Source organism: Ochotona curzoniae, unplaced genomic scaffold (genome assembly GCF_017591425.1).
Source record: "Ochotona curzoniae isolate NIBS_2020 unplaced genomic scaffold, NIBS_Ocur_1.0 contig_1, whole genome shotgun sequence".
NCBI lineage: Eukaryota > Metazoa > Chordata > Mammalia > Lagomorpha > Ochotonidae > Ochotona > Ochotona curzoniae.
Window position 1 is genome coordinate 45,679,204 of NW_024464918.1, and position 284,651 is coordinate 45,963,854.

The 284,651-nt window shown below is 53.8% G+C and overlaps 6 protein-coding genes and 1 long non-coding RNA gene across 10 annotated transcripts in view; 3 read left to right on the forward strand and 4 right to left on the reverse strand.

Moving 5' to 3' along the window:
* Positions 1 to 123,857: 123,857 nt before the first annotated feature.
* LOC121152601 (basic salivary proline-rich protein 1-like) lies at positions 123,858 to 131,163 on the reverse strand. The gene is made up of 3 exons (XM_040974717.1): positions 131,114 to 131,163; positions 124,710 to 124,876; positions 123,858 to 124,621 (listed from the first exon to the last, which is right to left on the reverse strand). The coding sequence occupies exons 1-3, from the start codon at positions 131,161 to 131,163 to the stop codon at positions 123,858 to 123,860; spliced, it is 981 nt and encodes a 326-aa protein (XP_040830651.1).
* Positions 124,104 to 138,924, forward strand: STARD4 (StAR related lipid transfer domain containing 4). 3 transcript variants are annotated; one of them, XR_005883201.1, is made up of 7 exons: positions 124,104 to 124,183; positions 131,179 to 131,292; positions 133,073 to 133,122; positions 134,613 to 134,739; positions 136,064 to 136,178; positions 136,536 to 138,172; positions 138,221 to 138,924. XR_005883201.1 is itself a non-coding variant. In XM_040973402.1 (6 exons), the coding sequence occupies exons 2-6, from the start codon at positions 131,188 to 131,190 to the stop codon at positions 136,763 to 136,765; spliced, it is 627 nt and encodes a 208-aa protein (XP_040829336.1). In that variant the 5' UTR covers positions 124,104 to 124,183; positions 131,179 to 131,187; the 3' UTR covers positions 136,766 to 138,924. The 3 variants fall into 3 exon arrangements, 2 of the variants coding, with proteins under 2 accessions (XP_040829336.1, XP_040829346.1); XM_040973402.1 differs by having other exon boundaries at positions 136,536 to 138,924; XM_040973412.1 differs by lacking the exon at positions 124,104 to 124,183 and having other exon boundaries at positions 130,328 to 131,292; positions 136,536 to 138,924.
* A 5,463-nt stretch (positions 138,925 to 144,387) lies between these two features.
* On the reverse strand, positions 144,388 to 233,755 carry CAMK4 (calcium/calmodulin dependent protein kinase IV). Of its 2 annotated transcripts, none has more exons than XM_040973390.1 (11): positions 233,467 to 233,755; positions 201,437 to 201,515; positions 184,435 to 184,497; positions 183,297 to 183,379; positions 178,800 to 178,872; positions 164,516 to 164,606; positions 162,831 to 162,905; positions 151,545 to 151,620; positions 148,741 to 148,867; positions 146,522 to 146,674; positions 144,388 to 145,693 (listed from the first exon to the last, which is right to left on the reverse strand). In XM_040973390.1, exons 1-11 carry the CDS (start codon positions 233,631 to 233,633, stop codon positions 145,340 to 145,342), a joined length of 1,341 nt encoding a protein of 446 aa, XP_040829324.1. In that variant the 5' UTR covers positions 233,634 to 233,755; the 3' UTR covers positions 144,388 to 145,339. The 2 variants fall into 2 exon arrangements, with proteins under 2 accessions (XP_040829324.1, XP_040829314.1); XM_040973380.1 differs by lacking the exon at positions 233,467 to 233,755 and adding an exon at positions 231,500 to 231,755.
* Positions 173,769 to 175,275, reverse strand: LOC121151706. Its single transcript, XR_005883203.1, has 2 exons — positions 174,778 to 175,275; positions 173,769 to 174,726 (listed from the first exon to the last, which is right to left on the reverse strand). It is a non-coding gene; the product is annotated as an uncharacterized LOC121151706 (long non-coding RNA).
* A 20,420-nt stretch (positions 233,756 to 254,175) lies between the features above and the next one.
* On the forward strand, positions 254,176 to 255,105 carry LOC121152611 (olfactory receptor 2AG2-like). The gene has a single exon (XM_040974726.1). It carries the CDS (start codon positions 254,176 to 254,178, stop codon positions 255,103 to 255,105), a length of 930 nt encoding a protein of 309 aa, XP_040830660.1.
* Positions 255,106 to 258,918: 3,813 nt separating this feature from the next.
* LOC121152616 (olfactory receptor 2M3-like) lies at positions 258,919 to 259,872 on the reverse strand. Its single transcript, XM_040974740.1, has one exon. It carries the CDS (start codon positions 259,870 to 259,872, stop codon positions 258,919 to 258,921), a length of 954 nt encoding a protein of 317 aa, XP_040830674.1.
* Positions 259,873 to 275,423: 15,551 nt separating this feature from the next.
* LOC121152621 (olfactory receptor 2L2-like) overlaps positions 275,424 to 284,651 on the forward strand; it is a 10,864-nt gene continuing 1,636 nt past the window's right edge. Inside the window, exon 1 of the mRNA XM_040974754.1 lies at positions 275,424 to 276,366. Coding sequence (XP_040830688.1) covers positions 275,424 to 276,366 — 943 coding nt within the window. The remainder of the gene's footprint in view (positions 276,367 to 284,651) is intronic.

Sequence of the window (284,651 nt, forward strand, 5' to 3'; positions counted from 1 at the left end):
CTGCCTTCATGGCCACCTGCACCTGCGTACCCTGCAGACCTCAGCGAGGGTTCATTTAACCTGTGTCCAGGCCCGTGACCACAGCCACCGGCCATGTCCATTGTTCCGTGTTCTGTGATTCACGTATTTTTTGCTAAAATCTGTCAGTCTACTGGTGATTGCCACTGCTCTTTCGCTCTCCATGGGGCTACGTCATTTTCTACTTCTGGTTTGACTTTTTAGTGGAGCCTTGGCAAAGACAAATGCATGTGCTCAATCTGGGTTTTGAACTGAAGTTTAATTCATCTCATTTCTTTTTTTTTTTTTAATTTTTTTTGTTGGAAAGTCAGATATACGGAGAGGAGGAGGGTGGGGGAAGATCTTGCTTCTGCTGATTCACTGCCCAAGTGGCCGCAACAGCCGGAACTGCGCCAATCTGAAGCCAGGAGCCTGGAGCTTCTTCCAGGTCTCCCATGCAGGTGCAGGGTCCCAAGGCTTTGGGCCATCCTTGACTGCTTTCCCAGGCCACAAGCAGGGAGCTGGATGGGAAGTAGGACTGCCAGGATCTGAACCAGCACTCATATGGGATCCTGGCATGTGCAAGGCGAGGACTTTAGCCACTAGGTTACCATGCCGGGCTCGCATCTCCTTGGACCTTGTAATTACTATGTGCAGGATAATGGAGAGAGAGGAAGAGACATAAAGAGAGAGAGGAAGAACAGTGTTGCTGAGGTATGCTGTGTGCAGCCAGTCATAACTTACTGAGAACATTGCCTCACCAGAGTGTCAGTGTGTTGTTATAGACTCACCTCAAACCCAAAGCACAGCAGTCTTCCTGAACCCAAGTGCCTTCTGCCTTCACTGACCCCTGTCCTAGCCCAGGGACCTGTTTGCGCTCAGCGCCACAGCAAGCTGGGCCAAGTAGTCTCCTTGTGGTCCCCCACTGCACTGGTGCTTGCAGCAGGATGTGCCTTCTGGCACAGACGGGTGTGTAGTTAGTGGTTCTAACAGGACGCTGCTGGATAGAATGCTGTGAAATGTTCGGAAGTGTGTCTTCCTGGCTGGTTGAGGAGCTGCCTGTAAACAGGTGGAGGAGCTGGAACACCCTGTAGCAAGTGACAAGCTGTCCTCAGCACTGGTCCCAGCCCCACAGCAGTGCCCACAGCCAGGCCAGAACTTGTATAGGCTTCGAGCATTCTGAGTCAAGCTAGTCAGGGGTTGAATGGTCACAGTGGAAAGCACCCAGATAGAAACCAGGGCCAGGCCTTTGGCTGTATGTTAGCCCCTCTTTGCCATGGCCAACTGTTAGGTGGTGTAAGCACAAGCTACACTGCACATTTTCCTGATGCTGGTGCGTGTTCTACCCTGAGCAGACTCTGCCTTGCCCACGTGCAGGTGAGCAGCCCATGTGCAGAGGTGACAGTGTGGAGAGATGCCTCTTGGGGTGATCCACCCCTAGCACTGAGGATTCCACACCGCAGCCTCAACTGAGTTTTTGCCCCAAAGCCGGCTCTGGCTCCTGAGTACTGCAGAGGGAGTGATGGAGGTGGGAACAGGGTCTCATTGTGCTTCTGCCATTGCTGGCGGTTTGACATCTCTCAGGCCTCCTCTGGACGTGTTTGCTTTCCCTTCATTGAGTGGCACTTTGCTCTCAGCTCTCCTCCAGGTTCTCTCACCCTCCTGCCCTCAGGCCGCCTAAGCCCAGGTCTTCAGGCTTCATCTCCCCTTGCTTGTATTCTCTCCAAAGGCATCGCTGCCCATTGCAGCATTCTACCACCCGCAGGAGACAGTCCCCGAATGCACGTGTTCAGCCTAGGCCTGTGCATCCACCTATCTTCCTCAGTGTGTCTGCTGGACATTGTGTGGGTGGTGTACACTCAACTCCAGTGTCTTGCACTGAAATCCACCTCAGCAAGGAGCTGCAGAGACCAGAAAGTCATCTGGTGTGCTCTCTGTGTAATTCCTCACCACATCACCTTGGTTCTGACTCCTGCTCTCTCTCTGTCCCACCATCACCTTTCTCTGGCCTGGACACAGCCGTGGCTGTGTGACCATCCTCCAAGGGTCCCATTCCTGCTGCACTTGAATCTCTTCCATGCAGAAACCAAAGCTGTTGTGCACAGCTGCACACATGCCCTGATTAAGGAACTGTCACCAGCTGAGAATTGAAGAAGATGTTTAGAATGTCTCTGACGGGTTCCCTCTGCCAGCCTCCTTGTCACCCTCCTCTCTGTTGGGTAAGATGAGCTGCACCATCTGGTTAACAATGAGGTGTGTCTACCTGACCCCCCATTATACTTGTCACACATATGAATAACTAACAGAGTGGCTGGTTACTTTATGTGTGTTCTGTAGGGGATAAGCCCTCAGTTGCCCATCATGCTACTGCTGTGGGTCCCGAGCCTGGTCCAAAGGGTGCACACTAAAGGTTGCTGAATAGATGAGTGAAGTGAATTCCCTGGTCTATGGTTGCTTAAGAAGAATAAGGGAATGGAAGGGAGGGAACGAGAATGGAAGGGAAGGGAAAAGAAAGGAAGGGAACCGAAGAAAGAAGGAACTAGGGAAGGGGGAAAGGAAGGAAGGAAGGAAGGAAGGAAGGGGGAGGGAGAGAGGGAGGAAGGGAGGGAGGAAAGGAGGGAGAGAGGGAGGGAGGAGTGACAAGACACCGTATGGCCCAGGCGAGTGGCTTTTCCAGAACACAGCCAATGTCTTGATGGCAGTCACACCTCTCTTTTCCCTGGAGCCCTGCTGGCACAGAGGCCGCCTGCCAGCTTCTCTCCACTCCCATTACAACTGGGAGAAGACTGCAGCTTCCATCTGGTGTGTACCTAGCAAGGTGCTTGTGCTCACCGACTCCCTGCTCTCGGACCTGTGTGCTGCAAGTAATTCACCAATGACCCATTGCCCGCCCCACCAGGTGCCATCTCCTGTCAACCACCCACTGCAGAAATGTCTGGGCCGCATGCATGCATCGCCACATGGCCAGTTTCTGGACTCAGAGTCCACTGTGAGCATCCCCAGGCATTTTATCCTTGTCTAAACTATGTACAACACCTAATCCTCTCTCAGTGGAGATTCAGTAGAAACAGTTGCTGCTGCTTAATATTTCTGCTTGTATGATATGACTTAATGCATTTTTATTAAGTGTGTTCTCAAAGTTATCCCCATAATTTCTTAAAATAGCAGTTTCCATAACTAGTAAGTATATAGCAAAACATAAAAACAGTGACTTCTTAAAGGTAAGTAAGGCCACCTGCTCTGGTGGCTTCACCTTGCATTCCGACTTGTTCCCTGGCATTTCAACACACAGTGCCCTGCACATAAAAAATGTAGTCACTCCCTGAGCTGCTCTGCAGCCGTTAATAGAGTTGAGCTGCGTGACATAACCAGGATTATCTTTTTACACTTGATCTTAGCCCAAAGGCCAAGAAGCAGTAGGATTATCTTTCTGAAAACCTTTTCTTAGTTATTTCTTTGAGAGTCACAGAGTTCTTATGTACTGGTTCACTCCCACGGTAGTTCAGCCGTGGCCTGGCCGAAGCTGGCAGAAAGGAGTGCAGTGAGGGCAGGAACCCAACCGCTCAAGCTGTCTCTGCCGTCTTCCAGGTCTGCTCTCGCAGGAAACCAGGTCAGGATTGGAGCCAGACGTCCTGTGTGGGACGCAGGCATGTTATCTGTTGCGCCACATACCTGTCTCTGAACTATGTGTCATTAATGTTATTTCATACCTGCTACACAGAAGGCATCCACTGTGGGTCACATGCCCACGTCTAAAGTGACGTTTTCAGGCTGGAGGCCAACACGTCCTCCTGACCAGCATCTCAGGCAGTGTGGCACAGCCACTGTCTCCTAGGCAGGAGCCCAGATCCTGCAGTGGCATGGTGATGTGTCATGTGTAACCAGCATGCTGAACATGTCGTCACTGTAACCCCCATATCAGGGAGCACAGTGGGGTGAGCCCGTCAGCTCTGTGGGGACAATGACACCTGTGTCACGTCTCCTGGCAGTGCAGCATCTGCTACCCTTTGTGTCCAGCTCTCCTCTAAGTAGCCACAGGGCCCACCTGTGGCCTCGCCTGGCTTCGCCTGGCTGTTCCCCAAGCAGACCCCAAAACCCTGATCCTTGCTGCCCCGGGAGATACCTCCAGGCCTCTGCCCTAGAAGTGCGGGGCTCACGGGGCCTGTGGCTCGGGGCTCTTGTAGACAGTTCATTCAGGGTGCACCGGAGGCTGTGGCTTCCTCCCTGGCTCCTTTCCCATCTGCTTTCTTTGAAGGACTCCTATTTTCCTTTGCTTCCAGAGTTTTATGGATTTTCCCCTGTCGTCACTGGGATTTGGGGCAGAAGTCGACAGACCCCGTGTTCACAGAATACCATCTCGATCCCGTCTCCAAAGCATTCATGACCGAAACTTGTCACAAATAACGGACCAAGAAAACAACGTTTTAGGCATGTTGCAACGTTTTCCACCTAAAAGGTGATTTTTCCTTCTAGTTATTTGCATTGGTGTAGTACTACCGAACACATGAGGCATTTTCACTTGAATACCCGTTCCTTGCCACTCTGCAAGGTGAGGAATATAGCGAAGTTTAAAATGTGGACTGGGAGCTGAGTAGGGGCGGCTCTGAAAGCCAGGCACAGATTCTCCCTGTAGGTTCTGATGGAACGCTGGGTTAGGGCAGACTGAAGGAGGAGAGCTGGTTGGAACCAGCCAGGCTGTTCTGTTGAGAAACCCAGCAGGAAAGCACCAGCAGAACCAACATGAACGAGTGCCACAGGTGTTTCAGAGACACGGGCAGGCATTGGTGCAGCTGAAGGAACCGCCAGCGTCTTCTGCATGGCCCGAGGAGACCCGTGCCGCCCGAGAAGAGTGCCCGTGAAATGGCTGAGGGCCCGAGCTCAGTGTAAGGCGATTTCTTCTTGGACCTTGCCCAAGAAGGTCTGTTCCTGAAGTCCTGGAAGGATTTCGTTCCAACATGGTTTCGCACCGGCTGTGCGGCTGCGCAGCTCCCTTGGCGTAGGCAGGCCTCCCCCTAGGGCTCTAAGGAGCCCCCAGCTGGGGTTTGGAAGAATGTCCAGCAGGTGAGAATACTCAGAGACCATGAAACAGCCGGTGCGCCAGGCCTGAGTCAGTGTGGGCTCCTCTCGCTGGCCCTCGGAGCCCCATCTCCCCAGATGACCTGATTAAAGACGACTGGGCAGGTCCAGCAGCCTGCGGGAGGGCTGATATTTTTGGACTTCTCAGTGGGATTCCTGGAACCATCCTGTTTTCAGCCTGGCCGGACCTGACCTCCCCGTTCAGTCTTTGGGAAAATCAGTGCCCACAGGTAGCAACGGGGTGAGTCAGCAGGCCGCCCGGCTGTGCCTGGCTCTGCCACGCGCCTTGCCCTTCTACGGCCTGCCCTCCGCCTCCCCTCCCCGACGGCCAGTCGGCCGGCCTCGCTCTAACCGGCTTCCAGCTTGGCTTTCCTGATTTACCCCAAACAGCAAGAGAACGTGCTGTGCAGCATGGCTCCCCTGGCACGCTCTCATCTCTGACTCCAACACTGCCCTTCCACTCTGGCGAAAGCCTCTTATGCCACACCTGGCTATGGATACAAGCAGCTGGCTCATGTGCATAATGGAGGGTGGTTAGCTAGAATGGTGTCTGCCTTACACTATGAATCTTTTCTGAGTGTCTGGAGGCCAAAGGCAGAAACCCTTGTTCTGAATGACTCCATCTTCAACAAAACCTTTTAGTGAGCCAGAGGCAAGGGGCGCTGCCACATTAGGGCCCGCAGAGTTGAAGCTGAGCATTTTCGAGCCCAGATATTCCTGTTAGATCATGGCAGGTGACAGCAGACACCCTCAGGTCGCAGGACCCAGCCCCACCCTCTGCTTCTCAAGGCCACGTCCTTGACTGGCTGTCCTGTGCAGCTTTGTTTGACGTGGGGTGGGATGGATGTGGAGGTTTGTGGAGTTGGGGGCTGGGAAGTGTCCCATGTGCCTCTGGTGGTGGGCGGCCTGTCATCAGACGTCGCAAGGGAAGGGCAGGCAGGCATTTCGCACTGGTGAGGGGGAGAAAGATGCACCCAGGTCATGTGGGTGGAGAATGGAAGCTCCTCCAGGGAAGAGGAAAGTGCCAGCAGGCGGCCAGGAGCCTCGAGCTTGGCTGCTCACAAGCCTGAGTGCCCTGAGTATATCCCAGCTGCGGGGTGCTGTGTGGGCGGCAGGCCTGCCTGCTGAGGGCCGGGCACTGCAGGCCTGGTGGGCTGTGTGCAAAGTTGTGTTTGAGTGAGGAATGAGTGGTCACTTCTCATCTCCCTCAGCACTGCCCTCAGGCCTGGCTTTGGAAGGGCCCTCATCCTTCCTGTCACTTCCCTGTGCAGAGGGAAGGTGGGCAGCCCCTCGCTCCTTGTCTGCCACCTGCCAGAGGGCAGCGGGGCACAGTGTATGCATGCCAGTGCTTCTCCCCTCAGGCTCTAACCACGTCCCACTCACTTTCCCAGGAGGATGAACAAGAGCCTGTCCACTTGGGCTGCTTGCCTTCCAGCCTGTCGACTCAGCTCTAGGAACGGCTCTACCCGAGGACCCGCAGGTGGTCTGCAGTCCGCTGAGAGGATCTCGAGCCATCACGAGCAGGGCTAAAGTTGCTGCAGCTGCTTTCAGAAGTGTGGGATGGGAATGTGCTGGGCTTCTCCAAGTGCTGTAGACAGCAAGGCCTGCGTGGCGACATAGCTGTGGAATGGGTCCTGCTCTCTGTTCTGTCAACTGCAACACTTGAGTGCCCAGAATGGCCAGTCCTGCACAGCCCCGGTGCCTGGCCCAGCTTCTGCTCAAACTGCTGTGCGTGGTGGGGGGACTGCACACTGGCTGCTCCCAGCCTGCTTGCAGAGGGGCTGCTGTGGCCAGCTCTCTCCATGCTCAATGAGCCCACATGCTGCTGGTTCCATGGCCGTCGCCTTTTGCCACAGAGCAGCTCTGTGTAACTGGTGTGTTTCCATGAACAGCAAAATCGGAGGTGAAATAACAGAGACTCAGCAAAAGCATACAGAAACAGAGGCAACTTAAATGCAGAAATGCCAGCGCAAAGGCAACTGAAAGTTGAGAAGCATTGAAGCTGGGACCTCTAGCTTAGCAGCCGTGTGTTCAAGGAAGCAGGATGGACTGACTTGTCTACAGTCAGCAAAAAAGGAGCTGCAGCTGAAATGCTCTCCGTGACTCTCGGGCATTCCCCCAGACCCATTTGAGTTTCAGAATGTCAGAAAATGGGTGCCCTGCATGCTCACGCTGGGGGATCACTGGGCCCAGGCCCTTGACTGTCCTTGGAGCAGGGCCACAAGTGGGTGGGGAGAGCAGGATTGTGGTTGCCATGGAGTGGACTGACCCTGTCTTGGCCCTGAGTCACCACCATTGCTTCTGCTGTGCGTGAATGGTCAGAAGACACCTAGCTGGGGGTGCGTTCGTGCCTTTGGAGCTTCCATACTGAGGTAAGTTGGTTGATTTATTTGGCATCTTATATATGCCGTGGAGTGCTCTGCGTGACGAAGGCATTGAGCCATGGGACAGGACAGCTGGGATTCATGCCAACGCCCTCTTTATGACCCGGAGCAAATCCCTTCACCTACCTGGGAGTGGTGTCCCTGCTATTCAGATTTGCGAAAGACAAACTAACAAGCAAGGTGATCCCTCCTTCAGGCTTCTCCAGGCCTCGTTCTGGTGTCTACCTCGGCCATGTGTCCTCAGATGGGATACTCCAGGGCAGGCTGAGGGGCCAGACCAGCCTCACCTACCTGCTCAGACAGAAGTCCACAGCTGGCTGTGCAAAATGAAGCTCCCGCCAGGAGCGTCTTCCTGTCCCTCTTCAGGCTGTCTTGGGGCCCATTTTAGCCTGACTGGGAACAGATTGGCCAGTGCGCCTGTCCTGGTCCCATGGCCCCCAGCCTTGCCTGCCCTTGGGATTAGGGTGGTGATGTTTTCATGTCTTAAATAGTCATAAGAGTGTCCGCGTAGCCCCTGCAGGTCTGAGTGCTGCCATTTACACTTAGCTGTTTCCATTACACTTAGCTGTGCCCATACACTGGTGATGTGTCCAGTGGGGTCCTGCTGGCTTCACTTCAGTCTCTGGAATGGTTCTGGCTCATAGTGAGCTTTGGGAGAAGGTGAGGAACTCTTGGTGCAGCAGTTGGCGCCACTCACAGCACAGCATGTTGAGACTGGAGGGGTGACCTTGCTGAGTTCCTACAGACAGGGGTCCACTCCTGGGGAAGAGCCCTTGTGCTTTTGATGGCTTCCCCAAGAGACCCCATCCTAGAAACCCCCACAACGGGGCCCTGAGTGAAGATAGATCACACAGTCAAGTCAGCAGTCATCTGGGTCTTGCGGGACATTGTCATTGTTTAGCATCTCATGTTTAGAGGTCAGCTGGTAAATTTACGCATAACTTACTACGAATGTGTTTTGGAATATGGTGATGTTTGAGTTCGTGAAAGGTGGCATGTACAGTTATACTGTGGCTTGTGTGTCGTGTCATCCAGCGGCATCTCGGATCCCAGGGCTGTGTTGCGGTTGGGTTACTTGTGTGCTGCTGCCACGCCTATGTAAAGAAGCCTGCTGTCCCACTGGTTGGCTAACTGTGCAGCAGTGGGCCATGGTGGCTGGCTCTCATGATTCACACGTGACTTGTTTATGCATACCATTTGTTATAACAAGCTGTTTGTCTTAGAGAGTATTCCTTCTACTTATTCAAACAATGCTTTCTATAGAGCAGAGGCTGTGTGAGGCCAGCAGCCCCGCACACGTCTCCTGTTGACCAGGTTTCCTGACAGCGTTCTGTTCTCTTGTGCCAGACTTATTCTTTCTTCATCACAGTCATGTGCACACAGAATCCACTGTTCATGTTGCTGGCAAGAGGCCACATTGCATAACTGACTAGAGAGGAAATTGAGCCTGAGTGAGTCTGCAAGGTGTAGCAGACAGACGCCACTTGGGCTTGTAACTTCACTGTGTGGTACCCGCCCGGTGAGGCATCCTGAGGAGGTGTTTCTCAGAACGTGCCCAGTTCAGTGCCATGTGGCTGCATGGAGGTATTGTGAAATGGCTAAATCGAGCTAATAAGTGGATATATTGGGTCACATGACTATTATTTCTGTGGCAAGAGCACTTCAAATCTAGTGCCTCAGCATTTTTACATTTTTTTTGAGAACACAGTGTTTTTACTACGAGTCACCATATTGCAGGATGCATCTCTTGAGCTAGTTCCATCTCTAGGCAGTCTTCACCCTTGACCAACATCGCCCCAGTACCCACCATTCTACTCGCGGACTGCCCTGGTTCCTGCAGCAGGATCCACCACAGCCAAGGTGTGGCATGAAGCGGACCCCACATGGAGATGGGTGAGGAAAACATGACAAATATACACAGCAGAATGAACATTGAGCCCTATACAAACAGGAAGAAGATCCTGTCATTTGCAATAGCAGTCGGTAAACCCGAGGGCGCTATGCTAGATGAAACAAGCCAGGTTCAGAATGCCTATACGACATGATCTCATGCATGTGGGATCTTTTTTTAAAAAAATATTTATTTATTTTTATTGGAAGGACAGATATACAGAGAGAAGAGACAGAGAGGAAGATCTTCCATCCGATGGTTCACTCCCCAAGCGGCCACAATGGCCAGAGCTGAGCCGATCCGAAGGCAGGAGCCAGGAGCTCTTCCAAGTCTTCCACGCAGGTGCAGGGTCCCAAGGCTTTGGGCTGTCCTTTACTGCTTTCCCAGGCCACAAGCAGGGAGCTGGATGGGAAGCAGGGCTGCCAGGATTATAACCGGCGCCCATATGGGATCCCAGCACGTGCTCCAGCAAGGCAAGGACTTTAACCACTATGCTATCATGCCGGGCCTGCATGTGGGATCTTAAGAGTTGACCTCATTGTGCCTTGGAAACAACTATTGATTAGGTAATGACATACTGAAGACTCCACTTAGTCGCGTAGTGATGGCTTATTGTGTAACCCATTAGTGTGGGTAACTTCTGTGTCTTTCCAATCGAACTTCTCCTAAGCCACAGTTTAAGTGATCTTTCAAAAAAGTTGACAAATGATTGTTATCAGAGGCTATTAAGTAATAACATTTGTGGATTGCTTGCTACTGAGAAAGAAAAATCAACCTGGCAATGAGAAGAAACTCTCCAACTCTCAACTGGTTTATGGAATAGAGGAGAAAAGATCCAGCAGACAGTTATAAAGCCACTGGATCGTTGAGGGCGAGGGCAACAGCGAGAGAATTCCACTAGGGACACCAGAGAGGCTCTCAGGGCTTCCCGGCACGGGGCCACGCCCCAAGGAAGGGCAGCATGGCAGGAAACAGGCATTACAGTGCCTCCATCAGTATCTCTTGGCTAACAAACTGAAGGAGACACCTCTCTCATGGTGGCCCAGAGGTGGCAGAGGCGCAGAGGTGGGATGGAGGCAGAAGAAGCGAGACTGTACACATGGTAGGTGACCCAGCAGGGAAGGGGCGTTGACAAAAACCCTCCGGAGCCAGGCACCACCACGGGCTCTCGCATCAGCCTCCAGCTAAGGATTTTCAGCATCTGTTTCTTTTGTGTAGCTAAGCTTCAAACAGAAAAGAAATTTGCTCATAGCAAATGCCTAGTGATTGGTACAGTGGTCATTCCAATTATGTGGAGCCCCATAGTCTGTCCTTTCCCCAAGCTTCTGTGAAACATGGTTTATACTGATGTGACACAGCTCAGACACTGCCTGCAAGTTCTAGAAGGGTGCAAAGAGAACACTAATGTTGTGGAAATTGCTTTTGGCCTTCTATGTTCCAGACAGGTAATCAAGGTGAGTAATGGGAGGTAGCAGATCCAGCTACACAAGGTTGTGTGCACTAGTGCCAGCAGTGATGTTCTGGGCAGATCTACACAATATGTCAAACCAAAGGGGCTCAGAGAAAGATTATGCCCAAGAGGAATAGTGGATTGGAGAGGAGTTAAGGTCAACCATGACAATTATCCTGCTGGAGAGAAAAGGCAGGCCTAGAAAGTAAGATAATGTAAGGCAAGGAAAGGAGATGACAAGTGCAGTTTGGGACATGTTGATTTGGAAATGATAGCCGGAGACGCAAATGGGAATGTGCTGCAGGCATTTGAAAGTAGGAGTCTACAGAACGATCGGCTAAAGTATAAAAATGGAAGCCTTCTGCACTGAATAAAATCATGATTCCAACAAAGGAGAAGGAGCAGAATGGAGCCCTGACTCATATCCACATTAAGAGACAGAAAAACGAAGAGAATTACTAGGTTGGGAATAGCTGGAGAAAGGGAGCAAGAAGATGCTAGGTGCGTGGCAACTGGTTGATTACATGCTATAGGCAGGCAGATACAGAGAGCTTGCCATGAAGAAGAAACAGTAGACAACTTACAGAAAACCTTACAAGCTATCAAGTAATATAAAGGCAGTGTGTTGAGGCACCGCTCAACTTTTATAGCTGAGAACTAAGGATGGCAGTGTTGGAGGGGTCGGGGTTGCTATGGGGACTTGCCAGTCAGCTGAAGGCTTCTTGCTCTGCCTCCTTCCCTGGCCCCTCGTGGCCCACTTCAGCACACGGTTGCACTCAATGCCTGTAAGGAGTAAGGAGAGTGGGAAGGGTCTCAACACGGGACGGGCTGCACACGTTGCTTCATCACTTGCATTTGGATTCTGTGGCCATGTGTGGTTGCAAGGAAGTCTGTGGAATGCCGCTGCTGCTGGCTGCATGCCCAGCTGCATTTCGGTTGTTTACTGGCTGCTATTAGGGGCCCACAGGTCCAGGGGATACTGTTAGTTCTGAAGTAGCTTGGAGTTTGACAAGCCGTTGGCTACTATAAACAGGCAAACAAAAGCCTTTTTCTTCCTGTTTCTTCAGTCTTCCAATTCACTGTCCCTGCTGCCCCCAGAAGCTGGAGTCTCACTCCCCTGCTTAGAGCTTTCGTGGGCTCTGCAGTGTTTGCAGGATAAAGTCTCCAAGCCTAAGCACAGCCAGACTCTCTGCTTAGATCTCCACCCACCTCTGCTGACTCACCTCTCTCCGGCCTTCTCCCTCACTCAGCCTTTCTTGCCCTGTATTTCACCCCCTACTCAATTTCTTTAAATGGCTGGAATGTGGCAATGGATTTTTTTCTTGCCTCTGCGGCATTGTAGCACCTGTTCCTTCCCTTGGTGTGCTGTCAATCCACTTTGCTTCGATGCCTGCCATCTTCCTTCAGTGCAGGCTGCATGCCCACCAGGACACTTCCATTGATCCTCGAGGGTTGGTGTCTGTCTGCAGCTATGTGTTCCAAAAGCACCTTTGACGTCACAGTTTGAGTTAGCTTTGTTATGCTTGGTGTCCAACTCTGCTGTCAGTTTTCCCCTACTTTAATGGAGGGGTGTCTTAGGAAGAAAGAAGGCTTATTTTGCCTCAGAGTTGTGGAGGCTCACAGCCCATGCTGGGGCAGCCCTGTTTCTCTGGCATCCAGTGAGGGTGGCAGATGGTAGGACGCATGTGGGGAAAGGCTCACGTCACACTGTGAGCCTGAAAGCTGAACGAGGGAGCTCAGCTGAACTTACCTTACATAACCAGCCACCTTCAGTAGGCCACTGGTTTCCAAGGGCAGGCTTTCAGTGACCCAAGAATTGCCACTGGACACACCTCCTGGACATCATCATTTGCTTGTCTGCACTCTTTATCCATTAACTCTTAGCATAAAATTTTGGGGACCAAGCCAGAGTCCCTTTAGGGGACTCCTGTCACTCCACTAAATCATCAGTCATTAAGGGACAAGATATCCTGGCTTCAAAACTGTGCTTGTAAAGGCTAGCCCAAGCCGAGGGCCATGGGGAAGTGTGTGCTGCTGTGTGGAGAGGCACAGCCAGGGAGGGAGGCTCATGAGCTGTCCTTTGCTGAGGCCATGGAGAGCAGCCTTGACCTCTGGCCCACATGCTGCTGTCTCCTCTGCTACGCAACTAGAGACATGTTGCTGCTCTACTGTCAAATGGCGAAGAAAGGGAATGACTTTGACAGGGAAGGAATGTTTAGGTGTGGCATTCATCTCCCATGTAGGAACGTGACTCGGTGCCATGATCCCACATCTTAGAGTTCATCACACCATTTTTGGCAATCTCCACTTCCAGAGAGGGAAAATTGCCTATTGTAACGGAAGCCCTCACAGCCCACCAGTTAGCAGAGCTGTAAGAACTTATTTGTGCATCGCCATGGCAACCATCAGCCAACACTGCTGTGTAGTATATTTGTCTAGACAGCTCCCAACTCATGAGCACTTCCTCTTTGTGGGCCTGATTGTAACAGGCAGGTGTGTATGCAAGGTGCCGTTGGGAGAGAAGAGCTTTCGCTCCATATGTGGGCGGATGAAATGCGAAGACATCCTGTGATAGCACTGAAACCCGCACTAACGTGAAAGCTTTAGCATGAGACTATGTTTCTCTTTCTTAGGGAAATCTTACTAGAAATGCGTCCATATGGACTGCCAACTGTGTCTAAAAATAGTTGCTGCAAAAGCAAGAGGTCACTAACTTGTGATGTCTATGGTTAACTAAGAATGCAAAATGTTTTTAAATTCAGCTCTTCTTGTCACCACATCAGTATTTGAACACATTACCAAATAGGTGCTCAAGACCACAAATTGGGTATTTATATTAGAGTATTTGTAGTGTTTTCTTCAATGGAAGAATTTGGGGAAAACCCAACCCTCAAGATTTAGTAACTTGAGTCTTGCTAAGCCCCAGGATCACTGCTTTTCCAAGGCCAGAGCCTTTGTTAGACCTGCTTGGTTCTGAATCTCTGCTGAGCCTGGGAGATCCACAGCAAAAAACCCAGGGAATGGAGGCTGGCACTTAAAGAGGCCAATGCATCTTCCCTCCGAGCTGGCACACCCACTGGTGTTGAGCAGCTACAGTGTGAAGGGCAGCTTCCCGTTGTGCATGTGTGTGCGAGCTGTGTGACAGTGACCAAGTGTGTGTGAGCTGTGTGACAGTGACCGAGTGTGTGTGAGCTGTGTGACAGTGACCGAGTGTGTGTGAGCCGTGTGACAGTGACCGAGTGTGTGTGAGCTGTGTGACAGTGACTGAGTGTGTGTGAGCTGTGTGACAGTGACCGAGTGTGTGTGAGCCGTGTGACAGTGACCAAGTGTGTGTGACAGTGACCGAGTGTGTGTGAGCTTTGTGACAGTGACCGAGTGTGTGTGAGCTTTGTGACAGTGACTGAGTGTGTGTGAGCTGTGTGACAGTGACCGAGTGTGTGTGACAGTGACCGAGTGTGTGTGAGCTGTGTGACAGTGACCGAGTGTGTGACAGTGACCGAGTGTGTGTGAGCTGTGTGACAGTGACCGAGTGTGTGACAGTGACCTAGTGTGTGTGAGCTGTGTGGCAGTGACTGACTGTGTACTTTAATTTGCTGGTAAAGGGCTGGAGTCAATCAGGGACATCTGGCCATCAAGTTTAAAAACTGAACCTTGTTCCCAAACAAGGACCAACAGAGACAGAGAATTGGAACCAGATGGCATCCATCCTGTGACTTTAGACTTGGGTCTGTCACAGACCTGCTGCGCTGCAGAATGCTGCAAGTTGTTACACTTCATGAATCCTTTCATTGTAACATGGACCGTGGATTTGTGCCACAATGATCTGAGTGTGGGAAATGTGTTAGCTGGCTAAATGTAGGACTTGGCATGTGCTAAAGACTTAATATTTGCATCCACTCCCTGCACATTCCTGTGTTGAAACCTTAAGTTAATGGTATTTGGAGGTGGGGTTTCTGAGACATAAAAAGTTAGATTCAGTATCGTACTGTGAGACAGAAGAAGTTAAAATGCAGGTTTTTATTTTTTTTGCATATTGCCAAAGTTAAGGCACTGTCAGCTTAAAATAAACTATTGTAACCGTAGGATGTTTATGTAAACCTAAAGCAACTACCAAGAGGAAAGCTACAAAGAAAGAAACAATAAAACAATCAGAAAACAGCAACATGCCAATAGCAAGTTGTTATTTATCAATAACTATGAATAAATTTCAATTTAGAAAGCATATAGAAATCAAATACTGGAGCAAATGTTAATTCACAGATACATGGAAACTAAACTGGACATTCTTGATCAACCAATAGGTCAAAGAAAAAATAAAGAACACAAAAAATAGTTTCTACATAACAGCATACCAAAACCCATGGGGAGTTGCAAAATAATTTCTGAGAGAGGACCTTAAAAAGGAAAATGTCAAATAAACAAACTATCTCGAGGAAATAGAACAAATTAACCTCGAAGTTCACAAAAGGAAAGAAATGGAAAGATCAGTATACAAGTAAAGTTGACATTGAGAAAATAAGAGAAATGTCAATGAAAACTCTAGTTTTGGTTTTAATAAGACAGAATTGACAAATCTTTAGGTAGACTAACTTAGGAAAAAGGGTTCAAGTAAGTAAAAAGTTAAAGGGACAAAGAAGCTACCAAGACAATCATGGGGGAAGAAAATCTAAGCAGAATAGGAGTCGATAGGAACCTCTAGAAGAGCAAGCCCTGGAGACGTCTCTGCTCAGCACACCTGCCCAGACTCCTGCCCTCCCAAGCCGTTGCAAACTGTATGTCTGTTAAATGGCTAGTTTCTCATTACATAAGAAATTCAATTGACTAAATCCCAAGAAAATAGTCTAATTTTAAAACAGGCAAAGGACCTGAATAGGCAGTTTTTCCCTCAGAAGTCTGAAAATAGATCTGCAATTTGATCCTGTCATTCCATGCCTGAACATACTAAAGCAAAAAGACTTAGACAAGGTCAACAGGAATTTGAAAATTCTCCGCATCTCTAATCATTAGGGCAGTGGAGCTCACAGCAACAGTGAGGTGTCTTGTCACACCTGTTAGAATGGTTCTGGTAAAAAAAGGTAATGCTGGAAGCATGAGGAAAAAGGAAATTTTTACATTCTCTTGATAAGAATATGAATTACTACAGCCGCCATAGGAGATGGCTAAGACTCTTCAAAATAAAAACAGAATGAAAATGCAATCCCTGATATCTCGGAGTGTATCTCCAAGAGAAATCAGCAGCTTGAAGAGATAGCTGAGCATTCATTCGTATTCATTGTAGCACTGTTCACAGCGGCCAAATGTGGACCAGTTTAGGAGATGACGCACAGGAGAACATGGTGCGAGTGCACAGTGGAGGACTCCTGTCGCTGGCATTCCTGCAGATGAACCAGAGGGGATGAGAGGCTGCTGAGTGTGGCAGGAGGTTCTGCATGGTCGCAGTGCCATGTTAGTCTGGAGTGGAGCTCACAGGCTCCAGGCGGATGTGGTAGTTGTGCTCAATGAGAAGGTTCCAGAGGTCCGAACAACAGCAGTGTCACTGTGCCTAACTTTTCAAGAGCTGCACATTGGGATCCACTAGCAGAATAGATTTTGTGATCTCCTCACATACAAAGTAAGAGCATGAGATGATAGGTGTGTTGATTCAGCTGTATTGAGAGTGAACATTTTTCATGTAAGTAGCTAGGTAGAGTTACGTGGAATCATCAGGAGTGCGTCTGAAACGCATACATCAGCTCGTCATCTCCACTCCCACGGAAGCAGGGCCAAGCAGAATACAGCTCTCTGCTTCTCAAGGGGATGCAGTGCCGAGTGAGGTGTGGCCTGACGGGTCCCCAGCCCAGAAGGAGGAGTGTGCCTGCTCCATCGGAAGCTGCTGCCTTCTGGAGGCCCCGACTCCCTGCTCTTGTTTCTTTTTGTATTAGCTTATGAGATCTCAGTGGTACACTTTTACCAGGATTTTGTAAAATATAAAAATGCTAAGTGAATTTCACAAGCAAAATAGCCATTTTTTTTTCTGTTTTATATCTAAAATGTCCCTACTGTAAATTTCTGCATGCTACCTGTTTTTCTCAACTCAAGCCTCTCCCCGCCATGGGCACCAGGGGGTCCCCCTCCTCTTAAAAGCCCCCACAGAGAAGTCCAGCAGAATCCTGCCTTTTCAAGTTCCTTTGACACATTCTCAAATCCCTTCTGCCACGGGAGGAGCCCTCTGTGATTTCAGAGTTTCGGGGCCCGCTAGTCATCTACCTTTGGAGTCCTGTTTTGTCTGATGTTCATATTCCTCATGTGTGCAGTCAGGAAATGCACAAAAATGTTCCCAAGTCTTTACAATACTCAGTGCTACGCCTGCCACCCCTTGCTTTCCGCAGGCTTGCCTGTAGGAACCCTGACTGCCGCCAGCCTGTACTCTGTTCTTCCAGGGTCAGTGGCCACAGGCAGATCTCCAGACAGGCAGCAGCAACCCTGCAGTGGTTCACATCAGCTGAACCATGTGCTCTGCTTGCCTGACCCATGTTAACTGCAAGTCACACCTCCACCTAGCTAGATCCCATGAGCCTGACCCATGTTATCCAAGTCACACCTCCACCTAGCTAGAGCCCATGAGCCTGACCCATGTTAACTGCAAGTCACACCTCCACCTAGCTAGATCCCATGAGCCTGACTCATGTTAACCAAGTCACACCTCCACCTAGCTAGATCCCATGAGCCTGACCCATGTTAACCGCAAGTCACACCTCCACCTAGCTAGATCCCATGAGCCTGACCCATGTTAACCGTAAGTCACACCTCCGCCTAGCTAGATCCCATGAGCCTGACCCATGTTAACCGTAAGTCACACCTCCGCCTAGCTAGATTCCATGAGCCTGACCCATGTTAACTGCAAGTCACACCTCCACCTAGCTAGATCCCATGAGCCTGACCCATGTTAACTGCAAGTCACACCTCCGCCTAGCTAGATTCCATGAGCCTGACCCATGTTAACCGTAAGTCACACCTCCACCTAGCTAGATCCCATGAGCCTGACCCATGTTAACTGCAAGTCACACCTCCGCCTAGCTAGATCCCATGAGCCTGACCCATGTTAACTGCAAGTCACACCTCCGCCTAGCTAGATCCCATGAGCCTGACCCATGTTAACCGTAAGTCACACCTCCGCCTAGCTAGATCCCATGAGCCTGACCCATGTTAACCGTAAGTCACACCTCCGCCTAGCTAGATCCCATGAGCCTGACCCATGTTAACTGCAAGTCACACCTCCGCCTAGCTAGATCCCATGAGCCTGACCCATGTTAACCGTAAGTCACACCTCCGCCTAGCTAGATCCCATGAGCCTGACCCATGTTAACTGCAAGTCACACCTCCGCCTAGCTAGATCCCATGAGCCTGACCCATGTTAACTGCAAGTCACACCTCCGCCTAGCTAGATCCCATGAGCCTGACCCATGTTAACTGCAAGTCACACCTCCGCCTAGCTAGATTCCATGAGCCTGACCCATGTTAACCGCAAGTCACACCTCCACCTAGCTAGATCCCATCAATCAGCCTAGCACAAAGAGTGACAGTATCAAAAGGTGCGGCTATCTAACCCCACTGTTCTTTAGTAACGCCCCGTGGTGCGTCCGTTTGACCCCTGTTCAGTTAGTAACGCCCGGGAGATGGGGAGAGAGGGAGGGCGTGGGTGGAAGGAGACAGTGCTGTAGAGTGCTCCTTCATCTCTGTGTCCTCGGTGTGATTCTGAAGTTTTGATATCTATGGTGTCTAAACATCTTCTTCCTGTTCAAACCGATTTGCATCTGAGAAGAACAAGTGCAGCCCCGACAGGAGACTGGCTGTGTTGGCAGGTGTTTGAGCCCTCCAGCAGAGCTCCTTCCTGTGGGATTTGCAAGGGTAGTTTACAAGGCTCCCAACGTGGCTTGTACAGACTTAATATGCCACCCTGATATGCCATGGTCTCCTGAACTCCCCACCATGGTTTTTGGCAGAGTGATCTGTTGTGGGCTAAGGATTTGAATAGTGCTAGTTAGCCTGGGCAGGAACAGGAACTGGGCTTGTGGCTAAAAACACCTAGACTAATTGGACTTATCTGTATCCAATATCCTGCTAAATGAGGATATGGGGGGGGAAGAGTATATAAGGAGAGGTGAAGGAGCAATAAAGAGAGACTTCACAGAGATTTCTGTCATCACTGCTCTCCTGTCGGTGCTTCATCCCCAGACCCTCTGCCTGTCCACCAGACGCTCTGCCTGTCCACCAGACGCTCTGCCTGTCCACCAGACGCTCTGCCTGTCCACCAGACCCTCTGCCTGTCCACCAGACCCTCTGCCTGTCCACCAGACGCTCTGCCTGTCCACCAGACCCTCTGCCTGTCCACGTTACTGACTCTGCTGGCCAGAGCAGTGATCTCCACTAACCAAACTCTTATAGCCTCAGCTTTAGTCATAAAGTAGAGCTACTAACCAATTTTTCTCCCATGAGAAGGAAAATATTAAAACATCTGAGAATCAGAAAAACATCATGAGCTCATTTAAGAAGCTAGCATCAAATGCATCATCTGCCATCACAGGAGTCACGTCAGGATGGAATGGGTTGACCCCATATGTCTGTGAGGACTTGTCAGCACTCAGCTGCAATGATTGTGCAGCATACGGCCACAACAGAGTGTCACCAGATGGCCCCCGTGTGTTTCAGGGCCAAGCCACATGCTCCTGACCAGAGAAGACCTTCTGGTCTGCTCGATTCCAAGGCACAAAGCATCAGTTAGCTGAAGCTAAAATGCAAACTCCAGCCTTACGCCTCCTGTGCTTACTGCCCAGCAGTGGGCTCTAGCCTCTGCTGGATCCCCAAGCCTTCTGAAACTCAAGCACCTCCCCTGCCGAACAGAGGTCTAGACACTGCCTCACCTAGCCCCTGTGTGCCCTTAGAGCCTCAGCTCTTCCATCAGAACCATTCCGCAGCAGAAGCCTGCCTCCTGGGCCTACCCTCGTATTCTGGTGTAGCTGTTTCCCACCTGGTGCTTACGCAGAGCAGCTTCCTGCAGGGGTTAGGTGACAGTCCTGCAGCCGTAGGCCCCATCTCCGTCTTATGGACTGGAAAAATGAATACTAGGTCAAGGCAAGCTACATTTCTCTCCAACAGACTCAGGATTTTGCCAGCACTGAGAAAGAGGTGATGTGATGAACAGGCGTCAGGCAGACATCCGGCACCGTCACACTCCCACTCTGCAAGGTGGCGTCAATAATCCTAGCGTAGCCGCTCTGCAGTCTGATGAGGCCCTGGGGGATACGTAACAAACAAGAACTTTGCAAAACGCCACACACCCCACAAAGTACCTCATGCATGCGCAATACAGAAAAACTGTCCAAGGCTGAGCTAACCACGGCAGGTACACACGGCTTTTGATTAGGAAGTGATAGTGGTGAGGTAAGTCCACCTTGGCCTGTAAGGGCGTTCCGTAGCAGCTCACGGGGCAGCCTGTTCTCTCGGGGGATGCAGAGCACTGTCGCCGTAACAGGAAGGGCACCAACGCTTCATCAACATTTAACAATAGGAAAGAAAAAATATCTTGTCATTTTGGTTTAAGGGAGAATTTTGGTAGGAACATTCTGTGACTTGGCCAGGACATCTGGACTCTTAAGAAAACAATGCAGAAAGCCAAAATAGCCGTTTATAGCTGATTTCAAAGTCAGCGTTCTGAGGCGGTGTCAGTGTGTGCTGCAGGAGGGCACAGCCCAGCTGCCAAAGTCCCGCGCGGTGACTCACCCTCAGCACCTACTTGATTCTGGCCGTTCTCCTCGTGCTCTGTAAGCAGGAAGCCTTCTGGCCACCCAGCTGGCAAAGGCCCACCGCAGCAGAGCCACAGCTTCTTAGACAACTTTTCTAAACCAGTTTATTTTGGGGTAAAACTCTGTGAAACGTCAGGCTGGAGCTTGAGTTGCTATGCTAGAGAAGGGGTGGAGTCTGAGTACGTTTCGGTCATCTTATCAAAGGGCTGTGAACCGCATGTCTGCTTTGTCAATAGACTATAGCCCAGAGTTATGACAGGCATTCCAAACTCTTCCAAAGTTTTCTCCTAAAAGTGTGGATGATTTCCTCCATCGACGAACTTCTTTTATGAAAATTGGCAATTGTTCCTTAATCGGTTAATTAAGTCTATATTTTAAAATGTAATTACCTCTGATACATGCTTTAGAGCTGGTTTGTGTATGCATAATTAAGTCATGGAATTCTGGATGCTGGCAAGTCTGAAGTGTGTATGGTAGGCCAGTTACCAACCTGAGCAGCAGCTGATATAACCTTAATTTTCAGACAAAATTTCTTCCTTAAGGAAACCTGAGCTTTTTTCCCCTCAAGTCCTGCCAGGAGCACCCCGTGCATCAGGTGATTGCCGGTGGCAGCCTCTGCCGAGCCCCCTCCCCAACCTTTGGTTTACAGACCTGCCGCTCTGAGATGGGACAGCTAAGTCCTGCACGTGTTGCTCGGCCTGGCCAGCGCTGTCCAGCACAGGCATTACTTCTCGAATACCTGAAATCTACTGATCTGAGTTCAGTTGTGCTGTCCGTGGCCCCAGCACCTGTCGCACGTTAATTTCCATGTGCTGCAGATAGTGAATGCACAACAAAGTTAGAACCGACACTACAAACAAAAAGGGCATAAGATATCTTGTAACTTATATTGATGACATGTTAAAATAGTAACATTTTAGATATGTTGAGTTAAAGAAAGTGACTTAGTTGCCTAAATTAATTTTACTATTTCATTTTACTTTGAAATACGAATAGGCATGGCACATTTTTGGTTGGGTGTGCCCCTCTAACCCTTGTGCTTCTGTGGCCTAGAGGTCATTGCTGAGGGGTTGCTTAGAGATCAGCTTCGCTAGTGAGATTCCACGTGTGGCTGTGGAAAGGCTTCCCTGTGTCCTGGACCAGGGATGAGCCGCTGTGCCTCTGGCTTCGTGGGGCAGCAGGTACTCCAGGAGACATCATGTTGCCACCACGTGGACATCTGGTTTCTCATCACAGTTGTCCAAGGGATTTCAGTAGCAATGGGTGACCTTGCCTGAATCGATAATTCCATCAGAGATTGCAGACAGTGCCTCTCTGGTTTTGTGATTGACATTCGAGAATCAGAAAAGCACCATGAGCTCAGTTAAGAAGCTAGCATCAAGTGCATCATCCGCCGTCACAGGAGTCACGCCAAGATGGAATGGCTGACCCCCCTGTACGTCTGTGGTTCCTTAGCCATGACTGGTTGTCACTCCCCCACCAAGCGGAGGTGTCCTGTGGCTGCTTGAGTGCTGACTGAAAGGCTGGGTAAATTCTTACCTCCTTGAATTACTGATTTTTAAACCGTAGCCACCATGAGCATGAACAAAGTAATTTTATCATTTTAAATGTCATTAAGAATTCATGGTCTTTCTCACATGTACAGTATTTTTAAATCCACTCGGTCATTATTTGAGATGTTTGGGCTTTCCAGTATGGCCGGGGCAGCCCCTTCAGCAGGTTCTGACGCCCCTCAACGCAGCTTCCTCTTTCCCCGTGTGGTCTTGTGTTCTCACGTGCACCCCACCCACCGCGTGAATTGATAGTTTCTGCAAGAAGCCACGCCTTCGAAGATTAGAAAGTGTGTCTTGAAATCTACAGCTTAGGCTGGAAGTCATGTTCCATTGACTTGAAAGGGGATCAGACTCTGGTCAGAACCCTGGTGGGGTTTTAAATTTTTCTCTGCAAATGAATGTCTACTCAGTAGATTAAATCTTGCCAACCCATATAAGCTCAGTCCCATTGGTGTTTTCTTAGGCTTGGTTATTTATAGTTAAATCTTTGTTCTCTCTGTTCCCTCCCCCAAAAGCTGACCCAGACTTTAGGGAGAAAGGAGTGCTTAGTGTTGTCCTGGTACTCAGGTACAGCTCTCCAGGTGTGGCAAATAAAGACACAGGACTCCTAGTTTGGTGACACCCACTGCACGCGTGTCCCTGCTCTGTCTCCCTCAGGCCTGGGCTGATGGGAGTCTCAGACTTCATGGTTGATTCTCCACCACAGCTTCCTGGGGCGTACGAACTCTGGGGGTGTCTTTGCCCCTCCTCGGGGCTCTGGGCAATTCGAGAGACTGTTCAGTTAGGTTCTTCATGTTTCTTCTCCCCAAAGTGCTTTGTCTGCCACCCAGAGTAATAAATACCACCAACTTCAGTGTTGAGAGCCAAGGAAAACTTAAAGACTTCTGTCAGTGTTTCCAAATTTGTTTGGCCACATACCCCTGAGGAGGATTTGCTACTTCCTGTCTTAGTTCATGCCCTTCCCTGCCTCCTGGAGTGGGGATGCTGCCCCGCTCTCAATGTATGCCTCTCTGCACCTTCAAATCCCCGCTCTCATCAGAGCCTACATACACCTTGGCAGCACCCCACCCTTCTGGTCCAGGGACACTTGGGCTCACGGTTGTACTGTTTTCTCTTTTATTCTGCTGTCCACACATTGATTACCTATTGCCTGACCACAGTGTTTTGTTTGATTGTAACCTGACTGCTTGCAGAGCGAACCAGTGTCTCACTGTTGTGTTCCTGCGCTCGGGAAAGGGGAAGAAGCAAACGTGAGAGTAGTTGGCATCCCAGGCAGCAAGGACCTCCTAGTACCAGGGTGCCTGAGCGCTTGCTTGCACACTTCTCTCAGAAACTTTTTTTTATTGCATCTGTTTTCTCTTAGTGCGCTGCTCCAAGAGCAGGAAGGGGCCCATGTTCACTCTGGCATGAGCCTTTATCTGGAGCCATCTCCTAGCTTCACTGTCCTTTCCCATCCCTGCAACCCCTGGATTGGGCCCTCAGCATCAGCATAGCAGCTTCAGATGTTTCAAAGCCTGAAGGCCCCATATCTTGTCCTGAGAAGTTCCTGCCTGCCTCTGCGCATCACTGTGTCACTTGTAACCCTAATGTTACGCTTTGGGGGCCAGTGCCATGACAGGAGTAAAACTGCTGTCTGTGAGGTTGGCATCTCATTGGGCACCAATTTGACTCCCAGCTGCTCCACTTCTTATGCAGCTCCCTGGTGACACACCTAGGAAAGCAGTGGAGCATGGCCCACATGTTTATCAAATGGAAAACCAGAAAGAAGCTCCTGGCTTCCATATGACCCAGCCCTAGCTGGTGCTGCCATTTGGGGAGTGAACCAGAAGATGAAAGGTCTCTCTCTCTCTCTCCTTTCAAATAATAAGCACACACAAAATAATAAACAGACCTTTTTAAAGAAACAAACAAATAAGAGCCATAACAACGAACCCTTGTGCTTTGTTCTTTGTAGACATCTGCTCCTCCGTCTTGGTTCTCCTCTCTTGCTTTGGTATGCTCGTTCTCCTGCTGAAATACCTTCACTGTTTTCCCTGCTCGTTTTATCCGGGTCCTGGATCCCCCTCAGGCTCAGCTCAAGCATACTCTACTGTGGAACTCTTCTAGGACTCGCACAGATGAGCTGGCCCTGCCTCCTTGGTAACGTTTACACGTACGTAACTGTCATGGTTGTCTGTGGGCAGCTGTCTTCCCCAGGTGACTGAAATTCTTATGGGGACACATGTAGTCTCCTTAGAAAATGAATATTTCCCCCGGCTGATCGAAGGTCCGAAAAGCCTTAACTGAAAGAACGAATGAGTGAATGAGCCAACGACACTGATCACACCATTCTCTGCTGCTGACTACGCCCAGTCCATGCCAGTGGGTGTGGTCCACCCGAAGCCAGCTCTGCAAGGGCAGCCTGATCTAGGCAATGTTGTTGTATCCTGTATTAAGTAGGAAATGGGCTCGCTTTCCTGTTTGTGCAGTGTGCTTTGGCTGGCTGTGAGGTAAAGGCCAATGGAAAGATGGCTGGCCGTGTGAGGTAAAGGCCAATGGAAAGGCCTTGTGAGCAAGGAATGCTTCTCTCTTCGTTTCACTCACAGGAGGTACCTCCGTGGAACGCACGCCCCAGCTCCAGGAGGGTTTGTACAAAGACAAGTAGACATTTATGGAAGTATTTGTTCTTGAACCTGAAATGTCTGCTAAAGTAAACAGGAAAATAGAACGAAATTCATGACTGCTCAAATTGGGTATGACTTCTTCCTGCAATTTATTAGAAATCAGGACTGGGAAAAAGCTTAACATCATCTAACAAAGCCAAATCACTTTTCCTACTGCAGTCTGCACTTGCCAGGTGAGGGCTGGGAGAGCCAAGCCTTCCCAGGGCCCTCAGCCGGCTGTTGGCAAACCCGCCAACCCCTTTCTGTTAATTATATACCTGCTTTTGAAAATGCATGGAGAGGAGAAGGGACAATAGCTGGACTATGTGGTGGCGCTGTGAATGTTATGGCAACCTGGGCGTGTTTCCAGATAGATCCCACTGGCTAGTTCCTTGTGTTAGAGTGCAGCCTGACGCAGCCCTTCCTGGCACTTACAACATTTTCACTTGAAAATAATTAAGGAACAGTGGCTTCTCTGCTTACCACTCATTTAATTCTTTACTTAGTGCAGAGTTAAGCTTGTGATTATAAAATAAGCCAAAAGTGCGTCATTGTAAAAATTGAAAGAAAAAAATAAGCAAGGAAGAAAGAGGGAGTGTGGGAGTGTGAGCAAGAGGGAAAGGAGGGTGGCCAATATCAGTGTGCTCTTAAATCTGTATTATGAAATGCATGGAATTTGTTCCCCTTATGTACATTAAAAATGGAAAAAAAGTTTCCTAATTTATAAAGGAACTCTTATTTCGTAAAAACAAATGAAACTACCTGTCTGGGTTCCTCAACTACAAAGCATGCAATTGTACTTATAGCAGGTCTAGGGACATCAGTTAGGGAAGCGATGTGAGCTGTGGTGTTTGACATGGTGCCTCTGGATAGCCATTAGGAGCTGTGAAAGGGCTGAAGACTTGACTTGGAATCTTAGGAGTTGGCTTTGTGAGGATCCCACACTTTGTTACTCATGGCTGTAGCAGTAGCAGTAGCTGAGCTGTACTTGTTTCCTGGCTCCAACTGCCAAGGGCAACACAAAGAAGACAGTTGCTAGCTGTAACCGCGGTGGGTGGGGGTTGCAGGAGAGGCAGCTGAGCTTAGGGAAGTCGAGTTTTTAGACCATCTTCCCTTTGCTCTTGTGGGAGACCCTAGCTCTTATCTCCAAGGCTGTTGACTGGGTCAGCGCCTGCGCTCACAGACACACAGGATCACAAGCATTGCTGGAGATGGGTTCCCACCAATGCCCAACCCATATTTTCCTTTTTAAAGCTGAACATTTAATTTAAATATGGTTTTCATACCAAGAAGTGCGTGTAAGTGTGGAAAAAGGAGTTTTTGTCCTCTGAGCATTCTCATAACCAACAACCAAACTAAGAATGAAACATCACTGGTTCCCCACAAGTCCTCTCACTTCTTTTTTAAAGAAAGAAGGGTGCAGTGTCATTTACATGGATTGATTCAGTGAGGCAATGTTTATAACTTAGTCCCAAAGATTCTGACACACACACAATTTGTATAGTCTACATACTAACATGGCATGATGGGTCTGGCTTATTTCACAAGCATAATGATCACCGAGTAATATTCCATAGTATCTGTACAAACATTTTGTATGCAATTTTTATATATTATGTGTCTATATATTAAATATGTATTTGTGATATTAATAAATATAAACAAAATCTATATAGTATATGTTATGTGCTATAATATATTATAAATAGGAATAATAGAATATATACATTTCCCTGGTGGCTGGTGATTCTAAGCATAGTTTACAACTATTTCCTCCCGTTAGATTGGCTGCCCCTTCACGTAGCTTGATGTAATCCCATTTGTCTGTGGTTAATTTTATTGTCTGTGCTTCTGGAGTCTTGTTCAAGAAGTGATTGCCTAGGCTAACGTCTTATAGTTTCCTTGATGCTTTCCTCTGGCAGTTTGGTGGAATCAGGTCATGGCTTTGGATCCTGGATCCAGTGTAAGTTGATTGGCACATAAGGTGTAAGATAGAAGCTTGTTTTGTACTTCTGCCTGCATAGATACTTTCCTTATGCCATCTGTTGAAGAGATTTGTAACTTGCTTGTCAAAGATGAGTCAATTGTAGCTGTTTGGAATAATGTCTGGGGTTTCTGTTGTGTTCCGTTGGTCTGCATGCCTGTTTTTGTGCCAATAGCAGGCTGTTTTGATTGTAACAGTCCTGTAGTATGTTTTGAAATCTGGTGCGGTGGGACTCATGTTGCCTAACTTGTGAAAGCTCTGTCATTTGGTCACCTAGATGGCTTTATTCCTGGAGACTTGACTCTGGGGTTCAGTACAGTGCCCACTTGCGCTCCAGCAGTGTGTGCTGGGTAGAGCCAGAAACTTGGGCCACTGTTCATGGGTGGGAAGGGTCGGAGTGACACCCAGGCTGGGTGTGGTGTGGTACCTATAGCTGTGGCTGGTGGGGGCGGGGATGTTGTGTCTTACAGGTGTGTTCCTAGTCCTAGCTTTAATCTGTGCCAGGATAAACAGGTGACAGTTTGGAGTAAAACAAAGAACCAGCACGCTTCTCCCACACAGAACACCAACTCACTCCACAGCCTGTCCTCGGTGCTCTGTGAGTGACATCTGTTCCCAGTGAGCAGAGCGTGCTGAGTCAGTCATCCTGGGCTAGGTCATGGAACGCAGCCGCAACAGCTGGTGCCGACATTCACAGGCGCAAGGGGACCGAGGTCTGTTCTCAGCGCTTGCGCTGCCCTGGCTCTGGCAGCTCCTGGCAGCAGCAGGACTGCCCGCTGTCCTCTGAGCCAGAGCGGAGATCAGCAGTGACTCAAAATGCCCTAGAGCTCTGATGAGGGGAGTAAGAACAGCAGTATAGCTTTCACTCAGGCCCCTGCCAGCTCCCCAGGCTGCCCTGACACCACTGGGTGCTGTGGGATTCTCCCTCAGTTAGAGTTGCCCATGGTGGGGTGAGAAGCACATCCTCCCCACCATATCTTGGCAAGGTGGCATTTTTCCAGCCAGGAGCCAGTCTCCTACGTGCAGGGCTTGCTGGCAGCACAACCTGTGGTGGCACCAAGTGAACTCAGCTGTGCCTCCAGGTCTTGGGCTCAGCTATGAACAAGCTGCATGCCATGGCCATTTCCCCGCTGCTTGGCCTGGGCATCCATCCAACCTAGTGGGAGTACACGGAGGGAAAGTTAGGTGGACTCCACCTTGACCTCTGAGGAGGATGTCACGAATAATCTTGTCACATATGAAGCTCTGGCCAGTGGGGAGAGTGACCTGAGTGTCGTGCAGTGAAGTGAGTGACCTGAGTGTCGTCCAGTGAAGTGAGTGACCTGAGTGTCGTCCAGTGAAGTGAGTGACCTGAGTGTCGTGCAGTGAAGTGAGTGACCTGAGTGTCGTGCAGTGAAGTGAGTGACCTGAGTGTCGTCCAGTGAAGTGAGTGACCTGAGTGTTGTCCAGGCTGAAGTGACCCCTAGGGTACCTTGGGGTTTCTGATTCAGGGGATCCTGCTATGGGGGAAATTGTCCTGCTTGGGGCAGTAGCTGTAGCCTTTTCTTTTCCTCACTCTTCACTGTTCGCAGGAAGAGCTGATCAAACATCTAGGCCACTGGCAGTAGCCCAAGAGTCAGAAAAAAATAGTGTAAGTTTCATCAGAGGAATATTGGGCAAAGCTGTAAGGAGAGATTTGAGTTCTGCCCATTGAGGGTTGTGGGTTGCACTGAGAATGAAACCTCTGTGGCAGCCCAGAGGGGGAGACTGCTGGCTGCAGAACAGTGGAGCTCCTCCTGGACCACCCTAGACCTAAGGGGAGCGTCCACAGAGCTAGTGGGCTCTCCTTAGACAGGCTAGTGCGGGAAAGTAAGTTCCTCCCGCAAGTTTAACTACCACTGCTTCATGTAAAGCAAAATGCTGAGCGGGCAAAGCTGTGTATGTTCTTGAATAGAACATTTCTATCTAAATGAGGCTTGCTGTGCTCTTCATAGCGTCTCAGTCATGGAGTCTGGGTTGACATGTCACAAAAAGGGATTATCAACTGAAATTGGTAAGACCTCCATGACTCAGAGGTGCAATGTTATAGGAGCCCAGGATAAAGCTAACAGGTCCATCCAAAAGAGAGTTGGTGAGTGCAGACCCCTAGAGGGGCTTCCAGGTGGAGGTGTCCAGGGAAGGCTCCTTCACATAGTCCACCATCAAGGTAATTTGTGCCCTGCCTGCTCTTTGCAAGTGGGCTCCTTGTGCCCTCCTTTGTGGAGCTGCTGGGGCAGTGCAGACTGAGCAACCGTGCCCGACAGAGGCATAACCCTTCTCCCTGAATCCCTCGGCACATTCAACCAGCCCCGTCTAGGAAGCAGACACCTTCACACACTTATCCCTGCTCCCTCTTGGGACTTAGCCTGGAAGGGTGCTCGGCGGGCATGGCCCTGAGCCAGCAAGCACCTCTGGACATTCGCTCTCGGCTTGGAGTGCTGCGGTGGAGTGCGGCTCAGCCGGATGCCCTCCTGTTTTCCGGGGCTTGCCAAAGGCTCCCTGTCAGAGACAGCTGGTTCCATTCACTCTGCCTTTGTATACCTCTTGGCTCAGCAGTGACAGCCTCAGGGTGTATGTGACAGGGCCTGACTCATGAAGTGGCACTTTTTAAGAGAAATCCGTATCAACACACCACACTCTGACCGCTCTATCCTGGTCATGTTCTCTACTTCGCCCTGCGGTCAGGAGGGTGTCCCCGGGCGGCAAGGCTAGCCTGAGAATCCACCTGCAATCTTTGGGGCACATTTGGTTCCTGTGCTGAATTACCTGGACCGGCATTGTAGCCCAGGGAGAAGCCTTGGGCCCTTGGCTGGGAAGCCACTGGGGTTAAAGGGCCAGGAATGGGTTAGACAGTCCGTACCTAGCCAGTGTCCAGGCCTCCTGGCCCCCAGCACACAGAGGCAGCCACACACATGGGTTGTTAGCCTAAGTTTGGGTGATGCTTGGTCCATGGGATCAAAGCAGGTAGTCTAAGCTCTTTAAGCTCCTCTGCTGTAGAGCAGAGGAGGTTTGGCTGGGGATTTGAGCTGGGAAGAGCAGATGTAAAAGGGCAGGATCTGGAATGAAAGGTGGGAAGCCGACAGGAGCTGTGCATCTGCGGCTGTGGGGCAGGGCACAGAAGTGTGGCTCTCCACGCGTCCTGTCTGGGCTGGAGGTGTCAGAGTGCCCTGGCAGATCGGGCAGTCCCCTGAGAGAACCCAAGCAGGTGTCCCTGCATCACCTCAGCTCCCCTTCCAGGCCTCCCCCGGAGGTTGCCAGAGTCTGTGGGTGAGGTGCCAGTGTGCCGCTTGAAAGCCCTTCTGTGGCCTCGCCCAGCTCAAGGGTGAGGTCCGCCCTCCCCAGCCGGGCACCGTTCATGCTGCACTCACCCCAGCGTCTCCCCAGCACAGGCGTGTGTTGTTGCCCTTTCATGCTGGTTTGTCTGCATTTCCTGGCCTGGAATGACCTTGCCTCTGCCTGGAAAACTACTAGCTTCAGTTAAGCCACATAATGCCCTGACCTGCTCCAAGGCCGGGTCCTGCTCCGAGGCCGGGTCCTGCACGGAGGCTGGGTCCTGCACGAAGGCCGGGTCCTGCTCCGAGGCTGGGTCCTGCTCTCAGCTTTTGAGAAAACATATTTTGGATTTACACTGAAAAAATAGGTCTAATACCTCATTAAAGAAGAAGTTTCACAAGTAAAAATCCCAAAAACCATAGTTTAGTGGAAAATACAGTGCTGTTTTTATCCAAGTAATTGAAGAAAAAATCATTTCACCCACATACAGTAAATAATAAAATAATCACAAATCATTCAAACTATAGTACTATGACATTCTTAACCACTGGTTTGACAAAGATATAACAAAAAGTTTACAAAATTATGTTTACAGCAATATTGAGACACAGTATTTCTTTGTTTTCTCATGTTTTTCAGTGGTGTTTGTCTTTCTGAATCTGGCTTTTCAATTTCCACTCAATCTGATTCCCTGCAGTTTAGTGCACTTAGCTGCAAATGACAGAATTTCGTTTTATGTCTGAGTAATATTCCATCATGTATATATACTGCATTTCCTTTGTTCATCTGATGATGGCCGCCTTGATGGATTCCACACTGTGGTTGTTTTTGCACACATTCCAACTTGTCAGTGTAATCCTGCCACACCTCTGACTGACGCCACTTCCGGCATGGTGCTGCCCACCCACCTCCATATTTCTACCGACTGGAAACACAGGTGCTTGCCAGAACATGGTCCCTGTGCACATTTCTGCTCTTCTCTGAGCTAGCCCGTGGCCTTGGCCATGTGGCTCAGCTTCTCTGAGTCGCATTGTGTGAGGGGAGAAAGCGCCACGGGCTGAGACAGGCTCCTTCCCTTTTCCATTCTTGTCGCTGACTATTCTGGCTTCTTAGAATTTCTAGGGAATAAACATTCGTTTCAATAATCTGCTACCCCGGAACGTAAGATAAAATGTTTGAACGTACGTTTCTGCTTGTAAGTACAGCTGCACAGCACTGCAAAATAAACCAACAAAACACCTGGACTGCATTTGTGACCAGGAAATATCAAATGAATTAGTGATTAGGTTCTCATGGACCATCTAACTGCAGAATGGCGAGTCCATCAGCTTAAGTACAGGCTTGAGATTCCTTTGCTCAGTGGACATGTTGAATGACTTGGACTTGCAAGCAGTGAGAATTTAATGATGTTTTAAAGCCCAAATCTTCACCACTGACTAAAGGGACTATAATCTTTAAAAAAAAAAAAGATTGATTTACTTTTATTGCAAAGTCAGTTATACAGAGAGAAGGAGAAACAGAGAGGAAGATCTTTCATCCACTGGTTCACTCTCCAATTGGCTGCAAAGGCTGGCGATGAGCCAATCCAAAGCCAGGAGCTAGGACCTTCTTCCAGGTCTCCCATGCGGGTCCCAAGGCCGTCCTCAAACTGCACTCCCAGGCCACAGGCAGGGAGCTAGATGGGAAGTGGGGCCGCCGGGACAAGAACTGGCACCCAAATGGGATCCTGGCACATGCTAAGTAAGGACTTTAGCCGTTAGGCTACCATGCTGGGCCCTGGACTATAATTTTATGGAGTTCAGCATAAATACTTTTATCAGTAACTATAAATAATATGAATATTAAGATAATTGATCCTACTTAAATAATTTTACATCTGACTTAACTAAATAATACACTTGGTAAGATATGGTATGTGTCGTGCTTTTTTTGAATTCTTTATGGCATTCTGTTTTAGCAATTGGATAGTTTCCTTCTGAGGGGAAAGTGTGTATTTGAGAAATATAAGAAGTAAAAGATAAATGTCAAATATTCACATTTGATATTAAGTTAGAATTTAGGTTATTTTCAGCCACCAAGGGACAGAGCTAGACTGGGGATTAGATAAAGAGAGAAAGTTGTGTGTGAACATTTATGGCTTTTAGTTTCATAACTTACTTGATCCCTGTTTTATGATTTCATTTCTCTGTTTATGGGCGCCTTGACATCTGTTTCTGGGCAGGCTGACGTCAAGGGCTTTAGAGTCTTTACCTTGTAACCACAGCATCTGCACATCCTGAACGATGTTGCTGCCACCTGGTTCGCCCTGTGGGCAGTTTGCTGAGGACTCCGCAACTTTCTGCTCCCACAGAGAACACGTGTGCACTGTGGATTTATTCAGGGCTGGGTAAGAGCAGGAAGGAGAGGCGGCCATGCTAGGCCTGCTCTGAGCCCATTCAGCCTTCCTCGCAGGGCAGCCTGCTGGAGTCCACTTGCCAGAGCCTCTCCTCTTTTGCAAGCCCTTAACTTAAAGCTTTTTGTTTTCCTAATGCTGTGAAACTGTGTAAACCTCTCCACAGCCTCTCACTGGCTGCTCGTCTCTGCCACTTATGGCCAGGCTTCTGCTCTCTCAATGTCGGCTGCAAATTTCAGACTCCTCAAGGGAAAGGAACACCAAAGTTTCATACAAGAGTCCCCCATTAGCTAGGGTTCTGTCTTGGTTTCAGTTACCCAAGGCCAATCATGGTCCAAAAATGTTAAGTGGAGAATTCTAGAAATAAACAGTTCATAGATATGAAATTGCGCACCGTTCTTTGTAGCTAGATGAAGTACTGGGTCCTCCCACTGTGTGCTGCCAGGGGCTCGAGCCACTCCCCATGCGCCACCTCCCTATCATATACAGCACTCACGCATGAGTTACTAGGAGCCATCTCAGCTGCCAGGTCACTATGAGGTCACTGCCTCATAGTGTCCACATGACCCTTGTCCTACTCAATAACTGATCAAAGCAAGAGAAGTGACGCTGGGAATCCGGGAAGTCTCAGAAGAGAACCTAAGATGCCTCCTTTTAGTGAAAAGGTGAAAATTCTTGTTTTGATAAGAAAGGAAAAAGAAAAATTTGGGTTGTGGTTGCTAGGATTAATGACAAATTATTGCTATTAATCTCTCAATGTGCTTAATTTATGAATAAGTTTTTAGAATAATTATTTTTTTATTGGAAAGGCAGATATACAGAGAGAAAATTTAGAGAGAAAGATCCTCCATCCACTGGCTCACTCCCCAAGTAGCTGCAACAGCCAGAGCTGCTGTGCCAATCTGAAGCCAGGAGCCAGGAGCTTTCTTCTGGGTCTCCCATTTGCGTGCAGGGTCCCAAGGCTTTGTGCCATCTTTGACTGTTTTCCCAAACCACAAGCAGGGAGCTGGATGGGAAGTGGAGCTGCCAGGACATGAACTGGCACCCATATGGGATCCCAGCAGATGCAAGGCGAGGAGTTAGTACTAGACCATTGCACTGGGCCCTATGAATAAGTTAGCGTAGGCTTGTCTGCATAGGACAAAGCACAGTACATGCACATAGGACTTCAAACACAGATGGCAGCCTCACTCCTGTCTCCCTTCTCTGCAGTATCTGGACTCTCAAGAGTCCCTTTAAAGTCCATCTCCATTTGCTTCGGATTCTCCAGTCATTCCCAGGAGGACGCTTAGCCTGGAAAAGCGGATCCGTCTTCACTGGACTTTGTTCCCTGGAATTTGTGTGTTGATCTGTAGACAACACCTGCTGATGTAGAATGTGACCATCCAGTTTGTGCATTGGCTGTCATCTAGAACTAACGCATGCACACATAGGAGAATCCCCACAGGGGTCCTTTGTCCCTCCTGGAAGCAGAGTCTTAATCCACGGCAAAATGTGGAGCAAGAGAGCTGGAGAAGGATCTTAAATGTGGGGGGAGGGCTGCAGTGACGCGGGGCGGCGCCAATGAAAAGAGGACAGGGAAAGTCTGTGAGGTCACTCAGCCACTCTGCCGCCCTCACTTGCTGTGCGAATACCAGACCCTCCTAGCTCCTTTGTTGGCCGCTGTTGGTAAGCGTTGGCATTTTGATGTGTCTCCTGCCAGACCTAGGTGTGTAAACGTGTCCTAAAATAGTTACAAGAGTGACTTTAGCTAGAATAACATTGAATTTACATCACATACTACACCACATTTGAAAGGATTTCTCCGTATACACATGCTCAATTTAAAGCAACACAAAGAAGCTGATTCTTTAAAAGGACGGAGCACAGTGAAGTGGGGCTAGAAATGCATGCGCACGCGTCAGGGCACCAGGAGCCACACCCAGATTTCACACACTTGAATGGCTTGTTGGATCTCAGTTCCTCAGTGTTTCTAGTCAGGACACAGAATTCACGTAAGGAGCAGGTGAGCAGAGCAAGCGCTGCCCACGCCACAGCCCCGCCGAGCAGGCCACAGCTGAGTGTCTTCCGGGACGCCCCAGGTGGTGGGCCTGTGCGCAGGCTGGGGTCTCAGCCCCAGCTACACGCCCACCTTCAGACCTACTGTGCCAGAGCTTAAGGTGCAAAGATCTGTTTACGCATCTGAAAAAGTTTCAGCATAGCCAACTTCAGAAAGTTCTGGTTAAACTAACTCCCAATCCAATACCTGAGATGGTATAACCACTAAACACTTTTCCTGACAGCACCTAACGCTTTCCATTCCCAGTTTTCCGCATAGTTTATGAGTAATCCACTTTAATCACGGCCAGTTTCTACCAGCTTTGAATGAGGCAGTCTGTCAATCATTCATAAAACAATGAGGGGCAGCGGTTTAGCCAGGTGGTTGTGACGCTAGTTAAGTGTCCCACACTGGAGTGTCTGGTCCATCCCTGACTGTGCTCCCCACTCCGGATTTCTGCCAGTGTAGCCCCCTGGCAAGAAATGCACGGCTCAAGAGTTGGGTTCTTGTCACCCCCAGCGGGAGATCCTGGCTTCAATCTGACGTCTACCCAGCTGTCATGGCTATCTGGGGAGCCAACAGATTACATCTCTATATATATATATCAAATAGCTTCATTAAATTGATTTGAAAAGACATCAGATACGTTGGAATAAACAGTTGGCTCAAGATATTTCCAAATTCCCATGTGATTCTTTTTAAACTCATGTCATTTAGAAGTGAAAATTACTGGGTAATTTTCATATAGGTGAGGGTTTTTATTCTTTCACCTGCTTTCTAGTTCACTTCTGTTGTGATGAGATTGATCACACTCCTTTTAATTTTGCCTTTTTACTGATAATTGTTGTGATTTGATTTGTAACCTAAGGTTGTGACTTGTGATCTCATTCTGAGGTTGTGAAAATTGTGTATATTACTGATAAAATTATTACAGTCAAGCTTGTTAATCATGCATGATCTTTCTTATATTCACAGATAGTTCATTTTCTCCATTACTTTTGATAAAATTTCTATGCATTGCTGTGTGTTTGTCTATTATTTCTGATCATATATTTTACAGTTTGTGGCTAGGCTCCAATTATGTAGAAACATGGACATGTATTATCCTCATGACCAGTTGAACTTCCTGATACATGACAATACTTCCACCTTCAGCTCTGGCTGTTCCTTGTCAGGTCAGCCATGTTGCCTGTGTGCCAGCTCATCTTTTTATGGTGTATCTTTTTCCAGTCTTCTACTTTTAAATTTTCCTATTTTGCTCAATATGTTATTATCTATGTAGTGTTACTTGCTTTGAATTTTAACTGAAAATACTTACACCAGTGAAACATAAAGGAATGGTTATTTACCCAAGTTAAATTGTTATATCATTGTTTCTGCAGTTTTTTTTCCCCTAGTTTTCCCCCTTTGCTTTATTTTGGATTGAATAATGATATTTGTCATTCCATTTTCCTTCACTTAGCTATTGGTTTCTTATGTTCTGATATTCTCTGAAGTTACCCTAGGTATCCAGAAAGGCAGCTGGGGCTTACTGCAGGCTGACATAGCTTGTCATTTTGCCACTGTCCAGATGCCAAAAGGCAAGAATGACACTTTAAACACCTCACAGGCTTTGCATCTTTGCTGGTGTTGCTGCGGGCTTTTGGCTGGAGTTGTAAGCCCCCTGTGCTACCCTCCGTTTAACCCTGACTCTGCTTCGGCGTCTTGGCCTTCTTGCACTTGTTTGTTTTGTCGTCCTGTGCTTCCATCTGAGAATGGTTTCTTTTTTGTTGTTGTTGAATTTTTTAATTATATTTTTGACAATCTTTACATAGTTAATTAGGGTAAAAAGGTTCAAGGGCTATAGGGAAGTGGGTAAGACTATTATTTCCATATTGTTTCCTTCATGTATCTGAGGTAAAGGGGGATATTGAGGGAGAAGCCCCACCCAGTTTCACACCCACCCCAAGTCCTGGATGTGGGGCATGCTCTGAGATACTCGCTCAAGTGGTTCCGATAGTTCACCATTTATGAATCGCTGCCAGTCTCACCACACAAAGCACGATGAGGTCGTTGAAGAATCCACTGACTGACACAGTCCATCATAGAGTCTCTATTTGCCCAGTATTTCGCTGCCAACATATAGCTGAGGTGGTTGATTGACTTGTTCTGTCTTCTGTCTTTTCTTGGTGAGGGCTCTGAGTCCAGCATGAGAATGGTTTCTTTTGGCTGAAGAAATCTCTGTGATGTTTGACTTTTTCACTTTTCAAAAGATTTATTTGTCTTTATTTGAAAAGCAAATTTAGAGAGAGGAGGAGATAGAGAAAGGGACTCTTCCAGCTTTCCCATGTGGGTGCAGGGTCCTAACGACTTGGACCGTCCTCTGCTGCTTTCCCAGGCCACAGGCAGGGAGCTGGGTGGGAAGGGGCAGCTGCAGTGTTAACTGGTGCCCACGTGTATTCATGTCAAATGTACCAGGTTAACACAAGATGTGACGCATAGAGGAAATTGGAGGAGAGATGAGAAGCATATATGAGAATGCTGTATTTCTATTCATTTTTCCATAAACCTGTAGCTGTGTATTGATGTAACAGCTTATTAATTTTAAAAACCTGGAAAACATCTATGCTTTACACTAATAATTTCTTGGTTTTGCCTAACCTCAAATAACTTACATTTTCATTCTTTAGCCCAATGATTGTGTTTTTCAGTTTTAGATTTTTCAGATACTTTCACTGAGAAAATTCCATCTTTTATCTATTTTCCTAAGTATATTTATAACAACTCAAGAAATATTTATGAGAACTCAGTTCTTAAATCCCAGTAATTTTTCTTGAATCAGATCCAAAGTTTTTTGATATAATTTTATCTTTCTGAAAGATCTGAATTTCTTCTGGAAAGGTGGCCAAGTCAGTCTGAGGGTTGTCCACTGTCAGTCCCCTACTCTGCAGGCGCAATCCCACTGGGTCTGCCAGCCGAGAGCCTGGGCTTTTGCCAGGCCTCTGTTCTAGGCTTTGCCACCCACAGGGTCCGGGAAGGCTGTGCTCTGGCTGATTTCTGCTCCGGGTCTTTCAGATATGGCCCTGCCTGACTTCAGCAGGTGCCGCAAGAGGAAAGTCAGCTGGCTGGAGTCCCTTCCTGTCCCCCTTCCTTCCCTCCTCCTCCTGTGTTCCCTGCTAAGGTCTTGAGTGCTCTGGTCACTGCTTTCAAGCTTGGTGTTCTCCAGTGTCTGCCAGCTGCTCCCCAGCGTCAGAGCGTTCCCGCACCAGCACGGCTGCTCTTACTGAGCCCTAGCCCTGCCCTCCTCATCTTTGGCACACCCCACTTTCCCCTAGTCTTTCCAAGTCTCTTCAAATCCCAGTCTGTCTCAGTTGTTGAGCCTCAGTACCTGCAAGCCCTTGGCAGCAAGCAGCTGTGCCTGGTACATCGTGGGCTTCAGCTGTGCCTGGCATCTCGCGGGCTCCAGCTGTGCCTGGTACCTTGCAGGCTCCAGCTGTGCCTGGTACCTCATGGGCTCCAGCTGTGCCTGGTACCTTGCAGGCTCCAGCTGTGCCTGGTACCTCGCGGGCTCCAGCTGTGCCTGGTACCTCCCGGGCTCCAGCTGTGCCTGGTACCTCATGGGCTCCAGCTGTGCCTGGTACCTCATGGGCTCCAGCTGTGCCTGGCACCTCGCGGGCTCCACAAGCTCTGTGCTTGAGACGAGTCCTTCAGTGGTGACAGTGCTAGCTTACGTCCTGCACTTCTCCCAGATGTGCAGAAATCAGTCTGAAAGGAAGTTACGGAGGCGGGCAGGGAAAACAGGGGAAGGCTGCCTGCTTCATTAAACGGTCTACGTAGTTAGTACTCCCTGACAGCCCACAACACAGACTGGGACAGGAGGAAAAAGCAAGGCTGTCTGCCTGCCTGTTCCTTGTGTCTTGATGAGACAGTGGAAAAGCCGCCTCAGTAAGTAGATAAATAATCCAGAGACTTTTCCTGACCATATCTGAAGGTGTTCCACGTCCCACAGACGCTGTAGGGACAGTCCATTTGCTAAGCAAAGCTTGTGCCTTTTGATTTGCATGTGGCCACCAGTACTCGGTGCAACCAGGTAAAGCTGGCTGAAGGATTCAGGCTTCTATCAATCATAATCATATTGATTATATTATATATTGATATAATTAGAATTATATACTCTTCTCCATTGCTTGTACAGTTCATTCCAACAGCTGCTCGTGTGTATTCAGAGCTCACACTAAAACTGTTTCAGTGCGGTGGTACATTCCGCATCCATGTAATCTGGAAAATATGAGAAGGCACAAAAAACAGAAAAAGAACCACTTTTTGCTCACGTCTGTGTCTATCAGCCTTTTTTTCTTGAGCGGATGGTGAGATAAGCATGCTAGGAGATGACTAGTGTGGTTCCTCAAACCAGAACCTGCAACACCATGTTTAAAAGTCACGCTCCCCTACCCATGCATGGACTTGGCACCAGAGCCTGCTCTGCCGCCTTGGAGCCAGGCAGCTTTGGGAAGGTTGCCTAACTTCCCTCACTTGCTGATCTATGAAATGGGTGTGGTGTTGCTTCCTTGTACCATCTGTGCTCCAAGGCCAAGGCTCCCTGGCTGCAGCTGAATGCCCCAAAACAGCCAAGTACCTGCTGGGTAAAATACAGTGACATTCGGGGTCAGACTGGCTCAGGCTGACAAGCGACTCAACAGCATGTTAACCAAGGGCAGCTGCTAATCCAGTCAGTCGCTCGGGTCTCTAGCTTCTCTCCGATGAGATAAGAGTGAATCCTACCCAGCTCTCAGGAAATTGTGACATAGTTTGAGTTCTGGATAACATGTCTGATTTTAATGTTACTCACATGTGGTCTTTATGCAACATACAGGACCCACAGTAACCAGGGACAACAGTGCCACGGCCATTATTGCCTCCAGGTTACCTAGAAATGTTGTCTGCGTTATACAGTCGTAAGGAGAACCTGGAAACCAAGGCCCACGCGTACATTTTTTGGAGGTGGGGGAGTTGGACAGAGAAAAACATTTACTTTATAAAACCTGGAAACCTGTTACTTCCAAATCATTAACTTGAGTTACTCAATACTATGTTCTGTATAATGCAGAACTGGATCTTATTTTGTTTCAAGATTTATTTATTTTTATTGGAAAGACAGATTTACAGAGAAGCAGAGAGAAGGATCTTCCATCCTCTGGTTCAATCCCTAAATGACTGCAATGGTCAGAGCTTAGCCAATCCAAAACCAGAAGTCAGGAGCCTCTTCTGGGTCTCAGAAGAGCTGCAGGGCCCCAAAGCTTTTGGCCATCCTCCACTGTTTTCCCAGGCCACAAGCAGGAAGCTGGACAGGAAGCAGAATAGCTAAGACATGAACTGGTACCCAGTGAGATGCTGGCACGTGCAGGTAGAGGATTAGCCAGTTGAGCCACCACACCGTCACTCTGCATCTTGATGCGTGTGAATGATTGCCAAAGCTGTTTTCCTTCAATCTCACTTTTAAGTGGAGAAATTATCATATACCTCTAATTTTTAAATATTTTATTTTCAAAGACATTTCATGCTCTTTGTTTAGATTGAAGTAAATATTTAAAATATCTCAGACCCAAGGTCTTAGTTTCTTAAAAAGCATAGTGGATTTTTTTTTCCCTGAAAAAATGTCAGGGACCTGATCATGATATGGAGCAGAGTCCAATGTCTTGTGACTGAGAAGCATGAGACTTGAGGTTTGTCTGTCTGTTTATAGGTTTATTTACTGTCTCTGTCCTGGTTCCATATGTTGAAAGTTATTTCTGTTTTATCACATTTCTTCCAAAGAAGTCATATTTCCCTTTTTTTAAAGGTCAGTACACTCAGGTGCCTGATGTTACATTCAGGGTTACAAGGTCAGTGCATGCAGACAGAGGGCTGGCTTTGGTCCTGGCTGCGCACCAGGCATTGTGGGAAAGGAACAAGCAGTATGGTCAGTTTCAACAGTTGGACTTTCAGCTCAGGAAGTGGAGGGGAGTCCCCGGGAATCTGTCACTCCGAAGTTACCCCAGTGGAGGCCATGAGTTCCTACCTCATTAACTGCTGCCAGCCCCGCATGCTCCCCCAGCCCCGCACGCTCCCCCAGCCCTGCATGCTCCCCCAGCCCCACACGCTCCCCCAGCCCCGCACGCTCCCCCAGCCCTGCATGCTCCCCCAGCCCCGCACGCTCCCCCAGCCCTGCATGCTCCCCCAGCCCCGCACGCTCCCCCAGCCCTGCATGCTCCCCCAGCCCTGCATGCTCCCCCAGCCCCACACGCTCCCCCAGCCCCGCACACTCCCCCAGCCCTGCATGCTCCCCCAGCCCCACACGCTCCCCCAGCCCTGCATGCTGTTTTCTGCTCACTTGTCCTCACAGTCTGTGGCAGCGGGGTTCTCCACGCTCAGCCCCTTGCTCCCATTCAACTCATTCACTCTGCTCTCACTTCATCCCTTTCTAGTCTGTCCCTCCCTCTCCCTCAGCCCTTACAGCTCACTCCCTCTTTCTTGATTAGCTGAGTCTCTGGGTATTTATCTTGCAAATCACTGTCTCCCTGAGTAGTTTATTGGATTGGCTCATAGAAGCCCTGAGCCTGGGCAACTCACAAAGAGGAAAGACTGCTTTACATCTTTGTAGCCCTGACGAAGACTCCATGGGGACGCAGTCTCAATAGCAGACATGCCTGCAAGAGTGGAGGGACTGTGGGGAGTGGACTCCAGGGCACAGGGAGGAGAGGTGGCAGGCAGGGACAGGAAGGCACTCTGTGAGACCCAGGCAGGCTCACACAGGAACTCAGCTCCCTCCAGCATGCTGTCTGGAAGGACCTCCCACTGGCCTCCACCTGCCGGAGGCCCTCCCACTCCATGGAGACTGGAGTGATGGAGCGATGACTGCTGTCCAGGCTGGGTCCTCATTGCAGTTAGCCCAAGGTTGGCTACTGCTGTGTAATCCCTCCACTGTAAACGCATAGACTCACACATGTGTGATCACAGAGAGACTCCTGGGAAGGGCGGCTATGGCGCAACCTGCAGAGGAGGAACTGTCAATGGAGCAGGTATTACTGGAGTTCTCAGGGCATGCAACTGTGTGAATCCAGACCAGTTGAGCTAAGCCCAGCCCAAGATGCAGTGCGAAGTGGAGGCACCAACAGCGAGAGCAGATAAGTTCAGACTTCACATAAAGGTTTTGAGCACATTGAGGAGGCCAGCCTGGGAAAGGTGCATGGGGTGGAGAGGAGTGAGTGAATTCAGAGAGACCAAGGTGACTGCCAGCTTACTCGGATCCCACTACTCACCCAACAGACATTTCTTAGTGCCCGCCACATGCAGCATGCGCCATGCACTGGAAATGCAGCAGGTGGAACCCTGGTGTGGTCCTGCCATGGTGGGGAGGCCACAGCAAAGCAGAGTGGCAGTGGCAGCTGAGTTCTAGTGGCTCAGATGGGTCAGCATGTGTCTGACCAAAGGACAGGGAGGACTTCTGCCCAGTGTGCTCCACGCCGCACATGCCTGACCAAAGGATGGGGAGGAACTCCAGTGTGCTCCACGCTGAGGCCTGTGGATCGAAGGGGAAAGCTGGAGGTCAGCTCCAGCCCGAGGGATGCCTGTGGTCAGCTGCCGGCCTAGAGGCTCAGCTTTGCAGCGTGGCTGTCCACTCTGCCGGGCTCCACACAGCTCCTCCTGCAGAGAGGTGGGGAGGCAGCGAGGTGGTAGGGTAAGCACAGGCCTCAGCATGGAGAGGGGCAGTGGTCATGGAGGGCCGAAGCCCTTTGTGCGTAGCCAGAGCCTGTGCCAGCTCGCAGTGGGGCAGCAAGGGGCGCCGTTAGGGTTCCCTGTTCAGCATGAAGAGAGCCGAGGGTTTTGTGCTTCAGCTGCTGTTTGGCTTGATGTGGTAACTCACTGAAGGAACCACAGTCTTTTTAGGCAAAAACAAATTTATGAACATGTCATTATATGAGTTGCAGAATTTCCCAAACTGCCTTTGCAATCTATTTTAAAATTTTAGTTTCTTTATGACTGCTAAGCAAATAACTTTCACTCACTATCTCGATTCTAGCTAAAAAATTAACTTTCATCTTCTGTTGCTTTTCTAAAAACTGTCTTAAAAATTTTCTGCTGTAAAGTGAAAATATCCTTGTTGAAAAAAAGCACAGACTTAAAAAATAGAGTACAATTTTATAAAGTTTGAGTCTTTATAATGTGCTAAAAATCTGTTAAATTTGTCATCAATTTACATAATATTTGGTAACTTCCAAGCAACATTCCTTCGTGTTTATTAGTTATTCTTGAGTCATCTGTGAAAATGGTTAGGATTGTTATTCTCCAATGATTGAATAACCTGATGGGCTGTAACAAAGTTGGTTATTTTTTCTGTCTTTTAAAGTGACTCTGGAATAGGGATCCTGTGACTTCTGGGTGTTTCTCGTCAAGTCGCCAGCTCAGGGCAATAAGGGTTATTTGGGGGTTCCCTAGCAAGCCGAAGTCAATCATCAGAAACATGGAGTTTTTTTTTTTAATATATTAAAAAAAGATGAATTGGGCTTCATTACCTTTCATGGGCCTTGCAAAGACATCAATATTTGCCAGCCCACATTTTTTTAATAGATTGTCCAAATTGCAGATTCCAGCACGTTCTGTCCTCTCCCCACAGTCTGGCTCTCCCTGGGCCTCTGAGCAGGAACATGGCTGTTACCCTGGGACCCATGCAGACTGTTGGGTTTGGGTCAGGCCTGACACCTGCCCCACAGTTGTCTCCACGTCTGGGCAGGATCAGAGGGCTTCATTCGAGCTCCAAGAAGAGCTGGATCCTCCCATAAAATAAGAAAAGCAGAACAGACCTCTAGGCTGGTGTCCTGCCCTGGCAATCGTGTCCTGCCCTGTTGGGTCCGGACTCGGGGCAAAGTCAGGGACGGACTGATCTCTGAGGCTGCGGTGAGTCCGGCTGGACTGAGTCATCCACTGTCACCCAGCATGGAAAGGAAAGGGACATTTCCTTTCCCGTCTCACACTTCCACATGCCTCTCCTTCCCTGGGCTCAGGAGAGCGAGCCACCATCTCATCATGGCCTGTCTTGGAAGAGCAGCTGCTGTCCCTGCCACGAGCCAAGTCCGGGGCAGCAGGGAACATGGCTGAGGGCTGGCAGGACCCTTCCAGGCTTGTGCCCCTGGTGTGCCCATCTCTGGTGGAGCAGGCATGGACACACACGTACGGAGTTATCCCTGTCTCTAATGTCCTGGCCCATTCGTATTCTCATTCTCAACCCACAGCTTTTGATGGTCTAGCATCAACAACTGTGCAGGAGTGTACTTAGTGAAATCCCATGTCAAGCATCATTCTACTCTGTCCCTGCACATAGTAGGTTTCCTGTGTGTAGCACGTAGCTGTCCTACAGCAAATGTCATTGGTTTGCTTGTTCTTGCAGCGTTTTTTTGGAGGAACACACGCAGATGTATGTGTACCTACGACGTGGCACATACACGGTTTTGTGCCTTGATTCTTCCAAGATGAACTCCACAACAGTTCACCTGGGTCTTTGCCAGTGTTTTTAACCACTGTGCCACCTTACAGAGAGTGTGCAGGCTCTCTAGCAAAAGGGCATTCCGTTCTTTCTCATACATAACTCTGGCAAGTATGGAATGAATACCTTTATGTGTATTTTTTTCAGTATAACGATGGGCGATGGGCAAACTCTTAGGGCGAGGCTCCAGTTGTAGAACTACCGATATGAGGTTCCGGGTGCAGGACGACCCACGAGAGGGTCCTGTGGGGTTCTGGGTGTGGGACTACCCACGTGAGGGTCCTGTGGGGTTCTGGGTATGGGACTACCCACGAGAGGGTCCTATGGGGTTCCGGGTGCAGGACGACCCACGAGAGGGTCCTGTGGGGTTCTGGGTGTGGGACTACCCACGTGAGGGTCCTGTGGGGTTCTGGGTGTGGGACTACCCACGAGAGGGTCCTATGGGGTTCCGGGTGCGGGACTACCCACGAGAGGGTCCTATGGGGTTCCGGGTGCGGGACTACCCACGTGAGGGTCCTGTGGGGTTCTGGGTGTGGGACTACCCACGTGAGGGTCCTATGGGGTTCCGGGTGCGGGACTACCCACGAGAGGGTCCTATGGGGTTCTGGGTGTGGGACTACCCACGTGAGGGTCCTATGGGGTTCTGGGTGTGGGACTACCCACGTGAGGGTCCTGTGGGGTTCTGGGTGTGGGACTACCCACGAGAGGGTCCTGTCTGTAAAAGATGTTGCCCCCAGGCTGGTGTGCACTTTTGCACCTGCAAAATGCAGAATGCAGAGGGCACCACCACCTCTGTGTGGCTGTGGCTCACTGACAGCTTTTACGTGACCTTCACCTTGTGAGGGTGGCTGAGCTCGCTGCTGCGGAGCCCCTGTGAGCTGGCATGTCTGTGCCCCAAGTCACAGGCCCACTTTTCCAGCACTTTTTTGCTGTGGTTCTCCCCCCCTTCTGGAGAGTTCCATTGTGTCAGGCACAGGATCGATCACTGCACATTGCACGTGTGCCTCCCAGTTTCCATTTTCCCTTGGTTTTATGTGTGCCTTTTTTTTCCTATAGAAAACATTTTGTTGTTCTTTAAACAGTTAACTGTTTTATTTATTACATCAGGACCTTGTTAGGATCAGAAAATCTTGCCTACAAAAAGATTATAATAAATTCATCCATGTTTTCTTCTAGTTCCCTCGTGGGCTCATTTTATTTTGGCCTTTAGGTCCCCAAATCATTTGTTGTTCATTTGTACCTGAGTTGGCCATTTGTACCTATTGGCCATTTGCTGCAAATTACTTAGTAAGAAGTCTGCAGTGTTTGGAGATGAACCCTTTATTTTATATTGAATTTTCTTTTTGTTTAAGATTTATTATTACTTTTTCAAATTTAAAAGGCAGATTTACAGAGGGTAGAATAGATAGAAAAAGATCTTCCATCCACTGGTTTATTCCCTAAATGACCTCAAAGGCCAGAGCCGAGCCAGTTCAAAGCCAGGAACCAGGAGCTTCTTCCAGGTCTCCCACACAGGTGAAGGGCCCCAAGGATTGGGCCATCCTCCTCTGCTTTCCCAGGCCATAAGCAGGGAGCTGAATGGGAAGAGGAGCTCCAGGGCGAGAACATGAACCAGTGCCTTAGGGGATGCTGGTGCTGCGAGGTGGAGGATTGGCCTGTTGAGCCACCATGCTGGCCCCATTTTCATTCTGGATTTCCCGTCCGTTTGTTTGGTCTAGCATGTGTGTGCCTGTACCATTCTGCTTCAGCTCCAGGGGCCTTGGTTTGTATTTCTGATGAGGAAATCACTTCTTCATGTCTCTATTTTCTTAGGTCAGCTGTAATTCCTCCTCATTAAACCTCTCCTGACTGCTCTGGTTCACAGAGACTGTGAGATCCGTGTACTAGTCCTGGGGAGCAGATTGCTGGGTTACTGCTCTGGTTAGTGTTCACAGAGACTGTGAGATCTGTTTACTAGTCCTGGGGAGCAGATTGCTGGGTTACTGCTCTGGTTAGGGTTCACAGAGACTGTGAGATCCGTGTACTAGTCCTGGGGAGCAGATTGCTGGGTTACTGCTCTGGTTAGGGTTCACAGAGACTGTGATATCCGTGTACTAGTCCTGGGGAGCAGATTGCTGGGTTACTGCTCTGGTTAGTGTTCACAGAGACTGTGAGATCCGTGTACTAGTCCTGGGGAGCAGATTGCTGGGTTACTGCTCTGGTTAGGGTTCACAGAGACTGTGAGATCCGTGTACTAGTCCTGGGGAGCAGGTGGCTGGGTTCCTGGGATTGATGACGTGTATGAATCATCCATGGAGAACTTACAGGCTTTTGTTCTTCATGCACTGAATGTAAGTACAAGGACTATCGATTTTCCATCACTAAGGAAGATTTGCACTTCCTGATAAGTTTATTCCTGTTTTACCATTTGTGTTTCTGCATGATTTCTAATTTCCGTCCTTTGAAATTTTAGCAGTTTTCTCTTGAGGGACACATAATATTAAATGATATTACAAAGTTTCTATCAGGAATATAACTGATAAAATAATACAGCCTGGGGAATCTTTAGGTGTTAGGGCTATCAATTATGCCAAGGACTGTTGCTTATGACAATAATAAAATAATGAAATAAGCATAGAGCTAAAAGTAAACAATGTTCTGGGGACCCTCTTCCAACCACATCTGTTGAACTCTTTTTCTGATAATCACTTTTGGTTTTTGCCAAGATTTCCTTTATTGAAGCTCCTTTTTTGATGGTTTCACCTGCTATTCTAATTCAACCGTTTTCTGGACAAATCAAATCAAATTCCTTTTAGCAAATCTTACCTGTTGTGTGCGCTTTGGGGCTGGTCTGTGGCTTCTAACCCTTCTCCCAGACATGCTCCACCTTGTAATCAAACCACCTTCTCTAGAATGGCTTTATGGAGCAGGCAGTATGGGGCAGCTGGTTAAGCCAGACCTTGGGGTACCCCATGTTGGGGTATCTGGGAGGGAGGGAGCCCCAACTGTGCCTTTAGATATGTGTGTCTTGGGAGGAAGCAGGCGATGGCTCAAGGGCTTGGGCTACTATAGAGATCCAGTGGAAGTTCTCGTTGCTGGTTCAGTCTGGCTCAGCTCCAGCAGATGGAAAATTCATATTCATGCATTCATTCCCTCCCTCCCTCTCTCTCTCTCTCATTTCCTTTCAAATAATTGGACAAAGAGAACCACAGCACACTAGCGCCGCCGTGCCATAGGGCTCAGCACTCTGATGCCGCCATACCATAGGGCACAGCATGCAGGCACTGCCATGCTATAGACCTCCATTTGCAGAGGCCCTGAATGAATTGGAGTCAGGGAGAGTATTGAGAGGACAGCAAGCAGCAAGGTCTCATCCCGTGCAGCTCTCACACCTAATTCATGTTTGGGATTCATCCTAAGCACGGATTACCACGAATTAATTAGGTAATGATCCAGTTCCCTTTCAATTTAATGAACTAAGTTGGATGTTTTGACCTGAAGATTATAATTATAGTGGTTACTTGAGAAGAAAATCTTGTATCTTTCATTAGAGTAGGATTTTGAAAGATAGCTTGTATTTAATTTTAGCAGTATGATTAAAATAGATTCCCATTTATATAAAATCACAGAAAAATGGAGATTTAAATCATGTAAGTCCCAAATACTCTGGAGATTGAATATAAAAATATTTGAAATATTTACAGAGTAAAGATATATATTTTAGCATTTATATTAATGTTGTATTTTTATGTACATTTTAGCATTTCCTGGAAAATTTGGCATTATCATTGCTAAATCACATATGGAACTTACACATGCCAAAGAACTTTTGCCCTCTGAGGATTCTAGAATATAATTTATTTTGCCTAACATTTATTTTATTTGAAAAGCAGAATGACAGAGAAAGAGGCAAGGAGATACAGAATGTGTGTATCTATTTACTGGTTATTCCTCAAACAGCCATGATGGAAGTGCCTGGGCCAGCCCCAAGCCAGGAGCCAGGAGCGACAGCTGAGTCTCCCACATGGGTGCAGGGGCTCAAGCACTTGTGCCATTTGAGCCACCACACCAGCCTCATGAAGGTCACTTTTATGTGTTAACTTGACTGAGCTAAGGAGCAACTAGAGGGCTGATAAAACATTATTTCTGGGTGCCCTCATGAGTGTAAATGAACATGTGAGTAAAGAGACCCACCAGTGTGTGTGAGTTCCACACCTGGGAAGGCCTGAGTAGAACCAAAGGGCAGCGAAAGGCAAATCCTCTCTCTCACCTTGAGCTGTGGTCCCCTGCCCTCAGACGCCAGAGCTCCTGGGCCTCAGGCCTGTGGGTGCTGGGCTCATGCCAGAGCCGCCCCTCCAGGTTTTCAGACCTTCACTGTCAGACTGAATCACTCCCTGTCCTCCCCAGCTCTTCAGCCCATGCAGGGAAAGTTCTTGAACTCCACAGCCTCCACATGGATCTCTTGTAAGTCTCCATGAACCCTGTCGCTTCTATTTAGCTAGCAGACCCTGATGTAATCCCTAAACCTAACACTTCTCACAATGAAAACAATGAAGGCCCTTTTGTTAACAAATGTCCATATTTTCTTTCAATGTAGTGCCCAGTTTCCTGGGTGGCCTTGTAGGGCTATGCCATTTATGCCTTCAAAGGCATAGTGACATTCAGCTTTGAAGAGCTGAAAACAAAACAAACAAAGAACCAGCAGTAACAGAACCACCAAATCAAGAGATGCCATCGGAAGGGAGTTTTTCCATCTTGATGTGATTTTAATGTGAGCAAATGTAGCCAATTCCCAGCGAACCACATTACAAACAGCACATATGAAACTGGGTCATAGTTGAATCATGAGTAGAAATTAATTTTTCATTCACTTCATTGCTAACTCTTGTCTTTTATTCCTCTTATTTTTGGATGTTGAAGGGTTGTCAGCAATTTCTTCCTAAGAAACTGTTACTTTAGTCATGCTCCTTTGCAGAGTAGGGTGGATATTATTTACATAAGCAATGTATCTTGAGGAGAAAATCTATCTAGCTCTTCATTCGCCTGAGCCCCATAAAAGGAGAGTCCTAGTTGTTGGCTAGTTTGGGACGAGCATATCAAGCCATTTGGAGTGGGTGTTCAGCCTAATGGTTAAGGCACCCATATACCACATCTAATGCTGTCTGCAGCTCCCGACTCCAACGTCCTGGCAATTTCACTCTAGGCGGCAGCAGGTGAAGGACGCCCCAGGCAGGTGCATCCCTCCTATCTAAGTGGCAGACAAGGCTTGAGCTCCAGGCTCCTGGCCTTGGCCCAGCCACGGCTGTCGTGGGCTTGGGAGGAGTGAGTAGATGGGAGCAGTCTTTCTCTCTTTCCCTTTCTTTCTCTGTCACACAATCATTTTTTTCTTAATGAATGTCCAAATTTAAGTTAGAGTCCTTGTCATTTTTTTAAGTTTAGGATATTGATAACATAATATATGGTAAACTTTTTCCAAAAATAATAAACTGCATTAGTTAGTGCTTGACTATGATAGGGTCTATAGGGAGTATTTCAGTATCTAAATAATATGATACAGACTTGAGATCGACTCTGGATGGGAGAATGTGAGGGAGGCAGGCCAGCATTGTCATGAAGGCCATCAGAATGTAGATTACACCTGGGAGCCATGGAGAAAGCTCTACATTATGAATTACATGTGGATTTCTTATGACCAGTCCATCAAAATATGGATAAGGTAATGATAGATTTATTCCTCTAAAGAAATAAGGCATTTCTTCACATTGCATCTAAGTTATTGAACATTGATAGACTGTAATTAATTACCTAATGTTTATTGTCTGCTAGGCATTGTCCTTGCACCTTTTATCACTTAATGATTACAGCACTCATTTGAAGCAGGGCCTGTTTTATCCTCATCCTGAAAATCAGAAAGCATCATGGCTGGAAAGCCCAGCGAGGCGAGAGCCTGAGTGCTGGTGTTGGGAGGCGCTGCCCAACCTCCCTGCTTCGGATCCAGCTTCCTGCGGATATGCCCGAGGAGGCAAGGGCTGACGGGCCAAGTGCTTGGGCCCCTGCTGCCCTTCTGGGCTCCTGGCTTCAGCCTGGCCCAACCCTGACCATTGTGGCCATTTAGGCAGCGAACTAGTACACACACAGACACACACACACTGCCCCTCTGTCACTCTGCATTTCAAATGAATGAATAACAAATATATATATATATATATTTTTTTTTTAAGATTTATTTATTTTTATTACAAAGTCAGATATACAGAGAGGAGGAGAGACAGAGAGGAAGATCCGTGCGATGATTCACTCCCCAAGTGACCGCAACGGCCGGTGCTGTGCCGATCCGAAGCCAGCAGCCAGGAAACTCCTCCAGGTCTCCCACATGGGTGCAGGGTCCCAAGGCTTTGGGCCGTCCTCTACTGCTTTCCCAGGCCACAGGCAGGGAGCTGGATGGGAAGTAGAGCTGCCGGGATTACAACCGGCACCCATATGGGATCCTGGTGCTGAAGGCGAGGACTTAAGCCGTCAGGCCACGCCGCCGGGCCTAACAAATATATTTTTAAAAGGCACTCAAACCATGGTCTAATTATGCAGTTCTTTAATAATCTGGCTTAATCCAAAAGGGATGCTAGACTGTAAAGGAAAGAATGAACAGCCCATTAAATGTCAATCAAAACCTGCTTGTGTTACAGAGCTGGGTGGCGGTTGGGAGAAGTGGAGGCATGTAGTTCCAGGATGGATTTACAACGTGGGCACTGCCAGGAGTGTGTGTGCCTGACATTGCTGAGGGAGTGCATTTCAAACATTTTCACTTATGTTACCAAAGAACCTATGTGATATAGCAGGTGTGCTGTCAGCTTGGCTTAGTTGACCCACAGTGTGTACATGCATCGAATCATGCTGTGGACCGAGAACGCATTCAGTGCTCCCTGGTCAGTTTAAGAGGGGCACATGCCATGCCTTCTTCCTTTCTGTATCCGGAGGAGTGCAGCCTCAACAGGATACCACCACGGGCGGACCACCTTTCTAGATAATTTGTCTCTAGCTTCTTAGAATGTTAAACACTGCTAGGATAAACATTCTTGAACAGATATTTATAAGTATTTTTTCCTGATCATTTCACCAAAGTCTCCAAAAGAGAAGATGCCGTACCAGAATTAACTCCGTGTAAGGCTTTGGACGGTGGCGTCCATCAGAGTCCCTCCAAAGAGTTAACCACGTTAGGGACTCACTAGAAATAAGACTAGTGTCTTCAGTGTCTTATTTCTCCATCAGATGTGCTACCCTTAATAATTCTCTCTCTCTCGCTCTCTCCCTCTCTCTCTCTCTCTTTTACTTTTGCCAGTAAAAAAGTCTCCTTTGTGTATATTTACAAGGAAAACGAAGCTTTCACATTTTGTGAATGCATGTTGTTTGCTCATTTGCCTAGGAATGTACTCTGTGTTTCTAGTTCTTTCTTGATAAAGGACTGCCTGATAGCTGTCATAAATGCTACAAGAGTTTTTAAAGCCTGTTCTGCTGTTTGCTTTTGTTTCCCTCCTACATATGCTTTAAGTGTCACATCCACCCACCTCTTCTGTGTTCTGAGTTTTGTGTCGTTATTAGAAAGCCCTCCGATAGTCCATAGCCATAAACTGCCATAAAGATGCTCCTAGTTCCTCCTTAGCAATATTGCAGGAGCTCATCTGTCTTGGCTGAAGGTTCATTCTTGCCTAGTGATCCGTAGGCAAAGATTAGCCAAGCCAGCCAGTGACCCGAGTTCCAGCAGCCCTGCTTGGCATGGGTGCCAAAGCCCAGAGCTCCTCCCGGGTGCTCAGCAAGCTGCCAGGGCTCCAGGGCTTGGCCGGGGGCAAGCAACAACACACCGGTTGGTAAATGGATTAAGCAGAGCAGTGGCCTACTCTTGCCTTCAGCCTGAGCTTTCCAGACCTCTAAAACTCAAGCCAGGAATTTGTGGAGACAAATCTGTCATTAGTGCACAGGCAAAACCAAGTTACTGCAGGCTTCTTATCTTGGAGAAAAATGAAGGAAAAATACCCAGTCTGTGTTTGGATGGAATCACTTTCATTGAAAAAGGTTACAATGGAAACATCCACCTATGTTATTAAACGAGGTAGTTCAGCCGACAAGTTTTCCCTGATAGCTCGTGCTGACAGCTGTGCGCTAGATTTGTACATAGCTGGGCTTAATCCTGAGAACCAGAAACAATATGGAAAATGTATGTTTTGAAAAAACTGTGCACAGATTTAGAACATTTTGTACCAGAATAATCTTCCTTTTTACTTCCATTTTCCATGTTACCTGGTTTTAAAAACGCACGCGCACTTCTGTTCATACAGTCGTGGAGACAAGCCCCAGCCTACAGACCCGGCACACCTGCTGGACTCTGGAATGGGAACCGCCGTCCGGCCGGGAGGAGCCACAGTCCCATCTCCAGACAGGAGGAACTGTCGCTGCAGCCCCAAGGCCTAAGCAAGGGCACGTCCTCTGTCAGAGCGGGTCAGGCCTTCAGCCGGCGGCAAAGAGCACACTCCCTTGTGGTCAGATGCTCATTCAGAGCTAATCTCCAAGGAAACATCGGGGATGTGGATACCCCGTGGCCCAACCCAGCCGAGTCATAAATCCACCCTCACAGTGTACGATTCTGAAGTGCAGGCGTGTAGCCTGGGGCAGGCCGTGCTGCCCTGTCCTGTGAGATTCAGATTGCTTTCTGTAGGAAGGGGGCATCTCCCCGAATCTGTGGGAGTCTCACGGACGGGCTCCCGCTCTGCTCCACGTGGGTGACCTTCCCGGATCCCTCGCTGCCCCTGTGTGCTCAGTTCACACTGTGCCAACAGTCACCTCCTGGCTCCTCACCCCGACTTCTAAATACACTAAGCCAACACACACACAGACACATCCACACTTGTCCCAAATATTTTTAGATAAATCCAGTTTCACGGAAGCTTCTGTGAATACTGGAGTATTTCCTAAGCCAGAAATGTGAATTATTTAAAATAGGCATTTCTGGCTACAAATATTTTGGCCTTTGTGGCTCGTTCAGTCTCCCAAAGTGGGTTGTCTGTACCTGAAGAGTGTCACAACTCACTGGGCTCAAGGATGCACCACTAGAGGCTAGCACCGTGGTGGGGTAAGCTAAGCTTCAGCCTATGGGGCTGACATCCCCATGGAACCTGGTTCGAGTCCTGTCCTTGGCCATGGCCTTGGAAAGCAGCTTGCAGATGACTCAAGTCCTTGGGCCTTTGCACCCACATGGAAGACTCAGACAAAGCTCCTGGTCACTGAAGCTCAGCTGTGGCCATTGCAGCCATGTGGGAGTTAACTAAGGAGTGAAAGATCAGTCTCCCTCCCTCCCTCCCTGACGGTGACAGTGCTGTGTGTGGCTGCAGAAGGCTTTCTAGTGTTAGAGAAGGAGTGGAGAGGACGCCCCAGAGGACACAGCCTGCTGGCATGTGGGGGGAGGCATGGCGGAAGCATCAGCTGGCTCGACAGCAGAGTGAGACAGCGAGCGATGTTCGCTTGCACCTGCAGTCGCAGCAATGCAGGCCCCACCCTCTACTCGCTCTCCTGCTCAACAGCCACCAGAACACCACTGCTCTGCTGCAGTTTAGGAAACGCTGCCTTGAAGCAGGTCGGAGGTGCTGGAGCGTGCCTACCGCCCAGTGCTGGCCCTAAGAGGCCGCTTTGTAACTGTAGCTTGCTTTTCCTTCCCAAGGAAAAGACAACCAGCTGTGTAATGAGTCATGCTCTTTTTGTTTCTGTCGTTCTGTGTGAAAACAGTTGCCCATCCCAATAGACAAAATCCTGATCACTTTATTTCCCGAAGGGAAATCGACACCACCCAACCCACATCCAGAGATCCTCGACCCCTGCGAGCTCCATTTGTCAGACACAAGAGCACTAGTTATAAACTACACAATTGTTATACAGGATGTTATTTCATCCTGCATTTTAACAAGGTGCTGAGAAATGGAGCAAAAATGGAGAGATTTCTCAAATCTTCATATTGAGGAGCATGGCACAAGCTTGATGATGTTTAGGGGCCAGGGTAGGAGCTTGCTTAATGAATCCATGCTCAGCATCTTGAACCATTTCACACAGTCCCATCTGAGTTGCGCCAGTGTCACTCTGGAGGCAGGAGGGAGATGGGACTTGAGCTTGGGAAACTTGGGCATATGTGAGAGTCCTGGAGCAGTCCGAGCTCTTGAGTGGACCGAGCTGCACTGAGAGCTGCCAGAGCCCCGACCCCGGGAACACTGAGAGAAGCTGCGAGAACACCAGGCATCAGCCAAGGCAGTCCTGACGCTGGCCAGCCTGCGGGGCAGACAGGGCCCAGCCTTTGTTTTTCCCTCTGCCTCTGATGCTTGCTCTCACCTTCCCCCTACCATCTTGCTCAGTTCCCTCTCCCGCAACTTGTATGTAAAACTATGGGCGTATGGGAAGACAAGCGAGAGCTTTGACCCGTACACCTGCCAAAGTGATGCCCCTCTCCTGGCTCCCTCTACCCATGCCGTGGACACTCCCTTTCCCTGCTGTGGAGAGGTGATGCGACATGCAGTAGAACGAAGCATGTGAGAGAAGCACAACCTCGTGTTCCCTTTCTTCTCCCTTTGCAGAACTTACCACCCCAAGCCAGCTCACACACCCACACTGGGAGTCACCACAGCATTGCATGCTTTTCACCAACGTGAGTTTCTAAAACTTAGACTAAGGACCAGTCCCTTTTAGATAGAAATGAATCCCATCTGAGTACAATATTGTTGTATTTGACACTCTGTGTTGCTCATCTATTGAGGAAATCATGACGGGTAGCTGGTGGCTTAAGTAACAAGTAAAGGAAGGAATGGAACTGGGGCCCTGGAGATGGACGCTCCCTGCCACACTCCCTGCCTGTGTTTCCAGGCAAGGCAGGTGAGGTTCTGGCCTGCAGCTGTTCTGATTCTCCCTGAAAGGGGCCCTCCATGATGCTGACCCTAGACCACAGGTGGAATAGTTTCTGTGTTTCCAGCTCTACGTGAGGTGATTACTTCCCCGACAGTGTCATCGTATCTTCCCCATGAAAGTACAGAGAGGAATGGGAACTTGCACAGTGCAGCTATTCCACAAAATGTCATCTTTGACTTTACATGGCCCTGCGTTTCTCCAGCCGAGCCCTGCAGTGTCCGTTGGTGGTTTGGAGCCAGTGAGGTTTAGAAATGCATCACGTTCTGTGCATTCTTAGGGAGTAAAAATATGGATTAACATGCCAGGGAACACGAGAAGTTTATGGTGTAACTCAGAGATAAGATTATTTTTATGCCAAAGAATGTGGAGCTCCCTGTAGTTTTTCAGCAGCATGAAGACACCTCTTATTTGTGGCATTGTGGCTTGAGCAGGAGTGGTCTCCCCAGATCCATTTAAACCCCCCAACAGACAGTGCATATTACCTTCCAACAGGTGCTGCGTATTAACAGTTGATGAACTAGTGTTGATGGTTGATAAAGCATGGAGACTTGATCTGATTGTGCTGGCTTGGAGGTGGCCCTGCCGGGAGGTCTTTAGTCTTGTGGAAGGGGTGGGTAGTTGAGTCATGCTGGCCTCCTCGCAGCTCTGCTTGCTGGTCCCCTGTGTTGGGGACCAACAATCCCTTGGTTGTCCTCCAGCCTAACCAAATGCCTGCATCAGTGGTGTCACCAGGTGTCGGACAATGAACCTGCTCAACTGTCAGCCAAACTAAATTTTTCTTGCCAAAAGTTCTCAGCATTAAAGGGCAGCAAGCTGGCTAAGACAGGTGGATTTCAGTGCTTTTTGTAGCAGAACAAACTTAGCATCTGGTCCCATTTTTCATAATCTTTCTGGATTACCGTTATCTTAAGGACCTTGTCAATCCCTAAAGCAAGGAGGTCCTGTGTTTTCTTCTAAAGGTTGCAGTTTCAGGTCCATGACATATTTTGATTTAATTTTTTGTACTGAATGAGGCTAAGGTTGATGTTATTTTTTCCCATGAAGACAGTCAGCACCATTGTGGGGCACACATTTGTTTGCCATCAGGTGTCCTGGCAACTGTCAGATGTAAGTTGTTTGAAATGCATACGTCCATGCTGCGCGTAGGCCTGAATTGGGGCTCTTCTGACTGCCCTAAAAGTCAGCAGTTTCACCATTAGTTCCACAAAGCAGTCTTTAATATTAAAGCCTGGATACAAATGGAAAAGGAGGAAATAAAATTATTCCTTTTTGCAGAGGTATAATCATATATGTATTATATATAGCAATATATATATATATCTCCAAAGACTGCACTGCAATTCTGGGAACCATTAGAATTAAAGGATAGAAAATCAGTACATAAAAGCCAATATCAACTGCGTACACAGATGATGCCATGACTGAGAAAGAACTTGGGAGACTATCCCAGTCACAGAATTTAAGTTTAACTATCTCTTGGATAAATTTAACAAGGGAAGTGAAAGATTTCTACAATGGAAATTATGAAACATTAAGGAAAGAAATACAAGACACCAAAAAAATGGACAAATCTTCCATGTGACTAAATTGAAAGAATTAATATCAAATCAATTTATAGACAAAATGTGATCCCAAACAAAATACCAAAGACTTTCTTCTCAGATTTGAAAAAAATAAGATCCCAAAATCATACTGATTCATGAGACTCTGAATAGCTAAAACAATTCTAAGAAAAATAAAGCTGGAAGCAAATACCAAATTTCCACAGCTATTACAGAGTAGGAATAACCAAAGCAGCCTGGTACTGGCACAAGAATTAACATGTGGTCCACAGGAAAATCTCAGAGGTCCCAGAAATTAATTCACACATGTACAGCCAGCTAGTCATTGACAAGCTAACATCACTGCCTGGAGAGAACAGTCTCTTCCACAAACGGTGCTGGGGAGATCGGCTCTTTGCTTGCAAAACCATGAAACAAGACCGCTCCCTCACACTACACCGAAATCAGCTCTCAGTGAATGAGGGATCTAAATGTGAGACCTGAAACCATCAAACTATTAGAGGAAAACAAAGACGGACTCTGCAGGACCTCTTTGTGAATCAAAACAGGCTGTTATTTTTGGGTTAAATCGCAATAGTATAAAACATAAATTTAAAACATTAATAAATTTGATTTCCTCAAAATAAAAATGTTTGCTCCTCAAAAGTCAAAGAAAGACTAGAGTGTTTATGGTCCACATGAAAGTGTTTAAACCTTCATGGAGAATAACTTACGTGTTTTCCATTAATGTTTTTGAAGATCCTCTCTCATCTCAAATGAATTCCATCGATGTGAGTGTATACAAGGAACATTAACAAGTCAAAAGTAAGAAAGCAAACCACTGAGTAAGAAATGACAGAGACAGATGACGTCACTAGTCACAAATGCAGTGCCAGTAGAACAAAGTAAAACTGCATGGCCGGGGCCCCGCTGGCGTGGCCTGGCGGCTAAGGTCCTCTCCTTGAACGCGCAGGATCCCATGTGGGCGCCGGTTCTAATCCCAGCAGCTCCACTTCCCATCCAGTTCCCTGCTTGTGGCCCGGGAAAGCAGTCGAGGACAGCCCAGGGCTTTCGGACCCTGCACCCACGTGGGATACATGGAAGAAGTTCCTGGCTCCTGGCTTCAGATCGGCATAGCACTGGCCGTTGCGCTCACTTGGGGAGTGAATCATCGGATGGAAGATCTTCCTCTCTGTCTCTCCTCCTCTCTGCATATCTGACTTTCCAATAAATAAATCTTTAAGAAAAAAAAAAAAAACTACACGGCCAACAGACAGGCCAACATGGAGACATGCTGATAGCAAGCCTTGGCAAGGCTGTAGGGCAGCTGCGACCTTGCCCTCCCAGTGCTGGTGACACAGATGGTCTTGGTGTTCACCAAGGTAAACAGAAGCATCTACATGAGGTTGGCACAGGAATGTTGCAGTGAGACCAAAGTGGATGGACCCTAATGTCTATCAATTGGGGAATAAAGAAATGAGTGACAATAAAATGCAAAGTACTATTGATCTAGATAACAAAATGAACACGTCCATAGCTGGAGTGAAGGCAGTTGGACAAAAAATGCAAATAATAACAAAATGGCTTCATAGGAACACAATTCTAAAATAATAATAGTCATCATAATAATGCACAGTGACAGAGGCCTGGGCTGCCAGGGGGTGAGGACAGAGACACGGGAGTCCTCCAGGGCCTCAGGACAGCAATGCTTACCATCTTTTTTTTTTTTTTTTAAAGATTTATTTTTATTATTTTTTTCATTGGAAAGGCGGATATACAGAGAGGAGAGACAGAGAGGAAGATCTTCCATCCGATGATTCACTCCCCAAGTGAGCGCAACGGGCCGATACTATGCCGATCCGAAGCCAGGAGCCTCTTCCAGGTCTCCCACGCGGGTGCAGGTTCCCAAAGCTTTGGGCTGTCCTCGACTGCTTTCCCAGGCCACAGGCAGGGAGCTGGAAGGGAAGCGGGGCTGCCGGGATTAGAACCGGCGCCCATATGGGATCCCGGGCGTGCAAGGCGAGGACCTTTAACCACTTGCGCCACCGCGCCGGGCCCCAATGCTTACCATCTTGATTCTGGTGACTCCAGGCAGGTGCATGCGTCAGAGCTGGACACTTCAAATGTGTGGACTTTCATGTGCTTTGCTTACACCATGGTAGAGTTGAGCAAAATTTAAACAAGGAATTTGACTTGGCAAATTCCTTTTATCTCAGGAATTTCAAAACTAGTATGTTAAGCTTCTATGGAGAAAAAAAGAATTGATTGGCATTTGTGCGCATTGAGCCATCTCATGGGCAGAATTCCAATCCACAGACATCGCAACCATCCGATCCTGGGTTGCAGCTGCTGGCATGTGAAGGTGTGGATAACTGTGAGAGCTGGGGCAAGCATACTTCCAGGACACAACACCACAGCATCCCGGCATCAGAGACCTGCTTGGGAAGACACCCAGCTTCTGAAGGAAACCAGAATGTCAGCCTGTAGAACCAGAGCAGGATTTGGCTCAGGTACCCCAGCCTCCGGGGAGCTGGTGCATCACCCCATCCCACCTCTTGGGAGGGGTCAGCATGCAGACTCTGAGAGCAGGAGCAGAGACCCCCAAGGCAGCTGGTGAGCTGGGGAGGGGGCACAGTCTACGGGGCGTTTACTCGGAGTGTGGACAGCAAGGCCTTGCAACCGCAGGTTCACCGAGGCCTGAGCAGATGCTGTTTATAACAAGACCAAGAGCAGGTGGCACTCCTTTGTCCTCTGCACACTTACTCAAATTTTTCACTTATTATGATTTAGGAGGGGGGAGTTCTGGATGTTCTATGTTTTACTCATAAAAAAAAAAACAAAACAGTTTTTAGTTTAGAACTATCAGATGCCCAAAGAATAGATTTTCAGCTCTATTTTGTAGAAGAATCAAGCATTTTGAACGGTTTACTATAAATGAAATTAACTACACAAAATGTGCAAGGCTAATTTGAAGCCTGGATTCAACCAGTTATGCGTACATTCCAAGGCTGGCAGAACAGAACATCTGATTGCCTATCCAGGCTTGCCACTCCTCCCCTACCACATGCAGTAGTCACTGCCCCCCCCACACACACAGTGATCACTCCTCCCACACAGAGAGATCACTCCTCCCACACAGAGAGATCACTCTCCCACACACAGATCACTCCTCCCACACAGATCACTCCTCCCACACAGAGATCACTCCTCCCACACAAAGAGATCACTCCTCCCACACAGAGAGATCACTCCTCCCACACAGAGATCACTCTTCCCACACACAGATCACTCCTCCCACACAGAGATCACTCCTCCCACACAGAGAGATCACTCTCCCACACACAGATCACTCCTCCCACACACAGAGATCACTCCTCCCACACACACAGATCACTCCTCCCACACAGAGATCACTCCTCCCACACACAGAGATCACTCCTCCCACACACAGAGATCACTCCTCCCACACACAGATCACTCCTCCCACACACACAGAGATCACTCCTCCCACACAGAGATCACTCCTCCCACACACAGAGATCACTCCTCCCACACACAGAGATCACTCCTCCCACACACAGATCACTCCTCCCACACACACAGAGATCACTCCTCCCACACAGAGATCACTCCTCCCACACACAGAGATCACTCCTCCCACACACAGAGATCACTCCTCCCACACACAGAGATCACTCCTCCCACACACACAGTGATCACTCCTCCCACACACAGATCACTCCTCCCACACAGAGATCACTCCTCCCACACACAGTGATCACTCCTCCCACACACAGATCACTCCTCCCACACACAGATCACTCCTCCCACACACACAGAGATCACTGCTCCCACACAGATCACTCCTCCCACACACAGATCACTCCTCCCACACACAGATCACTCCTCCCACACACACAGAGATAACTCCTCCCACACTCAGAGATCACTCCTCCCCAGCACACACAGGCGTGGCATGCACATGTCTCCCTTCCCAGCACATGCAGTGGTCACATGTCCAGGCTTGCTGCTCCTCTCCCAGCACACAGACAGGCCTCCTCCATTGCTGCTCTCTCACACATTGCCTTGAGATGGAGTGTATGCACTGCGGAGCAGACACGTCTAGGTCCTCCCACCTCTGTCCTCTCCAAAGGGGAGCCAGGAACACTCACCTTGTGGTAGGAATATGGAATTCCATATTCCACACAGATCACTGTGTGGCAGCTGAGTGTGTGGGCGTAACTGTGGGGAGCACTGCCGAATTACAGCTGTCAGTCACTAAGCTTACCTGCCGTCAGACACTGGGTCAAACACACAGCTGATCACCTGGGCGTGTGTTTGCAGAACTCTCATTTCGTGCCAGACGCAGTACTGAACACGTTGCATGCATTTTCTGTCAATCCTTACAAGGATTAATATGAGCTAGTAGTTTTATACATGCGGAACCCGAGATGAGAACTAGAGAGCTGCCAGTGACCGCCCTGAGAGAGCTGAGGCCACAGGAATGAGTTCTTAGGTTGCCCTGGGATCTTTCTCCCTGGAGGATGAACCGACCACTCTCCCAGCCATCCTCAGCCAGGGCAACCTTGGCCTTGCAGGTTCCAGAACTCTCTAAGCAGAAATGACAGCACCTGAGGTGTCAGGAAAACAGGGGTGGCTCAAGTCTTTAAGTCCCAAGCAGAATTAATCCAAAACTTGGGGGCTTAAGAACAAGCCTAATTTACTCCCCATGGTGTCTCCACAGCAGGAAGGGTGCAAGGGAAGGGGCCCTCCCCTACAGTGTGATTTGCAGGTTCTCAGCTGGGAAGCTCAGGGGCTGGAGTCGCCCCAAAGCCTGTTGCCTACACTTCTGGGGTTTGATGCTGTCTGAGTGCTTATCTGGAAGTTGTCAATCAAAGCCGTACACATGCAACCTGTCCACTCTGCAGCTTCACTCCCTCCGTGTCTGCCTGTGTGCAGGTGGTGGCCGCCCTGTGGCTTCACTCCCTCCGTGTCTGCCTGTGTGCAGGTGGTGGCCGCCCTGTGGCTTCACTCCCTCGTGTCTGCCTGTGTGCAGGTGGTGGCCGCCCTGTGGCTTCACTCCCTCGTGTCTGCCTGTGCGCAGGTGGTGGCCGCCCTGTGGCTTCACTCCCTCGTGTCTGCCTGTGCGCAGGTGGTGGCCGCCCTGTGGCTTCACTCCCTCGTGTCTGCCTGTGCGCAGGTGGTGGCCGTCCTGTGGCTTCACTCCCTCGTGTCTGCCTGTGCGCAGGTGGTGGCCGCCCTGTGGCTTCACTCCCTCGTGTCTGCCTGTGCGCAGGTGGTGGCCGCCCTGTGGCTTCACTCCCTCGTGTCTGCCTGTGCGCAGGTGGTGGCCGCCCTGTGGCTTCACTCCCTCGTGTCTGCCTGTGCGCAGGTGGTGGCCGTCCTGTGGCTTCACTCCCTCGTGTCTGCCTGTGCGCAGGTGGTGGCCGCCCTGTGGCTTCACTCCCTCCGTGTCTGCCTGTGCGCAGGTGGTGGCCGCCCTGTGGCTTCACTCCCTCCGTGTCTGCCTGTGCGCAGGTGGTGGCCGCCCTGTGGCTTCACTCCCTCCGTGTCTGCCTGTGCGCAGGTGGTGGCCGCCCTGTGGCTTCACTCCCTCCGTGTCTGCCTGTGCGCAGGTGGTGGCCTCCGGAAGCAGTGGAAAGCAGTCTGTAATGTTGTGGATGTCCGAGGAGTTGGAGTGCCTGCGTTTCCGTTGTTCACTGGTGAGGTGCTGGCGGCTCCACATGCAGTCTCCCTGGCCTCTGCCACACCGCCTGCACCCCGCACGAGACAGACATGCACCCACACTTCCTTTGTAGCAGAGTGGGCTGGTGCCGGCGGCCTTGGGTGGAAGTGAGGATGGGACTCGCTGACCTCAAAGCCGGTGAAAGCTGCCTGTGACCCCGGCCTTCCTCCCTCCCTGCTGGCTCCTGATTTCCTAGCTGTGTCTGTGAACTTGTTCCCTGTGGCTCTGCCTCATCCCCACAGTTCCCTCGTGCATCTGAAGATGCACTCACATGAGCCTGCCCGCTTCCTCCCATGACGCCTCTGCCAGGAGGAGGGGCAGAGAAGGGCTTTCTTCCCATCCTAGCCTTAGCCCCGAGACAGGCACAGGCGGAAGTTGCTACGTTCTGTTGTGGTTTAAGTAACGTGCTGCACTAGTGTGCGCTGGATGGCAGCCAGCACTGCCCACTTAGGTTTTCCATTTCTGATTTCCAAAACATTCAGGGAAAGCTTCAGCCCGGGATGGTATGCATGTGCCTGACAGCAGAGCTTCTAAGAAAAAACAAAACAAAGCAAAACTCGCCACTCAACCAAGGGAATCCTAGGTCCGCCAGCAGAGCGGGTGTGCTCTCCCCTTGCCTCTCTGTGCTCTGGTCGGCCTGGGCCCTTCCCAAAGTCTGTCCTGAAGTTCTGTTAGCTCTTAGAAACAAGGACCTGGGAAAGGGCTTTACACAACAGTTCAACTCTCCCTGTTTCCGAAACGGCCACTTTCCAGAAGAATACTGAAGTCACATTCCCCAGCCATGTCCTCACTGCTACCCTGGCTCTCGCCTGGCCACCCTGACCAAGCCAAGTAGGTGTGTACACAGCTGGCGTCCAGCTCTATCGGGGAGGGATGGAGGGGCGGCAGCTGGGAATAGCTCCCCATGCCACGAGGCAGGGGTTCTGGGGGACGCTGGGGCCTGAGCCCTGTTAGGACCTGGCCACACATCTGAGAGCTGCCCCCGGCCAGCATCCCTCTTAGGCTGCACGCCCGTGGTTTCAAGAACGTGGCCGGTTTTAAGCCATCTACCTTGCCCTCAGGAGCTCTGCCTTCTCATTCTCAGGTCACTCAAGGTTATACAAACGGCATTGTGATCTTTAAAACTGCCCTCAAAACACTCTCATTGCTGATTGGCGCCAGCATGCCCATCATAGTTAATGTTCAGCTCAGCTGTCGTCCCTGCTGGCCACTCGGTCTCTCCCACTCCCAGTGCGCCTCATGGACGCACAGACACCGCTCCGGCAGAGCAGGCAGTAGGCAGACAGCAACAAGGCTGCCCGCTCGCTGCACACAGCCCTGTAGTTTCTTGAGGAAAAGAGGGCTTGGTCAGCACACACACTGTGTGTGGTCACTCTCTTCCTACCGCCCTCCTCTCTGTTGTCCGAGCCCTTCCCTCTCCTGTGGGGGCATGACATACATTAGAAGTCGCTGCAATGTGTCAGTCTGCAAATGCTGCATACACTGTGTGTACACGCTCCTTGCTGTCACTCTGTCCCCACTGTTGGTCTTGTCTGCTCAGGAACTTCACATAAGTGAGACCGTGTTTGTGTCCGCCGGCTTTCCCTCGGTGTCTGGGTGATTTTCCATGCTTGTGTGTTAACTGACTCTACCAGTATTTTTCCATTATGCCAACTTCTTTTCCTCATGATGGACATATGGAATATTCCAGGGCTATTTTGAGTCGTGCAATATGGACAGAGCTGGGTCTCCCTTGGGTGGGCACCCAGAGGAACCCAGGTGTGAGGCCAGCAGGTGCTGGCGCTGCATGAATGCTGCCAGTTTTCCTGGATGCTTGTGTCAGCTCTGCTCATGCTTCCTCACAGGATATGGATGTTTCCATAATTGATCAACAGAAATGGAAATTAGTTACAGACACTTGTGTGGAGCAAAATAGGGTTACCACTGTTGGCTTAGTACACGAGCCGGCATGTTGCACACACAGGTTTCTCCAAGAGCAGTGTAATAATGAGCCTGCTGGGCCGAGGCCACACACCCCAGGACGCACACCCCAGGACGCACAGTGAGCCTGCTGGGCCGAGGATGCCCACCCCAGGACACACACCCCAGGACGCCCACCCCAGGATGCCCACCCCAGGACGCCCACCCCAGGACGCCCACCCCAGGACACACACCCCAGGACACACAGTGAGCCTGCTGGGCCGAGGACACACACCCCAGGACGCACACCCCAGGACGCACAGTGAGCCTGCTGAGACAAGGATGCACACCCAGGCCACAGTGGCTGCAGCTACATGGCTTCCCTATGTGTGTGAACCCCCATGTGCCTCCCCATCAGCCAGAGGCGAGTCTAGCTCATTCTGAAAGATGCATTAAGCCACCACAAGTTTTGAACTTCTCCATCCAGTTGGCATGGGTTATGTTTTTATATGGTTTTAATTCAAAAGTCCCCCATTATAAGAGACAATGAGTGTCTTTCTGTAAGTCTAAAAGCATGTTATTGCCATTCTCTGACCTCTTTAACAGCCCTTTCCCGTTGCTCTGTCAGGCTGCTGGTCTCTGACTTAGAAGAGCTCTGCTCATGTTGAAGGAAGTCCTTTCTCTGTGACATGAGCAGCTGTTCACAAGTTGGGGACCCCATGGGGTCACCTGCTTCTGAGCGCCCCCAAATTAGTCCATTTTATACCACCACCTGAAAGATGTGTCTCCATAGATGATAGTTTATTCTTCCAACAGCCTTTCTAGATTGCTAAAAGTCATCTTATTAAAATAGGGTCCCCATCCTAAGAATTGAGAGGAAGTCTCTGTAATAATAACAAAAAATGCCCGCTACCACTTCCCCGCCCACTGCCTCAGCCCCGCCCACTCCTGTTTCTCTCTCAGCGCATGCACTGGGTTCCAGGCCACCTTGCCCCTTCCTGGAAATCTGGGGGGGGGATCTGTTCCTCGGCTCCTTCAGCCCCCTGTGGGATCAGGCTGAGGTCCCCACCCTTGATCAGTGTCCACAGAGTAGGCACTCCCGGTCATGTCACCCTCCATCCTCGGGCCCCCACTCCCAACCAGGGATTCCCGTGTCCTGCACAGGCACCACCTGTCCAGTGTGCCTCTGCCCAGCCTCCTCGCTGCTGTCATTGTGCTGTGCTCTCGGTGACCCTGCGGTTTGGTGGGCACGACTGCTCTGAGTTCTGCAGGCCAGGTCCCTCTCTCCACGTGCGGACAGCTGCTCAGAGGCCTTAGGGACTAACTGGTGGTGGGCCATGTTCTGCCTACCATGTTGCCTCTACCACCACCCCGCCTGGTGTCCACTCAGGTCATTCGGGTCTATGTAAAATAGCCCTTGCTGTGTAGCCCAGGGCTCCAGGGGCATCACAGACAGAACTCTGGCCCCTTGGCTGCATTTGGACTTGAACATGGCCTTCGAGTCACAGGAAGGGCTAGGGGTCCTCTGGTGGACATGACAATGTCCCCGTGTAGAGAAGGCAGAGGTCAGCGATCCCACAGTGGGTCCTGGGATGAGAGCATGCATGTTTCTCACGGTCCATCCCAAAGCAGGCTCTGGTTGGACTCAGTTGTGCTTCTGTGGAGAACCAACCACAGCTCTCCCCAGCGAGGGTCCTTACTGACCATTCCCCCTTCGTCAGCTGCAGAAGTCATTACTTCCAGATTTCCTAAGCAAAGGGATTTTGAGCACGGCTCTAGCTCCGATCTATCAGAGTGACATTGAAACCATATGTCACCACTGTTCCCCTGAAGTGGCCGAGGGGTCCTGTGAGCTGGAGTGACGGAGGCTGGAGTGGCTAAGGACTCCCCTGTGGTGTGGGCTGGAGTGGCCGAGGGGTCCCCTGTGAGCTCCCAGCCTCTGTGTGATGGGACTGAGCACATACAGTTTTTATGTAAGCTTTTGTCTCACTCCTAGTCCATACCTGTTTTGGGGGCAAAGAATTCATCTTTAATCCGAGAATATAGTTCTGTGCTGAGCATACTGTAGTTTCTTTTAAAAATAAAATAAAATCTCACAAAACTGAAACTTATGCACACCTCATTGTGCACATTTGGCTGGCTGGAGGGCTTGATAGCTGCCCTTCTAACACACTTCAGAGCTAAAAGAAGGCATTTTATGTTACGGTAAAATCCTGCAATTATCAATACTTGGACTATGGATGAACATGAAACCTAAAATAGACCATTTGAAAATCATCAGTTTGTTATTTAAACACTAAGCAGCAGTAACCATTAGTAACAAGATAACACTTCCTAACCCAGAGCTGTCATGCCATGAAGGATGACATCATTTGTATTAAACACCAATAGTTAATAATACATGGTACAGAAGGCTAATGGGAAAACAGTGCAGGAAGACCACCTCTGTCAGGTGCTGAGTCCAAGGCGCTGCTGGTCACTCTTCATGGGAAACAGCCTGCTCACTGGCAGAAGACGGGGCTGGAGCCAGGGCACAGCCTGAGCCGGGGTTGGGGTCTGGACGCAGCCTGGGCTCTGCGGGGTTGGGGTCGGGGTCGGGGCCTGGACACAGCCTGGGCTCTGCGGGATTGGGGTCGGGGTCGGGGCCTGGACACAGCCTGGGCTCTGCGGGATTGGGGCCTGGACACAGCCTGGACGCAACCTGGGCTCTGCGGGGTCGGGGCCTGGACGCAACCTGGGCTCTGTGGGGTCGGGGCCTGGATGCAACCTGGGCTCTGGGGGGTCGGGGCCTGGATGCAGCCTGGACGCAACCTGGGCTCTGGGGGGTCGGGGCCTGGATGCAACCTGGGCTCTGGGGGGTCGGGGCCTGGACGCAGCCTGGACGCAGCCTGGGCTCTGCGGGGTCGGGGCCTGGACGCAGCCTGGGCTCTGCGGGGTCGGGGCCTGGACGCAGCCTGGGCTCTGCGGGGTCGGGGCCTGGACGCAGCCTGGGCTCTGGGGGGTCGGGGCCTGGACGCAGCCTGGGCTCTGCGGGGTCGGGGCCTGGACGCAGCCTGGGCTCTGCGGGGTCGGGGCCTGGACGCAGCCTGGGCTCTGCGGGGTCGGGGCCTGGACGCAGCCTGGGCTCTGCAGCTCTCATACTGTGCACCTGCTCAATTACGTGGGGTCAGATTAAGAACACTTACCTCACACAAGAAGTGGTACCCCAGCTGATCCTCCAGCCTGGCAGAAACCAGGTTACATCTTTGACACATGAGCACCTTTTTGAAAAGAGCAATCACATTAACAGTGAAAATCTCAAAATTATTTCTGTAAATTTAGCTGAACACGAATAAACAAAAATGACAGAGGAGTTGCGTTTCAAAACTATTGAGGAACCAGGGCTGTGAGGAAGTGTCCCCTGGCAGCTTCGGAGAGGGGTTGGCTCAGGTTGGAGCCACGCCCACAGGGAGCCGAGCAGTTCACTCAGGAGAGAGGTTGGCGCAGGTGCCCCTCTTGGAGTCAGTCCTGCAGGAGGTGTGGAGCACACGCAGGATGTCCCTGTGTCCCAGGCAGATGCTTGTGTCTCTATTTTATAGCGTCTTCTTCTTGCATGATACAAAAATGCCATTGGGTTCAGCCTCGCTCAGGTTCTGATCCAAGTTCCTGACCCTTGAGCTCCCGGGGCTGTTTTGTTCCACCAGAAACACTTCCTTTGTCTCTAACTTTATCTCACCAGGAAGGACGGATTCAGAAGTAAACCAGGTCTAGGAGACACAAAGATTGCCAGGCAGTTGAAAACGCCAAAGTGTAAAAGATAAATGTGTTAACAGGAAGGAAGAGTTTGAGTTTAGCAGCTAATGAAGAATTACCAATCCTTAGGACAAAGGAATGTTCCGCCCCACTGCAAACCCTTCCACTGAGTTCCTTCCCGGGTCTGGAGAAGCAGTCCTCACTGCACCCTGAAGAAAGCCCAGCTCTGTAGGAAAGAAGCAGTGGGCGTGTGCCTGAGGCTGGAAGGAGGCAGAGCACCGGGGAGTGAGGGAAGCAGGGGCTGCAGGTCAAGAGGGGGAGGCCCGTCATTGTGGGGGTAGAGGATGCCGGGCTCCTAGGCGTGGCCAATTCAAGGTGACATGGCAGCATTCCAGCTCCCATAGTCTACCTCACCGTCCCACCCCCTGACCCTCCCACCTCTTCACCCTCTCACCTCCTCCCCTTCTCACCTCCTCACCCCCACCTCCTCTCCATGTTACTTCCTCTCCATCTCACCTCCTCCCCATCTCACCTCTTCCTCATTTCATCTCCTCATTATCTCACCACCTCCTCAGTTCACCTCCTCTCCATCTCACCACCTCCTTTCATCTCCCCATCTCACCTCCTCCCCATCTCACCTCCTCCCCGTCTCACCTCCTCCCCATCTCACCTCCTTCCTGTCTCACCTCCTCCCCATCTCACCTCCTCCCTATCTCACCTCTTCCCCATCTCACCTCCTCCCCATCTCACTTCCTCCCCATCTCACCTCCTCCCCGTCTCACCTCCTCCCTATCTCACCTCCTCCTCATCTCACTGCCTCCCTGTCTCACCTCCTCCCCATCTCACCACCTCCTCCTCATCCCACCTCTTCCTGATTTCACTGCCTCCCTGTCTCACCTCCTCCCCATCTCACCTCCTCACCATCCCACTTCCTGCCCTTCTCACCAGCAATTTCCATGCCTATGGAGAAGCAGCTGAGTCTTGCCATTGGCAGAGGTTGTTGTCACTTTCGCCCTTCTCTCTGCCAGGGACATGGCAAGGACAAGGTGCCTGCTCCTGGCCTGACAGCTCATACAGCACCCGCGTCTCCATACAGCCTGGGAGCCTGGGCACACAGTGTCCTCCAGGCTGATGTCTTCAGAGGCCTGTGGGCTCCCTCCTCTCTGTGCCCCCTTTGTGTTAGGGTCTGCACTTTGGAGTAGGGCCCACCCTAAGGCCTCACCCCTGGGGAACTTGGGACTTCCAGCAGTGGTGCTGGTAGGGGTGCAGGAAGGAATGGGGTGCTCCCCTGGGGTATGTTTGGAGCTGAGATATCTGAGCAAGAAAGAAAATCCTCTATCTGAAGCATATTCTCTCCTTTTGGCCATTCCCCTAGTACAGTGCTGGGCGTAACAGCAGGGGACAGCACGTGGGCAGGACTTGGCCTAGGACTCAGTTCTCCTAGACCAGTGGACATCACTTGTTACCTTGAGTCTCTCTGCCCAGGATCTGTCCCCTCCTGCTGCTTCAGCTTCCTAGCTCTGGCTTCACATCTGGCAGCCCCTAGGGGGTGCCTCTGGTGTACCCCGAGACTGGCCCAGGAAGAGGAAGGAGCTTCAGTCCCTTCACCCTGTGTGGACTCGGCCATCATCCTTGCATGGCCCTCTCCACGCCCTGGACTCAGACTGGGGGGCCATGAGCACCCGGGCCCTGCCACTCTCCTTTGTTTCCTAGGACACCCAGCCCTGTTGGGGATACCCATCCCTCCTTCATGTGCACGTTGACCAACAGGAGGCCAACCCTTCTCACCCGGGTGGAGTCTGGGCATGCTGGGACACAGCTTACGTGCAATACACATGTCCCGTGCTGTGCCAGGACACTGATTCTGCTTTTGTGAACCGTTTGGTTTTTTTCATGAACTTTTTAGAGCTGTCCCCACCCCAGAGAGCAGAGCCCAGGATACCAGGGGCCCCGCCTAGAACGCCTCTCTCCACACTCACCCCACCCCTCTAATTCTCTGGCCACAAATGCCAGAGTCACCAAGGGTGTGACATGTCCTGATGAGGTCTGTCCTTCAGTGTCTGTGCTGGTGTTCTGGGAGAGAGGCAAGCGGCAGTGTGCTCAGATGCGTGGCGAGTGGCTTCCATCCTCAGTGGGGCAGTGCTGCCCTGGCTGGAGGACTCTGGGAGGACCTGCGGGGCAGTGAGGGGATGGCCAGGCGGCCGGGCCTCAGCTCCCCAGCACTGCTGCTGGGGGCTTCTGCAGCAAAGGGTCCTAACCTCTTAGAGCACGCCCCGTGAAGGAAGCACGCGGGTGACACGAGGTGTGAGCGGACAGCCAAGGCGCGTGCTGCCGCAATCCCTGAGCTCCCGGCAGACTTCCATGCCTTTCATGTGCCCATCTGCACTTCTCCTGCAGCCGGAGCTGTGCTGAAGGTCCAAGGGTGCCCTGGGGCTGCCCTAAGGCTGGAGTGTGCCCTGGCACCCTGTGCCCTCCGCTCCCACCTCACTTCTCCCACTGTGGCCTCTGGGGAGCGAGCGTAGGAGACAGGCTAACTACTTCCTTCCCTTTCTGCTGTGTTCCCAGACAAGCTTCAGGCTTACCCAGGGGTGCACACCCCTGCCCAGTCCAGCGGTCTCCTGTTTGACCTTTGACCTTGGGACCTTTGAGCTCTGGGTGGTGGCCTTGAGCTGGTACCATTCGCATATCCTCCTAGAATTATGTGTGAGAGGTATTTCTTTTTCTGGTTTGCTGCGTCCTCAGAACATAAAATTAGATGCTTTGTGCACACACCTCTGAGGGCTCAGGGTCCTGGACATACCTGTTTTCCAGGTTACACTGGGAAATGGCAGCCCGCAGGGAGCAGAGGGGAAAAGTGCCCGGTCCATGTGGGAGACTTGGGGCTCGTTTTCCTGGCTTGCTTCTGGGCAGAGCAGTTAGGATAGGAGGTGATCAACACCCCACCCCACCCTCGTCACAGGCGTCCTGCCTCAGAAAAGGTAACGTTTTAAACATAAGCAATGTTTTTGTTTTCAGTCTGAAATGGCCAAAGCACTTTCCTCTCCAGCAATCCCGAATTAAAAACAATCAGGGTTTCCCAGGGCAGGGGGCGGAGAAGGGGAGGGAGGCAACCGCAGAGCGCGTCCCCGCGCCTCAAGCCCGTGTTCCCGCCCTGAGCGCGCGCCCTGCTGCCTCCGGCCGGCTCCCCGCGAGCCCCAGGGGTGAGCCTGTGGCCCGTGGCCGCTGGGCCCTTTGTGTGGCCGTGCCTGCGCCGCGTCCAGGGCAGGCACATAAAAGGGAAGCGGCCGCCGCCCGTCGCCGTCCTGGTTCCCTCAGATGCCCCCAGCCGCGGGTTTATGATTACAGCGCGGCCCGCGCCGCCCTCCCCGCCACGGCCTTATTTGTCTGGGGAGCGGCCGCACGTCGGGGCGGGGAGAGGGCGGGGGCCGCCGCGGGGCCGCCGAGTCAGCAGTCTGGGCCACGCGCTGGCGCCGCGCCCGCCCGGCAGAATGAGCTCATTGCGCGCCGGCCCCCGCCGGCCCTCGGCCCGCGCCCGCGGCTCAGGTGGCGGCGCGGCGCAGTGCGAGCGCGAGCGGGCTTTGTCCGTAAGTACCCGCGCCCGGTCCCCTCCGCGGCGCCTTCCACCCGTGCTGGCGCTGCAGCCCTCGAGCCCGCGCAGCCGATCCCTGCTGGCGTGTAGTTCCCTGCCGTGTGCATGCTGGGGTCCTGGGGTCTGGAGGAGCCGGGCCCATTTGGAGAGGGGTGGGGCACGCTGGTCCACAGCCACCTTGTGTCTTTGTGATCAACGTGCCTGCGTGAGCCTCCCGCGCCCTCTCCCAGGGCTCAGAGGGCATTTGTCCCGGCGGCTGCTTGGGCCACTCATTGTGTCCCCTGAGTGTTTTCGGGAAGCGCTTGCCCTTGGTGTGGGATCGCGCACGGACACAGCACCCTGTCCCCCGGCCCCCGGAGGTGGTGCTCCAGTTTGCATGCGTGCGCGCGCGTGTGTGTGCGCGCGTGTGAATGCGTGTGTAGTAACCTTGCCGGGGGAACTCCGGAGAGCTGTTCTGCAACTTGCGGTCGCTCCATTCATGCTCCAGCTGTCCCAACTCGAGTTGGCCCAGGAGCTTTGGGGAATGCAAGCGGCTCACTTGGTAAGGGGAATGGGGGAACTTGGTAAGGGAAAGGATCCCTCAGGTCTCCGCCCCTGCTCCGGGAGGAGCTTTTGTTGTTTTGTTTTTGTTTTTGTTTTGTTTTGTTTTTGATCGTGGAGGCTTATGTAATGCAGTACAGTTTCCAAAAATACCCGCCCTGAGCCGTGTGCTGCACAGTGGAGGGCCCTGGTCGTGCCGCGGATGCATGGCCACGGTCAGTCTGCGAACAAAGAGCTGCCCGGAACACAGGCTATTTTTATCTCCGGACGCTACTTTGCAGCAACTGAACCTTGTGAATTCGTGCAATTTAAAGAGGAACCAGCCACTCAGAATAGCCCGGGACTGCACGCCCATAGCCCGGGGATTCCTTTGTCCCGGTTTAAACCCGCAGGACACCCCTCCACGCACGGGGGCGGGGAAGGAGGCTCCTGGAGCAGCCGCAGTGTCGGGGAAGCTGTTTGCGCGCTGGGATCACCTGGGCCCCTGGAGGCGGTCACTTGTTTGCAGGCTCTGGGAAGGCACACTGGCCTGCTGACCTGTGGCCAGGCTCTGTCTACTGATTTTTGCAGGTCGGTCTCCCGGGACGGAAGACTCCACTCTGGGAAGCCCACGCGTGTTAAGATGGTTGAGATGGTAAGAATGGGTCATGGGGGAAAGTCCTCAGTGGCTCGCTGGCATCCCCATCCCATGGGAGAAGCAGCTGACCTGTGGAAGGTTCTGTCTGCAGCCTCCTGCAGCTCCAGGTCCACGGACCTGCAGACTTGAGGAACAAGAGAAACTGCCCGTCCTTGAAGCAGGAGTGATGTACGGCCTGGATAGGACAATAGCTCTTGTGTTGCGATGGCCAGATTGGAGCCAGTGGTGACATGTGTGAGTGTGTGTGTGTGTGTGTGTGTGTGTGGCAGCAGTGCAGGGCTCTGCTGGGTGGGAAGGCTGGGCCAACTCCTTTGTAGCTGATTTATAACTTCTTTTAGGAGGGGCTGCCAGTCTGCTCCTGGTGGGAGTTGTGGTCTGTGGGGAAGGCAGTGGAAGGCTTGCTGGCCTGCTAAAGGGGCTGCAAAGCAGGTGTATACGCAGTCTGTAGGACACATTCTCCTGGGAAGGGGGTGGGTGTGGAAAGAATGGGGCTGGCATCAAACTTCGGACCCTAGAACGGAATGTCCCAGCTGTGGGCGTGCAAACAATTCCACACACTTCTCTGCCACTCAGAAGGTGTGATTTCCAAGTTCATCGTGAGATGGTGCTTCCCCCTTCCCCCCTTTCAGATGAGGGTGGAATTTAATGAATCAAAATTGAATATGAAACATGTGATGCTTTTCTTTGAGAGCAGCCTGGGTACAAGCTTGCAGGGAGGCAAAGAACAAAGCAGAGACAGGGAAATGAGTCCAGCTTAACTCTGTGAACCAGCAAGCTTCCGCATTTAGTGATGGCCACCTCCCTCTGTCCTTCCAACACCCGGGAAGGTATTCCTGGCTCAAGCCTAGGTGGCTAACAGTTGGTCCAAGTAAAATTCAGCTTTTTGGAGGGTCTCGTGTGAATGGTCCCTAACCTCATGTGGAGCCCATGACCAGCTGTTGCCCCAGCATCACAGAGTGGTGTGGAGAGGTCTGTGCTGCCTATTCAGTTGGCCACTGTGTGCCTCTACTGACCGACACCCTGTTTTCTAGCTTAGCCTATGCTGTGTGGCTATGGGTAGGCCGGGTGTGCTGGCCATGTCTGGTGACCGCTGACCCTGCCCAAAGCAGCCTTGAGAAGGATCGTCACATTTTGTATAGTGAGTGGAGCAAGGTCTGTGGAAAGAAGCGCCTGTAATCACTTCATCAAGATTCCAGCCTTCTTGGCACAGGCTTGTTGCCAGCAGTGAAGCCACCAGCAGGGACTGCCTGTCCAGCCGTGCCCTCCTGGAGAGCTGGTGCGCTGCTGCCCCTCCCATGTACCACAGTTTACAAAATGTCCATTAGTTTGTTTTTCAAAGAACCAACATTAGAGGTGCCTCCTGCCTCTTTCTCTGTGTGAGCAAAGTTAATTTTCTTTCCGTGCTTAAAACAGGGAGTCCTTTGCAATCCTGTACCTGGCTCCAGGACTACAGATGTGACGGCCACGGACAGTCAGCTAACTTGTGGCCACCTCTGGACATGTTAGCGCAGCGGCCCTCCTGGAAGCCTGTGCTCCCAGTGACATGATGACAAGCGTGAGAGAGTCAGGCTCCAGTGACCCCCGTGTACTTACTCCGGGGCTCAGTCACGGTCAGCCTAGGTGTCAGGAAAAGGCATTTGTTGGGACGCACCAGGATTCCCCCTTCCCCACCTGCCAGGCCCCACTGCTGTCCCATGGAGACGCACAGCAGTCCTCCAGTGCCTTCCGTGTTATCAGATGGCGCACGGCCAGCTGAGCTGCCGGCCCCCAGTGACCTCCTGGAGCCCAGCCCGGGGTGCTGGGCACGGATTGCAGAGTGCTCCTCCTGGAGCCCAGCCCGGGGTGCCGGGCACGGATTGCGGAGTGCTGTTGGGAGCTGCTTGCCAGAGGGCCTTGCTGTGCCTTTGTTGATGGGAGGGTCCTACAGGGCCACGCACCTCCCCTCACCTGTTACAGTTAGGTGTGGTGCCACGAGAGCAAAGATCATCACTAGCTCTTTGTTTGGCCTGCTCACTACATTTTCATTTCCAGGACTGTATTTTTTCTTCATTTTTATTTTCTTTTTAATATCATTTACAAAGTTGAGAGGGATGTATGCCTATGTGGGCCTCAGGTTAGAGTTAGGAGAATGGAGGTATAAAATAAGGTGGAAATATTTTAATTTTTTATTTTTGTTCTGTGTCTGCAGCAGGTGGGGGCTGCGTCTTGCTGTCAAACTACATGAGCACCTGGGCCTGGGGAATGGCCACTGGATGTGGAGAAGAGTGTCCCAAGGGTGTGAACGATTTTGGTAGTTCTGAGATGTTGTTGGCTTAGCACCAGCATTGAGGAAATCTTTCCAAGGTCTGTTGGTTGACAAAGTCCACCTTGGTGTGTCCACAGACCCAGGAACATGCTACAAAGCTTGTCCAAAGAATTGTCCAACCTGTTCTGCTTTCTATCCTTTGAGACAGTTGATGTCCCCTGCTGGCCTAGATGAGCTGGCTGTCATGTCTCGTGTGCATCTGGACATGTTGCCCACTGCACGAGCATCAGCAGTTCAGGAGGCCCAGTCCAGTTACACACCCTCCAAGGTCAGACCACACATCGTGTCCAGCAGTAGACTTGGGGAGCCTCCCAAGAAACCTTGCCTGAGGTGATCTCAGACTTGACTCTGAGTCTGCCAGCTAGTGCAGTGTCAGGTTCGGTCTGTCATCTGCAGCTGCCTGATCGCTTGCACCCAGCTCCATCTCTCATGCAAAGTGATGAGTGCCGTGGCCCAACCCATCCAGCCCCATACAGACCAGCAGGAGCCATGGCCTAGTTGGAGCAACCCACAATTACCCCCGCCAGGCTCATCCCTAGCCCCAGTTTTTGCACATGCCAACCTCTGCTGCAGCCTAACCCAGCCCACATCCCATCCAGCTCTCATGCACACCCATGGGTACTGAGGCTTAGCTAAGCATGACCCGTCCCTAGACCCTGCCCACCCATGTGCTGATGGGTGCCACAGCCTTGTCCAGGACTATATTCAGGCCCTTGGTGTTCAGTTAGATGTGTTATGGGAAGGCACTTGTGCCTTAGGTCTATCTGTGTGAAAGAAATGTTTCAGAAGATTGGGTGGTTCTTTGAGAAGAAGTCATTTATCCCAGTGCCTGGCCAAGTGCTGATTTTTCACACGACTGCTCCATCGTGGTAGATGACGTGCCGTGGGCTCATGGCCATGTGAGCAGCAGTTAATGGGTTGTGAGAGTCCCAGGGAAGAGGGAGCGGTGCTGTTCCATCTTCACAGAGACCCTGGAGCTGCTGCCACACTGACGAGATGAGCTGACACCGTTGTGTGTTCATGGAGCCCTGTTTTCTGTGCCGCCTGAGCTGCATTCATGGGTTCACCAGGAGGCCTTTTGAACATCTTCATTAGCAGAAGGCCTCGTTGGTTTAAGAAGGGGGAGAGACCAGGGAAGGCTGAGGTCCTGGCGGCATCTTGTGCAGGGATGCTAGCAAGCCCCTCTGAAGGTGACTTTCTGTGGGGATGTCCTCTCTGTCCCCAAGCCTTCCCACGTCCAGGAAGGGGGAGTGATGGAACCGTGTGGAGATTGGGGTAGTCAATCTAAGCATGACACCAGTCCCAGCTTCGCCTCACTAGCAGGAACAGCTTTCTGAGTAGGAATCAAGCACCATGAGCCACTGTCCTTATCTGAGCTGCTCTGTGTAGATCAGATCACAACAAATACACCGAAGAAACTCATCCTGGCATTCCATCCTGACTTAAGTGTCTCCAAAATGGGAAAGCACACCTTTAACAGGAATACTGTGACCAGAGGACGAACATGAGAAGTCTAAGTGTTCAACTTCCCATCATCAGAAGGGCTGGGATGGTGATAGGACGCACTGGGCCCATGGGGGAGCCACCACAGCCCCATGCCTGCCTGGATGGGAAGTCTTGCAAGGCCTGAGTAGAATGGAGGATTGAGACAAGGAGCTGAGTGATTTGCTTTTTACACGACTCAGTTCCTCTGGTTGTTTCTCATAAGCCCATAGTGTTGCTGCAATGAGGGATCACAGGGATCTGCCTGAATTGCCGGGATGATCCGGGGCGCCGCAGGAAGACGGACTCAGGAACCCTTTCCGTAGGAGAGTGCAGCCCACATGCGGGGGCTGTATCATCTTGATTGATTGAAATCGATTACAAGGTTCTAGTTCAAGACTGTTTCTCCACTTGAAATTGGAAAAACAGTTGACCGTATATCTCGTCCCTTGTCTGTAGGAATTCTGACTGCTAAGAATGCCGTGGGCTGGGTCTAAATCTGTCTAGATGGGGTGTTTCTGGACGTGTTTTGCACTTGGGGATGGCCTAGAACACAGGTAACAATCTGAAGGGATTCTTGCCACATGGTGTGCACAGGCTGGGGATGCCATGTGCAGGCAGGGGAGTCAATCAGATGGCATGGGCTACAAGCTCTGCCCTGGAGGCGGCAAGAGCTGGGCCTACCTGGGAATCTCAGTGAGACCTTTGTGGTCAGCTCAACTCCCAGCATTCATTATATCTCCTCTGGCTTCATGCTTCCGAGAAGGCATATTTCTTTCACCTACTGTGTTTAAACCTTTGTAAGTTTAGTTTCACTGGCTGTAGGCAGACCTGCAGGAACCCTGGGAGTGGGCTCTGTGGCTACCATGAGCACATCTTCCTGGAGGGACTAGGCCCCTGTGGTTACAGGCATGACAGTTGCTCTCTGATGTCCAGGCCTGAGATCCTCAGCACCCAGCAGCTCGGCCCATGCGACCTGCAGTCCAGGAAGCGAGCCGACCACACTCTGGTCACAGATTGGCCAGCACATGGAAGTCGGGGGTGTTATGGACTTGGTGTGGGAGGTCCCTATAGACACGGCTCTTTTTGGCAGCATCTTGGGCAGAGTGGGCCCTAAGGGAGTGCAGAAAGTGAGGGCGTTGTGGAATTGGGAAGGAGCTCTAGGTTGGGGTCCCCGTGGCACCCACACCCTGGCCGTGGAGCATCTGTATCCGGGTTATTGGGTGCTGCTCCCACAGCTTCGGGCTGGGGCAGCGGTCACAACAGAGGTACTTCACTCCCTCGAGGTGCTGGCGTCTTACCTTCTTAGGGTCTCCAATCTCAGCTTTTTGGCCTTCGAAGTTTGTGAGTATCCAGCTAGAGGTGCCTGATTCAGTGTCCATCCCTCTTTTCATGGACCATGGTTGTAAACACAGCACACGTCCGAGGAGGAGGAGACGTGTGACCATGAGATTGGGGACAGGAAGGCCTTGTGTGTCCTGGAAAGTTGAAATTGACACCTGGAGCCATGGATTGGAAAGGAAACGGGAATGGCTAAGTAGTTGTTACCAATAAAAATATGGAGCCGAAGCTTGTCAGCAGGTAATTCAAGCAAGAAGGAGAGTCAGTGTGCCCTTCCCCTCATGCCCTGGCCTGCGCCTCTGCACCCGCTCAGTGCACTTGGCGCTGGCTTGCTCCAGTGCTCCACCCTCTTCCTGGGACTGGCCACAGCCCTCCTGGCTGCCCAGGGCTTGATGCCATTCCTGCACTACCACCCATCACCTACAAGAGTGCTTCTGTTGAAAACCACCCCAGGGTTTTTGAGAAGACTCGCTGGGTAACATTGCTGTTGGACAGAGGACCTATTTAAACAGTGAGATGCAGTAGTAAGAACAGAGAAAACCTGGAGTTGGTGTGGGGCAGCTCAGCCATGTCAAGGCAGTGCCTCTGAGCAGAGGGGCATTACAGGAACCCCTAAAGTTCTGTTCCCCATCCTTGGCTGCATCATCCTGTGCAAAGTCCCCAGAAGGTGCAGTGAGCCCTCGCTCTGGGGACGGTTCCCATGCCAGGCAGGCTCTGGGCCCTCGCTCTGAGGACCATTCCTATGCCAGGCAGGCTCTGGGCCCTAGCTCTGGGGACGGTTCCTGTGCCCGGTGGGCTCTGGCCCCTCACTCTGGGGACCATTGCTGTGCCAGGCAGGCTCTGGGCCCTCACTCTAGGGACCGTTCCTGTGCCAGGCAGGCTCTGGGCCCTCGCTCTGGGGGCCGTTCCTGTTTCCAGTGGGCTCTGACCCCTAGCTCTGGGGACCGTTCCTGTGCCCAGCGGGCTCTGGGCCCTAGCTCTGGGGACCGTTCCTGTGCCCGACGGGCTCTGGGCCCTCGCTCTGGGGACCGTTCCTGTGCCAGGCAGGCTCTGGGCCCTTGCTCTGGGGACCGTTCCTGTGCCCAGGTTCTGTGTGCTTCATGCTGTTAGAAAGGAGGGGAGGTGTAGAAGCCTGCACCCCCAGGGAGCCTCTGTCCAGGAGAGGGAGTCGGAGATTGGAAAGGCTCCTCTGTTAGCTAATGTCCCCTCCCTGAACACACTCCCTGGGTTTTGGCGGCTTTATTTTTTTAAATCCTTTGGAGTGAAAACAATGTGTGTTTCTGTCTCTCACTGCTGGGGTGTGCTCCTTGGGCCCGTGTTCATCCCACAGGACTGCTGGGCCATCCGTGCTTGGAGGGTGGGTGGTTGTCATGAACTGACTGGAGAGTGATGGGGAGTGTGCACTAACCTGTCCTCTTACTGTGGATCAGAAACTGCTCAGCTCCTCTGGGGCGTCACCATCTTCATGACTCAGTCCTCCACTCCCAGAGCCTGGCTGGCCTTGTACCAAGCCCTGCGTCTCTGGTTCTTGCTGCCCAAGGCATGCTGGGTCAGGACAGGTGCCCTGGCCCCTCCTTGTTTGGTCACTGCTTGGGAACAGGGCCTCGGGCTGTGTCCATCCTGTTATCAGGGTCTGGGAGCCAAGTGCCCGTATCTCCCCATTTAGCCGTCATTAGGCCTACTTATTTTTTAATAAGGACTATTCTAGAAACCCTTAATTTTATCATAGGAGGCTGACTATACTGTTGCTATGAATTCCAGGAAAATCATTTCCGTTTGTTTTGTAACGTCATGAGAACAAGTCGTCCAGTAATGAGTGTGACTTCTTAGTCCCATGGTATGGACACAGCCCTGGAGACCTGGCTTTCAACTGGCCCCAGCCTTTACCTGGAGCCTGTGGTACTGGCTGCTCATGCTGCCGCCCGTCTGCGCAGCTGCCAGGATTCCTGACTCACTCATGGAACATTGCACGTGGAGCGCTTTTCCTGCTGCTTTGACCGTGCTGTGTCACGTGCCTGCCACTTCTCTAGCCTGATGAGGGTTCGCCTTTTTCTCTCTGTTTGGGTCACTTGACATCCCGTGCAGGCTGTGCTTTGTGCATCTGTGTATTACCGGTCACGTCTCTTTTTTTCTCAGCAAAGCAGTTCATTTAAAAATTGGATGAGAATCTTGAAGCTGAGGGTGACTGATGGAGGAGCGAGATGCGAGGGAGGTGGCCCAGTGGCCAACCCTTCCTCACCCCATCGAGGGGAGCAGCTTGCCAGTTCGTGGGTCAGTCACAGGAGAGCAGTTTGGCTTCTCAGTGTGTGTGCTCGACAGTTCCTTCCAGCAAAGCTGAACAGAGAGGCAGTGCTGAAAACAGGGGTCACCAGGAGGGTGGATCCCCAGTCATGGTGACCAAAAGTCCACATTGGTCTCCCCTCGGCACCTGCAGCCATGCAGGTGCACTGCCAGGCAGACGCCTCCACTGCCAGTTCCCTTTCAGCCACATACTGGAAACACAGATAGCAGAGCCACCACTGCCCTGAGAAAGTGACTTTTTAAAAAAAGATTTATCCATTCTTATTTGAAAGGAACATTTACAGAGAGGAGAGACAGAGAAATATCTTCCATCTGCTGATTCACTCTGCAAGTGGTTACAACAGCTAGAGCTGAGCCAATCAGAAACCAGGAGCCTCCTCCAGGTCTGTCATGTAGGTACAGGATCCCAAGGCCTTGAGCCATCCTCTACTGCTTTCCCAGGTCGTAAGCGGGGAGGTGGATGGGAAATGGAACAGCCGGGACACGAACTGGCATCATATGGGGCCCCAGCACTTGGAGGTGGGGAATTAGCCAGTTGAGCCATCATGCTGGCGCAGAAGTCACTCTTGAGTGCAGTATCAGAAATCCATTCGAATCATCCCTTGACTAGAGCCCAGGAGGAGGTGCCCAGCACGCCCTGGGGGTCTCGTGGTGGTCCTTCGGGTGGCCCTGGGGAAGCAGCAGACAGCTGTGGACAGCCTGGTCTCTGTCTTGCATTCCCTGTGTCCTGGCCATGTGGCCCCAGGCGGCTCCCTCAGTCAGCGTGGGCTTTCTTGTCTGTACGTGGTGAGGACAGTGAGTGGGTGTATCCCCTAGGAGCACAGGCAGGGCCAGCTGTTCACAGTGCTGGTTCGCTTCATTCTTGCCACAACACCATAATGATTTGTTGAGTGCCCTGGAAAGCATGCCCCAAATCTGAAAGAGAGAGCAATGCATTGCAGTGGACTCAGGCTACCAAGTGCTATGGGCCCAAGTCCATGGCCCCTTGCTTCTGGCCACGTGATGGGGGGTGTGCAGGTTAGTGGCCGTCTGCTGGTTTTCCTGCAGGGCCGAGTAGGAGAAGGCCAGCTGGTCCCCTGTGCACAGGAGTGTTCACTCCCTGCTACACAGGGAGACTTGAGTCCATCAGAGCCACTCCCCTGGCCATGTGACCCTCTCTCCCGCCACACCCAGTGGTGTGCTCCTGTGCCTTAGGCTGTTGAAGTGGCACTGTGTTATCTGTTGCTGAGTGCTCAGGTGAGGAGAGCTGGCAGTGGGAGCACCTCTGCCTCTTCCAGAATGAGCACTTCAGGAAAGGTGGTAGACTAGAAAGTTCCATGTTGTGCATGTCCATCTCATTGTCCACCGAGAAACGCCTGTGCCTGCTATACACAAACTCTTCTACCCCCAGACTCCCACTGAAGACGTCAGTGAAAGAAATATATGATTGCACCCCCACACACACATACACTTGGTGACACTTTGTCACACAATTCTAAGGAGTAGCCAGCAGGAAAGAGAAGCAGCACTGCTATCAGCTAGACAACCTAGTGTGTTTGTAGGTAGGCCCAGGCACAGCTGGCAGGGGCAGGGCTGCCTGCCCTCCAGCAACCACAGAGGGCACCTGCCCAGGTGCTGGCCTGCGCTCACCGTGCTGGGGACAGGGTGTGGCTTCCCTGCAAGCTCCTGACACAGTGAGCTTTCACGCAGTTTCTCTTTGAAGGACCTTTTTCAAGGTAGGAAAAATATTGCAAGATGCACTTTCCTCAGTTCTTGGTGACAAATGAGTGCCACTTTATGTAATGGAGTCAGGTGGACCAGACTCAACCTCAGATATGTTAAGGAAATATTTGCTCTGGCTGCAGTCCAGGAAGGTTAAAAAATCTATACATGTATTTGAGGGGGCCATGGGGATGGAGGCTTGGAAAAGACCCCTGCTAGGCCTGAGAATCTGAAGGACTCTCAGGCAGCTGTGGCCAAGCAGGACAGGGCAGACGCCCTGCATGGCCTGTCCTGCGTCCGCCCACCACAGGGCTTCTGAGCAGTAGCCTTGGGGTCGTCCCTTTACGGCTCTCTCTTGAGGTTTGTTTTGCAGCCTTGTCCTTGAGTTCTCCACCAGCCCCCCACTGTGGGTTTACCTTGGCCCTTTCCAGCTCTCTGTGCTTTAACTTCCCTGTGAGGGTCAGGAACCGAGGGCCTGCACGCTCCAAAGTCCAGTCCAGATTTTGGCTCTGTTGCTGGACCAGGCTGACCTCTGTCCAGGGGAGGGTGTCTTGGCAGAAATCAGAGAATTCCTCGATCAGCCTGCAACTCCTTTCTTTGGCCTCTTGGAAGCTTTAGGTGGAGGGCTTTGTGCTAAGTGCCTTCCTGCCAGAAAGAGGGCAGGAGTGACCCAGGATTTGTGCCACCCGAACACTGCAGGCTGCAGCCGCCCTGCACCTGGGTGTCCTTCGCGCTGCAAGCATCCCAGGCTACTCCTGTGTCTGCCTTCCAGCTGTGCCCCAGGGAGCCCGAAAACACTCAGGTTGTGGGAAGTGGAACTCAGATAATGTAAATCTTCAGTGGCCTGCCCCGTTGCTCCCCTGGAAAGTCTTGCTGTTATTCTTAGAAATTAGACTTTTTAAAGGCCCAGCAGCCAACAACAGAGCATGGTTGTGCAACCCAGTGGCCATGGAGGCTCTTCATGCTGCCAGCCAGCTGCCCCGGTAGACACTTGCACTGCCAGCTAGGCTGTCTCCTCTTCCTGCAGAGTGCCTGCTGAGCACTCTGCCCCTAGGGCGCTGGGTCAGAAGCAGAACCAGGAATCCAGCCCCACTGCTGTGATGTGGGTTGGAGATGTCCCCAGCGGCCTCTTCTACCAGGTGCCCCACTCTGTCTCCCTTAGTGGGAGCACAGCTGTCTTCCCTCAGCCATTGCTACACAGCGGGGGTGTGCCAGGCCATAGCAGCGTGGCAGGTGTCACAACTACAGGCGCCTGTCCTCTGCCCTCCGTGGCTGTTCAGGTCAGTTGATGCAGCTCACAGGCTTATCGTCTCGCCTCTCCCATGGGCAGCCCCCTTGGAAGGGCGTCTGCAGAGTGATGTGTGCTGTTCTCCTTAAGGAGGCAGAGCAGGCAACACGCAGACCCTGTTACCTAATCACAGACAGATTACAAAGTACACAGAATTAACTGTGCATGTTGGACACCTGCCACCCTGTTCTGTCTTCCAAATTGCTAAGTGCTGGCACCCATGCTTATTAACCCAGGCAAGGGTGTGTGTGTGTGTGTGTGTGTGTCTGTCTGTCTGTCTGTCAGGGGCGGGGACCACTCCACCAAGAGTGAAGACTCCTGTTGCCATCACGGCCAGCCTTCGGGCCAGAGGGCTGAGACACTGCTGACCACCCTTGTCCAGCTGTCTCCCAGGGCCATGTTAGGAGGACGGTGTGGGAGCCAGGAGAAGACAGATTCGGAGACCGAGGCCACCAGGTCTCAGGCACATGTGGAAAACATCAGGAGACTCGTCAAGCAACTTTGTGGACTAAATGTTAAAAAGCAAGTAGCAAATTTTGAAATGAAAAGTTTAAACAAGCTTGAAAGCAACTCAGGGCTAGTTTGGTTTATCTTCTTAAGACTTGGAAAGACTGGTTTCTGATTCTCCCCACCTTTCAGTTTTCTAACTTGAAGTGAAAGTTGTCAGTTATTTGTAAAGTTCATATCAAGTAACAATTTCCCATGGGAAGATTGGCCTCTCACTTGATAAAATGAAGTGTTACTTGCAGTGCACTGTCCAGAGAAATGGCAGGATGGAGGGTGGGAAGGCATGAAGTCTGCAGTCCTATGATGTGCTATGCCCGAACCTGAGCATTTCAGTTCCGAAGCATCAGACTGCTTCAGGAGAGCTGTGCGTGACAGTGTATCTGCTATGAGCCATGTCTGAATCTGGAAGGCCGTGCGTTCAGATGCGGTGCACTCGACCGCCTGGGACTGGCTTACCCGAGATTGGCTTACGGATCTGTGAGTGCGTATCTGTCATGAGGAGTCTTTCTGCTCTCACACCCAGGGAGCAGGAACTGGGGGCAGCCTCGGCAGGAGCACCCGGCCCAGGGAGCCAGTGCTCGGCCGCCAGGGGAGTGACCACGTGTGCAGCAAGGTCCCACTGTGTGGCTGTCTGGCTGATCAGCTGCCCCAGCCTTCCCGGAGTCCAACAGGGCCTCCCCGTCCCTGTTCCTCAGTTTCCGTCCGCGCACTGTGTAGCTTCCTTACAGAACACTGAATCGCACACAAATGGCATGTGGAGGCGGGGTTCTCTGTCTCCACTTTCCAGGGACCATTTCGCAGTTTTCCTCTTGGAATACACACATTTTGTACCAAGGTCTTCCTTACTACTCCATGAGTCTGTGATCGGAAGCACCCTGACCCCAGGAGGCAAGGCTGGGGGTTCTGGCCACAGTCCTACTGGCTTCCCTCTACACCTGGGAGTGGTACCTGGCTCTGTGGGCAGCTGGGGCTAAGGGAGTATCTGTGGCCACACGGGCCCAGAGGGAGCCAGGCTGCTGCCTCCTGCTCTCTTCCATTGCGTCTAACCCTTGGCCATCTAAGATGTAATTGGAGCAAGCCCTGGCATTGGCTGGAGGGATGCCGCACTGGCCTCACCAACCTTGTCCTTGCACTCCTGTGGGCTGCACCTGTTCCCGGGGTGCCTCTCCTGTGGGTTCCCACTGGGCTGCCCCAGTGGGCTGGGCCTCGGGAGATTCACAGCCTGACCTCTGCCAGGGTGCTGCTCGGCCAGAAGCCCGCTAGCCCACTGAGGGTTAAGGGGCTCCTCTCGCTGTCCCATGCGCTCTGTGTCTCCAGGGAGACGTGGAGGATCCTGGTACTGATGTGCATGTCTCTGCTTCTCTGTCTCCATAGGCCGGTCACTCAGATCCCATAGCGCGCATCCGCCGAGGGTCATCTCCCAGCAGGGAGATGGAGGGGAGGCTCACGGAGGTAAGGCCCCAGCTACGGCTAGCACCCACTTAGCAGCAGGTAGTTCTAAGAGACTTTTTCATTTCAAAAAACCCAGTAATCTTGTTTCCGTTTATATCATACTCTGTTCATCTGATACCATGATAACTTTGGGAAGAAAATATTTCATATTAAGAAATTCATTAACTAATGCCCTGTTGATAAGTACATCACAGCACATCTTCCTCCAAGGCATTCATTTCCTGATGCAGAATCTCACGGGTCCTAGATTTGCTCCATTCCTGGAGGACGCAGGTGGGACCCTACCTGGAGATCCCAACCCCCTCCCCAGATGGGCAGGAGGATGGCGGTTCCGTCTGCCAAGGCTGGGTGTCCAGCAGTGCCACCTGTGTGACGGGTTAGGAGGAACACGAGACAAAGGCTGTGGTGTTTCTGTGCCCTCAAGGTTAGACCTGTAAACCCTTGAATGAGCACAATTTCCTGGTTTTGCCACCTCACCTGCTTTCCCTGCCTAAAGGTACGTTACATTTTAAATGTCCATAGAAATGAAATTTTAAGCTTGATGTTAGATTTTAGCTGCATTTCTGAAACAAGCCAAGCAGGCTTTGGACTCCGCCCATCAGGCCGAAGAACCCTGCTTTTCTCCGCCCTGCCAATTTTGCAATTGAGAAAGACAAGCAGCTTCAGTGGAAAATCAAGTTTCTATCCGGAAGTTTCCTAAGTGCCATTGGCCAGTGGTGCAGCCTGCCCTAACCCCAGCGGGCTCTTCAGCATGAAAGAAATTTAGTTACACCAAAGCCTTTCAAGAATCCCCTGTTGGTGCTTGCTGGTAGGCAGATGAGTTGGTTGTCTGTGTGCAGAGAAAACAGCCTGAATCCCTTCTAGTCTGGGGAGGGTTCTGAGCGTTAGCATTGTCAGCCATGGTAGGAGGGCGATGCAGGCAGTGGTATGTGTGCCTTGAGCTTGCTGGAAGGGACTGGGAAGGAACTGACTGTTAGCACCTTCCTCCCACCTCTCCTGCCACCTACAGCGGCAGGTGGCCCAGGGCCCAGGGCCTTCTTTCCCTGGAGCAGCCAAGGAGGAGACGAGGGAACAGTCTCGGGCTTTATGTGTGTGTTAGCTCTTGCCTCACGCGGGCCTTCAGAAATCCTGTCTGATCGTGGTACCCCGGGGAGGTCTCCACACCCCCTAAGCTGCAGAGCCAGCCCACGTGGGGCACAGGCGGGGCTGCCCGGAACACTCAGCCTTGAGCTCTCGCTGTGGTTCTTCCCTAGCACTTGTGCCTGGTGTTTGGAGCAGGCACATGTGCACATCTTCAAAATGAACCCATGCCGGTGACTGAGCCCCCAGGGTACATCTGGCGTCATCAGGAAGCTGTCCTGAGCCATGGGCTGCAGAGCCATCCCAGAATGCTGGCCTCTGGGGTCTGCTCCTCACCCCCAGCTTTCTGCATTGCTCCAACCCCTTGCCCTGCAAAAGCCCCTCCATGCGGAATGCTAAAGGAAAACAGGGCCGCCTCTGCTGAATTCCTTGAGAGGCTGGGCTGGTGAGAACCACGCTATCCAGGTCACTCCCGCCATTACAGAAGCCCAGCGCTCCCTTCATTGTGTCTAAAAGTGGGAGGAGGAGCACGGGGAGGACTCAGTCTTGCTGGGCCTCGTCCCCCCCTCCCCCCCGAGAGCATCTGGGCAACAGCCTCCTTGCCACATCAGTGCACTGGCACCACCCTGTTGTCGTTGGTGACTCGTTGGGCCCAAGCCATGCCAGGCACTCAGGACACAAATCCTGAGTGAAGAAGTGCGTGGGTATTAGGGGACTGCAAAGGAAAGAGCTAACTGACTCATGAGAGCAGGAAATGCCAGCCTGAGCTGTCGGTGAGTGCTCCCCTCCAAGTGCTGGCCCCGGTCTCTGCACATCTTCATGTCTTCTTGCTGTTGTTTTCCAGAGGTAGAAGGTTAGTAAGACTGACACTTCCAGTGTAGGAAGATAGACTGGTGCTCATTAAACTCACAGGGGAGATATACTTATTTGAAAGGGTGAGAGAGGGAGAGAATGAGTATCTTCTTTCAGCTGATTCACTCTCCAACGAGGCTGAAGCCAGGAGCCTGGCACTTCTCTGGGTCTCCCATGTGAGTGGCAGTGGCACCTGTCCCTGCCTCCTGGCCATGGTTGCAGGGAGCTGGACTGGAAGTGGAGTAGCCAGGATAAGAGCTGGTACTTTAATGTGCAGTGCTGGCATTCGGAGGTGCAGCATAGCCTGCTGTGCCACAATGCCCTTCCCTGGAGCTGCCATCCCATGTGATCCCTGGGGACAGAGCGGTCAGGACAAGAGAGGCAGGGTGAGGCTAGCGGTGCTGTGGAGCTGCTGCAGGAGGGGATTGTGGACTCAGGCATCCCACGACAGCTACCAGGCATGAGCTCTGCCACGCCCACACCTGTGCATAAGGGACCATGAGGCCCCGAGCCCTGCAATGGGATGAGGGCTGTCTTTATTTAAAGGCCCTGGGATTACTGTGGGTTTCCGTTTTGTATGAATTTGGGAATGGCATGCCTGGATTTCACATTGGGAATTCTTCCTGACCGCTGGGAGATGCCCCAGGCTATCTGCTTGGACTCTGTCCCTGTCCTTTTGGCTGTGTGGTCTCTGTCTTGGTCCCGGTGCTACTTAATGATGCTAACCCTCCAAAGTCACAGCCTGGAGACGGAAGGGAGTACGCACAGAGCCAGTGTGTGACTCAGGAAGTTTAGTCCTGCCACATGTTCCATGGGAGGATCTGTGTAGTCACGAAGATTTCTTCAAGTTGAATTATCCGCTGCATCTAGTCAACCCTGGGGCTGCTGAACATGCTTGGCTTCAAGTTGTTGGGAAGTTCCTGGCTGGTGGGTCCTTACATAGTGGTGGCTGTCACATTGCAGAGGCATTGCGCGTCTCCGTCTACACACCATCATGTTGGCCCCTGTGAACCTGGTGCTGGAACAAGCAGGTCTTTAATCAGACCTGCAGAGGACACTGCTTGAGAGCAGTGACTTGTGTGCACAGGGCATAAACTTTGCAGATCTGGATGTGGTGTGGACAGATGGACCCCGGTGCTGACGGGGTCTGCCTGAGACCCCTACACCACTGGCCCCCTTCACCATGTCAGCAGAGGCATCATGGTGGGCTTGGAATATTCTAGTCACAAGCAGGAAAGCCATGCTCCCAGGGCTTGGGAGGAAAGCCTGAAAAAAACCCCTTCTGATCTGGCCTTCCCAGTGTCAGCCCCTTTCTCACCTGGGCCCTGGTGTCCACGCCCCTCCCCTGAAGCCACCCCGAGGTCCCCAGGTCCTTCCCTTCTGTGCCCACCCTTGGTGTCACATCAGCCTCACCTTGGGTCTGCACAGACAAACTGGTACTCGCAGAGGGAGCCATAGATAAGACTTACACGTGTGTCCTTGCCATGCGCCAGGAGATAAAGTGTGCCCCAACACGCCCATTGCCATCGCTGCCCGAGATGACCCCAAGACCGGCTGCCGGGCAGCACTGCCAGGCAGGCTGGTACTCCCTCTGGAATTGCACCTGATGGGTCCTGGTGCCAGTGCCTGTCAGCCCACAGCCCTAATAGGCACGGTTCAGGCAAGCCTGGGTAACACAGATACCATGTGTACCCTGGACTGTGCATGCCAGCTGGGAGAGGGGCATGGCTCCAGAATGGTTTCTGAAGCATAACTAAGCTTGTCTTTGTCTTTGTGTCTCTGTGTCTCTCTTTGTATGTGTAAAAATGTGTGTACCTGTGTGAATATGTGCATCTCTGTATGTATGTATTTGCGTGAACATGTGTGTCTATGCATGTGTCTGTGAGTCTGTGTGTTTATGTGTGTATCTGTGGGTGTTTGTGTGTCTGTGTGTGTCTCTGTGTGTGTGCGTCTGTGTGTCTGTGTCTCCGGGTGTTCATGGCCTGCCTACTCCACAGGGAGACCTTCCCATCCCCAAGGAAGTGAACCGCAAGAAGACAGCCGAGACCTGCGCTGCCCGCCCGACTCCACTGGGCAGCCGCGGACCCCACACCCCAGGCCACGCCCCGGTTTAGTCATGACGCCTCCACTTGTACAACATGGGTGTATGGGGACTGACAAAGTCATGGTATCACATATGGGATTTTTTTCTGTGTAAATCATCAAGTCTGAAAAGAAACTCTGGGACTCTGAGCCTTGCTTTAGACTTGACTGGACACGTAGGTCTCATCACGCCAGTCCTCAGCCGCCCCGCCCCAGCGGGACACTCCGAAGTCTCACTGTGAATCCACGTTTACAGCCCGTGCAGGTGGGCCGCAGGCCTGGTCACTACAGCTCACACTCCTCCGGTCACTCCGTCTTCCACTCACACACAGCTCCCGACTGCTTCCGGCAGAGGCTGAGAGTCCCCCTTTGGTTGTTTTATTTTCTTGTTGTTTTTCATTTAGCCGTTGCCCGCCACGCGCGGGCAGTGCCTGTATGTTGCGCGTGCTCCTTGGTGTGTAGAGGTAGTTGACATTCCTTGTTTCCTCGTGGTAAGTGACGAGACTCTGCCACAGGACCCGAGACACTGATGAATGGTGCTATTTTGGACTTATCAACATGCTCCCTGGCGAGGTAGCTCTGATGGAGTTATTTTTTATTTCCGTGTTCCTTGAAGGCATTGGTCCTAATCCCGTCCCCGCTCACCCTGCCCCCACGCCCCCGGTGTCTTTCTCTCGACTGGCTTGACATTCCCCGTGTCTGCAGCGTGCTTCTCCCTTGGCGTGGTGGTGGCATGAGTGCTGCCAGAGGGCAGGGGTGTTGGTGGGGGTCCCCCTGGCTAGCACTCGTCCACACGCAGGCCCGAGCCAGCGGGAGCAATTATAAAACTGTACCTGGCCAACCAGAACTCGTCCCTCCTGGAGCCTCGTCTGCCTGGCTTCGAGAAAGAAAAGCAATAATTTTACAGGCGTGTTTTGAGGTGTCTCGTGGGGGGATCTTTCCATTGGATAGGATATTTGTGGGGGATTGAGCAAAAAATGGGGGTCAGTTGTTTTCTGATAAGCACCCTCTGAGAACAAAAAGCCAAAGGAATATTAAATTATACCCTCCCCAAAAGTGAAGCTGGAAAGCTATCTTCACAACGATAATCCCGATCGATGATTGATGCGAAGGCGGAGAACAGCGTTTCTCAGCAGTTTTGATTAGCAAGGTGCAGGTTTGACACCTTTGTCCTTGCTCCCAGTGAACAGAAGACACCAGATGATCCATCCCCCGGGATGCTGTGTGTTAGCCAGTCTGCAAGCCCACCTTGCTGTTCTAGAACTGTCTGTTAGCTCTGAGCTGTCTGCTTGACTGCCAGCACCCATGATGCATGCGCTGACCTCTTCTTCCTGCACCACCGCCTCCCGCTGCCCACCCTGGCCTGAGTGCCCCTGCACCCTGTCCCTTAGCCTAGCTGAACCCCCGTGTAAATAGCGCAGGACGCCAACCCTGCCCCCCTGGCGTCTGTGTGGAGTTGCGGTTGTCTGATGCCGCATTGCAGCCTTCTGTGACCGTGTGACCTTTACTGACACGCTCACGACAAGTAACCCATGTATTTTAGCTACTTTAGTCGTATTATTTGTTCAATAAACATGCAAGCTGTAAGATAACATCTGACTCGGCTCATCGTTGGGAAGGCCTGCCTTGGGTCGCCGTCACTGCTTCCTGCCGTTGCTGGGTTGGTCTCGGAACCCTGAAAATCGTGCAAGTGACCCCAAGGGCCTGCATGAAGAGTGCTGGAGCGAGGTGGTCACAGGCAGCAGGTGAGTCCCAGGGGGAAATGCGTTCAGGTAGGCTTTCCTGGGCTTGGCATTTGCACACTGGCACATACTGAGACTAGCACTCGCTGTGTGAGGGTGTAGCCTGGATTTGTCCCTCCGCGTTGGCTCCCTGCTTACCCTGTGTCCTCGAGCGCCGGGCGCCTTGCCCACAGTGGCGAGCAGTTCCCTGTCAGACTGCCGAGTGGGGTGTCTGATTCTGACGCTAGGCTCACTTGGCCTTCCCCAGGGCCGGTCGGCGGTATCCAGTGCCAGTGTAGCTGGGCAGCTGCCCCCTGCCCTTTTAACTTCAGTGAGGAGAACGGATCGATCCTCTCGTCTTTACAGCGTATTTGAACACGGGTCGTCGGATCGATGGAGCAGTTTGGTTGGGTGGTTCACGAGAAGCCCGTGCTTTCAGTCCCTGTTGGTCCTGGCAGCGCTCCTGGCAGATGGAGTCATCATGCAGCTGAACTGCCTGACAGGAACGCAGGCCCTGCGGCCTCCCTGACGTCTTTCCTACAGGATTGATTCCTCAGCTCCAGTGTGTGATATATTCACACCAAGAAATCAAATCTGAGTTTCCACAAAGCGTTGCTCCAGCAAAAGTGCAATGAAACTCAAGCATTGCGCTTCCCCTGCCCCTTATCAAGACATTGTGGCTCCGAGCGGATTATATGAGATGGGGGTGCTGGCCTGGTGCTTTCCAGGTCATTGCTGACCAAGAACAGGATTTGAGGCCATGTTCTCACGGAGACCTCGCTCGGGTCCTCTGGGCTGGGCACCCGTGTGAGTGCTGCCCGGGGCGTGGGCATTGGCAGCAGCAGCTTGCAGGGAGATTTGTGGTGCTAGGGGCTGAGGAGGGCTGCAACAGGTCAGAGCAAGGTCGGAGGGCTCCCTAGGGGCGGGGAGACCTTCCTCCAAATGCCAAGGGCAGCAACAGGCACTCAGTTTGTAGGATGGCATGGTCTGGAAACCCACAGCCTGCACCTCCTGCCTTTTCCCAGAGCGGGGAGCCATGGGTACCCCAAGGCAGAGTGCACAACTGGGCGGCACGAGGAGGGACAGTAGCGTGAGATGTCGGCACAGCACAGCGGGTTCTCGGCTACAACCGTATCAGGTAGCCAGGTTGTCCCCCATTTTCACACTCCAAGTAATGCCGTGATTGGGCCCCATGTCCCATGCGTGTTGTTCAGTGATCCACCTGGTATACAGTGGCTGCCTGTGCCCCCTGAGCTGGGCGTATAGTGATCCACTCCAGGTGTAGTGGCTGCCTGTGCCCCCTGAGCTGGGTGTATAGTGATCCACTCTGTGTGCAGATCTTGTCTACAGAGACTTCCACCATGGTGCACAGGGACAAGCAACAAGGTCCGGCCCCAGCAGCAAAAACCACCAGTACCCGTGGGCAGCAAGGTCGGGCTTCCAGGAGCGAGCATGCATGCCAGGTGACCTGGGAGGGTTGTACAGGGAGGTGATGCCCAGAGCCAGGTAGAATCCCGTCTTGTGGCCCTCAGCCCACCCAGCTGCCATGCACTGAGCGAGCTGCTGGAGTTCTGTTGTGCCCCAGATGGCGACACAGGCATCCCCTTTGCTTTCAGAAATGCATCTGGACTTATGAAAGCCCAGGTTTCCAGTAACCTCATCCTTTAGTGTCAGGTGCAGCTGCCGGGTGTGAAGGCCACTTAACAGCCAGTTAAGTAAAAATGTCTAAGTTTAGTGTCTATTGTTTCCCTCTGACTGTCTGACACTTTTCCCAGTACAAAAGCTCCTTCCACAGGAACACCTGGAAGACCAGTCAGTAAGAACTCTGGCTGTCCCTTCAACACACAGCCACATTGTACCGTAAGATGCGCTGCCTCCACATCCCCAGAGTGAGTGGACTCGGTCCTCTGACTCAGAGCCACTCCCTCGATCTCCTTGCCTTCCATCCTGGGGGTGACCATCTTAGAATGGGCTAAGAAGGGGAGGAGTGAGGATTTTTATCCTCCACTGGGGTGAATTCCTCCCTGAGTGCTGTGCAGTCAGCTTGGCTGGGGCTGGGGTGGGGGCGGCCGGCCAATGGAGCAGAGGATGCCTGGGCTCTGCAGTCCAGCACCGTGGCCTGGTTCATCGTGCCTTGCCCCTTGCCTAGCTGGCTGCCCCGGTGAGAGCTTCATGACCCTGGAGCCCAGGCTCCCAGTGTCTTTGCCACGGCAGCAGCGGGCGAGGAGGCTCCGAGCAACATGTGGTAGTTGTGTGTGCAGCACGAAGTTAGAATTCTGAACGAGCGTGCCGGACTGCTGCTGCACTGCCGAGGCAGGCTGGTGGTGCCGGTGGCTCTCCCTGCAATGCAGCACAAAGCTTTGAGTCAGAACACCGAAGCGGCTGCTCCCCTGAGCTCACCTCCTGGAGGGGCTGACTTGCAATCCCTTAATGAAGAATTGGGGGTGGGGGCATCTGCCACCCACCACCCACACCAACCACTGAGCTGCATGTACGGAGCCACCTGCCAGCCTGTCTCAAGTCCAGGGGATGTTTTCTTATTTAAAATGTGTCAGAGTTGTTACATTTGCAGACTTTCAGACATCCGGATGCATACCCACAAAATGAGCATGATCCCACCCTCTGTTCTGTAGGCCAGACTCAAACCAGACAGTTGGCAAGAGTTTCAGTGTCTTAGATTCTGGGGCACAAGAGCTGAAAGGGAAAAGGGAAATAACTTGAAAACCTTCCAAGCACATGAACGGAGGTATCTTGGAAGAAGCGCGCACTGTGAACCCACTAAATACAACCGCTTTGAAAATACCCCTTAGTTTAATATTTCCCACAGTCCCATGTTCGGCTCAGCAGCAGCAGGCCAGCCCTCCCTGCACACCTTGCCCTGGGACACTCCCGAGTCCCCAGTCTTGTATGCAGCTGCAGCAGTACTGGGAGCAGGGCTGCAGGCAGCCATGGAATCTGGCCAGGGACAGCCCCCGAGGGCCACAGTTCTGTGGCCACTGGAGCCAGATAGAAGTGACAGCCCATGCCAGATGCTGCCCAGCAGAGCAGCTGCCTCCTGCATGCCTGGACCCCAGCTTTGGGCTCACACTGTCCTTCACAGACCCCTCCTCATGGCACTCACACTGGGCTCTGCCTCATGCTGCTTCCTTATCCAGCAGAAAAAGCAGAGTATGATGCCACACCAGCCCAGATGTGCACGTGATAAACAGCCTCCCCCAGATCACATGGCCTGGACCTCCTCCTGGCCATCCAATGTTGTTCTAGCCAGCACACCAGCTGCCTTCCAGAAGCCCAGCAGGAGCATGCACTGTAGGCAATGGCTTTTGCTACACCCACTCGTGCACAGCCCTCTGACTCTGTTGTTGGCCTCTGCCACCATTTTATTAATGAGACCCACGCTGACCACTTGAGGTACTTAGGCAATGCTGCAATGAATGTGCCAAACTAGGGGCCCTGGCACCCATGCGGGGATTCTGTCATGGGAAAAGTGGGAGGAGAAGTTACTCTTCCAACCTCTTGTGGAACTGTCTCTCAGAGCGACCACTGTGAGCACAGCAGGAGTGTTACTGACTGGGACTGGGGTTGGAGCTGGGCCTAGCGGAATCCAGACTGACTGCAGAGGTCTGAGCCTGTGAGACACACGGGCCCCATGGAGAGTGTCAGTTCTACCTCCGTAAGCCAAGGACTGGTCTGTCCATGAGTGAGCTTACTGAGGAGGGGCAGAGGTTTCATTAGTTTTTAGATGTCAAATACTCTAAGACATACATGCACAGTGCCTGCAGTAGCCTTTAGACAGTCACTCATTCTCTTTTATCCCAAAACAACTCACAGCACAGCTCCATGTGAGGCACTGAGCCAGATGGAGGCAGGCAGCATTGACATGGTGACACTGCACATGGTAAACCAGGGTCTGTGAGCCTTGGCCATGCTGTAAGCCACGGTGTGTTAGCCATGGCCTGGGAGCCATGACCATGCTGTAAGTCATGGTGTGTTAGCTATGGCCTGGGAGCCATGACCATGCTGTGATCTGTGATTTGTGGTCTCTGAGACATGGTCTATGAGCTGCAGCCATGCTGTGAGTCATGGTCTGTGATTCGTGGTCTGTGAGCTTTGGCCATGTGATGAGCCATGGTCACTGAACTGTGGCCATGCTGTGAGCTGTGACCCGTGAACCATGGTCTGTACGCCACAGGCTGTGAGCTGTAGTCTGTGATTTGTGGTCTGTGAGCCATGCTCAGTGAGCCATGGTTTGTAAGCCTTGGCCATGCCATGAGCCATAGTGTATTAGCTATGGTCTGGGAGCCATGACCATGCTGTGACCTGTGATTTGTGGCCTGTGAGCTTTGGTCATGTCATGAGCTGTGGTCTGTGAGGTGTAGCCATGCTGTGAGCTGTGGTCTGTGAGTGCAGTGACCTTGTTGACATGTGTTGTCTACCCTGCTCACACACAATCCTGGAAAACTCGGGCTAGAGCCACGACTCCCTCAGGAGGCTCCCAGGGCGAATCTGTGACACACCTGGCCAGGACAAGGCAGGAACAAACAAGGACAGATGCCACTGGGTCTGGATGGTGCTTGAGCAATAGTGACAACACCCCAAGTCTTGGGTCTTGAAGCTGCATCCCCCTCTGTCCGCTGCTCCTCTGGAGGAAGTGTTGTGCTGTGCTGTTTGCAGCCTGGGACCCGGAGCACATGTCCCTCCTGCATCCTCAATCTGCCAGGAGCAGACACGTGGCTGCATCCATGCTGGGGCCTGGAGCTGCAGGTGACACTCCTGGGCTGCTCAGCCAGCAGAGACAGAAGTTGCTGGCCATCCCCTCAGCCCCTCTAAGGCAGAGCCAGCATTGAGACACCCTCAAAGTTCACCAGGTGGGACTGGCCGGGGATATAGTGATGACAGTGAGTGCCATTTCATACCCAAAATATATAGTTTCCTCCAGATTCTTCTTTTCAGAGCCTGTGTATCTTTTCGGCCTCCAGTTGGAGCTGTAGAGATCATCTCTCTGCTGGTTCATCCCCAAGATGGTCATGATGGCCGAGCTAAGTCAGGTAAGCTGGCAGCCAGGGACTTTCTCTATGTCCCCCATGTGGTTGCAGGAGCCAAGCACTTGGGGCATTAGTAGGGAGCTGGATCAGAAGTAGAGCAGCTAGGATTTGAACCCATTGGGGATGCTGGTGGGGCAGGCATGACCCAATGTTGGCCCTGCCATCAACGTGGCTGTTTGGAGTCAGCCAAGATCCTCAGACACAGTGCAGCCAGAAGTCCCACATGCTTGGTGACATAACACCCATCACAGGCAAGCCATGGCCTTGACAGCCAGAGCCATGTATGCCACAACTGTGGCTCGGCCAGCAAGCTGTCCCCAGGAGAGAGGGACTCGTTTAGCAAATGCACCTACCTCCCTCCCCTGTCGAGGAAATTGCAACAGAAAATGAAAACCACAGGAAAGCCAGGGGACCTGTCATCAGTCAGAAATGAAGGAAAAAGAACTGCAAAATGCATCGTGAACAAAACCAGGACCCACTGTGCAGCTCTGAGTACATGGGAGATTCGCCAGGTAAATTTGATTCTGTGTAAGATTCACTGCCTAACACAGATCCTTTATTTGAATCCAAATTTTATAAAATCCCAACTCTGTCCATTTATTTTATATTGAAGAAAAACATTTGCTCTCATTCAATAAATATGAGCAAAATATGTCAAGAACAGCACCTTTCAGAAATCCAGCTTATCGGCCTGTGAGTGTGTTTGCCTCATCTTCCTCGGTTCACCAGGTGCTTGTTGCAAATGAACTGCTTTCATTGTATGTGCAGTGCCCTGTATTCAAGCTACAAGTGAAACGGGAGCTTCCTCTGTACCACGGCCCCTCATCCTGCTCCAGAACAGACTCGTCACTTAGCCGAAACCCTGTGAGGGTAGGAGCGCCACACGTCTGCTTTCACGTGCCAGCCTCAATCCAGCTCGTGTTCCAAGCCCAGGGCACAATGGGCCCCATGTTGCTGTCTGCCACCTGGAGCCCTGCCTGGCTCTCTGCCCCTCGGTGGGCCAGAGCTTCCTTCTGCACAAGAGTTGCCTGGTTTTGTACCCTGAGTCACCAGCTGCTCAGCGGGTAGCAGCAGAGCCCTGGCCTGCCTCCACATCCAGCGGTTCCTTCTCACTCTTTCTTCCCTCAGCATCTCAGGTAAAACTTCTCTATTACGATCCAGCAAGGCATGGAAAAGAGGGGCAGAGAACCCCTGGGTCATATAAGCAGGGAAAAGACTAGAAAGCTGACACTTGCCTGCCTTATATGGCATGGCATCGGCCTGAAGATGTGACCAGACTCTGCTCTCGGGCCAGGCCTGCAACTCAGCCCTGGCAGGCTGCCACCAGCCCCTTGGCATCTCAGGATGCATGTGGTCAGCACCGGAACCAAACACCAGCACACGCTTGTGTCCAGCGGGAGAGGCGTGGCCTGCAGGAGACAGACCTCCACACCGCAGTCAGTTCTTAATGACAGTGTGCTCGCCTTCAAACACAAGAAAACACCCAAGAAGGAAAGTCAGAACCCATCCCTGTGCGTCCCATGAACAATGCTTTGAAGATATATATGAAAGGCAGATTTACAGAGAGGAGAGAACAGAGAGGATCTTCTATCCACTGGTTCACTCCCCAAATGGCCAGTAGCAGCCAGAGCACAGCTGATCCAAAGCCAGGCATTTCTTGCAGATCTCCCATGTGAGTGCAGGGTCCCAAAGGGTTGGGCCATCCTCTGCTGCCTTCCCAGACTATCAGTAGGGGTCTGGATGAGAAGTGGAGCAGCGAGGACTAGAACCACACGAGATGCTAGTACTACCAACTGGAGGATTAGCCTATTGAGCCTCCATGCCAGCCCCACACACTGAAATTCCAATAGCAAACTCCAGTGGTTTCCAATGGTGGAAACTCAATTTAACCTAAAAATCTGTTAAGCTGTCTCCTGAAAATATTTAGAAAGTGTCTTCTTGCATAAGCACATGAGGTCATGGAGTTTGTGGCTTTGTTTCAGAGTAGAAGGTGAGAAGAGGGTGAGCCCTTCTCCAGGGCAGCAGCAGCAGGTGTGTGCACAGCCACGTGGCTCCATGACCATCTGAATGCAAAGAGAGGGCCTGTGGCTGTCACACATGGCCCCTGTGTGAGCCCTTCTCCAGGGCAGCAGCAGCAGGTGTGTGCACAGCCGCGTGGCTCCATGACCATCTGAATGCAAAGAGAGGGCCTGTGGCTGTCACACATGGCCCCTGTGTGAGCCCTTCTCCAGGGCAGCAGTCTGGCTACTGGTACTGGCAGTGCCCAGGTTTGACTGTTCCTGTGACACAAAGCAGAATGTCAAAACGTGTGAACTCTAGCACTGGGGAGCAAACTCACCATGCTGATGACTGAGGCCTTCCATGATGAGCTTACATGGAACTTGGCCTGGTCTTGGTCCAAGTGGACATGAGCCCTCAGCCATAAAACTATCTCATGTAACTGGCTGGGAAGTATGAGCACCGGTTCAAACTCAGGCCCAGTCCCTTCCCCTCCCAGCACACCTGCTTCCACCAGCCAGGAAAGAGCTGGGCATAGGGAAACCCACAGTTGCCCCACACTCCGGGCCACGTGCTGGTCATGGTGCCGTCCCAGAAGTGCAGTTTTCGACCTTGTAGCTAGAGTCGTGGCCAGTGTGATGTAAGCAGCTGCTGGCTTGGGGCTGGCACCACAGTCCGTCCTGACTCAAGCGCTTATGCAACCTGCAACATGATGTGACCTCAGTGAAGTTCTTGGAAAGCGCTCTAGGTATTTTCCAAAAAAGGCTACAGAAATACAGGAAGTTGGCCAGCTTGGCGTGTCTTGCCTGAAACTCCCTGCCAAAAATTGGGCCCCATTTTCCAAGGTTGGTACTGCCTGAGCAGACACGGGCTTACTTCAGAGACTCCGTGCAGCTAGGAGCTGCCCTTGCCGGGCCAAGGTCCTTCCAGGAAACGGTCTTCCTGGAGCCTGGCAGAAGCAGTGCAGACCTGCACAGCTCAGATGCCCATCCCTTGCCCAGCTCTGCTGGGGCTCCTGGGTGACACTGCCCACCCACTGGCACTGGCAGCCCAACCCCAGGACTGTGGGATCTTCCAGTCAGTCCTGGGAAGAGGTTGGGAGCACGGTTCAGCAACCCCTCTGCTGTGCCTGGACCTAGCATTGGAGGCGCGCCAAGACTGGCCCCAGGGAAGCAGTGGGAGAAGAGGTGGGGGGCACTGCCTCCTGGGTGTCACGTTATGTACTCCTGGCCTGGTCCCAAAGGACAGTCTACCCGAGTGTGCTGCTGGGCTGGGCTCCATAGCAGCTGGCATCCATGAACTCTGCCCACAACATCCTCCTCCGGCATCCGCCTGACCATCCAAGGGGTCTTGGGGTCCCAGGACAAGAGGGGGCCTCTCTGAGTCTTTCTTGTTTCCATCCCTGTCCTCGCCAGAGGGCTCCGCTCTGAAGGTCCTCTGAGGCCACAGCCGCCAGGGGTTGTCCCAGGTCAGTCAGCAGGACAGCCCCACCCCCCAGAGACAGACTAAATAAAGCCATAAAGTCAACAGGACTATGCTTTTCTCCAGGGTCCCTGAAAAGCTGCAGGTCAGCCCAGGCCGAGCTGCCTGAGGCTGGACCGGATCCAAGGCTCACTGACAACTAGAGCAGAGCAGAGACCCTGAGAGCGCTAAGCTTGCTGTGACCACGGGGGCATGCTCTGCACCTCCACGGAAAACTGCGTGGTCTGGTGTGTGCGAGGGGCGACACACACAGCTCTGCCTGTGGCCCAGAGCAGTAGAGAGATCTCTCCTTGCTGTGCAGGAGACTGGCGAGGTGGCAGCAGAGCATCCTGCCGGGCATCCTGCGGGACTCTGCCCTTGGCTGCTGCTCAGCCAAGCCCCCAGTTCTGCCTCGCGGTCCCTAGCGTGGTTCGTCCCTGAAACTAAGAATCCCTTGGTTTAGCGTGGTCGTCGGTTACAGAGAACTGAGTCAAAGGGCAGTTGGAACTTGTGAAATCTGAAATGCTGCAAAATCTAGCTCTGGCACCAGCAACACAGTGTCTCCTCCACGGCAGTGTTGAAAATGTGGTGGAAAGTTACGTCTGGAGGCTGACACCCCGTGAGCCAAGCTGCTGCCTGTGGTACCAGCAGGTCCTGTTCTGACTGCTGAGCCAGGACCTGTTAAAGTGCCTGGAAAAGTGGTGGACGATGAGTCCAACATGGGAGGTGTGAGTGGAGCTCCTGGCCTTGCCTGGCCCGGCTCCAGCTGTTGAGGACATTTGGGAAGTGAACCAGCAGATGTTAACTCCCTGGGGTCTGTAGTTCTGCCTTTGAGACAAATAGATTTGAAAAGAAAAAAAGAAAAGTACCTTCAGGCTGTGTGTATCTGACACATACATGAACTTCGTGTTTCAACTTCGATCTCATTCCTGAGATATGTCATTTTGTGTGTGTGTGTGTGTGTGTGAAAATATTCCCAAATTTAAAAAAACAAAAAGGAAAAAATCTGAAATCAGAAATGCTCGGGTTGCCAGCATTTCAGGGCAGGCTCGCCCAGGCCCAGCTCTGTCTCCTCGGCGATCAGGGACCCAGCAGACTTCATCGTCAAGCAAGCAGTTCCACAATTGCCTGATTGGCCGTGAACTGGCCTCTCGTGCCTACACCTTTCACCTGCAGAGGAATCCGGAAGTGGCTGTACGTGTGACGCCTGTGACATTGGAGTGTGCAGCTTCCAAGCATCAGTGGACCCCAGATGTGCGGGCACAGCCTTCACCGGCAGCGGTCCATCTCTGTGTGGTCCGGGGCATGTCACCATGAGCATCATGAGCTGCCACCCCACGCAGACAGGGGTCATGCAGGTCACTCCTGGAGTGATCAGCCTGCAGGACACGAAGGCAGGTTCCACTTCCAGACCCTCTCTGGCTCCGAGTCCACACAGAGCCCACTGCCTGACGCTCTCTACCCATGCTTTGCCACTTGGCCCCAAGACACCAGGTCTCTGGCTGCATAGTTGGCCACCCAGCCAAAGTCAACCCTCCCTGCCTTTCCTGCAGGCTGGCATCCATTGAGACATAAGTAGCTGCTGAGAGGGGTTTCCGAGAGAGAGAGAGCCCTGAAGGGACTGACTCCTGCCCCTGCTGCCCGAGAAGCTGCTTTGGGCTTTTGCAGGCAAGGGCCACAGCCAGGGCAACACCGAGGCCTGGAGGGGAGCGGGTTCCTCACGACTCGGTGGAGCCAGCTTACCGGTTCTGGGCAGCCTGCCCGTCTGCTCCTTTTGTGGGAGAAAGAAACGAGAGACTCTTGTCTTGGTGTAAGCCGCTGTCCCTTTGAGTATTGCTTTATATGGAACTGATCCTAATTCTAATTTATAGCAATCACCTACCACCCACTGAAGACCATTGATCTGGAATCCACAGTGAGAATGAACATTTTCAACTGACTGCCAAAGGGTAGGAAGAAAACCAGGCTGAGCCAAAGGAAGGAAAACAGGACCCAGACCCTTCACCCCCAATGCCCTCCCACCTGTGGGTGCCCTGGGGAGTCCCGTCCCATGCCCTGGGGTGCCCTGGGGAGTCCCGTCCCATGCCCTGGGGTGCCCTGGGGAGTCCCGTCCCATGCCCTGGGGTGCCCTGGGGAGTCCCGCCCCATGCCTTGGGGTGCCCTGGGGAGTCCCGTCCCATGCCTTGGGGTGCCCTTGGGAGTCCCGTCCCATGCCTTGGGGTGCCCTGGGGAGTCCCGTCCCATGCCTTGGGGTGCCCTTGGGAGTCCCGTCCCATGCCTTGGGGTGCCCTGGGGAGTCCCGTCCCATGCCTTGGGGTGCCCTTGGGAGTCCCGCCCCATGCCTTGGGGTGCCCTGGGGAGTCCCGCCCCATGCCTTGGGGTGCCCTTGGGAGTCCCGTCACATGCCTTGGGGTGCCCTTGGGAGTCCCGCCCCATGCCTTGGGGTGCCCTGGGGAGTCCTGTCCCATGCCTTAGGGTGCCCTTGGGAGTCCCGCCCCATGCCTTGGGGTGTCCTGGGGAGCCCCACCCCACACCAATGCTGAGAGCCTGGTTCCAGCTTTCTCCCCTGCTCTCCGCTCTGTCCATGAGGTGCAGCTCTCCACAGCCTGGGCTCCTTCTCCAGCAGCACACTCCTGCCAACAGAGTGTGGATCCTGGGCTTGAACTACGGGATAAATTATGGGCTCTGTGCACAATTACTGGGCTCCAGAAAGGATGTTTGTTCAAGTAAGAAATTAATTCAGGAAACAAGATACCCAAGGTGGTATTTATTATAATCATGTCATCAGATCCCTTCATTGTTTTCCAACTGGACACATACCAAAAAAAAGGAGTCCAACTTCGTTCCCAGCACTGACTGCTTGAAAAATGGACACTGGTCCCCAGGTGCATGGGAGGACACGGCAGGGAGACTGTCGCCGCTCCCCTCTGCACAAGGAGATGGTACCTTGTTCCGCAACTATGGCCCGACTTGTAACACTGCGCCACCACTCGCCTTCTCCATGCCTGTAGAGTCGACTTGGAAACACCCACAGGTCCTCGGAGCTACTAACCTGGAAGTGTTAAGATGATTCAGCTCCCTCTGCCAACAGTGACCTGAGGAGGCCGGCTGTCCAGGCAGTGGGTGTGATGACTCGCCTCAGGCACATGACTGGCAAGATCCCGGCAGGCAAGGGAGGAGGCGGGAATCACTCACTATGGCTTACAGCAGCCCTGCCCTCACGCTCGGCATGCCACGCCAGCTTCCAGCACCCATGGCACATTGCCAGTTTCATCTTTGGTTCCCGGCCACCTTGCTCAGACCACTGTCTACCTTCCCACTGTGGCAGCCTGCAAATTCTCAATGGCGTCAGTTTTGTCAGACCCTTGGAGTCTACGTGAATCCTAGGGCAAGGAGAAAACCAAGTGTTCAGTTAGGGACACAGATGCGGAGACTGGATATTACAAAGACATCCACTGTCTACTTGAAAACTCGGCTAACTGCAGAGCTGGCTTCTGTACACCAGGCTTGCTTCAGTGCCTCAGCACAGGATGTGGCTCCTGGTCTGTATAAACACTTGCCCATTGAGAGCCTAACGTAATTAGCGGTGTTATTGTTTCTTCTGGTGGTGTCTGGCAGTTGGGTTGCAGTAGTCAACCATCCCTTTATCCTCAGATTAGCGCTCAGCTAGTTTCCCCTGACAGCTCAGGCCAAAGCACGGGACCTTTACAGTCCTGGGAGGAAAGAGTTCAACCTTGACAAGATAAGAACTCCTGACAGCTTCCCCTTCACCTCACAGCACCGGTACCAGCTTGGTTGACTGGATGGTTTTTCACACCAGTGTTAGTTTAAAAGCCGCTGACAGTGGCCTGTATGGGCTACTCCCCTCTTGCACTTGTGGTAAGGGATCATCCCCTGACCATCGGTAAGGACTCTTGAACATCTGGGAGTCTGCCTGGCTCCCAACACTGCCGCAGAGGAGACAAAGGTGATTCCCAGTTAGACTGGAAGCCAAGTGCTGCTGCCCTACTGCGAGTCAGGAACAGCAGGACCTGGCCGTGCTCAGAGAGTTCGAAGGCCACCAGGTCCAGCTGCTCCTCAGCCACCACGCGGCTGCACATCTGCTCGTCAGCTCAGCCATCCACCCCGACATGCTGCGGGTGCCTTGGCCACACACCACACTCCCCATGGCTCTCTGCTGGCAGTGAAATGACTGCCTGGGGTTCAGCCCCAACTCCCTTAGAGAGGATTTGTCCCAGTCCAGTCCAGGTGGTCTGTCCAGGGGTGTCAGGGTCCTCAGCCTGTCTGATCAAGTAACCACAAAGAGAGAACCAGGCAGGAGAGCATTCAGAGTTCCAGCCCCATCCTAATGCCTCAACCTGCAGATGTATTCCCTTCTGATTGGCAGCTGCTCCCAACAGTGGCTCTAAAATGGGCATCTACAGTGACCATGGCTGCACGCCCCACTGTGAGTCATGCATCTGGGACTGTGATGTCTTGGGACACACCTGAGTCATGCATGGAGTATCACGGCCCCTGGACTGGCAGCTCTGTCCTCTTGGACTGCAAGGTCAGACTTGGAGGGAATGTGTCCATCCTCTCGGAAGTCCTCCCCTCCAGCTGCCGCTGTGCACACAGCTGTGGACGCACCTGCCCCTCGCCCGCTGGCAAGGCAGCCCACCGTCCCGAAGCAAACTTTACCTCTGGGGCTTCGATGCCACTTTTTCTTGTTTTTTTTTTTTTTAAATAAATCATTACATTTTTATTTCTTTCCTAATCAGAGAAATAAAATTGGACTGATTTATTTTTATGTGGGCCTTGCCACCAGGCCAGCCTGTCGGCCCGGGCCCCTGGGGAGGCAGTCTGAGCTTAGGGTCGGGCACCAGGGGTGGTATTCAGGGACGCACCCCAGGCAGCAGGTGAGCGCTCTTAGCCTCAGAGAAGAGTGTCGACGCCGTGCCGACCTTGACTTCTATGAGGAGAAGCTGGTGCCCTGGCCTTGGTAGTCTTGACCAAGCTCATCCGGCTCCCGGGCAAGCCCACACTCCCGTGTCCCAAGCCTGTGTTGGTAACCCAGCCCTCGTCACACAGGACCTCTGGCTGGACTGGGGACCACAGAGGAGCCTCTTCTGAAATGTGCGCTTTATACAATTATCAGAGGTCATTCTTGGAACCCACGAAAGTCAGGCCTTTGTGTTACTGAGGGCAGGCCGACTGCTGCGCTCTGAGGTGGCAGCCTTGCGCCCTGCACTCTTGTACTGAACACACAGGCCAGGACAGCCGAGGACCATGGTGGGACCACTGGGCGGATGGGAAGCTGCATTGCTCTTTGCCAAATGCCGCTGGCCTGAGCCCCCATATCCAGAGTGCCAAGCCTTGGGACAAACACAATTCAGACAACAGAGCCACGCAGGCGTCCTTGCCTCTTGCCACCTTACCAGGGCTGTGTCACTCGGCAGTGATGCCCCACAGACGGGCCACACTGGCCCCACCCCTGCCCCTGGTGGGTCTGTGTGCCAGGCTCGTTCAGCTGGCTTCCTCCTATGTAGTCAGCTGTTTCACAGGTGAGCAGTGAACTCATGCACTGTCCATTGGCCTTACTGAGCACACCTACCCCGTGGCTGGCAGCTCTGGGAATTGTGTAAGGCGAGGGTCCCGAAGTGACTGCCAACATTCTGGGAGGACTCTGTGATCAGGGACTTGGTGAATTTGTTGTGGATGCACTGCTTCCCTCCCATTCTTCTTCATGAGCCACAACTTGGTTCTGAAACAGGCTGGTCTAATCATTTCTTCTGAAAATGCATTCCCACCTGGCAACTCAGCAGAACCCATTTCCAACCTTCCGATCTGCTTCCCACCCCACAAGTGGCCCTCTCTTGGCTGTGATAGAATCTTCCATGCACACAAAGGGAAAAGGGCACAAGCTGAAGAGTGTCAAGTGTCAGTGCCGCTGGAGAACTCTGAGACTCGGCCAAGAGCCTCTGACCAGCACACACGACCAGCAACCAGGACCTGGCTGCCAGGCCATCTGACTGATAGTCGATTCTTCCAAAGAACAAATAACTAGAATGCAATCAGAGGCTGTCTACACACAGAAAGACATAGAAGACCCAGGGGTCTTGTCCAACCTACGAGCCAGCCAGGGTCTGGCCATCAGAGCAGGGAGTGTAGGCTCAGAAGAAGCCAGATGACTGGTGCCCCTGGCCAGGCAGCTTACCTTCCATGCCACCTGTGAGATGGGCTGGCGGTGTGGGTGCCCATGGAGAGCACTGTGAGATGGGCTGGCAGTGTGGATACCCATGGAAGGTGCTGTGAGATGGGGCTGTGGTATGGGTGCCAACAGAGGGTGCTGTGAGATGGGGCTGGCAGTATGGATGCCCACAAAGGGTGCTGTGAGGACCACCTGTGAGATGGGGCTGGCGGAGTGGGTACCCACAGAGGATGCTGTGAGATGGGGCTGGCAGTGTGGGTACCTATGGAAGGTGCTGTGAGACGAGGCTGGCAGAGTGGGTGCCCACAGACGGTGCTGTGAGATGAGGTTGGTGGTATGGGTGCCCATGGAGGGCGCTGTGAGATGGGGCTGGCAGAGAGGGTGCCCATGGAGGGTGCTGTGAGATGGGTTTGGTGATGTGGGTGCCCACTGAGGACCACCTGTGAGATGAGGCTGGTGGTGTGAACGCCCATGGAGGGTGCTGTGAGATGAGGCTGGTGGTATGGGTACCCACAAAAGGTGCTGTGAGATGGGGCTGGCGGAGTGGGTGCCCACAGAGGATGCTGTGAGATGGGGCTGGCGGAGTGGGTGCCCACAGAGGATGCTGTGAGATGGGGCTGGCGGAGTGGGTGCCCACAGAGGATGCTGTGAGATGGGGCTGGCGGAGTGGGTGCCCACAGAGGATGCTGTGAGACGAGGCTGGCAGAGTGGGTGCCCACAGAAGGTGCTGTGAGATGAGGCTGGTGGTATGGGTGCCCATGGAGGGTGCTGTGAGATGGGGCTGGCGGTGTGGATGCCCATGAAGGATGCTGTGAGATGGGGCTGGTGGAGAGGGTGCCATGGAGGGTGCTGTGAGATGGGGCTGGTGGAGAGGGTGCCCACGGAGGGTGCTGTGAGGACAGTCTGAAGCGCACGCTGTTCAGCACAGGGAGGCCTTAGAACACTCCTGGAGAGGGTGGCTAACGCAGTGGGAGGCTGACACCAGCCCTCAGAGCATCCCCCTGAGGCAGGATAAGCAAATTCTGGCCAATAGACAGATTTCTCTGGAAGCCAAACTCAGGATGCAGGGCTGGAGCTGGGACCTGAACCCAGCGCCCACACAGGTGGCGGGAGTCCAGCCACTTCACCACCACCTGCTGCTGCCCAGCTACACGTGAGGAGGAAGCCACAGCAGAAGCCACAGAACTTGAGCCCAGGACATGGATGCCCCGACTAGCAGCCCAACCGCCAGGCCAAATGACTGCTCTACACTTCATCTCTAAATGTGCTTCTGACATGTAAATATTTTACTTTTAAGTCACAGGACTGCTTCCCCTTTAAATTCTTTATCTTAGAAGATAGATGTTGCATTTCCTTGAGACAAATCTGCCATTTATCATCCATCTCTGTCAGTCCCCAGTGACCCCCCTGGGGCTAACAGGCAGAGGCAGTGAGGCGGGCTAACATCACTGTTCCACAGCAGGAGGAGCCGCGTGCACTGGGGTCACCTGCACGGCTGCTTCGTCCTTTCCATGAGCCCAGCTGAGCATCCCACCCTGGGAGACAGGCTCCCTCTATGTAACTTGGTCGTGGGCAATCAGCCGCTCTGTTCTACGGCTTCATTTAAAAGCCCAGACAAGGGTGGGACATACCAGAAAACGTCGCCCCACAGGGCCACTGAAATCACACTTCTGTTTAGGTCAGGCATATAAAGTCAGCAAATCCATAGAGACTGAAGCTGAGTTTGTGGTCACCTGGGCTGACAGGAGGGGAGGGGAGGGACTGCCATTACTGTGTGGCTCCTGGGGGTGACTCAGACACCCCAGATCTGATCACAGGGGCCTCACACATGGTGGCGTGCTCTCTGTAACCTGTGGCTCCCACACTGTGACTGAACTCAGGGACACCTCGCATCTGCCTTATGAATAATGTTCAAGGAGACATTCGTGTGCTGGGCTGGGTTTGGGTTTAGCCAAGTCAAGATGAGGAACCTACCAGCACCCTCCCCAGCTTGAGAGCTCATCAGTCCACAACCTTGGGCCCCGGGGGCCTAGGTGTGCCTGGGACTCTGACATGGGCTGTGTGCAGGTTGTTACAGTCCCCAAGATGTCAGTCACCAAGTGGGATGGTGAGAGGGGTGAGTGACACCTCCACCTGGCAGTGGGATTGGTGGGGTGAGTGACACCTCCACCTGGCAGTGGGTTGGTGAGAGGGGTGAGTGATGTCATCACTGGTTTCTTACTCTTTATGAAGCCCAGTAACAGCCCTGCTGGTCCCCCATGTCACAGACCAGAAAGTTGGGGACTGGAGGGCTGCAGGCTGGTCTTGACTCTAAGGACAGACACTTGGTAATGCCTGTGTGTCCCTGCCCAGTGAGCCCAAGCCTCCTGTTTTCTCATCAACATTGTGTCGCTGGGGGTGGTGGCTCTCCCTGTGTCTGTACTTCCAGCTGGAGAGTCTGGGCTGCTGCACCACAGCGGGGGTATGGGGGTGGAATGCCTGTGGAAGGAGCCAGTCTAGTAAGGAAAATTCCAGCGGAGCCGGAGGGCAGGAGTGGGGAAGCTGGGCCAGCTCCTGACTTAACCAGGAGAGAGCGGGGCTTCTGGGGCCCCGGGCCAAGGCTTTGGTGTCTGTCCGTGAGGAAGGAGTCACTGTGGGGACAGTTGGAGGCAATGCCTGTCCAGGGTTGCCGCAGGGAGGACACAGCAGCTCCAGGCTGCCTTCCTCACCTGTTTCATTGCCTGACCCTGAGCCAGTCATGGTGGCCATGCCAGGGCCACCACTTCGTTTCTGGGCTGGGTCTGGGTCCAGGGGCTATCCCCATGGCCCAGGAGTGAGGTCAGCATTCCCAGTGTGTGGAATGAGGCAGAGGCAGCATCCGTAGACCCTGCCCTTCCGTGTGTTGTTACAGCTGGAAGCAGCTGTCAGCAGCAGGGCGTCGGGCGGTGGACGGCTGTTGTGACACTGGGTCCCTGGTGGGGCATTAAGAGATGGTGGGGCCCTTAGGTGGTTGTAAGGGCTCTGGCTGTGGACGAGGTGATGGGCCTGGCAGTTCTCCCACAAGGGCTGCTGCTTAAGGGCAGGCAGTCCCTCCCCAGGCTCTGGCTTCCGGCCATCCCGGGATCTCCCCTCGTGTACGGGGAACACCATCTAGCCTGCACCCATCTGACGGGCCTCCCCAGACGAGCCCAGTGCTGGTGCCATGTCCTGGACCACTGAGCCACATGACATGCTCTCTAGTGTTCTGATATAACCATGGAGGACAAGCAGACAGTGTCCACCCGCAGAGCCGGGAGGACAGACTCAGTGTCCACCTGCAGAGCCGGGACTTTGGTGAGTCTCTGAATGGGCCACATCAGGTCTCCACGTCTGTCTCAATGAGCTGGGGCTGAGGGTCACTTGGCCATCCCCTCTTCCCCAGCAGCCGAACGCTTCCCATGGCTCTGCAGGGCAGGGATACTCCTTACACACAGCAGAGCAAGCCAAACCCAGATGCTTCCAGAACTTGCTGAAGGTGAAGGGTCAGCAAGTCTGCAGCCAAGCTGAGAGTGCGAGTTCAGAACTAAAAGGAGCCAAAGTCAGCAGCAGGAAGAACCCCCCCCCCCCGCCGTCCTGTGCCGCTCCCATCTCCCACTCTGGTCCAGCCAGCCCTCCCTGGCCAGGCCCTGACACAGACTTGCACAGAGCCCAGCAGGCTCATTCCCGTCAGAGCTCACACACGAAGCCCAGAAAGGGCGGGTGGCAGCTCTCACCACTGTTCAAGTCCACCGTTAGTTCCTTGCTCCTTCTGTGCCTCTGGGTCTGGCCCTGCTCCTATGCCCTCAGAGACCTCCTGGGGCTTCCGAGCGTTTTTCTCACCACCACGAGGGTGGGACAAGCGTGGGTTGGACAGCCCTGGACAATTCCTTTCCCCTGGGACAAACAGGGAAATCACACGTGAGCCTGGGAGGATAAATCATCACACAGGGGAGAGGGCGGGAGAGGCGAGAGACAGCAGCTGGAGGGGAAGAAGGCAGGCCGGAAGGGGAGGAAGGCAGGCCGGAAGCTCTCTTACCGTTGGAGTGGGGGCAGCCCAGGTGCAGAGTGGAAATGTTGGAGAACCACACCTCATTCTCCAGCTGGCAGCTGGAAACAGCCAGGTCCCTGGGAACTTCCTAAACCAGGCATGAGTCCGTGGATCTGGCAACAGGCCAGCAAACAGGAAAATCTCATCACCACCTTGGCCTTATGCTGTTCCCACAGGAAGAGGCCTTGGTCCCTGCCCGGTACTGAAGTGACACAGATGTGGGTCCCACCTGTGGACTGCACAGTTCTCGGGCTGCCAGCATTTCTGGGGGCTCCCCTGCTGCTCTCCCCTCAGGGGAGTGGGGGGCGTCTGCCAGGTTGCTACAGGGAACATCAGAGTCAGCAGGTGTAGCAATGGCTGTTGGCCTCTCTGAACCAAAGTCAGCACAGGACAGTGCCACTCCAGGCCCAGGAGGACGGCAGTGAGGTGAGGGCGGGGCTGGTGGGGCTGGCAGGGAGGGCCCAGCTCCCCTTCCTTCCTCCGGAGCCTGGAAAGATTTGCTGGCCGCTTCCTGCCCCCACCTCACTCTGCAGATGGTCGCTGTGCCGCCCTGGCCCAGCCTTCCTCTCCCTTGTAGAGACCCTCTGTTTCTGGATGTTCATGTTTTCCTGGGCTGGGTGAGGCCTCTTCTCACTGCTGTGCTCCTGTGCCGGGAACTGCAGTTGCCTGCCTTGGTGACTAGGGTGGCTATGTCCCAATGGGCCTGGGTGGTCTGTGTGGTAACCAGGGTGGCCCCTTTTTGGGAATTGGGGTGCCTTGTGTTGGTAGCTAGGATGGCCTGCACTGATAATTAGGGTGGCTGTGCACTGGGAACTAGGGTGCCGTGTGTTGGCGAAGTGACTTTATCCAGAAGAAAGACAGTCTTGTTGCGCCTTCATGACGGTGGGGATTTCAGCCTGGAGCAGCCTGGGGTCAGCCCTGCCCCTGATAAGGCCACACTGACTGGTGAGGAGACTTGAGAGCTGGGGGCAGGGCCCCAAACACGTAGTGCACCCTCTTCTGTGTTCCCAGGCCATCGACAGGGGGCAGGATCAGAAGTGGAACAGCTGGATCGGAGGTAGAGATGGTGGGACTGGAACTGACGCATCTCTCCACAGCAGCAGCCCCGTTCCCCTCCACACACACACTGTCCGTGGGGGGTGCAGAGAACCGAACTGGAGCTGCAGCGGGCAGTGCCCGAGGGAGCCTTTTTTAACAACAAGATTTATTTATTTTTATTACAAAGTCAGACACACAGAGAGGAGGAGAGATAGAGAGGAAGATCTTCCGTCCCATGATTCACTCCCCAAATGAGTGCAACGGCCATTGCTGTGCCAATCCGAAGCCAGGAGCCAGGAACTTCCTCCAGGTCTCCCACACGGGTGCAGGATCCCAAAGCATTGCTGGATGGGAAGTGGAGCTGCCAGGATTAGAACCGGCGCCCATATGGGGTCCCAGTGCGTTCAAGGAGAGGACTTTAGCCGCTAGGCCATGGCGCCGGCTCCAAGGGAGCCTTTCCATCCCAGGTAGATGAGAAGCCGGTGCAGACACACAGGGGGGTAGGAATGGTGTTTTGGCGTTTGTGACTTTGCCTCCGCTGCCCCCCTGTCCACCTCGCCTGGGGCTCCTCCCTGGTGTCCCGGCCTGTGGTGCCCACCCAGCCTCAACCCTGCTCCGGGCGGCCCTGTAGCTCAGCTGCTGAGAATTCTGCACCTCCTCGCGTCAGTCCAACACTTCTCTTCGCAGGCACCAACCTTTTCGCTCCATTCCTCAACACTTCTCACCACTACAGGCCGCGGCATCCCGGGGTGCCATGCGGTGACTGTGGATTCCTCTGGAGACAAGGCAGTTCTGTCACCTGGACCCCAGCCGCACCTCCGTCCCCTCTCTGTCCACACCATGGGAGCTACCTGCTTCTAGAACGGGACCCTGTGTCCCAAGACCTGGGTCAGAATCCTGGCTCCACTCAGATGCTGGCTTCCTGCTGACGTGTGTCCTGTGTCTCCTGACTCCAGCTGAGCCCCCAGCTCCCGATGCTGACGGTGAACAGGCATGAAGGAATTCAGATCCGGGTGAGCTGCAGAGCTGTGCTGTCTCTTTAACCCAGGCTGCTCAGAGAGCTGTGGGGGGCTCCGCCAACGTGGGGTGCACTGGGATGCAGCGGAGCTTGGAGGGAACTTCCGGCCGCAGTTGCTGTGTCCAGACCTGCTCTCTTTGATGGGCTCCTCCTAGGCCCACAGCGTTAGGCACTTCCGGTCTGTACGCGCTGGGAAGCAGGGATACTGCGCTTGCTGCCCATGGCGGCTCCTGGCTTAGGCTTGGCCCAGCACCAGCCACTGTGCGATTTGGGGGGTTACGCCAGAGGACAGAAGAACTCTCTTGTCCTGTGACTTCCTGGGAAGGTGGCCAGGGAGGCCGACAAGCAGCTGGCTTCCTGGGACCTGGCTCCCTTCTGCCTCACCTTGTACTGCGTTGCTCCCTCCAGTGTGTGTGGCTGGCTGCACGCTGGGTCCTGTGAGCAGGAATCCCTAAAACTGGGAAAATCCCTGGAATGGGGAGGGCCAGGGCATCCAGAATTCACCTGGACGGGGTCCCTGCCAGGGTCAGGGGGAGTTAGGGGGCCGCCACTGTCCCTTCCATTTCTGCAACTGGAGCAGGCGCAGACCCACCTGCCCGGTCCCCTCAGGAGGAGGGGGCCAGAGCTCCAGCAGGTAGCTGGAAGTGTGCCCTACAGAGCCGTCAGAGGCCACGTGGACACTGCTGTGAGGGCAGCCCGGGGGCAGCAGGAGGCAGCTGGAGGCAGGCCTGTTTTTCCCTACAGGCCGAAGGAGCTGAGGCCCAGGGTGGCCCTCAGCCTCACCCTCTTCATCCTGCTGCAGCGCCTCCCAGTGGCAGGGCCCAGAACAGCGACGGGTCATCTCCCAAGCCTTTAGGCTCTCTTAGAGTAGATGGGGCACAGCCTGGGACGTCCCCCAGAGCCGCCCAGCTCTGACTGAACCCCACGGGGAGCCTCCCGTTGGGTGACACACCCCTGGCCTCGTGCACCACACTCTGCAGTGGGACAGGACAAGGCAGCAGGAGGAGGGTGTGCGTCACGCCTGGGGGGCCGGCATTTTAGAGTTTACCCCGTGAGTTCTGTGCTCCCTGGGGGGAGGGCCCTGGACTCCAGCAGGTGCTTACGTGGCCCAGGCCCGGGCAGGACATTCCTGGAGAGTCGGGGATGCCTGCCTGAGGCTCCAGGCTGAGTCACACGGCCTGAGCAAAGCCAGCTGCTTGGGAAAGAAGGGCCCCTGCCCGGTCTAGACTGAATGCTTCACTGGCCAGAGATAAACAAACACTGCTGCCCGGGGTGGCATGTGTGAGCACCAGCTCCTCTTCAGGAGGCAGCTGAGTGAATGACTGCTTGCCTGTGTGTGCACTCCCTCAGTCAGAGAGCCCAGCAGGTGCAGGCCTGAGGGGAGGAGCCGCCATGGCACACTCCCTCCCCTGCCCTGCAGCACTGGGGGCAGACCGCTGGCATTCCGTGCTCTCCTGGGGGGATCCTAGGGGGATCTATTCTGGCAGTCAGCGATCCCCAGGGGTTGGTGTTCGGGGCTCAAGTGCTGCCCTGATGGTGTCCAGCAGTAGCATCACTCACACCCACAGGAGCCACAGTGACACAGTGCCCACAGGAGCCGCAGTGCCCACAGGAGACACAGTGCCCACAGGAGCCGCAGTGCCCACAGGAGACACAGTGCCCACAGGAGCCGCAGTGCCCACAGGAGACACAGAGCCCACAGGAGCCCCAGTGCCCACAGGAGACACAGTGCCCACAGGAGACACAGTGCCCACAGGAGACACAGTGCCCACAGGAGACACAGAGCCCACAGGAGACACAGTGCCCACAGGAGCCGCAGTGCCTACAGGAGACACAGTGCCCACAGGAGACACAGTGACACAATGCCCACAGGAGACACAGTGCCCACAGGAGACACAGTGCCCACAGGAGACACAGTGCCCACAGGAGACACAATGCCCATAGGAGACACAGTGCCCACAGGAGACACAGAGCCCACAGGAGACACAGTGCCTACAGGAGACACAGTGCCCACAGGAGACACAGTGCCTACAGGAGCCGCAGTGCCTACAGGAGACACAGTGCCCACAGGAGACACAGTGACACAATGCCCACAGGAGACACAGTGCCCACAGGAACCCCCAGTACCTACAGGAGCTCCCAGTGCCCATATAGGAGCACCCAGTGCCCATAGGAACCCCCAGTGCCTACAGGGGCCACAGTGCCCACAGGAGGCCCCAATGCCTGCAGGAGCCCCAGTGCCCACCAGAGCCCCAGGGCTGGCCTCTCAGTTACAGAGCAGGGAGCAAGGCACCAGGACTAGTGTGTGTGCCCTTATCTTCCAGTACCACTCCTTCCATCCAGCGACATGCGTATGTGGCTGTGGCTCTGCCCCCCACTTCCTGGGGACACTGAGGCCTGGGCCTGTTTCCAGGTTTTTGTCCTGGACATCTGTTGGTCTCTGGCTCCTGTCACACCGCTGCTCCTGGGAGCTGACTCAAACTGAACTTCTGGTTACCCTCTGCCCATGCTGCCCGCATCCCGGGCCCTGCCCTGCACCTGCAGGCTCTTTCCCAGAGCGGCTGTGACTGGGGATGAATGCTTATCTCGGGCCTTGCCTGGGATGGTTGCAAACCAGTAGGTGCTGGGCAGCAGCTGCGTGACCATGTCAGAAGGGCAGAGGGAATGGGCAACGCAAGCTCTCCGTAGACAGCCTGTGGTGACATGTGGTCTAATTGCCAAGCGGTCACGGATGCCGAGACCATCGCACTCCTGAGGGCCAGAGGAGGCAGACGGCACCAGTGCCCAAGGCCGGCCGCCACAGATGGACCGCTGCTTGTGGGAATGCAGAGCCTCCACATTTGAGAGTAAGCTTGTGACGTGTGACGTGTGGTCCACAATGAAACAAGTGGGGCCATGTAAGTCGGCTCAGGGCAGGAAACCTGCGGGGGAGACATGGAGAGAGCCTGCCCGCGACACTGAGGCACTGCCAGCTTGCCAGGCAGCTGTGCCAATGCCCGAGTCTGCACTCCCCCAGAAAAAGGCCCTTGTGCTGCCCCCCTGCCTGCCGTGGGACCGGGAAGGGCTCGGAGTCTGTGCTGTGTCCATGCTGGTCTGTTTAGTCACCGCAGCACTGTCTGCGTGATGTGTCTGTGCTCACTGGAGAGCCAAGCAGCTGTCATTCCCTGCTCTAGCCAGGGCCCGTGGTGCTCTCCGCCCGGACGGAGATCTCTCACCTCCAGCTGCCCCAAAGCTGCCGGCCCTTTGAAGGACAGATCAAATCTTGCCTTTACGGATGCCTGCTGTGATGGCCCTGGCCAGCAGCCTCTGAGTGTCCCCTGTCCTTCCAAGGCTGCCGTGTTGCTGGGTCGTAGGGAGCAGTAATGAGAGGCTCCTAAAGGCTTTCCCGGGGTGCCCACAGCAGCCTCGTCTTGTGTTGCCTTCCGTTCTGAATTACTAACAATGTCACACTCCAAGGAGTCAGAGTGACATCTTAACAACAGCATTGTGGGAAGACAGTCACACGAGATGCTGGGAACCTGTCTCGCCAGGTAAATGATCCCTGCGTAGGCAAGTCCATCAAAGGCTCGAGACTTCAGGGGGAAGGCCTGCCTGGCAGAGGGCGGCTGGCCTCAGGGGCACGGTGGCGGCTGCCCAGGTCCCATCCCTGGAGGTGCACACGGAGAGGGGGTGGCTGGGGGCTGGGCCTCCTCCACCGCCACAAGCCCCTCCTCCTCCAATCTGACAGACATCCCAGCCAGGAACCCCAGGGACTGGTGTCCTCCCCCAGTTGGTATCTCAGAAATGAAACATCCAAAACCCACAGCCTAGATAGGAAAGCTAGAGAGCATTTGCACATGCCCAGAAAGTGTCAGAAAAGTCTGACAGCTGTGGCCGAGCCTGGGCACGGGGACTGTCCACAGCCAGAGGGCGGCAAAGCCCAGCCACTGAGCAGAGGCAGGCCCTCACTTCCAGAAGCGTCACCCCAGTAGATGCGGTGCTGAGATGTCAACAACAAAATCACAAAGCTAAGGGGAAAACGCTTCCACCAGGAAAACGCAGCGCTGTCTTCAAAATTCTCCGAGAGCTGAAGGCGCACGCGGGCGAGGCCAGCGGAATGAGGGCCGAGGGGGCTGCGGGGACGTTGGCTAGCAGGGGACTGGATCACGAGAACTCTCTCGACCCATGGCTTTCCTGAGTGCATTAGCAGGGAGCCAGATCAGAAGTAGAGCAGCCGAGACCCAGGTCAGCAGGTGGATGACTTGACCCTCTACCCTGCAGCGTCGGCCCCTCTGCCTCTTGGAGAAGGGAGCAAGGCCCGCTGAGCTGTAGGCACAGCCGTAACACGTGGAGCTGGCCAGGAGGCACCTGGTCCGGTTAGACCCTGTCGCCGCACCCCCGCGACCTGCAGTGACTGTGGGCAAGGCTCCTGCTCGCCGTGCCAGGCTGAGGTCCGCCAGTGTTGGGAAGGGGCAGCAGCAGCCACGGCACTCGTGTGCCATGGAGAGAGCCGCACGAATGGCACTTGGTAGACGCAGCAGGTCAGCAATGCCGTCCCTGCGAGCTTTCTTCTTGCCTTCCCCATCACATCATTTAGCCCATCGCACCAAGCGCATGAATCTGTCTCTAACTTCACCCATGCAAGCTCCTTTTGGCTAAGAATTGGTGTTTCTGGGGCTTTTGCTCTCAGGCTAACTCTCCACTTCCAAGTGCCAGCACGCCATACGGGCGCCAGTTCGTGTCCAGGCTGTGAGGTCGGTGCTGTGCACCCACCGTGCTCCCCACAGATCCGGCCTTGGGGAGCTGCAGCTGAAGGCACTGCATCCCTAGCCAGAGAGCGCTGAGAGAGTTGGACTCCCTGGTCCAGGGTGCCCATCAAGCCAGCCGTGCCTCTGCAGCCACAGCCTTTGCCAGCCTCTCCTCGGGTGCACCCCCAGCCTCTAACCAAAGCCCTGGGGGCTCAGACCCCTCCCCAGTGCCCTTTCTCTCGCGCATCCCTCATTCACCAGGAGAAGCAGGGTCGATCCAAGCCAATGCTCTTACCTGTAATGGAATCTTAAAAGCCACAGCTGGCGTGGCATCGCCATCTAGTGGTCGAAAGTGGACATGGCCAAAGAAGCTGAGCTTTCAGTTCCAGCTTTGTGTGGTCAACACTACTTGGAGGTAAATGAGAAATTCTAGATGAACCAAAGAGAGCATAATGAAGTCAGAGAGAAGAGCCATTCCAGAATGCTCCCTAAAGAGGCTTTAAAATTCTCCATCTTCCCACTGGACACACAGGACGGAGTCCTGAGGGCGCAATGAAGAGACGGAAGCGCCGCGGGTGCTCAGCTGGCAGCAGCAATGTCCTCAGCGGTTTTGGGTGCACACCTCCAATCCCCACTGCCCTATGGGGCTACCCCCAACCTCAAAAGAGAAAACCAAGGCACAGGGAACTGAGGTAACTTGCGCCATGATGGTAAGACCAGAATCTAAAACCCGGAAGTTCCACTCTGGAACTTCCCGTCAGTCTCGTAGAAGGAAGAGCATTTCTGGGGTTCAGGTGCAGCCAGGGCTGCAGAATCTAGAACATCCTGTGACGAGGCTCAGGGGGACCGCGGTGCCCAGGAAGCTCCTGTGGGAATAGATAGCGCACGCCCTGGAGACATGTCAGAGATGGCAGGGGCACAGGTGGGAAGGCGGGCCAGCACTGCGCGGCAGCGAGCAGGGCAGGTGAGTGGACAAGGCAATGGGAGGTTAGAGTCGGAAAGGCCCGTGTGGCCCACGTGGCCCACGCAGCAGTTGGACGTGAGAGGATGTTAGGCCCTCAGCCACGTGCTGTGTCCTTGGGGTCTCATGTTTCCCTGTCTTGATGGGTTGGGTTGGCCAAACCCTGCAGTGTGGCACCAGGGGCAGCCTTGCCGTGCCCACAAAGTAAGAGGGAATGGGCCCCGGCCGGGCAGTGCGACACCAGCAACACCCTTTGTGGCTGCCCTGGCTCAGCTGAGGCTCTTCTTCCTAGCTTTGCTTTGCTGTCCGGGGGAAGTGAATATTTGCCAACACTGTTCGCCTGTGGAAATGGTCGCAGTTTTCCTCACCAATCTGATAACATTTCAATTACATGTCTGGTTTCCAACCATTATACTAACCTTGCATCAGCTACAGGTCCAATTTCCAAACATTACACTAACCTTGCACTCCTGAGACAAACCTCACTCGGTATCGAGCTTTCCTTTTTAAGATAATTTATTTTTATTGGAAAGTCAGATATATAGAGAGGAGGAGAGACAGAGAGGAAGATCTTTCACTCAATAATTCACTCCCCAAGTGAGCACAACAACCGGAACTCTGCTGATCCAAAGCCAGGAGCCTCCTCTGGGTCTCCCACGTGGGTGCAGGGTCCCAAGGCTTTGGGCCGTCCTCGACTGCCTTCCCAGGCCACAGGCAGGGAGCTGGATGGGAAGCAGGGCTGTCGGGATTAGAACCGGAGCCCATACGGGATCCCAGCACGTGCAAGGCAAGGACGTTAGCTGCTAGGCCACCGTGCCAGGCCTGGTACTGACTTCTTAATATATCATTAAGTTGATTCATTATTTCATAAGTATATGTATTTTATGTTTCTGGTTTTAATATCACTAGAATGCTGGCCTCAAGAGTGAGTTGGGAAGTGTTCTGTGAAAGGTTTGTGTTAAAATCATTTGATTTCTTCCACACATATTAAGTAGCATTCACTAGTGAAAAATCTGAAAATGGAATTTTTTGTGGGATGATTTAAAATTTCAAAATCGATGTCTTTATCAGACTTAGTGCTACTCAGGTTGCGTTTCCTGTTGGAGAAAGTTGGTAGCTTGTACCTTCTGGATAACTTGGAGTTTGTCCTTGTGTGTCCAGGCGCTTTCTTCCTAGCAGGCTTAGAACAGGCACGGTTCCCTCAACGGATCGCTTGTCCACCTCTGGGGCAATTCCATTTGCTGCTTTCATTTTCCTTCAGGTAAAAATCTTGCTAATTTCCTTATTGGCTTATTTTTTGACCTGTGTGTGTAGTTGTTTCCAGACTGGAGTTTATCAGGAGTGTTTTGTTTTCTGATTTTGTTTCTGGTTTGCGACCCCACACTGCGTGCCGTCGTCCCTCTGCCTGGGAGCAGGGACTCTGTCTCGCACTTGGCCGCGCCCGCTGTGTCCGTTGCGTGCGATCACACCACGCCTTGGGTTAAGGGGAGCGTGAAGTCTGCGCGCCCACCCCCGTGATGTTCCCCAAGATGAAGGGTGTGAGCAGAGGGCTGACCCCCGCGACGGCGTGCTCTGCTTCATGGTCACACTGTCTGCTGGCCACAGGGGCGACATGCCTGAGCAGGGGCAGCGGCCCGTCTGCCTGCAGCTCCTGACAAGCCAGTGACCCTTTCCCTGGAGCTGCTTGTCACTTGCTGATCCGGGGCAGGCCTCTGAGAGGCCTTCATCACACTGTAGGCTCCAGGTCCGCAGACGGACACGCCTCCCGAAGGCAGGGATGAGCCAGGGGCCAGCAGAGGACAGGCCGGGGCTGGGCAGGAGAGGAGGCAGGGACATCTGTGTCCCACAGCCCAGGGGGACACTCCCAGGACTGTGGTGGGAGCCGCCGGAGGCCACCACACCGGCCTCGGACTGGGCGGGAACGCACAGCGACCCCCCATGCGCAGGCCCACCTTCGGCAGTGACGCCCTGTCCTCCCAGCGTCAGGAGCTGACGAGAGCTTCCTGCTGGGTGACAGGAGGGGAAGCATTTTCTCAGAGGAGGAGCGGGCATCGGGCACTTGGAATGGCTGGGCGGGATTAAATTGCCTTCAAACGTGTTGCCCTTTGCATGATGTATTCACAGGACATCTGAGTGCACAGCTGACTTCTCGTGTCCTGTCCTCTTCTGAGCAGTTCTGGAAGGTCCACTCCACACGCCCTTGGCCAGTTCTTCAGCGTCACAGTCAGGGGAGGAGCCAAATGGCCGAGCCACTCCCACCACTCCAGACCAGTAGCAGGTGCCCTGTCTCTCTGTCTGGCCTGCTTGGCATCACAAGCAGCGCCCGAGGGCGAAGTCGCGGGCACAATGGCAGCCCAGTTGTCTTCAGGCACTTCAGCTGCATCATGGTCTCCACCACGGAGCTGCCCAGCTCGACCCCACCTCCACACCAGGGACCCCCACACTGCTGACGCGGATGCATGGCCAGAGCCATAGCTGGTGGGGGGGTGGCGCTGACAACACAGGTGGCTGGGAGCAGGACGACAGCTCCACTGGAGGGCATCTAGTCTCTGCCAGGGATAGCTGGTCCTGTCCCCAGGACCCCGGGGCTCCTAGCAGAGAACAGGCTTCAGGTCCTGACGTCAAGGTGTCCCCCAGAGGCCCCCTCCAGCTCAGAAGCCAGGGTCTTGGGTCCAGAGCTGGCTACCTGTGGACGGCCCCAGGCCCAGTCCCCATACACAAGCAGTGTTCGATGGCAGAGCAGCAGCAGGGCTAGACTAAGACACCACTTTGGACAGAGGCTGCCTGGGCAGGGTGCAGGGAGTGCCTGCCTGGCAGTGGACACCTCGGTTCCTCGGGCCCGCCAATCCGATGGCCTCTGGCTGGGATGGACACCCTTCCTTGTCAGTCAGCCTCTGGGAGGCCACATCTGACCTGAACCTCAGAGAGGCTACCCCACTGGGGCTGCAACATCTTCATAAACCACTTTCTGCTGGGTGATGGGATTAGCATTTGGCCCAGACAGTGGGCCAGTGGCTGCCAGATCTGTCGCCCCCTCGTAAAGATCGCCCTTGGGAACCTAACAGTTAGCAGTGGGAACTCACAGCAGTCTTGTGTGTGCTGAGGTCAGCAGTTCCCCCTCGGCCGTGGGCTCTGTGTGACCTCTTAGTCTCACTGCGACGTGGCTGGCTGAGAAGCACTGGGTTCTTGACTCCCAGGGAGCCTCCCCTGGCATACCTGGAGCCGCCAAACAGCACATGCCCCAAATATTCCTTTCAGGATCCCTGCCAGGCAGAGCCATTGTCATGGGCAGTGCCCCGTGTCCTGTTGGTCAGAGTTGAGGTGCTGAGAACAGCTTTTCATCAACGAATTAGGTCAGAGGGGGATGGGCTGTGGTGCAGTCAGAGGAGGGCTGTGACTCCCTGAAGGTCCAGCGCACAGCACAGCGAGCCGGCCGCCAGGGCAGTGTCCCTGTAGCTGTGGGAGAACTGCAGGCTCCTGAAGCCACGCTGGACCTTGACAGGAGCTGCTGTACGGACCCTGCCAGCGGAGCGGGCCCCACAGCTCAGCAGTGCCCGGCAAGCGGCTCCTTCCGGACCACAGCTCAGGCTAGCCACCTGTTGTTAGATTTGCCGACCACCCGTGAGAAGAAAACATCAGCTGGTTGTTTAAAAAAAAAAAAAAGATGTAAAGACTGAGATTTGCTCTTGGGGCTCCCTTCTCCGCGTCTGAGGAAGGAGATGGGGTGCAGGGAGAAGGCAGGCAGAAAGGTGCAGGTGAGGGTTTTGTACCCCTTGACGTGGGTGCTGGCACCGACTCTGGGGAGCCCTAACGAGGTACAGAATGTCGGCCTACGCTCATCACTGGCCGGCTGGAGCCCTGCTCTCTGACCTGTCTGCCTCCTGCGGCCCTTTCTGGTTCCGGCTGAGGCCAGAGTGATGTGTTGGGTCTGAAATAAGCCCAGCCCCCTCCTGCACCTGCGGCAGCCATCACCTAGGAGGTGACAAGGAGGTGATGGGAAGCAGGGAGACTGCGCAGGTGCAAGATGCAGGGTCCTTGCCACTTCACACGGTCCCTCACAGAATCTCCATGCAAGGGTGCTGCAAAGAGTGTGTGCAGAGCTGTGTGTGCAAAGAGTGTGTGCAGAGCTGTGTGTGTGCAAAGAGTGTGTGCAGAGCTGTGTGTGTGCAAAGAGTGTGTGCAGAGCTGTATGTGCAGAGTGTGTGCAGAGCTGTGTGTGTGCAAAGAGTGTGTGCAGAGCTGTGTGTGTGCAAAGAGTGTGTGCAGAGCTGTGTGTGCAGAGTGTGTGCAGAGTGTGTGCAGAGCGTGTGCAGAGCTGTGTGTGTGCAAAGAGTGTGTGCAGAGCTGAGTGCTTTCCTGGTGCAAAAGTCTGGAGATCTATTCCGAACTTTTCATACCACACACATTCCATGACATTCCAGAGGATCCTGAGGGAGAAAGATCCAGACCTGAAGTGTGAGCACAGATATGGAGGAGGCCATGCCACTTCTGCGGGCACAGCGGCGGCCACGACACAGTTCTCCAGAGCAGCACAGTGCCCCTGGGCAGCAGGAACTGACCCTGGGACAGATGTCTGCCTCCAGCCGCGTCACCTCCCAGCCGCAGGGAGTAGATGGGAAAGGGCTGGCCCCCAGTGGTGAATGGGCGCGACCTGGGAGGGAAATAGTGGGCTCCTCCCTCGTGGGTCATCACCTTCCACGGGAGGGCATGGGAACTAGGACAGGGGCTGGGGTGGCTAGACAGCCTGCAGAACAAAGGGATGTGGGTGTACCCCCTTGGAGAGCCCTGAGCTCTCTCCCAGCCTGGGCCCTTGGGGACATAATGACACAGCTGAAGATCGAGAGGGGTGGGGTGTAGAAGTGGATCCAGGGGGAGGAGGAGCGAAACCGGACACCCAGAGCCCAAAGAGCACACAGCACGCGCTGCCTCCCCAAGCCTGGGGTGGTTGAGGGGCCGAAGTCTAAGGTCAGAGTGTTGTCACTTACTGAGTTACGTAACACAGGGGTGTGTGTGTGTGTAAGAGAGAGCACCTAGGACTCACAGCTCCCCCCACTGACTTGATTATTAACTGCTTTGCAGCAGGTCATGTGACCCTGCACCCCCTCTGGCAAGCTTACAGACCCCAGAACTGGCTTTTCTGAGCGCTGGACTCACGCAAGACAGTGCGGCTGCCCCAGCCGGTCACTCTCCTTTCCTTCCCTCCTTGTTTCTCTGCTCGCCGACATCCAGGTGATTTGTGACAACTCAGTGGCCGATGTTCAGTGTGGCTGCTTCTCCCGGGTCTTCTTGGAACCCCACGTGGCCTCACCCAGAGCTACCCATAATGCATCGCTCCGCGCTCCCGCCGTGCCCTGCTCCGGGCTTTGTTGGACTGTTAGTGGCTGCGTCTTGGTCAAATCCCTTTGTAAACAAAACCCTAAGGTTTATAATCAGTTTAAACAGCATGAGAATGACCCATTTCTTCAGGAATTGAACATTCCTTTTGTGCAACCCTCTGGTCTGAGTGGCAGTGTTTTCACAATATTCTCAAAGTTTTTGTTTAATGATCACATTTCCCCGGGGCCACGCTCATTGCACCAAGATTGAAGTTTCAAATTAGCAAAGGCGCTTCATTTTAACTTACAAGTCCTTCCCCTTAGCCAGTCTGGCTGGACTATTCTCCTTGCCGCTTCCTTGCTGGACATTTTACTATGCTGATTCACCCCTGCCTACCAAACCCATGCCATGTATTTTTCAAAACTAGTTTTTTTCTTGCTTTCCACGTTTCCCTGTTTTTGTTTAACTCTTCCTTGGTTGACGTTTTATTGTTTGAACCACAGCTCCCTCGGGGAAGGGCTCGAGGTGTGCAGGCTGGCGCAGCTGCAGTCACGCGCTGGCGGCTGTTAGGTTCCGCTTTCCACCTTGTTCTGCGAGTGTTCCCCAAGACCACGTGCATGCGGATCACCCAGGGCTCTCCTGCGGGCTCTCGGTTAGCACTTCGGGGACTAGCGCCCAGGTGACGCCAGAATGCCTGGCCTGTGGCTCACACTTCTGAATTGCAAGCTTCTAGAATAAGATATTCCTGCACATGTAAAGGGTTGTTTATTTGAGACAAACGGTCATCGCGCAGGGCTGGTTCCCGGCCAGTGCACAGCACAGCCCTGCTGGCGGCTGGAGGCCGGCGCCCAGCACCCATCTCCCTGCGTGGCGGAAGCAGCAGCTGGATGCCTTGAGCACCCAGGAAATGGGGCGCCTCAGTGGGTGGCTAGCCACCACCCAACGGCCAGCCTCCCACACCTTGTGAGACATTCCTCTAGCTACAATAGTCTGGGGGAGAGGGCCGAGCGTGTTGCTGGTAAATGCATGAGCTCAGCTGAGACACCGCACACCCGAGTCCCCGTGCCGCCGCTCTCTCACAAGTGTGGCAGGGGGCGGCTTCTCCCGGATCCTGAGAAACCCCCAAGTCGCAGGGAACGGACACGGCGTCCCGCCCGGCGCCTCCGAGGGCCATCCCGGGAGCAGCGCGGGCGTGGGGCACTCCGCCCCCGTCACGGGCACCGGCCCAGGACCCTCCGCCCTCTCCGCCCCCGTCACGGGCACCGGCCCAGGACCCTCCGCCCCCGGCCCCGCCTCGCCCGCCCCTGTCACGGGCACCGGCCCCGTCCTCCCTACGCCCTCAGCGCCCGCGGCCGGCTCCCCCGACCTCTCACGCGCCGGGTCGCGCCATTTCCCGGCGGCCAATCAGCGCGCCGCACGCTGCCGGGCCAGCCAATCGCAGCAGACACACGTGGCTCGGCCAACCTCGCCCCGCCCGGTCCTCCGACGCGCCGTCGGCGGGGGCGGGGCAGGCGCTGGGCCCGCCCCGCCCCGGGGCGCTTGCCGCCTTCTCATTGGCCGCGGCGGAAGGGGTGGGCGCCCATTGGCTGCGGGGCGGCGGGCGGGGAACCGAGCCGGCGGTGCCCGGGGCAGCTGCGACGCGGCCGGGTGTTGACGCGGCTGTAGCAGCAGCTTCCCGCTCCCTCTCCGCCTCAGGTGGGCAGCGGCGGCGGGAGGCCTGGCCGTCCGCCGGCGGGGGCCTGTGGGTGGGCCGGGCGGGCAGCGTGCGGGGCTCGGGGACGAGGGAGCCGCGTGCCCGGGGCCGCCCGGTGCGCCCGCACGCCCGGGGGCGCTCCCGCCGGTGGCCCGCCGTGTTGCCTTGCCCGAGAAGGTGTTGTGGGCCCGGGAACGCCGAGCGGGGCTGCGCCGTGGTTGCGTCCAGCGGGGCCGGTGGGAAGAGGCCTGGGCAGCGCGGTGCCCGCGTGGGCGCCTCAGCCGGGGTGGCAGCCGGGCGCAGGAAGCAGGAGTTAGCAGTGGGGAAACCGCTCTGGCTGGCGCGGGGGGCTGGCTGGTTTTGGGGGCCCCGGGTCCGGCGCGGGGGCCGAGTTGACCCCCGCCTCTGCTGGTGCGCGCCCCGCGGGCCTGGGCGGCGGCCTGCTTGGAAGGTGGCTGCGGTTCCCCGGGGGATTCCTGTTCTTGCTTCTCCCTTTAAACCTGCCTGAGCTGCTGGGAGGGAACCCACCTCCGGGGGCCCAGGTCCTGGAGGGTCCCGGTGGTCCTGGAGGGTCCCGGTGGGCCTGGAGGGTCCCGGTGGTCCTGGGGTCCCGGTGGTCCTGGAGGGTCCCGGTGGTCCTGGAGGGTCCCGGTGGTCCTGGAGGGTCCCGGTGGTCCTGGAGGATCCCGGTGGGCCTGGAGGGTCCCGGTGGGCCTGGAGGGTCCCGGTGGGCCTGGAGGATCCCGGTGGGCCTGGAGGGTCCCGGTGGGCCTGGAGGGTCCCGGTGGGCCTGGAGCGGACCCTCCCCGGGCAGGGGGGCCCGGCTCCCGCAGCTCTGAGCTTGCCTGAACTGGGTCTGCACGGGAGGTTGGCATATGCTCCACGTGCCTGGCACACGCACCTCCTGGCACCGCTGGGTTTCCAGCACGTTCCTTCCGAGTGCCCTCTGCGTGCTTCCCCGTGGTCAGCGCTGCGCCGGCCGGTCCTCCGTGGGGAGGAGCTGCGTCACCGCAGCCTCGGCGCTCCCGTGGCCCCTCTGGGCACGTGCCGTGTTTGGCTGGCGGGTGCGCCACGCTGTGCTGTTTCAGTGCTGGAAACAGCCTTGGTTTAATTGTTGTCCGCTCCCAGCGCTGGCTGGACCGCGGGATGCCCAGGAAGTGCCCGGCTGCCCTGGAGCGCTGTGGCCAGGCTCCTGCCCGCCCGGGACCGTCTTCAGCTGACAGCGCAGCCTCACGGCCGTGAAGAATTAAGGCCTGAAATTTAATTCAGTCCCAAGAGAGGTTTAAAAATTTAACGTAGCAAAAACAGATATTTGTAGTTTATAGATGCAATTCTAATATAATGTTTCTCCCCTCGGCCTTTTAAAATTTTATAACATTAAAAAAAATTGACCTTACAGTCCAAGGCTTAAAGCTGCGCTAAATGAGAGCTGAGGTGGATAGGACACAGTTTAGTAGGGACCCTTGCTGTAAGTTTCCCAATGGCGAATTCTCACTGCACTTACAATCACAGGCTTAACGCCCCCTTAGGTAACGAGTTTTACAAGCAGGTGGGGCAAACCGACCGTCCTCCAGAGTATAAAGCTGGATCACATCTCAGAGTGTCAGTCATGTATACCTTTTTTTGGTACTGGTTTCCTCAGATCAGGGAAAACGTGTTTTGAGTTTTGGAGACTGGCTTACTTCACTAAGCACGACGGTTTGCAGCTGCGTCCATTTGGCTGTGGAAGGCAGGTGCTGGCTTTTGGGCAGAACTGTGTGTGCGCTGCCTTTGCTTTCTCGGCACCCGCTGGCAGGCCTGGGCCTTGTGAACCGGGCCGCTGAAAGCTGGGCTGCGGACACTGCTTGCCTGATGTCATCTGCTTCGGGTCAGTTCCCAGGCGTGGGGTCGCCGGGCCGCAGGCTGCACCACGTCTGTCCTTGGCAATGCTTGCGCTAGTTTACACTTCGCACAGAGGTTAAAGTTGCATTTCCCAATCCTTTGCAGGGTTTATTGTTTCTTGGCTTTGGATGGAAGCCACCCTAACTGGGTTGAGGGGAAGGAAACCTCATTGTGGCTTTTGTTTGGGCTTTCCTGATGGCTAGTGGTTCTGAGTAGCCGGTCAGGCCTGTTGGCCGTTTTGATTCCATCCTTTGAAAACCTCCTGTTCCTGTCCTCTGCCTGCTTCCTTACTGGGCTGTTCTGTTGAGCTTCTGGAACTCTATAGATCCTTCCGTTGCGGAGTTTGCAGCTCTCTCCTGCTCTTTGTTGAAGGTTCCTTTGCAGTGCAGAAAATCCTGCGCTTGATGGAGTCCTGCTAGTGTGCTTCTGATTACTCACCCGTCCTGGGTGACCTACACCTGTGCTTCACAGTTCCACAGTGTTTTCCTCCAGTCAGTTGACGGTGTCAAGGGTGTGTTTAGCTGCTTGACCTGTAAGTGCTGGGTGCTGTGTGAGGTGTCAGGTTGGGGTACCTGCAGACCCTGTGTGTGTGTTGGGTGCTGTGTGAGGTGTCAGGTTGGGGTACCTGCAGACCCTGTGTGTGTGTTGGGTGCTGTGTGAGGTGTCAGGTTGGGGTACCTGCAGACCCTGTGTGTGTGTTGGGTGCTGTGTGAGGTGTCAGGTTGGGGTACCTGCAGACCCAGCACTGTCTGTCCTAGAGGCTGCTCTTCCCCATGCTTGATGCTGGTGCTTTAGAGCCAGTTGGCAGGGCTGTGTTGGATGGGCCTGTGTTGGCGGGGCTGTGTTGGAGGGGCCTGTGTTGGCGCGGCTGTGTTGGCGGGGCTGTGTTGGTGGGGCCTGTGTTGGCGCGGCTGTGTTGGTGGGGCTGTGTTGGCGCGGCTGTGTTGGTGGGGCTGTGTTGGCGCGGCTGTGTTGGAAGGGGCTGTGTTGGCGGGGCCTGTGTTGGGCGTGTGTTGGCTGGCATTTGGGGTGTCTGCTCGGTCCCACTGATGTGCCCGTGTGTGTTAGCACAGTAGGTGACTTGAACTCTGGCACTGGAATTGGGCGTCTTGCGTTTCCCTCTGGAATTTTGATTTCCCGTGTTCAAGGTCTGAGGAGAATGTCCTGGTATGTGATTGGTTCCTCACGTTGTAGATTGCTGTTAGAGGACTGAGGCTTCGGTCCTGCGGGCTAGGGCGTACTCTTCCTGCTGCGTCACAGCGCCTCAGAGCAGGTGGCTCAGTGGTGTGGAAAGGCACACAGCTTATGGGGCGCTTCGGCTTGCACCCATTCTGTGTGGGGCAGGCTGTGGGCATGTTCTCGCTGTGTGTTGATAAATGTTCTTCAGTATCCAGAACTTCAGATTTCGTATCAGATGCCTTCTATGCGTCCTACTCGGGGCGATGTGTCCTGTTGATTCCTGTACCCCTGGAAGGCTCCCACTTGGTCCGGGCGGCCTTGGGACGTTGAGATCTGCTGGCATGCTGTTTAGTGTTTTCCTGTGTGTTTGGGAGCAGTGTTGCACTGTGGGTCAGTTTCTTACTTTGCTTTCATTGTTTCTGGTTTGGGGATTAAGCTAACACCAGTCTTCCTGGTAAGAGTTTGGGAGGACCCCCATCTCCCCTTTTTGAATAATTACGGAGTTGGGATTCATCCGCTCCTGAGTCAGGTGGGCCAGCAGAGAGGTGCCCAGGGCTGGGGTCCCGTGGCTGGGGGCCTTTCATGACTCGGTCTCGGCCTGGGTTATGTCGGGTCGGCTTTTAGGGCCTCGTGCCTCAGCTTTGTTCAGGGGCATGAGTGCAGAAATTGGCCCGTTCTTCCTGGCTTTCCTTCGTGTTGGCTTGTGGCTACCTGTCCTTCCTGGGGTGAGCGTGTGGGGCAGGCCCAGTGTCTCCTGTCCTCTTGTCCTGTTCATTTGCATCTTCTCTTTTTGATTAGTTGGGTCAGTGGTTTATCAGTTTTGAATTTTTTTTTTCCAAAAAATTATGGCTTAAATTTTTTTTTCTCTAATTATTTCTTTCCTGCTGTTTTGGAAGTGGTTCCTGTTTTTCTAGGTCCTTGCGGTACCATTAGAATATTTGTTATCTTTTCAGTCTTTTGGTGTAGACACTGATTGCTATCAACTTTTCTTTTTTTTAATGTATTTTTATTTGAAAATCAGAGTTAAGAGAGGAAGGGAGACGGAGAGCTTCCGTCTGCTGGTTGACTCCTCAAATGGCCACGGTGGCCAGAGCGGGACAGGTGCAAACCCAGGAGTTTGTTACAGGGTCCCTGTGGGTGCTGGGGCCCAAGGACTTGTCCCCTGCTTTGCCTCTTTCTCAGGCCATCATCGGGGAGTTGGATTTGGGTTTGAAGTGGAGCAGTCAGGACTTGAACTGGCATCCATGTGGACTGCCAGCACCTCAGGCAGAAGACGAGCCTTGCTGCTCTGGCCCCAAACTTGCCTCTTTTTTTTTTTTTTTTTTTTTAAGATTTACTTGTATTGGAAAGGCAGATTTACAGAGAAGAAGAGACAGAAAGATCTTCTATCCATTGGTTCACTCTCCAAATGGCCACAATGGTTGGATCTGAGCCAATCTGAAGCCAGGAGCCAGGAGACTCTTCTGGGTCTCCCATGTGGGTGCAGGGTCCCAAGGCTCTGGGTCAGCCTCCACTGCTTTCCCAGGCCACAGGCAGGGAGCTGGGTGGGAACCAGGGCTGCTGGGATTAGAACCCGGGCCCAATTGGGAGCCTGGTGCATTCACAGCGAGGACTTCAGCCACTAAGCCACCGCGCTGGGCCCTCAGGTCTGGCCCCGTTCATTTCTAATGTCATTTCCTTGTGGTTAGAAAAGGGACACAATGTGCCTTTAGCTGTTTGAATTTGTTGCTTTCTGGTCTAGTAAATGGTCTATCCTAGAGGAGTATTCCTTGCACTGATGGAAACAATATGTTTTGTGCCCATGAGGTGAAATTTCTAGAGAAATGGGTGCTTTCTGTGGGTGGTGAGGATGTTCCTGGGTTCCTGTTCCTCCCTTGGCTTCATGTTCCATCTGCTCAGTTGCTTTAAGTGGTTGCGTAGCTAAACCCTGGTGAATATGTTTGCTGTAATCACTTTGATTGAATTGTCCTTTAGTTATATAATCACTGATTGATTTGGTCCTTTAATTGTTATATAGTGACCTTATCTCACTAGTTGTGACTATTATGTTTGATAAGAGAATTGCTACTCCTGTTTGCTTTTTAATTTCCATTTGCATGGAATGTCTGTTCCCACCCCTTCACTTTCAGTTTTGTATTTTTAGTGAGGTTTATTTCTTGTAGGCGGCCTTTAAGTGGGTCTGTGGTTTAATCCATTCCGTCTTTTTTGAGCTGGAGAATTTGCTCCGTGTAATGGGATTGCTGAGTGAGACTCGGCCTCTCCCGCCGTGCTCGCTGACCTTGCTGCGTGCCTGCCTGCCTCCCGGAGCTCCGCTGGCCGCCCAGGCGCTGGCAGCTTCTGCCTGGTTTCCCTTGTTTTGGAAGGTTTTTTTTCCCTTCTTTGTAAGGGTGCTGTGTCCCGGTGTGTGGTTCTGAGACGTCGGCTGCTCTGCGGGGCCCTTCACGGGTGGTGCGGGGCTCCCCGCCTCCCCGTGTGCTGTGTTTGAGAGTTGGACTCGCGTGTCATGAGGATCCTTCCGGTCACGCCTGTTTGGGGTCTCAGTGGTCCCGAGCCCCTGCCTGGGTGGTCCGATGTCCGTGAACCGGTCGCTCTAGGAGTTTCTGCTCTTGCCTCACCTCTTCTCTGTCTCAGCATTGGCCTTCGCCTCCCCAGCCTGTTGGTCAGGCTTTCCACTGCGTTTTTCATTTGAACTATTCTTCATTTCCAATATTTTGGTTTGATTTTTCAATATGTCCATCTCTGTAGAATTTCTTGTTTATGTCATGGGTTTTATTTCCTAAAACTGCTTCTCTGTTTTTGGCTGAGTGTACACTCATCCTTCTGACTTCCTCTTTGGCGGTTTGCCACCCGCACAGCCAGCTGTGTGCCCGCCGCCCAGCGGTGTGGCCGCTGTGTCCCCTCCGTGTCCTCCTGTGTGCCCGCCGCCCAGCGGTGTGGCTGCTGTGTCCCCTCCCTGTCCTCCTGTGTGCCCGCCGCCCAGCGGTGTGGCCGCTGTGTCCCCTCCGTGTCTGCGGCCTCGGCCCTGTCTTCTGTGATTTTTATGCATTTGGGCAAACACTTCAGATTATCTCCCCTGAGGCAGAGGTGTGTGCCAGGTGCACGGGGGCAGCTCCAGGGTGGCACTAGGCCAGAGGGGCCCCAGGGTGAGCCTCGCGGGTGAGCTGTGTGGTCAGTGGGGGTGTGGACGCTGGAGGGTGGGCTCTGTGGTCAGTGGGGGTGTGGTCCTTCTTTAGCTTATGAACCAGCTGAGTCACACCCAGGACAGCCTGGGCTGTGCAATGTGACTTCTGGAATGGGTCCTGATGCGTGCTCAGGAGCGCACACCCACGCCCTGTCAGTTCTGCGGCCTCTCAGTCATAGGAGAGCCAAGCTCTGCCCTCTGTGCCCGGGAGGAGGGGCCTTCTGCACCAGCTAGAGGAGTTGCTGCTGGCCGCCTGTGTGTGCCCGTTGCATAGTTCATGAAGCCGTGACGCCTGTCCTGTCATTGCCCACTGCAGAATTCTCCCAGGCTGCCCCTTGGGAACATGATCCTTCCGACCCCTGACCCCGCCCGTCTTGAGGACTTCGCAATTCAGCCAGCTGCCCAGACACACAGCTGATGGAGACCCAGTCGGTCACAAGACGGGCCTGTCGTGGGACAGCATGCACCCAGTGGGATCAGAACACCCTGGCCCCAGGGGAGGCTGGTCTGAGGCGGGCTTTCCTGCCGAGAGCACCCTGAGCTTTTAAGTCAGGCTGAGCATGGTGATGCTGCGTCTGGAGCGCGCTAGGTGACGGCGTGGATAGTGAGCAGAGAGCCCGCTGCCCTTTCATGTTTGCAGGACGTTGCTGGGGAGCTGAGCTCCCACAGTCCGGGTTGCCCCTGTCCCCACCCCTGGCGGGAGCCCTGGTCGGCTGCTCCCCTGCGGCGGCTGACGCTCATCTTGATTTCTGACAGGAAGGACGGATGGAAAGCCTGCCTGACACCACTGCCTTTGCAACTCGCCTTAAGAACACTCTGGTCCGGTACCACAGCCTTGACGATGACGCGTGGCGGGTTGTGAAGAAAACGGTAACGCGGAGTCCCCTTGCTCCTCGGGGGACACATCCTGTCTCGCGTTGCCCATGGCTTTCCAAATGAAACGGGAGAGTGTGAACAGAATTATTGAGAGAATTAAAGACAGGGAAAGAGAAATGGGCTCTTCCGTCAGGCACTGCCCAGGTGGGCTGCAGTGCTGGCTCGAAGCCAGCTTTCCCTGGGAGGGTTGGTGACATCTTGGCACCACATGCTCAGGTGTGAGGAACAAGGACAGACGGCGGCCTCAGTCAGTGCGCAGGTGTGTTCTGCCAGCTCGGGAGTGCTGTGCTTGGTTTCAGATGTTAGCAAGCCTGTGTGGTGCCAGTGAGGTGGCGTCAGGGGTGGGCACCAGGACTTGGCCCCTCTGCACCAGCGCTGCATGTCTGCTCAAGGCATTCCACTCTGAGTTCGTTGGGAGACATGAAGGGAATTCTGGTGTCAGCTGCTTCTCTTCTGGAAACGTAACGTGCTGGAGTCCAGCTCCAGCTGAGTTGGGAACTCGCAAAGGGTGCGTGATGAGGCGCAGAGAGATGGACCACCACAATTCCATGATCATTGTATTGTGGACAATGCATGAAGGCTGTCCGCTTTATTCATGCAGAACCACTCAAACTCTGGCTCAGACTTTTTACGTCATGGTCAAGTGGGTGTTTCTAAGGATAATTCTGCCCTTTGTTTCACCTTAAAGTAGGAAGTTATCCATCCTGACCCTGTGGTCAGGAAGTTCTCAATAGGTGGTGCATATCAATCAGTAACACATTCCTGCTACAATCCTCATTCTACAGCTTAGTCTAGAATCAGTCAAGGGAGGAAAGGCATCACAGGAGGAAGGACCTAAAGATCAAAGAAAGAGGGAAAGAATAGATTCCACTACACCTGGGGACGGAACACCCTTGGTTAGCATGTGGTCAGTGGGGGCAGAGACAGCAATAATGAAAGGCCCTTTGGCTAAAATGGTGTCAGCAACATCAACTTCCAAGCTCACATCGGGAGTAAACAGTAGCTCCGCAGAGGCAGACAATGCCAAAGTAGACTACAGAATTCTCAGCGGGGTTGTCCGGTGTCCACGCAGAGGGAGGCGGAGCTCCATTCAGGTGGTCGTAGAGACAGCAGAGACATCCGCCAGGCCCTGCCATGCAGCGGGAAATTCCAATGGAACAATACTCTTCACACCTGCCTGTCCTCCACACTCATCACACGGACCCAGCAATAACTTATAACTTCTGAGTGAGCTGTTAGAGTGTGTGCAGTGGTGAGCAGGAGCCTGGACTGAGGCAGGTCGCAGAGCCTGGTAAGGTAGGACTCGCACTCAAGTTTTCTTAAGATTTTCTTGCTTTTATTTGGAACATAGAACTTATGTAGAGAGGAGAGGCACAGAAGTCTTCCATCTGCTGGTTCACTCCCCACATGGCACCAAGAGCCAAGGCTGGGAACCAGGAGCTGCCTCTGAGTCTCCCACGTGGGTGCGTGGGCTGTCCTCCGCGCTTCTCCAGGCCACCGAGTGGAGCAGGCAAGATGCGGGTTAGTGCACCTCCAGGGAGCTACAGGTGGAGCTCGGCCTGCCTCAGCGCTGTGCAGCCCCTCTGAGGCTTGTTCTCGAGTCTGAGTGTGAAGAACTTTGAAATACAGCAAGGCTGGCACAGAGCATAGATGAATTCTTTGTGTCTGGAATTTTGTTAGTTTAATTCAAAGATAGAAGCTCTGGACTCATAAAATTGTGTTTGTTTCTCTGTTCCACCTATATAATAACCACCATATATTTTTATTTTTCTAGAAAGATGTAACAGTTTGGAGAAAGCCCTCAGAGGAATTTAATGGATACCTGTAAGTATGTCCGTTAGTTTAATCTTAAGATGTTGCTAAATGTCAGTAGAAAGTACAAGTGCTGACAGTTTGCTCTTAGAATCACAGGGTTTTTGAACAGCACATTGGCCTTTACAGAACTCCCCGCTGCCTTCCAGGTTCTTGTCCGCATGCGCTGCTGTGGGGTCACAGGCCATCGAGGCCCTGCTGGTCCCTGGTCCCCAGCAGTGTGCATGGCCCCGCTGGAACCCTGCAGGACACTGCATTTCCAATCTTAAAGAAATGGCCAGAAAGTCCCTAGGGACTTGAGTACTTGCTGTTTCACCACAGCATTATTTCAAATAATAAAATTATGCACATCTTGAACAAACAGAGTGACTAAATTATGAAATGTGTTCTGAGTATAGTGTACAGGAGATGAGGCAGAACACCAAGCCAGGCAGCCTTGGCATAGAGGACTTCTCTGGAGCCTCTGGGGGTCTGCTGGCGATGAGCACGCGGACCCAGAGCGCAGTGTGCTCAGCACTCCAGGACACCGGGTACGACGGTCAGAGAGCAGCGTTCCTGTCTGCAGGCTCTCCTGCCATCCGGCTTGACTTGGCTTCCCAAGTTCCTGAAGCAGCAGTTGACTTCTTGGTGGCACACGTCCCCTCCTGCTGCTCGGAGGCAGCTTACAAAGATGCGCGTTGGCACTCGGTGGCTGGGCGTGAGGTGGCACGTCTGGCACGTGATCACCACACCTGTCAGTGCGCCCTGCCCGCCTGGAGCTCTGCACGCGCGGGCCGCTCCTGGTCCTCTGACAGCTCTACCTATGTGCTGGTCTTAACCAGTATTGTATCTTAGTTGTGGTTTTGTGAATTTTTTAGATTGAAGAAATCTTATCTGCCGAATCACAAAATAGTCCCGTGTGTTTTTGGTTTTGAAGTTTTACAGTTCACACAGAGGCAGGTGGTCTGGCCCTCGTGCTTGCCATGCTGTGGGTGAGGCGCCAGCCGCGCTCGCCACGCCTTCCAGGCAAGCGTGCTTTCCTCTCCCGTCTGGATCTGTGTGGAGGTCTGATGAATCAACTATTTGGTGTTCTCCATTGGCTTATTTTTTTTGTTGTTCATGATCCAAGGTTTTTTAAAGGGTAAGAGTGTGCATATCCTGATGAGCTTGAAGCTCACTGAAGACCCCCGGGCTGGCCACCGGGTGCCACCCTGCTCTGTGCTTGCTGGCCGCCGGGTGCCACCCTGCTCTGTGCTTGCTGGCTGCCGGGTGCCACCCTGCTCTGTGCTGGGTGGCCGCCGGGTGCCACACTGGGGCGTGACAAGTACTTAGATGAACACTTGGGAAACAGTCATTGGGATTTAATCCCTTTAAAAGTCGACCATATCTGCTCCCATCCTCACCAGCACGGGGCTAAGACTGAGCCGAGTTCCAGTCCTGCTTGCACTCTGTCCTCACCAGCGCGGGGCTACAGGCACCAAGTTCCACTTTGCCCACATTGGACTCTGTTTTTCTTTCTCCAGCTACAAAGCCCAAGGCGTTATAGATGACACCGTTAATGCCATTGTGGACCACATCCGCCCGGGGCCCTGTCGCTTGGACTGGGACAGTTTAATGACATCCCTGGACATTTTGAAGCACTTTGAAGAGGTAGCTGTTGATAAACATGGCTCCAGACTGCCTGGGCAAGAGTGTGTGTGTGAGCGTGGGCGGTGGGGGGTGGGGGGTGGGGGACCAGCTGTCTGGCCGGCCCGAGCGTCCTCGTGTCTGTTGGTGAGTGGCGACAGAGACCGTCTGCTATAGCAGCTCTGTCTTTGCTGCTCAGCAAAGTTTAATTATAATGTAAAGGCAGATTTAGAGAGAAGGAGAGACGCAAAGCAAGGTCTTCCTTCTGTTGGTTCTCCCCAAGTGGCTGCAACAGCTGGAGCTGTGCCGATCTGAAGCCAGAACCTCCTCCAGGTCTCCCATGTGGGTGCAGGGTCCCAAGGCTTTGGGCCATCCTCCACTGCTCTCCCAGGCCACAGGCGGGGAGCTGGATGGGAAGTGGAGCAGCTGGGACACCCATATAGGATGCTGGTGCATAAGACAAGGATTTAGCCACTGAGCCATCGTGCCAGGCTCAAGAAAGTTTAGTTTAATTGTAAAACTGTGGCTGAAGTTCTGAAATGTAAAATCTGGAGGACATCCTCACTGCACTTAGACATAATGTGCAGTTTCCATGACTGCCCTGCCACCGTCAGCTGGGGAGAGTCCGGTAGGTGCAGCGGACCGCAGGCTCAAGCTGCTGCCTGGATGCCAGCTCCGCTGGGGTGCGAGCTGAGTCTTGGCAGCTCCTCTTCAGATCCAGGTGCCGGGGGATGGCCTGGCCTAGCAACGTTAGAAGGTCCCAGCGCTGGGGCTCTGGCCATCCTGTGGGGGACCGGCTGCGGCCTGGCGGACCCTGGCTGTCCCCATCTGGGAAATGCATCTGCAGACGGAGGATCTGTGCCACTCCTTCCCTCCATTTTAAATAAGAAATTACATATGTAGAAATACATGTGTGTATATACATCCTTTAAAAAAGGCATTGGCTAGCCAAAATGACTTGTTCTTTTTCTGTTTTTAAGTAATTTTTGCCATTTTTTAAAGATCTATTTATTTTTATTGGAAAGTCAGATATACAGAGAGGAGGAGAGATGGAGAGAAAGGTCCTCCACCCTGGTTCACTCCCGGAGTGGCCGCAACAGCTGGAGCTGAGCTGATGCGAAACCAGGAGCCCAGAACCTCTTCTGAGTCTCCCACACGGGTGCAGGGTCCCAAGGCTTCGGGCGGATGTTGGACTCTGGGGCACTCTGGCTCCTGAGTCCCTGGGGGGGTATTCTCGGACGGTGACGGCACGGCGCAGGCAGGAGCGGTGTCCTTCACACCCTGAAGGATGCAGGATTGCAAGCGGTGCTGCTCTGCCCCTCAGGCTGACCCGTGCGTTCCATTGCAGAGCTGCTGTGTGATGCGCTACACCACCGCTGGCCAGCTCTGGAACATCATCGCCCCCAGGGAGTTTGTTGACTTCTCCTACACCGTGGGCCACGAGGAAGGACTTCTGTCCTGTGGTAATGGTCTCTTCCCGCGAGATCCTCGTAGTTACCGCGACCCTAGCAGCTGCAGGATGTCAGGAGGGGCTCAGGTGTGTGACGTGGCATTCCCGAGGTCACAGGTGGGCCACTGCAGTGCAGATCCGTAGCTTCCACGTGGGTGCCCGGTGACGGAATGTCACTGCGCTCCCCTTTTCCTATCAGCATTCTTCTGGGTAATCAATGTTTATTCTGCCTTGGTCACTTTTAATTTTTCTCCATGTGAATAAGGAAAAAGCAGGAATTCTGGTATCTGGCAGTACAGTTTGAGGAAAGTTTGAAAGTGCCCATCCTTGTTACTAACTGTGGCTTGTGGTTTTCATTAATGCCTTGCAGGGGTAAGTCTTGACTGGAGTGAAAAGAGACCGGAATTTGTTCGTGGGTATAATCATCCGTGCGGCTGGTTCTGTGTTCCGCTCAAGGACAGTCCACACCAGAGTCTCCTGACGGGCTACATCCAGACAGACCTGCGTGGGAGGATCCCTCAGTCCGCGGTGGACACCGCCATGGCCAGCACGCTCGCCAACTTCTACGGAGACCTGCGGAAAGCCCTGCAGAGCCCCTGAGGCTCGCCCGCACTGCCCCACGACCCACGCGGCTTTGCCCTCTGCGCGGCCTGGAGAAACCTTGGAGAGTTTTTGGAGGTAGCAAAAAGGTTTTATTTTATTCCTCAGCAGCCATCTAAGCGAGGGCCCTGTGACTTTGTCAGGTATTTGTAGCTTGGCTGGCTGGCCGACCACGTGTAGGGATGGAGAGGAACAGGACCTCGCCCCGGGCAGTTGCAGCTCTGAGCCAACCCTGGAGGGACGGCACAGGACGGCACGGGGTCCCTGCGGGCGGGGAGCAGGGCAGCACAGGAGTCCCCCCTCCGCCGCGGAGGCTGTGGCACCGGTGAGCCTGGTCGCTTTGTGCGAGTGCCCGACTCGGCCGTGGCCTGGCCCCTGCGCTGATCCACCTGCACTGCTTCACCTTTCCGGAAGATCAAAACAAGATGTGAAAATAACCACAGGTTTGATTAAAACAGTTTAGTTTTGATATATGCATAGTAATTTTATGGGTATATTTTTAAAGCATTTGAGGTGTGTTACAAACATGCGTGAGGACAACAGTACGAAAACATCGAATACGCACTGGAGAGCCCACGCTGACCAGCCCTGTGGGCCGGGTGACATGGCCAGGGACACTGGAGCCTGGGCATCGTGTGGCCTCATGGAGCCCTCTGGTCAGCACTGCAGTGGGTCCTGGAGTGTGGAGCTACCAGGGCATTGCAGGTTGGCCCAGGGGCCTCCGTGTCTCCATCGTAATGACTTGCAGAGATTGTAAGGGATTTCTTAGTTCTGTGTCTCCATCAATGGACACTGCAGGGGATGTGGGGGGTTTTGAATTGGGCACTTAGTTTATTTCTAGATAACTCGGGGCATCGTCACAGTCCGTGCGCGCGCCCATCAGGGCCCCTTCATGTGCGTGCAGGAAGCAGGAGGGAGCTTGTCCAAGTTCCTGGCAAACTTGTGTCCCCGTTTATTCCCGTTTCCAGTGAATTTCCAGAAACTTGGTGCGCTCCCAGTCAGGGAGGTGTCGGCAGTGGCCCACAGGCTGGAGGCTTCCGTGTGCTTGCCCTGCCTCCCTGACGATGGAGGGGAAGGTGGAAATAGCTTTATTTATGGATTGCTGCTGGTGTTGGCATCGTTACAGTGGTCACAGGGAACAGAGTTCTCTGTCATGCGGCAGAGCAGGAAGGAGTCTATTTCCCACAGGCAAGTAAACCATCATGTCCTTGTCTGAACTAAGATGGCTTTAATTCATGAACAGTGCCCACTGCTAGCCTGGCTTCCTGTGTCTGCGTTTTGTCCGTGTGTGGGAGGCGGTCTCTGGTCAGCTGGTCTGATGGGGCCGAGTGCACGTTGACGCTGTGCCTCGGCTAACCCGGGAGTGCTTACCTAGGTCATGGTTGGAGCAGTGGCCTGCTTTTTGGGGTTATTTCAGTGCATGTTAAATAAATCACTTAGTAGTTACCAGTAAAGGTTATTTCCCAAAATATTTTCTTCTAAAGGTAATGAGGTTTGATAGATGGGTGGCCTTGGGGCAAGGCCATCGATGAGTTTTGCTGGCTTCTGTCTGAAGCACTCGCTTAGTGCTGGCTTCAGTACATAGCATCTTTTTATATTTACATTGGTTTCATACAAGAGAAAATGACTTACGAGCGACCTTTCATTTAGAACAGAGTCCTGTGGCATGAATGGTTACAGAGACCGTATGCCAGCAGGCTCCTGTGGTTGGCTGCTGTGCGGATGTTCCCCACACCGAGGCTGACTTAGGCCCGGGACCCCCACCCTGCTGCAGGCATGGGGGAGCCCGCCCCACTCCTGCGGCTTGTGTGCAGAACCTCGCGGGCAGCTCGGAGGACCGAGGGCGGACATTAGCTTCATCAGACTGTGCAGCTAAATGTGGAACCTCATCTCTGGCAATGAAAGCTATACTATACATTTTATTTAAGGAGTCTGAGCTTATAATTGTTTTGATATTATGAAATTATATTTATGCATTAATTAGCATAAATGTTTTTAAAGGGCATAAAATATATCTGAATAAATGTTTTCTAGATGCTTTTATAATAGATCAATTATAACTGATTATTGCTAAGTTGCTTTGCTCAATATTTTTTAAAAGACCAAGATCTCAGCCTGACATGGTAATCTAGTGGTTAAAGTCCTTGTCTTATATCTACCAGGATCATACATGTCCCAGCCGCTCCACTTCCCTGCCTGTGGCCTGGGAAAGCAGTGGAGGACGGCCCGAAGCCTTGGGACCTGCACCCGCGTGGGAGACCTGGAAGAGGCTCTGGCTATTGCAGCGCCAGGAGCCCCTCTCGGGTCTCCCACAAGGGCGGCAGAGGAGGAGCCACTTGAGCCCTCCCCAGGAGAGGAGCCGGCCCTCCAGTGAGTGTTACAGGCCTTCATCGGAGTTTTAAGTATGTAATTGGCGTTCTATAAATCTGGAACAGGAAGTTCACAGCGGGCCCTCCCTCCTGCGCTGTTGCTGTTACGGAGCTGGTTACCTAACACCGTCGGAGGAGCTCCATGGCCGTGGGGCTGGAAGTGGGCCCTGGGCTGCTGTCCTGCAGGTCTGTGCATTTCTCTGGATTGAAGGGTCCAAGGCACGAAGCTTCCAGTGCCAGGTGGCAGAGAGGGGCCTGAGCCGTGTCCGAGGTCGCCCGAGGCGCAGGTGTAGCCTCTGTCCTGGTGGAAGGCAGAGTGCTGGCAGCAGACGCCTGGGCGTTCCTGTTTACTTCATCCTTGCACTGCAGCAAAGCACAGGGAGCAGCTGTGTGTCCCCCAGCAAGCTGCCGCCCGCGGTGGCCTCCTGACCAAGCGGGGGCTGCAGCTGGACACCCTGGCTCCTCAGACAGCGCTAGCATTGGTGAATGCTAGTGGGGATTTGGTCATGCTGACTCCGAGTCTGTAAGGAAAGTAACAAAGCAGAGCTGTCTTTGCCAGGTGCTTCCCCGTATTTTCAGATTCTTACAGTGAAAATTTAACTTTTGTTTGAGCTCCTTGCTTGTATCCAAGTGGCCTTGCAGGGGTCGGAGCTAGGTGGACCGGGGCCAGCAGCACCTGCCAGGCACACTGGCTTCCCTGTAACTGGGGTGTGTATAATATTACCAAGTGCTGTGAACTCGGGCGTTACCTGAGAGCGGGAGCCCGCTGACGGGGCGATTCCAAGATGCGCTGCAGACCCAGAGCCATTTCCAAAGAAGGTCCCCTGGGGAGCGGTGGGCAGCAGTGGGCAGCTGTCCTCGCTCACAGACAGGAGTGGCCTGGCGCCGTTGGTTCTCGGAGACTCCGTGCTGTGCAGCTGTTTTTGCTTGTTTCGGGTGGAACACTGCAGTGCAGGCCGCATGAGGCCAGGACGCTGGAGCCTCTGAGTGGACGTGGCTTTCTGGAGTCACAAGATGGGCAGAACTCAAGTTCTCCTAAGTTAATGACTGGCTCGGCAGAGTGTGCAAGGCTTTGGCGGGGGGGCGGGCAGCACATATTCCCAGAACAAGAACAGCAGGTGGGGGCGTGCTGGCCTGCCTGGTACTGCCCTGTGTACCAGCCTGCCCCTCCCCATCATCGTCCCTGCAGCCAGGGGCTTGGCTCCTCCTGGGTTGGCACTGCCCACAGACAGCCCTCACCTGGCCACTGCTGTCCAGCCTCACCTTTCCGGGGGGCTGTGCTGGGAGGCTTCGGATGCTGCCTGGACGCACACATTGGCAGACACCAGGCCCACCCCACTAATGAGAGGATCACCCCCTGGCTTGTAGCCGAGCCTCATCTACTTGTTTCTGGATCCCGAGTTCTCGGGCAGCTGGCCGACTCCTGCGCTGACTGCAGTCTGTCAGAGCCAGGGCACAAGGCCGGGCACAAAGGTCATGAACGCCTGTTCCAGTATGTGGGTCAGCTGAGTCCCACCAAGCAGGTAGGACAAACAGGTGAAGAGGATGTCTGAATAAATAATGCAGGAATATGCCCAGAGTATGAGGAGGGAAAGAACCGCCATGGCCTTGGTCCTGCGCTGCTAGCAGCCCTGTGCAGACTGTGCCAGTACTCGGGGAGACCTGAGGCTCAGGCTGCTCGTCCTGCTCTGTGCTACAGGCAACGAGGCTCCTGGCGTCCCAACAGGACAAGGGAAGGGGGTGGGTCAGGAGCAAGGCACGGGTGCCCACCCATGGCGCCCGTGTGCTGCAAAGCGGGCCCTGCTTGGCCCCGGCCCCTCCTGCTAGGTTAGTTTGGAAACTGACATTTAGTTCCTTGGGGGAGTGATGTGGAAATGCATGCTGTGCTTCCCGTCCCCGTGACCACAGATAAATGATAGACACTCAGCCCAGGGGGCACCCGGACGGCCCCCAAGCTGCCTGTCCATCTCTGCTGGCCTGCCCCCTTCGGCTCCTGGGGTGCCTCATGCCTACAGACCTAAGTCAGGACCGTAGCATTGGGCGGGGCACGCACCAGCGTCCATCTGAGGGAGCGGATGAATATTCATCACGTGAACCTCACTGCTAGAGCACACCCCAAGCCACGGTGTGCCAGCCTCCAGGCACAACAGGGCGGCACGAGATGAGCGACAGGTTACTGCTCAGGTCATGGCAGATACCTGTCACACACACGACTCTCGGAGTGCTTTAAACCTGACTGCAAAGCATGGCCAGTATGATCTGGGTGTACAGATTGTGTCTGCAGGGACACTCGGCAGCTGGCAGGATCCTGCAGGTGCAGCCGCCTCACCTAGACTCAGGGTTAGGTCCTGGCTGCCAGGACCCGCCCCGAGCACACAGAGCTGTCAGGCCGTGGAAGGACACCCAGTGCTAGGGGGGGCCTGAGGGCCATGGGATGGGACTGACGCGGATCTAGGGCGGACGGTGACTGAGCAGGACCAGGGAATGACCTCGGCCCCCAGGCCTCACCCACCCAGCCCCGGCTGTCAGGCCCACCTCCTACCAGGCTCCTGGCGCGCTGGGGGTCCTGGGTCTCCTGCAGAGGAAGTGGACAGTCCGAGTCCTGTGCCAGGCATCTTGCCTCGGGGGCCTCTGGGCTGGGTGATGGGGAGCTGACTGGAGCATTTCGGGGAAATGAAGACCATGAATCAACACATCTTGAATACAGTGGAGCATTTATGAAAACCGGAGTTTAGACAACCAGATGTACATCGCTCAGTGTAGGAATGGCTGGGCTTCCTCAGCGGGGACGTGTCCTCTTGTCTCGGGTAATGGCCCTGACTGGGTCACCACACAGCGAGAGAGGTGAACTCGGCTACCCCAGGGGTGGCACTGCTCTCCAGCACACTGTCAGTGAGCTGGAAAGGCTGAGTGGCTTGGAAGAATAAAAGGACTTAAAAAACTTTATAGAAAACTTGGTACATTCCTGCTTAGCATGTGGTCTGAGTATTACAATGCAAGTATTAGCATTCCATGTACACAATGATTTTAAAAAACTCATGCATTCTCGTCCGCAGTCTGACCAGAAGCAGCGTTCACGCAGGAAGTGCTTGGCTGCTATGCCGGCTCCGGGCTGCGGCTCCTGTGTGTGGGGGAGCACGGACCCGGAAGGGACCCGCCCCGTGGTTACCCCACTGCAGGCAGAGGCCAGGGGAGCACCTGTGCGTCCTCCCTGTGCAGTCAGCCGAGTCATCAAGCAGACCAGCTCCAGGACCGGCAGCCTGGGAGCCACTCACGCACCTCCAGGGCCCGGGAGGGTTAACTGGAGACAGTCTGAACACCCGAAATTGCAAAATAACTTACAACACTACTTGAGGTCACAAAGGAAAACTGGCCTGCTTCTAACATGATTCTAGAACCTCGAGGATTAATCCAAGCTCAGCACAAAAGAAAACCCGTAAATCTGAGTGTGTGTGTGATGGCAGTGTTGGTCCAACCCCCCTGAGGAAGCGTGGACATGGCAGTAGTGGCCAAGGTCCCTCTTGGGGTTACCAGCATGATGGCACCACCACTCCTTACCTTCCTGCAGATATGGCAGGCCCCAGATTTGGAGAACTTCCTGTTGGCCACAGGGGGACACTGCCCAGCCTGGGCCTGTTACCAGCTGCTGTGAATGGAAACATGGCTGGCCATTGTAGCTTTCAGTAGGCAGTGCCACCTTGGGCAGCATGGCAGAACCCACATGCTCCAGGCTGGACCGGTAAGGGTCTGTGGCTAGAGCAGAGCTTGGCAAGGCTCTGCAAAGGGCTGTCCCCTACAGCCCTGCCAGGAAGCCCTTGTTTGGAGCACGCAATAGCAGGAATGGCCAATGGCTTTTGACTCACTTCAGGAATATTCACGTTCGCCCGCCACTTGTGAAAGAAATGGAGGCAGCTCAGCTATAAACAGAAATGCAGTTCTCCCGACTTGTGCTGAATAAATCAGTGGCACAACCCCGTGAGGCTACGGGGCGCCTGACACTCCTGACTTTGGAAAGTTGGTACAAAAATAATCCAAAATATTCTTAATATCTGACTATAAATTCATGTAATTTGGACATTCTTCATTAAAATATAACTACATGGGTTCTTTAGGAGAAGGGTGCCGGGAAGGCTGTGTTCCTCCAGGAGGTAGCACCTGCCGAGGGCGGTGTGTGCTCTGCCCTGGTGGCCCTCGAGCCCTCGGGGAGAAGACTTGATGTTCCTGCCCTGTCAGAGCACCTCCCGTGTGCTCATGTCAGAATGGAACCAGGAGTGACGGAGCTAGCAGTTCTAACACGCACAGCGTGACGTTCTGTGCGGTGTCAGCGTCAGCGTAATGTTAACGGAATAGTTCGTCCTCGCCTTACTCCCGCCGCCCTTCAGCGAGTGAGACAAATCATACAGATGTCATTTGGCTTGCAGTATGTTGGCTTCAAAAAAGTTAGTGCCCCCCCTCGGGCTGTCCCTGTACAGTGTCTGCATTGACTGAAAGGCTTGTTTCTGAAACGACTAGCTTAGTCACTGCAGGGTTATCAGGGCTCAGTTCATAAAATCCCCACAGGTTCTCAAACTACGGGCTATAAAACAATTAACTCAGTACTCACACAGGGGTGGCTGGTCACGCTGCTCCCTGGCCAGTGGCCAGCCCAGGGCTGGAGGGCGTGCTCCCGTCTGTCTCCCTGCCTGCCACTTCCTCACCAGGCCCCTGACTGCAACGGTGTTTTCAAAGGTTAAATGCAGGTCAGGTTTCCTAATAGCCCTGTGGAAAATCAGATACACGGGGAGGAGGGCAGTGGGCGCCTTCTGCTGGGGGCCGCGTGCATGGCAGGGCCACCAGCCCGCGAAGGGGCTGACGCCGGCCAGAGGCCGTTCCGGCCAGCCCAGAGGCCCCAGGAGCTGCAGGCAGAATTCCCTCTTCCTACTGGATAGTTTGAGGAAGCAGCAGAAGAATTTACGACCGTATTCGACAGGGATAGAAATGCTGATTTTTATTGATTTTGGTCTTTGCAAATAATTCTTATTTAAAAATTAAGGATACTCATAAAAAGAACTCACAATATCCTGATAAAAATGCATTTCAACTTAAACTTAGGCTGAAAACAAAAATAAATTTTGAGAGTAAGTGTAATTTCTGTAGGGGAAAAGTTCCCAAGAACGAAAAATGCCAATCTGGGGAAGAAGCCCCATAGAGGGGCCAGCGTGCCAGCTCCTCTGCCGTCTCACTGGAAATCGGCAGGGTTTTAAACCATTTTTGTTTTCAAAAGTGAATTAAAAGTTGTACTATTGTAAATTTCTTGACCTGGAAAATTTTTTAAAACTACGTTGTAAAATGGGGGCACTTCCATTCCAACTCTAAGATGCGCCAATTTCCATAAACATCTGTGATAAGCAGTATATTTAAGTCACAGCCAGTGGGCAGAAAGCTGGGGCTTCCTGAACAAATTTCCATCTTTGATAAAGTGGCTCTTTAGTGGGATCTTAGTCCACTCTCGGGTGGACATGTGGCCCTGGGAAGATTTGCCTTCAGTGTCTGTTACAGTCCATTAAATGTTCCTGTTTGTGGGGCCATATTAGTGAGTAAACACCCTTTCTTGGAACTACTGGCCTCAGCAGCCCGGATCTGGTCCAGCAGAAACACCTTGCCCCCAGGACTCACGACTCACGTGCCGTGTGAGGGAGAGCCTGGTACCCCCGAGCAGGCCTTTGCCACACGAGCTCGGGCCTGTGCGGCTCCGTGCCCCTCCAAGTGTGCTTGGACTCCTTACCATCGCAGTGTGCGACTGCCTTCTACCACCATCTCCTCGGGAACACCGAACACGCTCATGACAAAAAGCGAAAGGTCAAGCTCACAAGAACACATCGACAGCACGCCTGGGAGATGCCGAGCAGGCGCCCAGGGAAGTCACCTCATGAAGGAATCCGGGGCACCCAGCATGCAAGGCTCCAGGGCAGAGCCCGTGTGCCACCACGCGGACGTGCGCCTCGGTTCGGCCGTGCCAGGGAAGGGTCGGGGTCACTCACCGCCAGGTCCCGCCCGTGCCTGGAAGCACTGCTGGTGCCGTAAAGCGGTCACATGCATGACGGCAGGGGTATCGAGTGGTAGCTATGTATTTGCACCTCAGAACATCACTATATCATGCTTGCGCACCGTCCTTGCTGCAGGACGAGGTGCGTCACGGGCCGGGGAGGGTCGGGGCAGGGCCACCCTAGGACTCGGGCAGGGTCACCCCCTGCTGGGGCGCCCCCAGTCCCTCCGCGGGGCTCTCCGGCTCCGCCTCCTCCACCGTCTTCAGCTTCTCGCCCAGGCTCTCCTCCTGCTCCTGGGGCTCTCCAGCCCCGGTCATCCCGTCCTCCAGGGCCTCGGGCACCAACCCCGGGCGCGCCTCCGTCTCTTCCTCCTCCGCCTGCACCTTCATGCGCTCGGCTTCCTCTGTCGGCAGGGCCGTGTCCCCTGGGACAGGAGAGGGCTCCTGGGTTGGCCTGTGGCTCTCCTGGCTTGTGGCATGGCTGCTGCTGGCACTGCCCAGCCGGGACGAGGCCACAACTGCCTTCACGGCTGCCTGGAGGAGAGATGCCGTGTCAGCGCCGCCTCACCTCCTGCCTGCCTTCAGGGACAACGCCTTCCCCAGGGCCTCACCCCGAGACTACCCGGTGAGACGTCCCCTTACTGTCAGATCCAGGTGACCCCTGGAACCCGCTGCAGTGTTGCCCAAACTACTTCAGGGGACCTGTTGGCCAGGCGGCAGCAGGCCCCGTGCTCTGGGACGTGTGGCCAAGTGCACTCGAGGCACCGCCGTCTGACCTGGTGGTCGGCTCGGCCGAGGAGGACCTTGCCTCTGATCCCGTGTTCTCTGCAACCTGCTTACACGTTGGCCCTCAGCACCCTCTCCCCATACAAATCCTGGGGCACCCATGTGGTACTCCGTACTGGAAGTCACAGTTTCCAACACGTAGCTGGTTAGCCACGTTACTAAGCAGACACTCAACATGTCCACATATTCACAAGAAACATTTCTGGGTAGCTGCCAGTGTCCAGAATGGCACTGTGCCCCTTCATCAGTCGAGTCAGCAGGTAACACTGCTCCACACAGTGACTGCCAGCAGGGTCTATGTGGACCCTGGTCACTGCTCATGTCGGGGGCTGTCCCCAGAGTGACCGCCAGCAGGGTCTGTGTGGACCCTGGTCACCGCCCGTATTGGGGGCTGTCCTCACAGTGACCACCAGCAGGGACTATGGTGGGGTTTCCTGCAGCATGTCCACAGTGCCCGGGACAGCGAAACCCACAGGTAGCATGTATGCCTGAGGGGCTGGACCTGTCCTCCATGTCGGGGAATCTCAACTTCTGGGTTATGCTTTCTTAGAGCAGAGCAAGCCCTGGCCGGCCCACCTTCAGCTTGCGCCGGGCATTGAATTCCTGCAGCTTCTTCTGTGCGGTGTCCATGTGCACGAAGTTGGCCGCCTTCCCGGTGACCCACGGGTGCTGCAGAGCCTGGAAGGTGCTCAGCCGCTTCCTCGGATCCAAGACGATCAGCTTCCTGACCTGGGCGGGCAGACAGAGCAGGCTCAGCACGCTGACCATGCCAGGCCCATGCCACCACTCTCCACGTATGCCCGCAGGGATCCCGTGGGCACAGCCACCTTCTAGGGTGGCCCCAGGAGCACGAGACAAGTGTTGGGGCCACCTGAGATGTGTGTGGCGACGCTGTGCAGTGCAGCTCGGGGACACGGGTGCTGGCTGGCCGGGGCTGCGGGCACTCTGCGGGCAGGGCACGCCTGTGCACCTCACAGTCACCTGGAATTCGGAACTCGGGAGCCCTCTGTGTCACAGAGCCCCACCCGCCTCATCGCGCCCGGGCAGGGCAGGAGCCAGGGTCGCAGGCTGACCTGTGACTGAGGTGCTGCCAAGGTGTCCCCACGTGTGAGACTGAGCGTGCAGTCAGCTGCCAGAAGTGCTAACCGAAAGCCAGCTTGCTGGCACTCCGAGACACGCCAGGGAGTCCAGGAGTCCGGGACCCTCGGCACCAGCCCAGCAGTGGGGTGGGCGGCAAGTGTCAGACCAGCGGCCTGACCCGCCCAGTGCCAGCCCTCTGCATGAGTCTCCCCACATGTACAGAGAGCAGGCAGCAGCCAGCGCAGGCTCCCCTCGGGCCGTGAGCTGGGAGGCCCCCTCGCTGTGGGTGTGGGGACAGCTGGGGGCTGCTCAGGCTCCGGTCCTGCCTGACCGGGGGGCTGGCCTCTGCTCCTTCCCCGTCTGCACGTGGGCGTGTGCCTCCCTGTCCCAGGCCACTGCCGCCTCTCTCCACCGTTATCGAACCAAGGGTCCTGGGAAGGAACAGGAGCAGCTTGCCAAGGGGGCGGGTGGGGGGGCAGGCGAGGCCTGGAGTTCCATCCTGGGGCGGGACTGCTGCGCACGCAGGAGGGCACGGCTCTGGCAGGGCAGGGAGTCCTGGGGAGCCAGTTTGTCTCTACACGTGTGCACCCAAGCTGGCCTGCATGCCACACGTGTGCCATCCTGGCCCAGGGCACGCAGGTAGTGAGGGGAGACCACGGGCAACGCCAAAATGAGGGGCTCGGGGAAGGTCAGTGCAGGAAGAGAACCAAGGCAGGCAGGAGGGCCACGGAGGAGGGAGGAGGGAGACGAAGGGAGGGGAGGAGAAAGATGAGAGGAAGAGGGGGAGGGGAAGGGGAGGGGAAGGGGGAGAGTGCGGGGCCTCCCAGGGGCCCCAGTGGCAACAGGGCTTGAGAAAAATGGAGGGGCTTGTGCATGTATACCTGGGTGTGTATATGTGGATATGTGTGTGTACATGGCATGTGTATATATGGGTGTGTGTTGTGTACATGTGTATACTGCTGTGTGTGCATGTACACCTGGGTGTGTATATGTAGGTATGTGTGTGTACATGGCATGTGTGTATATGGGTGTGTGTTGTGTACATGTGTATACTGCTGTGTGTGCATGTACACCTGGGTGTGTATATGTGGGTATGTGTGTGTACATGGCATGTGTGTATATGGGTGTGTGTTGTGTACATGTGTATACTGCTGTGTGTGCATGTATACATGGGTGTGTATGTGGGTGTGGGTGCACATACGCCAGGGTGAGGTGTACAGAGGAAGGAGAATAATGTGACAAAGTGGAAGGATGGGGCGGCTGATGCGGGAGCCACACGGGGAGGGACACGCAGAAGGAGCAGGAGGCCCATCCTGACGTCTGCTGGGGGGCTGTGGTCCTGGCAGTAAGACCACCTCTCTGGGCTCTCACATCTGTGACCCTGGGGTCCCTTGGAGCTGACTGCCGGCACCAGGAGTCAGCTTTGGTGACTCCCGGGGGGCTAGTCACAGAGCAGTGCTTAGGGCCTGGGCACGGGGAGAAGCCAGGGGCCTTTGGTGACCAGGGGACAGCACCGGGACAGCAGGGCGGGGCTGCAGCACCAACGAGCAGCCACCGTGCCAGCATCCCACAGCCACGAGTGTCCACGCTCGGGGCACCGCCAGCCACACTTAACCTGGGCCCTGTGCTGACCACTCGCTCACACAGCCGGACGGCAGGTCACAGTGCAGCGCCTCCGTCTGCGGGGCACGGCGCCCAGCAAAGGCCACACTCACCAAGTCCTTGGCGTTCAGGGAGACCTCGTCCCACCACGGCGAGATGAAGTAGTACTCGCAGTTGAGGACCCTCCGGAACATGAACTGGTCGCCCCTCTCATCATAGAACGGCTCAAATCCACAGAGCCTGCGGGGACACAACTCGGGCAGCACGGGGCACCGACGGCCTGTCCACGCCCCGCCAGCTTCCAGACTCCAGCCCCAGGCCATACAGGGTCTCACTGCCAGGAGTAATGACACGGGGGCCGGGGGGCACAGGCAGAGTCCCCACAGAGCCCCGACTCGGCAGCAGGGTGGAGTGAGGACTGAGAAAGGGGTGGAAAGATGTTGCTGTTGTCCGGCTGGCTCCTCTGAGTTCTGGCAGAGACGCGCGGGCGGAGGCTCCTGCCCGCTGACTGGACTCTGGGTGAGCGGAGCCAGACCTGGGCCGGCTGCCGGACAACGCCAAGTCCTGGGGGTAGGGACTCCCTGTGTGTCACCACGATGACTTCTATCTGCAGTCTCCTTCACTTCCAGTTCGAGGTCAGTAGGAAAATGGCCAGGACATTGCTAGACATACATGTGCACACTCAGAATCATACATGCACACAGACCTGTGGGTACCCGGCAGTACAGGCTCCCACATGTACACATGCATACATACATATCCACAGAAACACACACAGGCACACACAGGCACACACACAGGGGTTTAGGCCCAACAGTGAGGACTGAGGTGGGGGCCAGGGCTGGCCAGCTCTGGCGGGAGTGGGTCACACAGCACAGCCTTACGCCTGTGTGCAGAACTGCAGGCTCAGAGAAGGACCGAGCTGCTGGTTGCGCTGCCCACTGCTCCTGACCGGTGCCCACACAGGCCCAGCCCACAATGCGGTGCACACACACACGTGAAGGTGGACAGGCGCTCGGGGAGATGAGTTCAGGAGGTGGCTTGACGGTGCTGTTCACGTTCCCAGGAGACAGCACTCCAGTGCCATGGCTCCCCCTGTGCCCTGCTCTGGCTCCAGTGCCATGGCTCCCCTGTGCCCTGCTCTGGCTCCAGTGCCATGGCTCCCCTGTGCCCTGCTCTGGCTCCAGTGCCATGGCTCCCCCTGTGCCCTGCTCTGGCTCCAGTGCCATGGCTCCCCTGTGCCCTGCTCTGGCTCCAGTGCCATGGCTCCCCTGTGCCCTGCTCTGGCTCCAGTGCCATGGCTCCCCTGTGCCCTGCTCTGGCTCCAGTGCCATGGCTCCCCTGTGCCCTGCTCTGGCTCCAGTGCCATGGCTCCCCCTGTGCCCTGCTCTGGCTCCAGTGCCATGGCTCCCCTGTGCCCTGCTCTGACTTGGACCTTGTCTGACAGGATGGGGCCGGCGCGGGGAGGTCACAGGCTTGGGTCACCAGGGAGCCGTGAGCACACTGCACAGCTGAGCCTGCACCACAGGCCCAGTGCGCGAGCTGCTGGAGTAAGAGCTGCTGCATTCACCGGCCCACAGGCGGGGCAGTCCGTGCAGCCAGTGCGGGGCTGTCCAGCGTGCAGTGGACACGTGTGGGGCAGCCTCGGTATATGACAACATGACAGGCGCTCACGTGGAATCACACTGGCCCGAGTGACCCTCACTGTCGGGACAGCGTGTTCCTCACTCAGTCTACTCTGTCCCCGGCTTTCCTTCACTGCTTCTCCGGTTCCTGCTCTCACCTGGAGGGCGGGGAGTCCCTGTGCCCTGGCGCAGACCTGACCTGACACAGGAGCAGGGTGCTGGACGAGGCCCCGCTTCCCTACTGCACTCAGAGCCAAGCGCGGCGACAGAGCACGGGCTGGCTGCTGCGCGGGAGGCACAGTTCTCTGCTTCTCCCAGCTGCTGCCACGCTGCACAACATTCCGCACACAGCAGGCTGAACACCACACACGTCGCCTGGGTTGAGGGCTTCTGACAACCCCACCTGAGCCGTGTGCCCTGTGGGACACAGGCTGTGTGCAGGATCCTGAGCCGTGCCCCTCTGGGTACAGCACATGTGCTGGAGCCATACTGACCCTGGTAGGACTTGTCCCTCATGTTAAGGTGGCTCACGTGCTGCGGCCCTAACTGACCATGACCTCTCTGTTGCAGCACAGAGCTCACGGTGGGCACTGACGGGCCTCGGCAAGGGAATCAGACTTAGCTGAGGTCCAGGTGCAAGGGATTAGTGTCCAAGAGGAAGGGACCACAGTGGCCGCTAACTCGCACTCCCTGCTAGTGTGGACACTCTGAGGCAGCGGAGCAGGCAAGGGAGTGGCCCTTGTGACCGCCTGACCACACCATTCCTCTGCTGGAGCAGCCTGCAGACCATGAAGTGGCCAGTGTGAGCTGTGTGCCCACTGCAGCCTGGGCAGACTGACAGAGCCCTGGAACTGTCCAGCCGCCCTTAACAAACAGCCATAGCACAAGTTCCAAAAGCGACCGAATCTCGTGTTTGGGATTTAACTCTGGTGGCCTGGCTGCCAGCTGTCTTCCAGCCACCTGCTGACCTATGGGGTACACAAGCCCCTTGGCAGCTCCGGCAACTCTATCGTCTTGCCAGCAAACCCCCCAAGTCCCGCTTTCTGACGCGAGGCCTGGAGAGGAGCAGGGTGCCGCTAGATCAGAAACAGATCAACGCGGGACTCGGCTTCACGCCATCAGCCTTGTTAGAAGTCACATCACTCCGCAAAGCCCCACACTCCTCACAGGAGACGGGACCTGGTCCCCCAAAATGATAGACAGAGAATTCATCCACCAGCGACAGCCTGTGTAAACAGGAATGACATGAGGGTGAAGAGCAGGGTCGTTCCCAGGGGGCCTTGGGTACTCACAGGATGTAGGTGATGACCCCGACCGACCACATGTCCACCTCGGGCCCATAGGCACAGCCTCTGAGGATCTCCGGGGCTGCAGAGACAGTGAAGGACTGTGTGAAATTGGGGCTGGAGCTCAGCATCCACTTGCCAAAAGGAGCAACACGTGAAAAGACAGGAAGTGGCAAACTCAGACCCAACTTCAGAACAGTCCATTGACACCACACAGCAAGGGCTCCACCTCCTCCCCAGGGAAGGAGGTAGGGAGTGGGGAGGGAGGGGGAGGGGGCACAGGGCACAGGAGGGAGGGAAGTGCAGCGGAGTACAACAGGGGCAGCGAGGGCGGGCGGCAGGGGCAGGGGCTGGGAGCCTGGCAGAGCCTGGGCAGGGACCACATGGCCCGGCAGTGACCTCTGGATAGGTCCCCTAGAGCAGCTGTCCTCACTTTCTCCATCATGAACTAAGAAGGGGAGACTTGTGGGTGCACCCTGAGGCTGCCCCATCAGCCCCTCCTCGGCAGCCAGGGGCAGCTAGGCCTCTCCTGCCTGCAGCGCTCCAGAGCTGGGAAAACGGGATGCCACTGGGACTTGGGGTGGGGGCTGAAGGAAGGCAAGCGGGCAAGCCCCTGTGCCCGGGGAAGCGGGCAGGCCCATGGCCACCTGTTTCAAGCCAGGCTGCAGAGGGGTCCCCGGGTCCCAGGGAAGGAAGGGGCTGCTTGCTGGATTTTTCCCAACGTCTCCGCCTTCCTTTCCGGATCTGCTCTCTAAGCAGGAGCAGGAGAGCCAGCAGGGAGGCCGGCAGCCTGAGACGGTGGCACTCTGGAGCCGGAAGCCTCCGCTGTCTGCAGGTGGGTTATCCCCGGACAATCTCTTCCTTCACATTTGCTGAACAGAATGAAGTCTAAGGCGTGCCGACCCTCTGTGGAGTCAGCTGTCACTTCCTGGGCCCTGACCCTCTGTGGAGCCAGCTGTCACTTCCTGGGCCCTGTTCCTCTGTGGAGCCAGCTGTCACGTCCTGGGCCCTGTCCCTCTGTGGAGCCAGCTGTCACTTCCTGGGCCCTGGGCCCCTCCCAGATGGCACCCCGAGGCCCACAGGTGACTTCCACTTAGGACTCTGTGGATTTCAGCACAAAAGGCACTTAGGTCTCCACTGCACGGGGAGAGGGGAGAGGGTAGGGGAGAGGGGAGAGAGAGGGAGGGTGGGTGAGCACACACCCTAGCACACAGCCCAGGCATCTCTCCAGGAGCTGAACGCACGTGTGTGCTCAGTGCGCGCATGCGTGTTCAGCATCGGCATGTAGTACGCCTGTTGAACATGCCTGCACGGCAGCTGTCACTCAGCCCCACGTGTCCTACAGACACGGACACACAGGGAGCACCCCTGGGTGTCTGCCTCTGCCATCTGGCCGACCCACACTGGCCAATCTCTAAGGTCGTCCTGCACCCTAAGGTGCGGCCATTGTGGGGCTTGGCACGGCCTGGCTGCCGAGGCTCCGGACAAGGGAGGTGACCGTGTGCACCTGCTGCCCGCTGTGCCCCCGGCTGGCCCTGCGGGACTCGCCCTGCACAGCAGGAGCTCAGCCTGGCATGGGGGAGGCGGACCGTGCGGCCAGCTCTCCCCGCCCAGGGCTGCACTGCCCTCGGCATGTGGCCTCCTCCACAGCACGCAGGTGCCAGAGGTGGCTGGCTTCCCGCAGCCACTACTGTGTGAAGGTTGCCCACGGCGGGCAGCCCGCACAGCGGCAGAAGGCAAAGCTATGCTTTCTATATCACTGAACTTAAAAGTATTTTTTTTAAAAAAGGTCTTATGTTTCAAAATTGTAATATAAAATTGGGGTGAAGCAGTTTGTGTACTTAGGATACAATCTGGTCCCATTCTCAGTCACTTCCAGATCTTTGAACTGCTGATGTGACCTTGACGTGCGTCCCGTCAGCCAACGCCGAGGACGCCTGCCCCCTCCGTGAGCCACGGGTGTCTCGGGGCAGCGTGGACTCCACACGCCAGCAAAGCCGGTCTCGTGGGCTCTGCTGTCCACCAGGACAAGGGAGATGCCACCTGGTCACTGACTGCTCCCATGACAGCTGTGCCAATAGCTGTTCTCGGTTCAGCAGCCACACAACACCAGGGCAGAAGTCTCCTTAAAGGCACCAAGTGGTTCTTCAACATTGTAAGGGGCTTAGAACCAACTTCAGGATCAGCAGCCACTTCCCGGTCTTCTGGCTGTTGGCCACTCGCCTCAGCACACACACGATGGCGCAGCCAACATTCCTGGCTCCCGCTCGGCCTGCGCCTGTCTGCAGCTCGGACTAAGCCTGGCAAGTCCTGGAAACAGACCCCCACGGCCACTATTTTAAGTGAATGTGAAGCACCAGAAAATCAAGTCAAAGCTGCCATGTGGTCACTGCGACTCCACTGACGTCACAGCGACTCCACTGACGTCACAGCGACTCCACTGACGTCACAGCGTGCTGCAAACCACTGACCCGGTGACAGTCGTCTGCTGCCGACGGCCTCACTGCCCCCACGCGTGCAAAGCCGCAGCAGGGCGGGGCACGCACAGCCGGGACACAATCCAGACTTCGTACAGAGGTGAGCGGCCACGTGGCCAGTCTGGTGTGCCTTCTGGGGACACTGCCAAAGGCGATGCTCGGAAAACGTTTAACTCTGGCGTCCCGCACACCAAGCAGTTCCTTCCCAGTGTCTTCCACCCACTCGCCGTCAGCCACCTCCTCTTCTTCATGGTCGTAATAACAGGCGAGGACATGGGAACTACATTCCCTGCGCGTGGCTAACCACGGCCTGGACGTGGGCAGAGAGGAGGAGTGTGGCGGAGGCACTGCTGCTCGCAGAAAGACTGTGGGACCTCGGGGACCTAGCAGGAGGGTGCTCCTGCTGGCGTCTCGCACCCCTGCACCAGACAACACCCCCACTGGGGAGCTGGCCGCAGCTGCACACTGCACAGTCCCTGAGGCAGCACCGGAGGTCCACTGGGGCCACTGAGCGAGCAGTTCTATTTCTCCACAGCTGATGCCCTGACTTCCACACACCAGCCTCTGTGCCAACTGCCCACCCCAGCGGGGCAGACCGTTCCACAGCTGATGCTGGTGTCTGTCCCAAAGCTGTTTCCTAGTCTGAGCCAGAGGTCTGTGCGGCACCCCTCCACCAGCACTCCCAGAGGTCTGTGCGGCACCCCTCCACCAGCACTCCCAGAGGTCTGTGCGGCACCCCTCCACCAGCACTCCCAGAGGTCTGTGCGGCACACCCCCACCAGCACTCCCAGAGGTCTGTGCGGCACACCCCCACCAGCACTCCCAGTCTGCCCCAGGTGCTTCCTGTACCAGCACTGCGGTCTCTGCTGTGCTAATGCCCGAGTAGTTGTGCTGCCCAGCCATCGGCTGGTGCAGCGTGACCACCCTGGGATGCCTGATAGTCTCTTTCACGCCTTGCCAGCTCTACACTTGACAACACCCACACTTAAAGCAATGACCACGAGTTCCTCTTCGAACTGCAGACCCACGCGGCCTGTTGCCCACACCCCCCTCCCACGCTCAACTCTGGCAGGCACCTCCAGGTTATCCAGGGCCACACCTGCTGCTCCCCAACAAGGCATGTGGTCACGCCCCTTTGTCAGCTCTCCCCTCTTCTAGCTTCAAGTCTCCCCTCGCCCTGTGCCTCACCGACACCTCCAGCAAGCTCAGACCCCAGACATGCTGCTGCCTCAGGCTCGTCCTCCTCTCCCCACCTGACACGTCACTTCCTCCCCTCACCTCTCGGGAGCCCTGGTTGTAAATTCCACTCTCACGTTTTGGTGACCTCTCTGACACTCAGTGTGTCCACAGAGGATAACTCGTGCTGCTCCGTCTCGTGCCACCGCCCCGCCCCGCCCTTAGGAAGGGTGGGCTTCTATCTTCCACCGGCTGATCCCACACCTGCCACGCACCAAGCCTGGTGCCGAGAGTCTCAATAACTGCTCACTAAAGGCGGAGGGGCTGGATGTCCACACCACTAAAAGTGCTGCAGCACACACCTTGTTTAGAGCAGTATCAGACCAACACAAAGACCCCGAGAGACTCTTCTGAACCTGAATTTCCGCTTAACATACACCTGAGTCCAGACCCCAGCTTCTCTGTCTACTCCCTGCTGGTAAAGGACAAGATACGCCATGGGCAAAACGGCTTTGCTCTCCACCTGGTACCTGGCCCAGCCGCCTTCATCCGGCTGAGATGCTGTGACATGTTGGCAACAGACAGGTGGGGACACAGCCTGTCTTGGGGCAGAAGGCCGCCCCCGTCTACCGGCTGAGTCTCCAGCCCCTTTCTCACCATCCGTAGACAGCACACACAAGCCGGGCAGGCAGAGCACTGGGACTCCTACTGCGTACTTAATTCAACTTGTTCCTCAAAAGTTCTGTGGAGGCAGGAGGACCCCGCTGCGGAACTAGAATGAATTCTTGCTGGAGATTAGCCCTGGCTCCACTGCTCAACGATGCAAGCCCACACCTCATGATGTCACTTGTTCTAGAAACGTGCCTAAATGCTGCCTCTCTCATTAACCAGATGGAGAGCGCCTACTTCGGGGCTCCCACGTTCTAACTCTTCCATGACACCACGGCTGTCAGTGCCCACCTGGCCTGGGCCATGGGAACCCAACGTGGCAAGTGTGAGACGGGGGACAGGAGCAGCCCTGCGGAGCGCCAGTGTGACCACGGCCTGGCAAAGCTGCAAGATGAGCCACTGCTGGCAGAGCTGTGTGAGTCCACAAGGTGTTTTAGCCATACAACTCTGAGCGCTTAGATGACCGCGTCCACAGGACACACTCCCCTGGGAGGTCCCTGCACGCAGCTCAGGGAGCCCCGGAAGACGGCTTCCTAACTCGGCTTTCGCTTCTGGCTCTTACAGTGTCTTTGCCAGGTGCGAGTGTCCGTCTGTGCATATCTGCCTGTGTCTACGTGTAAGTGTGTGCCTGCACCTGTGTCTGAGTGTGCAATGTGTGAGTACGTATCTGTGTGCCTGTGTGTGCATGCTGTGTCTGAGCATCCACGTGTCCTGTGTGAGCAGGTGCCCACGTGTTTCTGTAGGCGTATTTGAGTCCGTGTCTACGTGCCCCATGAACGTGTGTCCATGTCTGCATCCTGTGTGAGCGTGTATCTGCGTGTCTGTGTGTGAGCGTGTATCTGCGTGTCTGTGAGTGTGTGAGCGTGTATCTGCGTGTCTGTGAGTGTGTGAGCGTGTATCTGCGTGTCTGTGAGTGTGTGAGCGTGTATCTGCGTGTCTGTGTGTGAGCGTGTATCTGCGTGTCTGTGTGTGAGCGTGTATCTGCGTGTCTGTGAGTGTGTGAGCGTGTATCTGCGTGTCTGTGAGTGTGTGAGCGTGTATCTGCGTGTCTGTGAGTGTGTGAGCGTGTATCTGCGTGTCTGTGTGTGAGCGTGTATCTGCGTGTCTGTGTCCTGTGTGAGCGTGTATCTGCGTGTCTGTGAGTGTGTGAGCGTGTATCTGCGTGTCTGTGTGTGAGCGTGTATCTGCGTGTCTGTGTGTGAGCGTGTATCTGCGTGTCTGTGAGTGTGTGAGCGTGCATCTGCGTGTCTGTGTCCTGTGTGAGCGTGTATCTGCGTGTCTGTGAGTGTGTGAGCGTGTATCTGCGTGTCTGTGTGTGAGCGTGTATCTGCGTGTCTGTGAGTGTGTGAGCGTGTATCTGCGTGTCTGTGAGTGTGTGAGTGTGTATCTGCGTCTGTGTGTGAGCGTGTATCTGCGTGTCTGTGTGTGAGCGTGTATCTGCGTGTCTGTGAGTGTGTGAGCGTGTATCTGCGTGCCTGTGAGTGTGTGAGCGTGTATCTGCGTCTGTGTCCTGTGTGAGCGTGTATCTGCGTGCCTGTGAGTGTGTGAGCGTGTATCTGCGTGTCTGTGTGTGAGCGTGTATCTGCGTGTCTGTGTCCTGTGTGAGCGTGTATCTGTGTGTATTTGTGCAGTGATTCTGAGAGCGGCCTGTGTGTGTGTGTCTATTTGTGTCCTGCACGAATACCTGGAAATGTGCCTGTGTGTGTGTGGGATTCAGTCTGCCTGTAACAGGGAGAGAATGAATTATTCTGCCCAATATTAAACTTCTCAGCTTCTCCTTTTTGACCTGTCAGCAGGGCTCACTGTGGCAACACGGTGAGCTTTCAGGGCTCCGGGAAGACTCCGAATCTGCGTCTCCCTCTGTAACGGGAACCCCGAGCGAGCTCCCGTCAGAGGAGGCCTGAGGGCCCGCAATGCTCGCTCACTCGCTCCTCGATGCCAGGTACCTCTGTCCACTGTCTTCAAACCAAAACAGCGTGTGTATTCGCGGACACTACAGGCTCAGGGAAGGGCAGTGCTCTGCTCACAGGCACTTTAATTCGTTGAGGCTTCAGCTGAGCTGTGCCATGGCCCACTGTGACAGTCAACATGACCCTGGCAAATGGCAGAAGAAAAGAGCTGCCCCAAACACATGGCGACTGAATGACAGTGAGGCCCAGGAGAGACTAAAGGGAAATTACAGAAACCATGCAAATGAGTGCAGATGACAGCACAGCAGAAAGCCTCAGGGATACAGCAGGACCAGAGCGAGGAGGGCACGCCACCGCGATGCTACCCACAGCAAGAAAGCAGAAGGACCAATGCATGTCAAGGACTGAAAATACAGCCAAGCAAACCCAAAACTGGTATAAAGAAATAATTAAAATTTAGAATAAAATTGAAACCAAAACCACGCAATACATATAAGATCAATGAATTGAAGAGTTTTTTTTTTTAAATAAACAAAATACATACACTGTTGGCCCAGCTAACCAAGAAAAGCAGGGAGACACAAATGAGAGCCAGAGACAAATGGGAAATGGAACAACGGACACCCACGGATCCACACAGAACCATCAGGGACAACGACAAACACCCGTGTGCCAACAGCTGGACAATCCAGAGAGGAGAGGTCCCTGGACACACAATCTAACTCGAGTCATCAGGACACAGAAAACCCAGAGAAAATAACTAAGACGAAGATTGAATCTGTGATAAAGGCTCTTGCACGGCTACATTCTACCAGACCTTTCAAGAACTAATTCCAATTCTCCTCAAACATTCAAAACAGCAGCAAGGGAGGCAAACCTCCCAAACTCCTTTGACGAGGCCAGCCTCACGTTAATTCCAAAACCAGAATAAGATAAAGGAGAGAACTACGGCCGATGTCCCTGATGAACACAGAGGTCAAACTCCTCAACAAAATGCCAGCTCACCGAATCCAACAACACATCAGAAAGATGGCTCACTGAGTGGACCTCTCTGCTGTGCAGGGAGGGTTCAACAAATGCCAGTCATAGGACACAACAAATCAACAAAATTAAGAATAAAAACCATAGGATTATTTCAATAGACCCAGACAAAGCATCTGATAAAATATAGCAACTTTTCACGATAAAAACCTTAAGTAAGTTGGATAGAATATTCTTCAACACATAATATGAGAGATCTGTAGGAAGCATATATTGCATCAGAACAATTCTCAGTATGTTACTATGCGTCTGACGTCTTAGAGAAACAACCCTTTCTGGCTGCACATCAGGGCTGTTTATTTCTTGAAGACAGCAAGGGCCAGCCAGGGGCAGGGGCAAGGGCTAGCCAGGGGCAGGGGGAAGGGCCAGCCAGGGGCAGGGGCAAGGGCTAGCCAGGGGCAGGGGCAAGGGCTAGCCAGGGGCAGGGGGAAGGGCCAGCCAGGGGCAGGGGGAAGGGCTAGCCAGGGGCAGGGGGAAGGGCCAGCCAGGGGCAGGGGCAAGGGCCAGCCAGGGGCAGGGGGAAGGGCCAGCCAGGGGCAGGCCTTTGACAGGCCACTCTAGAGGAAGCATCTGCTGGGTTGCAGCAAAGCCTGCCTTGGTGTCAGAGCACCCAAGAACCGATCCGCATGGGATCCACCCCAGCTGGCTCTGGCCTGCTCAGCTGGGGTGCCCGAGCTCCAGCCTTGGTCCTCTTGGCCACCCACAGGCCTGTGTGGTGAGCTGTGCCTTCTACTTCCAGGACCTATGGGTGTCATGAGCTGCTGGTGTGTCCTGGTAGCCGCCCTGAGTCCTCGCCTCATCAAAGAACAGTCTGTGACACACATTCTTGCCACAAAGACTCCCACCAACAGTGGACTCGGGGCCCATTTCCAACCCTTCCCGTAAGCAGTCTCCACCTACTCATCCTCAGAGTGACACCGAACAGGCCCCACACGCGCGGGCTGGGATTCAGGGCCACCCTCCGGGGGTGGTGACCTTCCTTGTAATCAGTCTGATTTTCTGTAGACTGACTTCATCACTATACAGAAAATGTCTAAATCCAGACGCCTGGCCCCGGCCCCGGCTGAGAGCCCTGTGCCCTGGGGAGCAGTGGTGACTCAGTCTACCTCCTTTCCCGGGACAGTCCCTGTGGCAACACGCCAGGAAACATGCAGAACTAAGCCATGGCCACTAGATGGCAGGCTTTCAGAACGACAGTGAGGGGCAAGTTGAACAGGCTGGCCGCGTGTGGGGGCTGCTGCCGTGGCAAGGCAGTCTAACTCGCTGTTCCGTTCCTCTCAGAGCCATCAAGGCGTGTGCTCAGTTCAGGGGATTTCAGAGAGCTGCCCTGACCACTGCCACTGCTCTGCCTCCTGTGGGAAATCCTTGCCTTGCTCCAAATTCTGCCCTCAGTTCTCATCCACTCCTTTCATCCGCTGGTCAGTGGCGGGAGGTAAGACAATCAACCCTGAGCCACTGGCGTGAGGGCTCCCTCCACACTGCTCTCTCCACGACCCGGAAGCATAACGGAGACGGGGGAGGAGCAAACGGGACTCATACTCTTGGCAAGGCACACACGGCAGCGTGGGGTGGGATGGCCGTGGACAGTGGCAATGGCAGTGGCATGGCCGTGGACAGTGGCAGCATGGGGCAGTGGCATGGCCGTGGACAGTGGCAGCATGGGGTGGGATGGCCGTGGACAGTGGCAGCGTGGGGCAGTGGGATGGCCGTGGACAGTGGCAGCGTGGGGCAGTGGGATGGCCGTGGACAGTGGCAGCGTGGGGCAGTGGGATGGCCGTGGACAGGCTGGTGGCAAACGTTTCCAGAGAAATCAGCAAGGCGACTCCGCAGGATGCCCACTGCATGCTTGGAGCTGTGCCATGTCTCTGCATTTTCTCCTTCCTGGCATGGGACCTGCTGCATCTATGGTACAGGTGGGAGCTTCCTAACCCTTCCTCCGTCTCCCCTTAAAGTGCTCCCCCCAAGTTCCCACAAATTTATGGCTTCAAATCCCACCCCTCCCCAGGTGTCAGGGTAAGGAAGTGAGCAGGCTATGGTGATGGAGACTTTGCGAGTCGGGGCAGAGCCTTAGTCCACCTAATCTGAGGGGCTCACAGGGCTCCGGCACCAGACCCCACCCAACAGGGACACCTCCAGGGGCTCCTGTGACCCGGGGAGCACCTTCACCAGACCCCACCCAGCAGGGACACCTCCAGGGGCTCCCGTGACCCGGGGAGCACCTTCACCAGACCCCACAGGCACAGCTGCCTGGATCTGGACTTCCCACACTCCATCTCTGCTGTTTGTTATTTTGCTGCAGCAGCCAGGCCAGATGAGGCCGGACAAGGCCAGCCTGGCTGACACTGGGGCTGCTCTGTAAGGCAGCCCCAGGGTCATGGCCAGCCTCCTCTGACGTGATCCCTGGTGGACAGGGTGATGTGTGAGCCACACATGAGTGGGCCACAGCAGGCAGGCACACCCTTCTAGACCCTCCCTTCCGCATGTGGACGCCAGCGGGGAGGATGACAGCAAGCAGCTTGCAGGGCCTGGGTGCCCAATCCTGGGGATCCTCGGGACCCACAGAGCTGCCACCAGGGGGCAAGAGGATGCCCCTGGGGAGGGACACAGGCTGGCCTCAGGAGCCACAGCTCTCCTGAATACCCTGGGCTCACAGCTCTCTGCTTTGGCCTCAAGCTGCCGCAGGGCCAGTCAAGAGCTTGTGGCATGAGGCGAGGGTTTCACAGAGCCAGTGATAGCTGTCCGGTGTGACCGGTGGCTTTGTGGAAAACAGTGGCGAGAGGTGGCAGGTGGCCTCCACCGGGAAAACCAATTCATCAGAGGGACACGCAGGCATGCAGGGGAGGTTGATGCGCAGACATGGACCACAAATGTTGAACTTCCACCCCTTCAGAGACCAAGCAACTCTGAGCTTAAAATAAGAAGGGACCCTTGCAAAGAGGTCCTTGGCAAACATTTCACGAAAGGAAGTTGTACCAATTCATATGCATTAGTATGGAGGGGAAATTGCGCACCGTGTACCCCTGTGTGCCTGGGCTGGCCTCTCCCAGCACTGACAGCTGGACGAGGGGGCTCGGGGATCATGGGACCCTCTGGGTTTCTGTGAGTGAGGCTGTACGCCCCACCACGGGCTTGTAACAGATTTCCTTCAGTGAACACCTCACTGCTCTCCTCCTGGATTTCTGGAGTCGGTGGAAGCTCCCCTGGCAGCCACTCCGGTCCTGAGATGGAGCAGAGCACAGCGGGAGGCTCTGCGCCCCTGCCGCTTACGCAGGCACTGCCCAGGACTGCTCTATCTTCCCTTTCACAGACCACACGTCCTGGGGGCAGGGCTGGGCCCTGAGAGGCACTGGCCCAGTCGGCCAGACCACACAGTGGATGCTGAGGTTAGGGGAGTGACAACATGGGGCTGAGTGACAGGGTGGGCCTGAGCATGAAGCAGGTGCACAGGGGACAGCTGAGTGGCAGTGTGGGCACAGACCCTGCTGCCGCAGAGGGCGCCAGTCTCATTCAGCCCAGTGAATGCCAACCAGAAACCTCCCTTCCTGGTCTCCAGCTGTGGTCTGTCCCAGCAGCTCCTGACCATGGCTGCCAGCAGAGGCTGGACTGATCCGATGGCAGAGATCTGGGAGGCGGGATATGTCCATAGTCCCTCTGGGAACCCAGGCAGGGCTGGCTCCCAGAGGCCTGCCTTAGCCAGGAGGCCAGTGCCCTGAGAGGCCAGCCTCCACCCAGCATCCTTGCTGTCCTGTCCCCCTGTGAGCACCAGCCATTCTCCTCACAGTCCCAACCTGTGGGCGGCTGCAATTCCAAGGGCTGGTCCCGCAGGCCTCTGCCCACCGCCCCCCCCCCGGTGGGGGTCCTGCAGGTGTGCAGAGTGGCCAACGACTTCCCACCCCCTGGCACTGAGTGCGGCACACCAGGCCTCCAGCACCTGTGAGGACAGGACCCTGGCTTTGCACAAGTCACCAGAGGGTCACATCAAGACAACCCAGCATCACAGTTGGTGTGGGGGTGCCTACCGCAGTACCCCGGGGTGCCGCACACGGTCTTCATGAGCACCTGGTGGTCCACGATTTTGGAGAGTCCGAAATCAGCTGACAATGCAAGAGAGAAATTCAGTGAAGCAAACTGTCTTGGCCTGTGTCCAAGCTTGCCCCGCAGAGCCAACGTCGGTGCCCACTTGCCTGTGTGCGTGTTGCGCAGGAGGGGCTACGAGCGCACACAGGCCACCTGGGAAAAGCTCAGCGCTGACCAGTCAAGCCCCTTTGCATCGCAGGGAGACGCAGCTTTAGGCGCACCTGCAAGACCTCCCACCGGCCCGCGCACTGCCCCACCGCTCTCAGCCGTCAGCTAACAAGCCGCATTTCCTTGAAGGCAACCCCCTCCCTCAAACAGCTGTCACATTGCACGTGCTGCAACGGTATTAATTCTGAGATGTATGGTACAGTATATAAGGGATGACACAGAATTAGGGATTTAATTCAGAACCTTTTTTTGCTCATCAAGACAACAAATTAAACTTTTTAAGCCCATGAAAATAAAGAGATATCAAAATTCATCCGGCTTGAACATACGTGAAGTCAGTTCTAGTGTCCTGCAATTACAATCTACTCTCATATGAAGAATGGAACAGGAATCCCCTTCTTATCTTCCTCCAAGCATGAGGGAGGAAGGGCTACCTCGCTCCCCCAGCCACCAGCCCAGGGCGGCAGGTGCCAGAGCCCATCTCTGTGGAAGCCGTCTCTTGCCTGCCCAAGACAGGGTCTGTCCACCTTCTAAGGATCAACGGTCTGACTGGACGGCTGAGGCAAGGGAACCCCCAATTCTGGCTTCCTGGGGCACCTTGCACCACCTGAGCTCCCAGGACTGAATGGCTTAGCTGTGATGATGGCACCTGGTGACGCTGTGACTGTGCCAGGCAAGCCCTGCAAAGCGCAGCACTGGCTGGCCAGGCCCTGCGGGAGCAGTGCAAGTCTGCTAAGGAGAGTCCACCCAAGGGACACACTTCAAAGCTTCCATGATTGACAGTCTGAGAAGTAGACTGACAGCCTTTTCCAGAAGACCTATCAGAGCCCAGTTCAGGTCGACCATAAGTTTCGCACAATCTTTTGGTTACTGGGAAGGGAGGGGGTTTGCCTGGGAGGACGGGGAGGTTCCCAGAGTCAACGAGGCTTGTGTGCGAGCAGCCTCACAGACAACGCCCATGAGTGTCACTGTCTACACGTGAGGGCTCCTGGGAATAAGTCACAGACTAAACCCCTTAACCCCATCAATCTCATGTTCCTGAACTCATCTGAACTCCCCTTGCCTGCAGCGCAGGGGTGCATTGTGGGAACAGGTCACCGTTTGTCTCCGCTCATGCTCACAGCTGCTCAGAGCCTGGATTCGCCAATCTACACCAAGCACTTTATGTCGAAGCGCCAAGCAATCTGCATAGTAAGTGACAAACTTCTCAGCCCCTGCTCCAAGCACATGAGCTCAGGATTGTTAGGCCTCTGCTTGGCTGCCCGCCGACAACCTTCAAGACCCCCGCTGAGGCCCTGGCATCTGTAAGAGTGGGGTCCGTCTCTGTGCCCCAGACCAAGCACTGGCTGCACGCACCAACTCCCAGCCAAGGCCCCAGACTCAGCACCAGCTCCCCACTGAGCTGCATCCTCTCTCAGAACCCACGCCTTCCACCCCGGGACCTCAGAAATGTCCTCACCGATTTTGAGTGGCGCGTCTGGGGCCGGCGTGGCGTAGAGCAGATTCTCCGGTTTGAGATCACGATGGACAATCCCATTCTCATGCAGGTACTAAACGGGGGAGAACAACAAGGGCATTTGTGCGGTTCTGCTTATATGTCCAACATTTATGCTAAATCTTTTAGGAATTGGCATAATATTAACACACACACAGTGATTTAAAAACAGATTTCGTATAGTAAAAGATTTCCAACTATACCCACATAGAGTTCGCAAAATGTGAAACGCAACTCAAATAGTACAATCTCAAGTCCCAGAACAAGCTTCCTGCGTGTGGAGTATCAGCTACAGTTCTCTTCATTCACACCACGTCAGCTGGAATTAGCCAGTTATCAACCGAATGCAGACTCAGCTTCTGGCATTCATCTGGTTCACTTTGTGACAAGCATCAACCGTCTGTGTGAGCTTGGAAACTCCGCCATGGCAAAGGCTTGATGGTTACTGCCACACTTGGGCGTGGAGGAGGGGAGGGGAGGGGAGGGGAGGGGAGGGGAAGGGAGGGGAGGGGAGGGGAGGGGAAGGGAGGGGAGGGGAGGAGGGGAAGAGGGGAGGAGAGGAGGAGAGGGGAGGGGAGGGGAGGGGAAGAGAGGAGGGGAGGGGAGGAGAGGAGGAGGGGGGAGGGGAGGGGAGAGGAGGGGAGGAGAGGAGGAGGGGGGAGGGGAGGGGAGAGGAGGGGAGGGGAGAGGAGGGGAGGGGAAGGGAGGGGAGGGGAGGAGGGGAAGAGGGAAGAAGAGGAGGAGAGGGGAAGAGAGGAAGGGAGGGGAGGAGAGGAGGAGAGGGGAGAGGAGGGGAGAAGGGAGGGGAGAGGAGGGGAGGGGAGGAGAGGAAGGGGAGTTGTGATGGAGGTGATGGTGATGGGCAGCAGCAGGACGATGGCTCCTTCAGGGGGAACCCTGCGGCCAGCTGCAGGTGACCCTCTCTGACAGCCCCACCTGGGTTTGAGGTCATTCTGTGGGGCTGCGCCTCCCGCCTCACCTCTGCTCCACCTTCAGCCTCTCAGCAGTTTGGAACTTTCCCCTGCATTTGTACGTAAGGAGCTAGTCCCAAGTTTGTTCTCTTACTTAAAAGTCTCTTTGATGTGAACTGCGCCTTCTCTCACTCGGCAGCCTGCATGTGAAACACTGTGACACGCTGCTGCTTATCTCACCTCGTTCCTGCACCATCTGGCAGGCGCCTCCCACTGAGTCTTGTCACTCCCCCTTTTCTCTGAAGGATGTTCAAGTGGCCTCCAGTTTGGAAACAGTAAAAGCACCTGCTGCCAGAGGCTGAGCCCTGGACGCCCCCCTCACGCCAGGTGGGGCTCAAGTGCAGGGTGTGCCTGGGACCCCAGCGCCTTGCGTTAACTGCACAGGGAGGGCAGGATGAGAGAACGCTCCTGCAAGCCTTGCGGCCTGGGAAGGTGTGCAGAGGCCCCAACAGCATCGTGTAACCACAGGAACTAGCCAGTGAAGGGGAGCCATCGTCCTCGGGCGCAGCTGCACAGCACCCAGATTCTGCGGACTAGCACCACTAAGAAAGACAGGACCGAAGGATGCCCGCCGACGCCTCCTGCCTGAGGTCAACAGTGAAGCCCCAGCAGGGGACATCTAACACACCTCTGTAAATCTAACCATGTGACCCAGGCAGGTAACCCCCCACGCCCCGCTGCAGCACCCACATGCTCAAGGTGGGAGGGACACTGGCTGCCACCGACAGAGCAGCACCCAGGGCACTCCCACAGTGCAGTCAGGAACGGAGGGGGAGGGGAAGGAGGGGGAGAGTCGGCTGCAGGGCAACCTGCCCATGTCCTGCCCAGCAGTTTTTAGTGTGTGTTTTACATTTTATGTTCACTGGAAAGGCGGATATATACAGAGAAGAGACAGAGAGGAAGCTCTCCGACGTGCAGGGTCCCAAGGCTTTGGGCCGTCCTCGACTGCTTTCCCAGGCCACAAGCAGGGAGCTGGATGGGAAGTGGGGCCACTGGGATTAGAACCGACGCCCATATGGGATCCTGGCATGTGCAAGGCAAGCACATTAGCCACTAGGCCACCACGCCAGCCGGTCCCAGGTGCTCTGCACCAAAAGCCACGGAGACTCAGCCGCCATCAATCCTCGCCCCTTGTGAAATGTGTCTGCGGCTCTTTGCTTCAGCCTCAAAGCCTCCTGTGAAGAGGAGCACTGGCTTCTAGTCCACCTTGCCTTCCTCCCTGCCGAGCAGCCCCGCCCCCCCAGCACGGCACAGAGGCTCGAGAAGGCCCTGGCTTACCGCTCCCGTCCCTCGCCTGCTCTCCGACTCCTGCTTCTAGTTTATGAGAAAGGTCATGTGTGTTTTTAAATTTAACTTGCCATAAATCCTCTACCCAAGAGCACACAGCACAGCTTACAAGTGCAACGCATCCTATATTAATCTCAGGTCTTCACCCTCCAGATGGGTCCAAGGAAAGAAAGCGGCTCACACACTGGGCCGACCTGCAGTCCCTGGCAGCAATGTTGGAAAAAGAATAAAGCTGATAAAGCTGCCGCAAAAGAGCTGCCAGGGGAATTCTCGGCTGTCACCTACTGGGAACGTGCTCCCCAGCAGCCCACTTTGCGATCCAGCCAGCAGGGTCCGCCCTGCTGCCTGGTGTCCCCACCCCCCAAGCACCTGCCCATCAGCTACAGGACGCCTGACCCCTACCAGGACCTCAGCCCCTCCTCCCCCAGCTCCCCAGCTGCTGGATGCCTGACCCCCTGCCAAGACCCCAGCCCCTTCTCCTCCAGCTCCCGGGTGCCTGACCCCCTAACAGGACCCCAGCCCCTCCTCCCCCAGCTCCCCAGCTGCTGGACACCTGACCCCCTACCAGGACCCCAGCCCCCTCCCTCAGCTCCCAGGTGCCTGACCCCCTGCCAGGACCCCAGCCTCCTCCCCCAGCTCCTCGTGCCAGCAAGAATGGTTTCAAAGAATCTGCAGTTAGAAGCAGCGGGGCGGGCTGTTCTCCTCCTGTCCCAGTAGCTCTGTTCCACCGGATTTAGAGCTTGACTTTCACACTGAGTCTTTTATTTTTGGTTTGAGTGGACACATATGTCCGTGGTTATGGCACACAACATAACTGTGGGTACCCCGCACATACACCCCATGCAAGAACCTCACAGGGTGACCCCTGGTTCCTACTCTCCAAACACACATCATTGGACTCAGGGTGCAGATCCTGGCAGAGCAGTCGCTGCGAGGCCCCACTGCTGACCGCAGCCTCAGCGCAGCGGGCAACTGCGCCACCAGGTCTGCGCCCTGTGTCTCCTCATTCAGGACGGAGGACACACTTAAGGTCACAGGGAGTTGACAGGAACAAAGCTGAGAGGCCCTCAGGGCTGGGGGCGTGACCACTGCTTGCAGAAAGTCAGCCAGCAGTGAGGAGGCGGTCACTAGCCAACAGCCCACCTGGCATGGGTAGCTGGGGGTCAGGCCGCACTGTGCCTCCACACTTGTGCAGCTGACCTGAGCAGCTGTGGTGGCCGGAGCCTTGGGAAAAGGTCAGAGTCCCCTCCATGCTCGCTCCTGGCCCCTTCAGGGACGCAGACCACACCTGCCAGCGCAAAAGGTCGCGGACGTGTGGACATGAGGCCAGGTGGCTCAGAGAGCAGTCACTGACCTGAGACCAGCTCATCGGGCCACACAGGGCCAGGAGCCCTCTGCATGACCTCAGGCCTGGGGCTGACCCCACAGCACGGCCCCCACGCTAGAGGACTCTGGGATGACCCTGGCTTTGCTGCAAAGGACTGACTTGGAAGGCATGTCCTGAGAAAACGGACTGTGAAAGCACCCAGCAGCTATCCCTGGACAGAGTGGAGCAGGGGACCTGGTCAAGAGGAAGATGCCCCCGTCCTGTCCCTGCCTGGGCAGCATCTCCCTGCACTGGACAGGAGCCACGTGGGTGTGGGCAGTGGGTCCCGGCTGGGAATGTGCCGTGTGGCAGTGGTGGGGACGGCCACCCTTCCGGACACTGTCCTTTGACACCCCTCCCCCAGCTAAGGCTCCCACTGACCACTCGTCAGGGCTGTCAGCAGCGGTATGGACACTGAGGACCAGAGAGCAGGCTCCACGCAGAGGCATCGCCAAGAGCAATGCTCTGTTCTGACAGAGGAAGCTCAGGCCCAAGGACCTGAAGGAAGGAGTGACGTCCAGTGTGGGGGAGACGTACCCCCAAGAGGGATTCATCGCACTTGCCTCTGCACCCCCAAACCCTGGGGCAGACATGCTCATGAAAATAATGTGTGAAAGGCAGAGCAAATGCAAGACCAGGACCCCCGAGCAGGGCAGCACCCTCATGGGACACAGCACGAGTTCTGAGGCTGGCGGCTCGCTCACCCACGTGGAGCATAGCTGCCCATCCAGCACGCCCAGTCTGCTCTCTGCAGATCCCTCCCCGGCCTGCCACAGTCCATTCATTCACATGACGGGTGGGAAGCTCTTGCCTGCTCAAGTCCCAGCCCCACTTCTGCCCCTTCCCCTCGGGAGGCCTCCTGGGCTTCTCCAGGCTTGCCCTCCCTGACCTGTGGTCGGACACTGCTCCCTGGGTCATACCCGTGGCCCCTGCCCCAGGGACAATGTCCTTGGCTGCTGGACGGCTGAAAACCATATTCTGTATCTACTGGATTCCGCGGTTGCTTCAAGGAGAAACGTCAATATTTTCTCCTTTATTTCATGTTGGCCAAAGTAGACATTTTCAGTGCCACTCTAGAAATTTTAAACATTTTCTGAATAATGTTTCTGTTGATGCACGGAACTGCCACCACTCTAAGAACTGTAGACCTCTCTAAGTTCACTGCGACCCCAGTAGGAACTGCTACAAGATACCGAGGACAGACAGACTGGTGGACAGACCCTGCACGGATTTCAATACTGATCCACACGCAAGTGTCTGGCCGTCCAACAATGCACACGTAACTGCAGCGTGCTCCTCGGCCACCACACATTTCTTCCTTCTTTGTGAACTCACGGGAGTGAGAACAGCGCAGGGTGTGAACTGGACCCAGGGGAGTGAGAACTGCAAATATAAATTGAATCAAAATTATAGAAATCAGATCATCTTAGCTAAGTGAAACCAATGTGCGTGAGATGCAGACAATCCCCTTGCCGATTCCTCAGTTCACGAGCAGCTGAACCCATGGCTTCAGGACTCACCGCCTGTTCTCCCCCCAAGACAAAGTCCCCATTAATTACATCCTACTGTTTATATGACACAAATCTCTAAAACTTGAAGAAAATTGAATGCTTACTAAAGTAAAAAAAAAATCTCGGCTAGATAAAAGGTATAATTACCCTACAAACGTGTCCCCGCTGCTGTCTGCACAAAGAACCTACGCGAGGAATTACACCAACGGTGACTAGTTTTCAGATATGGGCGACACTAACCATGCACTTAATAATTAAGACACGCCAGGGAGATGCTTTAGAAAATCATGGAATAAATCAACTCGGCTGTGTAGACTAGTGGAGACCCTCCCTGTGAGAATTACAAAGTCTGCCGCTCCTTATGGTGAGAAGTTGCGTTCTGCCACGTGTTTAGACCTTCCACTTTGTTGACTTCTGAGAGACTTCACAAAGCTCGCAGGGTGAGTTCATGAATTCACAAGCTCAGGTTCAGGGAGTCATGAGCAGGGCTGGAGTTGCTGGCCTCATCTGCCAGAGCAGGGGGAGCAGAAACACGAGGGACCGTGCCCTTCTCAGTGTGTGGGCAAGCTCCGTGGCTCCGCTGCCAGGTTGGCTCCCCTAAGAGCGGACGGACACCCTGCACCAGGCCAAGGCTTGCTGACCAGGAAGTCTGCAGCAGCGTGGAGACCAGAGGGCCTGGCAGTCACCCCCAACCCGGCCTCTCAGCGACAGCCCAGAAATGTGCAAGATACGAACAAGCATTCCTCAAAGGATGAAGCACAAATGGCCGTCAGATACATGAAGAGGTGCCCAGGACCATCAGCCAGCAGGGAAATGCAGATACAAACACACTGAGTTCTCACCTCAGCACAGTGAGAATGGCTACCATGCAAAAACCAAGATGAGTAAATGCTGACGAGGATGTGGGGAAAAGGTACCCCAACCTACTGTGGGTGGGAATCACTATGGAAGACCACTGCAGATTCCTCGGAGATCTTAAAATAGAGGCACCAGATGGCTGGCCATCCCACTCCTGGGAATGTATCCAAAGGAAATGAAATCATATCAAAGAATTATCTGGAACCCCATGTCTACAGCAACACAATACACGACAGCTGAGACATGGAACCAACCTGGGTATCCATCACCCAATGACTGGGTAAAGAGGAGGTTTATATACACCAACATCTACTACTCAGCCATAAAAGCAACAAAACCCTGGGACTGGCCCAATGGCTCCATGGCTTAATCCTCTGCCTGCAAGCACTGGGATCCCACATGGGCACTGCCTTGTGTCCTGGCTGCTCCACTTCTCATCCAGCTCTCTGCTAACGGCCTGGGAAGGCCACAGAGGATGGCCCGAGTCCTTGGGCCATGCACCCACGTAGAACAGCTGGAAGAAATTCCCAGTTTCAGATCAGCTCAGCTCCGGCCACTGCAGACATTTGGGAAGTGAGCCAGCGACTGGAAGATCTCCCTCTCTCCCCTTCTCTCTGTAAATTTGCCTTTCAAATAAAAATAAACCTAAAAAAGAGAGAGAGAAAATGAAATCCTGTCTTTTGCAACAAAACCAATAAGTTAGTTCCCAAAAGATAAATGGTCTCTTTGATTTGCAGCAACTAATATGGAAAGTATAAAAATCGCAATGTACCAGGGCAAATGGACGTTCTGAGATTTAGACAGCTTACGCTGCTGTCTGCACTGCCACTCCTTGCTGAATTCCTCATTTCGTGGAGGGTTAGACAGTACACTGACGGTACATCACTGCAAGTTAACAAGAAAGGAAGAGGAGGGGCAGGTGGGAAGCGTAAACATGCTCTTAAAATGCTACACATGAACTATTTAAAATTTGCTTATGTAAGTTTTTAAAAACTGAAACTAAACAGATATTTCCTGATACTGTCGACTCTGGTCAGAAGATACTGTAAATAAACGTCTATTCCTTCAGAACTTATTTGATGAGACTCAGAATTACTCCTGATATTAAGATAAAATTATATATTAAAATTAAACGATACACTCCAATTTCATGCTCATGCTACGAAAATCCCACACAGATTCACAAGTGGCTTATATTTTATGGGACATAATGTTTTAATTATATGTGAAGCTAATAAGCTGCTTCATAGACTGCCCAGTCTCTTTGGTTCTGGGTTGGGTTTACCTCTCACACCTTGTCCTGGCCCACCTTTCTCAGCACCCTGGTACTTAACAGTTGGACGCATGCCAAGTCTCAGGCCTATTCACAACTAGATCTGACTGTGACAATGAGAGGGTCTGTGCTCCAACATATGGGAGAAGTTGGGGGCGCCTGCAGCCCATGGCACAGCTACTCCGGAAGCACAGCCACTGTGCCAGCACGAGCGTGTCAGGGCACTGCACTGTGCGGCACACAGCTGGCACGAAGCCACAGCTCTCCAAGAAGCTGTGCTTGCTTACCAAGACACAAGCAAACCTTCTTTCCAACCTCTTAAAACTGGTACACATCATGATGCCCAACCTGTGCCCCTCCACCACTCCGGGCCCTGGCCAGAGCTCACTAGTGCCAGCCACCCTGTCCTCTGAGCAGAAGGGGCATTTTCACATGCTCAGTTTGAGACAGACTGCATGCAAAGTGATTCCAACTGAATCCAACAAAACACAGAGGCACCCATCTAAGAAACTGAGATTCATTTCTGGCTGTGCGATGGTTTCAACGGGTTTGCCTCACTTGTCCTGTCCCAGCCAAGCTAAGGCTTCTCTGCCTGTTCCAGGGCTTCGGGCATCAGCAGTGGCGTCAGCAGAGCTGAGCAGTGTGCAGCAGACAGCAGATGGGTTCGAGCCAGCAGCCACAAAGCCAACTTCTCTTTGCTTTTTGTACTTCTGAATATTTTCATGGGTTCATGATCTTTGCTCTTTAAACTCTACTAAACTCCAGTGAATCTGGGTCCAGCATTTGTTGAGAATTCAGGAAAATGGGTTATCTTGGGTCACTATTACTTTCTCCCTCTTCTGCCCATGCCAACAGCCCAGCGAAGTGCTCGGTACACCCTCAGCCTTCGCAGTTCCCCACTGGTATGGCTGCACGGTGGGCTCAGCTGCTTCCCCTTCATGTGGATGGAATTTACGCTCAGGAAGTGCAGTGTCTGCTCTCGCCGGTGTGTGGTAGTCTACAGGCATTGGGGCTCTGGCAGCTGGCACGGCCACGCTTCCTGCCGCCTGCAGCCCACCCACGCTGCCAGCATGCTCTAGGGTCTTGTATCTGCTCTTCTGCTTGTATAAGACCTGAAGTCCAGGCTCAGTTACACTGGAGACAGAAGCAGTTAAGACAGACTCAGAGAACATGGTGAGGACCCATCCAGCTGTGATGTGGCCAACAAGGCAAGCTGCGCCCGAATGAGCAAGGACGGCCTCCTTGGCCTCCTTGGCCTCTCCGTCTTGCACGGGAACTCACCTCTCTGCCCAATGCTTGCCCTCTTGGAAAAGTTGCTAACAAACACACACCACAGCCAAAGTGCCAACACTGGAGCTGATTTTACTTTTATATCGGAACGTCTGAGGGGCTTGTGTTGTGCTCTGCCTGTGACGCTGGCATCCCTGTGATCACCAGCCCCTGTCTGGGCTTTCCATTTCCCATGCAGCTCCCTGCTGATGCTCCTAGGAAAAGCAACAGAGGTGACCCAAGTGCTTGGGCCCCAGTGCCTATATGGGACACTCAGCTGAAGCTCACGGCCTCTCCTGGCCCAGCTCAGGGCCCCCATTTGAAGAGTGAACCAAAAGGCGGAAGACAACTCTCTTTCTCAAGAAAGTAAATAAATTATTAAAAAAGCAAAAACCCCAAATAAAGAGAACACAAATACACAGGGAGCTTCTTTTTTAACCCCCACACACCAGCACTCAGCGAGCATGGTGCTACTGACATCCAGCAGTGTGGTGCTGTGCTCTCCAACAGGAATGAAATCAAAATCGCACAGCCATGGCAAGAGGCTGGCACACTGTTAGTGAAGAGTGCTCGAGCCTTCCTTCTGATCCAGAACTTCGCCCTAGTTCACCCTATCATGGCAGAGACCTGTCCACTCCTCTGACACCACTCCTGAATCAGTCACTCCCAAAGTAAGAATGCATTTTTACAGGTTAAAAGATCTAAGCTCACTGTGTGTAACACAACTTCACTACCTCCACACCTGGGGTTCTCTACCAGCAGCTTTGGGGGCCAACCACCATCACCAGAGAGCAAGCAAAACCACATCACTGCCCGAGCCCCAAGCTCCAGCAAACGCTCCATGCAGGAACCACAGAGAAAGACCAATCCAGAGTCTGGCTCCCCCCACGGTTGGCCACGCCTGGAGAGACATGGACACCTTGTGTCAAGTCCCACACTGTCCCCCTTTCTTGGAGGGGGCCCACAGTCAAGGGCAGCATCCTGCGGAGGCTCCTCTGTGGCTGCAGGGGCATTGCGCCATGGGGGGAGCTGGGCAGCAGTACACTGCCTTGGTTCAGGATTTCAAAGGATTTGAAGTCAGAGGGACAACGCATGCAGCCTCACACCGTCACAGGGCATAGGAATCCAAAACAGGCCGAACGGTAAGTGAGGGGGAAGTGTGTTCAGCAAAAGCTGCTGGCTGTCCCTGCAACAGCATCTCATGAAGGTGTTACCCGAAGGCCTGTCTTCCCCTTTTCCCTTGGCTCAACCACAGAGGTGAAAACACAGCCTTTCCAGATCCTTCCAGGACCCTGTGAAGACCCCAGCATGGTCACCAGCTGTGCCTATCAGGCCACACAGCACTCTGCAGCCAACGGAAGTTACCCAGACCCCCCACTCTGGAGGTGATGCTCCGTCTTACCCCATGATCATCTGAACCCCTAGGAAGCTCCGTCTGAATGTCTACAGCCCCTAATCAAGGGTGGCCAGAATAGGATGACAGCACGTGCTGGCCAAAGTGAAGACGCTAAGATCTGCCCCAGGGCACTGCCATCCGGGTGTGAGAGGGAGACATGCTTATTGTGCTGGGGACTCTCAGTGTCACACACACATGCATGCGTGTCATGTACACCATACAGGTTAATAACATGCATGTGCACCTGGACAGGCTAACACGTGGGCACCTGGACAGGCTGACAACATGTACATACCTGGACAGGCTGACAACACGTGTGCACATGGACAGGCTGACAACATGTACATACCTGGACAGGCTGACAACACGTGTGCACATGGACAGGCTGACAACATGTACATACCTGGACAGGCTGACAACACGTGTGCACATGGACAGGCTGACAACATGTACATACCTGGACAGGCTGACAACACGTGTGCACATGGACAGGCTGACAACATGTACATACCTGGACAGGCTGACAACACGTGGGCACCTGGACAGGCTGACAACATGTACATACCTGGACAGGCTGACAACACGTGTGCACATGGACAGGCTGACAACATGTACATACCTGGACAGGCTGACAACACGTGTGCACATGGACAGGCTGACAACATGTACATACCTGGACAGGCTGACAACACGTGGGCACCTGGACAGGCTGACAACATGTACATACCTGGACAGGCTGACAACACGTGTGCACATGGACAGGCTGACAACATGTACATACCTGGACAGGCTGACAACACGTGTACTACAGACAGGCTGACAACATTTACATACCTGGACAGGCTGACAATACGTGTACTACAGACAGGCTGACAACAAGCAGTGTGTGCACCTTCACAGGCTAATCGCATGTGCCATGTACTTACTGACAGGTTAACAATACATGTTACCTACACCGTGGACAGGCTGACAGCACATGTTGTGTGTACCATGGAGGGCTAACCACATGAGTCATGTGCACACGGACAGGCTGATAACATGTCAGCGGGGGCGGCCGTGACCGAGGACTGGCCAGAGATGTTCCCAGACCGAGTGTCCCCAGTCGCCTCCCCGTCCAGCGCAGAAGGCAGCTTTACGGACAGGGCGGCCGAGTGTCCGCACCACTGAGGAACTACAGGGATTCATGCTGAGGAGAGAGAACGTTCAGGACTGAGGGGTGTGTCCACAGAGGCGAACTGCATGAATTCAGATGCAAAGGGGAACAGCAGCTTTCCCAAATGCTACTTAAAGCCAGGAAAGCATAAGGAGCAGGCGCCACAGTCAGAGCACGGCCAACTATGTAAAATGCAGGTGTGGGAGGCACCGGGCGGCAAGGGGGTGGCTGCCAGCTGTTACACAAGGGGCACAGCGACACCTGCGGCACGCCATCTGGGAATGTCTCCATCTTCCAGGCTTCTGCCTCAGCGCCAAGCCCACAGAGTCCCACGCTGTCACCCGTGGAGCTGGCATCGGAGTCCCCCACCGCCCGGCTCTGCCGCCATCTTTGCCCAGGCAGATCACCACCACTGTGCCAACGCCAGGCACTTCGCAGACGCCTTGAGCTGCCTCGCTCGCTACCTGTGAACCTCAGGAGATGATTTCCATCTCCTCTGAGCTAATCTTCAGTCGGAGACATCAGAGAAAATCTGCTTTTCCTAAAGCTTCTTTCAAAGAGGGTTTGACGTCACTTTGTGGGCCTCGTCCCTGACCAGGAGAGGAGCAAAAAGGATCACATGGAAAAGCTGCAGGCTCAGCGGATGAAACACTGCGCACATCTGGCTCCATTCCGAGAGGGACTCTGTCCTCCCCCACGATCGGTGGGGGTCCCCTGCTGGGACTGGGCCTCGTTCCTGACCAGGAGAGGAGCAAAAAGGCTGACGGCTGAGTGACGGTGTCATTTACCAAGCGGCCCCACGTGGGGAACCTGGCGCTATCGGCAGGGTAATGAGCCCGACGTGCTCTGGTTCCCTACGACGTACACGTTAACCACAGAAACTACAAAGGGCAGGCGGCAAGGGGCTGCTAAGGGCAACCCCAAGTTAGTCCCCACATGCAGCAAGTGGCTGGGCTGCAGCCACATGAGCTACATTCCAAGTGAAGCCAGGCCCGGTGGCAGCGCACCACCATTCCGAGCTAATCCAGGACACAGCAAAACTCCAGGATGGGGAAGAGTGTGAGAGAATAGGAGCAGCCTGGAAACAGGAGGCGCAGCTTGCTGTGGCAGGCCCCCCGCTTCCTTCCAGCAGTGTCCAGCCCAAGGCCCAGATGGCAGCTCAGCCCAGCACAGGGCACTGCTCTCCCCAACCATGGCAGATGGGATGGGCATGGTCACACTAAGCCACACGCAGCGCCTGCCCGAAACTGAGGATTAAGGTCAAGTGACATTTGTATTTGCTTGCATCAGAGTCTCTCGGTTATGTGCCATCACGGGGACAACACAGGTCACTCTGTGAAGCTGCTGGAAAGGATGGGCAGGTGGGCAGCAGTGCAGGGAGGAGGGGGCAGCAAGCTGTCTGTCACCCACCCCGTGACACAGGCTAGAAGGTTCCTGGTCCTGCAGCCCCTAGACACAGAAGATGCAGCACCCAGCTGCTTCTCAGCTCCTCTCAGCTTGGAGGGGACTCCTGCACACAGCTTCACACCCTCGGCCACGGTGAGGACCCGAGCTCCAGGGGCTGGTCCTCGGCCACCACCTGGTGCAAATCACAAGCTGACCCTAGACTCACAGGTCTAAGAATGAAAACCGGAAGGACTAGAATGATTTTAAAAGAAAGGCAGGGATGGGACAGCCACGGAACGATGGGAAGGGGTGGAGGCTGTGAAAGCCTTAAAGGCCCAATGACGAGGTGGGGAAGGTGCTACAGGGAGAGGGTGTCAGGGCCAACGACATCCCTAGTGGCCAGGATGGGGAAGGGGAGGAGGTTCCGACACCTGCAGGGGCTCAGGAATGAGGCTGCAGACACGAGAGGAGAGCTGGCGATGTTAGGGCTGGTGACACCCCTGATGGCTAGGACGGTGCAACCCCAGGATGGGCGGCCTTGCCCAGCATGGCGAGGGGAGGAACTGTGTCAGTGCCCACACAACCAGGGCTGCTGAGGGCTGGGAACATGGGGTCACTGCTTCCTCTCCTGTTCTCACTCCCATTTCAAACCTTGACCCCTACTCACCCCACATGCACCACAAAGCCCTTCGTACAGGAACACCCCCGAAGCGCTGGGCTGCAAGGTTCCTGGCATTTGGTGCTGACCCACTAACAACAAAAGAGATGAAGCCATGGGCACTTTACCAGCACTCCGGCAGAGCCCCAGTGGGCACGTTGCCAGCCCCCTGGCAGAGCCCGAGTGGGCGTGTCACCAGCACCCCGCAGAGCCCGAGTGGGCGCTTTACCAACATCTCTGCAGAGCCCGAGTGGGTGCTTTACCAGCACCCCGACAGAGCCCCAGTGGGCGCATTACCAACATCTCCGCAGAGCCCGAGTGGGCGCTTTACCAGCACCTCCACAGAGCCCGAGTGGGCATGGGAGTGAGAGCCTATTTCCTCCCCGCTGCTGGTGAGACATGTGCCAGCACTGCTCCTCATCCCAAGCTTTGCTGCGCTAAGGTCCTTGGGCAGAGCACGTGCCAGAGGAACCGACTCATGAAAGAACACATTTCAATTCTGGGCATATTTTACAGATCCTCTGCTGATGCATCCTGATAAACACCCCCTTCAGGCTCTGCTCTGTTCAGAGAATAATATTTTTTTCTGGTTTTGCATTCAGTAAACAAATTGCCAGAATGTTCCAGTGTGTACTAGACACCATTGAATACACAGGAAAGTTCCAACCAGTGCAATCAGATTTACGTAGGCAAGTATTTACTGAAACCCACACGAGTGCCTCAGAATTTCTATGCATTTGTGTGTAAATGTGCGTGCATTGACAAAAATCTGTATTTCTAACATAGTTCTTCCTTGAAAAGAATACGACCACGGGTTCCTTCTAAACCCTCATCTCATGAAGGAAGGATCCGATTCCTCCACATGCAAAGTCTACTATCCCGCTCCTTCCAGTTCTTCACAAAACTGAAACAGCAAAAGCAATAAACACGTTCATCTCGGGCCGAGGCCCTGAGGTCGACTCCGACCTCACTCACAGCCCGGGTCTGTGCGTGGGAGGGCTGCTTCACCAGGACACCTGGCCGTCCCTGCGTCCTTGCTGAGCAGGAGTGGCTGGCTGCAGCACACACCTCCCGGGCGACTCCCCGGAGCAAGGGTGACAGGTGAGCCCGGCGTACTTACGGCCACGGCCTCCAGGATCTGCTTCACAGCATCCGCGGCGTCCCTCTCGCTGTAGTACCCCTTTTCCACGATCCTACAACAGGAAAAGCCTCTGAGTCACGTGTTTCACTGGGACAGAGGTCAGCGGTTCAACTGGCACTAGAGATGCTGCATCCCAGCAGGTGCACCAGCACTCACCACACACCGTTGAGACGTTCTACGTGCTCAGCAGACAGAGACACTTGTTACTGGCACTGGAGAGCCACAGCCCAACAAGCACGCCAGCTCGTGCCACGCCCCCTCGAGACTGCCCCAAGCAGGCCAGCTCCTGCCACGCCCCCTTGAGACTGCCCCAAGCAGGCCAGTTTGTGCCATGACCCCTCGAGACTGCCCCAAGCACGCCAGCTCCTGCCATGCCCCCTCGAGACTGCCCCAAGCATGCCAGCTCGTGTCACGCCCCCTCAAGACTGCCCCAAGCATGCCAGCTTGTGCCATGACCCCTCGAGACTGCCCCAAGCATGCCAGCTCCTGCCATGCCCCCTTGAGACTGTCCTACACTCAGCAGATGGAAGACAGGTTGTGCCTGGTCTTGGATTGCTCATTACGTCAGAGGAAAAGCCACTCTTTGTCTTTTAAACTCCATGCTGTGCATCACCATACACACAACACACAGCCCCCAGGAGATGGACAACCCTCTGCACCCTTTCATTTTACGGTGCTTGGGATGAACTAGGGCCACATAAGATGAAGACTGTAACATCAGATAAGAATGAATAATTTGTTCAGATGGCTCCCTTACTAGAAAGTCAACTGGAATAACTGGAGGGCTACACTTCCTGGGCCAGTCACGGGGCAGGCGGACACTGTGACAGCCGGGAGAGTACCTAGCTCCCATTCTGCCATCCTGTACTTGCCATCCATTGGGTCTGTGGTCAGCCCACCTACCAAGCTGCCCCCACACGCGTCAGTGCCTGAGCCTGCACCTGCGCCCACAGGGGCTAGGATTCCTCCAGTTGTGCTGGCGGAGGGGGGCTGTCAGAGATGGAGAGAGAGACTAACGGCTGACCTGCTCTGCAGCCTTGCCCTCATCCCAGAGACCTCCTGGCGTGTGCATGGACCTCCTGTGGTCACACCTTAGAGCCACAGCCTCACCCAGCCATCTGTTCAGAAGGCTGCCTAGGGCCACTGCTCCCGGCCTGGTCCAGGCAAGGTGGTACCCTTGGAGGTGGCTGGCTGCACAGGCCTCAACTTCCTCCCTGGGTCTCAGTCAGGCTCCTATGGGCTATGTACCCTGAGCGGCCTTGCCTCACCTGCCTGATATTTATCTGTGTATTCCAGTTTACCATAGCAAGTTTTCTCTTGCTATGGTGCTTGTCTGTTGTCACCGGCACATACCAGCTTTGGGGTTAAATGCCTATCAAAAGTCAATGCTGTGTCGCCCACAAATCCTCAAGTAGAACCCTACTGCTGCTCCACCATGCTCATGTTGGGGGGATTCTCACAGGCTGGAGTGCTCGCAGCTGGGATCTGTGCCCTCGTGGCAGGTCCCTGCAGGGCCCTCCTCACTCCCTCCTCTGCATAGGGGTCCCGTGAGAAGCCGCTGCCCATGAGCCAAAAGCGGCCCCGTGCCACGCCGAGCCTGCTGGCTCCTCCCACACTGCAGCCCCCAGAACTCTGAGAAATGCAGCCCCACTGTCCTGACCAGGCACAGAGCTGCTCTCCAGCAGCCCACACAGACGGGCACGGTCAGGTGACTGCCCACCAGCTCGCGGAGGAGGGAATCTCCTGGGAACTCCTTAAGGGAAGGCTGGAGAGGGGAGGAGGTGGGCATAGAGAATGCTTACCGGGAATTTCATGCTAATCAGTCACATAATTTAATTAAAGGCTGGGATGCATTTTAACTATCTAGCTGCACAGGCGTCCATAAGTAGCACGGCAGGATGACTGCACAGGACACTCCACAGAAAGCAGGACAGGGCCTCTGCCTCCTGGGCTCCTCCTGGCTTCCGGAGTCCGTCAGCCTGCCTCGGGAGATAATGCCGCAACAGTGGCTGAGAAAACAGCCCAGGAGCTCCTGCTCAGGAGCGCGGGGAGGGCAGGTACAGATCCTGGAGACAGGTACACCTCATCTCAGACCTGAAATGCATCTGCCGCGGGTGGGGCATGAGGAGCCCTGATTGGCAAGAACGCAAGGTGCGCAGGGATACCCTTGGCATTGCCTGCTGAAGGGTGGGCAAGATGGCCTGGGACCACAGTGATGAGAGGGGAGCTTCTGCACAGAAACACAAGGGCAGAGGTTTCAGTGGCATGGCCTGAGGCTGCCTGCGGAAAGATGGCAGTTCCAGGGCCCCATGTGGGGCTGCTACGCTGTCTCAGGTGAATCCTAGGGGCCTTCCCAGCCCTAAGCCCTCGGTCCCTTCTCTTCCATTCCTCCTGCGAGGAGCAGTGTTCCCGGGAGATATGACTAGAGGGTCACAGGTGTAGGTTTAAGGACGCAAACACCCACCATCCCACAACTGACATACCAAGGCCCCACCGTGGGAAGTGTCTCCAGGGACAAGTGCAGGTTTTACACTCAAACCGAGGACGAGAAGACCATGGAGACTAAGCCAAACCCCGCAGCTACTTCTTTGGGAGATGTGTGTGGCTGACGCCTGGTGTCCTCAGAGCTGACCTGTGGGTCTCTCTGAGCTGTGACATGTAACAGCTCCTCCAACAAGCTGAGCTGCCACTTAGCAAATTGTCACTGAAATTCTCCCATGCCAGCGGCTCACTTGTCTATGCATTTATGCCAGCGGCTTGATTTTCAGAAGCAGCAAAGCACTCCATCACTCTGAAGGGCTTAAAGCTACAGCATCAAGGGGACCGTGCCTGCTGGCGGTTTTGTTTGTATTTGTATTTGTACATAGTCAGTGCTGCTGCATTTCACTTTGCACCTGATAATGCAAACAGCAAAGCAGGAAAGCTGCTCTGGCACTGTCAGACCACCATCCAACGCACAGGGACCTGCAGCTGCCCTGAGTCACACAACCCCCAGCATCCTACCACAGTCAGACAAACACCCCAGCTCCTGCAGGAGCCCCAGTCTCCCAGGGCCTCACAGGTGTGGCAATGTCTTGCTCCAAGCCACTGACCCCCACGCCTTCCATATCCCTGGCCGCTTTGCTACGCCGCTGTTATGCCAGCCCAGGAGCCCATACCCCCTCCTGCCCCTCCTTCCTGTCAGGTTTAAATTGTAGGATGAGCAAATGTGGGCCACGCCCTTCTCTCTGCCACCAAGGATCTGCCTGATACCAACTCCCCGCCACTTCCAGTGGGCTGATTGCTTCAAACTTGGCTGCATGTATTTCTGTGTAAATGGAGAGCATGGGCACAGGGTCACTCTGCCCACCTGCCACCTGTGCCCACTCCATTGGCACCAGCCGTCTCCCTTCCCAACTGGGCAGCTTCTTTGCAGCAATGCACTCTCCAGAAGCCTCCCGCAGAGTGGCTGCTCTAGAGGAGCCTATAGGAGCTAGGGGACACCTGTCCTCTGTGTAGCAACTGGGACGGGGGAGTGACCCAGGGCAGAGCTGGGGGCAGGCTGAGAGATGTCAGCTGTCTCATGCCAACAGAGCAAAAACTGACCAGAGCCACTGCTTATTCAGCCACTGGCTGACAAGTAGCCAGCAATGCCTAAGACGCCAAGAACCACCCAGTACCTGTGGGGAGCAGAGCTGTAGCCTTCTCCAGCCCTAGAAGACCGTTCCCCTGCTCCACATGTTGACCTGCCATTACTCAGGACACGCCCCCATCTAGCCTGCCACGCAGGGGGTCCTGCATCCAAGTCTGCCCATGTCTTGCTCTGGCAGCAGCCCACGCACACCCGGCTGCTATTCTTCGAGTGCGGAGTGCAGGATGGAAGCCTGGCCAGCGCTGGCAACTAAGAGAACCTGCTCTACTCTGCAGGGGTGAGTGGCCGCTCAGAGGCCCTGACCCTTGGGTGCACTCGAGCGCTACACAGACCACCCGGATGGCACACACCTGCCCCTCCCACAGCCCCCCTCAAAGGCAGCCTCGTCGTAAGCTCATGCATTTAGTGTAACATCAGTAGGATATGGAGTTCTGGGCTTACTGGGGAGGCCAAGGTCTGGAGGATGCACAGGCACTACAGACCCGGCTTCACTCATCACAGCTCAGGATGCAGTACCTCCTCCTCCACCCTGCTTAGTGCTACCCCAGCAGGATTCATCAGCGCAGGAGCCGTCCTCCGCAAACAGTCCTGGGCCCGGCCCCAGCCCACTCACCAGCGAGGGAGCAGTCTCAGAGCCCCCCTTCCTGAGGGTGGTCCCCAGGAAACCTCCTGGGCCTGGCCCCAGCCCACTCACCAGTGAGGGAGCAGTCTCAGGGCCCCCCTTCCTGAGGGTGGTCCCCAGGAAATGGTCCTGGGCCTGGCCCCAGCCCACTCACCAGCGAGGCAGCAGTCTCAGAGCCCCCCTTCCTGAGGGTGGTCCCCAGGAAATGGCCCAGCCCACTCACCTGTCAAACAGCTCGCCTCCCGTGACGAGTTCTAGGACCAGGCTGATTTCTGTTGGCGTTTCGAAGATCTCTTTAAGCTTTATCTGGGGAAAGACAGGATAGAACCTGAGCTGCTTCCACGTGTTTCTCCGAAGCAGCTGGCAGTGTCCTCTGCAAGCCCTCACTGCACCAGGCAAGCAGTGCACCTGCTTCTCCTGTCAGTTACTTCATTTATCAGATTCTACAGGATTCGAGATCTTTCCCTTTGACAGCTGACAAACAGCTGCCTTGGAAACATTCACTAAATTATGCCAGAACATCCAGTTTCTGGATTGCTTCAGAATAAAAAACAAAGCCAACAGCTGCCAAAGACAACGTAGTAGTCACGCTTGCTCCAATGAAAACACCAGCTTCTGGATGCAAAGGGTGTAGAGCTGGGGCGGGGCAGGCTGAGTCTGTGTGCTTGCCGTGTTCTGCAGCCGACCTGCTGCTGTGTCCCAGGAGAAGCAGGTGCAGTGGTGATGCAGTTCAGAGAATCCAGGTGCTCTTGGATGTTGTGTCCTGAGAACCAGCGCCTGGACCCTGACCTGCAGGAGACGCCCATGCCAGCTTTTCTTTGAAAGAAGGCAGGTGGCTCCCGTCCCAGTGCTGACCATGGGGCCATCGGGAGCCTGAGCCTGTGCAGCTATGAGGAGGATGGGTCTGAGTGGGGGACAGCCCTGCTCCCCGACTTCCCAGTCTCCAGGTAGCCAAGGGCTGGTGGGGGCAGCTCTCCCTTGGGGTCTCCCCTTTCAGACCCTCCTTGGCTGTTCCTCGCTGCCCCCCTGTGGGCATCTTGAGGTGTTCCTGCAGTGAGAATCTCTCAGGCGTCTTGTGTACACTCAACCCCACAGGCGAGCCCAGAGCCCAAGAGCCACCCCCGTGTCTGGCACTGGCCTGTCCCTAAGACGGGCACAGGCAGGAGGAAAGGGGGCTGGCCAGCACACCTGTGTTGGGGAGCTTGTCGGGAAGAGGATGTACTCAGCCCAGGAACTGGGACCAAGATGAGGACAGACCTGCAGCAGCCACCCGAGGTGGCAGAGGGCCCATCTCGCTGTCAGCAGGGACAGGGGCCAGCCTCGGATGCTGCGGGAAGGAGCAGGTCAAACGCCTTACTTACAATGTTGGGGTGGGAGAGGCGCAGCAGGACTCCGATCTCCGTCCGCACAATCTTTTTGTCCACCTGCAAGGCAGCGAGAAGGAGGAAGTGAAGGATACCAGCCTGAGGATGACAGCAGCGGAGGCCAGGACTGACCAGTCCCACACCTGGTCTCCCTGTCAATTTTCTCTCCTTTCAGTCCGGCAGGAAACAAAGCCTCGGAGCTTCAGTGCCCTTGTGCCCCTGCACATTTCCGGGGGATGAAACCCTGCCCATGTCCAACCTCAAGGCCTGTTCTCACTGGTAGTGGTTAATGAGACAGATGTCCAACAGGCTAACCATGGGCACGGGGCTCCTCCACTGACCACAGTCGGCAGGCAGAGGAGGCTCCTTCTGACACTGCTGTCGGTTTGTTTGTGTGAAGGAAGTCAGGAGCCGACAGTACATTCTGGAAGTGGTCGGTGTGTGTTTATTTGAAAGGCAGACGAGAGGGAGAGACAGATCTTTAAATCTGCTGGTTCACTCCCCAGATGCCTGCACAGCAGCTGGGCCAGGCTGACGCCAGGAGCCAGAAACCAGAGCTCCACTGGTGTCCGATGAGAGGGGTACTTTAGGCCATCACCCACTGCCCCCCAGCTGCACGAGGCAGGAAGTGGGAACAGGAATGGATCCCAGGTGCTCTGACACGCTGGACGGCACCATACCTGCCCTTGCTGACTGCACTTCACCTTGGTTCCCTCCAAACTCCATCAGTACCATGCCTGAGTCCTTCCTGTCCAGGACTGACCAACAAACCATTAACCAGTAATTACTGCTGTCCAGCAACTCTTGCCTCCAAAGTCCACATGCACAACTTGACTTTCCTGGCAACCCCTGTGTACCCTTCCAACCAGCAACTCTTTCAATGCAGGGGAAAAGTGGGGCTTTGCTGGTGGCTGTCAACTGACCAGGGAGCATGGCACCCGAGGCCTAGGCATGCCCTGCACCGCAGCAGTGGCGCTGCCCACTGTCTGCAGGTTCCTAGTAACAGAACGAACACCACTCTGCTGAACCGTGTACAGACATTGTGTGTGTAGACCACAGTGACAGCTGCCACATTAGGATCCACGGCACACATACAGCAGGAGCAGTGTGAGCAGTGTGGGGGGGGCAGTGTGAGCAGCGTGAGCAGTGTGTGTATGGGTGGGGGGCAGCGTGAGCAGTGTGTGTGGGGGGGGCAGTGTGAGCAGCGTGAGCAGTGTGTGTGTGGGGGCAGTGTGAGCAGCAGGAGCAGTGTGTGTATGGGGGGCAGTGTGAGCAGTGTGGGGGGGCAGTGTGAGCAGTGTGTTGGGGGGGCAGTGTGAGCAGCGTGAGCAGTGTGGGGGGGCAGTGTGAGCAGCGTGAGCAGTGTGTGTATGGGTGGGAGGCAGTGTGAGCAGCAGGAGCAGTGTGTGTATGGGTGGGGGGCAGCTCAGCTGTTGCGCAAAAGGCAGTCCGGTGCACACAGCAGGAGGTATCTACGGGGAGACACATGGCTGACACGCTGCTGACCGCACAAGGTTCCCCAGAGTCCTGCCCACCTTCTACGAGTACCTTCTGAAGCTGGTGGAGACCCCAGGCCTCCAGACCTGCCCTTCCTCTTGGGTGAACAAAGACCTCCTAGTGGACACGTCTAGACCTGCCACTGCTGCCTGTTGCTCTAAGCCATTTAAGGACACAGGTGTTCCTGAACTGGAGCTGGTGGCGTCAGAATGTACACGTTTAGGGCTTATGTCTCACAGGCTCCCACTCCTGATCCCTTGTATTGCTGACTAAGGTACCGTTTCGATAGATGGCAGGGTTTCTCATATATTCATGTTACACCGAGGACATTCTCACACAAATGGAACTTGGAACGGATGAACATTCTCCATGTGCTCATGCAACACAGGACGGCAGGTCTCTGGAGTGAACCTACATCAACTCCCACAACGCTCTGAATGGCCAGACTGCACCAAGACCAGCGCAGCCATCCCTGAGCTCCGTTATCCCTGAATTCAGAATCGGTATTTCCTTGGTGGCATTCTGAGGTGGCTGTTTCCCCCGGCACATACGCGTCAGGGTTTCTCATCTCCAAATGTGACCCCAGAGCGCCCACAGCTGCCTGAGCGAAGATGCATTTTATCCAGAAACTTTAAACAAATCACAGCAAAGTGCATGCCAAAGTGGACATCAGGCTGTCTTCCATGAAGCCAGTTAACAGCACCACACTCCTCATTAACTATTTCTAACTGAGGTCAACACTGTGGCATAGAAGGCTCAGCCACAATCTAGAGTCCCAGTATCCTATATGTGTTCCTGTACCAGTCACTCTGGGAAAAACAGAGGGAGAAGGCCCACATGCCTGGCACCTTCCATCCACAGGGAGACCCGGAAGCGCCTGGCACCTTCCATCCCAGGGAGACCCGGAAGCGCCTGGCACCTGCCATCCCAGGGAGACTCGGAAGCGCCTGGCACCTTCCATCCACAGGGAGACCCGGAAGCGCCTGGCACCTTCCATCCCAGGGAGACCAGGAAGCGTCTGGCTTCTGGGTTCTTATTAACCCAGCCCTTGGCATAGTGTTCATCTGGGGGTAAACCAGCAGAGGAGAGTCTGTCAAATAAATAATATAAATATTTTCTTTTAAAATAAGTAAATACCTTTTATTTTTGAAAGCATAATAGCTTTCATGAAAACACCCACCTGCAAAGGCCACAGCTTTATTATTACCATTTTTCAAACTGAGATTGAAACGATTTCTATATTTGAACCTCTGTTACAGGAATTATGTGTGGTTATGCAAGTCCTTGACAGTTTTATAAGTATGAAGGGCTCCTAATGGCAGAAAAGGTGAAAGCCACTGCTGAGGGCAATGCCGCCTTATCATCTGAAAACAGTGAAAAAAGGAAACAAATAAATCAACAGCTGGTGCTGACAACTTTTGTGGAAGAAAAGAATGTGGATCCAGGACCCAGCGTAGGCTGACAAGGGACTCAGGGGACCTGGACATCAAGTCCCACTGACCGGGATGGGAGACTCGGAGGACCTAGGCACCAATCCCCCCCGACCCGGGATGGGGGACTCGGGGGACCTGGGCATCAAGTCCCACTGACCGGGATGGGAGACTCGGAAGACCTAGGCACCAATCCCCCCCCACCGACCCGGGATGGGGGACTCGGGGGACCTGGGCATCAAGTCCCACTGACTGGAATGGCGCAGTGAATGGTGAGACCCAGATTGTGAGTCCTGGCAGTGCCAACCACAGAACCTGGCACAGCACAGAAGTGAGAGGGACGCGGCTTTAGGAGTGGCTGGGAAACAAGGCACACATCAAACCAACTGCTTCCTGGGCAGTTGTCCCCACAGGAGGGACAACTTGGAGGGCACCTGGGGCTGGGTCCCAACAGCCAGCTCCTCTCTGCCTGCCCAGGGCACCTCTGGTTCTGCAACAAGGAGTTCCTCTCCTCCCCTACTGCCTTCTGCATTGCCCAGAGCCCCAATGGCCCATGCCACATGCTCATCAGCACTGCTCACCAGAAAGCCACTGGCATACCAGCCTTCGGTGTCTGAACAGCATCACCACACTTCACACCTGCCTGGCAGGCCCTGGGAACCCCGAGTCACACCTCGGGCCTCCAGAAAACACCTCAAAGGAACATAGCTTGTCTCTGCCAGTAATTACAACGCTAACAGCCTATTTCGCTAAAGAGAGGACTGACTGGCAGCTGAAGACTGAGGACGATGGCTGTGCAGAAAGGTGGAGTCACACAGGGCAGGCAGGTCCAGCTCCTGTACTGCAAGGGGGAACACGAGGGGTGGTCGTATCGCCCTGGCTCCAGGCACTGCCCTGGGTGGCAGCGCTTTGGGGAAGCCCAGGGAGAGAAGGAAGGAGAAGCATTCACCTCCCCAGGAACCTCCTTCTGCTGCTGGGAGCACCTGGGATGCCCATGTCTGCTCAGGGCAGCTGGGACTCCACTCAGGTCCCAAAGTAGCTCAAAGTGCCAGCAAGGTCAGGTGGTTACTTGCATGACATGGCCTGGGTTGTGTGGCCATCCCTGCTTGGGCACAGGTGGGCAGAAGGGCTCTGGGGAGGCCCCGGTGCACTCTCCCTCCAGTGGACATTGTCCCTCCGGTATCTGAGAGTCATGGGTCCCATGCACGCAGTGGTCTCTGCTGGAGCCAGGCGGGGACAGCCACCCCCAAACAGCTTAGCCCTGACGCTGTTCTGCAGTCCTAGACAACACTGACAATCCAGAGCCCCCCTGTGCACTTTCTAATTTATTAATATCTATTTATAAAAGGGTTACAGAGAGAAATGGAGAGAATAAGATCCCACATTCAGTGATTTGCTCCTTAGATGCCCAATGGCCAGGGCTTCTTCCAGGTTTCCCATGTAGGGGCAGGGGCCATCTTCTGCTGCATCCCCGGGCACATTAGCAGGGAGTTGGATGGGAAGTGGAGCAGCTGGAACATGAACAGGTGCCTCACAGGGATCACAGGTGGCAGTTGTACCCAGTACAGCGGCATGGCACCCCCCTCCAATACACTTTCAATAGGAAATACACACTTCACAAGGAAAAATAGAGCAAGATGAACCAGCCCGGGTTCAGCACTCCAGGGGGCTAGATATGCCTTCCTAGAGTGCCTCGTCCTGCTGTCTGTCCTGAGGGAGTGGGGAAGCAGAGGACGGGAACTCTGAGACTGAAGTCACCTGAGTGGGCTCCACCACCGGCCAGGAATGGGCCAAGGCAGAGCCCTGGTTACACCCACAGTACATGTACAGAGGGGATTATGAAGGGAGCAAGGGCTGAAGCCTTAGAAAGCAACAGTAGCTTCTGCTTGGTGGGGAGATGGTTGGCTCAAGGGGTGAGCGGGCAGGAGGGGGAAATGGGGATGGGATAGTGCCTTCCACCAGCTCCAGCCGCCTGGCCACCCAGGACTGCCCTGAGTAGGGCTCCTGACAAGTGAGGGTTCTCCCCCACCACAAGAGGCGGCACTGGCTCCTGTTATCACATGCTGGCACAGCACTTTCTGCACACATGGCTCATTCAGCCTTGTATACTCTCCACCTCCTATCTCTGCACTCCTTCTCTGGTTTGCATGCCATCTGGATGCCATGATACGGAGTGCAGAACTAGGATCCCCCAATCCACTACAAAAGCAGAGGGGACACAATCGTCATGGACGAGCCACCGAGCGCCTACAAGCTTTACAGCGGCTCCTTCCCACATGCTGCCTGCTTCTGGACCATGTCTAGTTCGTGCTGGCATCAACACGCCTGCTGGGAAGTCCTGGTGCCTGAGGGACTGTGAAACACAGGATGGCAGACCCACTCCACCAGGATCCAAAGCCAGGAACTGCCTTTGCCCATGAAGATGTCTACCACGGGACACACGTGGATGCTGAGTTCTTCCCAGAAGGGGCTGCAGCCTTCCAGCCCACATATTCTCTCCAGATCTGATCACCACCTTGCGTTCCTTCTCCAACAGAGCCTGGACATGGCCCCGCCACGTCGCTCACAACCTGCTTCTGTCCCAGGAGTTGCTGCACCCCGGCGGCTGGTGTAGGAGAGGAGTCCTTGCCCACCACTGCTACATCCACACTGCTTCCTGTCTCCCCTACCTCTCTCTGTAAACTCCCAGCTTCTCTGGCGACCCCTCCCAGGAGCACTCACCTTCCTGCCCCTCACACAGTGCACACTGCAGACTGCAGCCTGTGCATTTATGCCCACCTTAGCCGTCAGTCTAGTCATCACTTCAGCAGCTCCACCCACATGAGGTGCTAGTCTCTCACCTCCCCACCCAGCCTGAGGCCTCCATGCCAGTCACACCACCTTGATGGAATCACTGTTTCAAACACCTCACACTCATTTCTGCCTCTCTCCTGTCCACCTCTTACTTGCTGAGGTCTGTGGTCCATGGCAACAGGCACCACATTGCAGAGGCCGCTGGCCCCTCCACCGTCCTCACAGATCAAGCTCTACCTGACGTTACATCCCACTCTTCTCCAGACCTGAACTGAAGAGGCTGGAAGAAATCATACAACCACACAGGCTGGTCCCACTTCACTCACAACCCCCAGCCCTTGGGGTCCCTCGGACTGCCTAGCCATGAGCATCTGAACTTTCTTATGCAAGTGGAGGAAGAACAAGAGCAAATAGGCAAAGTCGAGAGGTACAGAGTTCTTCAGGAGCTGCCAGGCCCCAGTCCACAGCCCTCAACCCCTTCTGCCTGCTGCATCAGCTGCCAGGCCCTGACCACGGTGCTGAAACCACTGTCTGCTTACTCCCTGCTTTCCCTTGCTGTGCTGTCAGGCCCTGTCCGTGGTGCTGAACCCCACCCCTTCATCCCTTCTTCCTCCAGTTCCCAGTCACCTCTAAGACAACAGGACCCAACCCAGACATTCCCATGTTCCCTTTGACAGCCCCCTGTCAAGAATGGTCTGCTGACTGCAGTGTGAGTTTGGGCTGAATGGAGAGGATGAAGGGATAGCTGCACAGAGTGAACGCCCAAAGGTGGGGCAAGGCAGGCTCTGAACACGAGGAGGTGGTACAGAAGAGGTGCAGTGTAACAGGAACAAACCCCTCATTCTGTATCTGACACTGACCAAAGCACAAAGCCAGTCATGGTGATCAGCATAAGATGGTATTGAGAAAGCATTTCACTACTTAAAGCTGGTGTTGAAGTGGCAAGCCTCGTGTCTTTCAACTGTTCCATTACTCACTGCCTCCTCCGCCCCACCCCCTGCTATCTTGTGAAAAACACCAGGAGAACCGGAACAGAGCAGCAGAGCCCTCCCAGGGAGCGAGGAGCCACTGGTTGGCACACGAGTAACTGGGCAGACAGAGACCCCCAGGCCAGGACCCTGGGCTTCCATAGGTCAGAGCACTCCAGGGCAGGCAGCACCTCCACGCAGTGACCCCCCTCCTTCCTTCCCTTATTCTTAATTACCAACTCGGCTGCCTGACCACTGACACCACACATTCTTCCCACTGGGGACAGAGACACAAGCCAGAGGGGGCTTGCACACAAGCCACAGCTCACAGCAGACTCACTGGTAGCAGGTTTGGCTCAGCAGTGGAAGGCAGAAGGGGAAGCGGCCTGGCATTCAGGGTTGAAAACCTCCCTGGCCACAGCACAGCTTCTGCCCTCCATCTCTAGCTCTCTCCCGTGGAGACTGGTGGTGTTTGAGCACTACAGCCCTAGAAGCCCTCCTCTGTCAGCCCACCCCACCCTCTGCTGACATAGCCCCTTTCTGTGCTGCCTGCACTGTTCCCCGTTTCTCATCTGAGGGAAAGATAAAATCAGCCAAGTGCCGCCCTCTGGGGCTCCGAGCTACCGCTGAGACTGCAGCAGCAGCTGTGGCCCTTCGAGCTCATCTCCTCATGCCTTCTTGCCTTTGCCACCACGGCCTCTGTACACAGCAGCCACAGTACAGCCTTACTCGGGATCCCATCATTCCCCAATCTAGAGGCCTTGGCTGTCAGGCCCATGTGCTCAGGACAAACATACTGTCCACCTTGGGCCACCAGGCCCTGTGGGTCTGACACCTCCCCTCAAGGCCTCTGCATACTGTCCACCTTGGGCCACCAGGCCCTGAGGGTCTGACACCTGCCCTCGGAAGGCCTCAGCTGCAGGAGCAAGTGTCAAGGCTTCTCCCCTGGGACCTCTTTCCTCCAGGGCTCTGGAGAGGCCTCTCCCAGCTGCCCTGTCCAAAGTAGCTACACACATGGACACACATCTATCAATGTGTACACACATGCACACACGTGAATCACAGCATCCCATGTCCTTCTCAACATTTACAGACATCCACACCTTTAATCACCACTATATCATCTGCTTCTCCCACCAGAACGCTGTGACAGAGTGGTTCTCATTTGTGTTCTACGCACTGCACGTTCTTGTGCCTGGTTCATAACCATCCATGGTAAAGTGGACTCCACTTCCTAAGTGACTTTCGGTCACTTTCTGGGGTTAAAGCAGTGCTTTGCAGCATGCTTTTAAAATGAGCAAGAAGCCATGAAAACACAACACTGCAGTTTTTTGTTCGTATTTTAGCCAACAGTGACGCATGTGTACAATTCCCAACCGGACTGAGGTGCCCAAAGTGATCCACTAAGAAAGCGTCAGCATAGCACTGTCAAAATTTTACAAAAAAGAACCCATAATTCCATGACAAGAAGTGAAGTCGGGTGAAGCCTCCTAGATTCTCCAATAAGGCTCGAGTCATCAGAGAGGAAATAAAATACATACATACACACATTATTAAAATACAGTAGTCAAAATGTTGAAACTGCGAGCTATAAAAACAGAGTGGGAACACACCCCCACTGTGACACAGCTGATCAATAGCATTTGGGGTTCATTTTCTCTCAGCTTTTCAAATTATGCACATGTCTTCTTTTTAACATTTATTTAAGAGGCAGAGTTACAGAAACAGGAACTCACACAGAGATCTTCGCTATACTAACCCATTCCTCAAAAGACCACAACATTTGGGGCCACGTTAAGCCGAGGCCAGGAGCACTGAACTCCACCTTGGCCTCCTGAGTGAATGTTGGGGACCTAAGCACTTGGGCCACCCTTGCTGTGTTTACAGGTGCAGCTGCAGGAACTGGATCAGAAGTGAAACAGCCAGGAGTTGAACTGGGATGCCACACTGCATACGGGAGCTTGACCCTCTGTGCCAAAAGGCCAGCCCGAACCCAGGCACATGTCATTCCATGATCCCAACCAGGGACTGTCATTCCACGACCCCAACCAGGGACGTGTCATTCCACGACCCCAACCAGGGACGTGTCATTCCATGACCCCAACCAGGGACGTGTCATTCCACGACCCGTACCAGGCACATGTCATTCCATGACCCCAACCAGGGACGTGTCATTCCATGACCCCAACCAGGGACGTGTCATTCCACGACCCCAACCAGGGACGTGTCATTCCACGACCCCAACCAGGGACGTGTCATTCCATGACCCCAACCAGGGACGTGTCATTCCACGACCCCAACCAGGGACGTGTCATTCCACGACCCGTACCAGGCACATGTCATTCCACGACCCGTACCAGGGACGTGTCATTCCATGACCCCAACCAGGGACGTGTCATTCCACGACCCCAACCAGGGACGTGTCATTCCATGACCCCAACCAGGGACGTGTCATTCCATGACCCCAACCAGGGACGTGTCATTCCACGACTCCAACCAGGCACATGTCATTCCACGACCCCAACCAGGGACGTGTCATTCCATGACCTCTACCAGGGACACATCATTCCATGACCCCAACCAGGGACGTGTCATTCCACGACCCGTACATGTCATTCCATGATCCCAGAAACGTGTCATTCCACATTTATGAAAATGCACTCTAACTGCACTTTCACGGTTTTACAGGCACCTATGGACAGAGTATGATGCAGCTTTAGGCCCACCACCAATGCTGGTTCCTGGCCTGGGCCTGGCACCCTGGGGCCTACACATTGTCACCGACACTCAATGCTGTGTGGGCTATTGGTCAGAACCCTGGCTCGGCTGTCAAGGCTGAGTGTCAAGTGGAACCTCTGAGTGTCAAGTGGACAGCTGAGTGGCTCAGCTGTCAGTGGGAACCCAGGCTTGGCTGTCAGTCAGAACCCCCAGCTCAGCTGTCAGCTGGAACCCCGGCTCAGCTGTCAGTGGGAACCCCGGCTCAGCTGTCAGTGGGAACCCTGGCTTGGCTGTCAGTCAGAACCCCCAGCTCAGCTGTCAGCTGGAATCCCAGCTCAGCTGTCAGTCAGAGCCCCCAGCTCAGCTGTCAGTCAGAGCCCCCAGCTCAGCTGTCAGTCGGAACCCCAGCCTAGCTGTCAGCAGCCCTCTCTATCTGGACAAGGACTACTTCTGTTTCACACACTGATCTGCAGGGGAGGGGGAAATGAAGCTGCAAGGTGCTCTGGGCCAGCAGTGGCATGTTCCCAGGTTGACACTTGAAGGCAAGGTACACCCTTCCCCACCTCAGGTCCTGAACTCACTCTTGCCACAGAAGGCATCACAAGCGAAGTGTGCTGGATGGAGCAATTCAGAACTAGCAGCATTTGTGAGCGTGGGGAAGAGGACCTTCTAAGCAGACTCGCTGCTCTTCACTTGTCCAAAGGTGGAAGGCAGCATCCCAGCCCTCAACCTTGGCCTCCTACTGGGCGGTCACCAGGGAGGGAGTGCCAGTCTCAACCAATGGCCACCCTCCCCTTCTCGTGTCTCCGGAGAACTGCTGCCCACACCACATCCCAGGCTCATGGTCACATGGGCTGCAACTATCCTCTTCTCTGGAGGAAATGCGACACTCGGCACCTTCCAAGTGGTTTCCAGCCACTTACATGGAGAGACAGTGCTTTGCAGCTTTTAAAATGAGCAAGAAGCCTCAGGAACAGCACACCACAGCTTTCATTTGTATTTTTCTCAGCCAACAGTGACTCAGTTCTACAATTCCCAAACCACTGAGGTGCAGGCAAACTACACTCTCCTTCCCAGAAAACTAAGCAATCAGGTCTTGGCTGAAAACCAACTAATCGCTAGGGGCAGCAAGCTCATGCATCACACAGCCTTAAGCCACAAACCATTACAGCCCAAGGCTCCTTCAACTACAGCACTGAACCGGCAGGATATCCTGAGTGCCCTCAAGGGTGGAGGGTGTTCCTGAGTGCCCTCAGGGCTGGGTGTTGGGGTTGTTCCTGAGTGCCCTCAGGGCTGGGTGTGGGGTTGTTCCTGAGTGCCCTCAGGGCTGGGTGTGGGGTTGTTCCTGAGTGCCCTCAGGGCTGGGTGTGGGGTTGTTCCTGAGTGCCCTCAGGGCTGGGTGTGGGGGGTTGTTCCTGAGTGCCCTCAGGGCTGGGTGTGGGGTTGTTCCTGAGTGCCCTCAGGGCTGGGTGTGGGGTTGTTCCTGAGTGCCCTCAGGGCTGGGTGTGGGGTTGTTCCTGAGTGCCCTCAGGGCTGGGTGTGGGGTTGTTCCTGAGTGCCCTCAGGGCTGGGTGTGTGTGTGTGTGGGGGGGGTTTGTTCCTGAGTGCCCTCAGGGCTGGGGGGGGGGGTTGTTCCTGAGTGCCCTCAGGGCTGGGTGTGGGGTTGTTCCTGAGTGCCCTCAGGGCTGGGTGTGTGTGTGTGGGGGTGTTTGTTCCTGAGTGCCCTCAGGGCTGGGGGGTGTTTGTTCCTGAGTGCCCTCAGGGCTGGGGGGTGTTTGTTCCTGAGTGCCCTCAGGGCTGGGGGGGGTTGTTCCTGAGTGCCCTCAGGGCTGGGTGTGGGGTTGTTCCTGAGTGCCCTCAGGGCTGGGTGTGTGTGTGGGGGGGTGTTTGTTCCTGAGTGCCCTCAGGGCTGGGGGGTGTTTGTTCCTGAGTGCCCTCAGGGCTGGGGGGTGTTTGTTCCTGAGTGCCCTCAGGGCTGGGGGGGGTTGTTCCTGAGTGCCCTCAGGGCTGGGTGTGGGGTTGTTCCTGAGTGCCCTCAGGGCTGGGTGTGGGGTTGTTCCTGAGTGCCCTCAGGGCTGGGTGTGTGTGTGGGGGGGGTGTTTGTTCCTGAGTGCCCTCAGGGCTGGGTGTGGGGGTTGTTCATGCCCTTTCCTTCTATGATGACTCAGGTCTTCAGAGGCACTCACTGGTTAGGGGTATAGCTCAGGGGTAGAGCATTTGACTGCAGAGGTGCTGGTTAACACTGCTCCAGGATGCCCAGCACTTTCTTGGCACAGTGAGCCATGGAGAGCAGGCTTCATAGATGCTCCCTGTGTTACACAGAAGCAAACACCTTGCAGGGAGAAGCACAGCTCTGGGCTGCATGGCTGGACGTGGACAAGAGCAACCCCGGGGAGCTCAGGGACCGAGGCTGTAGGCAGGCAAGTACCCCTGCCAAGGCTTGCTACAGCTGAGGACTACCTGTGGGCCTAGGCGGATGGCACAAATGACCATGCTCCTTCTGTACCCCCAGCCTCCTCATCCCATCTGTCAGTGCCAGCCTGACTCTGCCTCCTGACCCTGTGCTGTCCGGAGCTTTCTCCTGGCCCAGCTCTCTGGCAGATTCCTGGTCTCCTGCCATGACAGGGCTGAGGCTCCTGCCTGTTACTTCCTGGAAGGCAAGCACTTGTCACACATTCAGCAGAAATGCCCCGGTACTCCTCCAGGCAGCGGGATGAGCAGTCTCCGAGACAGCCACGGCTCTGACCGGGGCTCTGCTGAGCATGTGCCACTTGATGCAGTGTGTTCTGGGCAATCCGCTCCACTTCATGTGTTCTCAGACCTCAACCAGGCCCAGGTCTGCTGGGTGCTGACTGACTCTCCCTTCCTCACTACCCACACAACCACGGCACGCAAACCAGCAGACAAGATGGGTTGATGGCTGAGGCCAACCGGGTCAGACCACCTGTCCCAATTACCCACATCATGGGATGGGACAATGCATGGATCACAGCTGGTTTTCCATGCTCTCAGAGGCTGGGATCACAGTGACAGCATGCAGGTCTCCCCAGATAGGTTGGGGTTCCTACTCGGCAGGACAGAGGATAAAGGCCTCTGCCACTGGGCCCAAAGCAGGCTTGGTTATTTTTTCTTTCAAGCTTTATTGAAAGAAGACAAATAATCATTTACGCTGAAGGCACACAATGTGGTGTTGTGACACACTGCATGATAGTATCATTCAGGTGCAAGCATGGTGAAGGTGCACCTGCTTTGCACACCCACGTGCATGAGCTGTTGCTGTTACCCGCAACAGCCAAGCCTGTGACCAGCATCTTCCTGCTTTCCTCGCCCGTATTTATGGTTACTTTAGCTAGGCACCCCTAAAGTGACAGAGGGTCATATGGGCTGGGAATCCCTCTACAGTGTCACAGTCCACTCTGCTGGGAACCTGCAGCTGTCTTTGAACGAGCCGGAGCTGACAAGGCTGAGGAGCCCTGACGTGTGGCATCGACAGTGCTCCTCCTGGACTGGGCGGGTTCCCTGGGACTCCAGCAGCACTCCCACTGTGATCAACTGAGCCTTCAATGTCAACTAGGGCAGCACCAAGGACTCCCAAGCAGCTGTTTGGACTCTTAGCACTAAGCTGGGCCATCACACAAGAGAACGTGTTCCCTGCCTGGAAAGCCTGCAGCACGGGCACGTGGGATAAGAAGCACACTAGGTCAAGAAATGTACAACTGGAAGTGGGTATTAACTGTCCCAAGAACCACACAACGCCATCTTAAGGACTCTTCCTGTGCCCTGGGCGAGGAGGTTAGCACTGACAGCTGAGTCCACAAACGGCTCACAATGGCACTGTCCAGAGCCCAGCTGGCCGGATGGCAGGCGGAGGCTCTACACACAGAAGGGTTCAGGGAGTCACGCCGAACAAGACGTCCGAGGGATGCTCAGCTGGTCTTAGGACATCTGAGCCTGGCCTCTCCAAAACCCATCAAGAAGCTTTGTGTTCAAGACTGAGCTAAACCCATGAAACATTTTCGGAGGTGCAGACCTAAAAACAGAGCTTGACACTGAGATTTCTGGAGTCATGAAACAGGCAAGCAGGACACACAGGAAACCCTGAGAGAGGTCAGGATGCAAGACAGCAGCCCTCGCCGCACGCAAGGGTACCTCGCGGGATGTGTCAGGAACGGCCCAGTCACATGCGGGCCATGCGGTGTGTGTGCTCTCTGCTAGCTGAGAGGAGGACTGAAGGCCAAAGTGACACCGAAACTTTGCTACAACTACGGGGATCCTGAATACTTGGAAAAAGCCGGGACTGGCTGGGGAGAGGACCTGCGCTGCTCCACAGTCAGAAGCAGAGAGGAGCCATGGAGATGCCACCCTGCCCTCGGCATTTAAGGCATCACGGGTCCAAGCAGGAAACTTGTTCATGAAGCAACACACTGAGTCGCTGATGACAGACAGACATGCTCAGCAATGATCGCAGACTCCCCAAAGCCCAGGTAAAGCCATCACATTCAACAGACGTGCACAGACACAAGTGGGGGCTACACCCTGCCGAGCTTTGAATTGAGACAATGAAAGCAGTGGGAACACACAAGACACACTGCGACTGTGATCAACTACTGTGTGGGCACGTTCCAGCTAACGGCGCTAGTGTGGTCACCTGTTCCCCTAGTGCCGCAACACACGACAGATATGATCCCCCTTCAACCACCACTGCACCGGGAGCCGGCCGCTCCTGAGCCCATTCCACACACTCAGAGGCAAAGACTGATGGGTGGTAGCAGCAGGAGGGACCCTAAATACAGCCAGCCTGGCCTTGGAGCCCGGCCACTCTCCAGACGGGTCAGAAACCAGATTCTGGATTTCTGCAGATGCTACTTGTCACACTTGAACTGGGCAGGGGTGGCGGGAAGGGGAAGGCAGGAATGGGCAGGCAGAATCTTCCCCAACTGCTCAGAACATGATCCTTGCTTGCTGGGCTACAGTGTCACCCCCATTTGGGACCCAGGGGTCACAGTGTTACCCTGAGGTGGGACCCAGGGGCTGCAGTGTCACCCCAAAGCAGGACTCAGGGGCTGGCTTCCGGGACAGCAGCTGCATGTGCACCACGTGTCCCCAAGAGCCCATACTCCACTCCACACAGCCAGTTCGGTCCTGGCTGAAGAATCTGCACCTCCAAAGTGCAGCTGTGCCAACAGTGCCACTTGTCCAATCTCTTCTTGTGCGCAGTTTTCTGTTCAGTACCTTCAGGACATGCAGCTCAGGGCAGGGCTGTAACTGGGATCCCCGTCATCCTGTCACTCTTTAAGGGCTTGCGCTCTCGCCCGAGGAGCAGCCCAGGAAGATCTTCTGACTCAGCCTCTCTGCTTCCCCAAATATGGGAAGCGGAGATGATGCAGGGCTCAGGCACACTGCTAGAGCTCTACACTGAGGTGTGATCTCACCCCGCCAGAAGCCGGAGGACAACAAACCCTGGTGAGGCAGGGGACAAGGGGGACAAAGTGTGGACAGTGCACACTGCTGGTAAGAGCGTCCATCAGCCACATTTCAGAACTAGAAAAGGAGGAGCCAGCATTGTGGTGTGGTGTGTAAAGCCACTGCCTATGAACCTAGCATCCCTTTGGGCACCAGTTCACGTCCCTGCTGCTCTGTCTGATCAAGCTCCCGGGAATGGCCTGGGAAAGCAACATCAGGTGGACCACCTGCGTGGGCCTCTGCACCACGGGGGGAGACACGGCAGGTGGACCGACCACCTGCGTGGGCCTCTGCACCACGGGGGAGACACGGCAGGTGGACCACCTACGTGGGCCTCTGCACCATGGGGGGAGACACGGCAGGTGGACCGACCACCTGCGTGGGCCTCTGCACCACGGGGGAGACACGGCAGGTGGACCACCTGCGTGGGCCTCTGCACCACGGGGGAGACACGGCATTCCTGGCTTTGCCCTGGCTCATACCTGGCCACTGCACCATCTGGCCAGCACATGCAGAGCTCTCTCCACCTCTGCCCCTCTCTGCCTTTCAAATAAACAAACATTAAAACCAAAACTAGAATTGGAACTACATTTGACCCAGCAATCCCATCACTGGGTACGTATCATGGTTATTTCACAAGACTCCATGTATTTTTCTCTCGAAATTTCCTTATGTGCAAACAACAACAACAACAAAACAAAAACAAACTCCCAACTGAACTCAAAATTTTTCCAACAAGGAGATGCAGCTAAGCCTAAAAACACCTTGCATATGAGTTGCTAAAGCATTATTTTTATGAAAAGTGGATATTTATTATTTAGTAAGAAACTATTTCATAAAATTTTTAATAATCTTTACTTCAGATAAATTTTACTACTAGAAGAATCTGGCTGAAGCAAAAATTCCAAACCTTATTAATCAAGACTCCTGGATGTTCTGAAACAACAAACCGCTCCTACACCAGATGGGAAACCTGGGGCACAGCTGCCACTTCAGCGATCATCACAGAATCATCACATTCCAACAGACCGTTCCCACGTAAGGAAAAGCGCGGTGCCATGACGCTCCTCATCACAAGCAGCTAACATTCCCCGTGCCAGACGACAGAAACAGCGGGTGGTATCAACTGCCTTGGGAGGAACCCCTGGCCCAGAAATGGCAGCATTTGACTTCAAACATGTGATTGTCGGCTTCCACGCACTGTTTACACAGCTGGGTTTTCAGATACATGGGGTTCCCGCAGCCACTCACATGAAACGTGAAGAACGCATGTGCTGCCCAAGACCGTCTTGTCTGTTCGAGGCTTGTGAGTGGGAACTCCTGGAGAACGCAGGGTGTGAGCAGGGCGCGGGCAGGGTGCAGGGAGGGCGCGGGCAGGGTGCGGGCAGGACGTGGGCAGGGTGCAGGCAGGGCACGGCACAGACAGGATGCTCTGGGGTACAGGTGCTGGCTCCATGGTTCTGGCACTCTCCACATGCCCCCACTCCTTGGAGATGAGCCTGGGGCACTGCCTCTATCCTGCCACCTCTCTGCAGATGGTAAAGGTGGGGCCTCCCATGGGCTGACAGAACCCTTTCTTCTGGCCCCAACACAGCCCTCCAGCAGGGCAGGTGTGCCTGGAACATCAGCAACAGTTTCCCATCCTTCACTAAGCCAAGCTCACACCTGGACCTCCTGGCGGTGCAGGAGCTGGGGATCCCTTTCATGAACACAGTAACATTAAATGCTGAAATATCCCACGCAGGCGGGAATGTCAAAAAGCCCACAGAAAGCCAGAATTAAGGTAAGTTCACTTGGGTGCAAAAAATCCTTCAGCTTCATGCATAGCTTTTCATCATTTGCATTTCCACAAACTGTACGAAGACTCTGTGTGTGTGTGTGTGTGTGTGTGTGTGTGTGTGTGTGTGTGTGTGTTGAAGCATGTGGCTCATGCACAAAGCAAGGTTCCCCTATCAGCTCTAACAAGTCTGTCCTCACCACTACACCCAAGCTGAGCTCTGACCGCCACCAGCATCCTGTGGTTCCCTCCAGATGCCACCCGCCTGGGCTGCACTGGCTGTGTGCGCCGACTCTCTGGGACTGCCTCTCCAGTCCCTTTGAAGTTGCTATGAGATAAGGAAATTCACTTACTGTTTTCTTTAACACTTTGAGAGCATAAGGCTTCTGGGTCCCCTTCTGTCTGCATCTGTACACAATGGATGTAGCACCCCTTGAGGGGGAAAAAAGAAAAAGAAAACGTTACGCTTTGGACATGAACTAGAGCGCAAAGCTTCCCAGGTGTTGCTCAGTCCCCTCCTTGACTGATGAGGCTTCCAAGCTCAACTGTGAGACAGGCACCATCTCCCTTGCAGCTGAGCCCAGCTGCTCACAAAGTCCCCAGTCTCCCACCTGCTCTTCTGTCCGGCACTGCCCTGACACCAGGGACAGGTGTCCTGGGGGCTGCACGTGACTGCTGCATTCACAGTGCTCTGGCGAGAGCCTGATGCTAGGTGGAACGCGGGAGCTGGAGCCCACACCCCAGCCAAGTCCAGGGGGCTCTGAAATGTCCTCAGCCAGCGCCACAGACCTGAGGTCACCAGATCCCCAGGAGGAGGCCCAAGGGTGCCTGGACAGGCGCAGGTGCACAGCACTGAGCTCTCCATGAGACCAAGCCACATGCTGAGCCACCAGCAACAGAGCAGCAGGACAGGGACCCGTGTGTCTGCTCCGTGTTCGGAAGTCACATTCCATTACTAAAATCATCCCTGAGCTATGACACGACACAGACACAGGGATCTAAAGCTGGGAAAAGGGAGGGAGGTAGAGCTCACTTTCCTTTATTTTAGTTGCTTTAAAACAATCATGAGAAAGCAAAAACGCTAATTGTATACTGTTTATAGCACTGTGCGAAGCAAAATGTCTGACAACACCACACAAGGGACGGAGGGAGAAGGGAGGCCGCACAGCACGTCCTTCAACAGGCAAAAGGGTGATCAAAGATGTCTAACCGCTGATGAGGAAAAAATAATTCTTTAAGAGAAAAATGAATAATGAGAGTTAAATAATCAAAATGCAAATAACTTAAAATAACTGCCAATTAAGAAATTATACTTAAAAACTAAACTCTATGCTGTCTCCTAGCACCCTGAAAGCCATTTTAAATGTAAATGCATCGACACCTTAAAAATTATAGAAAATAGGCAATAGAAGCCCTAATCGACATGAAGTAGGAATTGTTATGTCATTATCGAAGTAGACTTCAGAAAAATAAAAATTAATTCATTAAGGGGTCAATTCCCCCAAATACAATAAGATGCAACAACCTGATAGAAAGGAAAGCACCAACACACAGGGAGACCTGACACTCCGCGCAGTCGGTGCAAGTCAGAGAACAGCAGACTGAGGCCACCACGGACAGGAGTGGCACCACTGATGGTTAAACAGCACGACCACCAAGGACAGCAGTGGCACCGTTGACGGCTAAACAGCCCAAGGCCACCAAAGATGGGAGTGGCCACAGACCCTCCGTCCCACTACTGCAGCCCCTGCCTGTGCTCCTTGCTTCCACACACACAATGAGAACCTCCTAACACTGCACACCAACTGGAATGACCACACACTGCATTTTCCATTTCATGGCCCCACTTCCTCCAAGACCTTGCTTGCCTCCTAAACACTTTCCTGGGATTCTGGCTAGACAGTGCCTGGGCTTTTCTTAAAACATCTTAGCTATGAGTTCTCACTTCAAAACTTCCATAAAAACTCAGCCTCAGAGGGCTCACAGCTGAAGGAGCGTTGCAATCCAAATGCTGAATTCAGCTACTGCGAAATGCTTCAAGCTGGCCCAAGTACTCTGCAGTCACAAGTGACTGTGCGTGCAGTGCACAAGGAGTGAACTTCTTCCTCACGGCCTGTTAACACACACAGCCCACGGCCTGCAGTGTGGCCTGCTGCTTTCTGCTGCACACCACCTGCCAGGTTTGACCTCTGCCCACCTGCTCCACTCTCCACCCCAAAACTTACAAGGAATAGCATCTCTGCATCCTGATCAGCTAGACAGGAACCAGCTGTCACACCACATGTCTCAGCCAGCCACACGCTTCTCCTCCAGCTCAACACCCAGTGTGGAAGTCGGCTCGGCTCCCTGGGAAGCCCCTCACAGGCAGAGTCGGCTCCCTGGGAAGCCCCTCACAGACAGAGTCGGCTCCCTGGGAAGCCCCTCACAGGCAGAGTCGGCCCCCTGGGAAGCCCCTCACAGGCAGAGTCGGCCCCATGGGAAGCCCCTCACAGGCAGTCGGCCCCCTGGGAAGCCCCTCACAGGCAGAGTTGGCTCCCTGGGAAGCCCCTCACAGGCAGAGTCGGCCCTCTGGGAAGCCCCTCACAGGCAGAGTCGGCCCCCTGGGAAGCCCCTCACAGGCAGAGTCGGCTCCCTGGGAAGCCCCTCACAGAGTCGGCCCCCTGGGAAGCCCCTCACAGGCAGAGTCGGCCCCCTGGGAAGCCCCTCACAGGCAGAGTCGGCTCCCTGGGAAGCCCCTCACAGGCAGAGTCGGCCCCCTGGGAAGCCCCTCACAGGCAGAGTCGGCCCCCTGGGAAGCCCCTCACAGGCAGAGTCGGCTCCCTGGGAAGCCCCTCACAGGCAGAGTCGGCCCCCTGGGAAGCCCCTCACAGGGACCTCTGAGCACAGCTATCACTTTCAGCAGTATCTTTCAGCAGGACTATGGTTTTAACCAATTCAATCCAAAACAAAATAATCCAAAATAATTGTGATGAACATTCTTTTTTTAAGATTTTTTTTTAATTGGAAAGGCAGGTACATGGAAATGGAAATACAGAGAGAAAGATTCCCCTGTCTGCTGGTTCACTCCCCAAGCAGCTGCAATGGGAGAACTGAGCCAATCCAAAGCCAGGAGCCTCTTCTGGTTTTCCCATATGGGTGCAGGGTCCCAAGGTCTTGGGCCGTCCTCAACTACTTTCCCAGGCCACAAGCAGGGAGCTGGATGGGAGGTGGAGCAGCCAGGACACGAGCCGGCGTCCGTATGAGATCCCAGCAGATGTAAGACAAGGATTTAGCCACTAGGCTATCACACTGAAACCGCTCCTCCATAATTGTAACTTTCCCATGTCCCTGCCCTTCCCCCTTCTGGCTCATTTATCAAGTCGGAGGACCAAGTTCCAGAGCACCCTCAAGCATGCCAGGCCAGCCCCACAAGCACAGGATAGCTCAGAGCAACCCCCTCACAATGACACACTGCACTTCCAAAGACGACCAAGTACGGAACATATTTAATTGTGAAGATAAAAGTCATTTCATGGTAGTTAACTGTGCCGTTACAGTCTGGAAGGCAGGCCAGGCTATGCGAGTGTGAGCCGATGACGGTGGCTGTGGCTTTTCACAGCCTCACAGCAGCACCTGGAAGCCGGAAGAGAACATACACACCTACTCACGGGGGTCAGTCATGGAGAAAGAACCATGGGATGTACAAGCGACCTCATCTTTCTGTGCTTGGTTCATTTCACACGTCTGAGCTACGTTGTCGTGGCTAAGTAACACCGACCACGTACACTGTGTGTGTGTGTGCCGTGTAACACCGACCACGTACACTGTGTGTGTGTGTGTGTGTGTGTGTGCGCCGTGTAACACCGACCACGTACACTGTCTGTGTGTAACACCGACCACGTACACTGTGTGTGTGTGTAACACCGACCACGTACACTGTGTGTGTGTGTGTGTGCCGTGTAACACCGACCACGTACACTGCCTGTGTGTAACACCGGCCACGTACACTGTGTGTGTGCCGTGTAACACCGACCACATACACTGTGTGTGTGTGTGTGTGTGTGCGCCGTGTAACACCGACCACGTACACTGCCTGTGTGTAACACCGACCACGTACACTGTGTGTGTAACACCGACCACGTACACTGTGTGTGTGTGTAACACCGACCACGTATACTGTGTGTGTGTAACACTGACCATGTACACTGTGTGTGTGTGTGTGTAACACCGACCACGTACACTGTGTGTGTGCCATGTAACACCGACCACGTACACTGTGTGTGTCCGTGCCATGTAACACAGACCACGTACACTGTGTGTGTGTGTGTGTGTGTGTGTGTGTAACACCGACCACGTACACTGTCTGTGTGTGTCTGGGCCGTGTTTTCTCCACACATTTGCTAGCGGACCCCGAGCTTGCTTCCACTACTTGGGTGCTTGAACCACACTGCAGGAAACACAGGAAGGAGGCGGTCACCTAGACACACGGATTCCCAGCAACATGGAACTGGTGAATGACCTGGTATTTGCATTTCCCATTTTTGAGGAACCTCCGCACTGGGTACCACCAGCAGGGTGCAAGGTGCCCCCTTTCTCCACGTCCTCACTGGCCCTCGTTACCCTCTGCCTCTTTCGCAACAGTCCACGCAGCTAGACTGGGCTGGCATCTCACTGTCATGCTGATTCACATTTTCCCAGGTGATTATTCTCCAAAACTGCTGGCCATGTGCATATAACTCTTCAGGAAATGTCTGTTTAAATTTACAGCCATTTTCAAACTGGACTCTTTTTGCCACTGAGTTCCATGTATCTGCTAGCTATTAGCCCTTCATCAGAGGCAATGCTTGCGATGCCCACCTCCCGTTCCGCAGGCTAGCTCTCCACTCTGCTTCCTTTGCCGTACAGACAGCCCCCTTAGCTTGACAAAATGCCCTCTGTCCACTGCTGTGTCCTGTACTATTCTAGCATTCGTGTGCAGGCCTTTGCTCTGAGGGTCTTCCCTAGGTTTGCTTGTTTCATAATTGCAGGCATTATATTCAGACCCATAACCCACTGGGGGCTCTTTGCACATCGTGAGTATGCAAGTCCGGTTTCATTCTTCTCCGTGTGGCTATCCACATAGCACAAACCTCCTTGTCCCACGGCATGTTCTTAGCACCCCTATCATAGATGACAGGTTCTCTTCTAGGGCTCCTTTCTGCCCCGCCGAGCACTGATGCGCTGACCCCATCTTGCCTGGTCTTACTCTTAGGTCTCCTTGGGTCTGTTACAGTCCCAAGCTAAAGCTCTTGCTCAGGCTGTGGTCCTGACTCCCCCAGTGTGACTGAGGCGTCAGTCACATACCTGATGTCACCGGAGATGGAATGTCTTCCAGCTGCACCTGACTCCTGCCCCCGAAGACTCTGGTAGCTGTCGGCCCTTCCACTCTGTCTCCGCTTCACCGCGAAGCCTCACCACACGCTGGTCTCAGGCAGCCAAGGAGACTGTGGTCCCTACGATGCCCCTCTGCTCCGGGACCAAGCCTGCACTGCCCATCACTCAGGGCTTGGTACGCCCACCCCATCTCACATACCACGTCCAGGGTTTGTGCAGAGGAAGGGCCAGGGTGGCACCTGTTTTGCCATCACAGACTTAACTTTTATCATCTCATTGGTTTGAATCAGCCAGCATTGCTACAAAAGAAACAAAGGATCTTGTTTGTGCATTTCTTAAGGAAAGCTGTGCTGGAAGGAATGATGAACAACCAGCGGATCTGTGTGGTTCTCTCTGCCGCCGCAGGCTGCTTCCACACATCAACAGCATCTGTCACTGTTTGGGGAGAAGAAGCGATCTGATCTGGAGGCAGGAGACACAATGATGTCAAACGCGGCCAACAGAACTGTTCCCATCAAAACGATGATCACACACATATCTTAGGACAAAATAATGAGCCCGTCTGAGATCACAGGCTTGTGACAACCCCCGCTGCGGGCCGAGAGCCCTCTGAGACGGCGGGGCGGCCACGATGTCTCCATCCCTGGCAGGGACACAGCAGGACGAGCACTCAATTCCAAGGACCTCCAGGGAGGGCAGGCAGGGACGGAGCGCAGGGAGGGCAGGCAGGGACGGAGCTCACTGCCTCCCGAGGCACAGCAACTAGCACGCGGTTCTGACAGCCATGTCAGGACTTGTCTGAACTGGGACTGGCTTGTAAGGCGCATAAGACAAAATAATGGTCAGCATCCCTCCCCTCCTGCACTACTCTGTAAGGCGGAGATGTGAGGGAGCTTCAGCCAAGCAGGCAGACTGCTGTCAACTAGCTCTCTGAGGAACAGGCCCTGTCCCCGGTACTCCGAGCTGTAGCCGCAGGGAGAGCCTGGCACCGCTCTGCACCACCCCATGCTGGGAGATGAACACCTCTCCTTCAACCTTCTCTCAAACTCCTTCCAGGGCCCATGAAGCAAATAAGTGTGATGGCCTCAGGATGTGCCCTGGGACCTGAGACTAAGTGTTCAAGGGACCTTGGGTAGACAGTATTGAATGGAATGTATCTGAATATATGAATTAGCCCATCAGCTTCCCTCTGGCGATGCTGGGGACCAGAGGCCTGGGCAGAGCAAGGCTCGCAGCTCCCATGCTCCAAGAACTCACTGTCCATCAGGCCATCCAGAACCGAACTGTGGCCAGGAAGCCAGTTCCCATTCCGGTTCACGGCCAAGGTGCTGTGGTATCAGGAAATCTCAGCCTCAAGCTGCCACCAATCCAGCTACAGTGCTCGGTGGAGGGAGGATGTGCCTGGGCCAGACGCTGGAATGTACCATGACTTAGACACTAACACTCCACCAGGTGAGCACGCCTCATGGGGAGGCTAAGTCACAGTCTCCTACCATCCACCCCTGTCCGGCACCCCAGGCAATCCACTGCCTTGGAGAGGTCTGTGAAAAACAGACTGGACGGCTTCTGCCAGCTCGCCCTCTGTGTGGCAGCCGATATCCTTGGCCTGTCAGTCTGGTCTCCCATCATCCAGCTCCCTTTGCTAACACTATAAATCCAGTGAGTCTTTGTGCTGCCCCCATCCTGTGTGTGTGCGTGTGTGTACGCACATCATTTCCTCTATCTGGTGACAAGATTTTCAGTTGCTTTTCTCTTTAATTTAGAGTTACCTATTTATTTCAGCGGTTGTGGAGAGAGGCCTTCATCTGTTGGTTCACTCCCCAGATGACCACAATGGTCAGAGCTGCCATTTCCTGGCATTTTTCTTTCTTCTGGTCCCACGCCAAGGACAGAGGTGAACCTGGCTGGGCATTTCACAGTGGACTCCTGCAGAAGCCCCAGCCCTGGGACGCACCCTTAGTGCGCACGTGGGAAACAGCCCTGCTCTGCTCTCGTTCTGTGCTCACCGAGCTCTCTGGGCCACACTGAATGTCCAAGGAACAGAGAACATTCCTGTTCCACAGGACGAGCTGTTAACTGAAATCACAGATTCTGTTCCCCGTAATCTGTCAATGCTGCTCCGCCAGAGTCTACAGGCGGCACCTTCCACCACACAGCAGCAGCTTGGAAAGCACGGCCCTGAGAGCGCCGGCTCCCTTCCCTCCCTCCAACGAGGGTTCCCATGGAGAAGGAGCCCTGCCGGTCATGCATGTGCCGGTCCCTGCACACAGACAGCACACAGAGCTGGGAGCCCTGCCGGTCATGCATGTGCCAGTCCCCGCACACAGAGCTGGGAGCCCTGTTGGTCATGCATGTGCCGGTCCCCACACACAGACACAGAGCTGGGAGCCCTGCCGGTCATGCATGTGCCGGTCCCCGCACACAGACACAGAGCTGGGAGCCCTGCTGGTCATGCATGTGCCGGTCCCCACACACAGACACAGAGCTGGGAGCCCTGCCAGTCATGCATGTGCCGGTCCCTGCACACAGACACAGAGCTGGGAGCCCTGCTGGTCATGCATGTGCCGGTCCCTGCACACAGACAGCACACAGAGCTGGGAGCCCTGCCAGTCATGCATGTGCTGGTCCCCGCACACAGACACAGAGCTGGGAGCCCTGCCGGTCATGCATGTGCCAGTCCCCGCACACAGAGCTGGGAGCCCTGTTGGTCATGCATGTGCCGGTCCCCACACACAGACACAGAGCTGGGAGCCCTGCCGGTCATGCATGTGCCGGTCCCCGCACACAGACACAGAGCTGGGAGCCCTGCCGGTCATGCATGTGCCGGTCCCCACACACAGACACAGAGCTGGGAGCCCTGCCGGTCATGCATGTGCCGGTCCCTGCACACAGACACAGAGCTGGGAGCCCTGCCAGTCATGCATGTGCCGGTCCCTGCACACAGACAGCACACAGAGCTGGGAGCCCTGTTGGTCATGCATGTGCCGGTCCCCACACACAGACACAGAGCTGGGAGCCCTGCCGGTCATGCATGTGCCGGTCCCTGCACACAGACACAGAGCTGGGAGCCCTGCCAGTCATGCATGTGCCGGTCCCTGCACACAGACAGCACACAGAGCTGGGAGCCCTGCCAGTCATGCATGTGCCGGTCCCCGCACACAGACACAGAGCTGGGAGCCCTGCCAGTCATGCATGTGCCGGTCCCCGCACACAGACACAGAGCTGGGAGCCCTGCCAGTCATGCATGTGCCGGTCCCCACACACAGACACAGAGCTGGGAGCCCTGCCGGTCATGCATGTGCCGGTCCCCGCACACAGACAGCACACAGAGCTGGGAGCCCTGCCGGTCATGCATGTGCCAGTCCCTGCACAAGCAGCAGTCCTTCAGCCACCATGCCAGTTTCTGGGGAAGAAGCTCCATGGGTAGGGAGGTGAGAAGCTGGCAGGGGGCCATTCTGACACCAGCACCTGGTGCTCAGCCACTGTGTAGGACCCTTGGCCAGGCCCTGGTCAGCAGCACTGAGAAAAGTTGAGTAGGTACTCACAGAGAACAAGCTGATGACGGTGGTTGTAAGAGAAAACAGCCAGTTCTCATCCTGCTGATAGAGAAACAGAGAGGACAGCCCCGACACAGCCTGGAGGACTCAGGGAGGACAGCCCCGACACAGCCTGGAGGACTCGGGGAGGACAGCCCCGACACAGCCTGGAGGACTCGGGGAGGACAGCCCCGACACAGCCTGGAGGACTCGGGGAGGACAGCCCCGACACAGCCTGGAGGACTCGGGGAGGACAGCCCCGACACAGCCTGGAGGACTCGGGGAGGACAGCCCCGACACAGTCTGGAGGACTCGGGGAGGACAGCCCCGACACAGCCTGTGGGACTCAGGGACGGGACATGGACGGGACATCCCTGGGTTTGCTATTACAAATCCAGACAAAAGCCATGCGAGTCTGCACGAGGATGAATGGAGCTCTAGGGAGTGCGTTTGCAAGTCTCCCTGCCAGGACTGGCTACAGGCCCCCCGGCGTCCTGCAAGTAGATGATGGGGTGCTGTGAGAAGCCCAGAAGTGCCCAGGATGCCCCGGCTCACCAGAGAAAACCCCTCCTAGGACTGACAAATCCCAGCTTAGGCAAAGCCTCCTCCAATTCAGAATCAAACAGTTTATGGACCGAGGGCAACAGAACAGAAGGGACATCCGGCTGGACCAAATCCTCAAACCTTTCACACTTAATGTTCAGTTCCAAACATGAGGAACAAAGTTAACTTTATCTGTTCTGCACAGAGAGTAGAGAGGGGGACTGCATTACCAAGTAAAGGGGTCTCCAAAAAGACCACCAGAACTATGCTTGAGAAACAGAAGCACGTATCTCAAAAAACGTTCTGCACCGGAAGTTTGTCTCTCACTTCCATTTCCACAACCTTAGTGAAGCAGCCTCGTCCACAGCCAGCAGCCCAACACCGTCCGTGGGCACCTGTGCCCACCAAGGGTCCCCACGGGCTGCTGGCTCAGATCAGCCCTGCAGGGACTGCTCCTGGCAGTTCCAGATGTAACAGCCAGCTCCAGACCACCTGAGTGTCATCCACTTTTCCTGCATTATTTCATCCACATCCAAGAAGAGCTTTACAAGTCAGCTCTTCTCATTTTTATTTGAGAAGCAGAGAGAGGGAAGGACAGAGAAGAGAGCTCCCACACACCGGTCCACTCCGTCAAGGCCCACAGTCGCTGGGTTGGGCCTGGTGAAGCCAGAGTCGGGCGGTCCGCCGGAAGGGTGCCTCAGCTGTCAGGGTCTGCCCGAGAAGGAAGCTGGTGTCGGGAACCCATGCAGTGTCAGCTCCTACACCGCTTCATGGGCACAAGCACCTTGTTGGTACCCACCCCAACCAGCTGCTGCAACGCTCACATCACAGGAGGAAAGACTGAAGCCAGACAGGGAGACCTGCTTGTCCACAGAGCTCAAGCACAGTGCTCTGCCACGAGCCTGGGTCGGAGCTGCCACGGCAGCAGCCTTGGGGTCGTCCGACGGGCGCCCGGGCAAGCCCTCCGACGGGTGCCCGAGCAAGCCCTCCAATGGGCACCCAGGCAAGCCCTCCAACGGGCGCCCGAACAAGCCCTCCGATGGGCACCCAGGCAAGCCCTCCGACGGGCGCCCAGGCAAGCCCTCCGACGGGCACCCGGGCAAGCCCTCCGACGGGCGCCCGAGCAAGCCCTCCACTCTGGTCTTGGTCCAGGCATCCAGCCGTACAACACTGCAGACACCCCAGCGTGACAATGTAGAGACATTTCCCAGAGTGGACAGGCCTTTGTGTGAAAACCCTCAAGAGAACCACAGCTTGCTTTCTTTACAGAGAAAAGATTACTAAATACAGGATGGATATCACTCACGTTTTTTTTTTAAGCGTGACTTTCAGCCTGCCAGCACACATACAGACAGAATGTACAGCTTTGACCCACAAACCAAAGGGACTAAGACATAAAGAGCAGCAGTGATGCAGGCCAGACCCACTGAGGCACTGCTGGGACGAGCCCGCTGGTGACAACCATGCAGCTGCTGTTATGTCACATCTACAATGGCTTCGGGAGCTCCCCGGCTGAATCAGAAAAGCCATGGTTTTTCTCTCAATGACAGCTCTGTTCCCCAACAGACCGACACTGCAGTCTGGGTGTCTCCGCTCAGCTGCTCAGGACAAAGGGGACAGGGGTGCTGGGAAAGGAGGACAGTGAAATCCACGAAGCTTTCTCACGTGCACATTCGGCGCACTGCTGGAGGACCGCCAGAGGGTGAGCTTCAGCAGGGAAGCCTTGACAAGAGTTCACTTCCTAAACGCCTTAAAACAACTGGAGTCAGGCCCAGGTCACAACCAGGAGTTGGAAAGCAAGCCAAGTCTCCAGGGAGAGTGGCGAGGAGCCATCGCCTGCCAAAGTGAGCACCAGCAGGGCTCATGGCCAGGCCGTGTGACCGAGAGTGCCTTCAATGTGAGGACAAGCCCCTGCTTCAGCAATCAGTGCTGCTGAGGAGAACACAGACCGCTCTCCCCAAGGAGCGGCCTGGACAGTGGGGGACAGAACACGATCCGTACACGGAAGTCCTCTGGGACTTCCCTCCAGTCCCGGGCCGACTGTGATCTGAAGGCACAGTGCCCCTCCGTCACTGTCCTCTGCTATTCCCAGCAGCTGAACCCACAGCTCAGAAGCCCTGAGCGAACTGGGGGTGCCTCTTTCTAATGTGAAAATAGGCAACTGGATCTCACAAGGGAAGTGCAGAGAACACATGGTCGGCACAGGCGGGCACAGAATCACAGCAGCCTGGGGTTCACTCCTGCCCGAGAGCCGAGTCTACCAGCAGCAGCAAGGTCACACGAAGGGAGCTGCAGTGTCCAGTTAAGCCAGGCCCTGACAGGTCTGCTCAGACAGCAGCAACATGCCCACAAGTGGTTACTCAGCAGCCTTCCCAGACAGGCACCAACGGGGGAGCCATGTTCATCGAGCCTGGCACAGCTTCATGCTGGCACCCTCCCACACAGGCACCAAGAGAGGAGAAAGAGTTAGCCACAGAATGCCCACTGAGGACTCATAACCTGACAAAGGGCTTCCAAGAAGGTCAGACACAGCTCCTGGGTCACTAGTCAACAACTTCAACTCCACATGGACACAAATCAGCAGCCATCACCCCCAAATCAGACAAGACCACACCTCTACGTGACTGGCAGCTGACTGACTCCTGCAGATGTGTGCGCACACACACACACATCAGGCAAGACCGCACCTCCACATGACTGGCAGCTGACGCCTGCAGACGTGTGCGCACACACACACACGCACACACATCAGGCAAGACCGCACCTCCACATGACTGGCAGCTGACGCCTGCAGACGTGTGCGCACACACATACCTCGTAATATGAGACTAAACCAAACATACACTAACATACCCCCTCACCCAGGGCTGACTCAGCATGGGTACACACTCACAGCCCCTCACCCAGGCTGACTCAGCATGGGTACACACTCACAGCCCCTCACCCAGGGCTGACTCAGCATGGGTACACACTCACAGCCCCTCACCCAGGCTGACTCAGCATGGGTACACACTCACAGCCCCTCACCCAGGGCTGACTCAGCATGGGTACACACAGCCCCTCACCCAGGGCTGACTCAGCATGGGTACACACAGCCCCTCACCCAGGCTGACTCAGCATGGGTACACACTCACAGCCCCTCACCCAGGCTGACTCAGCATGGGTACACACTCACAGCCCCTCACCCAGGGCTGACTCAGCATGGGTACACACTCACAGCCCCTCACCCAGGCTGACTCAGCATGGGTACACACTCACAGCCCCTCACCCAGGGCTGACTCAGCATGGGTACACACAGCCCCTCACCCAGGCTGACTCAGCATGGGTACACACTCACAGCCCCTCACCCAGGCTGACTCAGCATGGGTACACACTCACAGCCCCTCACCCAGGCTGACTCAGCAGATGGTGCACACAGCCCTGCACCCAGGCTGACTCAGCATGGGTACACACAGCCCCTCACCCAGGCTGACTCAGCAGATGGTGCACACTTATGAACTGAATAAATGTGGCTACCTCATGATGACCATTCCCTTCCCTGTATGTCCCTGCCTTCTGCAGGGTGTCATCCCCCTTCTAGATGCCTTCCCTTGTCCTTGCTCACCATGTTCCACTCAATTATGACCAGGTCAAGATGGTCCCTGAGATCGGACAGGCAGAACCAAACAGCATTTAGATGCCCACACCCACACAGCAATGACTGGCATGAATTAAAAGCCAGTGTTCTCCAAGGGCATGGTAAACGCTCTCCCGTAGTAGACATTCTGGCCACGGTCAGTGCGGTCTGCAAGACCTCCTGATGATAAACCACTCCCTTATCTGAACTGTGACCCGAGTCCATTACCACTGCTGAACCCATCTGTTTCTCATGGCTTCATTTTCCTCAGAACTATAAACTTTCATGCCTGTGCACTCAACTGAATCAAATTCAAACTCAAGGTGCAATTCTTAGCTGCAGCCCCCTGAAGAAAGTAAAAAGTGATATTACGGGGCCAGTGTCATGATCAAGCAGGTAAAATGCCTCCTACAGTCTCGCCATCCTGTCCGTCCTGGCTGCTCCCCACTGAGCTGAAAAAGCATCAGAAAATGGCCCAGGTACATGGACCCCAGCCACCCAGGGAGAGCCGGAAGGAGCTCCTGGCTTTGGCCCAGCCCAGGGCTGGCTATTCCAGCCACCTGGGGAGTGAACCAGCAGATCAAAGATCTCCTTCTCTCCCTTGTAACACTTTCAAAATACTTCTTAAAGTACCATTAAGATGGCCTCATTTGCTTCTGCTGCAAACACTTATGATTGCTCCTTTTTCCTGAAGTCTCTGAGGAGCTCATTTAAAATGGGTCACCACAATTGAAATGGGGCATTCTTCAAAGACACACAGACACCAGCTGGTGTCAGGGAGACATGCGGAGGGGTGTAGAGCTCACCTACTCATGATAACGACAGTTCTGACACTCCTCACGTGGCCATGCACCACCGCAGTGGACACCGTATCCAACGTCTCCAGCAGCAAGGGCAGGAGGACACAGGCACGGAGCCAGCCTACACACAGACTAAACCCAGACTGTCCCCAGCGACTCATTCTCACTCAATCACTCTGACACGAATGGCTGTCTTCACATTCCTGGAGGTTTCTAGCAAGAATACATCACATACCTGACCCTGCGGCCACTCCAGCCAGACCTCTGCCTCGTATATTTCAGTTTTATTAGCACCTTAACTGCCCCCAGGACTGCAAGACAGCAACCTGCCCAGGTCTTACTTGATGGGGTGCAAGGGGTGGGGCAGGCCACTTCTCCCTTCCTTCCAGTCTTGCTTGAGGGGGTAGACCACATGGAACAGCTAAAACCTCAGCAGAAGCTGAAGAGGGTTCCAGAGGCCCCTGCCCTCCTGCCTGCGGTATCCTAGCAACAGTTCCAATCAGCACTCACAGCCTATTAATATTCTGAAGAAGCCGATCAAAGCACCCTGAGCCGTGCCTTGTGTCTCAATGAGAGCTGTCAAGAGGCCCACAGTGACACCCTACCCTGCTCTCGCCTGATTCCTTTCTTGTCATGGCCTTTGTCGGGCTGGTAAGCAGCTCCGTGCTCACTGGCACAGTCTGGTTAGACAGTACCATCCCAGACTGCTGGCAGCTGCTACCATGGGTGAACGTGGGTGAGGCCGTGAATGCCTAGCAAAGGGATGGTTTTCCTGTGGGAGCAACTGAGTCTGGGGCTTAGGATGGGTCATCCTTGTCCTCTGTACACAGGTCAGTCATTACATGGCCTCAGGAGCAGGTGCACACACGTCGGTCACTACATAACCCCAGGAGCAGGTGCACACACGTCGGTCACTACGTAACCCCAGGAGCAGGTCACACACGTCGGTCACTACATGGCATCACCTGAGCATGGCATCACCTGCCGACAATACCTTTGGTAAAGGAAAAAGGCTAGGATCCTGCATACTTCCTGCCTCTTAACATAATAAACTTGCCCCATCCCTTCAGACAGTAAAAAATCTATGACACACAAGAGCTGATTCTGAAAATGGACACGCACCACCATCTCAGGTATATATATTTGTGTTGAGATCCTAAGTTATGTGGATGAAGGGATCTTTCATCTGCTGGCTCACTCCCCAGATTATCACAGTATTCACACACATATGGAAACATGCACTTACATGCATTTGCGGTATTCACAGATATACACACACACATAAATGCACAGCACTCACACACATATGAACACATACACACAGGCCTGCATACACACATGTATTCACACACATGAACACACACAGAGGCCTGCATTCACACACACACAGAATTCAACAGCTGCCCATAATCACAGAAGCCATCCCTCGCTGTGGGAAGAAACACTGACTTTCTGCAGGAAGACCCTTGGAAGCCTTACCAGGCAAACCTAGACTAAAACCCCTCGGGCCACACCCCGCTCCATGGCCCAACAGGGAGGACCCCGTTTGAAAAGGGGATTCCTCCGCAAGGACACCTCCAGGTACACACATCAAGTCCCACAGCCACCGTTACTGCCTGTTCCCTTGCAGAGACCAAGCAGCACTCCTGCTCATGACGCAAGATCCCAGTGCACCTGTTTTAGTGTGACCAAAGTGCACCGTACAAAGCTATCAATTTGCACAGCCACGTGGGCCTCCATGTGATGTTTTATGAGTATGTGATGCTCAAAGCAGGGTAGTCAGCACACTCAGCTCCTCCAACATTTGCTGCAAAGATTTTAAGTGACTGGCTTTTTTCTCAAACTACTCTGTACTGTTCAAGCTTCGCTATAAAACACAAACCAGCCGGGGGTGGGCGGCTGGTGGTGCTGGCTGGGACGACCACACCCCACATCCACGTCCAAGTTCAGAGCCAGCTCCAACTTCCTGCAGAGGCACACACTGAGGGGCTGTCAGTGAGGACCCAAGGATTTGGGAGCACAGGGTGTGTTCCCAGCGCCGGGCACCGGCCTCCCTCACCGTAAATGTGTTACATGGCCACAGGGCCCACATTTACAAAAACCTCAGCTGCGTGTGTATGTTATCTAGACACTCGATGGGTCCTCAGGGAACACTGCCTCTCCTCACCCTTGCACAACTGCTCAAAGTGATGAATCCTCGCCCAAACTGAAGTCACAGTAATCTTATTAGGGGCAGCTTTGAAAGGGAAGTAAAAACTAATAGATGAGACAGCTCACGTCTGCGGAGAATGTAACAAGCAACTGGCTTTTAATCCCAGGAAACTGGCGTGGGGAGGGCACGGGGCTGAACTGTGCTCCCAACACGTCATGACGCAGCATGCCCAGCCACTGCCACTTCACTCGGCACATGTCTTCCAGCCGACTGCCACAGCATCAAGCCAAGCACACAGTCTTGATTCCTCGAGACCCCAGCTCCCAGAGCCACCTCCCCCAGGAGCAGGGGCCTCTGATCCATCTGCAAAGCCACTTTCCCAAAACCCATCCCCACGTGTGAACACCCTGGTGAGAACTCAGCCACAGACCATGCTTCAGCAGCATACCCGGGGCCACTTGAACACGGTGGCCAGGAGGTGGACTGGAGCGGCTGCTGGGGACGCCGTGCTTCCGCCTAACAAAGTGCTGCCCACAGCCAATCTCAGAATCACACAGGTGTCATCCGACCATCACTTTCCTCAGGGTCTTGGGGGGAGGCAAAGGGGCCAAACCATGGGGAGCAGAAAACCACACCGGGGGATGACTTTGCAGCCCTGGGGTCACACAGTGCCACCACTGAGGAAGGGACCCAGGTGACTTTCACACCTGCCCCAACACAAATCCTCACAGAGAACAGAAACATCCTTGAGAAAGAACAGGGACACTCGTGGAGCCAGTGGGAAGCCAGGCACGGCCTGTGTAAACAAGGAATTATAGACAAGAAATCTAACATGGAAGACTGCTCCAAGGGAGCTGCAAGTTGCCGGGGAGGGCCCGGGCCAGGCAGAGGGGCAAGGGAGACTGCCAACCAGAACCCGTCCAGCAGGGTACCCCACAGCTCTCAGCACCCACCTGCCAGCTCCCGAGAGGGAGCGCAGGCACAGCCAGCAGGAGCAATGCCTGACAGGCTGTGACCACAGCTCCAAGACCTAAACACCAACGTGGCAGTCGCCGACCCCTGAGGACATTGGAGCCACCTGCCTTTACCGTCACAAGCATGTCACTTCCAACTTGAACTTCCACACGTGACACACGACAGGGACCTCTGCAGGGAGGGGAGGTCATGCATTTCTACCCGGGATGCTATCCGAAGGCAGGCAGGCAGCAACAACCAACGTGTAACAAGGAACGGACACGGCGGCAGACCAAGGAAACACCAAGGAGAGGAAGGCCGAGCCCAGCCCAGGGCGGACGGCAACCACTGGGAACCGCCACACCGACTCAGGATGGCATCAGTGCACTTTCCACGCGGGAAACGTCCACGAGAGGAAGGGCCCCAGGCTCTCGGCGTGGCAGGTGCACACTTCCCGGGAGAAGAGAATCCATGACGACATAAACTGCCTTACAGCATAAAAAACTAAGTCACTAAATTCCTTCATTCTAAAATAGCGCATATGCACCAACAAGCCAAATGTCAATCTTGCAAACGTAGCAGAGTTCTCGATGAGCACCGTTGCAACTGCCCACACGATACCCAGCACAAGTCAGCTTACCTGGGGCCTACCACGGTTTCTCAATGCTTACATACATACCATGCAAGTTACACCACAAGGGCCAAGGAAAGGGTACTGCAGGAGCCCTCGAGCCATAAAAGGCCACCTTGATTTGGTCACAAACCACGACACAGCCGGGTTCCAGTGAGCGGGGTGGCATGCACTAACACAGTACTCCTGGTAAACCCTGTACCACATGCCCCCAAGACACTGAGGGACTGAACTTACACATCCACACCACAAAGGCATGGCGAGTGTGTGAGGGGAAAAGGGAACAAAATAAAAAGAAAATCAGAGGCAGAGGCCCAGAGCTGAGCCACTTTTCCTCATCCTGAGAACCAAGGCTGATCTCGGCAGGAGCAGACGCGACCTACGGCTCCGGCGCTCGCGTCGGAAGGCGGGCACGCACCGGCGCCGCACGGAGCTGCACGAGGACGCCCACTCGAGGTGCTCACCCTAGCCATCACCACTGCAGATGTGCGAACACACCTGGCTGAGGGCTCACAATTATCCTCACTCACGGAGCCACATCTGTGGTCTCTCTCGACACTGTGACAGCCGAGGCTCCCGCCGCCCAACGGCCGCGTGCTCCTGCAGGCCACATCTCACTGCTCCCCACTTCATTCAGCCCTAGCTACAAACAGGGCCACGAATCCGGCGTGTTGTCCTGAGGGAATCCATTTCAGTGTGAGAATGGCTGACTCACGGGAGCTCCTCGCAGCAGCAGAGAAACCCCTGAGCCACCGATGCATCACACTCCTCCAAGGAGCTGGACTGTGGAGCAGCATGCCCTAACTCACATACATGCACGCACACACCCTCCTATATCCACGTTCATGTTCCCTCACACTCATACCTCCACGCGCACACTCACATTCTCACAACTTCCTATACACACCCAGGCTCATACCCTCACAACAGTAAACACACTCCTAACTCAGGACATACAGACAGCCCATACTCACACTCTGAGACACTTTCTCTCTCCCTCTCCCGCTGGCCAGAAAACACACCGCCTCACTCCCTAAGGGCCTGGAGTCAGTGGAGATCTTGAGAAGGGCTCTCAGAAGCCCCATATCCGGGAACAGAGAGGGACAGCCTGCAGGCACTGAGCAGAAGCCCCGGGAAGCGGGGCAGGCGGGACTGCAAGGGAAAGAGCTGCCTGTACGCATGTCTGTGTGCACACATGCAGAACCGATTTCTGCAGGGAAACTTGCACCCTGCCCTTCAAAGCCCTGTGGGGAGAGGGTCCCATGAGGAAACGCTGCTCACAGACTGGCCTCTCTGTCTCCAGCCGGCCTTCACCCCACCCCAGGTCACCTGCTCTGTCCCATCGGTGAGACTCTGCCAGCCCTGACCTTCAGGAAAAAGGCCAGAACCACTCAAGACAGGTCCTCTCCCAATATCCCAAGTGCACTTCCCAGCATGCAGCGTGTCTCCACCTGACAGCCACACCCTCCTTCCACACTTCCCAGCATGCAGTATGTCTCCACCTGACAACCACACCCTCCTTCCACACCTCCCAGCATGCAGTGTCTCCACCTGACAGCCACACCCTCCTTCCACACCTCCCAGCCTGCAGTGTCTCCACCTGACAGCCACACCTTCCTTCCACACCTCCCAGCATGCAGTGTGTCTCCACCTGACAACCACACCTTCCTTCCACACCTCCCAGCATGCACTGTCTCCACCTGACAGCCACACCTTCCTTCCACACCTCCCAGCATGCAGTGTCTCCACCTGACAGCCACACCCTCCTTCCACACCTCCCAGCATGCAGTGTGTCTCCACCTGACAACCACACCTTCCTTCCACACCTCCCAGCATGCAGTGTCTCCACCTGACAGCCACACCTTCCTTCCACACCTCCCAGCATGCAGTGTCTCCACCTGACAGCCACACCCTCCTTCCACACTTCCCAGCATGCAGTGTCTCCACCTGACAACCACACCTTCCTTCCACACTTCCCAGCATGCAGTATGTCTCCACCTGACAACCACACCCTCCTTCCACACTTCCCAGCATGCAGTGTCTCCACCTGACAGCCACACCCTCCTTCCACACTTCCCAGTATGCAGTGTCTCTCCACCTGACAACCACACCCTCCTTCCACACCTCCCAGCATGCAGTGTGTCTCCACCTGACAGATATGGCCACACTCCATGCTTCCAGCATGCAGAATGTCTCTATCCAATCCCCTTTCCCATGAGGATGAAGTCACAGTGAGCAGTAAGAAGTTTGAAAAGGCTGTGAGTGGCCTTAGCAGAGTGAAACGCACCACATGTGAAATGGGAGCCAATCTAGCACCCAGGAAGTGCTCACAGAACTTACTCAAAAACCTACAAACAGAACTGTGGCGAAACTCAGCACCCCAATGCACCCCAAGGAGGCTGCAGAAGGCACACAGGCACCCGTGAGCTCGTCACAGCGCAGCCGACAGCAGCCAAGACGCAGAACCCAACGAGGTGCTCAGCCGGGGATGGGCAAATGGAACAATCGCAGTGTGCACACGCTGGGGAAGCAATCCATCAGAGAACGGCACTCCGCCACTCGCAGTCACTCGGGACACAAGAGGAAACACTCCACTGTGAGCCAGGAGAAACACCACCCGTCCTCCCTCACAGGTGAGGTGGAATGCCAGCCTCGTGGCAGCAGGAGCGGAATGGCAGTGCAGAGCCGGGGGCGGGGGTGCGGCCAGGGGATGGTGGACTGCTGCAGGATGTGCTAGAAGGCCACAGCACAGCAGGATCTGAGCCACAGTGAACGCGCGTTCCCAACAGCTCAGATGGCCACAGGCCACTTCCCCTCCACACACACTAAGGCTTCACACTGCACCTCATAAACATGCATGGCTATCGCACATCAATCAGAATCACCCTTGAAATGTAAGAAGTGAGATGACACTAAGATCTCATCAGCTGGGATCAGACACGTGGGAGCAGTCACAGCCAGGCAGAATCCCACCCTGGGTCAGGGCACCCTGTCCTGAGCCCTCCCTCTCCTACCTACATCCCACCCTGGGCCAGGGCACACCCCTGCGCTGACACCCCGACACACCCTGTCCTGAGCCCCCAGTCCCCACCCACATCCTACCCTGGGCCAGGGCACACCCCTGCGCTGACACCCCAACACACCCTGTCCTGAGCCCCCAGTCCCCACCCACATCCTACCCTGGGCCAGGGCACACCCCTGCGCTGACACCCCGACGCACCCTGTCCTGAGCCCTCCCTCTCCTACCTACATCCCACCCTGGGCCAGGGCACACCCCTGCGCTGACACCCCGACACACCCTGTCCTGAGCCCTCCCTAACCTACCTACATCCCACCCTGGGCCAGGGCACACCCCTGCGCCAGATGTGCTCATGAACGGCCCTTCGCAGGAGCACTGCAGCTGGGAGGGAACACGGGAGGCGTCTAGCCGGGAGTGAGGCCACAGGGCCCGGCTAGAGTTTTGCTAAACAAGCATGTAGCAAGCACCCGGCCACCACACACGTGCATGAGGCCTCTGAGGATGGACAAGCGGGGGCTCTCTCCCGGGACAGACACAGCAGTATCCTGCAATCCTACACGGGCCCGCGGCCTCATCTTACTGCTGGGAGAAGGTGTTCACACCCATGCTTCCTACAAGCACAGACTGTGGACGCAGTGGGACACGAGTGAGGGACTTGGCTTGCACTTGAATAACATGACTGGGACACTTGTAAGAATGAGCTTCTCAGACCCCCAGCACGCCGGACAGGAACAGAGAGCAGAGGCAGGGCACGCCAGCCACCAGGCTTCACTGTGACCTGCACGCACATGGGGACCACGGTTACTTCCAAAGTAAACGTGGTGCCAAGTGGAAAAGAAGCCAAATACAGGGCATCATCCAAAGCTCAATGTCTGTTAGGTTTCCATGTTTCAGACCACATCTAAAATAAGCAAATGTGAGCAGAGCACAGGAGGCGGAAGGTCCTGTGGACTCTATAGAGTCAGACCCTGCCCAGGTTTCCTACAGAGAAGTCATCCCTGGGTGGACCTGACTCGGGAAGCTAAGGGAGGGGAACCCCCAGGTCTCCCGTGGCTGCCCACAGAAGGCAGGAGTGGGGGGCGGAGTCACCTCCCAGGGAACCAGGGCCCGGCTCCGGTGTCTCCCATGACCGGCAGCATCCAACCTCGCCGAGCTGCAGCCTTTCCCCTGCCCACTTGACGGACACAGGAGGCGCTGTCCACGCAAAGGCCCTGAAGCCACAACACGATGAGCAGCTGGGCATGGACCCAGGCAGCAGACCAGCCATGCAGATGGCACCTGTAGGAGAGGCCCCAAGTGGGACCCACTGCCTATTCAGCTCCTCTGCCACCTGTGCGGGAGCCCCCGGCCCAGCCCTGGCTGCTCTGTCATCCAAGGAGTAAGTAAGTCGGGACAGACGTTCTCTTCCTCTGACTTGATTTTCAAATATGTAAATAAATCTTTAAAACTAAGTGGTGATTGGCCTCCTTGCGGCCCTGGGGTCTTCTAAGAACCCTCACTTGCCACCCCTGGTGAGGATCCCCACTCACCCGACCCCGTCCTCTCCTCTCTGTAACTTTGCTTTTCAAAGATGAACCAGACTCCAGGGAACCTAACCACCACAGAAGAGGCCAAACTGACAGTAGCCACAGCTGTACGGGCAGCGCAAGCTACATGAACACCAAACGGGTCGAGCATGCTTGTGACCAAGACGGGTGCTGGAAACTGGCTCCGCAGCACCACAATCCCCATGGGTGTCCAGAGGCCACAGACAACCTGGGCTGAGCAAGTGACCCAAGCCCAGAGCCCAGGAACAGTCCCCAAAGCCACAGTGTGACAGATCCACACGGCACAGGAAGCAGGCCAAGGTTTATTTCTTAACAGTTGAGCTCAGCACGTGCAGCCAAGCTGGCAGCCAAGATATCCCACGCCAGCTGCTGAGGAAGTGGCGTGTGGCGAGCTGGCAAGCGCCTGGGAAGCCAACAGGTGTGTCAACAGCAGGAGCCTGGGCGCTGGCACCAAGGTGGCCATGTGAGGAAGAGGGGGCACACTCTGCCCAAGGAAGAACTGTCTAGTCCCCGGCCAGCACGGCACCGTGCCAGGAGCAGACTTCTGCGCCCATTTGTTTTTACAGAGCAACTCTGTCAACTCCAACACCCTGGATAAAGCAGAGCAGGGGCCACTCCTTCCTCATCACCACAGGGGCCTTGGCCTGCATCCCTAGGGAGACAGATGTGGGCCTCGGGCAGGGGTGCCCAACTACCCCACAAACCAGGGAGTGCTGCACGTGTTGCAGGCTTGGTGGACGACAGTTTCCTGCCAGCTGCAAACAGGATGTGGTGAGGAACTTCCTGGGCCTCCTCTTCAAAGGGGACACGAACACCACCCCAAGGCCCAAGGCCTTGATCTCTCTCTTTTCCTTCTAGAAGGTTCCAGCCCCCAAAAGCAACACACCAGCCCAGGGTTTTATCCCTGTCCCTGCCACCTGCTGCTTCAGCAAGGCTCAACTCTTTGCTGCCCCCATCTGGCCGGGGCTGCAACCTGCCACCCCCAGCTCCGGGCGGGGGGGGGGGGGGGGGGGGAGGCCCTCAGCTGCACCCAGGAGTCCCTTGCCTTGGGACCTTGACAAGCAAAGCCCTGCACGAATGGCTGTGCAGCAGGTACACACACATCGAGCCCACGTCTGCCACATTCTGCTGATGGTGGCTTCAGGTTGCCATGGCCACGACTGCCCCAGAGCCCAAGGGTGCCCAGCAGAACTTGCAGATGTGTGCGCAACTTCGCAGGAAGCAGAGGAAGCACCCAGGGCCACCAGGGAGCCCCTGCCAAGGTTTCCACTCGCACAGAAACCCTTCGGGGGCCTATTAGGACTAACACGCAGGCTGGCTGATCCATTAAGTGGCAGATCTGAACTGGGTCACATTCACAACCCCACCTTATTTTCTCAGTGGTGGCAGGACAACCCACCTTAGACACTTGAAAAACTGTGTAACAGTCGCTTGAATGCATAGGTAACACTATACAAAGATATTCCTAAAAATTAATGCCACATGAAACTAAAAGGTAAATTTAGAAACATTTTTGGACAAGAAATACACACCAATGGCCTCAAAAAAGTTTATAAAAACTGTGTATTGTGCAGAGAGTATGCAAAAGTTTTAATTTTAATGAAATTAATTTTAATGGAAATAAACCTGTTTTTAAATTTCATTGAGCTGGGCCAGGGCAGTGGCTCAACAGGCTAATCCTCCACCTTCAGTCAGCATCCCGTACAGGTACCAGTTCTAGTCTCAACTGCTCCACTTCTAATCCTGCTCCCTGTGGATGGACTGGGAAAGCAGTGGAGAATGGCTCAAGCCCCTGGGTCCCTGAACCTCCTTGGGAGACTGGGAGAAGCTCCTGTCTCCTAGATTTGGATGAGCTCAGCTCCAGCCACTGTGGCCATTTGGGGAGTGAACCAGCACATGGACAATCTGTTTCTCCTTACATCTGTCTTTGAACTAAAAAGAAACCTCTAAAAACAATTCATTTTTGCAAGATGCATCTGAAGGAGCCTGTTATTTCTGTAGAGGCTGAGTGCAGGGAACGTGGAGCATGCTGTCGGGGAAGCAGACACAGACGCAGCCAATGCACTTCCCTGGTCCAGCAAGGCAGGCAGGGCCAGCTACTGTCAAAGTCTGAGCCGCAAAGGGCACGCCCAGGCCTCCTCTGAGGGCTCTGCTGGGCTGACATGCATGGATGGGATCCATGTATTGCACCACACATGTGTGTACCTCTTTGGAGACGCCCTGGCCCTTCCCTCACACGAGTGTGCCTCCTTGGAGACGCCCCAACCCTTCCCTCACACGAGTGTGCCTCCTTGGAGACACCCCAACCCTTCCCTCACACGAGTGTGCCTCCTTGGAGACGCCCAACCCTTCCCTCACACCAGTGTGCCTCCTTGGAGACGCCCCGACCCTTCCCTCACACGAGTGTGCCTCCTTGGAGACGCCCCAACCCTTCCCTCACACGAGTGTGCCTCCTTGGAGACGCCCTGACCCTTCCCTCACACGAGTGTGCCTCCTTGGAGACGCCCTGACCCTTCCCTCACACGAGTGTGCCTCCTTGGAGACGCCCTGACCCTTCCCTCACACGAGTGTGCCTCCTTGGAGACGCCCCAACCCTTCCCTCACACGAGTGTGCCTCCTTGGAGACGCCCTGACCCTTCCCTCACACGAGTGTGCCTCCTTGGAGACGCCCCGACCCTTCCCTCACACGAGTGTGCCTCCTTGTAGACGCCCTGACCCTTCCCTCACACGAGTGTGCCTCCTTGGAGACGCCCTGACCCTTCCCTCACATGAGTGTGCCTCCTTGGAGACGCCCCGACCCTTCCCTCACACGAGTGTGCCTCCTTGGAGACGCCCTGACCCTTCCCTCACACGAGTGTGCCTCCTTGTAGACACCCTGACCCTTCCCTTGCATTTTCTTTTGTCACATCAGTCATGTCCCAAGTCACGGCATGTACCTGAGCAAGCCAAGGTCCCACACGGAACACTACTACAGATCAGAGGGGAGTCCTGCAGGAACCTGGCACAAGCCATGCCATCCAGAGGGTGATCACACACCTGAGCCCCACCCCCGCCATCAAGCGATGTTCTAGATGGAAGTTCACTTATTTGAGAGAAGAACTCTCGCCTGCTGGTCACTCCTCAGACACCCTCAACAGACAGAGCTGCACGGGGGCCGCACCCAGCCATCCCGGCTGCCTCCCAGGCTCTGCACCAGCAGCCAGCTATGGCAGGAGCCAACCCAGGCAAACAGGTCAGACGGGAGAGACTGAGCACCCAGGCCAAATGCCCACTCCTCCTGTACCCCAACAGGTAACTGCACTTGGCGCATTTTTCAGTCCCACCACCGTGCACTGGGACTTCATAGGCAAACGGTCTATCAGCAGGGCTGGGCCTCACTCTACCCTGCCCACAAACCACACCCCTTTGGGCTCCACCCACAGTGCTGCCAAGGCCCCCAGCTGCAGGGGCTGGCACCCGCTGAGGCCCCCAGCTGCACCCGCCAGGAAGTAACAAAGCCTCCTACAAGCAAGCAGCAGTCTCCTCCCCTTGTTCTTGGCAATGCCACTGACCGCCTCTCTGTCGTCCACAGCACCCTCGGCAATGCCACCGACCGCCTCTCTGTCGTCCAACACCACTGCACCCTCGGCAATGCCACGACAGTCCTCTCTGTCGTCCACCCTCGGCTCAGGTGCATGACTGCCCTCTCTGTGCACCGTACCCTCGGCTCAGCTGCTTTCTTGTTAGCTTCAGTCACAGTAGCAGCATGTGCCTGCCCAAGAGGCCGCACAGGTGCCCACTTCCGCTCCTGCAGCGGCACACCCACAGCAGGGCTTCCTTCCCATCTGCTTATGGGTCAACTGTGCCGCTGCAAGGTCGTGTCTCCAAGGAGAGGGCACCTTACACCCAAGAGGCTGCCTCAGCTTCCTGCAGGATGACCACCCATGCTGCACCCATGTCACTGTGCCCACATGGAGTGTGCCCAAAATGAAAAGTAAAATGTCACCACAAGAAGTAAATGCATCCTCCAGCACTTATTCCCAGGCCCAGTAGGCACGTCCTCGGGCATAGAAGCCCTTGGTGCAGGCAACCACTTGAGTCAGACACAACCAAAGCCTATTCAAAACCAGAGAGGAGCAAGTCGGCTGTTTTCAAAGTGAGAGAAGGGGTACCGGCAGCAGCAACAAAGTCCTTCAGGCTTGCGAGTGCCTCGAGCACCACTGCCCGGAGACCCGCCCAGCGGCCCTGCACAGAAAAGACCCGCCAACCAGTCTTTGCATCTACACACGTGTCATGGGCTGGCCGCCTCAGCTCAGCACACATCAGGTAAAGCGCTTTCATTTTCAGAAACCCAATAGGAGGCAGACACTGACCACTCCACTGACACACAGGAAACAGGAAGCAGGGAGCCAGATGACAGGCCATACAGATACACACAGGTGGGCCTGGTCACATGGGTGGGCACCCACATCACACAGGTGGGCCTGGGTCACACAGGTGGGAGTCTGGGTCACATGGGTGGGCACCCACATCACACAGGTGGGCCTGGGTCACACAAATCAGGTCTGGTTCATGTGGATAGGACCTGGGTCACATGGGTGGGCCCAGGTCACAAAGATAGGCGCCCGCATCACATAGGTGGGACCTGTGTCACACTGATCATGTCTGGTTCATGCGGGTGGGGCCTGGATCACACAGGGGAGCCTGGGACTGTGTGTGTCCATGCTGCCTGGCCCTTATGTCTGGGGCAGCAGGAGCAGGGCTCAGAGTGACTCCCGGGGCACATGAAGTTGGGTCATCTTAACCCAGATCCTCCCATCAGCACAGAACAGAGCCTGGATTTGGCTGGTCCTTGTCTACGTCCAGTGGTTGACCAGCACTGTGCAATCTGTGACCTAAAAGCAAACTCCACGTTTTAAACCCAGGGCAGCCTGAGAATGAATGCTGAGTGCAGTGTCACGGTTGAGGGGAGGCTCCGTGGGAAGAGTGGCAGCACCCGCCCTGTGGGCCCTGCACGCCTTCTAGCAGCCACAGCAGCACTGAGCCAGCCTGGCTTACAGCCACAAACACAGCCTGCCCCCGCTTGCGTATGGTCTCCTCCAGTCCAGTAACGGCCTCACCCCGCAGCTGCCCCTTCCCGGCCAGCCCCAGTCCCAGGCTCCGGCAGCTGCCCCTTCCCGGCCAGCCCCAGTCCCAGGCTCCGGGTCGGTGGTTTCTGTCTTACTCACCTGCTTAGTACTAAGTCTGGGGTCTTCAGGGTCTCCCCTTGTTCCCATCACCTTCTCGGCGGCTTTGCTTTCTGCCATGACCACTGTGACCAAGCCTCGAGAGCCGGACTGCCCCTGCCCTGCCCACCTCCTCTGCCATGACCACCATGGCCAGGCCTCAAGAGCCGGACTGCCCCTGCCCTGCCCACTTCCTTCGCCACCACCAGGCTCAAGCTCTGTACAACAGCTGTGCTTTTCCGCCCCCTCTAGCCTTTCATCACTTGTGCCCTGCTGGGTGTGGCCCTGGCACGCTGAAATACTGCTGGATTCCAGGGCCCACCCGGCAGCCACGATGACACCCACTACTGGCTGTGAGCACAGCCACCAGGCAGTGCAAACAGTGTATTTTAGGGACCATACGGAACTAGACTTACTGTTGGTTAGATTGCTCCTACAGAGGCCAGATTCATTCACTGCCTGGCACCCTTTCTTCCCACACACACCAACATGCGCCGTCCAGCACAGTGTCTGAAGGTCAGGCAGAAAAGCTGAGGGGCACAGGTTGGACCCAGCTGCAACCAGGATGAGAACCTCGTCCTCCGTTCAATGACTTGCCAGCCACTCCAACCTCATCAAGAAGCCCTGGTCCTAACCAACAATCCTTGGGCTCACGGCCTGTGGGCAGACCTTCCCCAGCTGGGATGCAAGCATTGAGGCTACCCCTTCATCGCCAAATAGACCCTTGGCTTCTACGCATGGTTTCCAATGTCACGCAGGTAAGTGACTCTTTGTGAGCGGCTCTGGGTTATTAATACTAAGATGCTCTAAATGAAACTAAGCAGACAGCAGCACCGACAAGCAGGACACAAGAGACTACGCACAACCCATCAGGCAGACGGACAAAGCCATCGCTGAGGACTGTGGAGACAAGGAAGCCGCTGCAAGGAGTAGCATCAGGCGCTCTCACCAGGCTGAGGGCTGGCACACGGGACAAAACAGGGTGGGGCTGCTGCCGGCACCCGAGGACCGGATCCAGTGCTGCGCGAGAACCCCACGGCACCAGTACCAGGTCTGGCAGACACCTTGCCTCGAGGGAAGGTGAGGCCACGTGCGTGTCCAGAGCTTGGGGTGGGGGGGAGCACCCCAGGTCTCACTGCCCTCCACTGCTCCCCACCAGGACCTCTTTCAGGATCAGAACTGGGGTCGTGGCCCCTCAGCTTCCCTACCCCATGAGAGGGGCCAGCAGACCCCCAGACCATCCTGCACAACAGGTGCGTAAGGAAGCCGGTAGCCATCCAGCTCACGCCACGGAACCACCTAAGAGCCTCGGCCCAGGCCTCAGGCTTCCCAGACTCAAGCACCAGGACTCTGCAGTGAACCTGAGCCGGAGGTTTTCAACAACTGATATTCACCTCGTTAGATACTGTCACTTCTCCCAAAACAAACTCTACAAGGGCTACTGTTCCACCACGCAGGAAGAAAAACATGGTCAGCACAAAGACTACTAGTGGCTGACACAGTTCACTGGCCAACTCAGCCTACCACTAACACACCCCACACCTGTGTGTCTGGCTGTGGAGGCTGCCGTGCAAGTCTGAGGCCATTCTTCCTGGTTTCTTCGCTCGCTCTCAAGGTCTCTATAACAACTTAGAAGCAGATAGCGTCTGGATCCTTTCTCCTTGCAAAATCTGCAATTATTTAAAAACCTGTGACAGCACTTCAATTCAGAAAACATACTCCTGGTGTCGCATGGAGGCACGCCAAGGCCTTCAACTCCACGCAACAGCACGCCTCATTGACACACAGTGCCCACCTGGCAGGGATGAGGGCACCAAACACCCCTCCCTCCCACCCAACAGGGAGGCATGCCCCCGAGTCCCCACCTGGAGCAGCCAAAGGCCACAGCACAGAAGGGAAAGCAGTGCGGGGTGGTGGGGAGGCAGCGGCTGCAGCCACGTCAGCTTAGGAAAAGGGTGAGCAGGTCACAGCCAGCATCTCCCCCGAGGGTCTCCACCTCCACCGGGGCCACACCCTCCCGACGAGGAAGGGGCCCAGCATGCTGACACCTCCTCTTCAACACCAGCTGCGGATGTAACAGACTCTGCCCTTGGCCCATGCAGCGAGCAGCAGCACCTGCAAGTGGTTTACAGTGTTAGGGTGCAGCAGCTAGAGCCACGAGCACCACGTGAACAAAGCCGCTCTTCCTAGAAGACACACATGAGCCAAGCTTCCTTGCGTGACACCCTCACCATAACCTGGGCCAGAGGACACTGGCAGCTGAGCCTTCAAGTGCCCCCTACACATCACCCCTACCCCCAGCCAGCCCATCATGACTGTCTGCCCAGGAAATGTTGGAGAAACACCAAGAACTTTCCAAAAGAGAGAGGAAGATGTGCCACCTACTGACTCACTCCCGAAATGCTCTAAACAGCCAGGGCTGGGCCAGGCCAAAGCCACGGGCAGAGCATGGAACTCAAGGTGGGGCCTTCCCGTGGGTGGCCCTGGAGCCACCGTGAGTGCACTCCAACTGTACATCAGCAGGGAGCTAAACAAGAAGGGCAGGCAAGCCTCGGGCCAGGCACTCCGACACACAGGTGCCCCAAGTAGCACCTCACCCGCTGTGCCAAACACCCACAGCTGTGGGGTACTATATATTTTTTTTTTAAAGAACTCTGCCTCACGGTTTAATCTGGCACACACAGATTTATGCCCCAAAAACAGACTTTCTGAGTCACAGTCCATTAACAGGATGATGTGACATCACACGGTTCAGCCTATAGTTATTCAGGAGATGGAATAAAATCACACAGCACAGATCAGATCAGAGAGCATGGCTAGCAGTAAGAAGACACGCTGTCTTATGAAAGCTGTTCCTGCTGCACACACACACGTGCCCACCCCTCTCACTGGCCACACTGGCCTGGTGCCTAGGTAGGCGGTCTACATACTTATGCCCTGGCTGAGCTGCAGCCGAGGTTTTCTTACTGACTTGTGGGCCAGGCTAGGGCTGGGCCTGAAGGAAGTACATTCCACGGAATCGCACCCAGGTTGCTGAACAGAGCCTCTTCCCCACGACTCACCTGGCTTCTCTGGGCATGTCTGGGGTCCCCGGCTTCGTTACCCACGTGCTTTCCAGACATGAGGTGGGACATGCCTGGGCATGGGAGCCAGCCAGGCCCGTGCCCAACTGCTGAAGAGCCCTGGTGGAGGCCAGCTTCCTGCTCCCCAGGAACAGCCACTCTAATGCCAGCTTCTCCAATCACCGGGCAGGAGACCAAACTCTCTCCAGGACAGGGAGTCCTGCACGGCCACGGCCAGCAGGACGGGGGCCCTGCACGGCCACGGCTAGCAGGACGGGGGCCCTGTACGGCCACGGCCAGCAGGACGGGGGCCCTGCACGGCCACGGCTAGCAGGACGGGGGCCCTGCACGGCCAGCAGGACGGGGGCCCTGCACGGCCATGGCCAGTACGTGCCTGGGGTGGGGCTGAACTGGCTGGTAGATCACCTTGACAACGCAATCCCACAGCAGCTTCACGTGTGACGGCTTGAGACTCCCCATCAAGGCCTCCGGCGAGCCCAACACCTGGGCCGAGGAACGCCACGTCTGGGTCAGGACCACCCACACCTGCCTCCGCAGGCCAAGGGGGCGGGGCTCTATGTTCACGGCCAGCCACGGCCCAGTCCTCCAGAACACAGGACAGCAGTGACAGAAGCTCGCCACAGCCACAACTCTGGAACCAACTAACTCCACACTGCTCTCAGGGTCGGCTACAGTGGGCAGCCTGGGCCCAAGCCCTAAGGCGAGGCCTGGGAGCCGGCTCACTGTGCCTCTGCCGTCTTGGGCTTCCAGGCTCCAGGTGACCAGTCATTGGGCCTGCCTGTCAGCAACCCTCGTGGGTCCCGGCCACGTCCCCACCCCCCACTATCCTGTGGGAGCTGACACCTGTCTGGACGCGAAGGCACAGCCGCAGGCCTCTCGGCTTCCTTCCCAGAGACTTTAAAGTCCGTGACTCGTGGGGGCCAGCAACAGACAGAGCAACATCTGTTCTCCCCAGTGCGCGGCAACAGACACCCCCACGCTTGGGAGGGTAACCACTTCAATCTCCAGCTTTCTTCCTGCCCACCTCACAATCATCAGATGAAAGGAAATGGATTCCCACAGACAGGCAGGCAGGCAGGCCGAGTCGGCGCCCACGGGTAAGCCGCACTTCCTCTGCTGCCTGGCCCCCGCCTGCCAAGCGCCCGGCACGTTATCTCTACCGTCAGCAGCCTGGCTCGCACACGCCTGACTCCCCCAAAGGCACACCTGCAAAGGAAACCCAGGCCACCTGGGCACGTCCGGCTTCTGCAGGCCAGGCGGGCACATGGCTATCTGTGCCCCAACCAGCAAATGGGGCCAGAGGACAGGACAGGGAGCTAACAGCGTCCCGCCTGGACAGCAGCCCCCAGGGCCCCGTGCCACGGTGGCCCGTGGCCATTCTTAAGACAGAAGCATGGCTATTAGCTCAACTATTTTCAGCAAAAAAAAGAGGCAGAGGAAAATGCAGGCACGAGCGGCAACAGCTGAAATCAGTCCCTGTGATAAAGGGCCTGGATCTGAAACTAGGGAGGGGGCACAGAGCCCCTTCCCCTGGGCCAAACCACGAGGACCTTGGCCCACGCACAAACCCAAGCCCCAGGGAGCCACCGCCCAGGGTCCTGGACGCACGCGGGTGTAAGCCAACCGCCCAGGAGTTCAGGAATCCGCCTTGTACTCACCCCTCAGCCCTCTGCATGGGCCGCGGGGGTCACAGAGCCAAGAGAAGGCAGAGGACGTTTCGTCTCCGGGTTTCCACAAAGGCAGAGGGCCGTGGGAGGGAGCGAGGATGCCCACGTGCGCGGGTGGCGCGGAACGGGGGGGTCGGCCCAGCTTGGGCACCCAAGGGGCGGCACCTGCGAGAGGCGCGACCGCCACGGAGGAACCCGCAGCCCTGCTGTCTCCGCGCCAGCCCGCCCCCAGCACAGCCCGCGCCCGCTCCGGTGCCGGCGGCGCGGCCACAGCCTTACCTTCCCAGCTCTGACTCCACCTCGAAGAAGTCGCCCAGGGCGTCCCGGTTGGAGCCGTCGATCCAGTAGTCCGGGATCAGGCTGCCGGCCGCCAGGGCCACGCTGGGGGTGGCCGAGGAGCAGGACGCGGCCGACGAGGAGGAGGAGGGCGCCGTGACTTTGAGCATCTTGGCGGCGGGACTAGGCAGCCGCCGCCGCCTGCGGACGCGGGAGCGAGAAGGCGCGTCCTCCACGCGCGCGCCCCCCCGCGCCGGGAGGGCGGCCCCTGCGGAGGGTGCGGGCGGCCGGGCGCCGCGGGCCGGTGGGCGGGAGTGCGGGTCCCGCCCCGCCCCTCCACCTCCGGATGCGGGAGCCGCTCCCGTCCCGCGCGCGCCCGCAGCCGCGAGCGCACGAGTGCGCGCAGCAGGCCCGCGCCCGAGAGCCCGGTTTCTGGGGCCGACTGGCGCCTTCCGCCCGGCCCCGGCCCGGCGAGTCCCGCCGCGAAGCCCAGCGTGCGTGTGGATGCGGGCGGCCGGGGCAGGCGGAGACCCGGCCCCTTCCGACCCACTCACCTCTCGGCGGGCGGAGTCCTCACTGGGCGAGGGAGCCGCTGCCGCTGCGGGCTGCACTGCCCCCTTGGCGCTGCCGAAGGTCCTGCAAGGCCGCGAGCGCGGCCGAGTTGAGCTCAGCCTCGCATCCCCAGGCCAGCAACAGGGAGGCCCCGGGGATAGCGGAGGAGGAGGGCTGCGACCCGACCTGGACTCCTTCCGCAGCCGAAGCCCGGCCGGACCCTGGGGCCCCGTGCGCCCCGGCCCTCTGCCCTGTTTCTTCCCGCCGGGTTGTTGCACTCATGCCAACAGTGCCCATGCATGTGTCATACATGTAGGCAGTGTTGCTGCTGCCCCGTAGCGGGCCCTCACTCTTCACAGGTGTGGCTGATTTTTCTTACTCTGCACTCACACGCACCTCGTGCATGCCGCTCTTCCGGCAAACCTCCATTTCTGTAGCCTAAGGATAGACACGCTCCGGAATTTTCCTGATTGGTTGGTTGGTTGGTTTCTTATTCTACAAAACCGCTCTTGCTATACCAGAAAATCAACAACCAAAAATCCCAACCAAGTGTTGACAGGGGCATAGATCCTGATGGGTTGAATGTGAAAGCTGTCCCTGGGGACAGTGCTCAGAGGAGGGGCCCCGTTACAGACGCCCCGGGTGGTGGCCAGCGTTGTGGGAGCCCACCGACCAGAGGGCTAGGAATGCTCAGCTTGTTTGCAGCAGTCAACACCATGCTCTCCAGCGCCCACTTCTCACTCAACAGGTTCCCTGGGGCTCACCCCGACCAGTGCACAGAAGGGCAGGAGGCGCTGTCCGGGCCATGTTCACACCCAGAAGCCAGCCCTGTGGTCAGGAGGGAAGGGGGCGGCAGCCCTTGCCTTCAGCTGTTGTAGGTTGCCAGGCGGAGGCGAATGAAGGACTGATACATGCACCTGCTGTCAGGCATGTGGAGCTGAGTCGGCGTTTAGAACAGGGATGTGGAGTCACTTATTCTGCTTTCCATTACCCCAAAGTCATCTGTGATCTGAAGTTACTAAATGGAAAATTCAAGACACAAGTTTTTGTTCACTAACTGGGGATGAGCCCTCTGTCCAGTGCATGGGTGTTTTGACTGCTGCTCACCTGTCGGCCCTTGGTACCCCCTGGTTATCACACAGACCTTACGCTAATGTAGCTCATTGCATCAGCAATGGCCCTAAAGAACAGATGGGGTAATGCCATTTGGATATGCCAAGACAAGCCCTAAGGTGTTCCTTTAATGGTCGTCTCAGCATCGTGGCAGAGCAAATGAAGCCTTCCCTGTGACACCGGCTTCCCTTATTGGTGCTGGTTTGAATCCCGGCTACTCCACCTTCACTCCAGCTCCCAATTTTTGCCTGCGAAAGCAGAAAGTGGCCCAAATGCTTGAGCCCTGCCAGACCGGGCTGGAGTTCCAGGCTCCTGGCTTCAGGCCATCACAGCCACTGAGAAAGTAAGCCGACAGCTGGAAGTTGCTGTCTGTCTCTCTCTGTCTCTAACTCTGCGTTTCACGTAAATATATAAAGTATTTGGAGAGGAAGGCCATATTCCCGTAACTTGTATTATAGCCCAGCTATGTGCAGTGAAAGACAAATCATTTTCAGGGTGGTTCTGACATCATAGCCACACGGTGTGACATCTCCACAGAACTGCCTGATGACACATTTCTCAGAACACATCCCCTTTGTCAATGCCGTGTTCTGTTTTATTGTTGCAGACCGGCTGTGGATGGAGTGTGTGTAGCCCGGGAGAAAGCAGCCTGGGCAGGGTTTGGGGCTTTGCAGTTTCAAACACCCAGCGAGGATCACAGGACACACCCTGCACAGATAACCCATGAGCTGCCGTTTGTTTCTTAGGAAGAGGCCGAGCCTCAGATTGCAGGGTCCACAAGAGGACTCCCCCCCAGGGTCAGGTGAAGAGAGCCAGCACAGACAGCAGAGCCCGGAGCCCATGCGGGGGCACTGGAGGCCGTCCCCAGGCCTCCCCTACCGAATACTGACCAGCAGGACCAGACCATCTGCTCATCTCCTCCGGGCCCTGACATAAGATGAGCAGCATGCAACAGTAAATTATGAAGCATACAAAATGTGAGGTATAAACACACTGCCAAGAAACAAAGCCACCGACTAAAGCCAGAATGGCAGATGTTAGAATTATCTAACAGCAGCTTGGAAGTCTCCATGATTATGGTGTTAGAAATTCTACTGGAAATGGTGAAAACAGATGACATCAGTAAGAAATGATGGCAAAGAAGTGAAAACTAGAAGAATTAAATGGGATTTCCAGAACCACACACAAAACCCCAGTGTGACATGATGATGAACGTCTTTCCTATGCAACCAGTGGATGGGACCCCACCTGGGAAGACGAGCAAACTGCCCACACTGTGCCAGAGAATGCAACACCAGGAAAGACAGAGCAACCCGAACAGGCCAGCCCCGGTCAGAGAGAATCCCAGGGAAGAGCTGGACAGAAACAACACTCTAAGACATCATGGTTATGTATTCCCCCCAGTTCGTGACAGATGCCATTACCATAGGTGCAGGGAGCTTCAAGAACAGTAAGGAGAGTGAGTGAGCCTCAGATATTGTGTGCGTCATACATGTGTGTTATGCCATGGTGTTACATGCATGTGTTGTGTGTGGTACATGTGTTGCACACTGTATTGTTTCTATGTGTTTGTGTAGTATTGTGTCCCACAGGTATGCCGTACTGTGTTGCTTCTATGTGTACCAATATGCCACGTAGGCATTGTGTCTGGTGGAAATACAAGACAGAGAGAAGGCATTCTTTTCCCTTTTCTTTCTACATGCTTTTGTGGAAGTACAGCTGACCTACAAGGGGGCCGCAAGGTGGACATGTTGGCTAGATTGGATGTCTACACACGAGGGAAACCATCGGCACGCCCAAGAGTGAACACTTCCACCACTTCCACCACTGGACCAGGAGTGAGCACCCACGGCCTGCAGCCCCGCGGCCCTCGCCTCCCCCCGACCCACTCAGCCCTGAGAAGCTTCCTAATGCTGAGTTTGCATTTTACAGGCTTTAATAGAGATGGGATTAAGTGTGTACTTTTTAAAAATCTGGTTTAATTTTTTAAAGACTTATTTATTTATTTAATGGAAAATCAGATATACAGAGAGGAGGAGAGACAGAGTGGAAGATCTTCCATCCAATGATTCACTCCCCAAATAACCACAATGGCCGGGGCTGTGCAAATCTGAAGCCAGGAGCCTAGAGCCTCTTCTAGGTCTCCCACACAGGTTCAGAGTCCCAAGGCTTTGGGTCATCCTTGACTGCTTTCCCAGACTACAAGCAGGGAGCTGGATGGGAAGTAGAGCAGCTGGGATTAGAACCAACACCCATGGGATCCCAGTGTGTGCAAGGCAAGGACTTTAGCTGCTAGGCTACCACGCCGGGTCCAATCTGGTTGAATTTTTAAGCAAACATACAGCTGTGTTGTAACTAGACAATCCTGCAAGTCCTCACCTGCTGCCTCATTTATTCCTAAGAGGAGGGCCCCGCGTCCTCCACATCGCTGTCCTTTCCTCTGCTGAGGGGCCTGGCATCTCCTGCCTGCTCATCTTTCCCAACATTCTCTGGCTTTGAAATGCAATAATCGCAGCATCCAGCTTAAAAAAATTAGGGGAAGAGTAAATATGATATACAACAGGCAAAACAAGAAGACAAAAGGGAAAAATTAATGAAATATAAGCAAGTATTGCCACAAAGCCCAACATCTGTTTTTCAAAAGCACCAATAAATTGATGAGTTCCTAGATAACAGATCAATTGGAAGTGAAGGGACGCCAGTAACCAGATCAGAATCAAAGCATGAGAAAGCTACCATACATGTGAGTAACTCAACAGTTTCTGAGAGGACATGATACAGATCTGAATAAAGTAGGTAAATCCCTAGGGGGAAATTCATCTGCAAGAAGTGATGCCAAGAAGAAAATCCTGGCTCTCTGCATCTAAAAAGGAGTTGGAATTCTAGTGTACAACCTGCCCATATAGACACAGCATGCGGGCACACACACATGTACACCCCTATAGACACAGCATGCAGGCATGCACACACATGTGTTCACCACTATAGACACAGCATGCGGGCACACACACGTGTACACCCCTATAGACACAGCATGCAGGCATGCACACACATGTGTACGCCCCTATAGACACAGCATGCAGGCATGCACACACACGTGTACACCCCTATAGACACAGCATGCAGGCATGCACACACACGTGTACACCCCTATAGACACAGCATGCAGGCATGCACACACACGTGTACACCCCTATAGACACAGCATGCAGGCATGCACACACATGTGTTCACCACTATAGACACAGCATGCAGGCATGCACACACACGTGTACACCCCTATAGACACAGCATGCAGGCATGCACACACACGTGTACACCCCTATAGACACAGCATGCAGGCATGCACACACACGTGTACACCCCTATAGACACAGCATGCAGGCATGCACACACACGTGTACACCCCTATAGACACAGCATGCAGGCATGCACACACATGTGTACACCCCTATAGACACAGCATGCAGGCATGCACACACACGTGTACACCCCTATAGACACAGCATGCAGGCATGCACACACACGTGTACACCCCTATAGACACAGCATACAGGCATGTACACACACACGTACACACAAAACTCTGACTCACGCTCCTTCTCCTGTCAATTCTACAGATATTCAGGGAGTTATAGAAGAAACTGATTCTGAATTCATTTTTTGAGGTCAAGATAAGCTATATTACAATAAGTGCTTTACATAGGAGAAAACATTTAATTCAATATTACTCATGAACTAAAATGTTTTAATATAGGAAATATATAAAAACTGTACTGCCCCAGTTGCGTTTATTCCAGGAATTCAAGGTTGATTTAATATTTAAAAATCAATCATATGTTTCACCCATGTTAGCACAAAGTGGAAAACGATTGTATGATCATTTCAACAGAGATAAAATAAAGGTTAATTGAAGGATCACACTTTACAGTTCAATGCTGAAAAATTTCCCTTGTGATTAGAAATGATAAAAATTTGCAATCAATATATCCACTATGACTGAACATCACACGGGCGTCTTATCCATTGTAGTAAGGCCAGATGTTTAAAAATCTAAGTTAATCTGGGGTTGGTGTTGTGGCACAGCAAGGCGCCCCACCTGAGCACCGTTGCTCTCCAGAGCCCACCTGGTGTGTGCTGTGGCACAGCAAGGCCACAGGGCAGACTCGGATGGAGTTCCAGCCTCCTGGCTTTTGCCTGGCCAAGCCCTGGCCCTTGTGGCCACTTGGGGAGTGAACCAGCAGACTGAAGATTCCAATCTCTCTTTACCAGTAGCTCTGCCTTCCAATGAAATAAATAAATCTTAAAGAAAGATCCATCATTATTTACAGATGATCTGATTATGTTATATTGAAAGTCAAAAAAGTCTCTAAATAAACACTTAGAATTAATGTCACAGTCACTAAAAGAAAGTCAATGTGCAAAATTTCATTTCAAATACATTTTATATATTAATGAGTAGGGAAAAAATAAACTGTACTACTCAACAATACAAAAAAAGATGACAAACCACAAATACCCATGGAAGCATGGCTCCATCTCAGAAACGCCAGGGTGAATGAAGAGCCAGACCCCGAAACAGCACCCAGTGGGAGTCGCTGTGTCTGACATTCCAGTCACAAGGCGGAAGAAGGACGAGCTACAGAGGGACACACCTGGGACTGATTTACAAACCCACGTCTCTCGGGTGGGTGATGGGCCCAGCGGGCTCAGATGCCGATGTCCCACACCCTCTAGGTCCTAACTGCAGCCTTCCGCCAGTGCAGCCCTGGGAGCCCCTGGGAGCCCCTGGGAGGAGGAGCGGCACCCACCCAGGAGATGTGGACTGTGAAGCCTCCAGGCATCTCATGGGAGCGCTGCTTCCATACTAGCGGCTTCATTTTCAATCCAGCTTCCCGAGTGGGAAAGCAGCTGAGCACGGCCCGAGCGCTTGAGCCCCATCATCTGTGTGGGAGATCTAGAAGAAGCTCCTGGCTTCGTTCTGGCCCCTCTCCAAGCAGCATGGCCTTTTAGGGAGTAACGAGCAGATGGAAGACCTCTGTCTTTATGTAACTCCTCTTCCTTTCAAATAAATATAGAAATCAAAAAGGAGAGAGAGAGGGCAGGTAAAGCTAATTCCACACCTTGAGTAGCACAGCACCAGCTGCTCCATATCCGTCCATCAAAGCCATCACGAGTGTCAGCTGCATTTGAGGGCAGAAGCAGCCTGTGTGTGCAGCAGGCACACGCATGGGAGGCTGGGACCGTCCTGGATGCCAGCTGCATTGGTCAGGCTATCAACATATCACCAGTGGGATGACGACAGGAGAGATGGTCCCAGGTGGTCTCCACCCTGAAGGCAGCGTCAGCTCCCAATCATGTGGAAGGACCCAGTCAAGCACTCAGAATGCTGTGTGTCAGCCACCGGCACTGGGGCTGGAGGAGAGACACTGAACCTGCCTAACCTGCAGATGCGCACAACAGCTCACATGGCTGCCAAATCCAGAGAGAGCAGCAGTGACAGCAAGAAGGGAAGCAGATGGAGAAGGAAAACCAAAGTCCACGGATGCCTTGCCCCTGACTAAGGCCAGGTGAGAAGCCAGAGGGCCTTCCGGCAGCCTGCCAAGGCGCCCACCTCTCGCAAGGAGACAAGGAGTCAGGGACCCAGGCAGCATATCAGCTGTGAAGTGAACCAGTCACGGAGAACTTTGAGATTGCACGTCGGAACGCCCACTGTACCGAGGCCAGGGCCACCATCAGAATGAAGAGACCTGAGGCGTGGGAGAGAATGTCTCAGCTGAGCCCTGGGAGTCTGGAGCCTTAGCTGTCCCAGCCCTCTGCTGAACGGGCCGCCCAGTTCCTGTTCCAGGTAGCGAGAGGCCTCTGCCCTGCGAGGCAGCTACCTCCTCTTCATCCTGTCTCTTCTGTGGAGAACAGCACAGGTTTGCTCTTGCAAAAACCAGCAAACTCAACATACTCAGTCATGGCAGAGAATGAAATAAGGACACGAGTAATTCATGCAGAATACAAATGAGGTCCAGCCATAACACAGAAGAATTCTATCAAACATTCCCCTGTTGTGTATAAATTATTGTCCCAAAGCAGCAAAAACGTATCGTTAGTCATTTTTGCCTTTTTAAAGATTCATTTTATTTATTTGAAAGGTAGATTTACAGAAATAGATAGATTGATCTTCCATCTGGCTCAATCCCCAAATGATCATATGGCCAGAGCTGGACCAGCCTGAAACCAGGAGCCAGGAGCCTACCCCCATCTTCCACATGAATACCAGGCCAAACACTTAGTCCATCTTCTGCAGCCCTTCTCAGACCAGCAGCAGGGAGCTGCATGGGAGTGAAAGAGCTGGGACTTGAATTGATTTCTCTATGGAATGCTGGCATTGCGAGCAGTGGTTTAACCCGAAACACCACACTGCCGCCCCTAGTCATTTGGGAACACCAAAACCCCAATATCAGCAAAGGACAAACTTGCACTAAACAGAGAAGTACCTCTGCAGGCCCAAGCTTGTTACCAAGCCCAGACTACCCCACGGTTAAGCAGAGATCTTAGTTATCTCAGATCTTAGAGAAAACTTGCTTCTCTGCCAGCAGATACGCAGCCTGAGCGACCAGAACACTAAGAGATTTGGAAAATAAAACACTACTGCACTGAGTGCTCACTCTGTTGCTTGAGACTGCCCTTTCCCAACTACGAAAATAGCGTTGATCCCTTCCCTCTCCAGACTGTGGGGTGGGCAGATCTACCCACAACTTCTCCTGGGGCCACTCTGCTGTCAGTGATCCTGTTACTGCCCTGGTGCCCCAACTACCACGAGTCAACAGTCAGGTTCCTCTGCTTTGGGGGAGGAAAGGGACAGAAAAAAAGAAAGATCTTAAAATCGACACTTACAAAGCAGGCCTAACCAATGGTTCCCCTCAGTGCTTGGTTTACTAAACACTGGGAACTGTGTGTGTGGCATGTGGTAGTGGCTGATGGAGAGCACGCATTGCATCATCCCCAGTTCCCTTAATGATCCAGAAATACGAACAGAGAACGCAAGTGATGGTGTTGGCAGGAGCAGTCTGTGTCTCACCCCCAAGAGACAGCAGCAGTGCCTTTGCCCCCGGGATTTGGCACCTGCCCCTTTGCTGCAGCTCTGTGAACCCCAGCTTCTCTCTGGGTGGCTTATGTCTCAAGACCATGAAGAGTGAGGAAGACAGGCAAGGAAGAGTGAAACCAACAAAGCCTCTTGCAGCCAGCTATTACAACCCCAAAGGGCCTGTCGACCAGGCAGGTGCACAGCAGGGGACCACCTGTCTTTCATAAATTTAAGCTCGCCTGATTGCTTGGAGTGTGTCTTAATGGGGTATTCTAAGAGAACAAATGAGGAAGACAGCAGAGCCTGAATGGGATGGGTTTGGCCAGGAACCAATCAGCAGTGGCCTACCATGAAGTTCATGTGACACAGAAACCTCCAAAACTCCCACCAGGGGTCTCCTGTATCATAGCTAATGGCAAAATAGGACAGGAGCTCTGCCCAAGCACAGGGAGCCGCTGAGGAGCCCACTGCGGTGACGGCTGCACTAGGAATAGCAAAGTTGCAAGGGAGGAGGACAGAAGGCATCCACAGGGAGTGTGGGAGGCAGAGCTCATCTCTCTCTTTTTATCAACAATGTGCAATGAGGAAAGAGATCTCATTTAATGACATAAAAATGCCTAGGCAATAAATCCAAAGGTTACCAGCTTCCCATCTGTCTGACGGTCTGACAGTCTTACTTGGGCACTGATCCATCTGTTTGGTCTGTTTTGAATGGAAAACATACCACAAATCGGCAATGACCTGAAGAAGGCTATCAGCGACTGAGGACTTGTAATTGACTCAAGTGCATGACATCAAGCCTGTGCTAATTCCATTTGAGGACTTCAAGAACAGGGAAATCGCTTACAAAATTGAATACAGGAACAGACTCATGCATTGGTCAGACCTTAATTTATGATTAATTTGGCCTTCTAACCAGGGGAAAAATAATGTATAGTCATTAATGGCCTGAAAAGTAACTGTCAATATGAAAACTAAAGATAACAACAGTGTCTACACTGCATATCCCTTACTAAATAAAACAAAGACCAGATGAGTTACAGGGCTAAACAGCAAGCAAAAACGCAAGTGTTGGAGGAAATATGGAATGCCTTGTCAACAGCGGGAGTAGCAATGGTCTCTTTGGTGAAACCTCAACTCAGAGACCATAAAATGGTGAATTTCACCTAACAAACTTAAAAACTTGTATGTAACTGGGGAGAAAAATCTCAAAACTAGAGGATCTAAACATCAAAGACAGATTACTGCCACACATTTAGCAGACAAGGCATTAATAACCAGAATGTATAAAGACAGTGATAAATAATGTAGGGAATCAGCTGAACCCTGGTGAGTAAAGGAGGCCAGGTGGCAGTTCTCAACGAGAAGCAGCGCAGCCGATCCACACGTCCAGGAGATTCGTGCTGCTGGCAGTTGGGCCCGTGTGCCCATGTGTGGTTCACTCATCCAAAGGCAGAAAGCATCGAGTTTGGGAAAGACACCAGGAAGCTGGCACATTTGCCCAGAGCAGTTACGAGTCTCCTGGTAACAGTGTTTAGGGAATCAACTAGAGTGGCTATGTTAAATCTTAAATTCTCTTGGCCTCACATTTCTGCCTTCAGAAAATACATTGACAGGTGCCCAAGCATTCCTGGGCCATTTGCAGTCACATAGAGCTGGACATGCCAGAGCTGCCTGTCAGTGGGGAGCTGTGAACAGCAATGTTGGAACGAGCGAGGTCGCCCTGGGTAGAGACATGACGATCTCCTGAATTTCAAGCAAGGACTAGGGCAGGGTCCCCTGTACATGACAGATAGGTACACAGGCCAGTGTGGGGGCAGTGGCAGCAGGAGGAAGAGACGGTAGGAGGGGCGCACTGCCCAGGGCACCTGCTGCTTTCCTGCTGTGGTTTCTGCGTGCAGAGTCTCTCACAGAGAATGCGTACTGAGGGGCGTCTTGGGGGACACAGCCATTAGAGCCCTTGGTCTGGAGCTGCCCCTGTGCGTAGTAGGCAATCCAGTCCCCTGGGCGGCCACCCGTGCGTGTTGCCCACTGAGCGACTGATGCCTGGAGCCCCATTTCCAGCAGAGTTGGAGGAAGCCATGGTCTCAGAAGGCCGGACCTCGGTCACACTTACCCACCTGCCACATGTGCCCGCTGGAGCTGAGGACTGTCCTTCCCGAGACTTCCGGTTGCTAGGCAACATTTCCTTCTCACTAGAGCTCGGCCGCCTCCCAGAATCGACTCCTCCCCAGCTCAGTCTTCCTCCCTTCACTCTCCACTGCCTGCTCTAATTCACTTATGAAATGTCTGCCGGGCCACTGCTCTGTGGCCATGTGTGCTGGACACTGGGAATGCCGTGGTCAGCAAGAATGGTCACCACCTCCAGGAGGCTGCCCTTGGGACCTCGGAATCAGGGCTGGGCCTGAGCAGCATGTCCGCCCTTCCTGCTTCCCGCGCATTCTGGCTGGGAACAGCTGGGCAGGGAGATGGGGCCCAAGGTGAGGGTGCTGTGGGACTGACAGGATGGGACCCCAGAGCCAACACACACAGTGGACGAGGCCCAGGCAAGGATGTGTCAAGGACCTGGGCCTCTGCCAGGCCCCAACAGTACTGCTGGCACCGTGTGAGAATTGGGCTATGACACCAGGCAGCTCAGGTGGGCTGAGGAGTGTTATCTGTGTAGACTGACCACCCTCTGACTGCTGGATCACCCCAATGTGGGCACATGGGCAAGTTTCCTAACTGTTCTTTCAAAAAATAAATACACTGGTATCCATCAAATGGCAAAACACCGTTTAAAACTTGTACATAAAAGATGTAGGCTGGGGCCTAGACTGTCATTCTCTCATTTGTCATTAACTTGCTGCACCATCAGGCTCGTGTCACCTTTGCCACTGAGAGCAGGCCAGGCTTCTTTGGGGAGCCTCGCTATGGCTCCGTGGCTCCCCATGCACTCCAGGCCACATCTCCCATCACAGCTGGGACCAGCAAGGTGACCTGAACCCCAAAGGCTGCATCACATACAGGAACTGCGGCTCCCTGTGATAGAAGGTCCCTGGCCAGCAGGGACCTGGCTCTGTCAAAGCCATCAACACACGCCACAGACAGGTTACTAGGCATTCAGTCAGAGCTCTGAGGCAGGCATGTCCAAAAGAAAAGGCAAAGCTTTCAATATTTAAAATATGCAGAGAAATAGATGGCACGGAGAGCTGAACCAAGTACTGCTGAGATGTGAGTTATGGTTGTGGGGAATCTAAGTGTAGAAATGTTTTAAAACAGAGCAAGAAATAAAGAGAGAGAACCCCTGGCGGAGGAGAACCGTGACTCGGGAAGCACGTCTGGGGTCCAAGCAAGCGCTTGCAGAGCAACAGAAGAGAGGCGGTGGCCATTCAACACAGGCCGGGAAGCATCGTGCCGCGCACATGACAAGCGCTGGCTGAACTGGAGCAGGGCTTGGCTTGCAAAGTGTCACAGATGAAAACTCAAGTGATAGAAGCTTCCACACAGCAAGAATTAGCAGGAAACATGCATGGGTGGGCGTCCTGGCTCCCATCCGACTCCCTGGAAGTTGGAAGCACGGAGGGGCAAGCTGGTGCACACCCATATGCAGAGCCACTGCAAGGAGCTCCAGACCCAGAAGGAGTCTCCACATTATTACAATGGCTCAGAATACAAATACAAAGTAACGTCAGCCAAGCTGCTGTGCTGAGAATCAGGAGGAAGGAGAAAACAGAGGTGCTCCTGGGCTATTGGAGGGCTCTGGTCAGGACACTGCTGGACTGGGAGGTGTCAACCCGAGGACAAGGTTGGCCACACAGGTCAGGAAGTCTGCCCCAACGCGGCCTGTTCCTGAGTGGCAGCAACCTGGGTGTACGCAGGGACCCGAGTTCAGCCTCCCTCAGCTGTCATCCTTGTCACAGGATAGGATTCCACCCCAGCATTGAGGTGGGAAGTCAAGAGCCGGGACAGGTGTGGGCTGTGGGCTCCCGCTGGAGTGCGGGGAGCTTGTGTTCAGGAGCCACACCCCACGTGTCTTCTCAGCCTTCCCTGCAGCTTCCGGGGGTGGGTGTTCCCAGGGACAGCGCCAGCAGGCCAGCTTCAAGAGCTCCCACCTCCTCAGACTGCACCTTGTGACTGCAGGAGGGGACTCAGGCTGGGGGTTGGGGGGAGTCAAGCTGCAGGGGGAGTCAGGCAGGAGAGCAGTCAGGCTGCAGGGGAGTCAGGCCTCTTGGAGGGGAGTCAGGCTGCGGGGGAAGTCAGGTTCGTGAGCTCTGGTGTCAGAAGTGACGATGTGTGTGTGTGTGTGTGTGTGTGTGTGTGTGTGTGTGTGTGTGGTGAGGAGTCCACCCCCAGTGCGAGAGATGAAATTCAATGAAGCTGCTTCTTCAAACAAGCAAGAGGAGAGACTGTCTTGATCACACTGAGAAAGGCGAGGACAGCTACAGGAGGAGACTAGAGGACTGAGCTGCCGGGGCCAGCACTGTGGCGCAGTACGTGCTGCATCCCAAAGGGCGTCAGCTTGTGTCCCAGCTGCTCCACCTTCCATCCAGCTCCCTGCTGCTGGCCGGGGGAAGCGGCAGAGGACGCCTAAGCATCTGGGCCTCTGTCACCACGTGGGAGACCCAGATGAGGCTCCTGGTCCGCCCCGGCCACTGTGGCTACCTGGGGAGTGAACCAGAAAATATTCTCTCTGAGCCTCCCCCTTTCTAACTCTGATTTTCAAGTAAATAAGTACATCTTCTTTTTAAAAAAGTAAAAGTAAATTGTAAACACCAATGACATGGCAGTGAGTTTTAACTTGCTAAGTGAAATATCAAGGTTCCAAATTACTCCAAAAAAAATTAGCCCCAACTATTTTTTATATAAGAAACACACCTAAAACAATAAACCAAACATAACATTTGAAAACAGGAACCTGGGTACTAAGTACATGCCAAGAGGAAGCAACAGAAGAAAACGCATCAGGAATACTGAGCGAGGCGAATTTCATGGGTTGTACAAACAGAATCACTTCTCACACCAAAAGATCCTAGCAGACCACGTCAGGAACAGTCAGCAGAGACCGGCATGCATCTAACAGCACAGCGTTGGTGTGAACACCTGGTGCGAACGCCTGTGCCCGTCAAACAACATAAATGAACTATGGAGGGAGACTGTGGGTCACCCCTTCAGGGTTAGTGCCCCTGGCGGGAGGGAGGCGGTGGAGCTGCTGGGATTGCTGGTAGTCCTGGGTTGGCATCTCACAAATGGCAAATGGGAGGACTGCAGACAGCAGCCACAGCTCGGGAACTCGGCCCTGTGGCAGTCATGGGGTAGCCGTGGGCCAGCAGGAGCTCAGGGTAAGCTCTGGGTTCCTTGCTGGGCACACCTGGAGGTCAACTCTAAGCCCTTGTTTAAAGAAATACAATAACCAACACTCAGTATCACCATGATGTGCAGCAAATGTGTGACTTCACTGAACAGAAAGCAAAATTCCAACCAGAAAACACAATTTCTCTTTCAGGCCGATGATACCACACACTGACTGCTTCAGTGACACGGGCGTCTGGCACGGCCCTCTGCTGAGTCCTCCTGCTTGCCCTTGTGGGAGCAGCAGGAGCCGCAGGTGCTCGGAGTGTCCACAGGCCTCTGGCCAGGGTGTGGAGGCTGCGCTCGCTGCTCATGGCCGCTCGGGAACCCTGGGCCCTGCTCTTCCAGAAAGTCCATGACCCCTGGGACTTCCCTGCTCTGCCCGCCTCATCCACATGGTCTTTGAGCTTATCCCAGTGAGGCCACTGTAGCTGTCCACTCTGACTAGACACACGGTCATGCAGAGCAGCTGCTCACGCAAGCAGACCTTGAACCTTGAACCTGGTTTCTTTTTCATTGCTGCCTTTGTCGGATGCCAACCCGGGAAACAGGCACATGAAACTGCTCGCAAGAACTTGGGAGTGCAGCAAATACTCCTGACAGCACCATCACAGTGCAGGAACTGAACATGTCCCTCCACTGCAGCTGCATGTCCCCCACTGCAGCCTCACGTCCCCCACTGCAGCCTCACATCCCCCACTGCAGCCTCACATCCCCCACTGCAGCCTCACGTCCCCACTGCAGCCTCACGTCCCTCCACTGCAGCCTCACGTCCCCCACTGCAGCCTCGCATCCTCCACTGCAGCTGCATGCCCCCCCACTGCAGCCTCACGTCCTCCACTGCAGCTGCATGTCCCCCACTGCAGCCTCACGTCCCCCACTGCAGCCTCGCATCCTCCACTGCAGCTGCATGTCCCCCACTGCAGCCTCACATCCCTCCACTGCAGCCTCACGTCCCCACTGCAGCCTCACGTCCCCCACTGCAGCCGCACGTCCCTCCACTGCAACTTCACGTCCCTCCACTGCAGCCGCACGTCCTCCACTGCAGCCTCACATCCCTCCACTGCAGCCTCACGTTCCTCCACTGCAGCTGCATGTCCCCCACTGCAGCCGCACGTCCCCCACTGCAGCCGCACGTCCCCCACTGCAGCCGCACGTCCCCCACTGCAGCCTCACATCCTCCACTGCAGCCTCACGTTCCTCCACTGCAGCCTCACGTCCCTCCACTGCAGCCTCACGTCCCCCACTGCAGCCTCGCATCCTCCACTGCAGCTGCATGCCCCCCCACTGCAGCCTCACGTCCTCCACTGCAGCTGCATGTCCCCCACTGCAGCCTCACGTCCCCCACTGCAGCCGCACGTCCCCCACTGCAGCCACTCCAGCACTGTTCACCCCTGTGTTTCCACTACAGCTGCCTCTCGTGTGAGTGGGACTGTGCAGCTTGTGAGGGGATGGACTTGTAAATGTAGAGGTGCTGCCATGGTTGCCACTGGCAGTGAGGTTACAGGTGGAAAAGAGCGTCTCTGACACACAGGTAGAAGCTGGGGACATGGCAGCCCTGACTCCCATGGGTTAAGCACTTCCAGGTGCAGACCAATGCGTCTGCAACTCAAAGAAGGAGCTGTAAGCCCCAGAGCTGAGGGCATCGGACTAAGAACTCAGAACACAGCCCTGAAACAGTTACAGGGCACCTCTCAACTTCTGATGCCTTTGCACATTGCAGGCACTCTCAGGAATGTGCTCCTTCCGAGCCGCAGGCCCACGTGCAGCCTTTGTTCACATCGGTCCTGGAGCCCACTCCATGCAGGACCACTCTCCGAGCCGCAGGCCCACGTCCAGCCTTAGTCATCGCCGGTCCTGGAGCCCGCTCCATACAGGACCACTGTCTGAGCCTCAGGCCCATGTCCGGCCTTTGTTCACACCGTTCCTGGAGCCCGCTCCATGCAGGACCGCTGTCCGACCCTCAGGGCCACCTGCAGCCTTAGCTCACACCAGTCCTGGAGCCCACTCCATACAGGACCACCGTCCGAGCTGCAGCCCCATGTCCAGCCTTAGTCATCGCAGGTCCCGGAGCCCACTCCATCAGCTTGACTTCCCTGCAAGTATCTCTCTGCCATCGCGGTCTCTGCCTGGTCCTCAATACTCCCATTTTCCTTTAGCACTGTTTTAAAGTGAATTTCTCTCACTACCCTTCTACTCTGCCTACTTCTCCACCTGCTTCACCCTAGCAGCTCAGTGACGCGCTGAGAGCAGGAGGTTTGCATTTCTGTCCCCCACCAGCTGCTGAGCCAAATGATGAACAGGCCAGGATCCTGTCTGCCAGGGCCTTCTGAGCCTTCTACAATAGAAGTTACTCCCAAGAGAAAACCAGACAGCAAGTTCCCACGAATTAGCAGGCAATGCGTGACTGCCCAAGGACAGCCCTACTCCCCGCGTGGATGGTCCACCCCCAAAACAAAGCTCCCCTAATGAGGTCTTCACGCTTCAATGGAAATTCAACCTAAAATCCAAAACATCAGGAAGTGGTCATCGTATGGCTTCATTTTTACTATGTCTACAGCATTTCAAACATAATTCTCCCAATCCCCCAAATCCAGGTTTGCAATTCATTTTTTCCCCTGTGTCAGATGCTGCAGCGCCACCCTGTGGTTAAACATAAACTTGCACACTTTTCCATTTCCTGATCATAGTCATCTACTGGGAAGGCGTGGAATGGAAGTCACAGTCACTTTAACCTTGACATGTGCAGTGGGCGAGGAGAGGAGCATGGGGCTTACACACACACAGGCATGCCCACGTGTGTCACAACACATAACATGCAGTGGGCGAGGAGGGGAGCAGGGGGCCTACACACACACATGCCCACATGTGTCACAACACATGACACATGCAGTGGGCTGAGGAGGGGAGCATGGGGCCTGCACACACACACATGCCCAGGGCCCCAGGCCCACGTGTGTCATAACACATAACATGCAGTGGGGCTGAGGAGGGGAGCACGGGGCCTACACACACACGCATGCCCACATGTGTCATAACACATAACATGCAGTGGGGCTGAGGAGGGGAGCACGGGGCCTACACACACACGCATGCCCAGGGCCCCAGGCCCATGTGTGTCACAACACATGACACCATTAGCTATGATAGCCAACCTATAGCTTGGCCTGCACTCCATCTTGGCTCCCGCACATGCCAATGTGCTATGGTTAGCCTGGCCCTGCCTGGTCTGCTCCCTACAGAGCCAACCCACACACCTGCCAATGAGTGAACCAGTCCTGCCCAGCCTGAGCCTTAATTCATGTGCTCACCAGCGGGAGCTATGGTCCACAAGGGGTGTTCCTCCAGGTTCTCCACAGGTCCACTCCCAGACCTAGATCTCACATGTGCCAGTGGTGTTAGGCCCTTAGCCGACAGTGCTTCCCAGTATTGGCCTTTGTACGTACTGGTAGATGTTGCGGCCTAGCCTGGCACACCCCACACCCAATTCTTGGTTGTGCCTGCAAGTGCTGCAGCCTGGACCAACCTGGCCTGTTCTCAACCCAAATCTGCATGAGTGTTGTTGAGTTTCATGGCCATGCCTAGCTCAGCCTGTCACCATCCAAGCCCTTGAGCAAACCAGCTAGTATAGCAGTCCCACAGGGCTGAGCCCATGACCCCTCACAGAATCTACCCCTAAATCCAGTTCTATTGCATGCTGGTTGGTGACATGGCCCAGCCTACCATGGCCCACCGCTTGCCCAACACTCATTGGCAGGTACTATGATCAAGCCCTGCCAGGCAGGCCCCCAGACATGGCTTTTTGTGCCCTGGTAGGCAATGCTTAATTATAACAATCCCAGCTCATATTTCTCATGTGAACTGGTATATCACCGGCCCTAAAAGTTCCTCTTGTTTCCAACATGTAAGCAACTATGGCATACGGGTGTGGTTAACATAGATTTGGCATTAAACAGGCCCAGATGCCCATGAGCCTAGCTGCTTTTCTCCTGGTAGTGTAACACTTGACTATTTACAGTGCTACATAGACCAATGCCCACAGCTGGGGAGAATTTCCATTTTTGAAAAAACCTGTGGCTACTGTGTTTAACTGAGTCTCACAGGTCCTTGTCCTCTGAAATCCCACAGGAGTTTGGGCCCGAGTCCCCGCTGCCAATGTGCAATCTGCAGTGATGGTCCCTGAGGGCAGATCCATTCAGGTGCACCTGCGAGGATGTATAAAGCCCAGCGGCCAGCCAGGCAGAGGCAGAGAGGGCACTGGGCAGTGGAGACGGAACCTTGTGATTGGAGCTGTGATTGGAGGTGAGTGTGGAGAGGCACTGCTGGCCCTGAGAACAGTGTGTCACCATCACAGGGAGCAAAGGTGAGGGGACTGAGGGAACAGACGTACGAGGTCCACACTCAGCAATGACACCGTCTGCCCTGCAGCATGACTGAGTGCTCAGTGAGTCAGGAACAGCTCATTCTCAATGATCAGAGGACCCAGGGACAGGCAAGGTGCTGGGTGCTCACCAGATTTCTGGGAGAGTTGGGAGCAAGGAGCCAAGAGGAGGTCCATACTTGGAGGACAGCCCTGCGAGAACAGGAGCTGAGAGGAGGGCCATTCTTGGTGGACAGCTCCTCTGTGAGATCATCAACCCCACCAGGATCTGCTAAGCCACAGACACTATTTCCTCCTCCATGCACCTGCAGGGCAGGCTGCACACACACAGACACTGCACAGCACACAGCACTGAAGCAGGAAACACCGCTTTCCTACCACTCACTCCTGCTCCACTTCTCCTGGCCTCTCCGGGAGCAGGAGACAGGCAGTGTAGGGACACAGCCTCACTCTGAGGACAAGCTGGCATCCCTGCGCAGGATGAGTCGGGGTCAGGATGGAGCTTGAGGAGTGTCATGTGTGCAGCACTGCGCGTGTTCGTGTGTAGCCACAGCTCCTGGGACATGCCTGCCAGCAAGCGGCTGGTACATCATTTGTTTGCATATACCCCAGCAAGGTAACTCAGAGCAGTGCTCTCTCTCTCAGGCCCTAGACTTGGTGCTTCTGTGGCCAGTCACGTAAGATACACTTCCACAGTGAGAGGGCTCTGCTCACACCTGCATCACACACCCAGGGTGCTCGCACTCAGCATCCTAGCATGCAATGCCAGGACTCTCCACACACGCTCTGGGGAAGTAAGAACTTAGGAGTCTTTGGAGAATACACAGAGTAGCTGAGAAATGTGCGGTGGTGAGAAGACAGTGGGTGTAAGATACAAGGCAGCTAGACGAATGGCATCTTCCATGGGCCGAGCGGCAGACGCTGAACCCTGCAAGGCCCTGCCACCCCCACTGACTGCTCAGCCTCACATCCTGCTCCTCTGCCCCTCTGGTGCCAGGCAGAGCAGGTGCTGTCTGGGGTCTCCCGCAGCTCCGACGCGGCCACTCACACACTGCATTTCTGGGCTGTGAGGCTGCACGGGGGACCTGCTGCCCAGGAGAGAGGACATCTCACACAGCCTGGGGACCCGGACACTCTTCTTCCTCACACTGGCTGGGGCAGAGTGCATCCTGTTCTCATTCATGGCTGGGATCGTAACATGGGCATCTGTCACCCTCCCAGATACCATGTTGTCACAAGGCCAGGGAGTCTGCCAGGCTGGTGGGATAACCGGGGCCATGAAGCTGCATAAGAAAGAGCAGGAACAGCCTGGCGTCTGGGAGGCAGCTGAGTGTATGTCCTGGGGCCTCACTAGCTGCAAACTGAGACCAGGGCAGTGTGGAAGAGTACAGCTGATGGGCTCCGGTATTTGGACTCAGATCTCAAAGTAAAGCTTGTGCATCATGTACTCAGAGGCACCTTCTGAGTCCACGTTACACCACAGCAAACTCCTCCCAGAAACCCGCACACAGAGCTAGCCCACATGGGCAAAACGTCGGCTCTCAGAAGGGTTTTCCTGCCCAGGACCTGTCTTAGTCACTGGGGTCAGGTGCCCAATTTGGCACTCTGAGTCTCCCTTTCTTTCCTACATTGTTCTTGGCCACTAAGTAAAGACAGAGCGGACACCTGCCCTCGCACTGGTTCCTAAGACAATGAACTTTACAGAAAATGTGGCAGGCCAGGCACCTTTGTGAGCAGGACACAAAAACAAACCCTCCCCGAGACTGGCAGCAATTCATAACTGGTGAACTATCGAAACCACTTGAGCGAGTAGCTCAGAGCATGCGCCACATGCAGGACTTGGGGTGGAGGGGAAACCGGGTGGGGCTTCTCCCTCAATATCCCCCTTTACCTCAGATACATGAAGGAAACAATATGAAAATAATAGTTTTACCCACTTAAAAAAAAAACCCTCCCACCTCCTGCCCAAAGCAGAGTCAGAGAGGGCTTATTTGCATGTGGGAGGCACACAGGAGGTCAGGGACAGCAAGGATAGCTCCACTTGCTGGTGTGGCTCCTTGGGGCCTTCAGGAATGGCTGCAGTTCTGACCATGCCATCACGTGAGCACACTTGAGTGTCACTGACACGCTGGGCTGAGGCAGAGGACAGCAGCTGGCATGCACAGCACCATGAGGGCACACACAGATTCATGGCATGGCATCCTGCTGTTTCCCTGTGCAGCTGTGGATCTCACTCATGCTTGGAGGGAATGAGACGATGGGATCCGAGTTCATCCTTCTGGGTCTCTTTCCGCACCTGCAGCATGCAGACGTCCTTGCTGGCCTCATCATCCTCACCTACGCCCTGGCCCTGGGGGGGAACGCCACACTGACTGTGCTCATCCTGCTGGACGCCCGGCTGCACACGCCCATGTACTTCCTCCTCCGCCACCTGTCCCTCGTGGACCTGCTCTTCATCTCCACCACCGTCCCCAGGATGGCCGCCAGCTTCTTCTCAGGACACAAGCGCATCTCACACATAGCCTGTGGTACCCAGACATTTTTTTTCCTCACGTTGGGTGGGGCAGAGTGTGTCCTGCTCATGTTCATGGCCTGTGACCGCTACGTGGCCATCTGTCACCCTCTGAGATATCACACCATCATGAGCCAGAGGGTCTGCCAGAGCATGGTCCTAGGGTCCTGGGTGGGGAGTGGGCTCAATGCCCTGGCCCAGGTGGTCTACACCATGTATGTACCCAAGTGCGGCTTCCTGCAGATAGAACATTTCTTCTGTGAACCCATGGCCGTCATGAAGCTTGCCTGTGGGGACACCTCCACATACCAGTTGGTGATACTTGTGATTGGTATTGTGCTTCTCCTCATCCCTTTTGGTGTCATCTCTTCCTCCTATACCATCATCTTCCTCACTGTCTTGCGCATGAATTCCCGCCAGGCCAGGAAAAAGGCACTAGGCACCTGCTCCTCCCACCTGCTGGCAGTGAGCCTCTTCTACGGCCCAACCATCTTCACCTACATGACCCCGGGCTCCTCACACAGCCCTGCCCAGGACCAGGCTGTCTCTGTGTTCTTCTCCATCGTCACCCCTATGCTGAACCCCTTCATTTACAGTCTGAGAAACAGGGAAGTCACGCAGGCCCTGAGGAAGGCACTGTCGCTCACCACACTGTCATGTCATAAATGCTTGTGAATGCTGGACGATGGTTTGTGATCCAGGTGTGCCTGCTTCTTCATGTTCCTCTCCTGCACTGTCCCCAGTCTAGCCCCTGAGAGGGAGTTACTTCCTTTGAGGGCTTCTCTGTGACTTCACTGCTCACTGGTTTCTCTGTGTTGTGTTGCTTTGGGTTTTCTTCTCTTCCTATATTTTTATCCCAAATTCCAGAGTCTGTGAGTGCAGGCTCAATATTTGTGTTCCACTTGATCATTCCAGATTCACTGAGTTAGAGTTTGGAGTAGAGAGTCAGAGTTCCTGTTAGGTAGAGTTTTAGAGTTAGAATGGTGGGCCCCAGAGTACGTGTGTTCTGGGGTCCTGGTGCCAAGGGAGGGGCTGAAGGGCTGCATGTCCACACAGGTGGAGCAGCAGGAGGGTCCATCATCCATCCCATGGATGTCTGAGCTCTTCTCATGATCACTCCTATGTGTATCTAAACATTTGCAAGGTAGATTATGAGGTTTACCCCAAGCAGAATGAAAAATAAAAAAATGAATTGATAATTTGCTTGAGTCTTTTTGCAATGTACATACAGATCATCTGTATTCTATAGTTATACAATGATGATTTATAAATTTAAAAAATGATTTAACACATGTGTATTTTTGTGGATTACTAATAAAAAGAATCTTTGACCATTGCTGATAGAAATCTGTATACACTCATCACTGATAATACAGAGGTTCCCAAAAACTCCACAAAGAACTGCATCCTCGTGTCCAGGAGTGAGTATATTCAGTGGAATGGAAACAAATGGGTTGAAAGAACACTGACACATCTCATCAAAGCCTTATTCATAAGAGTTTACTTGGAGGCAACCTAAGTGACCCTCACAGATGAATCAATACTGTGTTTATACATGTACACACACACGGGAATATCCTTCAGTCTGAAGGAGGAATTAGATTCTATCCCTTTGTACAAGATGCCTGGGTATGGATGAGATCCAGCTTACATGAGAAAGCCAGGCTCAGAAAAACGAATTCTGCTAGATCTGGCTCACTCTGGGACCCCAAAGCCATACATTTCCTCAAATAAAGTAAGTAGATAGAATGGATATGCAAGGCTGGGGTGGACAGTAGGTGGTGGCCGAGGAGGACTGACCACAGTCAATGGAGAACTGAGCTAAGAGACCTAGGATATTGCACATGACCAAGGTTGATGATGTCTTCCTGGAAAACAGAGATATCGTAAACAACTATCTCATCATGTCAATGAAGACTGCACGGTAATGCCCATGTTCTCCAGCTAATCATCCACAAAGTTGTGCAATCTTCAAAATGTTTTTTAGAAAACACGCTGTGAAAAGTTTATGCATGAATTTCAATAGTTTTTGTGCTAAAAACTTTTAATTCCACTTTCCTTGAATTTTTAAAGCATTTGTATGCTTCAAAACATTGGGTTATACAAAATAGCATAATGTTATCTGTTAACTTAGCTCAAAATACTAGGCACGGTACAGTAGCCTAGTGGCTAAAGTCCTTGCCTTGCACCTGCCAGGATCATGTATGGGCACCAGTTCTAATCCCAGCAGCCTCACTTCCCATCCAGAAAAGGTTCCTGCTTTGGATCAGCTCAGCCCAGCTCTGGCCAGTGCAGCCACTTGGGGAGTGAAATAGTGGACTGAAGAGCTTCCTATGTGTATCTGACTTCCGAAGAAAAGTAAACAAATCTTTGAATAAAATTCAAAACACTAATAAAAGCTGTAAGACCAAAAATTAGTAAGTAAATATTAACTAGACAAAACATATTGACACCATAATATTGATCATCATTTATCTAAACAGGCATGTTAGGCAGACTGCTAATTTGGGCGTGGTCTGAGCCCAGTGTGCATGACTGGTGCTGTGGGTAACGACTGCGCTCTTTAGTTTGGAGTGACAGTTGTTCCTCTGCTGCGTGCTTCCCGGAGCCTCCTCAAAGCGTCCCTTCCCAGTCAGTGTAGTCTGTATCTGGGCATCGCCCCAGGCGTGTGTCTCCTGGAAACCCCATCCCCTCCCTGAGCCAGGACCTCCCACCAGCTGATTACAGCCAGCAATGCCAGGCCTGGGAAGCCCTGGATCTCGCCTGTGGAGGTGGCGGATGCTGACAGAGATGAGGAGGGGTGAGGGAGTCAGATCCAGACAGCTCCGTAAGCAGAGGTCCTGGGCACCCTTGTCCCCATGGCAGTGTTGACTGCAGACACCAAGCCCTGCTGAGCCCAGCCACCATTGTGAGCAAGTCTCCCAAGAAGGAGCAGGCCTTGCTGCTTCACGCCTCTCAACCCTGAGGGGCTGTGGGCACGTCCTACCCGGCCTGTCCTAGGTGGAGAGTGAGAAGTGGCCCTGGCCCCTGCAGCTGGGAGAGGGGTTCTCTTCTTCATGTTGGTAGTGAGGATCCACCTCCCTCGCTGTGGAGTTAGACAGCATGAGCTGGATTTCATGAGAACAGAGCTGCGTGCTCATGTCCCCAGCCTCGGAACCCAGAAAAGCACTTTGGACATGAGTCTTGTGAATGGTCGTTTTGTCAGACGAGTGACACACATCCGACCGGTACGTGGCAGCCAATACAAAACACCTAAGTAGGAAAACAGCAGTCCATGGTGTGGGAGGTCATCCCTGAATCTCTACCAACGCAGGAGGTCATGGGCACGTGGCGCAATGTGTCCCTGGGGGAACCCCCTGACAATGGTTTCAGCTAACCGAGACCTCAACCTGGCCTGTTCACTGGTCATACAACCAAAAGTAGTTGGTTGCACCCCAAGTCTTTCTTCTCCATCCTTGGACAAGCTGTGCTGGAACTTCCTTGATAAACAACTCTGACAAGTCTAATGTGACCCACCTAGCTGCCAGCCACACATGGTAAACGTGACCCGAGGCATTCCTGCCACGCTGTGTTGTATGACCCATGGTTTACCTGCCTGTGACCTGAGGCATTCCTGCCAACCATGCTTGTTTTACATAATTGTGCATGACTGGAGCATCCAGAGAGACAGACATGCCTTCTAGCCAATTACAGTCTCATTGTTGGGGTTGGGGGCTGTCGGGAAATGCCCTTGCTGCCAGCCCCTTTCCTAGGGTATAAAAGTCTGTGCTTGCAGTACATAAATGGACATGCTCGAGCAGACGGTCTCTGTGGTTCTGCGGCTGAGAACACCGCCTCCTCACCGCTCGGTGGTTTCAGGAATCCGCTGGCAGGAGAACCCTGAGACATTGTGCTGAGCGCTTTCCCACTTTCATCTACTTTGCCCTCTTTGCTCTCTCAAGAGCTGGTGGGCCTCGGTGGGTGATGTGGACTGTCATGGCTCAGCCGGGTGTCAGGTGTGGCCTTTCCATCAGTGCAGGTGTACAGGGTTTCAGGTGTGTGAAGATCAGGCGGGGTAACCTGCTCCCACCCTCCCACCTGGTAGCTTACTAGGCTCCTTTTGTTAGCATCTTGTACTACTCAGGATGCCAGTGAGCAATGTGAATATTTCACTGCGGCATTCAAATTAACCTTTTACCAAGCTGGCTCAGGGAGTTAAATATATTTGGAGGCCCAAATATGGGTTCTTCTATATTTGTAGGAAATTCCTAGCAACCTCAGAGACTGTGGACCAAATTTTAATACAAATGTAAAATAATTTCATTAATATTTTCCTAACTTAATTGGCCCCGGTGATATTTACAATAAAAGCAACAACCCCCTCCTGGGAGCCTGGGGACACCACGACCGCATGTTTTCACTTGGAGCTCCTTCTGCCGTGCTGTCCTGAGCCGAGAGCTCACACTAGCAGGGCCTGCAACTCTGCTCAGGGTTACAGCCCCTCCCGTGTCACCCTCGTACTCCTCTGCTAGGAACCCCACGTCTCCCCAACAGTTTCCCGAGTGCAGCCACCACCTCTTTGTTCCTCAGGCTGTAGATGAGGGGGTTCAGCAGCGGAGTGAGCACGTTGCTGAACACCGAGAGCGCCTGGTCCTGCTCTGGGCTGTGTGAGGAGGTGAAGCCCATGTAGATGAAGATGTTGGGGCCGAAGAAGAGACTCACCACCGTGAGGTGCGAGGAGCAGGTGGCCAGTGCCTTCCTCCTGCCCTTGACGGAGTTCATGCGGAGGACAGAGAGGAATATGAGTGTGTAGGAAGCTGTGATGAGCCCGAAGGGGATGACAAGCAGCACGATGCTTGTCACCACCACCACAGACTGATAGGTGGAGGTGTCCTCGCAGGACAGCTTGATGAGAACCGGCACCTCGCAAAAGAAGTGGTGGATTTCCCTGGACCCACAGATGGGGAAGTGCAGAGGGTACACGGTGTGGACCAAAGAGCTGGCGGAGCCCCCTGCCCAACACCCCACCACCGTGCGTAGGCAGAATGGGGGGCTCATGATGGAGGGGTAGCGCAGTGGGTTGCACACGGCCACGTAGCGGTCGTAAGCCATAAGGGTCAGGATGAGGCACTCGGACATGCCCAGCATCAGGAAGAAGAAGCTCTGTGTCCCACAACCCACCCACGAGATGCTCCTCCTTCCCGTGAAGAAGTTGGCGGCCATCTTGGGGACGATGGTGGAGGTCAGTGCCAGGTCAATGAGCGAAAGCTGGCTGAGCAGGATGTACATGGGCGTGTGGAGACGGGAGTCCCCCAGGATGAGGACAATCAGGAGGGCATTTCCCATGAAGGCCAGGATGTAGATGCAGATGACTGCAATGTTGAGTAAAGCCACATGCGGGGACCCAGGGAAGAGCCCGGCCAGGAGGAAGTTGGTTGCTGAGGTTGAGTTCCCACCCACCATGCTGCTGCACAGGCGAACTAGATGCATGAGGGCTGCCTACCGCCACTCTCACAGATCCTGTGTCAACTGATGGTTCAGAAAATTTCAGAATCTTCTTCCAAATTCTGGAGTCTCAGCATTTGCCATCACTTCTGGGGGATGCTGTACCATTTCTTGTGAAACAATTGCCTGAACCGTTAATACAAACTATTGAAAACCATGGCCAAGTCCAATACTATTCAGCCTCTGATGAGCCAATTTTACTGTTGTTTTTGTTTCTTTTTTCATTGGAGAATCCTGTAAAAACTATAAACCCACTTTCCAGAAATAAATGCTTAGGAGACTACATATAGGGCCCAGTAGAGTAGCCTAGAGGCTAAAGTCCTCGCCTTATACGCACCAGGATCCCATGTGGCCGCCGATTTGTATCCTGATGCTCTTCTTCCCTTCCAGCTCCTTCCTTGTGGCCTGGGAAAGCAGTCGAGGACGGCCCAAAGCCTTGGGACCCTGCACTCGTGTGGGAAACCTGGAAGAAGCTCCTGACTCCTGGCTTCGGATGGGCTCAGCTCCAGTCATTGTGGTCACTTGGGGAGTGAACCAGTGGATGGAAGATCTTTCACTCTATCTCTTTCTCTTTGTATCTCTGCATTTCCAATAGAAATAAATAAATTTTTTTTAAAAAGATACTATATATGGTTGCTGTTAGCCATAGGTCCTAGCTATTAACTCTTGTGTATGTTAGCAAAAAATAATAATAATAAAATAAGGGAAAATTCAACCATTCAATTTAGTTTTGTAAATTATAAACCAATTACTCAAGTATATTTCAGTGAAATAGCTTATTTGTTTACTTTGCCCTTGTCGGCTCACTGACTTTATGTCACAGAATACAAAAACGGCTAGATTTGTATATATGCTATACTTAAAACCATGGAATAGCCTGTGTTGTTGGCCAAATAAAGACCTTGTATTTAGTTGAGAATTCTAGATCTCCAATGACTTAGAGAACTTCAGTGTGGTGACTGGGTCTCCCCAGAGCCCCCCACAACACTGTGCCCACCATCTTTACTTCTGCTTCCAGTTTTGCCCGAGGGGTCCCTCATGGGTTGGCTGTCGGAGCTTCTTCAAGCTTGTTCAGCCTGAGACTTGGAGAGAAGCTCTGCCTGCCTGCTCTCCCACGCCCACCAGCCTCACATGTGCAGTATTCCCACGAGACTGGCAGCAGGGTCAGAGCTGGGCCTCCAATCCCACCGCTTGTCTCGTTTTCAACAGGGAGGGTGTCTAGGCACCTGGTGGTAGATGCAAGGCTCTGGTAAGGGACTACACCCAAGGATTTGGGACAGGGTCCAGTGCTGCATGCCACAGTACCCGGTGCCCTCTCACTCCCCTGCGATCACTGTAAGCTTGGGGGTTAGGCTGACGTCTTACTGACCTGCAGCCCAATCGCATGGAATAAACACTCCAAAGAGTATGTACCCAGTGTTTATTCACCAGAAGTTGAGCAAATCTGGAGCCTGGTAGCCTATACTTGCAAGAAGAACATTTCACAGACACCTGCATGGCAATGGCCTTGCGGGTGAGAGCCAAGATACTCCCTGGGAAATTGTCTCACCAGAGTAGGGACTCCTCCAGGCTGGGTGGGACAAGTGTTGCCTGGCAGAAGTTTCCAGATGTGCAGTGTCCCTGTAACAGTATTACTGCAGCATCTCATGTGACAACACCCCGAAGGCAGCGGGAGACAGAATATGCAAAACAACACCACCCTCGGGTTTACTTGAACACTCTTTCCTGGGTGTTTATATTCAAATTCTTACCGTTTGGGACCAGAAGATTAGTTAAGGAGAAAAACTATTGCTTTCATTTTTGCCATCAGTGTGATGAAATGTAAAATCCAGAGCTAATAACAGATTGCATTGCTGCTAAGGAGACCTGAACATGGATTTCCAGGGACTTCCTACTTCCATTATCTTGAGGTACTTGGGGAACCTCCGTAACCCACTGAGGTTCACCCCACATTCGTTTACTTCTCCCAAGGGGCAACACTGAATGGGAACAGGTAACCTCTTTAGTAACCTCTGCGTTTGGATGTGGGAGGGTGAGTGCAGAGTTGAGAGCTCAGTGCCAAGTTCTGGGTCAAGTGGATTGGAGCCGTGTCTACCTTGGGGTGCAGCACCTCATGGAAGTGTGAGGAACCAAGGCAGCAATGGGCTGTGCCTTGTGGTCATGAACGTGGGAAAGTCACCTTGCATGTACAGCTGGGAACCCACATCACCTGCAGTCTGCCTCTTCCTCCTGTGAAATCTCCTGCATTACTGCCAATTCTGCTGCTGATGCTTCAACTGCCTGTTGGTGCTACACGTTAGCACCTGTGCCTGTTGTCACTGCACAGCACAACAACCCCAGTGGTCCCCCACGCCAGTAGTTGCTGGTGCCTTAAACTGCCCTGTTTTGCACAAAGTCCACCTCTTCATCCACTGTCAAGGTCAGAATGCAACTGTCAAGTAGTTTAGAAACACAGTCAGCTGTGAAGAACAGTGCAAACGTCAACATCTGGAGCAGAGAAACAAGCCTTCACACATGGTTAGCCCACTCATGTTTTAACAACTCTACATTTTACCTAATATTTGGTAAGCTCATTAACTAATAGCCACCTATCTGAAATGAGCTATGGGATAAGGTTTTAGGAAGGAAAACTTTTGGGGACCACAGGAAGCCAGACTAAAAGTATTCTTTGAATATAAATGTAAGTGCCACAGCAAAGAATGCTGAAGTATTTCAAATTGCTCCCACAAAATAAAGCACATTTCACCACTAAATTAAGTCAATTGCATAAATATCTTTGAGGACAATTTCAAACATACTCCGTAATTTACTTCATTGGGAAGAAGGCGAAGCTACTCAAAACAAAGAGCGTAATGCTTCGCACGTCAGCCCTGGGGTCTCATTACAGTCTCGGGCGGCCACTGCTTTCATCATGCTGTGCTTTCCTTGTTTCATTGGATTGTTCTGCCTGGCTACTCGTCTGGACACGGGATGATGCCTTTTCAGTCAGACAAGAATACTGACCAAATCACAACCCCTACCTTACACTCTATACAAAAGTCAACTCAAAATAGATCAAGGGTCTAAATGTAACACTAGGAACTATGAAACTACCAGGGGAAAGCTCCAAGGCATTGGCACAGACGATGACTGTATGGTCAGGCACTGCCAATAAAGGCAAAGGTAGACAAATGGCACTGTATCAAACCAAGGAACTTCTGCAGAGTGAGGGGAGAATGCATAGAACGGGACAACACATTTGCAACCTGCGTCACTGGGTCAGTAACACTTACACAGATCCAAGACAGAAACATTGGTTCCAGACAGACTTGCCCTTGACCTCAGTTCTGAGAAGGCTGCCAAATGCACATCTGAGACCATCACAAGTGGAAGTCTGATATTACGTGAACAGACATTGGTCATGTAACTACAGAATGGCTGTTACCAGGCGAGGGACAGTTGTGCCCACTCCTGGTGGACAATTGCCCTCTGTGGCGATTGGCTCCATGTCGCTGTACCTCTGGTGGCTGCTGGTACCTCCTGTAGTCAGATGCAGCCGCTCACCTCACAGGGCACAGGGCTGTGAATGCAGCTGCCTGGACACACTTGGAGAATCGTGCGATTCTGGACATGTGCACAGTGGTGGCGATGCCATAACACGAGGAGGGTAGAAAGCTGGTGTGTATTTCAGCTGAGCTCTGCCTGGAGGCTCTGTAATTTGTCACCAAATTCTAGGTCTAGAGACTTTCAGAGAATGGCCCAGGGGACACAGTCCCCAGACTTTAATTAACTTGGCTCTCAGACCAAAACAGTGAACCTCAGGAACTAGGGAACATGGTGTGCAACAGACGCCCAGGGTTCCCAGCTCCACAGTCCTGTTCCCAGACACTTTGCTGAGAAGCCCTACGGTGTGGCCAGGCACTGTCAGGGCGTGTGATGGCCAGCCACCACCAGGGTGAGTGATGGCCAGCCACCATCAGGGTGTGTGACAGCCAGCCACCATCAGGGCACGTGACGGCCAGCCACCATCAGGGTGAGTGATGGCCAGCCACCATCAGGGCACGTGACGGCCAGCCACCACCAGGGTGAGTTACAGCCAGCCACCATCAGGGCACGTGATGGCCAGCCACCATCAGGGTAAGTGATGGCCAGCCACCATCAGGGTGCGTGACAGCCAGCCATCATCAGGGTGCATGATGGCCAGCGAGCTTTGGACATCAGGCAAGAAGGGTAGGTTTGTCAAGTCTTCACACTCACTCTCTCCCTCTCTCTCCAGAGACTTCCCCGCATGCAAAGCATTTCTTTCTGAAGCAGCTTGACAATCACACAGCTTCATTTTGGTGTTGCTTATCTAAATATCATTAACTTTGGGGCCCTGCATATCTAAATCCAACGGCCCCCACTTGGTAACCATGATTTGGACACATAACTTGACTCTCAGAGCTCTGCTATGCTATCTGCAAATGCGAGCATGGCAGCAAGTGCTTCACCGGGTGCGTCTTTAGCACATACTCGGAGAAGCAGCAATGGTGCAGCCCTCTCTGAAAGGTGCTGTGCTACTGAGGGTGACCCACATCTCAGCCGCTCCCTTCTGTCCACCCGTGGCTCCCCCCACCACACACACACATCAGCTAAAGACCCACAGGAGCAGTCCTGCTGCCCGCGATGGACTCTGACACAAACGCCAAAGTAACCACCTGGATCATCACTAGCTCACGTGAGCCCTCACTGATTTCCTTCAGAAACAACAGTCACCACCCAACAGTTCCCAAGAGCAGGAGCAATAACCATAACGACCTTTTACAACAACTGGAGCAGACACCTCGTGAGCCCGTACCGCAGTGTCTCCAGAGGGCTCGGCAAGCACGGGGCGCTGAGAGCGGGAGGGAGCAGCACGGCTCCTGCGGCCGCACATGCTGCTGTCGAGGCACACACATGAGAACACACATGTCCCTTTGAACAAAACAGTCACTTCTACGCATACTCACATTTTCATGACAGAATGTAGCTTATTAAGTACAAAGACAACACAGATTTACTTTCTTGTTTTGTTTCAATTGAGTAATAAAAATTTTATATGTGTATTTTTGCTAATAGTTTCCTTCTATTTTTTAAGATTTTTTTTCATTTGAAAGGCAGATTTTAAAGAGTGAGAAGGAAAGGCAGAAAGATGTCTTCTATCCATTGGTTCATTCTCCAAATAGCTGCAATGGCCAGAGGTGAGCTGATCCAAAGCAGGAGTCAGGAGCTTCCTCTGGGTCTCCCACATGGGTGCAGGGTCCCAAGGCTTTGGGCCATCTTCCACTGCTTTCCCAGGCCATAAACAGGGAACTAGAATGGAAGTGGAGCTGGGACACAAACCAGTGCCAATATGGAAATGGTGGCACCACAGGGTAAAGGATTAGCTAGCTACATCATCATGCCAGCCCCTATAATTTTTAAAGCATTTGATTTTCTTTATGTCATTTGTGTAAGAAGTTAGCAAAATAACACCAACTCCAGTATGCTGCCAGTTTGGTACGGCCCAAGAAGTAAGAGAATTAAGGAGCCGGCATTGTGGCATAATGGGTTAAACGTTGTTTGTGTCCCAGCTGCTCCACTTCCGATCTAGCTCCCTGCGAGGGGCCTGGCAAAGCAGCAGCAGTTGGTCTAAGTGCTTGGGCCTCTGGTAAGCCATGTGTGAGACCTGGAAGAAGCTTCTGGCTCCTGGCTCCCGGCTCGGGCCTGGCGCAGCCCTGGGTGTTGTGGACACTGGCAGTAAACCAGAAACTAGATCTCTAACTACATCTCTCTTTCACTCGTTCACTCGCTCGCTTTCACACTTGCTCTGTCCGTACTTCTCCTGCTTTCGGTAAATCTAACTTTTAAATAAATGAATGGGTTTTTTTAAAAAACAGAATATTCTGTAGGATTCAGTGTCATGGCCCACCAGCACAGTTTTCTAGAAATAGTAGGCTCATTCAGGCACCCATGAGTTACAGCCACTTCCACACCTGCAGAGCCGAGAGCTGGACAAAGCCTGCCCTGCTCTGTACAAAGTAAGTCAGCCTGGCCTGTGTTCTCTCTCCACTTGGAAAGCAGATACATGGGAGTCTCCTGTCCTTGACAGAAAAGACATCACCACGTGCATGTTCACCGCAGAGCAGACGACACGGTTTGCAGAATTCTCTGCCATGACAGATGAGACCTTGTTTTTATTTTGCTTTTAAAGTTTTTTTTTTTTTATTGGAAAGATACAGATTTACAGAGAGAAGGAGGGAAAGAAAAAAAAATCTTCCATCTGCTGGTTCACTCCCAAGTAGCCGCCCGGCTGGAGCTGAACTGCTGAACTGATCTGAAGCCAGGAGCCAGGAGCTTCTTCCATTTCTCCCAAGGCTTTGGTCCATCCTCTACTGCTTTCCCAGGCTACAAACAAGGATCTGTATGGGAACTGAAGTAGCTGGGACATGAACCGGCACTCACATGGGATCCTGGTGCTTGCAAGGCAGTGATTTAGCTACTGAGCCATCATGCCAGGGCTGACAATATTTTTTGGACGCCATCCTCTTGTTCATGATAAAGGGATGGCATTGTGTTGGATGCAATCTCTTTCTTTGAAAATGTCAGTAAGGTCCTCTCTGTGCTGATGATCCAAAACCGTTCTTTTGCTACAAGAAATATGCACAACCTCTAGGATTGATACACCATCAATGTTCTGAAAGTCTTCTGTTTAATTTAGTCAACAGAGGTATCACAATCACAAGCTGTTCGCTACGATGCGGGATGCTCAGCCATAACTCAGAGATGTGGCAGGCTGGGTGCCAGACCACTGGAATAAAGTAAATATCACAGCAAAGAGAATCATACTCTTCTCGGCTTCCACATTTATACAGAACTGCAGTCTGTTAAATATGTGGCAGCATTATATATATACGGTTATACTTGACAAGTTAATTATATGCTTTAATATAAGCACTAGGGGATATCTTGAATATTCCCAAGGGGGAGGGGAAAAGGAAGAGGGAGGGGAAGGAAGGCAGGAAAAAAAATGAAAGAAGAGGGATGAAAGGAGAGCAGCGTACAGTACAGAATTCCACTCGGGTTGTGTAGCTATTCAACCCCCAAGAAGAAAGAACTCAACTCGGCCTGCCTTGAGTGGGACAGACCTGACTTGCTCCCTAAACACCAGAGCAGCAAAAGGGAAGAATACGACCTTGTGGTGCAGTATGAAACACTGTTCCTCAAGATTATAGTAATGGCTACACACAATCATCAAATCTCAAAATGTCAATTTTAATCATACACCTTACTGTGTATTAATTACCAAATCAGATCCATGAGTATATTTGACTTTTCAGACTTCCTTATTTCACTGAGCATAGTGGTCTCCAGTTGCATTCATTTTGTTTCAAAAGACAGGATCCATCTTCTTTATGGCTGGGTAGTAGTCCTCGGTAGTAGTCCTCCCTTACCGGACATTTACATTTTTTCTACATCTTGACTATTGTGAATTGAGCTTTAGTAAGCATGGGATACAGACAAGTCATTCATATGATGATTTTCTTTGAGTACATTCTCAGGGGTTGGAGGCTGGCCACACATGGTAGACCTACTTACAGATTTCTGAGGATTCTCCATGCACTCTTCTATCAATGCTTGTACCAGCTTACAAAAAGCAGTATGAAGAGGAAAGTTCATCTCAATCAATGCTTATGTTAAGAAACTAGAAAAGAATCAAGTAAATCAGCTAACCTCACAGTTGAAGGAACTAGAAAAACAACAGCAAAGCAACCCTAAGATTAGTAGGCAAAAAGAAATAATCCAAATAAGGGAGGAAATAAACCAACTAGAGACCAAGAGAACTGCACATAAGATAGTGAATCAAAGAGCTGACTCTTGGAGAAAATCAACAAAATAGACTCCCTACTATCCCCAACTAATTAAAAAAGGAGGGAGAAGATACGCATCAATTGCATCAGAGATGTGAAAGGAAACATAACAACAGATACCTCAGACATAGAGTTATTAGGAACTACTATAAACAACTATATGAGAACATATTAGAAGACCTAGAAGAGATAGCTTTTTAGACACATACAATCCACTAAATTTAAATCGAGAAGCAATTAACAATCTAAATAGACCTACAACATGGACTGAGATTGAATCGGTAATTAAAGCCCTCTCAACCAAGAAAAATCCTGGACCAGATGGCTTCACTGTTGAATTCTACCAAGTTTCAAAAGGAGCTTACCCCAATCCTCCACAAGCCTTTCCAAACAACAGAAAGAGAGGCAATCCTTCCAACTTTATGAAGCTACTATCACCTTAATATCAAAGCCAGATAGAGAAATGACAGAAAAAGAGAACTACAGACCAATATCCTTGATGCACATAGACGCAAAGATCCTCATCAAGATACCAGCCAACAGGATCCAATAGCACATCAGGCAGATCATTCACCCGGACCAGGTGGGATTCATCCCAGGCATGCAGGGATGGTTCAACATTCTCAAATCAATAAATGTGATATATCACATGAATAAAATGAAAAATAAAAAACATGATCATCTCAATAGATGCAGAGAAAGCATTTGATAAAATCCAACACCACTTCATGCTAAAAACCCGAAGCAAGACAGTCATAGAAGGAACATTCTACAAAGTAATTTACAAAAACCCAATGCCAGAATCATACTAAATGGGAAAAGATTGGAAGCCTTTCCACTGAAATTTGAAACTTGACAGGGATTTCCATTGTCACCACTACTCTTCAATATCGTATCGGAAGTCCATGCTGGAGTTATTAGGCAAGAAAAAAGAATTAAAAGAATCTAAATTGGAAACGAGGAACTGAAATTATCTCTATTTGCAGATGACCTGAGTCTCTACATAGGAGAACTAAAAAAACTCAGCCAAGAGACTACTGGCACTCATAAGAGACTTTGGCAGGGGAGCAGGATACAAAACTAATGAACACAAATCGATGGCACTAGCGTATGCAAAATAATCCCATTGCTGAGGAAAAAAATGTAAGTACAGTACTCTTTAAAATAGCAGAGAAGAATCTTAAATACCTAGGAATTAAGCTAACTAAATATGTGGAAAACCTCAATGAAGAAAACTATAAAATATTTTAAAAAGGAAATAGAAGACATTGAAAAATGAAGAAACTTACCATGTTCATGTATTGGTGAACATCATCAAAATGCCCATATTACTAAATATATACAGATTCAATGTAATCCTAATCAAAATCCCAACAATATTCTTCACAGAAATAGAAAATGCAAAATAGAAGATACAAAAGTTCATCTGGAAACACAAGAGACTACGAATAGCCAAAGCTATCCTGAAGAATAAAAATCAAGTTTGCAGAATCACAATTTCAGACCTCAAGACATATTACAGAGCAGTGGTCATCGAAACAATCTGGTAACTGGCACAGAAACAGAGAAGATCAGTGAAACAGATTGGAAACACCAGGAGGGAGTCCACATATGTACAGCCAACTAATCTTTGACAAGAAAACTGAAAATAATCCAGCAAAAAAGCCTGGGCTATTCAGCAAATGTTTAGACAACTGAATAGCAGCCTGCAGAATTAAGAAGCAAGACCTCCACCTGTCACCTTATGCACAAATCAGCTCTAAGTGGATCAGGGACCTAGATCTGCATCCAGAAACCATCAAACGTTAGAGAAAAACACAGGAACCACTCTACAAGATATAGACATTGGTAAATGCTTCTTAGAGGGCCCAGCACAGTAGCCTATTGGCTAGGTCCTCGCCTTACAAGCATCAGGATCCCATATAAGCACGGGTTCGTATCCTAGCTTCTCCACTTCCCATCCAGCTCCGTGCTTATGGCCAGGGAAAGCGGTCAAGGACAGCCCAAAGCCTTGGGACCCTGCACCTGTATGGGAGACCTGGAGGAAGCTCCTGACTCCTAGCTTCAAATCAGCTCAGCTTCGGCTGTTGTGGCCACTTGGGGAGTGAATCTGCATATAGAAGATCTTTCTGTCCCTCCTCCTCTCTGTATATCTGACTTTCCAATAAAAATAAGTAAATATTTTTTAAATGGCTATTTAAAACAAAACAAAACAAAAAAAACAGTGCTTTTAAAAAAAAGAAAAAAACTTTAGAAAAGTCACCAAAAGTACTGGCAATCAAAGCCAAAATAAACAAATGGGACTACATCAAACTAAGAAGCTTCTGTACAGCAAAGCTGACAATCAGCAAAGTGAAGGAGAAACCAGCAGAACTGGAGAAAAGCTGTGCACACTACACAACACATAAGGGACTAACACCTGCAGTTTACAGAGGCTTCAGAGCCCTACAGACCTCAATGTCCTCCGAGGGTTAACGAACGGTAATTTCTACTAATCCATCAAGAACAAAACCAGCTGTTCTAAGTCCAAGGAACTGCTCTCTGATCACTTGTCCATTCTGCCTCCAAAATCCATCTCTTGTTTCATCCACTGCTACAGCCAGACCTGCACCACTCAGCACTGCTGCATGATGCACACACCTTCAGATCACACCCTCATTCTCTGCTACAACAGGAAGCTACACACATCATCACCCCAGTACTCACTTTGCTACATCAGTACATGTATACACTCCATATCATCCTACGGCTTAACTGCTGTTACTACAGCAACTGCACATAAATACATCATCACACCACTTACTCATTGTTAAGGCAGCGTCTGTGCCCACATCATCATCAACCCACCGACACTCTGCTCCAACAGCATCTACAAACACATCCACTACCGCAGCAGCATCTCCATCAGCACAGCACACAGGCCATGTGATCTCCGCCACAGCAGGACCCACACAGACAGCAACAGCATCACGCCATGAAGCTGCTACAGTCTTGGGGGTCTCAAGGTGTGATGTCTGTGCTGAGAACTTTAGGACTCAGGGAATGCAAAGAGGAGATGAACTGAATTTTTCTAGGGAATTTATGCCAGTTTTTTGCAAAGCAAGCAGGCTGGTAAAGGTTAAAGTTAACTGATCAATGGCACACAAACTGCTTCCCCAAGGGGTTAGGAGAACCATCTCCAGTCTCCAAGCCACCATATGAGTAAACATGAGTCACAGGAAGCAATACTGGTAAACAAGCAGATCTAACTAGAAAAGGAATCTAACAGAACTTAGTACTCAGATACGTTCAAGCACAATCACTAAAGGAAGAGGGAGATGACGAAGATGCCTCGCACCTCCCCAGGCACACTAACTAGCAAAGCCCACTGGGGAGTCTGCTCCCTGCAGTATTCTCAGTCTGCCAAGAACGTCTGAGATCCAGAGTCCTCAGGTCTGGTTTTCGGGGCACTGTCCTTCAACACTACAGCAGCATGTCCACGTAGTCCACAACATCACACCACACACCCTCCGACACAGCCACATCTATCCACACACACACACACACACACACCCCTCCACCAAGACACCACTCATCACTGCTCTGGTGACTCCTACACAGCCCTGCCACACCCCGGCCACAGATCAGACACACACACACACACACACACACACACACCCCTCCACCAAGACACCACTCATCACTGCTCTGGCGACACCTCCACACCCCCGCCACACACCAGACACACACACACATCCCACCACTCACACTGTGCCATAGTAGAATTTACACACACACTCCTCCACCAAGACACCACTCATCACTGCTCTGGCGACACCTACACACCCCCGCCACACCCCTGCCACACCCCTGCCACACATCAGACACACACACACACACACACACACCCCACCACCACCACTCACACTGTGCCGTACTAGAATCTACACACACCCCTCTACCAAGACACCACTCATCACTGCTCTGGTGACTCCTACACACCCCTGCCACACCCCGGCCACAGATCAGACACACACACACACACACACACACACCCCTCCACCAAGACACCACTCATCACTGCTCTGGTGACTCCTACACACCCCTCTGTGTCCTCCCACCACTCATCCTCTTCCACAGCAGCACCTTCTCACACACCTGTCACTGCACAGCCCATCTGCTTTTAGGGTAACACACACACATCATTGCACTCCTTATCTTCTACATCATAGGGTGGCCATGTTTTGGTGAGTTAAGGTATTCATTTAATTGGAAGATATTTGCAACATAGATGCTGTTGATTTTACTGACAACTATGTTACTAACATTAAGCCATTGATAAGCCTAGCTCTCTACCATGAAAGAGGAACAAAAAGAGGATGGAACAGAACCCAGGGTTTCCTTAGCCACTGCCAACTTGAAGAATGGGAACGTATCAGCAACAGCACACATGGGTGTGAGACGTGGAGACCCAGAGAAGGGGGTCATAACTAAGAAGACCCTTGGCATTAATGTGTCGATCTCAGAATAGAGCTGCAAGACTTTGTTCTGACCTTGAAATAAGGGGAGAATTAATCTAAGAAAAGAGAATAAAATTCATAATTTAGAGAGGAGTTAGTGGTCCAGGGGATACAAGTAAGACACTAGAAAGAAAACATGAGGAACTTGCTGGTTGAGATCAGGGATTTCAAAAAATGAACGCAAAGTCTAATTGGGCCCTTGGAAAATGACAGCAGTGCTGACCAAAAATTAACCAAAAGCAAACCTCGGGGAATGTGGCTGGTAGCTGGTTTGAAAAGCCCTAATTATGTCCCAGGGAGAGGATCCCTCCAGGACAAGGAACCTGCGCCCTTAACGAGGAACCACCACCGTAATGAGGAGCTGCAGGGCTGAGCTGGCAGCTGGCTGACCAGCCACCTCCCCAGCCATGAGGCTCAGGGGCCTGGGGCTTTGAGATCCCTCAACGGCTGCTGCACTGTCCATCTCCTCCTGCGATAGTTCACGTTTCTCCCCTGTTACAAGCATCCACGGGCAGAGGGAACTCTGAATACTCTGCACTTTCACGCACAGAAAGGTAAGCGTTCAGAGACGGGAGGCCCCAAGGCTTCTGGTTTGTGAAAACGCATGCCCTATGCTGTTCGTCAGTTGTCAGTAGCTGAGAGCAGGTTCGGTCTTGGTCAAGGTAGCTGCCCAGGAGCAGGCCAAGCTGTGTGTCACTGCTAACAAACACAGCACTGCAGAGTGCCTGGAAGCCAGGAGGGACCACGGGGCAAAGTAACCACTGCCTTTAGTTAAAATACAATTCTGCCGAAAGTCTCGTCCAACCAAACACTGCCCTCAGTCTGAAGGACCAAAGTTTACTGAATTGCTCTCAGTGTTGTGTCTTGGCCAGGCAGCACTGCAGACCTGAAATGGCGGGACACGGCCTGCAGACTTCCTTCCAGCACATGTGCCTGGCCGGGCAGCAGTGAGATGGAGGTGAACACCTACAACCCAGCTTTCCGCACAGCCCATGATAGTTTCTACCAAGTCCCAGGCTACCAACAGGTCCTGGGCAGCGGCACCTGAGCTGTCAGGGAGGTCTGGCTGGGAAGCCGTGTGAGGATCCAGTTAGTCTCCTCCCTGGGAAGACCTGGCCATTCTCAAATCCCAGGGCCTCACCAGTGAACAACGCCAGGTCCGGCACAAACCATTCACTTGCCATGCCATAACTCCCTACAAAGCAGAAGAGAGTAAGATGAATGCTGAAAAACCAGGTCATGAGAATTGAGTTTCTAAAGTGGATACACAATTACACATATCTGTGTGCTAAATACATATGTTCTATATATTAAAATGAATATTATGGGACCCAGCACAATAATTCAATACAGATATCCATGTCACAATGATGAAATCCAGGTAAATGCTACGTGCTGTGATGGGCTATTCAAGACTCCTCTCTTCAAACTATTTGACAATAAACAGGCAATGAGTAACTACCGTCTCCGGGCTGGGTTCTGTAGAGGTGTACAACCCTAGAGCTCATTTCTCCCATAGCGTGGTCACATTGCACCCTGGCCAGCCTCTCCCTACGCCTTCTGCTCCCCTGTCCTTCCCAAACCAAGGTTCCATTCTTTGCTTCTGTGACATCATTTTTTTTTATTCAGAATTTATTTCCTCCTCTAAACTCATCAAGTGTCTCAAGTACCCCCAAACACACAGACCGTGGACCACGATTCGTATGATCTCTCAACTTGACGGTGACCTCAGAATGCTCACGTGAAAGCTGGCTCTTGGTGGGAGACTGGCAGATACCCAGCAGTGCCAGACAGCAGGAGTCTGAGGGCGATTCATGGAAACTTACTGAGTCTCTGTGGCTGTGCGGGGACAGCATATCCTGGATTCTGATAGTTTTCACGAGTAGATTAAATCATGCATGTGGGAAGATACCAAATAGCACCAGAAAAGTGCCAGGAACCCACTGGAGCTCCACTTTCACTCATCAGAGAGGGTAGGGGAGTCAGTGGGCGCTTCTAGCACTTTCTATGAGATCAGGATCTGGGCCCTTCTTTGAATGATGCTGCCCGGGCACCAGCCTGGCATGCAGCCCAATCATTTAGAAAGTGTCTTTTCAATGATTTCGTGAAGATGTGAGTGCCACAGATTGCCAAGGAGATAACGGAAGAGTCAACTGCGGTGTTTTATTCCGCTATTGGTTTTACGAGGTTGCTTTAAAATTACGTTTGGTGACTAATTTGATGTTTTACAACACTGACAGAACATATTTCTTTCTCTAATTTGTCCTAAGGAGTTGAGCCAATGTTTTAAACATCCTAGGTTAATATTACTTCACATTAATCTTATAGTAATACTGTTTATAAAAATACATTGTTAGAATAAATTTGTTTTTCTTCTTTAGAATTTGGGCGACTATATTTGTGGTCACCTTTGGTTTCCAGCTGTCCCTACCATGTATCTTGGGTGTTTGTGATGAGGCTGTAGGAGTCCCAGGGAAGGACAGGCTGTGTTCTGTGTGAAGCACAGGTGGGGTCTTGGTGGACTGGCTTCATTCACTGAGCACAGCAGTTTCAAAAAGCAGGAGTGTATTCTTCCTTGGTTGGGCAGTATTCCATGGTGTATATACATCACACCTTCCTTATCTGGTCATCAGTTGGTGGACATCTGTTTTGCATAAACTAGTTACACTTTAATTCAATTTTAAGCAAACTTTTTGAAGTACTCTTGGAGGATGAATGAATTCCTGGATATCAAAATGGACCAATTAGGTTAAAAACCTTAGACAGCCTTGTTTGGCACAGACATGGTGACTAGTCTTCCCCACAATGAAGTCGTTTCTAGTACAGCAGCACGATTTTAGAATCCTCTGTTAGTCCTCGCCCCCTTTTTAAAGCTGGAAACAAACAGAAATTGTTCCTTAACCCTTGTGCGAACAGTCACAGAACGCTTCTGCAGAGCAATGGGAAACTACTGGGCTGTGCCCTAACAGGTACATCCAGATTTCTAAAGGAAGTAACAAACGGCCAAGAAAACCAGAAGAAATGCTCAGGACTGATTCAAGCAGCCATACAGGAATACGCTTCGTTCAGTCACAGTATTGGTCTTTAACAAACTTGAGAAACTAATGCTTCACATTGACGTTTTTTAATAGACCCTGCATCTCAGTGGTGACTACAGAGAGCCATGAGCATTGCGAACGAGACAGCAGGCACTGATTTCGTCCTGCTGGGCTTCTTCCCGGAGCTCAGGCACATCACGGCCGTGGTCACCCTCATCCTCCTGGTCTATGTGGCCGTCCTCACAGGCAACATTCTCCTCATCCTGCTCATCTGGCTGGACGCCCGGCTGCACACACCCATGTACTTCCTGCTCAGCCAGCTGTCCCTCATGGACCTGTCCTTGACCTCCAGCATCATCCCCAAGATGGCCACCAACTTCTTCTCAGGCCGGCGGGACATCTCGTTCGTGGCCTGTGGGACCCAGATCTTTTTCTCCCTGACCGTGGCCATCGCAGAATGCATCCTCATCACTCTCATGTGCTTTGACCGCTACGTGGCCATCTGTGAGCCCCTCCGGTACCCCACCATCATTAGTCCCAGGGTTTGTTTGCAGATGGCTGCTGTGTCATGGACTGGGGGGGCACTCACTTCGCTGGGCCACACGGCTTTCACCCTACACTTCCACATCTGCAGCCCCAGGGAGATCCCCCACTTCTTCTGTGAGGTCATGGCTGTCCTCAGAATTGTCTGCGAGGACATCTCGGTCTATGAGAAGGCAGTGGTAGTGACCAGCATCCTCGTTCTCCTGCTGCCCCTGCTTCTCATCCTGTCTTCCTACGTTCTCATCTTCCTGGCTGTCCTGAGGATGAACTCCTCTGAAGGCAGGAGCAAAGCTCTGGCCACCTGCTCCTCCCACCTCTGTGTGGTGAGTCTCTATTTCGGCCCAGGTATGTTCATCTACATGAGACCCGGCTCTGCCAAGACCCCAGAGCTGAATCAGGGACTCTTTCTGTTTGGAACGGTCCTGACTCCTCTCCTGAACCCCCTTGCCTACAGTTTCAGGAACAAGGATGTTTTCGCTGCATTAAAAAAGTTGATTGGGAAGTGTGTGTGCTACACTAAGAGCTGTAAGTCCATTGTCTGCTGAAAGAAAACACACACAGCAGCAAACACTTCAGTTAAACAAGAACATCTGTGAGGCCCTGGAACTGTCAATTAACTTAACCGGCTGCACCTTCTTCTGTTCACCTGCAGAAAGTCTGTGTAAACTCATGTCTCCCTCCACATTGGGAGCACTGTCCAGTAGTCTTAGGTGATGAGGAAGAGGGACTTGCCTGGCAGTCCTCCCAGTTGTTCCCATGTGATAGCCACATGTTCCTGAACCCCTGGCCGGCACATGTTGCCTCCGTGAGGAAGAGGCCAGGCAGTGCCTGCGCCCTCAGAGTTCAGCACGCTGGCCAGGGCCCAGATGATGCCACGGAGCATGCCCAGATGGCTGCTGTGTCATGGACTGTGTCATGGACCAGAACAGCAATACTGTGAGCAACCTCACCCCCCAGAGTGCCGCTCCCTTCTCTGAACCTTCAGTCTGTGTCTGTTTCCAAACAGTGGCCTATTGACCAAGGACTTCTTCAGACTAGCTTAGCAAAATACTTATCAGTCATGAAGCTTCCTGGTCCCTCTCAAATGTCTCAAATGCTCTTCGCTCAGCTGCACGCGTCACTTGTGGTCCAAACAGTGGCTCTCCCCTCAGCTGCTCACTTGTGGCTTTGGCTGAAACCCCAGTTCCATGCTAGTCTCTGTTCTACAGAATTAGGATCTGTGATTGGGGTGCGGGAACCTCATGGAAACACGTCAGGGCTTTCACGTGAATCAACGAATGGGAGCCACTGATAGTGTGCTGACCAAGGACTTGTTCAGACTAGCTTAGCAACATAACTGTCAGTCATGAAGCTTCCTGGTCCCACTCACACGTCACTGCAGGATGAGCTAGGGTGGTTAACAAGCGTTGCTGTTTTCAAAAATGGTGCAGAATAAACTTTTCTCTACATTTGTGACAGTTTTGAGCACATGAAATGGAATAGGTATGGTCATAAAAAAGGAAAAAAAATCATCAAGATTTATTTAAAATATGAAATATTTAAAGATTTGTAATAGCATATAATGTTAAAGCAGAATGTATTTCAGATGGTTCAAAAATGTTGATATAGTCTGTATATGTTGAAGAAATTAAATATTACAAAAAGAAGGAATATTTAGACAAATTGCGTGCGGTTTTCATGAGTAAATGAAGCAACAGAAAGAAAACTATATCTTTAGTGAATATAAAATATTTAAAAGGAATATTTAACTTTTAATATCTTCCCTTCTAATATATCAGTCACTCGGAGATTTTATTATGGAAATGCAAAAATTCGGTTTTAGGGAGTTAAAAACATATTCTAATTGGGAAATAAAATGCATATGCATCTATAACATACAACATTTTTTGAAATATATATAATTTTAGAACAGCTACATCAAGACAGTTGACATGCATTATAACATACAACATTTTTTGAAATATATATAATTTTAGAACAGCTACATCAAGACAGTTGACATGCATTTTCTCATATCAATTATTTTTCTAGTAATTTTCTAGAATACAATGTGTTCACTGACTATAGTTATCACAATGCATAATAGATACCTCAAAGTGACTTCTCCTACTTAATGGACATGTTCCACCCGTTGTCTAATATCCCCTAACTTCCTACTGCCTCCGGCTGCCGCCATTCTCCCTCCACTCCTGTGAGTTCTTTTGGTCTCACAGATGTCTGAGACCACGTGGTGTTTGCATCTGTGTGAACTGCCTTGTGTCACTTGACACAACTATATTCATCCATGCTGTCACATGCAGTAGGTCTTTTTTCCTTGATAGGCCTGTATCATTTTTCACTCTGTGTGTGTCCTTTTAATTAAAAGCATATGTATTTCACATACTGGATCGAATATGGGCGTGTAGACACCACTTTGACATACTGATCCCATGCCCCTCAGACACATGCCCACAGTGGAACTGCTGGGTCACAAGTCAGTTCTGCTTTCTAATGCCTTGAGGAACCTCCAAACCATTTCCCACAATGGCTTTACCAATTCACACTCTATTAACAGTGAGCAAGGTTCCTTCTTCTACATCCTGTCCAACACTTGTTAAATTTCGCCTTTGAAAAACGATAGGGCCCAGCGCCATGGCCTAGTTGCTAAAGTCCTCGCCTTGAACGTTCCAGGATCCCATATGGGCACCGGTTCTAATCCCAGCAGCTCCACTTCCCATCCAGCTCTCTGCTTGTGGCCTGGGAAAGCAGTCGAGGACGGCCCAAAGCCTTGGGACCCTGCACCCGCATGGAAGACCTGGAAGAGGTTCCTGGTTCCCAGCTTCGGATTAGCACAGCACTGGCTGTTGTGGTCACTTGGGGAGTGAATTATCGGATGGAAGATCTTTCTCTCTGTCTCTCCTCCTCTCTGTATATCTGACTTTGTAATAAAAATAAATCTTTAAAAAAACAATAGATATAAGGTGATACCACATCATGGATTCAATGTTTGTTTCTATGACAACTAACAACCTTGAGTACTTGTGCTTAGTCATTTGCCCATCTTTTGAGAAATGTCCATACAGAACCATTATTTTTTTGCTAAGCCTTGAGTGATCTGAATTCCTACATATTTTGGTTGTTGATTCCACATTAGTTGCGTGGCTACAAATATTTCCTCATTGTCTAGCTTGCCTCTGCACCCACAGGTTGTCAGTACTGCGTGTCACGTTTACAGATCTTCGCACACTGACCCGCGCTGCCACAGTGACTCTCATCTGATCATGCTCAACGATCCCTCTGATGCTCTGCTGAATTTGGTGGGCTAAAATTTCATTAAAGATATTTGTAAAATATTGGCCTGTGGCTTTTTTCCTTTTTTCTTGGTCGAGGCAATGTTACCCTTATGAAACGAGTATGAAAGTGCCCTTCATTTGGGGGGAAGATGTTGCATAGATTAGCATTAATTTCTCTTTAAATGTTGCATAGAATTCAGCAACAAAGTACAGGTTTTCCCTTTATGAGAAGCATTCTGCAGATTCAGTGCGCTTCCCACCTCAGGAGTCTTTTAGTGTTCAATATTTCTTCAGGACTCAGTCAAGTGGGTTGCATGTGTCTAGGAATCCATCCGTTTCTACGGCTGCCCAGGCCTTCAGGCACAAGCTTTTCACAGTAATCCCCCTGAGTCTCGGCCTGTCTGCTGTTTACAGCGGTCTCTCCTCATCACTGTCTGATTCTATGTTTATGAGTCTTTTGCCTTAGTGTAGCAAAAGCTTGACTGACTGCTCTTTTCCGGTGTTTAAAATTTAAAGAATTTGACACAAAGTGTCAAACTACAGCAACAATATTTAAAAATAGCCCCTTGCAATTTTTAGGAAAATGAGTTATATTTTGGGACTCTGATTCAATGAGGCACCCTGAGAACCTCCCCTGAAACTGCCATTTTACTGGAAAGTAAAAATGAACTCTTAGCTTCTCGGGTCACTTGGGGGATGCTACCAGGGGCTGTACAGGACTAGGGCACTCCACGGGGGGCCGTGGAAAGGGGCGTCTGCATGGCAGGAGACCTAAGGGAGCAGTGAGTAAGCAAAAAATTCTATCAAAGAGATTTGCCAAGAGACAGGTTTTTTTTTTTGACACACATATTTAAATCTGAAAACTTTTGTAAATAGTTGTGTTTCACACATATGCCACAGAATCACCCCCTCAGCTCCGGGCAGCCCCCCTCGGTTACCCCCTCAGCCCTCCTCGGTTACCCCCTCAGCCCTCCTCGGTCACCCCCTCAGCCCTCCTCGCTCACCCCCTCAGCCCTCCTCGCTCACCCCCTCAGCTCTGCGCAATCCTCCCCGGTCACCCCCTCAGCCCTCCTCGGTCAGCCCCTCAGCTCCGGGCAGCCCCCTCGGTTACCCCCTCAGCCCTCCTCGCTCACCCCCTCAGCTCTGGGCAGCCCTCCCCGGTCACCCCCTCAGCCCTCCCCGGTCACCCCCTCAGCCCTCCTCGGTCACTCCCTCAGCTCTCCTCGGTCCCCCCCTCCGCCCTCCTCGGTCACTCCCTCAGCTCTCCTCGGTCACCCCCTCAGCCCTCCCCGGTCACCCCCTCAGCCCTCCTCGGTCACCCCCTCAGCCCTCCTCGGTCACCCCCTCAGCTCTGCAATCCTCCCCGGTCACCCCCTCAGCCCTCCCCGGTCACTCCCTCAGCCCTCCTCGGTCACCCCCTCAGCTCCGGGCAGCCCTCCTCACTTACTCCACTGTTCCCCAGTGAGGTGCTCAGCTTGTACTTGGATCCATATCAGGTTATGACCCCCAGTGGCCAGAAGGGCATCTTTTCACAAAATTACTATGCTTTCAAGGGGAAAGAGTTCAGCTTGGAAATTTCAGCACAATTGAATTCTGAGGCAGCGTGTGATGCTGTCTGAGGGGGATCATGAGGGGAGAGCTGGGGAGTGAAGGCGAGTGGCAAAGAGGGAAGGGGCGTGGGGAGGGGAGGTGTGCAGTACCCACCACGGGCAGACACCATCCAAGCACCTGCTCCCATTAACCTGCTGCTCATCCTGAGAAGCATACTGTCACTTTCTCCACTTCATCACAAGAGGCAGTCAGCCCAGGACCATCTGTTGGTTGGATACAAGGTGCAGCAGGACCCCTCCCCACCTTCCCACCCTTGCTGTCCGCCATGGCCACTGCTATGCTCTCCTGTGTTAGGACTGGTGGGAAACACCTGGAGCAGCATACACACACACACACACATACACACACACACACACACACACACACACACACACACTTGGAAAAATCACAAAAAAAGAAAGAAAGGAAAAAGAAAGCTAAAGCTGTACACTGGACATGCAAGCAGCACACCCAACACCTCCAAGCGAGGGATGGAGTGACACCTCATGTGTGTCAGGGGAGAAAGGGACAGGCTGCACCAAGCTCAGCCCTCTGAGCCAAAGGACCCGAGATGTGGTTGGGGGGAGTGGGACCTACAGAGGCAGAGGGTGGGCCTCCCATGGAGCAGGCAGACACCTCCATGCCCATGAACAGCTCCAGGCGGGGGCCTATGGGTAGGGTACACAGAGTCAGGGCAGGGCACGAGCAGGCTCTCAGCGGCCTGCGAACAAGACAGGCAGGCCTGACAAGTGGGAATGTGGATGGGAGAATACCACAGGCACCCCCAAAAAACACAGATCCTGGGGTTTGCCAATCCCCTCCAGGAAAGCCAGAATGCTGAGAGGTTCCACTGGCAGAAAGCTGACAGTCACACTGCTTCTTTAATTAGAGTCCGTAGTCCTTCAACCTGCTCTGTGATCACACAGAAACATAGACACACGCACACACACCTCCAGGTGCTGGACCTGAATGCTGCTCTGCGGTGGTGCTCACCTCCCTGAGGTCATGGCCATGTGTCCAGGTGACAGGCATGGACCTAACACACTGTGACAGACTGCTCACCTCCCTGAGGTCATGGCCACGTGTCGAGGTGAGACAGGGGTGGGCCTAACACACTGTGATAGACTGCTCACTTCCCTGAGGTCCTGGCCATGTGTCCAGGTGACAGGCGTGGACCTAACACACTGTGACAGACTGCTCACCTCCCTGAGGTCCTGGCCATGTGTCCAGGTGACAGGCGTGGACCTAACACACTGTGATAGACTGCACAGACAGATGTGTCCAGCAGACACACAAATGACATACCATGTGTGAGACATGGTGCTCAGAACCTTCCCCTGCTTCTGCGTCCACAGATCAGGTCACTCACACTGGACATCACTGGACAACCAGCTCATCCTGTGGCTCTCCTGCTTCTGTAGGATCATGCTGGAGTCAGATGTTTAATCAGATGCTGCTGGGCCTTCCTGAAAGGTTGTGCCAGGCCCACCCACCACACCTATGACACAGCATGAACATTGAGCAGCACAGAGCTATGATATACACAGGTAACCTGTGAAAGCCTTACACAGACAGAGCCCATGCACATGTGTGTGACCTGTGAAAGCCTTACACGGACAGAGCCCATGGCACATGTGTGTGACCTGTGAGAGTCTTACATGGACAGAGCCCATGGCACATGTGTGTGGCCTGTGAAAGCCTTACACGGACAGAGCCCATGCACATGTGTGTAACCTGTGAAAGTCTTACACAGACAGAGCCCATGGCACATGTGTGTAACCTGTGAAAGCCTTACATGGACAGAGCCCATGCACATGTGTGTGACCTGTGAAAGCCTTACACGGACAGAGCCCATGGCACATGTGTATGGCCTGTGAAAGTCTTACACGGACAGAGCCCATGGCACATGTGTGTGGCCTGTGAAAGTCTTACACGGACAGAGCCCATGCACATGTGTGTAACCTGTGAAAGTCTTACATGGACAGAGCCCATGCACGTGTGTGTAACCTGTGAAAGCCTTACACGGACAGAGCCCATGGCACATGTGTGTAACCTGTGAAAGTCTTACATGGACAGAGCCCATGGCACATGTGTGTAACCTGTGAAAGCCTTACACGGACAGAGCCCATGCACATGTGTGTGACCTGTGAAAGTCTTACACGGACAGAGCCCATGCACATGTGTGTAACCTGTGAAAGCCTTACATGGACAGAGCCCATGCACGTGTGTGTAACCTGTGAAAGTCTTACACGGACAGAGCCCATGGCACATGTGTGTAACCTGTGAAAGTCTTACACGGACAGAGCCCATGCACATGTGTGTAACCTGTGAAAGCCTTACATGGACAGAGCCCATGCACATGTGTGTAACCTGTGAAAGCCTTACACGGACAGAGCCCATGCACGTGTGTGTAACCTGTGAAAGTCTTACACGGACAGAGCCCATGGCACATGTGTGTGACCTGTGAAAGCCTTACATGAATATACAGCCCATGGCACGTGTGTGTGGCCTGTGAAAGCCTTACATGGACATATAGCTCATGGTACATGCACATCGCCCTAAAAGCCTTACATGGACAATGAAGTGTGGCTGAAATATTTTTAACCTTGGACTCCATGACCATGCACTAACTGCACAGGCAGCTGCCCATGGAGCCCAGGCCACAGACAGCTGATTGATGGTACCAGGGCCTCTGAGTGCCAAGCTGGGGTGAGGGGATAAAACAATCCCTCGCCCATCACAGAGGGCCCTGCCTACAGCACCACTCCTCTTTGGAAAACGACCATGGAGCTTCAGACCTGAGCATACCAAGTCATGTTAATTAAAGTCTGGGGACAAGATGCTGCCAGGACACCCCCTCAGGGCAGCAATTAGCAACGATCTGAGCAGTGCCAGCCCTGACCCGCACCCTCATCCTAAAGCCATCCCTCCTATTCAGATAAGACTTGGCGCACAGACCTGGAGCTGGGAAGGAGCCCCAGCCTTCGTCGGGAGAAGGAGACTGCTGCATGCATCAGCTTGGAGGGCACCGAGGCCAGCACGACTGACCAGGAAGCAGCAGTGCCCACAGCTGCCCTGCCCTGAAGACCCAAAACAGGTGCGGAAGGCAAGGCAGTTCAGAAGGCAATCCCCAAGATAGGAAACCGATCATTGATGCCTTTTGACAACTAATGACTAGTGCAATGTTGATGAGTGCCAGCTCTGAGACAGTCGTGCCCTGGGTGTTAACTCTGATGGGCCAGGCAGGTCATCAGGCAGTGTGCAGAGGCTGGGCAGGTGGCTCACACTTGCGCTCCACATCCTGCAAGCTCCAGGGTTTTCATGAATGGAGGGCTTAGATGAGAACTGACTTCCCATCACTGGGACATACTGTCCTCCCTGGCAGGACAACAGAGGACAGTAGCACATTCAGAGGTCCAGCCCCATCGTCTGCGCACTCCAAAGCCTCAGGCTGAGACCTAACCTTTCCAGATGCTAACTCTGACCCTGGGGGACTCAGGGAGCCCCACTCTCGAGGGTGGACACCAGGACCCAACACAGCCATACGTGGGGCAAGCTGTGCACCCTGCCTACCAGAGCCAGCAGCTAAGAGAAGGCGACGTGACAGCTTGGCTTCCTCAGCTAAGGAAACACTGATGGGCACGGCGTGCCTGGCCCCCTGCTGGTTGGGTCCCAGTGTGAGTTGGCTTTGCACAGTGATGTGAAAACATAAAAACAGAGGCTAGGAAATTATGTTCCAACACAAACCAAAATAGATAAGCAATGCTTAATTTAGGGTCTTTAGGGGAACAAGGGCACTGATGGGTACAACTCCCGTCATGTGGTTATCAGGTCACTAGCCTGTCCCTTAGAGGCCAGAGTACCAGGCCCCCATGACCCCATGCTGGGAGTGTGGGCTGCAGAGCCGTGGAGACAGCTGCCCGTGGCTCAATGTGGCCCTGCTGCTGG

Coding starts and splice junctions, on each gene's coding strand:
- LOC121152611 (XM_040974726.1), top strand. CDS start 254,176: ATGGGATCCGAGTTCATCCTTCTGGGTCTCTTTCCGCACCTGCAGCAT.
- LOC121152616 (XM_040974740.1), bottom strand. CDS start 259,872: ATGGTGGGTGGGAACTCAACCTCAGCAACCAACTTCCTCCTGGCCGGG.
- STARD4 (XM_040973402.1), top strand. CDS start 131,188: ATGGAAAGCCTGCCTGACACCACTGCCTTTGCAACTCGCCTTAAGAAC. Junction 131,293..133,072: donor GGCGGGTTGTGAAGAAAACG/GTAACGCGGAGT, acceptor TTATTTTTCTAG/AAAGATGTAACAGTTTGGAG. Junction 133,123..134,612: donor GAGGAATTTAATGGATACCT/GTAAGTATGTCC, acceptor TTCTTTCTCCAG/CTACAAAGCCCAAGGCGTTA.
- LOC121152601 (XM_040974717.1), bottom strand. CDS start 131,163: ATGAGCGTCAGCCGCCGCAGGGGAGCAGCCGACCAGGGCTCCCGCCAG. Junction 124,877..131,113: donor GACCAGGGCTCCCGCCAGGG/GTGGGGACAGGG, acceptor GGGACCCTCCAG/GCCCACCGGGATCCTCCAGG. Junction 124,622..124,709: donor CAGGACCTGGGCCCCCGGAG/GTGGGTTCCCTC, acceptor CCTTCCAAGCAG/GCCGCCGCCCAGGCCCGCGG.
- CAMK4 (XM_040973390.1), bottom strand. CDS start 233,633: ATGCTCAAAGTCACGGCGCCCTCCTCCTCCTCGTCGGCCGCGTCCTGC. Junction 148,868..151,544: donor GGGGTCATCACCTACATCCT/GTGAGTACCCAA, acceptor GTGTCCCCGCAG/GCTCTGTGGATTTGAGCCGT. Junction 146,675..148,740: donor CCCTGAACGCCAAGGACTTG/GTGAGTGTGGCC, acceptor CTGCCCGCCCAG/GTCAGGAAGCTGATCGTCTT.